The sequence below is a fragment of the Globicephala melas genome, chromosome 11 (assembly GCF_963455315.2).
Source record: "Globicephala melas chromosome 11, mGloMel1.2, whole genome shotgun sequence".
Taxonomy (NCBI): Eukaryota; Metazoa; Chordata; class Mammalia; order Artiodactyla; family Delphinidae; genus Globicephala; species Globicephala melas.
Genome location: NC_083324.2, coordinates 88,869,490 through 89,157,847, shown reverse-complemented (window position 1 = coordinate 89,157,847; position 288,358 = coordinate 88,869,490). Strand labels below are relative to the sequence as shown.

General features: G+C 41.0%; 2 protein-coding genes across 5 annotated transcripts in view; both read right to left on the bottom strand.

Moving 5' to 3' along the window:
• Positions 1 to 33,697, bottom strand: part of NUP153 (nucleoporin 153) — a 75,219-nt gene extending 41,522 nt beyond the window's left edge. For 3 of the 4 annotated variants that reach the window (XM_060307877.2, XM_060307878.2, XM_030881336.3), the window contains exons 1-5: positions 33,067 to 33,697; positions 13,231 to 13,456; positions 3,599 to 3,847; positions 3,310 to 3,449; positions 3,100 to 3,228 (exon numbers count right to left, since the gene is read on the bottom strand). In XM_060307877.2, coding sequence (XP_060163860.1) covers positions 3,100 to 3,228; positions 3,310 to 3,449; positions 3,599 to 3,847; positions 13,231 to 13,456; positions 33,067 to 33,177 — 855 coding nt within the window. In that variant the 5' untranslated portion in view covers positions 33,178 to 33,697. Of the gene's footprint in view, positions 1 to 3,099; positions 3,229 to 3,309; positions 3,450 to 3,598; positions 3,848 to 13,230; positions 13,457 to 30,207; positions 30,333 to 33,066 lie in introns of all 4 variants that reach the window. The other variant, XM_060307879.2, reaches the window with a different exon arrangement.
• A 23,484-nt stretch (positions 33,698 to 57,181) lies between these two features.
• Positions 57,182 to 271,064, bottom strand: KIF13A (kinesin family member 13A). Its single transcript, XM_060307207.1, is given in 40 exon segments — positions 57,182 to 59,338; positions 59,340 to 60,137; positions 66,685 to 66,789; positions 67,305 to 67,456; positions 69,170 to 69,275; positions 70,372 to 70,419; positions 72,199 to 72,272; positions 73,238 to 73,394; positions 73,544 to 73,636; positions 74,348 to 74,524; positions 75,023 to 75,147; positions 76,515 to 76,570; positions 77,382 to 77,508; positions 79,254 to 79,353; positions 80,985 to 81,023; positions 84,495 to 84,641; positions 84,828 to 84,960; positions 86,011 to 86,162; positions 89,192 to 89,365; positions 89,887 to 90,048; positions 92,754 to 92,903; positions 93,963 to 94,103; positions 95,357 to 95,519; positions 97,149 to 97,362; positions 102,746 to 102,912; positions 103,011 to 103,097; positions 111,710 to 111,840; positions 113,404 to 113,538; positions 115,096 to 115,206; positions 117,299 to 117,511; positions 117,885 to 117,996; positions 128,898 to 129,010; positions 129,691 to 129,825; positions 137,048 to 137,135; positions 139,842 to 140,022; positions 140,882 to 140,974; positions 156,688 to 156,748; positions 184,146 to 184,158; positions 270,590 to 270,680; positions 270,948 to 271,064. Coding segments are annotated over 40 exon segments (5,418 nt in total). The 5' UTR covers positions 271,003 to 271,064; the 3' UTR covers positions 57,182 to 59,299.
• Positions 271,065 to 288,358: the final 17,294 nt, after the last annotated feature.

Below are 288,358 nucleotides of genomic sequence, written 5' to 3'. Positions count from 1 at the left end.
GGACAGTATTGACAAAAGATAGGTGTATATATATATACATGTACGCGGACACAAACACACATCAACGGAAAAGAACAGAAAGTCCAGAAATAGAGCCACATATATGGTCAATTGATTTTCATAAAAGGTGCAAAGGCAATTCAATGGAGAAAATAGTCTTATCAACAAACAGGACTAGAAAAAATGAAAACCAGTATGTTAAAAAAAATGAATCTTGATCCACACCTCATACCACACACAAACATTTTACCTCAAAATGAATCACAGATCTGAATTAAAACCTAAAACTATAAAGCTTCTAAAAGAAAACAGAAGAAAGTCTCTGTGACCTTGGGTTAGGCAAAAATTTCTTAGATATGATACCAAAAGCATGAACCATAAAAAGAAGAAAAAATATGCTGAATGTCATCAAAAGTAAAAACTTCTCTTGACAAGATATTGTTCAGACAAGCCAGAGAATGGGAGAAAATATTTGCAAAACATATATCTAATAAAGGACTTACATCCTGAATAATGAACTCTCAAAACTCATTAATAAGAAAAATTTTTTTTAAAAAATGGGCAAAAGGGACAGACGAAATAGGTGAAGGGGATTCATAGGTGTACACTTCAGCTATAAAATAAATAAGTCACAGGGATGTAATGTACACACAGGGAATATAGTCAGTAATATTTTAACAACTTTGTATGGTGATGGATGGTAACTGGTCTTAATGCAGTTGTTTCATAATGTATAAAAATATCAAATCACTATGTTGCACATCTAAAACTAATATTCTATATTAATTATAACTCAGTGAAAAATGTTTTTAGATTTTTTTTTAATGGGCAGTAAGATTTGAATTAGGTACTTCACCTAAGATATATTGATGGTAAATAAGCACATGAAAAGATGCCCAACATCATTAATCATAAGGGAAATGCAAAACCACAGTGAGTTGGAGTTATCACTACATGCCTACTAGAATGCCTGAAATAAACAAAACACTGATGATAACAAGTGCTGACCAGAACACACTTGTAACACTGGTGAGAATGCAAAGTGGTAGCAGCCACTTTGGAAAACGCTTTCATGGTTTATTATAAAATTAATGTATATTTACCATCTGACTCAGCAGTCCAACTTCTAGGTACTTACCCAAGAGAAATGAAAATTAATGTTTATAGCAGTTTTATTCACAATGGACAAAAATTAGAAACAACCCAAGCACCTTTCACTGGTGAGCAGATAAACAATAACTCAGCAATAAAAAGGAACTAACTATTGATATATGCAAATACAGAGGCTGATCTTAAATACATTATGCTAAGCTGAATAAGCCACATTCAGAAAACTACACAGTATGTGATTAAGTTTATGACATCCTGGGAAAAAACAAAACTACAGGGAAAGAAAACAGATCAGTGGGTGCCAAGAGGTAGAAGTAGGAAGAAGGGTGCACCGACCTCCGCGTAGGCTGCGCGGCCTAGGCCTCAGCGGGCCGCTCACCGCCTGCTTTCTCCGCAGCCCGCCCCTGGGGTCACTCGCTCACAGGCGCGGGGCCCTCATCGGGACGAGAGCACCCACACACACACACCGCTGCGGGCCCGGGGGTGGGAGACCCGGGGGACACGGACACTGGTGGGTGGTTCGGTGTAAGTAGAGCGGGCCGCGCGCAATGGAGCAAGCGAGGGGGTAAGGGAAAAGAGGAGAGCGAGGGAGGCTGATTTAAAAAAAAAAAAAAGGAATTTAGGAAAAGGAAACGGGCCGCAGAGACAGGCCGACTGTCTGTCTGTCTCCCCGCCCGCCCTTGGTGCCCCGGCTTCCCAGCCCCCGCCGCAGTCAGAAATTCACACAAAATGGCGGCTCGGGCCCGGACGTGCCAAGAGGCTGAGGCGGAAGGAAGGGCGAGGTGGGAGGGGGAACTGGGAGGTGGAGGCGGCGTCACGACGAGAGAGGCAGACGGCTCTCCCGAAGGGCCACGGAAAGAGCCGAAGGGAGTGAGGCATAGAAAAGAAAAAAAAAAAAAGGAGTAGGAAGAAGGGCTGACTACAGAGATACACAACGTAATATTCTGGGGTGATGGAAATGTTTATTCAGTATTTTGATTGCAGAAGTGGTTACTCAACTGTATGTGTTTAGTTAAAATTCAAATACTGTGGAAAGGGTAAATTTTACTACATGTAAATTATACCTCAATTTTTTAAAAAAGGAATTAATCATCATACTTCCTAAAACACACACACACGGACTTCCCTGGTGGTGCAGTGGTTAAGGATCTGCCTGCTAATAATGCAGGCAACACAGGTTTGAGCCCTGGTCTGGGAAGATCCCACATGCCATGGAGCATCTAAGCCTGTGCGCCACAACTACAGAGCCTGCACTCTAGAGCCTGCGAGTCACAACTACTGAGCCCGCGTGCCTAGAGCCCATGCTCTGCAACAAGAGAAGCCACTGCAGTGGGAAGCCCGCGCACCGCAACGAAGAGTAGCCCCCACTTGCCGCAACTAGAAAAAGCCCGCGCTCAGCAACAAAGACCAAATGCAGCCAAAAAATACATAAATTTAAAAAAAAGAATCCACCTGCCAATGCGGCAGACACAGGTTCGATCCCTGGCTGGGGAAGATCCCACATGCCACAGAGCACCTAAGCCCATGCACCACAACTACTGAGCCTGCACTCTAGAGCCCGAAAGCCACAACTACTAAGCCTGCATTCCACAACTACAGAAACCCACGCACTCTAGGGCCCACATGCCACAATTACTGAGCCCACGTGCTGCAACTACTGAAGCCCACGCACCTAGAACCCATGTTCCGCAACAAGAGAAGCCCACATACCGCAACTAGAGAAAGCCCGTGTGCAGTAACAAAAACCCAACACAGCCATAAATAAATAAATGAATGAATGAATGAGTGAATGAATAAATCACAAATAATGTATAAAATGTTCCCTTAGGTCTCAAATAATATTAATATAGCCCCTAAATGAAAAGAATGTAATCCAGAGTTCTATCATTTCACCAAAGAATAACTAAACCAAAACTCTATTTGAGTGCCAAGTTACTTATTGATTATTAAAAAAAAATGGTTACGAATCCTCTTCCTATTCAAACCAACCTGATAGGGTGTGTTTTGTAGTTTAGACTGTCTTACAGCAGCTGCTGCCCCACCATATGTCGTTTTTCCAGGGTAAAAAGGAGAATCTCCAAGCTGACTTGTTTTAAGAACTGAAGAATTCCCAAGTGACTGCACAAAAACATAATGGTAAATTATAAGCAATAAACACTCAAAACTAACATGGTTAAATCACATCAAATTAGTACTCACAGGAGAAAGTGTTCCAAAGACAGACAAGTTGAATGCTGGTTTTTTTGAGCTGGTGGCAGTGTGCTGTGAGAGTGAATGAGAACGTTCAGCCTCTGGGGACCACAGAGGTGGCACTGAAGTGTTCTTTGAAACAGCTATATCTGAAACAAGAATATGCAATGCATAGTAATGCCACTAATTACAAGGCCTATATTTTTATAAATTGAAAATGACAACCAAGTTAGAAAAAATTATCCCATGAAATTTATTTTTACTACCAAAATTATATACTACCAAATGCCAAGAATACCTTTATCAGAAGCTCTTGAAGAAAAACCACTGGTGGTTGAGATGTTATCATCATCATGCTGAGAGGTAGAATCTTTAATTTCCTTTACGAGGGAAAATCCAGAACTGCCAATTGGGAATGCCGAAGATGTGGAGGGCTGACAGTGTAACGCAGGAGATTCCAACATGGAGAAATTCAGATGGCTCCGATGAAGGGAAGGCCTTGTTAATACATCTGGATAATTTGAAGCAGTACTAGTTGTTGAGGGTTCTTAAAAGAAAAGCATTAATATTATGAATACTCAACTTAGAAAAAGCAATATACTGTCAAAACAAAACAGTGTTTGTTTCAAGAAAATATACTGTATAATAAATATAGCTTCAATTCAAAACACTGAAGCCTCCCATAAGCCCAATTTAAAATATTCTTTAGCCAAAGTTTCAACTAACTGAAATTTACCTAACCTAGTGTCAAAATATACTTCATTATCAAATACACTTCTAAAAGTACAAGCTTCTTGATTTCCCTTGAATTGGTATTATAAAACGTGCTCAATAAGAAAGAAAAAAAACAATAAAATCTGCTCATGGAAAAATAAAAGCAAAGAAGCTATATAAGAAAGTCATAAAACAAAAAGGTAAGTCCATCCCTCCAGAAACAACCCGTATTAAATTTGTATATCCTCTAATGGAATACTATTCAGTCAATAAAAAAAGAATGAAATTTTGCCATTTTGCATCAACATGGACGGACGTGGAGAGTATTAGAAAGTATTATGCTTAGTGAAATAAGTCAGCAAATGGCAAATAGTGTATGACATCACTTACATGAGGAATCTAAAAAATAGAACTAATGAATATTACAAAAAAGAAACAGACTCACAAATACAGAGAACAAACTAGTAGTTACCAGTGGAGAGAGAGAAGTGGGTGGGCACCAGACAGGGGTAGGGATAGTGAGAGATACAAACTACTACATATAAATGTATAAGCTACAAGGACATATTTATTGTACAGCACAGGGAACACAAGCGATATTTTACAATAACGATAAAGGGAGAATAACCTTTAAAAACTGTGAATCACTATGTTGTACATCTGAAACATATAATACTGTAAATCAATTATATCTCAAAAAAATTTGTATATCCTCTCAGACATTCTGTATGCATACACATTTTCCCTAATCACATAATCATGCTTATGCATTATGTTCTGTGACTTGTTTTTTTCATTTATCATATAATTTTGTCTCCACATACAGAGCACATTCCATGTGAAGACCACATTCTATTTTATCAGACTGATTTAGCATCATTATTTATGTAATTGTTTTCTCAATATTCTATCAAACATACAAGCACTTATATTTGCAGACTTTGTATTCTTTTTGGATAAATCCATGGTTCTTTAAATATGTAAGAGAAACATGAGGAGAAATTATTTAAGAAATATGCCTAAGTGACCCACAAAAAATCTGACTGTAAGTCTGAAATTGGGCCCATAAAGCAGCCTAAGTACTGCAAGGTATCCTCAGAATCAATGGATAAACAATAATTTGTGGAACTGCCCTGTCATACTGGATCAGAGTACATGCTCACTTTTGCTTATGAGAGATACTGTGGATCCAAAGGTTTTCTGTTAAGCTATACTGCATAAATAGTAAATGACAATGTATATTTCCCCCATGCTCTCCAACACTGGATAATAATAACCTTTTCTGATTTCTGTCAATCTGCTGTGTCCAGTGGCATCATTACTATCTGCATTTATTTAAATGACATATTGAACACCCTTCCCTGTTCATTAGTCATTTATATTTCTTCTGTTAACTGCTCATTGATATAGTTTATCTTGCTAATAAAATTAGTCCAATCTGGTTTTTGATCAGTAAGATTAGTGTGACATGATCTGAAATATCACAACTAATTTTTTTCACTGTTGGTTGAAACCATTATTTTTTTGATGGTGTCCTTTGTAATACAGAAAATAATATGTATTTTTACAGAGACTTCTACCATTCCAAGACTAAGAAATAAAAAATTTTACTCTCTTCTTTTTGGTAGTATTGTTTTATTTCAATATAATGTTTAATCTTGATTCCATATGGAATCAGTTATGATGAAGTAGTCAGGGAATGATTTAGCTTCATTGTTTTCCAAATGGTTAGTCTGTTTATATTCTAAAATAATCTTCTTAAGTAAGCCATCTTTTCCTCACTGATCGAGAAGCCACCACTACCACATAGTAAATTCTAGGAGGCCTTCCCCAACGATATATATCTATACCAGTACCATAATGTTTTAAATCCTATAGCTTTATAACACATTTAATACCTGTAAAAGTTACTCTGACTTACATCACATTTCCCTTACTCTTTTTCAGGATTTCTCTATTCATTTTCTGGTGTATTTTTAAGAACTTTAGAATCATTTGTGAAGTTTCCAAAAGACTCTCTTCCAGTTAGGCTGGAATAAGTGAGGCCCTAGACTAGCCCTTCTTACTGTAAGTAACTATAAAAGTGGACAATATACATGAGGTAGTAACTTTCAGACAACAGAAAACGGACAAGAAAAACTCACAGTGAGCCCTATCACTACCCAGCTGTCTAGGAACATTTCCAGACCTGGCAGAGAGAGTTGGAGTCAAAGCAAAATACAGTAGGCAGAAATCAGAATTAAGGGTATTGAACAGTAGAAAACTACGCAGGAAGGGGCCTCCAGAAGTCTACACAGGAGTGTCCAGAGCGTGGACGGGCTATACACACACAGAGCAAGACCACCTAAGGCTTACCAAATAGCAGCTGCTATGAAATTGAGAAAACAGCTACTAGAAGGTTGATCAGTGCTAGGGGGAAAAAGCAGTGCTGAGGACAGTGAAGTTCCAAGACTGCCAGAATTTAGAGGCCCCATAAACACTTCCTTAAATAACCCTGGCATTCAGCTGAGATACCAGAAGAGCTTTCCCTTGAGACCAAGGGCCATGTCCTAGAACAAGACCTGCTGTAAACCCACCTAAAAAGCCACAGAGGAGACAGAGTTTGAAAAAGCCACAGAGGAGACAGAGTTTGGAGGCTAAATCCCTCCACCTTAGGGGACTTAACACACACCTTAGATTTTCCACAGATGGACATTAATAAAACATAAAACTATATAAGAGTTCAAAATGATCATTCAGTAACAACTGCTTGCTGAAACAAGAATCAATACTTCTCAGAGGAAGACAACAGAACCCAGAATCTCCATCCATATTCTACAAAATAATTTAGTCAAAAGTCACTTGAAAAATCACATTTTAAAAAATGCTTCTATTGTTTCACCATGACACATGATTTCTGGCCTGTGGATGACTGACATATTAAGCAGTGGTTTCCATATTCCAAGTATAAATAAAGAACAATAGATTTGCCATATATATGAAAAACTAACAGCTAACATCATACCTAATGGTGAAAGACTGATTTTCCTCCAAGACCAGGAATAAGATAAGAATGCCTGCATTCCCCACTTCTATTTAACACAGGATTGGAAACTCTAGCTAGAGTAATAAGGCAAGAAAAAGAAACTAAATTCATCCAAATTGGAAGGGAAGAAGTAAAATTATGTTTTCAAATGATATATCTTATACGCAGAAATCCCTAAATATTCCACCAAAAAAAGTGTTAGAATAAACAAATTCGGCAAAGTAGCAGAATACAAAATCAACATACAGGGCTTCCCTGGTGGCGCAGTAGTTGGGAGTCCGCCTGCCAATGCAGGGGACACGGGTTCGTGCCCTGGTCCGGGAAGATCCCACATGCCGCGGAGCAGCTAGGCTCGTGAGCCATGGCCGCTGAGCCTGCGCATCCGGCGCCTGTGCTCCGCGACGGGCGAGGCCATAACAGTGAGGCCCGCGTACCGCAAAAAAAAAAAAAAAAAAATCAACATACAAAAATCAGTTTTGTTTCTATACACTAACAATGAACAATCTAAAAAGTAAATAAAGAAAATGACTGCATTATTAATAGCTTCAAAAAGAATAAAACACTTAGGAATTAACTAAGGAAGGAAGTGAAAGACTTGCATGATGAAAACTACAAAACATTGCTGAAAGAAATTTAAGAAGATGTAATAAATGGGAAGACATCCCATGTTCTTAGGTTGGAAGACCTAATGTTGTTAAAATGTCAATACTACCCAAAGTGATTTGCAGATTCAATGCAATTCCTTTAAAAAAACCAATGACTTTTTTTGACAAAATAGAAAAATTCATCCTAAAGTTCTTATGGAATCTCAAGGGACCACTTATAACCAAGATAATCTTGAAAAAGAACAACATTGGAGATCTCACACTTCCTGATTTCAAAAACTTATTTCCAAACAGTAATCAAAAGTATGCTGCTGGCATAAAGACAGACAGGTAGACCAATGGAAAAGAATAGAGAACCCAGAAATAAACCCTTGCATACATGGTCAAATGATCCTTGACACAGTGCCAAGACCAATCAATGAATGGGGAAAGGGCAGTCTCTTCCACAAATAATCTTGGGAAAACTGGATACGCACAGGCAAAAGAAGGAAACTGGACCCTTATCTTACACTATATACAAAAATAAACCCAACCTGTTTTAAAGACCTAACATAAGACCCCAAACTGTAAAACTTATAGGAAAAAAAACAGAGAAAAGCTTCAAGACATTAGTCTTGGCAGTGATTTCTTAGATATGACAGGCAACAAAAGAAAAAAGACATGTGGGACTATATAAAACTTAACTTTTGTGCACTAAGACACAATCAAGAATAAAAAGGCAACTTACAGAATGGTAGAAAATGTTTGCAAATCATATATATGATAAGGGGTTAATATCTAGAACACATAAAAGACTCCTATAACTCAACAACAATAACAAATCAAATAACCTGATTAAAAACTGGGCAAAGGACTTGAACAGACATTTCTCCAAAGATGATATACAAACAACCAAAAGCATATGAAAAGATGCTCAGCACCACTAGTCATCAGAAAAATGCAAATGAAAACCACAGTGAGATACCACTTCACACTCATTAGGACAGCTACTATCAGAAAAAAAGAAAGTAATGTTGGCATGCATGTGGAGAAGCTAGAAACCTTGTGCACTGTTGAGAGGAAATGTAAAATGGGTGTGGCCACTGTGGAAAACAGTATGGTGGTTCCTCAAAAAATTAAAAATAGAATTACCATATGACCCAGCAATTCCACTTCTGGGTATATATCCAAAAGAACTGAAAGCAGAGTCTCAAAGAGATGTGTACAACCATGTTTCTAACAGCATTATTCACAAGAGCCAAAGGTGGAAGTAACGTTAAGCATCCATCAACAGATGAATGAATAAATAAATGTGGTAAATACATACAGTGAATGTTCTTCAGCCTTAAAAAGGAAATAAATTCTGATATATGCTACAATAATGTGAATGAACTTTGAAGACATTCTGCTAAGTGAAATAAGTCAGTCACAAAAGATTAAATACTGTATGATTCTACTCATATAAGGTACGTAGTCAAAGTCATAGAGAAAACTACAGTGGTGTTTGCCAGGGGCAGGGGGGAGGGGGAATGGGGAATTAGAATTTAATGTATATGTAATAATTTCTTATCAAGCTTGCTCAAGTTAAGACAGAAACTGGCTGGAGCTTCGAAATCTACTGGTATCGGCATTTAAACCTATTGGCATCTAAAGATTATCATATTTCAATTTCTCTGCAGTCAGGATTCATACATATACAGGCTGAAATGTTTCTTAGAGTATTAAGTATTCTAACTTTGTAGTATGTTATATCCTAAAAGTGCTTTTTACTTACCCATTCTCTCATGCCTACAGCAGTTCATCCTATAGGATAAAAGTGATAGGACAACTTTCTAGATATTGGCAGACATTTACTAAATCTAGTATATACAGAAGCTATAGAGAAAAAAGAAATCTAGTATGATATACTTCTACTGGAAGGTATGCTGCTAATAGCAATGCCAGTTTTTTACAGAGCTTCCTTAACCTCCAAATCAGGCCCAATAAAGGATGCATTTGGGGATAATAAGACTAAATAAGGCCACATCATCTACAGATTCACATCAGCCGTAAATGCCCAGTTTCTAAGAGTACACCTATGATCACATAGTATCAATCAGCCAATGCAGTCTACAACTTCAATCTACTGCTGACTAGCATACTAAATATGCCATTGTGGGGCTCTCAGAGGCCTGAACTCTTACTGAATCAATAAAAATCTAACGGGTACATTATTTGAGGTTCTTCTCACTGATCCATTTCATTACCCTAGCAGAAGAAATCTAGACCCCTAATGGCTCACCATCATTAAGACAGTCAGTACAAGGAGGTACATATAAGCAGACAGTTGCAGACAACAGATCTGAAAGGGGCCACAGATTCTATAACTGTCATACTGCACTGTGCTATTTGAAGAATGTCCTATACGCTCCAGCTCCAGTTACTATTAATACAAAAGTTACAGTGGTGAAATTACTATTTAGTAAACAACACTCAGGACTGTTATATCTAAATTATTTTAAGCTTTTGATAATTTTACACTACTTTAAAAGCAAGTATATCTAAGTTATTTTTTGTGGTACGCGGGCCTCTCACTGTTGTGGCCTCTCCCGTTGCTGAGCACAGGCTCCGGACGTGCAGGCTCAGCGGCCATGGCTCACGGGCCTAGCCGCTCCGCGGCATGTGGGATCTTCCCAGATCAGGGCACAAACCTGTGTCCCCTGCATCAGCAGGCGGACTCTGAACCACTGTGCCACCAGGGAAGCCCTCTAAGTTGTTTTGAGAATGCATTGTCAAATTTAAGAGTAATGTTTCACAGAGTAAACATAAACTGATTTGCTACATCTAGTAAGATCTATATTCACCATACTGGGGAGTTATCAACAGTACTGTAGTCACACATGTGACTACAACTATTGAATAAATACTTTGAGAAAGGTGGAGGCAGATTGTGAGACGAGAACTGCCTGGAACTTACAGATTTTAAGACAGGAGCAGGAGTCAGCTCTTAGACAAGACAGAGGGAAAATGCCATCAAGTTTTTGAAGTTAATATCAGAAAGCTGTTCACAATTTGCTGCTAAATAATCAGGGGAGTTAGACGGAGAAGGTAGGTAAATAGATGTGGGAATAAAGAAAACAAAGTCAGCCATAAGCTCGTTGTCTTTGAAGCTGGGTTACAGGTACATGGAGGTTCATTGTACTATCCTCCTTACTTTTGTAGTTTGAAAATTTCCACAATAATTTAAATTTAGAAGTTATTCACAAAGGTGTGTGTAATATACACATAACAGAAAAGCTACCTTACAAACCTAATAATATAATGAATAAAATCCAAGTTGGAATTAACCTTGGCAGACCACTGAATTAATTCCATAATTTCAATGAAAATACAAACGGAAAAGAACTTTACAGATGTAAAATGAGAAACGCCATTAATCTCACAGCTGAATTAAATTCTTCAAGTTAGTTAATCCCCACAAGCATACTCATTAGGATGCAAAAGAAGGTTTCAGTCACTGTAGATATATGCTGCTGCACACTAAAAGTCTCCAGTCAAAAGAAAGAAAGAAGCTGTGGTCCCATTTGATGTCCAGAAAAGAGAACAATATAGAAGCAGTCACCTTAGAGATCTACCAAATAAAACCTCAAGATGGTTGCTGGTAATATATTAGAAAGAAATCTTGAACAGTACAGATATTAAAACTCCCTAAGTTACTCTAATAAAAATAAGCAAGGATTTGAAGACTAAGCCAAACTGAATATCACTAAGAAAACTTAGATTTGCCATTTCTCCCAAGTAAGAATCACTCTTTCAGCCCATTTCACCCTCACTAGTTTTCCCTTATAAGCAAATCAGGCAGGAAAATAAGTTACTAAGTATACCAAAATTAATAGGCACATATCCACATCAATTATTTAGGCAAGACAAGATTTCAGAGTTCAAAAACATTTTTATAATTATAAGTCAAAACATGTAGTGAAAGAAAAAATATATAAACTGAAAGAAACATATACTTGAGGGATAAAGTGGACTTCATCAAAATTTAAAATTTTGTGCTTCAAAGGACACCATCAAGAAGCCAGAATAGGAGAAAATACTTGCAAATCATATACAGGTAAGGGCTTATATCCAGAATATGTGAAGATCTCTTTCAATTCAACTATAAAAAGACAAATAACCCAGTTAAAAATGGAAAAGGGGGATCTGCATAGCCATTTCTCCAAAGATGTATAAATGGCCAATAAGCATGAAATAAGCTCAATAAGCTCATTATTAGTCATCAGGGAGATGCAAAACAACACGAGATACCACTCCACGTCTACCAAAATAGGTATAATTTATGTTTTTTTAAAAAAGGAAAATTAGTATTTGTGAGGTTGTAAAGAAATTGCATTCTTCATACACCGCTGGTGGGAAGGTAAGATGGTGTAGCCACTTTAGAAAAACAGTTTTTCCTCAAAATGTAAAATTACCAGATGACCCAGCAATTCTCCTCCTAGGTATATACCCAAGAGAAAACATATCCACACAAAAATGTGCATAGTAATACTCAAACTGGCACTGTTCATAATACCCCAAAAGTAGAAACAATACAAATGTCCATCAACGGATGAATGGATAAATAAAATGTAGTTTCTCCATTCCATGAGCTATTACCTGGCAATAAAAAGGAAGTTCTGATACATGCTATGACATGGATGAACCTTGAAGACATTATGCTAAGTGAAATAAGCCAGTTACAAAAGACCACATATTTTATGATTCCATTTATATGAAATGTCCAGTATACAGATTGGTGGTTGCCTAGGGCTGGAGGGGTAGGGATGGGGAGGGACTACTAATGGGTATAGGATTTTGCGGTGATGGGGAGGGAAGGATGGTGATTAAAATGTTCTAAAATTGACTGTGGTGACTGAACAACTCTGTATATACCAAAAACCACTGAACTATACAATTTAAATGGGTGAGTCCTATTGTTAGGTGAAGTACATCTCACTAAAGCTGTAAAAAATATATAAAGTGAAATGACAGAGTAATATTCCCAAATATGTCACATTCATGGGTTACACTGAAGCTATTTAATACTTGTAAACTCCACAAAAACGCCATAAACGGATCCACAAAAGCATTTAAAATGCAGGGTCACTCAGTGGTAAGATTAATGAAGTGGCCCAGCTGCACTAGCTGCAGAGGACAGAAGACAACTGCAGTGACACCATACCCAAGTCCGTGTGCTGTGGGAAGCACTGCCACGCTGCTCCTTTAGTGCCACGACCTACTCAAAGGGCTTCAACTTTACTTTTTTCAAAACCACTTCTGAGGGTACAGAGGAGAACAAAGATTATCTTGACCAAAGCCACATGACTAACAATTGGTGTTATGAAAATTCAAACCCAAAGTCTAACAGCAGAGCTTGCACCCTCAACTGATATATTTCAGCCTCCCTTAATAAACAAAAAAGCTGATAAATAAAAAAGATTTCTAATTTGAAGGTGATCATCACCCTCCTCCAACACCGTTTCTGTACTACACAATTAGATTTACCATAGCCAGGTAACATAAACATATTTTAAATTAAGGCATGAAAACCTATCATTCACAACAAAATATCCACATTCCATTTACCTTCTGTATTACTGACTGTTGGCTCAGGAGTGATTCTCCCATCATGAATGTTAGGGTTCTCCTCATCAGCATATATTATATGGTCATCTTCCCTATTTTCCGGCCACTGTGCCACCTCTCTTGTGTCTGTTGAGCAGCTACATACGTCTTCACTCTTGTTAAAGTATCTTTGTAACCATCCTGGCACAATATTCTTAACAGATTCTGTAACCCTGCTGAGAATGCCCTGTTGGGGGGAAAACATGTAAGGCAGTTTTAGAAATTTATCTTTTAAATAAGTACCTATTTACAGAAAGCCATACCAAGCAAAACACAACTGTTTCCAACAAAGTTTCCTAAAATTCAGTTACGTGAGTTAATGTTGACGTAATGTATTTTACAAATTCTATACTTTATAAAATTCCTACTTTTTTCTTTCTTTCATATGCATATGTCCATGAGCCAATAATTGTCCCAAATGGCCATACTATTCTAATCTTTAAAAAACTCACAGGTCTTCAACTAAGCAATATAAATTTTAGATTTAGTAATAAGATATGCACTAAAATGTTATAATCCCAGACAAAAGGCATCCATCTTGATCCCAGCATATTAAAAGAAGCAATAAATACCTTCAACAGCTTCCTCAAATATTTTATTGCACATTCTTTAAGAATAAAAATTTAGACAAATGAGAATTTTTTTAAAAGGCAATAAGACAACTAATCCAACATAATAAACTCAAGAAATAATCTAAGATTTTTTTTCAATGGTAAAATTTTGTTATATCAAATGTTGCCTGAAAACCAATTATTTTATTACAGTAACTTTTAAAGGGAGAAAAAGATGTGGTATAACAACTACCAGCATTATTAACATTCATCATAGAACAGACACTGTTCTCAGCAGTTTAAACATATTATTCAATTTAATCCTCACAATAATTTTATGAAATTGGTTTTAACCGTGCCACTTTACATATGAAGAGAGACAATGAAGTTAAGTAACTTGCCCAGGTACAAACACAACTGCTGTGGTATATCTAGGATAGAGTAAAAGCATTGACTTCGGGGTTGGCAGGCTGTACTACGATTTACTCTAGGTAAATAAGAATAACACTCTCTCCTACTATTACCTGATAGGAATTACAATGAAGATCAAATGAAGTAATGTGAAAGCACTTCACAATTTACTAAATATTAACAGAAACATACACTGATAATTTTATTACTAATGAGAAAAAAAATTAGCAGAAACAAGCTGGGGTGAGGTAATCAGTTTTAGGCAACAATTCCCTTCACAGAATAGGATTTCAGAGAGAAAGTCACGGAAGGGAAAGAATGAATCAGCAGGTACAAAAAAAAAAAACAGTAAAGTTAAGGCAGAACACATGAACCTTGAAAGCAAACCCAAGACAAAGAGGCCTTGAAAAATTCTGTCAATAGGAAAGATGGAAGACACCTCTGATATAAGCACTTGAATAGTATTTTCCTGATTATCTGAAAAGCTGTAGGTAACAACTGGGAAAAAAGTAATTACTTTTCCTCCAAACAGAAACTTTGAACAGATCTACATTGTGTAAGATCTCTAACAACACATGAAGCCAGCAGCCCTAGAATACTCACTAATGAAAAACACAAATTCACTGTTCCCCTTTTCTATGCCAATGTTACACAGTATTAGTTTCTTTGGAAAGAAAGATTCTATACCTACTCCAAGATTTAACATTTATAAAAACATTCATGTTTATTATTTTGCTAATTATTTATATTTAAATATTTATTTACCCCCTCCCCATATTCCAAAAGACTTGAAAGTGCTTTCAATACATAACACAGTTTAAATAAGAAAAAAAAAAAGACACACTTGATACAAAGCGATGTTGTAAGGCACTACAGCAAGAACTTAGTGTAAAATAAATCTTTTGTAGACTTCCTCTAAGGGGTTTAGCTACTAAAAGTATCAGAGATTCCTGTGATCTCTAGTCACTGAAGGAGGCAAGTACAGAACAACTTAAAATTAGCACCGTACTTAACCAAAGGTCACTTATGTGGCAGCATTAGGTATTGTGGAGAATAATCAGTAAAAATTGAACAGTCAAAATGGATTAAAAAAAAAAAAAGCTCCTTCGTTGAAACTCATGAATTTTGCTTGGAGACCTTCTCTTTTCTAAACTAAAATGTAACCAATTTATTTAGTCTCAGCCCAGAGCAGCTTAGTACAAAATTACAGTGAGAGGGCTTCCCTGGTGGCGCAGTAGGTAAGAATCCGCCTGCCAATGCAGGGGACACGGGTTCGAGCCCTGGTCCGGAAAGATCCCACATGCCGCAGAGCAACTAGGCCCGTGCACCACAAGTACTGAGCCCATGGGCCACAACTACTGAAGCCCGTGCACCTGGAGCCTGTGCTCCACAACAAGAGAAGCCACCACAATGAGAAGTCCCCGCACCACAGCGAAGGGTAGCCCCCGCTTGCCTCAACTAGAGAAAGCCCGCATGCAGCAACGAAGACCCAATGCAGCCAAAAATAAATAAATAAAATAAATAAATTTTTAAAAAAATTACAGTGAGAGAGGAATTACTAATGGCACAATGAATGACAGCATGATGCACTTGACAACAAAATTAAATACAGATGCTAAAATTGACCTGGAACCATTATTAAAAAGAAATATCCCCTTACTTCAATATGCCTCTATAGGGTAAATGACCCTAAGTCATCAAGAAAAGTTAAATTAAGCTCAGTATACCCTAGTACTAGTGGTTCCCAAGATGTGGTCCCTTCACCATTTATATCTGCATTACCTAAGGCCCAACCCCAGCCCTACTAAATTCAGGAGACAGGGCTCACCTGTTTTCACAAACCTTCCCAAGTGAACCTGATGTATGCTATAGTTTGAGAACCACCAATCTCATTAAAGAGATTAGGAAATTAGATACATTTCAGGAAATCACAATACAATTCAGGGAAGAAATCCCTCTACAAGAGGTGAATAAAATTATGTATACTTAAATCTTAATATTCAGTTATCTGGAAAACATACATGTGGAGCACTAGTCAGACAATAATTAAAATATATCATAATATTAAAATGCTATTTAATGAATCAGAAAAACAAATCTTATAGTGGACTGTGCTGAATACAATGTGGATTAATAACTATTTCCCCAGTGTTTCCCAAACTGTAGCCATGATTTTTACCTGTACTGTTATTTAATGGTTTTCTTTCTATTTATTTTATTTCTCTTAATAAAGTTTTTCCTATACGATAAAATCTTCCTGACTGGCTGTCTCAACGAACTGGCTTCTGGATTGGCTCATGAGAGATTCTGGAGGATATTAGATATTAGAGTATGGGAGGAAAGAGAAGTCTTTCTTCCTGTGCTCCCTCTGCTCAAGCGCCCCTTCTCCAAAACTACAGCTCCAGCCAGGTAGCCCTTCCTCCACTCCAGTTGCACAGATTCTTCCCTTTATCCATCCAGTCCTAGGGATGGTAGCAGCTTCCCACTGTTGCTAGTCTCTGGGTATCCTGCTATCCTGCATGTTATTCCTTTAATCACCACCATATCTTTGAGTAGACTCTTTCTTAAAGATATTTCGGCTGAACCATCTGGAGAACTGTTTCCTGTTGGGTCCTTACTTGTTAAATTTGTTTTCTAATTAACATGAAAAATAAAAAGTCAGTCCACGTATCAGTTAGATTCATCTTCTTTAGCAACAATGGAACACATATACCACACTTGGGGAAGCACTCACTATCCAAAAGTTACATCCAACTTTTATCTCTGTAAAACAGTACATAAACGGACCAGGAAAGAGGCTTACCCTGATGAATATTTTAATATCTTATCTAGCTCACAGAGGTAAAAGGCAAACATTGCTTTTCTTCATTTAATCTATACTTATTGATCACATACTACATGTCAGGCAAGAACACTAGGGATAAAAAACAGGGAACAGGTTCCTGCCCTCTTGGAGCTTAGATCCTAAGTTAGGGAGACAAATAAGTATAACATGTAACACATGATATGGTGATTCAGTGCTATGGGCAGCAATAAAGCAATAAAGGGAAGCAAAATAGGGATAGTCGTTTTATATATGCAAAGACCTGAAAAAGTGAGAAATGAGCCATGTACGTTTCTAGCAGAGAAGTATTATAGGCTGAGAAAGCAAAAGGTGCAAAGACTCACATGTAGGAATGTCCTTGGCACGTGCCATCCAAGCTTCTCGTAACGCTGTTAATAAATGCAAAACCTGATAGACCTGAAATAACTATTTCGATCCTTCAAAATTCCCCTTTAATCATGTGTGTGTGCACGTACATGTATGTGTGAGAATGTACGTGTAACCTTTTGTTCTGTGGCTTATCTAGTGACTATAAAAAAGCCTAAAAAAGTGGTTCTCAAATTGGAATCTTCAGACCAGCAGCCTTGGTTTGGTGTCACCTAAGAGCATGTTAGAAATGTACATTTGTTTTAACAAGCTCTTAAGGTGATTCTTATGCAAATTAAAGTTTGAGAACCACTGTACTAAAATCATCTAAAAACTCTGACAAGTTTCCCAATTAAGGCCATGATAAACATAACCCTGAGTATAAACTTAACTACAAAATAAACTGTTTCCGAGATTATCTCATCAAAGATGTCATACCATTATAACAACTTTCATAAATACCTACTTTATAATATGAATTCTGAAAATCAAATATAGAAGTAAATAAAAGTAAAACATAAAAGGCTACCTTTGAATCTCTTTTATTTCCAGTTAAAGACTTAACATGCTTATTTATAGTAAATAACCCACTACCAGATACTAGAAGTTTAAAAAGCTGTTAGGGAAGAGAAATCTTCTGATTATGCACAGAATAGGGTAGACTGAAGATGTAAGGGACCCTGTCTATCATATAGATTTGGAGAAGTACTTCCCTGGCGGGCAATTTTTATGAGTTTCAAAGTACTTCAGCCACTAATGGAAAACTGAGAAAAAGTGAAGGAAGCTAGAAAAGGGGGAAAAATAGTTTTCTTATGGAAGAAAAGGTTCCTTTTACAATCACCAAAGAAGGTCTATCTTTTCAAGAGTTATTGAGATAATGCGCTTCAGGTCTTTACAGGAATGGGGCAAATCAGCTTCCTATATGGACTTGAAGAAAGAATGTTTTGTGATATTAAAAATAATCAAGCAGGGCTTCCCTGGTGGCCCAGTGGTTGAGAGTCCGCCTGCCGATGCAGGGAACACGGGTTCGTGCCCCAGGCCGGGAAGATCCCGCATGCCGCGGAGCGGCTGGCCCGTGAGCCATGGCGGCTGAGCCTGCGCATCTGGAACCTGTGCTCCGCAACGGGAGAGGCCCCAACGGTGAGAGGCCCTCGTACTGCAAAAAAAATAAATAAATAAATAAGCAAGCAAACAAACCAACCAACCTTGCGGGGGAAAGAGGTACACTAAGTAAAGGTCTACTAAGCAGTGAATACTCAAATCCTACTTTACCAGAATAGCTTTCTCTCCACTTCCACAGGCTTCAGTGGTAAGCATAACTGCCATCATTGTAACTTGATGTTTAAGTTTTCCTACAGAAAATCTTCTCTGATCCTCCAAGTCTAGGACAGTCACTCACTTACATGCACCAACAGCACCCTGTACTTCCTACAGGCAATCTGTCATATGGGATGGTAATCACAGTCTATCACCTCCCCTGGAGGATCAGCTCTGTGAAGGTAGGCAACAGGTCTGTACAGTGCGCAGATTAGCTGGTGCATGATTTTAATTTTCTACAGCTGCACTAGTCAACCAGCTTTTTATTCCCACATACGAATATGCTGTGGCAAGTTTCAAAAAAGGACATCAATAATCCTAGAATTCAAAAAAAATAATAATACATTTGCTTGGTCTAACAACTTCAACTTAAATATTATTTTTGTTGCCACACTAATAGTCCTTCCTCCAAAAAACAACTTGTGAAGTTAGCCAAGAGCATGGGAAAACTGAACCATCCTCTGGAATGATAAATACCACAAAGCCAACTAAATGAAGAGAAGCAGAAAAGTAGTCAAAGAAATAAAAATTAATGAAGGGCTTATCAGAAAAAGCAACAAAACAAATGGGGCATTAAAATCTTTAAAATACTCCTCGTAGCCAAAGCAAAGTCTACACCAGATGATCCTAAGTAATGAAGTTAAATTCAAGGATTACAGGAGTGAATCTTTAAACCTGGACTGATTAAAATGATTGGATTTTTTTTATCCTCAAGAACTAAGGGTTCTTCATTTGGCAAACATGGCAAAAACAAAACAAAAACAAAACACCTCACAACAAAAACACTATCAAAATGTCACTGAGATCTAGAATAAATACTCAATTTGGGGGCCAGAAGTAAATTCAATACTATACACATATCAAGCACATCCAATCTGTAAGGTACGGTGAATATATTAGCTTTTCAAATTTCATTTAACCTGAGTTCAAGGGTTAATGAAAAAGGCTGAGGTGGGGCAAGGCTCTTCTACAATCCTAACTCAGAACTCATTTGTAATGGAAAAAAAATTCCTGTATATCGTCTCACCAATTTGTAATATCGTAATAACCAGAGACACCTCTCCTTATAAATACTATATAGCCTTCCTTCTTCTTATATAATGCTCTCTATTCCTATTAGTTTACTTGAGTTTTGACTTCAGTTCTATTCAACTGTTTTTTTGTTTTTTTGCTGCACCACGCTGTGTCGCTTGCAGGATCTTAGTTCCCCGACCAGGGACTGAACCCAGGCCCTCAGCTGTGAGAGCACAGAGCCCTACCACTAGACCACCAGGGAATTCCCTCAACTCTCCTTTCTTCACATTACCCTCTACTAAATAGCAGTATTCAGATTATAAAATCTTTCTCATGTAAACTTTACGGGATTGCTAACTATAAATATCAAACATAACCCATCTTCAGTTTTAAGGTTCTGAAGCCCTATTCTCCCAGAATACACTGCTGTTTTGATTTCTGTCTGTTCTTTCGGCTGCCTTTATTTTGTTGAAGCTTGTCACTGACCCTCAGTTTTCTTCCAGGGGCCTGTGAACTCTCTCCTTACCCACTCAACTCCCGTATCACTAGTCTCTCCACACTTCCTGGAAGTCTCATTTCATATAGATTCCCTAATCAGTTTTCCCCCTGCTCCATCCAAGCCCAAGTGAAGAACAAGGGCTAAGAACCCAAGACTTCACATGAGACTTAAAGAATATCTAATTATAAATATAAAAAAACTTAAACACTAAATAGTAAAAACCTAGATGCCATTCTAATCTTTCAGTTAGTTTCAGCTTTTTAATATATCCATTCTAACATTACTTATTTTAACAATGCATCTCTATTATAAAGTATTCAAATTCTAATGCAGTTATACTGAATCTAGTTTCAATAATCTGAATTTAACCTAAGCTATTATTTGTCACATTTTACAACCTACAGATAGTCATTTAGCAGCCAAGTTTCTCCTAACCACCCAGTCCAAATCTTTCTAGCCACGTAAAATCCATTCCTTATACTTTTCATTTCTCTTCTCAACATCAAGAGATAAACTCAAAAAACATGAGCATAGGGACTTGCCTAGTGGCACAGTGGTTAAGAATCTGCCTGCCGATGTAGGGAACATGGGTTTGAGTCCTAGTCTGTTAAGATCCCACATGCTGCGGAACAACTAAGCCCATGTGCCACAACTACTGAGCCTGTGCTCTAGAGCCCGCAAGGCACAACTACTGAGCCCACGCTCTGCAACAAAGAGAAGCCACCGCAATGAAGAGTAGCCCCCACTCGCTGCAACAAAGACCCAACGCAGCCAAAAATAAAATTAATTAATTAATTTTAAAAAACAAAACATGAGCATAATAGTTATTGTAGCTAAGAAAATTTTAAATTACAACTGGCCACAATTTTCAACGTCCTTTAAGACTAACTAATTCAGGAAGGAGAAACATGACCTGGCTTAGTCTCTTATTTTTAGAGATCTACATTATAGAGGTGGTATTAATAGATAATTAACAGTAATCAAACAACAAGGACAAGAAAAGGAGTCCCTAAGAGACCTTTCAAACTAGCAATAGGAGACACAATAAAAGCCTAAAGCAACTTAATCCACTAAAAGTTATCTACAAGATATTGTCACTTTCCTTTCACAGTCTGTTTGAAAATTGGGTGTTAAAGTTTATTCTTTAAGTCACAAGCAAAGGGGCAGGGAAGCTGAAATATCTTTAGACGGAAGAGGCGTTCTACCATCCTTTTTCCAACAGTAAACACAGTAAATTGTATCTGGTAGCAAGACTTTCAACTGGGCTTAGCAACACAGAAGAATCCTTTAAAAATATATTACAGAGAGGGCGGAGTTAAGATGGCATACTAGGAGGACGCAGAATTCGCGTCTCCTCACCACTAGGGCACCTACCAGGCACCAGTGGGGAACCACAGACACGGGAAGAACCCCCAGCGAACAGGTAGGACAGGGGGCGTGGGGAGAGTGAAGGCAGAGGAGAAGTGGAGGCTGGACGGGACTGGCGCCCCTGAGGGGCGGTTGGGGGAGGGGAAGGGATCCCACGCCCAAAGGGGGAAATTGGGGAACCACTGGGAGGGCAGAAGATCAAAAGGGAGCGTGCCCACTTGGGCCCCTGGGAGCCTGCTGAGATCCCGGGCCTGATCCTCTGCCCACCAAGGGCCCCTCCAGCTGCATGGGTCCTGAGGGACTAGGAGGGAGGGAAGGGGGAGCAAAAGTAAAGGCCGCAACTCTGGGACCAGCACCCCTGAAGTGTGGCTACGGGAAGGGAGGGGTTCCTACAGCAGCAGGACCCACACCGGTTAGGGGTCCAGTGGCTACGGGGGAGACGGTGGGGGAGGGGCACAAAGGACCGGGAGGGGCACAAAGGAACGGAAGGGAACAGGGCCCGTGCTCTCCCTGTCCACTTGGGCACCAGGACGCCTGCTGGGCTCCCAGGCCTAATCCTCTGCCCTCGGAGTCTCTCCTGCCACGCAGAGCCCAAGCCCCGCCCCTGCCCCCCCACCCAGGGCCCCACCTCTGCCCTCAGAGATCCACTCTGAGACCCCTTCCAATGCGCTGGGCCTAAACCCCTCCCACACACCCTCAACCAGGGCCCTAGGAACTCCACACTCTGGAGGCCCTCCTTTGGAGGTGCTGCCTCACCCCTTCCAAGCAGGTCCTAAGCAGAGGCCCTGCCCCACGCTTGAACAGTCACCCTGCCTAGGCCCTGCCCAACGCTAAACTCTGCTCCTGACTCAGTTCCACCCCCGCCTAAACTCCGCCAAGCTTTTTTTGACTCCCATAGCCAAGGCTTTTTTATTTTCTTTTTTCCTCTTTTAGATTGGGGTTCTGTTTTACCTTGTTGATTCACTGTTCCGATTCTTTTATATTTTTATTTTCCCTAATAAATCTTTTATTTTTCTAATTTTATTTTATTCTTTATACCTTGTTATTGTTCTCTCCTTTTGGCTTGTTGCCCCCCCCTTTTTTTCTTTTTTCTGTTGTAGTTTTATTTTAACTTGCTGCAGTTGTTTCAACTACAGTTTTATTTTTCCTAATATATTTTTTATCTTTCTAATTTTATTTTCTTTTTTATTCTTTGATACTGTAGTGCTCCTTTTTCTCTCTCTCTCTTTTTTTTTTTTTTTTTTATCGTGCCACAAAACTTGCAGGATCTTGGTTCCCAGGCCACAGGTTAGGGCTGAGCTCCTGTGGTTGGGAGCTCTGAGTCCAAACCACTGGACTAACAGAGACCCTCAGACACCAGGGAATATCAATCTGAGTGAGGCCTCGCGGAAGTCCTCATCTCAGCATCAAAAACTGGCTCTATCCAACTGCCTGCAAACTCAAGCACTAGATGTCTCAGGCCAAACAACCAGTAGGACAGGAATACAGCACCACCCAAAAAAAAAAAAAAAAAAAATATATATATATATATATATATATATATATATATATATATATATAACAGACTAAGTAGCAAGGTAAAAACCTACAAGACCAAATAAATGAACACAAACTAGGCAACCTACCCCCCAAAAAATTCAGAGTAATGACAGTAAAGATGATCCAAAATCTTGGAAACAGAATGGAGAAAATACAAGACACACTTAACAAGGGTCTAGAAGAACTAAAGAGCAATCAAACAGTGATGAACAACACAATAAATGAAATTAAAAATTCTCTAGAAGGAACCAATAGCAGAATAACTGAGGCAGAAGAACGGATAAGTGACCTGGAAGATAAAAGAGCAGAAATAACTACCGCAGTGCAGAATAAAAAAAAAAAAAAAGAATGAAAAGAATTGAGGACAGTCTCAGAGACCTCTGGGACAACACTAAACGAACCAACATTCAAATTACAGGGGTCCCAGAAGAAGAAAAGAAAGGGTCTGAGAAAATACTTGAAGAGATTATAATTGAAAACTTCCCTAACATGGGAAAGGAAATAGTCAATCAAGTCCAGGAAGCAGAGTCCTATACAGGATAAATCCAAGAAGAAGTAGGCCAAGACACATATTAATCAAACTATCAAAAATTAAATACAAAGAAAAAATATTAAGAGCAACAAGGAAAAAGCAACAAATAACATACAAGGGAATCCCCATAAGGTTAACAGCTGATCTTTCAGCAGAAACTCTGCAAGCCAGAAGGGAGTGGCAGGACATATTTAAAGTGATGAAAGGGAAGAACCTACAACCAAGATTACTCTACCCAGCAAGAATCTCATTCAGATTTGATGGAGAAATTAAAACCTTTACAGATAAGCAAAAGTTAAGAGAATTCACCACCACCAAACCAGCTCTAAAACAAATGCTAAAGGAACTTCTGTAGGCAGGAAACACAAGAGAAGGAAAAGATTTAAAAAACAAACCCAAAACATTAAGAAAAGGGTAATAGGAACATACATATCGATAACCACCTTAAATGTAAATGGATTAAATGCTCCAACCAAAAGACACAGACTGGCTGAATGGATACAAAAACAACCCCATACATACGCTGTCTACAAGAGACCCACTTCAGACCTAGGGACACACACAGACTGAAAGTGAGGGGATGGAAAAGATATTCCATGCAAATGGAAATCAAAAGAAAGCTGTAGTAGCAATTCTCATATCAGACAAAATAGACTTTAAAATAAAGACCATTACAAGACACAAAGAAGGATACGACATAATGATCAAGGGATCAATCCAAGAAGAAGGTGTAACAATTGTAAATATTTATGCACCCAACATAGAAGCACCTCAATATATAAGGCAAATGCTAACAGCCATAAAAGGGGAAATCGACAGTAACACAATAACAGTAGGGGACTTTAACACCCCACTTTCACCAATGAATAGATCAACCAAAATGAAAATAAGTAAGAAAACACAGGCTTTAAATGATACATTAACCAAGATGGACTTAATTGATATTTATAGGACAGTCCATCTAAAAATAACAATACACTTTCTTCTCAAGTGCTCATGGAACATTCTCCAGGATAAATCATATCTTGGGTCACAAAGCAAGCCTTGGTAAATTTAAGAAAACTGAAATCATATCAAGTTTCTCTTCTGACCACAATGCTATGAGACTAGTTATCAATAAAAGGAAAAAAACTGTAAAAAACACAAACACATGGAGGCTAAACAATACGTTATTAAATAACCAAGAGATCACTGAAGAGATCAAAGGGGAAATCAAAAAATACCTAGAAACAAATGACAAGGAAAACACGACGACCCAAAACCTATGGGATGCAGCAAAAACAGTTCTAAGAGGGAAGTTTATAGCAATACAATCCTACCTCAAGAAACAAGAAAAATCTCAAATAAACAACCTAAACTTACACCTAAAGCAATTAGAGAAAGAAGAACAAAAACACCCCAAAGTTAGCAAAAGGAAAGAAATCACAGAGATCAGATCAGAAATAAATGAAAAAGAAATGAAGGAAACAATAGCAAAGATGAATAAAACTAAAAGCTGGTTCTTTGAGAAGATAAACAAAACTGATAAACCATTAGCCAGACTCATCAAGAAAAAAGGGAGAAGACTCAAATCAATAAAATTAGAAATGAAAAAGGGGGAGTAAAAACTGACACTGCAGAAATACAAAGGATCATGAGAGATTACTACAAGCAACTATATGCCAATAAAATGGACAACCTGGAATTCCTAGAAAAGCACAACCCTCCGAAACTGAACCAGGAAGAAACAGAAAATATAAACAAACCAATCACAAGCACTGAACTTGGAACTGTGATTAAAAATCTTCCAACAGGGTTTCCCTGGTGGTGCAGCGGTTAAGAGTCCGCCTGCCAATGCAGGGGACACAGGTTCGTGCCCCGGTCCGGGAGGATCCCACATGCCACGGAGCGGCTGGGCCCGTGAGCCACGGCTGCTGAGCCTTTGCGTCCGGAGCCTGTGCTCCACAGCGGGAGAGGCCACAACAGTGAGAGGCCCGCGTACTGCAAAAAAAAAAAAAAAAAAAAAAAAAAAATCTTCCAACAAACAGCCCAGGACCAGATGGCTTCACAAGCAAATTCTATCAAACATTTAGAGAAAAGCTAATACCTATCCTTCTCAAACTCTTCCATAATATAGCAGAGGGAGGAACACTCCCAAACTCATTCTATGAGGCCACCATCACTCTGATACCAAAACCAGACAAATGTTACGAACAAAGAAAACTACAGGCCAATATCTCTGATGAACATAGATGCAAATATCATCAACAATATACTAGCAAACAGAATACAGCAGCACATTAAAAGGATCATACACCATGATCAAGTGGGGTTTATCCCAGGAATGCAAGGATTCTTCAGTATACGCAAATCAATCAATGTGATACAGCATATTAACAAACTGAAGGATAAAAACCATACGATCATCTCAATAGATGCAGAAAAAGCTTTTGACAAAATTCAACACCCATTTATGATAAAAACTCTCCAGAAAGCAGGCATAGAGGGAACGTATGTCAACATAATAAAGGCCATATATGACAAACCCACAGCCAACATTGTTCTCAAGGGTGAAACACTGAAACCATTTCCGCTAAGATCAGGAACAAGACAAGCTTGCCCACTCTCACCAGTATTATTCAACATAGTTTTGGAAGTTTTAGCCACAGCAATCAGAGACGAAAAAGAAATAAAAGAAATCCAAATCAGAAAAGAAGAAGTAAAACTGTCACTGTTTGCAGATGACATGATACTATACATAGAGAATCCTAAAGATGCTACCAGAAAACTACTAGAGCTAATCAATGAATATGGTAGAATAGCAGGATACAAAATTAAAGCACAGGGGCTTCCCTGGTGGCAGAGTGGTTAAGAACCTGCCTGCCAATGCAGGGGACACGGGTTCAAGCCCTGGTCCGGGAAGATCCCACATGCTGCAGACCAACTAAGCCTCTGCGTCACAACTACTGAGCCTGTGCTCTAGAGCCCATGCTCTGCAACAAGAGAAGCCACCGCAATGAGAAGCCCACGCACCACAATGAAGAGTAGCCTGCACTCACCACAACTAGAGAAAGCCCGCGTGCAGCAACGAAGACCTAACACAGCCAAAAATATAAATTAATTAATTAATTAAAAAAATTAATGCACAGAATCTCTTGCATTCCTATACACTAATGTTGAAAAATCTGAAAAGGAAATTAAGGAAACACTCCCATCTACCACTGCAACAAAAAGAATAAAATACCTAGGAATAAACCTACCTAAGGAGATAAAAGACCTGTATGCAGAAAACTATAAGACACTGACGAAAAAAATTAAAGATGATACAAACAGATGGAGAGATATACCATGTTTTTGGATTGGAAGAATCAACATTGTGAAAATGACTATACTACCCAAAGCACTCTACAGATTCAATGCAATCCCTATCAAATTACCACTGCTATTTTTCACAGAACTAGAACAAAAAATTTCACAATTTGTATGGAAACACAAAAGACCCCGAATAGCCAAAGCAATCTTGAGAAAGAAAAACGGAGCTGGAGGAATCAGGCTCCTGGACTTCAAGTTGTACTACAAAGCTACAGTAATCAAGACAATATGGTACTGGCACAAAAAAAGAAATATAGATCGATGGAACAGGAAAGAAAGCCCAGAGATAAACCCACACACATATGGTCACCTTATCTTTGATAAAGGAGACGAGTACACAATGGAGAAAAGACAGCCTCTTCAATAAGTGGTGCTGGGAAAACTGGACAGCTACATATAAAAGAATGAAATTAGAACACTCCCTAACACCACACACAAAAATAAACTCAAAATGGATTAAAGACCTAAATGTAAGGCCAGACACTATAAAACTGTTAAAGGAAAACACAGGCAGAACATTCTATGACATAAATCACAGCAAGATCCTTTTTGACCCACCTCCTAGAGAAATGGAAATAAAAACATAAATCAACAAATGGGACCTAATGAAACTTAAAAACTTTTGCACAGCAAAGGAAACCATAAACAAGATGAAGACAGCCCTCAGAATGGGAGAAAATATTTGCAAATGAAGCAACTGACAAAGGACTAATCTCCAAAATATACAAGCAGCTCATGCAGCTCAGTATCAAAAAAACAACAACCCAATCAAAAATGAGCAGAAGATCTAAACAGACATTTCTCCAAAGAAGATATAGATTGTCAACAAACACATGAAAAGATGCTCAACATCACTAATCACTAGAGAAATGCAAATCAAAACTACAATGAGGTAGCACCTCACACCAGTCAGAATGGCCATCATCAAAAAATCTACAAACAATAAATGCTAGAGAGGGTGTGGAGAAAAGGGAACCCTCTTGCACTGTTGGTGGGAATGTAAATTGATACAGCCACTATGGAGAACAGTATGGAGGTTCCTTAAAAAACTAAAAGTAGAGCTACCATATGACCCTGCAATCCCACTACTGGGCATATACCCTGAGAAAACCATAATTCAAAAAGAGTTATATACCACAATGTTCATTGCAGCACTATTTACAATAGCCAGGACATGGAAGCAACCTAATTGTCCATTGACAGATGAATGGATAAAGAAGATGTGGCACATATATACAATGGAATATTACTAAGCCATAAAAAGAAATGAAATTGAGTTATTTGTAGTGAGGTGGATGGACCTAGAGTCTGTCTTACGGAGTGAAATAAGTCAGAAAGAGAAAAACAAATACCGCATGCTAACATATATACATGGAATCTAAAAAAAAAAGGTTCTGATGAACCTAGGGGCAGGACAGGAACAAAGACGCAGACGTAGAGAATGGACTTGAGACACGTGGAGGGGGAAGGGGAAGCTGCAACCAAGTGAGAGAGTGTCATGGACATATACACACTACCAAATGTAAAACAGACAGCTAGTGGGAAGCAGCCACATAGCACCAGGGAAATATCAGTTCGGTGCTTTGTGACCACCTAGAGGGGTGGGATAGGGAGGGTGGGAAGGAGGCGCAAGAGGGAGGGGATTATGGGGATATATGTATACATATAGCAGATTCACCCTGTTATACAGCAGAAACTAACACAACATTGTAAAGCAATTATAGTCCAGTAAATATCTTAAAAAAAACAAAAACAGTTATCTAAAAGGGAAATATATATATATATATATAAAACAACCATGACCATTAGCCAAGTAGCTACAAATAAAACATTTTTGAAAATACAAGGTCATCACATCTTTCCAATAATATTCTGTGCCTAATGAAATGGTTTTAATTAGTGACATCAGACCATTCTACTTCAAGTAATAGGTAATTGCCTTATCAAAGGACTTTCCAGGAAATGGAGACAACACCTGGGCTTTTTTGTCATTATCTGAAAAACTGGTGAGTAAATTGATAAACTATCACACACAAGGGCCTCTCATCACAAACAAAAAAACCTACTATGCATTAAATAATTTAACACTTGGATTTATTTTCTTATACACTTAAATGACAGGCATTTCTATGAGGAACATGTTAAAAATAATGTATTTTTACGCAGTTTAAGGTAGTTTAAAGGTTTGGCCTCATCACTCAGAAAACAAGTTTTTAAATCTAGTACAAACCTATAAAAGATTGAACTTTGGTACATAAAAGAAAAATACCTCTACTAAGAGGCAGCAAAATTCAGAGACGATAAAACATTTAAATCAAAAGGTTCTACTTAATCACAACAATTTCAAATGAGTCCTTACTCTATATGCCAGGCTCTGTTCTAAGAGCTTTCCTTATATTATCTCATTTAACCCCTCCCAACCATTTCCACTTTACAGATGAGTAAATTAAGCAGAGAGAACTTGTCCAAGTTCTGGCAGAATAGGGATTCAAATCCAGAGGCCCTGACTGTATTACAGCACATTTTTTTCCTATCAACTATTTCCATTTCTGTTTTCACTAACAGTATTAATTAAACATCTAGGATAAAGCAAATAAAGATAAAATAAAAGTCAAAACTACTCAGAGACTTCTGGAATGAGTTAAGTATTCAGCCATTAAATATCCCTCCTTTTCAAAACTGAGAACACTCTTTTGCCATCAGAATCCAAGCAGGACATAGTTATTTGGGACAAAGTATCATACAGAAGCTACCAAAACAACAAAAAAACTACACTATCATATAAACCAAGATTAGGCAAACCACCGTCTGTGGACCAAATTCAGCCCTCAGCCTGTTTTCATACAGGCGGCAAGCTAAGAATGATTTTTACATTTTTTAAAGGGTTATAAAAACAGAACAAAGAACCTGCAGCAACAAAACCTAAAATATTTACTATATGGTCCTTTACAGAAAACGTTTGCAGACTCCTGATTTCAGCTACTGAATAGATAAAGGGGTTTCCTCCCCCCCTTTTTTAAAAATAGCTAAATGCAGAAACTGACTTGTAAGACAAACTGTATCTAGGAAGATAAAATGAGTGGATTCCCTTAGCTCCAAACCAGAAGACAACACCTCTGAAGCACACCCCCCAAAAAAGGGCAAAAATAAGTAGTTCCCTTCTCACCAGGAGGTGGCAGTAGATTCTTCCAGAGGCAAGGTTCTGGTTTGCCCATGGGCTCAAGTTTTTTGTGGTGGCTATTAAGAAAAGCAGCTTGACCTCTCCAGAGCTGACTTTCTGGGCCTGACAATCTGCACAAAAAGGAAAGGGGAAAGGAGACTGAACAGGTGACAAGAACTAAGCACATTCTCTTTACTGACCTGTTCACTCCCACTAGCAAAATGATACCATTTCCTAAATGCATCTGGGCTAAGAGTTAGGGGGTAGGAAAGAAGGCAAGTGAAGATGATCAACTTAATCATTTGGTGCTGTTCTTCATTTTTGCTTCTACAATTCTTAGGTTACTACCCTTCAGTTAGCTGAATAAGACAATGGATTCTTGTCTCCACAACTTGAAGCAAGATGCCATTTTAAAGATCAGAAGTTAATAGGAAAAAAATGTGAACTTTAGATATACCTCAGCAGAGCTAAACCAGAATAAGTCAAAACAGGAAATCACAAGTCAGTTGAACACACGCGAAAGTCGCAGGTACTGCATGACTGCACAAGCCGGTTGGCCTGACAAGCAATGGCAAACATCCATCAACTAACAGTGCCAGATCGCTCATTCTTCTTTCAAGCCTCTACTACACAACCCAAAAACTTCATTTTTGCCCAGAAACCACTGGACATTTAACCAAAATACATTAGTACAAAACATGCCATGTCATGAAGCTCCTTGCTATTCATGATGACTCAGCAGTTGCTGCAAAACAGAGAGGTGACCGCCTAGGATAGTTGACAGCAACCAGGTAGTCTACAAGTTCACAAAAGTTCCAGTAAGGATTAAAGAAAGTCCTTATTTTAAGATTTAAAAAAAAAAAATCCTTAAAGTATTCTTTTGTATATTCCTGGATACTTTTCTTTGGTAGTATCTGCCAATATTAATACCTTCAGTGTTGATTAAGAAACCCCCAAACACCTTTGATCCAATTCAAAAGCTAAAAATGTACTTTCTTTTTCAATTAAATGGGTGGGGCAAAAAGCTGAACATACTTTAGATAGGGGGAAATGATAAACTATCAGGCTTTAAAACAAAACCACACAGTCTGAAATCACACCAGCTCTAAGACAAATTGGATCATAGGTGTTACGTTGTTAAGGCATCATCTCCCCCAAATTAGATTTTTATCTAAGTACATTTAAAAATAAGGTGTGATTTTTGGCTTTTTCCACTCAGAATATATGAGCTCCTTTCTAAACTCTGCCCAGACCATCCAATGATCTGTATTTACAAATTTATTTTATGTAGTAACTTTCTTTTGAGGAGATCTAGAAAGCACTCAAAGACATTTATCTTCAGGAAAAACAGAAAGCATGTGTGTTTAACTTCCACTCAACCAAAGGATTCGGTTAAATGGCCAAGCGTGTGACCTGAATTCTAATCTTAAATCTGCCTGCAAGTACCCCTGCTCCTCACAAAGGAATCTGAAAACCAAGCTCTTTTTGGTATATATCTGGGGGAAAACCGGTGGGAGGTAAAAGTAAGGCCAAGACCTGTAACCGTAAGTAGAGAGCTACCTAGTATTATAAACCACAATTTTTACTACTAAGAAATTTCTCTGAAATCTTTTAAAATTCTGTTTTTAATGATACAATTTAACACCAGCACCAAACATGTTAAAGTGTTCAACATTCATCATCATCCAGAACAAGGCAATCTAGGAAGTCTACCCTTAACAGTAAGCGACACGTTATCAGACCCTTTTGCTATACCTTTGTGTTTTTTATAAGTTTAAGACCCACACTTACTCCTACCTTAGTATCCCTGAAAAGTGTTATAAGTGACGTTTATTAGAATATTCTTAACGTATTCCTACTCAATCCCCATAACAAGTAAAATTTTAAAAATAGAGTTGTCTCAGAATCAAATGTCTCAGTTACAATTAGGATAAACTCCTTTTCATAATTTCAAACACCCACGAGTGCACAGGGTGCTTAGATTATAAGACCACCAACATTCCTGGAATGTCAAAGTACCTAAACTTCTAGAATACGCCCCGTAACATTAAAATAGTTTGTGCGTGAGATCAGAACTGGAGTCCCGGTCAGCTGTGCAGAATGGCCAATTCCAGCTTCCAAAATAAAAGGCGGGGGGGGGGGTGGCGGGGGGGGGGGATTGGACAAAAGTGGGGAGGAAAGAGTCTCGCGACGGAAAAGAAACGTAAGTGCGGAGAGGGACTTTCAAAATGCCCCAGTGCCACTAACTATAAGCCGGTTAAGAAACAAACAAACAAACAAACAAAACAAAATCGAAGCCAGTGCTCTCAGATCGGGGAGGGACACCGGGAGACGGAGAATTAATTAATCGTGTTGTAACTTACTTTACTTTCCGCGCTAACAGCGCCCCCGACAACCCCCGGGTGCCCCGGAGGCAGATTCCTCCGGGCAGCCCCCTCCCCACACACGCTAAGACGCGGGAGACTAGCAAACAGCAGGCGTAGGGGCCTCCAGCCACATCTTTTTCCTTCTCCCTCGAGAGGACGTGAGTAATACCCCCAAACCCCCAATCCCCGCCAAAAAACGGAAGAATTCTAGGCCCAGCGTGGCCTAGGATGTCTGTTCCCGCCCTGCGCTGGTCGGGGGAAAACCCCAGGCGGAGAGGGCTGCGGAGAGGCGGCCGAACCACACGTGTGCGCCGCAGGATTGGCCCGTCTCAGCCCACTTCCCGTCGCCGCCCCAGCGGCCAGAGCTCCCGCCGCCTCGCTCGGGCCTCCGCTCAGGCCCTCCCGTCCGCTCCACGTGGGGCGCCGGGGCCCCTCGCCGCCCGTCCACTCCCGCCCAGTTCCCGACCCGCTAGGCCCCCACGGCGCCGGGGTCCCGTACCTGGTGCTGTTGTCGCCCCTGCTGGTAAGGTTTAATTGGCCCCTGGTGGCAACGCCGAGTCCGGATCTTGCCGCCACCGCCCCCTCCTATGCCTCCAGCTCCCGAGGCCATGGCGTGAGCCTCCGCGGCTTCCCCCTCCGGGGCGGGAGAGGCAGAGACGGCCTTAGAGCCCCCCCCGCCCGGCCCCAGCCCAAAAGTACGCACGCGCTGCCCACACAGCGGGGCACAGGCACACCAGAAATCGCGGGGCTGCGAGCAGGAGCGGAGAGAGAACGCGCTCTGGCGGCAGGGAAGGGGGTGGCGGCGACAGAGGCCGAGTAGCTGGCTCCGGTCCGGCAGCCTCCCGCGGACCCCAGCCTCTGTGTATGTCACCGTCTCTGTGTAGATTCCCCCGCAGAGGACAGTGCGGGCGGCTCCGGGCGCTGCTTAGGCCTAACTCAACCGCCGGCTGCTGGAGATTCTTCTTCCGTCGCCCTAGCCGTAGCTGCCGCAGTTGAAGCCGCCGGCGCCGCCCGCCTACCCCTCCCCTTTGCGCACAGCGCCCGCCCAGCCGTCGTCGTCTTCCCTGCAGTCGCCGTTGTTGCGTCTATTGCCGCTGCTAAGGCCGCCGCTGCAGTCGTGAGCCAGAAGGTCGTCACTTGTTAGCGCCCGACGAGTTTGCATAATCACGCTGCGACCGGGTGATAGGCAAGGAGGAAGGAAGGGCGGGTCGAGCCCGCGCTCTCGGCTGCGCGGGCCTCTGGGAAACGTAGTTCAGCAGAAGAAGACGAATTCTCAGGACGCGGAAGATGGGCGGTTCGCCGCAGAGGCACAAAGCCAGGGGTTCCGTTCGCTTTATTGCTCTTCACTGCAAACGTAGACTTCGAAAGAGGCGTTTAGCACAAAAAGAGTAACCTCCTTCCCAGTCTCCTTCTCCCCGTGGTTGGTAAAGCGGGCAGAAAGTGAGCTGATCGTAAAATCACAGACAGAAGCTAACAATACCTTATAAAAAGAAAAAAACTGGTTGAAAAGACAATGTCCATGATCTTTAAGCCTAAAGCAGAAATAGAAAATACATAGTTTCGTTAATGTTCCATTAACATATAAGGGCTTTGTTGTCAAAACACACAAGTGCTGGAATTCTCACTCCACCACTCTCTAGTTTGACCTTGGATAAGTCAAAACCTTCCTCCCCCCTATAAAACGGGAACTTTAAAATCCACCTCATAGAGCTGTTGTGATCATCCAAATGGAGCACTTAGTATATTTCCTGGTATACAGGAAATGCAATAAATGATTACCTACAGCAGTCAGCTCACATTAGAGGTGAGTGGTATATTACCAGTAATAAAAATATACATATATTTGCCCCAAATAGAAGGCATTATATTTAGGAAAGTGAATAAGCGAGCTAGGCTCAGAGACTGCATCCACAAAGTAGAGAGATTGTAAGAGCTGACTGTTAGAAAGATCTTGGTGATCACGTGGTCCAGCCCTCATTCAACGGACAAGACAGGGGTCCAGAGAATTCAGGTGGCATACTGGAGGACACTAAGCTGCACAGTCAAAGCCAGGACTATAACCCAGCTTTTCTATAAGAGTTCAAACAAGTAACCAAATGATTAGGGAGAAAATCTACTGTGAAGAAACATAGGCTTAATGTTCCATTTGAGACAATTGGTTTGAAAGCTTATAAATAACTTCGGAGTCAAACAGACTTAATTTAAAATCTATCACTTACTAGCTGTGTAGCCTTGGGGAAGTTACTGATCCTCTTTCTAAGCTTCAGTTTCCTCATCTGCAAATAGAATGAATATTAACCTCAACAGGTTGGTGGTTCTGATGAAGGGATTTATGTATCTCTGTATAGTTCATAATAAATGCTTAGATACAAAGCATCTAATATCATCCAGTTATCAGATACAAATAACTAACTTCAAGACTTTTATACCATCTCTACCACCAAACTTCACTCCAATATTCCAATCACTATATAAATCATGTAAGTCAAAAGGTGAAGCCAGGGCTTCTGGGGTGGCGCAGTGGTTGAGAGTCCGCCTGCCGATGCAGGGGACACGGGTTCGTGCCACGGTCCGGGAAGATCCCACATGCCACGGAGCGGCTGGGCCCGTGAGCCATGGCCGCTGAGCCTGCGCGTCCGGAGCCTGTGCGCCGCAACGGGAGAGGCCACAACAGTGACAGGCCCGCGTACCGCAAAAAAAAAAAAAAAAAAAAAAGGTGAAGCCAAACTTACAGTACCTTGGAATTTGTAGTACCTTCCAGCACCTAAGGAATCATGCCCTATAAGGCATAGGTTTACAGAACAAATGGCACCTCTGACCATAACCACCAAGACTATAAAAAGTTCCCAAATAGGATAGACAAAATTAATTACCTCCTTTTGTGCTTCAGTGTCCCCCTTCCACCACTAACTCCCCACTAGACTCTCCAGGTATACAAGCTCTTCCCCCTGAAGCACTTCATCCTTCTTCAATACAGTTGTCTTTCATGATTCTCAGCTAGGTATGTGACAAGCAGAGTAAGGTAATTCGTAATAAGCCAATTCCCAGGAAAGATCTGTACCTGAATCTCTAATTACACTTCATATATAGGAGACTGAACTGTAGCCACATACCATTTGCCCTTTTCACCCTACCAAACTCAAAATTTCCAGCACAGGAGAATAAACTGTGGCTCAAAAATCATTCCTTTCTTGGGGGCTGTTATTTGGTGTATGAGACAGCATTCATATCCGAGCTCTGAAAGGAAAGGACATGCGAAAGAGCTGGACCACACTCAGATAAAACTTCAGAATAGAAGATTAGTAGGATTCAGGGAGATAAGGAAAAATCCACATCCTCCTTTAGCCTTGATCTCAGTTGTTTAACTCATTTTATGATTATTTCTTTGAGGTAAAATAAATGTGAGGGAACAATAATACTTTAGTCCCATATTCAGGTAACTGAGTTATTGGAAACTTTACCAATCTTGACAGCAGAGAAGGAATAAGAAGCAAGAAGAAATCTGCATCCTAAACTTTCCACTGACTAATTTTACCCTGAAATAGTATCAGCCTCGCTATGGGATGAAATAACTTCTTGTACATAGTTTGAGATTCTAAAATAATATGGTGTCTGTGCTAAAATTCAGTTTGGAGTTACAAATCACCAAATCTAGAATTCTTCACACACTTTTTGGTACAGAACTCATTGTTCAGTTAGGAATTACTAGTAGTTGAATGGGTTATAATAAGTTATTCTGATTATAAAACTTAATCTGCCACCTTCAAACATACAAATAATTACTGAATATTTCTCTAAGAGATACTATATATAAGTTGGGAAAAATATCAAATGGCATGGAATAATAATATGTATTCTTGAAATCCTTCCAGCCATATTAAGAGTTGTTTTGGGGGAAGGGAATAATATGTATTATTTAGTACGTGTAAGTAAGCAATTTCTATAAATGATACAATTTAATCCCTACAAAACCTATGATATTCTGTAGTTCACAGAATTGGAAGCTATCACTTGCAGATTTTCTATTATAAAATGGTTATCTTCTTTATTCATCCTTTATTCATTATTTCTATTCCCATCAGTCTTTAGGTCTAGACAAAATTGAAATAACTCTGAGAAGTGATCTTGTGTTTTGGGTTGTTTCACTGGGAGTATTTTAATAGAAACTAATTTCTCCCCTAATAGGTTTTAAACACCAAGATTTTTCTCCTCACTGCTATAATCTGAGCACATAGAACAGTGTTGACACATAGCAGTAGCTCTACATATACTTTAGCTCATTTGCCCAACATCCAATTACTACCAATGCCAACTGTTTCCATTTTATTGCAATAAATAATACAATGATGAATACAGCTGAACTACTTTATATAACCTTTCCTAGCTTGCATACATTCATTTTCTATACTGCATAACAAATTAATATTTCTCAAATTCATTTATTCATGATACAGCATTCATTAGCATTGTAAACAGATCCCTATGAAAATATTATGCAGGAATTATTATCCTCTTACCTTTGCCATCACTCTGCCATTTTTGTAGCCAATTTAGGAACCTAACTACCACTTAAACATTTTTTTTAAAAAGTTTTTTTTCCAGTTCAGTGGAGAACTCCACACTTTAGAAATCTCTCTCTGTGATAGCCTTCATGTTGACTAAAATGTTGAGATCCTAGTACTGTCTTACTGCATAGTGAGCATAGACATTTGCCAGCTGTATGATATGATAGCCATTGGAAAGACTAGACTCAAACAGCTGGCTTAGGATCACCTGGGAATTCCAGGACTCCCATCATGGCATGGGGATATGAGGATATGTTGAAGGATGGGAGTGAAGAGTACATCAACAGGTGCATTTGGGTGGAAAGGATATTGTACATCAGACCTCCAAATCACAGAGAGAAGCCGTGTTAGCAAAATCAATAGAATTCAATGTATTTGTCTCTATGAGGATAAGGGAAAAAAGACAGCTATTCATATTCAGATCAAGTGGCAGAAATGGACACAAAACACAGAAGGACAGAAATTCCGTCTCAATAAGTTGAAAAAAGAAATTAGACCAACTTCACTTAAACGTGGATCCAGTTTTTTTCAGCCAAAACAGATGGTGTATTGGAAGAGATCTTAATTTATGAAAAGACTGTTACTACTAAAGTCCCTCCCCACAAAGAAACATCTTTATTTTTCCCCATATAATATGGTATTCATCTGACAATTATAAATTAGCAAATAGAGAGGCTTCGACCTTTCTTTAGAGATAAGGAATATCCACCAATTACAAGTGAAATACAATTTGGTCTACACCCAACCTGGATTGAAAAACAGCCTTTATATCTTCTTCAAAAGGTAAGACAATTCTGGCCAAAGGAGTATTTAGAGATGACAATTACAAGAAGTTAGAAAGGTATGTATTTACCCTACCTACACAAAATGAGGTATCTGCTATGATGTGTATTGAAGCAAATTATTTTATTGAGAGTAGTTTTAGACAGATCTCCTTGATCTTCCAACAGACATTTCTATGTGATAATTATTACCAAGCATTTCATTAGATAGAAAAATAAGGTTAAACTAGTGTTTTTTTTTAAAAAAAATGTATTATAATGATATAATGAACTTCAATCTCAGCTGGAAAAACTCAAAGTGGGGTTGGGATTCTAGAAAAGTATTGGGGTTTTTGTCTGTATTTTAGGGACAGAGAGGCCACAGCATCGGGAAGATATTTAAAGATGTACATCATTATACTCTCATTAACTTACTGTGTTCTCTGACTTTTGGGAATAAAGTAATACTTAAGACTAAATGAATTAACTAATATAATCAAATTTTGATTAACTATATATATCACTTAATTCCAACATGCCATATAACATTTTTCTTCTTCCTGACTGCGTATGTCAATATATAGTAGCTTTTGGCATATATGTGTTTATGTACCTTCCATTATAATTGAAGGCACATTTTAAATTCATCAATCCTAAATGGAAATTCAGTTTTACTGAATGAAATAATAACCAAATTCAGGAAGACCAGTCCCATCCTAATATTTAAGACAGTTAATGAATCGACAAAGATTAAACATATATTAGCCTATAGGCAAAATGTAAACTAGGATAAACATAAACAATTGAGATCAAGGCTAAAGGAGGATATAGATATTTATAAACAATTTACAAACATAATCTAAACATTAACACCTACTGTGTTGAACCTACTATGTGTTGATTTCTAATCTCAGCATTTAGTATATATGTCAGTGTACAAAACATTAAAACAAGCTCTGTCCACATAGTGCATTATACTTTATCATTTTACTGAATTCTCTTAAAGTTTACTGTATTATGCTCTTATTAACCCCTAGCACGTAACACTAATAATTACTCCCAGATTCTACTTTCTAGATTCGAAACACCTGCTATTGAATTCATCCCATACAATAAATCTAATGGCTTAGTTTATTTTTTTTAATATAATTCCTCAGTTTCATTAGAAAACTGGCCTCATCATTAAGGTTCCAATCTATGTAAAACTATAACGTTTGCAAAATTCAATTTGCTCACAGTGAGACCAAGCATTTTCATTTTTTAAAAGCATTTGTAGAGAATGCTGGAATTTATTAGACCCTAACTTATTAAGACTTCTTTTCAAGAGCATTCTACTAACTAACATGTTAACAACCCTACTGTACACATCACCCCACCACCACCAGAAAGGTACAACCTACTTAGCTTAAAGGGTGTCTTTTGGAGCCCTCGCTCCTCAGGGGCTAGCAGCACCAGTCCTTGGGAGCTTGTTAGAATAAAGATCATCCCAGGCCTACTTAATCAGAATCTGCATTTCAACAAGATCGCCAGGTGATTCCTATGCACAGGACATCTGAGAAGCACTGTTTTAAGAATTAACCATGCTGTAGAATTCATAAAGCACATCTGAAATGTTAACAGTCTGAAACTAAACATCAGTTATGAAATACACTTGAGCACTTTAAAGAGCACTTTGCTAATTCCCAACTATCCTTCTTTATTTATACAAATTTTCTTTTAGAATTAATTCACAAGAAACAAAAGACATGGATGGAGAATAAACCACCTCACAATCCCAGAAGCTGTGAGCAGAGAGAAGTTCTGAAAAGAAATATCAGACTACTTCCTTAGAATTGCTGTGGCTTTTCTCTTTTCCAAACACTCACAAAACCAATGTTAAGGTAGGAACTCTTGAGGGGGAATATTCTTGGTACTGGGTTAGCAACTAATATCTAAAATGTTGGATAAGAAGTCAGGCAACTTGGAGTAAAATCTATAGATTTTTTCACTTTCCTAAACTGTCAGGACACGAATGACGGCAGCTTTCTACTTAACAAATTATAAAAGCAATTACATAGATTACCTACTAATAGCCTGACCTCCTACGCAGGTGCTATGAAGTCAAGACAAAATTCAGATACAGTATTTTCTCCAAAAATTACTTCTGGAAAAAAATTAAATAGTAATGGATCTTTAGAGTAAAAATTCCTTCCCTGACATTGGTCATCAAAAGTATTCTTTCCACAGCACACCTATAGCTCTTAACTCTTACAATAGGGAAGGCCTAAAAAGTTGTGAAACACAAGAAATGAAAAATCGTTTTTAAAAGGCTCACACATACCTCCCCTCCTATAGGCCAAATATAAACACATTTGTTCATATGAACACTTACACATCAAGACATCAACGTATTGAAGTTAACCAAAGTTTCTGTAAAGAGCAGGCTTAGGAATCCCTGTTCTTTATTAGTCTCCAATCAACAATTTAAGTAAGAGTTGATGAACCTGCAGCTTATAGTGCATGTAGATTTTCCCCCCTCTTATTTAACATTTGGTACATTTCACCTTTACCACAATGTGAGCAGAAATGGAATTAAACATTTTTAATTCTCATTAGCTTCTTCTTCCAAAGGAAGCTAGACTATTACCTGAAATGAAATTCTGGATTTAGTACTTTTTGAGTGTCTATTATCGCAGATAGCAGAGCTGATTTAACAGAGCAACTAACCAAACATAACGGTTAACAAGATGATTTTAAACCCAGTACCTATAACCCACGGCCTGTCTTCAAACTATCTCACCTTGTTTGGGTCCATTATAAGGACAACAGCATATCATGAGTCCCCACAAACATGGTTCTTCAAAACCAAAAAGCAAAAAGAACTCTACAAATATTCTCCAAAGCAAATATGAGTGAAGTTATACTATTCTACGTGTAATATTAAATAGGCAGTGTTGCCAAACAAAGGCAACTCTGCAGACATGGAGCAAAGCCTGTTAAACAGACCACCTCCGGTTAGAGAAAGCTACCTCTGCCCACAAAGGTTTAGATTCAGAATTAAAACATCAAGGCACGCCAAAAGTCTCCGCAGAGGCCCTAACCAAGCAACGCACAGCTTCTACCAGCCACGATTAAATCCAAGCCCCAACTTAGATGCTTTAAATTAGTAATAGTTAAACCAGCTCTTTTTCACTTGTGTGGTCATAAAATCTTGCCCCTTCTGCGAGGCAGCAGTAACTAAGCACTTACTATAAGAAGCACCTGCTTTTAGGCCCATGTCTTCCAGCTGAGGTGCAGAGATCAATGACCTTAGCTTCGTGCCTGCTCACATTGGAGTATAATCCCTTGTCTCTCCCAGATTAGATGGAGCCATGCAGAACGGCAGTTACTCTGCAAACAGATGGTGAGGACGCAGACCTGCAAAAGGCCACTAGGAGCAGACAGTTAAGAAGGAAAAGCCATTTTTCTCTTTTCACTGCTGGCCCTTGTGACCATGCCTCTCCTTAACTCATCATCTGGGCCTACTCTTTGCAGCTACGCTTCCTCAGATAACAGCCTCTTCCTTTTCTCAAGGTTTGCTTTGAGTTTACTAACAAAAAGGAGCTGACTTTTCCCCTTCATTTTCTCCATCGTTAACTTTAGAACGGGATTTTTTGAAAAGTCTTAAAGACTGAGATGGAGAAAAAAAAATGCAATAGGTCTTAGAAACTTTCTGTCCTAAATTCAAACTAAGGAAAATAAAAGTACAGCGGCCAGTTCTACATCAAGTCGAAACAAGACAAGATCATTTGTTTAGATTTTTTTCAGCAACTTTCACTGACAACTTCCTACCCATGCCAGCAATATGGAAAAAGAAAGGGGAAATGTTTAAGGGGTGACATAAGAGAGAAGAAGGGAGGGCTGAAGAGAGAAAGGAAGAGCAAATTTTAAATTCTGACAAATAGTCACGATGAGCAATTCCTGAAAACTCAGTCAAAACTTCTGCCAGGTCCACAGCCGACCTGAACTCACCTTTGGTGGATTGACCCTTCGTAACTCAGTCTCCTGAGTCTAGACTGGCTCCTTGTTGATCCAAATTCACACGCTGTAAAATAAACGAAGGAGGGATGAGGGGTACTTTGCAGGAATGGTGCTACAGACGTGCAGAGTATCACTTACTAACGTCGTAAATAATGAAGGACTAATAAATAATACATTAGAAAGAAAAGACCCTCGTTATTGCCACATCATGGTTTCCTAACATTTTATACCCAGAGTACCAGGTGCAAATTGGATAAATGTTTACTAGATGGCTGAATGCATATTCAGAGGTTCATTATTTCAATTTGTAATTTCCCTCAACCACTTTTATGTGATGGAATTATTTTTCTCTGTATTTCAAAAATACTTTAGTTTGTTAAAATAATCTTTTATTATTAAAACACTTTTAATCCCCCCTTTCTTTTTAAACACAGTTTACCTTAGACCATGTACTACTTGCTGTGTCAGACGTAAACAGAAAAAAATCACTTTTATGTAATCGGATGAAGATAGTGCTTTCCCTCAGGGATTATACCAAAATAGGAACTACAGGAGGAGGATATATCCTTTCAAACCAGACCTTTGGAATACTATGCAACAAATATTTACTACATTCTTAGCCATATGTTCGGCAGATAGAAACTTGATGACAACATAGGGCCTGCCGTTTAGGGACAAGTAGAAATGGTTATACTTTTACTTTAAGTGTTTTGAATAAATACTTAATGCAGATAAATTTCCTTTTGGAAATATGTATTGCATAAATGGCTGTAAGTTTATATTCTTTAAACAATTCACCTAAACCAGCTTTGTCCCCATACCCTGGGCTCAGTGGAATTGTGATCAGGATGTTCAACTAAGAAATGAGTTGAGTATGCTATTCCTTTATTTATTTATTTTTTAAAATTAACCATTTAATTAATTTATTTATTTATTAATTTATTTATTTATGGCCACACGGCTTGTGGGATCCCAGTTCCCCAACCAGGGATCAAACCCAGGCCCCCTGCAGTGAAAGCACAGAGTCCTAACTGCTGGACTGCCAAGGAATTCCCTAGCCCTTTGTTTAGATGTAAATAAATTCTTTAGTATAAAAGAACAGGGTCAAAGAAAATACTGTAAAATGTAAACTCTAGACAGAGATACATAGCCCTGAGTTTGCAACGGGACAAATTGTGTCCCCAAGTAATTGCAATATCCAAGTAGGATCTTCCAGAGGAAAGGAAGAGACCAAGGAATATGATTTAAAGTTTCCCACACTCTTATTTAGTAATTAATTGCATGAAATAATAGCACTAAGGGGAGACTTCCCTGGTGGCGCAGTGGTTAAGAATCCGCCTGCCAATGCAGGGGACACCGGTTCAAGCCCTGGTCTGGAAAGATCCCTCATGCCACAGAGCAGCTAAGCCCATGCGCCACAACTACTGAAGCCTGCGAGCCTAGAGCCCGTGCTCCGCAACGATGAGAAGCCCACGCACCACAACGAGAAGTAGCCCCGCTTGCTGCAACTACAGAAAGCCCGCACGCGGCAGTGAAGGCCCAATGCAGCCAGAAATAAATTTATTAAAAAAAAATAGCACTAAGGGGTATCTACTGTGAGCCATGCACTTCGCTGTGTGCTTTACATGCACTCTTTTTCATTCTTTTTCATCCTTAAAACGTCTTTTAGGGAGTTGTCTAAAAGAGAAGGGTTAAGGAGTTCACTCAAGGTCACACGCTTGGTAGTTGACATGATGGGCTCTGAACTCACATCTAATTTCAAAACCTGTGTTCCTTTCTTTAAGCCAGGCACCATTCTAGAACTTGCCACAGCCAATGGGCGGGTGCAGGGAGTGGAGTCTGAGATGTTTACGGAAGCTGCTCAGCCCACTGACATTCCGGCCTCTTCTCACCGAGGTTTGTCCAGCTGCTTCTCAGCCAGGGCCTTGGCAGGGTTTCTGGAGTGGAGTAAGGGCTCTGCTAAACAGGTCGGGGACAGTGGGAGATGTCTTATTGGGCCCCCTCACCTGTGAGTTCCCCTGTTCGTAGGGTTGCCAGACAACCTAGAAGACACCCAGCTAAATGTGCGTTTCAGAAAAGCAACGAATAATTTTTGAGTATAAGAACGTCCCCAGCTGTGCAAATAATGCAGAGACAACTTCTTTGCTAAATCTGGCCACCCTGCTTCTTGGCACTATTTCAGAATGTCTTGGATTAGAATTAGAGAGAGTTGCATGCATGCTGGAGTAATTTACCACTCTTCCCGTGATCGTTAGCTTAGAATGAAGATATCCTGGCTATTGACCGGAAATGGAGGAAACTCAACTGCAAGCACACCATCCCTACCCCATCCCTACCCAGGCTGTTCCGTGGTTTATCATGGGATGCTGCCGTTATTCATTTGATTAGCTTCTAGTGCAGCAGACATGTCTTGACATGAGCAGACATGAGTGTCCATGACTCAGGTATTCAAGAAATGTAAATTCCTATTTCTTTAACTCAGCAGAATTTCTGTTCCAAAACCCCATTTTTTAGAGGTAGCAGAAACATAAACGATGTCAAGTCAGGTCTCAGCACCCCGCCTCTTCCTCGAGTCTTTCCTAGGGTGCACGTCACGCTGTGGGGAGGGATGTGTTTCTTGATGTTCCCTGTGCCTGCAAATTGTTGCCAAGGCACCTCGCCTTCCTGGCCCTCTGCCCCCTTCAGTCCAGGCCTTTGCATTCCTCCTGGTCCTCCTGGGCTGAGATGCACGGTGTAGCCCTTCCCTCTCCAGGGTCTCCTTGCACTCCAGGCCTCTGCTTTGGGGAGTGAAGCCTGAGGCTTTTCGCCATTGAATCCTACTGTCTCAGGTGGGAAGGGCACGTAGTTCCTCTGGAGGACTCCAGGCACCTGTGTCCTCTCTGTTCCCCTCCCCTCTCTAAATACCCTCTGCCTAGACAATCTTTCTCAATCTTTTATTTATTTATTTTTTTAATCTTTTTCTGGGCATGGCCTCACCCTCCAGCTCTCAAATATCTTTCCTGTGTATCCAATTCCCCTAAGGATCTTAGGTTTTTGGAAGGTTATTCCTTTTCACCCTGGCTTATTCTCCCTACCCTCACCCCCTGCCAGGCAATGAATACGAAACAGTTTTCTTGATAGGGGGAGAGAGAATAAGGCGAGAATAAAGGAAAGTATCCTAACCAACTGACTTTAAACATCCTCAGGCCCCATCCCTCCCTTTTTTTTCCCCCAATGTCAAAGCTAAAAGAATTAGATCCTGGTTAGTTTTAGGCACAAACTTTGCTTTTCCACAGTAGTCCCCAAATCTGGCATCAGCAGCAGATGGGAAGCATTTAAAACATGGATTGTCAGGGCCCCAACCAGATCTATAGAATCTCTAGGGTTGCATCTAGGAATGCACTTGTCCTCTGGCCTGCTTCTGAGAATGACTCCCCTTTTCTTTCCCACATCTTCGGCCTTCTTTCCCTTTCTTTCTTATCCCTGGAGTGGCAACATCCAGTTAAATGTTCCTTGCACAAAACCAACATCTAGTGTGGAGTTCCGTATCCATCTTTCAAAGGGAAGATGACCTGGAGGGCGAGAGGATGTTCCAGAGTCTCATCTCCTCTTATCTCTTACCTCACTTTTCTCATCCTTCAGTGTCCTGTCCACATTCCAAGAAGAAAACCTCAGTCTAACCCATCAAACAGGACCATCCAGCAACATATCTCCATCCTGTGTCAAATGCAAAACTATTTCCCAGAGACCTAAATGCTGCTTGGTTCTTAGGAAGAATCAGCAGCAGATCTAAGCATCCCAGTTTTTCAAGGCTTGGGAATACTTCCAGAGGAAAGGCCTAAGCAATTAAGATATATTCCCAACATGTGTAAATTACAAAGTAAGATTCTTAAAAATCGCTTGCATTGATTTGCTTACATTATTGTTAAACACCCTCTTAATTTATTTAGAGAGGCCAGTTCACCTTTTTTAAAAGTTAATATGGGGTTTCCCTGGTGGCGCAGTGGTTGAGAGTCCGCCTGCCGATGCAGGGGACATGGGTTCGTGCCCCGGTCCGGGAGGATCCCACATGCCGCGGAGCGGCTGGGCCCGTGAGCCATGGCCGCTGAGCCTGCGCGTCCGGAGCCTGTGCTCCGCAACGGGAGAGGCCACAACAGTGAGAGGCCCGCGTACCGCAAAAAAAAAAAAAAAGTGAATATGGCTAGGTAGGACATGTCAGGCTGGCAATACCATTGGCCTATTTTATTCTAAAATGAGGTTAGGAGTACTGAGCTAAATTGGGGCTTTTAAAGGATTACGTCCTAGGGAGTGATGAAAATCATTCGCAAGTAATGATTGGAAAGACTCAGCCCCTGGGATGGTAGTTGATATTTATAAAAGTCAGCTATGCTTATTGACTTAACAAAAAGTCATGTATTATTATTATGACATCAGAATACTACTCCATAGTAAGTAACAGGGCAAAGGGCCTGAAAAATTAGGGAGTGGGCAGGCTGAACAGGAGCAGAGAAGTGAATGCAGCCTGAGCAGCTTTCAATAATTCCTTTTTCTTTCTTTTTTTTTTTTTTTGGCTGCACCTCGCGGCTTGTGGGATCTAGTTCCCCGACCAGGGTTCAAACCCAGGCCCCCTGCATTGGGAGCGCAGAGTCTTAACCACTGGCCTGCCAGGGAAGTCCGTTTTTTTCTTAGGAAAGTAAATTTACACTGAATATCTCACTCCAGGCTTAATTATTGAGAAATATATCTTTCTCTTTGAAGTTGATTAAGCAGTGACAGAGAAAGACAAATATTGTATGATTTCAATTTCAAGTGTAATCTAAAACATAAAACAAATGAATATAACAAAACAGAAACAGAGTTTTATATAACAGAGAACAAACAGGTGGTTGCCGGAAGGGAGGGAGGCGGGGGGGGGGAGAAAGAAATAGATGGAGGAGATTAAGAGGGACAAACTTCCAGTTGCAAAATATGTGGGTCCAGGGTATGACATGTACAATGTGGGGAATATAGTCAATAACTGAGTAATATCTTTGTATGGTGACATATTGTAAGCAGACTTACGGTGGTGACCATTTCGACATGTACAGAAAAAAATCACTATATTGTGTAACAGGAACTAACATAGTATTGTAGGTCAAGCATACTTCAAAAACAAATATACATACAAACTCATAGAAAAAGGGATCAGATTTGTGGTCACTAGGGGGTGGGGGAATGGAGGGAGGGGGAATTGGATTAAGGTGGTCAAAGGACACCCTAAACTTCCAATTATGAGATAAATAAGTCCTAGGGATGTAGTGTACAACATGATAAATATAGATAACATGGCTGTATGTTACATATGAAAGTTAGGAGAGTAAATCCTAAGAGCTGTCATCACACACACAAATTTTTTTTCTATTTCTTTATTTTTGTATCTATACGGGATGATGGATGTTCACTAAACTTATTGTGATAATCATTTCATGAGTATGTAAGTCAAATCATGCTGTACACCTTAAACTTAGACAGTACTGTGTATCAATTATAACTCAATAAAATTGGAAGGAAATTGATTGATCAGGAAATATTATAACAGATGCCGACCGTCTACAGAGCACTCCGCTAGATGCTGTAAATAAAGAAAACTAGTTTTCCTGCACAGTGTCCTTTTCTCCTGAAAGGTTGACACAGGCATGGAGTTGAGAACCAAAAAATCAGACTTCACAGGTTGAAACGAATTATAAAGTTCTGCTAAGCCAGTCCCACAACTAACGCGTGAGTGACTTTTTCAACTTTGTAAGTATCCATTGTGTTGGGGCTTTATTGTCTACAGAAATGAAGATCCGTGCTTCCTGAGGGGTGGAGAGTGGTCCTGGCAGGTGACAGCTGTTATCTCCGGGACCTGCTCTGGGACTCAGCCTGGATGGAGCTAATCCCTGGGGAGACTTCATCAGCGAGTCTTGCCAATAAGTGCTCTCTTGGCCGAAAGCTGATTTTCTCTCAATACTTGTGTTGTTTTATATATTTGTACTTTAGATAATAACCTTGCTCTTTGTGATGGTTTGTCAGATTGTGAAGCATTTTTTCCATTTGTTACTAATTCGTTCATTTAATAAATTTTTATTGTTACTGTTGTGTTTCATTATAGGAAACTGAAGTCCAGAGTGCTTAGGCTATATACTCAAAGTCACAACTTTGTGACAGTAATAGGACAGATATCTCCTGACTCAAATTCCAGTGAGTTTTACCCTATTTGGGATGTGTTCTTTGTTTTCATTGACAGCATTGGTAAGTTTAGACTAGTTACGAGTATCGTGGTTATGGATTTACTTAGATTTGCCTTTTTTTTTTTTTTTTTTTTTTGCGGTACGCGGGCCTCTCACTGCTGCGGCCTCTCCCGTTGCGGAGCACAGGCTCCGGATGCGCAGGCTCAGCGGCCACGGCTCACGGGCCCAGCCGCCCCGCGGCATGTGGGATCCTCCCGGACCGGGGCACGAACCCGTGTCCCCTGCATCGGCAGGCGGACCGTCAACCGCTGCGCCACCAGGGAAGCCCTAGATTGGCTTTTATCTTCGTATTTTGTTCATTCTGTCCACCCTGTTTTTTGTTTTTTTTGGCCGTGCCTCGCAGCTTACAGGATCTTAGTTCCCCGACCAGGGATCGAACACATTCCCCCTGCAGTGGAAGCGCGGAGTCTTAACCACTGGACTGCCAGGGAAGTCCTACCCTGTTTTTTTCTATGTTGCCTTCCCCTTCCTTTCTTGCCTACTAATGGTTAATGGTTTTGTTGTCCCTGCCTTTCCTCCCTTTCTGTTGGTTATGAAGCTGTAACACTTCCTTTCTTCCTTCCTTCCATTTTAACATGAATCGTCTAAAATTGATCAGCCTCTCTCCTCTTCCAGAACACTATAGAATGCTTTCTAGTCCAATCCCTCATCCTCTCAACTGTTGACCATATTTTTGTCCCACGTCATTTTCACACTTACACACAAGTTTTGTTCTGTTGATGCTTGTTTAGATTTAACCATATATCGACTGATTTCTTTGCTCACCACTCTCTTGGCTTTTATTCCTTCCATCTGCATTCAGTTTTCTTCTTCTTGAAGTACTTCTTTTAATAGTCTTTTAGTGGGATAGGTGGTAAAGTCTTTGTCTCTGCCTAAAATGTTATTTACCCTCATTCTGGAATTATTAACAAACCAGAAACTGAAGTACTGATTGACTTTCTCTCAGAATTTTGGAACTATTCCATTGGCCTCTTGATGGGAGAGCATGAGTCTTGGAGATACAGATAAGCATGGTTCGGATAGATGTTAAACATAGTACAGGGATCCTGGAGCAAGGGTATGACCAGTGAGAAGTAGACCTGGAAAGGTGCTTGGAGTCAGGTCAGCAGGATTAACCTGGTTCGATAGAAAGACGTCAGGCCTGGAGCTGCCCTTCATCTGCTGTCTGACCTTGAGCGATTTTAAACTAGAATAAGTTTGTCACTTCACGTTTTTTTTAAGTTGTTGGTTTTTTATTTTTTGAAGAATGATCCAACCTATTCCTTTACAGAATCCATATCACGGATGCCCCAACCTTTAGTTAAGGGCTATATTTCATTTCCTTAGAGGCTGGAGATCCCCCAAATGAAGGCAGTACGGACAGCAGAGTCTCTGAGCTAGGAGAAAGGAGGAATGCCTCTGCCTGCAGCTTTCCCTTCTCTGCTAGAAATCCAAAGAAACTAAGAGTCAAGCGTAACAGCTGCAACCACTATACAGTTCTTCTGAACAGGATTTTGGGACTGACAGACTGATTATGATCATCTTGCTGGATTTGAAGCTCAGCTCCATCATTTTCTGGCCCTTATGCTCTTGATAATCCTTAAACTAAGACTGTGCTTTTTCATCTACAAAGAGGGGGTAATGACAGTATCTACCTCACAGCGTTGTTGAAATGATTTCAGGAGACAGTGCATACGAAATCCTGTACACCCAATAATGATGCAATGGGGTATTTGTTAATATTAAACCTATGTATCATTTTGCCTACAAATCATGTTACTCTCTTTGTGTCAGTTCCACATCTTCCGTCACAGAGTGGTGGGTACTATCTTGAGCACAGCTTAGCTTTCAGACCTCACCTAGGTAATAAGTAACCTTGAGAGCCATGTTTTGTTGAATGAGAAAAGGGTTGTTTTGATTCCAAGAGCCTTCCTTTACATATTCAAGCAAAGTTTGGAAGTCTGAGCATTTTGTTAAGAGTCAGAGTATAGAGAGACCGGCTCTACGGTATAAAGGTGGTTCCTGTGAGACAGGAAGGGAAGGAGAAAGATGGAATCAAGAAAGGGGATGAGGGCTTCCCTGGTGGCGCAGTGGTTGAGAGTCCGCCTGCCGATGCAGGGGACGCGGGTTCGTGTCCCGGTCCGGGAAGATCCCACAGGCCGCAGAGCAGCTGGGCCCGTGAGCCATGGCCGTTGAGCCTGCGCGTCCGGAGCCTGTGCTCCGCAACGGGAGAGGCCACAGCAGTGAGAGGCCCGTGTACCGCAAAAAATAAATAAATAAATAAAAATAAAGGGGATGAGAGAAGAGATAGAGACATTCAGAGGTTGAGACCATGGTGGGGATGCTTCCTGGTCTGTAAGAGGAGACCTAGTCCACCATGTCTTTGGGATAAGATGTTGGGAAAACCATTAGAAGCTAAGACAGCTTGAGAGGGAATTTGAGTCTGCCTAGGCTGAGGTCTGCTTCTCCCTGTCGGCATCCTCCCAGCCTTGCTTTGGTGGGATGGAGGGAAGGGATGGGCTCCAGAAAGCATCCACCTTGTCCCTCTTGTGGCACGGATAAGTTCTTGAGAGACACCATGAATGACGCAGAAGAATTAACAGCTGAGAATTAAGTCACCGTGACTGTTCAGGGTTTGCCACGCATGGGCACTCCTGTACGGAGTGCCACGGCAGGGGCTGCACTGCAGAGAGCCCAGATCTGCGGCAGGAAGAGCTGAGCCTCACGAGTACCAGTGCGAGGCCAGCAGGGAAAGCTGGTCAGCAGAGGACGCTTGCCAGGTTTGCTGGGAGCAACTGTCCTCAAAAAGTTTCTCAGAGGACAGACCATCACTGACATCAGTGGTAGTTGAAGACAGAAGTCTGTGCCCAAAAATGAGATGAGAAAAGCTACTCCTCAACCGGGGTCAGCAGGAGGCAGCAGAGGGCAACAGATTATGGGCACCTCTCCTGGCTGACGGGGACAACTAAAGGTGCCTTCTAGACCCATCCTGGGAGGCGAGGAGGAACAGAGAGGGGAAGAGCGCCCCAACGCTGAGTTTGAGTTGACTGAATATTTACCTGAGTCTAATTCTTTTAAAATTTATTTTTATTTATTTTATTTATTTATATTTATATTTATTTTTTCTTTGCGGTACGCGGGCCTCTCACTGTTATGGCCTCTCCCGTTGCAGAGCACAGGCTCCGGACGCGCAGGCTCAGCGGCCATGGCTCACGGGCCCAGCCGCTCCACGGCATGTGGGATCTTCCTGGACCGGGGCACGAACCCGTGTGCCCCGCATCGGCAGGCGGACTCTCAACCACTGCGCCGCCAGGGAAGCCCATATTTATTTTATTTTTGGCTGCGTTGGATCTTCGTTGCTGTGCGCTGGCTTTTCTCTAGTTGCGGCGAGCGGGGGCCACTCTTCGTTGCAGTGCACGGGCTTCTCATTGTGGTGGCTTCTCTTGTTGCAGAGCACGGGCTCTAGGCGCAGTGACTTCAGTAGTTGTGGCTCGCAGGTTCTAGAGCGCAGGCTCAGTAGTTGTGGTGCACGGGCTTAGCTGCTCCGCAGCATGTGGGATCTTCCAGGACCAGGGCTTGAACCCATGTGCCCAGCATTGGCAAGCGGATTCTCAACCACTATGCCACCAGGGAAGCCCCCCGAGTCTAATTTTAAACAGGAAGAAACAACCCAGGAATCCTTTTCTACATATCTGCACCATTTTTTTGTTCGCCTACTTTTACTTTATTTTTTAACCTGTTTTTCTCTTTTAAACTTTCTGTAAAAATCCCTTTATTTAAAAGTTTTTTCCAGTCATCCTCTTTTGGATTTAGTTTTATTTTACAAGCTTCAAGAGCCTTGAACCAACCCTTTTGCATATTTCCAAACATTTGGATGTGTATGACATTTTAATAGTAAAATAATCCTTTGTCAGTGTCTTCATTAAAAAAAATCCTATATTCATAAACTCTTCTTTTGTTGGCAGTTTTATTTCTAAAGCTAATCATTAATATTGCTTGCCTTAATAAGAAATGATGTGTTTGAATTTCCTAAGTTTCATTTTCTATTTTGCGCGAAGCCATCAAATCTATTCATCGTACCTCTAATGAAGCAAATCTGAAAAGAATCAAATGTGAAAATATAACTATAAATAGAAGCATAGTTAATAGTTCCCAATCATTTGCCTCTACCAGAAATATTAGTGCAGTATGATTATTGGCTATAACTCACATATTCAGATAATCCTAGTATTTTCACTTTTTATTCCATGGAAATGTGGCTTTCCTTTTGACCTTACTGTTTGAGTTGGATTTCTACCTTCACTCATAGGTTCCAGTTAGCTTTGCTTTGGCCCATGGCCTCAGCCCTATAACTCCTAACAAATTACAGTCGTTTTAAAATATGTCTACAAATTCTTAGATGTTCTCTTTTCAAAAGGAAGAGCCCAATTCCCTCCCCTGCATTCCTGACTCACTTCTAATGAATAGAACATGGTGGAAGTGACAAAGTGTGACGTCTGAGATGAGGTCATACAAGGCTTTGTGGCTTGCGTTTACTCTCCAGAGCCGCTCACCCAGGGGAAGCCAACCATCATGTCACGAGGACACTCAAGCAGCACAGAGAGGTCTGCATGGCGAGGAAGCACCAGCTCACCAGCTGTGTGACGGAACCACCCGCAAAGTGGGTCCTCCCAGCTCCAGTCAAGCCTTCAGATAACTGCGGCTCTGGCTGATATCCTGACTGCAGCCTCATGAGCAGCTGGAGGCAGAACTGCCTAGAACTGTCCACGCCGGAATTCTGGACCTGCAGAAATTGTGAGATAATAAATGTTTACTGTTGCTTTAAGCTGCTGCGTTTAAGGGTAGTTTATTTTGCAATAGGTAACTAATATTAATGCACTGGCTTTCTCACACATATATACCGGTACACATAAAAGGACCAGGAAATAAACGTTGGTGACTTGGCATTCTCATATCATCATTAAGACACCCCTGGATGCCAGTGGTACTGAGGTTAGATCTTAAATCATCATTCTCGGTGAATTGCTCTTTTCTTGGCTTTTGCTGTGATTAAGTATTTTAACTCTGGTGTTTCTAAGTAGCTTGTTTCTAAGTGGCTTATCTGCGGTTGGTATATATGCTTGGTAAAGATTATGCTGATTCAACAAGTGGACTACTCAATTACATGAAGGTGTGGCACGCTAGACTAAGAAAAGACAAACAATAACAAAGAAACCTAAGAACATCTCTATATGATTTGGTTCAGGCAGATAAAGTTGTTATAAACACCAGTGTCTTCTGGTTTTAAAATGTAAATAGTTACCAGCGTTTTAGGTATCGTGAAAGGGTCAAGTTGGTTTGTACTACTCTTCCCCAAACCAAACTGGACCCCTTTCTGAGTTGATCTTCTTTCACAGACTCCAATTCTGACTTACCTTTTTCTTTGTGAAACATTCATTGTTCTATTAATCAGCCTCTCAATGTCTTCATAAATAGGGTCCCACAAAGATTCGAGAGTTCCTTTCTCAGGGACACAATCTGGCAACGAGAAACCTACAATAATCAGCTCAAAGATGGCGGCTGTTGCCAACTGGGCTCAGATTACAGTGACTGAGGCACTCCAAGCATCTTCTCGAGCTACAGTCTTCTAACTGAATGCAATGATACAGGCACCCCTCACAAAGGAGAGAATAACTTGTTTTTCCAAAAATACACAGCGGTGAGTGTGTGTCCCAGAACCTCAGAAAGATGAAGACTGAGTTTTATTTCAACTTAAATTAACTCACAGTGTCCGAGAAAAAAAAAAGACCATTAAGTGGCCCTCAAATCTACAATTATCTTTCCCCTCAGCTCAGGGGATTAGAAACAAATGACAAGCAGGTTAAATAGAAGACTCTGGGATTTTTCCACTCCTGTCAGCTCCAGTTCATAATGTATTAAAGGGGAGAACTTGTCTCCTGGCATTCTCGAGGAGTCTTCCATATTCCAGGTTCCCCCGCCAGCAGGATGCTGTCCACCCCCAGATGTCTGGGCATGAGAACAGACTGCCTTTCCCCCAGGTTAGGAGAAAACCTGAGACAAACTGCTACGAATTACAGACTGACTTCCTGTTGCTGTTTTCTAATTTAGGAGGTAGGCGCAATATTACAGAAAGACACCTGTCCTAGTGTTAGTGCAGTAAGTTCAAGGCTGAAAACAAAAATCTCTCTACGTGGTTGTGTACTGGTAGCATCCTTTTCTATTGTTAGCTCTTGGTCTAGAAAAGAAAGCAAAAACTCTTATTCCATTACATCTTCTTTCAAGACTTCAAATTTACATGACTGGAAAGCTTTACTTTTTAAAGATTAATCATGTAACTAGTTATCTTTTTTCTCTCCAACATAGTTCTAAAGCTTGAATATTGTAACTTTCAAAATAAGTATTGGCTAGAGAAGGATTTTTGGAAGATCGTATCTGGCCCTTACCTACCCTGAAGGTATTTTTTATGAACAGTTTTTCTACCCTAGAAACGCACGGCTAAATTTTTGCTATGATAAACTGTGTGTCCAAATAATGATAAACAAATGCGATGACAGCAGTAATACCGTACTTTGGAAATTAACTGGTAAACACACGCCTATATTTAACTATCCAGTATGTTCTAAAACCAGTGTGCTCTCCCATAGTCAATGACAAATGACAATGCCCATGACCAAATACCACTGATCTCATACTAGTAAAGGGAATAACAATTTGCTCATTTTGTCTTAAACTATATTTGTGGTTGTCATGATTTATTTAAACATTAAATAGCTGCTTTCCTGCCCCAACTCCCATTCCATAAAATTCAAATAATTTGGGTTTTTCCCCCACCTACTTTTTCCTGGAAGTCTATGTAAGTCACTCTCTTTCGAGAACAGGCTAGACCTAGTTCCTGACCACATCAGAAAGGCTCTTGTGAATCTTTTCTGAAAAGATTCTGTAAAACCATTTTTCGATAACTCTTTCACATTAAGCTACCTTAAGCCACTGTTTCCAGGGTGGCAGGCCCTGCTCCTTCCTCTAAAGAAGTTCTTGATTGTCATGACCACGTGTAACCCACCTCAGCCTGTGTGCTGTAGGTGCTCCCCGCTAATGTCAGTCAGTCTGGACTTGGGACACTCACCACCGCCTTCCGCTCTCTGAAGGCGCCCGGTCCTCCCTTAAGAGGCCTATCCCTCCATGACGCGTCACCAGACAGAACACCAGGAGACACTGACGGAAGCGTGGGCTGAATCCTGGCTCTGCCGCCTGCTGCCTGTCACCAACCACTCCACCTTCGTTTTCCTTTCGTCCAACACTTAATAACAACAGAACCTATGGCATCCGCTGCTGTGAGGATTAAGCGAAATCTATATCAAAATTGGGAACAGTGCCTAGTACACAGTAAACCCTCAGTGAATGTTTGCTGTTACTATTATTGTTTAAGCTACAGGGACACGCATATGAACAAATATGGAAAATTGATCTGAAACTAGTGGCAGAGTAATTAAAGACACACAACAGATGTTTTAAAATCGGAATTAGACAGTCTGTATTCTAAAACACACACACACAATCTGTACCAATTAAATACAATAAAGTTGAAAGGGACATAAATTACAGTTTTTCTTTTTTTAAACAGACAATAGTAAAATACTACAGTCAGCTCACTATACACAAAAATCACAAACAGCAGCTTTGCATTAAAATCTCCAATATCTTACTCATTTACTGATGCTAAGAACTTAAAGGGAAAAGGTACAGCAGGCTGTACACACTCTCTCGCTCCCACGACACATTTATTGCTGTACATCCGGACCAACTGTACAGGCATCTACACAATAGGTACAGAAAGTACTTTTGTAAAAACTTCCACACACATAATCCTTCAGCGTCTCCATCGGTAACAGAATTTTACAAATGAAGACACGGACAGCAGGGTCATCTGTATTCAATCATCTCCTGCGAACACGGTGAAGTGGGCACCTGTGAACTTTACAGCTCATTTCATCTCTTCAGCATTTTTCAAAATTGAAGTAAAACAACAATGGCAAAACCACACCACAACAAAACCACAAAGAGACGAAAATCAACACCCCCTCCCCGCAACCCAACTCTTGGTTTGTCCCTGTGTTGTTTTACAGTAATACTGCTCTCTGCATCCCACCTGCCTGGATGGCCTGGACCAAGGGACCAGAAACGCTGGGGTCAGAGCCCCAGTCACTGTCAACGGTTCCAATTCCACGGCAAGTCAGCAGGCGGCGGGCCAGGTGGAAGACCAAAGAACGGAGCTGTGAGATTTTTCAGTGTGCTTACGAAACAGGACAGAGAACGGCAGCACGTGGCCTGGGAGCCAAGGGGCGTATGGCACCGAACTTGCAGTCAAACACGTATGTACACATAAGACAAGAGTGGACAGCAAAAACATTCAGTCTTATGTAAGTTCTTTGGTTATAAAGAACGGCATTCTGTAACCTTTGCTGCAAAGAGGGATTTACAACCTCATTCTTAGGCAACACAATCTTTTTCATCTGCTCCTGTTCTGAGAGATCGCCCAAGCTGCTTTGGAACGAAGTCCAGTACCTTCCAATTTTCTACAAACCACTTTTCTCCCCCTTTTAGTGTGCGGACTTGTCTGTCTCCAGACATACTATAGATACCATTTCATATACATAACATATACTATTTATAAAAAAAATTAGAGCGTTGACTCCAGATTCTACAGTAAGAACTGATTAAAATTGTACAAGAATAAAGTTTGTTTGAATCTGTGGAGGTTTCTACACAGTGTGGGTGTGTAGTGAGTGCACACAAAAATACTGCCACTTCATTAAGCCGGGATTTTCGGTTCTCTGGAAGAAAGCAGAGGCTGCCGATGCAGCCGAGTGACAAAGCGCGGCTTCTGCCGGCTCGGGAGGGGAAAGGAGGTGGCTCCCGAAGCCACGGCTTCTCTGCGCTGGTGTGAGGTCCGGCTGGGCCGCAGCACGTTTTAAAGATGGGCTGGTGCTCTGGCTTGCTGCCTCTCACGGAGTGGTCGTGCTCCCCTGGAACACAGAGGCTGGTGAGTGCAGGCTCCTGTCCCCGCCCTCCCCACCCACGGAGACCATCCCCCCCGAGGGGCTCTTCCTAGAGGGACCTGCAGGATCTGGCTGACTACGGGATCCAGTTCTAGAATGTACTCTACACAAGGGACGAACCCAGCTCCAAGGCTGAAGATTCTAAGAAAAGTAATGACAGACAGCAAGACCTAAAGTTAAAGTAAAAAAAAAAAAAATGTTATTGCTGGGTCTACACTCTAAGTCATACCAGGGTGAGAACAAAAGTCAAACCTGAGTGCTTAAAAAGTGCTCAGACTTTTAACACTGTCAAAACAAATTAAAACCAAGATAACAAAAATACGAAAGCAATTTTTTAAAAAAGAAAAAACCCACCATAGTCCCACATTACCCTGATACAACAAACGTTTTTTGCAAACTCCACTTTTAAACCAAGACCTTTGGCAGGGACACACTATTCTATTCTGGAACCTTTCGAAAGCAAAAATCAGGTAGTGTTCCTGTTACTGGGTTCTAAATAATCCAGGCAACGAAACAAGGCAGGGGTGAGGGGGAGTTTGCTGCCTCTCTTCCCCCTTTTGCGGGCCAGGCCGTGCTTCTAACAGGGCAGCCCTCAGACACCCTACCCTGTATCCCTTCAGCAGAGGGGTTTGTGAAAACCTTATCCCCACACCACCCCTCGCCCCGCTCCAACGGGGACTGAAGCAAAACCTTAGGTGTGCAGGGCAGCGACTCCTGGGAATTTGTATTTTTAAGAGGCATCTTCTCCCAACACCCCCCAGTGGGTCTATTGCACATTTAGGTTTGAGAAGCACTGTTCCAGGGTGAAGAATTAACCCCTGGACCACATTCTTCCTGGACTTCTTGGAAGAAGGACTAAAAAGCTCATGTAGGCCAGCAAAGCAGATTCTGCTTAAAATCAGTGTAAAGGAAGCTGAAGACTTTTAAACAAATGACTGTTTAGCTTGCAAGAACAGTAATGAGTAACTTTATTTTATTCTTATGTTGGGGGAAGAAGTCTTTTCTGAGTTGTAAGAGACCCCACTATTTGTTTTTTGCAGTTTATTTGTGAATATGCTGTATAAATGACCACACACTGAAATTTTAAGGGCTAGTATGGAAGACTTGGGGGAAGAAGCCAGCAAACTGGGATGATAACTTCCTCAGCAAAACAGGGAGGGAGACGCAAGAGGGAAGACATATGGGAACATATGTATATGTATAACTGATTCACTTTGTTATAAAGCAGAAACTAACACACCATTGTAAAGCAATTATACTCCAATAGAGATGTTAAAAACAAAACAAAACAAAAAAAACCCAGAGAGACAGACAGCAGGCTGATTATCTGCTCCTTCACTGAGCTGCTTTCTAATTCTGTCAGCTCTTTGTTTTGCTAAGACTGGCGCTCCCATACTCCTTACACAGCTATGGCTGGGGTGTGGGATCAAAACAGTGACACTGAATGGGAAGAGATGGTGGTACTCTTAATTATATAATTCACTATTTTCCTTAGGAATATTAGCAAAAACCCACTTTGTTCCAATACGAAAATTAAACACTGTAATAAACCAACTGGGTAACTTCCAAAGCCCACACTTAAATTGCTCAGGGAATTCACCTATGCTTCCCCAAAGCATTTTTTATCCTATGGGCACCAAATGGATGTATTTTCTCAAATCTGCGATGCATCTCTCCCTCATCACCACCCCGTGCTTTTTAACATCTCTGAAACTGCTGATATGATATAGTTTAATTGGAAGTATTTGCTTTAATGATACATAAAATAATAGCGTATCTAATAATCAAAGAAATCACAGATGTGATGAAATATGGTAGATGCTACCAGGATACCTTGGGAGAGCCCGTAATTAAACATCTCGGGGAGTGAACACGAGATTGACTGATCCTTAACGAGGTGAACACTTAATTCAACATGAACCCATATGCTGGTCCTACATATGTCATAACCCCACTCGGAAACTATGACAGCAGACTTGCTCCGCCATAGCCAGCCAGCTGGGCAGCATGTGAACTTGGTTCCCAAGTGGGCCCATTGTCCCTGTCAGAAACATCTGAATGAATCTCTCCTACTAAGTCACTGTGATGAAGGGCCTCTGGCAGTTGGGGCACAATTAGGTGCGCTCATTGATAGCACAGGACCCGAAAGACTGCCCCTGGAATTTATCACCTGGTCACTCTTTGCTGAGGAACACAGCTGGCCAGGGTCCTGTGGCCCATCTGAGACACTCTTACTGTCCATTGTATTTGGTAGGTTCCTCCTACTCGGAAGTTCTCCAGCAGAAGGATCTGTCAAACCATCAAAATCTCTCCCATCTGACACACCCATAAACTCTGTGAAAGAATGGTCCTCGAGGATGTTTGTGGTGTGTTCTATGGTCACCTCCCTGGGGCAGAATTCCCTGGCCGGCTGGCCATTTTTGCTGGAGCAGGCATCTTGTTCTGAACATGAGCTGGTCCTACAGCAGGTTTTGGAGTTTTTCTCAGGGATGCTTTGGGATGATGGGCTCCCTTTGGCTAAGGCACTGTTTTCCTTGAGTGGCACCATAGTTATCTTATCCTTTACCAAGCCTCTTTCTAGTTCTGTCAACTCTTTGTTTGAGGATGGTCTGAAGTCATGCACAAGTGATGCTCCGGGATGCTCACTGGAGTCTGCATCCTTTGTCTGAAGGGCCAGCTGATCTGAGCTGTCACTAGAAGGGACCACCATGTCAGACAGGGTGGCATTGGAGGCACTGTGGGAAAAGTAGCCACTGGTGATGCTGCTGGTGGTGGGGCTGCAGGACACTTCTTTCTCCAGGACCTTTGAGTTCGTCAAATCGACTTTAGAAGAAAACCACTCTCTGTTCTCCAAGCTGGCATTGTAAACGCTGAAGTCGGCAAACTCCACAGGTACGTAAGGCTGTGAACTTATCAGCTTCCGGTTAAGAGCTTCTAGATCGTTTTCCTCCTCTTCAGAGTCCTACAGAAATGAAGCAAAAGTCAGCCACGAGCTTCTTACAGCAACTGCATTGTTGAGACAGGCTGTAAACACTTTACTGTTAAAGGCATTCACCTTCACATGTTTCTAGTGTTTTTTGTTTTTGTTTTCTGAGTTTGGTTAAACCTTGTCAACTGTCCTGGACAAAGGTACATTATCCTCAGAGATCTGTGAGCATGAACCCATTACCATCCAAGATGAAAAGATTTATTTCTTCTGTGCTCACTCACTAATAATTAGAAACCTTTCCTCCCCTGGTTTAAAGGAAAGGATGGAAGGAAGTGCAGTAGACTTTTAATTAGTTCCTCATGATTAGTTTTCAGTTGGAGATGTTCTCTTTTCTAATTAAATGAGTAGAGGGACAGCCAGAGGCAGAGAAGAGCTGCTGTTTCACATGTTCTTACAATCCTCACCTTGGGGAGCAAAGTGCAGATAAACATGATGATTTGCAAAACGTTTCTGAGCTATTTTATGGGGAGGGAGGGCCGTAAATAAAGATTCCCCAATGGCAAAAGGGAAAAGAACGCGATTTCAACATCCATTCTCAGTATTACACTAAATATTGTAAGTCTGTAAAATACTGAATTAATCTGACAATTACTATTTTCTAGCATTTTTGAGAAGCATGGAAGAGGATTTGACTAGAAAGTGAGGAAGACAGTGAGAGTTAAATGAAAATCTCTTTTGTCAAATAGCTTTAGGATTCTGTTTATAAAGATTGGTAAATATACGAGAGTGGCTGTTATCATCTTCCAAGCTCTCTCCCTGAGTGCATGATTCTTTTAAATTTGGCGGAAAACAATATAAAACACATGGGCATTTTATTTTCAAATAAAAATAAATGATACTACTATCTAGTCATTTCTAATTAACCTCATATACATCTGATGACATTGCAACTATTCCTTTTCTCTTTTAAAACCTGACTTTCATTCAACAATATTCATCAAGCATCCTCTACATGCCAGTCATTGTCCTAAGAACTGGGAATACCAATGCTGAGCAAAGACAGGCATGGTCCCTACCCTTGGGGAGTTACGACTGTGGTCCTTGCTCGAAGGATAACCCTGGACACTGCTGGGTGGATGAAATTTCCATCAGTATAACAACAGAGTAACTGTAAAGACCTGGAACCAAAACATTAACGTTACTCATTTCGAGAGAGAGAGAGAGAGAGAGAGAGAGAGAGAGAGAGAGAGAGAGAGAGAGAGAAAGAGAGAGAAGAGGTGAGAAAGAAAGAAGGATTGGGGAGGGTGAGGAAAAGCACGCTTCACGGATAGAGCAGATGGGAGTTTACGAATGAACATAAATTTCATCTGCTGAATTTTACAGCAATATTTTCTTTTCTATCTCATAAGATGCTAAATACCTAAAAAATAGCTTAATACTCTTTTTAGATTTTAAAATAGCTTGAATATAAATTAGTTAAAAGCAACAGTAGTCTTAATTCCTTGTCTATTAATTAAAGGTGACTATCAAATATCAGTGATAAAATTCCAGAAATCAGCAAAACAAAATTTTTGGCAACACTAACCTCTCTGTCTTATCTTTAGCTGTATTCTAATTAAATAGCACTGTTAAAAAGGGGGTGGGGTAGAGAGATCTCTCCCTAATGTTGAGAAGAAACGTTTAGTAAGGGAGCAAAAATTGGACAGAACTGTCGGAATCAGTAACCTGCGCTATATTTTCTAGATTCTCTATCTGACTTGTTTAGACTCAAAATTGGATTTCAGGTGTTTGTTTCTCTTATATTTCCTTCTAATTTAAGCTGGCAAAGAAACATAATCCCCAAGCCCAAGAGTCTCTGATGCAATTAATTACTAAAAAGTTAGCTGTTGCAAGGAAAACCAAATTTGAAGATGAGAATTTATAATTTGGGGCCTCCTTTTATGCCTGAAGTTACTTCTTCCTAACACTGAGGACAGGTCTGTCATCCTAAAATACAACTTTGCTGAGTGAAATGTTCAAGCATGAGTTTAATGTGTAGAAATAGGTATACACTAAAGGATTAGAATGACCTTAGTAAAACTGAAGAGTCTACAAAAACAAATAGGGATCAGTACCTAGTTATGCACTTGGGGTGGGGTTAAGGTTAGGGCAGTGACCGAAAGAGAAAGGCTAAAGGAGTGGGGACAACTAGTTCCAGAAGAAAGAAAACTGAGTAGAGATGAATCATGTTCCAACATGTAAACGGAGATGGAAAGTTTATGAAGTTATGCCTTCCAAGGAGAAAAGAGGACTTACTTGGCTTAAATTGCATTTTAAGGGAATTTGGTTAGATTTTTTTGGGGGGGATGGGGGGAGACAGTATCGCTTGGTTCTGTACCTTTTATTTATTATTATTTAAAAAAATTTTTTTTTCTAAAAATAAATTTATTTATTTATTTATTTTTGGCTGTGTTGGGTCTTCATTGCTGCACATGGCGAGCGGGGGCTACTCTTTGTTGCGGTGCGTGGTCTTCTCACTGCAGTGGCTTCTCTTGTTGCAGAGCACGGGCTCTAGGGCTTCAGTAGTTGTGGCTCGCAGGCTCTAGAGCACAGGCTCAGTAGTTGTGGCGCACGGGCTTAGTTGCTCCACAGCATGTGGGATCTTCCTGGACCAGGACTTGAACCCGTGTCCCCTGCACTGGCAGGTGGATTCTCAACCACTGCGCCACCAGGGAAGCCCCATTTTATTTATTTTTTAATTGAAGTGTAGTTGATTTACAACGTTCTGTTAGTTTCTGTTGTACAGCAAAGTGATTCAGTTATACAGTATATACTCTTTTTCAGATTCTTTTCCACTATAGGTTATCCCAAGGTATTGAATATAGTTCCCTGTGCTATACAGTAGGACCTTGCTGTTTATCTATTTTATATATTAGATAAACATTTTATACCAGAAACATTATTTATCATTTTACTTTAAAGGAGACTAAACTAAGAACCTTCCTACTGTGTCTTAAGGACAAAAAGAATGAAAACTCTTCCTAAAAGTGGGACATGGAGTCAAGTTCTCAAGCTTCTCTACAGCTACAATATTCATGATTTGATTTTTGAGATTTAGTTTATGCAGCTGATATTTACCTATAGACAAAACACCTTGATTTTAAGAAGGAATCAAAACCCACATTAAAACAGTGACCTTCTGGACTTCCCTGGTGGCGCAGTGGTTAAGAGTCCTCCTGCCAATGCAGGGGACACGGGTTCAAGCCCTGGTCTGGGAAGATCCCACATGCTGCAGAGCAACTAAGCCCGTGAGCCACAACTGCTGAGCCTGTGCTCTAGAGCCCGCGAGCCACAACTACTGAGCCCGCGAGCCACAACTACTGAGCCCGCAAGCCACAACTACTGAAGCCCACGCGCCTAGAGCCCGTGCTCTGCAACAAGAAAAGCCACCGCAATGAGAAGCCCACACTCCGCAACGAAGAGTAGCCCCCGCTCACCACAACTAGAGAAAGCCCGTGCACAGCAATGCAGACCCAACGCAGCCAAAAATAAAATAAATAAATTTTTTAAAAATTAAAAATACCCAAAAAAACAGTGACCTTCTGAGTGACTTTCACCTGATTAAAGTCATTTTCACTCCCACTCTAATCAGTTGTCCCTCAGAGAGACGGTCTGTTTTCAAAAAGACTCCATCAGCCAAGGGTCTCCAGTACTTCTGTCCATGGTACTAAGGGGAGGGCAGCCCCTTTTTAGAAACAGCAGCAGCAGGTAATGAAACTGCACTATCTTTGGGAGCCTCTGGAGTCAGCCCAATTCTGCCAAGGGATGGGGTTTTTGTTCTGATGCTCTCGTTAAGTGTGAGACCTTGGGCAAATCACTCAACAAGTCTCGTGTTTCCTCTTCTGTAAAACGAGAGACAAAAACCATATGCTGTCTATGCAAGACCCAAGAGAGGGAGAACTGACTTTCTTTCTGCTCTTCTGTCTGCATCATGACTTAAAAAGAGAGACTCCAAAGGCATACTGTTGCTTTTATCTTATTCACAGAAGACACAAAGTGTATTTATCTATCTTCCCAAATTGATGAGACAACAAAGGAAAAAAAAAAAGACTCTTTTCAGACATCTGCCGCAGAGCTACATGAGAATAAATGTGTGTAGTTTTAAGCCCCCCCAAAAAAAAAGTTAAGCACAGCTATATTTACTGTATTTTATGTGAAACGATAGGTTTCTTTGGTAACTAGATGGGCTGCAAAATAAAAGGAACAATGTGCCAATATCACTTCTCAAAAATGATTGCAAACTCCTTTGATCAGACTGAACCATTGATTCGCCCTCTAAGTTTCCAAGAGTGGAAAAGGAAAGAAAGTGAATAGGGAACACAGGAATAAAGCAGTTTATACCCATTTGTAAGAAGAGAAATAAAATGAAATCTTCCAAAAGAGAGACCAGAACCTCAGATCAAGCAAGTAATATTCTTATAATCTACCAAAACATCCTGGAAAAGCTGCTATCTGCAATAAATCAGACAGTTCAATAGTTTCAGAGATGAAGAGTGTGCAGTGCACTAGATTTCTACGGAGAGTAGAGGCAGGTCTCTCAAGTAAGATCGCAGCAGGAAAAATGGTTCCATCAAACCCTGCTTAGTGGGTTTCATGTTGTGTCTGATCACACAGAATCTAACTGCTGCTCAAAACTTCCTGGGTTTTTCCAAGAGAATCTGGTTCCATTCTACCCTCTGCTAGCTAAAAGTCGTGAGATGGGTTTTATTTTAAAATAATAAAAGGAAAGTAAAGAAAATAACTATAATGCAAATTGTGAACAGTGAGACTAGCTGCTGGGCAGCCCCAGAAGGGCCATCCAGCAGTCCCTTGACGGTGTGCTCTAGCAAAAGGTACTGTTAAAATAGGTTAAAATTTAGTGCCCGTGCAACATGGTGATGGGTACCACGTCAATAAACAGACAGAACCAACCAGCCAGAGAATGGAAGGGGTAATAGATTAGCCACCTGGCCTTTTTAGCCCATGCCAAAGCCTTTATTAATTAAGCAGGGGGAGGTCACGTATGTGACTGAAGAGCTCACTAAGATTGGGGGTGGTGAGGGGCAGCTGTTGGCATGTAGGCTCTTCTCCAGCAGGGACTGGGGGGCGAGGGGGACTTTGGGAGAGAAGGACAGGGAGGACACAGAGACAGTGTGGGGGAGATGATGACTTTCCTTCTTTCCTCCATGGACAGGAAGACCGAGAAGGTCATTTCTTAAGATCCCCTAGTGCTCCAAGCATGCAGGAGCCTGGCCAGCTACATGTCCGGGTCAAGTTCTAGTCAGCTTCACACAGTGTGCATTTGCAGCATATTCCAGAACCTAGAGGTTAAAAGACCTCATGCTGATGACCCTTTGGAATGAGTCTGACATGGTGCAGCTGGGAAAGGAAAGGGCCCACACTCTGCCCACAGAGCAGACTGCATGCGGGTGTGAACACCAAGCAGCCCACTTCAGCTCCAAGCTGCACCCAAAGCGTAGGAAACCACAGGAGAGGGAAAGCGTAGGAAAGCACAGGAGAGGGAAAGCGTAGGAAAGCACAGGAGAGGGAAAGCGTAGGAAAGCACAGGAGAGGGAAAGCATAGGAAACCACAGGAGAGGGAAAGCGTAGGAAAGCACAGGAGAGGGAAAGCGTAGGAAACCACAGGAGACGGAAAGCGTAGGAAACCACAGGAGAGGGAAAGCGTAGGAAAGCACAGGAGAGGGAAAGCGTAGGAAAGCACAGGAGAGGGAAAGCGTAGGAAACCACAGGAGAGGGAAAGCGTAGGAAACCACAGGAGAGGGAAAGCTGAGACACAGAATCAGAGAGTTCTTTCCAGGCATGAGAATACACACTTGCATTTTTGAACTGAGGTATCGCTTATGATCCCAAGTGCCTGGTACATAGTGTTTTAAAAACTCTCCAATTTGAAATGTGAAAACCCAGTGCTAGGGAATGAGGTTTTTCAGGTAGAGTTTCAACCTACCAGTGGTAAAATACAGGTAAGCCCTCCTGAAAGCAGGACTGACACCGAGGGAGCTGGAATCTAGTTTGCCAGCAAATTAAAAGAGGCTACCTGAGAGGTACAGATGATGAAGATGGGCAGTGATGGATGGTGGAGAGGCTACAAACTACAGGGTAATCTTGACAATAGCATCAGGCAACACAAAAAAGCTCTCAAACACCCACAGCTAAATGAAAGAATACTTACTCCAAGTAAGTGCAATTCCTCTATGTAGATTAACTTCAGAATCTGGGCAATACGCACAGGCTCATTAGAAAGATTCATTATTAGGTAAAGTGATCTCTGTGTTACGCTTTTTAAAGATAAGAATCATTAAAAGTGGCTTTTTCCTTTACACTAAGCAAAATAATAGTAAGTAAATAAATAGAAGGAACACTTAGAAAAATCACAGGTCACGGCCACAACCATGCAAAATTTCATTACCGATGATCACGTGTTTTAAAAAAAAAAGCCAAGACTCAATACAGATCTTAATTTCTTAAGTATTTGGATGACTGTCTGTGAAAGGGCCTTAAACCCACCACCAGGCAATATGACAGAAATGGTTCCAGGACTTACAATCTTCTTCCCACGTTTGCTATTGTGTTCTACAGGCATGCTGCTGCCATTGCTTCCCGAGGGCACAATGCAGCCAGGGTTATGTGCCTGAGGTGGAGACATGCTCTGCAAAGGTTAAGACACACAGATGCATCACACACAGAAGACAACGACGGCCGACATACACGTTAAGTACGTGCACGTTAGAAAAGCAATGCAAACACTTGTATTACATGTGAGTAGTGCAGCCAACAACTGTGCAGGCTTGAGTCAAACTACTGATGAAATCTGACAAGACTACACAAATTCTATGGCAAATAGCATAACCAAATTTATCAAATCAAAAAAAATGCCTTTCATATTTTCAAAACACCTAGGAGACATCTCTTTCTCACTTGAAATAAATACTCTGAAAAAAGCCATAAACACAAAGAAAACAACAGCAGTAACAACAAACAAAACACTCTACCATGACCCTGTGTGCTTGAGAAAGAGATGTTTACTCCAGAACAGGAACCATGGAGTGATAGCCCACACATGTCAACACGTGGCATCTGACTTTGTTAATGCACAGTGTTCCTTCTCCACAGGCATAACACGTCCATTCTATTGTACATGGTACAGACAAGTCAAGCATTTACCTCCTGGCTTAGAAGAGGCCTTGCTTCAAGCGCCATCCTTTTCTTATGCTCTTCTTTTACAGGCATTAAGGGCTTGAAAAACTTTGGTGGCTGAGGTGAGAATGCTTTAAAAGGGCTGACTGTTAAGGCATGAGGATTCTCTGACGTACAACCTGGGGAAGACAAAAGGCATGGGTTGACGGGCACAGGGCACCAACACACAAGAAGCGAGGCAGTGACCAAGCCAGAGGAATATCTGGCGTAACAAAGAGATTAGTATGTGAGTACAGTTGACCCTTGAACATCTCAGGTTTGAACTGCGTGGGTCCACTTATATGCTGTTCATGCTATGCTTTCTGAATGAAATGCTCTCTCTGCTTTTCCTTTTTTTCAATAAATCTACAGTCGGCACTCCATAGTCTCGGGGTGTTTTGGTATACACGGGGGCTCCTGGAACCAGTCCCCCGTGGATCCTCAGAGATGACTGTACTTGGCTGAGCATAAAACGGAGGTAGGCAAAAATGCAGATGTATCTACAAAGTTACAAAGAGTCATCAAAGGGCTGGACAGCAGCAAAGAAATCAGAAACCAAATTTTCTACCTTCTTTTCAAGATCCAGCTTAAGCATTACTTAACAGACCAATTTCAACTCATGCTGATTTTCTTTTTTTAAAAACTTTTTATTTATTAGTTTGTTTATTTATTTATGGCTGCGTTGGGTCTTTGTTGCTGCGTGTGGGCTTTCTCTAGTTGCGGCGAGCGGGGGCTTCTCTTGTTGCAGAGCACGGGCTCTAGGCACATGGGCTTCAGTAGTTGTGGCATGCAGGCTCATCAGTTGTGGCTCACGGGCTCTAGAGCACAGGCTCAGTAGTTGTGGCGCATGGGCTTAGCTGCTCTGCGGCATGTGGGATCTTCCCGGACCAGGGCTCGAACCCGTGTCCTCTGCACTGGCAGGCGGATTCCCAACCACTGCGCCACCAGGGAAGCCCCCATGCTGATTCTCTATCTCTCTGAATTCTCAGAGCCCTTATAAACTATACATGCATTTTGGCATTTTATCATTTCCTAACTTATTATTTTCTATGTACATGTCCACAGTTGGATTTTAAGATCTCGGCATCTGTCACTGCATACAGCAAGGACAGGCTCAATACATACCCAGTGAGTGAGCACTGTGTAAGTCTTCTTGCAAGTCACTTTTCCCTCAAGCCACCCTGCTCCATATGACTAAGAAGGACGATTCTTCTTTCTTGCTTTTACTCATTTCTTACCTTTTTGGGCTTCTCTTTCTCCTTCTATATTTTCTCCTCAATTCACTGGTACAATGGCACACAGTAGGTAAAATATAAGGGATAAGTAAGGTAACAGAGCCGATTTACATATCCTAAGAATGCTGTTCCCTTCAGGGCATTGGGAGATTATATATTATATTTAGGTAATAATGTTGTCATCAAATTCATTTCTGGTATCAGTTTTGAAATTTCCTTAGGGACCAGAGACATGTTCTCCTAAAATATACTTTGATTCCAGCACAAAAACATGACGGAGGTGGATATTCTTTTGGTAAAGAATGAAATCTAACCATAACGTAATAAGATATGTGTGTCTCAAAACTGACTTCAAAATCAGGAAATGATACATGAAATGTGATTTGAAAATTACAAGTGTTGCACAAAAAGCCTATTATTAATTGGATGATATAATGTATACAAAGCGAAACAAAAAAGTGAACAGGATATGTTCTATTCAAGAAGACAGTTTTGGATCATCTAGCAAACTAGAATTTCAGTTTCCTACCATATTATATGTCATCTATAAAAAAATTTCCCCCCATGCCTTTCCTAAGAAATTATAAAGAAATAACACGGAAAAAATCTCACTACTACCTTCTTTACTCCTTCGAGGTGAATCCCTGGGCAAAGTTCCATAACACGATACATCCTGGTAACTGGGGCTGTAGTCAGACATGTCTAACTGGTTCTCTGGCCAACCCTACAAGGTAGAAACATGGGTTAACCGTAATTAAGTCCCTCTAAAATGAGAAATGGGGACTTCCCTGGTGGTCCAGTGGTTAAGACTCTGCACTCCCAATGCAGGGGATACAGGTTTGATGCCTGGTCAGGGAACTAAGATCCCATGTGCCAGGCAGTGCACGAGAGAGAGAGAGAGAGAGAGAGAGAGAGAGAGAGAGAGAGAGAGAGAGAGAGAGAATGAAGCCTGATTTGAGGGTTGTTTTCTATTTTTTAATGGCAGTATGTGCTCTTCATTCATTTTTATTATTAAATAGATCTAACATGTAGAAAAGTACTGAACAATATGACAAGTGCTATCATACCCAAGGTATACCTGGAGTGAATAAATAATTTAAAGACCAAACAACAACACTTTTGAGAGTAAAACAGTTCCACCGATATTTTTCCTGGGTAGTAGGCATAAGCTTGAACTTCCCCAGGCAAACCTGGTGGTACGATTACTCTACATATACTTGAGATTTAAAAGTTTCAAGCTGGCATAAGATATTGGTATAGTAAAGGGAGAAACCTCCTCCTTTATATCATATAAACTTAGTTAATCCTACTCCAACTTCTCAGGAGATGTCTATCTCCAAGGACAAGATTTTAAACTTCTTGAAGACATAATCTGTGTTTATACTTTTTGAATCATCTACTGTCCCTAGAATAGTAATTTACATATAATATATGTTAAAGAAATATTTGAATATGAGAACACTGTAAAATGTCCTTAATTTCAAGGTCCTAATTTTCTGCATTTGAAATAATTTTGATTTTGCTGTGGTGGATGTAATACCTTCTTAGGTCATTTAGAGTTAGACCCATAAACACACAGATATTTATTCAATTATGTGTCGTATGATCCTGATATGAAAGGTGTCATGCTAAGTAACAATGTAACACTCAGAGTGCACAGCAATTTCACATCCAGTATTTGAACTTGGAAATGGACATGTAGAGACAATGATCTGCATCAGGTTAAGGTGGGAAGTCCAGAGATCTTAAAAACACCAATATATCCTAACTTTCCAGACTCAGATTCTACTAATAACCTGGCCATGCCCACGGGTACACACCTTATCATCATCGTCAAAGCCAGAAAGGTCTGGTCGACTAGAAGAGACCTGTAAGGGATGAATGGTTTTATCAATGTGGTTTATATATTTAACGTAACTAACTAAATAAAATATCACACATACAGTTGAAGGCTGTTATGACCTTCTCCTTCCCTCTTTCTTTCTTCTAATATTTATTATTTCCTTATGTATTTGAATTTATTATAATTCTGCTCTAATATTTATCATTACCCTCTTTAAAAATATTCTGATTTTCTTTTTCTAACTTAAAATATTTTTATCCATAAATATTTCTTTATGAATCTCTAAAAGATAAGAAATTCCTACGCCCTTTTTAAAACCATAATACCATTATCACATCTTAAAAAAATTAAGTGATTCCTAAATAGCATCAGATGTCCCATTAGTGGTCAAATGTCTATAAACATTATCACAATTAATTTTGAATCAGGATCAAGATAGTTAATATACTGCAACTGGATGATATATCTTGTAAGTCATTTTTAATTTACGAGCTTTCCCTTTTCTCTAGATCATTTTTTTCCTGTAACGTTTCCCACAGTCTGGATTTTGTTAAATGAATCCCTGTGGTATCACTTAACATTTTCCTCTGTCCCCTGTAAATATTAGTAGTTAGATCTACAGTCTTGACCACACTTAGGTTCAATTTTTTTGGAGGGGTAGAATACTTCATAGGTGGTGTTTCCTTACTTTTAAAAATATATGTTTTCCTCATTATTTTTAATATAATTAATATTTTAATAACATTTATAATATAAGATCTATAAATTTCCTAACAATAGCTCTAGCTCTTTCATTTTCTCTACCATCTAGTATTCTGCAGTATAAATGGAATAACAGGAAACTTAGGGCCAAGGATTTCCCTCTAAGTACCACTTTAACTGCATCCCTCAACTGTTGATATATGTACCATTTTTTATTATCATTCAGTTCTAAATACATCCTAATTTCCATTATGATCTCTTCTTTGACGCCTAAATTAATTAGAAGACTTTTTTCAATTTACAACTATATGAGTCTCCTATTATCAATTTTAAGAACTGAACTGTGGTCAGAAGTAATCTGCATGAAAGTGATTGTAGGGATTTGCTTTTCGGACTACTGTTAAGACAGCTTTCATAAGCGTTTACTGTGTGTTTAATCATTATCTGACAATTCTTGAGAACGGGAAGGCAAGTAACAGTTTTCCTTGAGAGGATCTGACTTTCTCTCTGCTGCTCCTGGGAAGAGGCTACTTTGCAGTGGTCCGCGTACTGCTCTGTCCTTTCTTCCCATGACAACGCTCCCCTCCAGTGGACGTAGCTTCTGTCAGTTGGATTTCCTCTATGGAATGGTTGAGGAAGGTAATCAAAATAAAGACCAGGCGCTATGGAAGGGTCTCTACGGAGGAGTCTGGTGCCCTATCACCCTGATGGGCAGCACAGTAAGATCCACTGGGGCAGCTAGAAGGGGGTATGTAGACAGGCTCAAGAGCAGCACTCAGCAGCTCTGCCAGCAGGTTTCTACCTGACTCGACCATCCCTAAACCAACTACATTCTATTTACATTTCAAAAAACGTCTTTCAAGGACATAACTTTATGGAGAGAAATTTGCAAGATTCCACTAAGAGCCCAGGCACGTGACACGTAAGGGCTCTCTGGAAGCTTCGCTAGAAAAGAGGAGTGGGCCTGGCACCTTGGGATGCCCACACTGGTGCCGAATGTTCTATCCCCACCTGTAAACCCCGACCGGAGGTCCCCTGACCTGCTGCACCCCAAACCCTGAGATGCGTCACGCGGGCGGCAGCCCCTCGCGGGTGAGCTCACATTATGAACATTTGGTGTGCTGAGGCTTCGCCGCAGGTGCCGAGCTTTGGTGGAAAGCGCTTCTTTGACCGTGACTGCCTGCAAATTTGAAAAGGACATTTATTTTTCTTCCTCTGATGACAAAAGTAATATATGTTTATTGTGGAGGATTTAGAAAGTATAGAAATAAAGATCGTTTCAATCCTGCACTCCCTCTCCCCCCATATTTACAAAACTGTAATTGTATTGTATCTTTTTTTTTTTTTTGCTTAATTTATCAAAAGCATTCCTCATAACTAAAACCAGGAAAACTGCAGAACTAAAGACATTTATGGTGTGGACTTTTATATAGGTGGGCAGAGAAAACATGGATGAAATACCACTAACTATATATCTCACTTGGGAAATTACAATCAACTTTTATGCTGCTTGTGTTTCACTCGTGCAGCAGTTTAGGTGGGACTAAAGGAAGATTCTTCTGACAAACGCCAATCTTAGTCCTCTTGTTGTTCAAAGCACACTTTCCATTAACTTCAGCTACTGCCTCGACTGAATGACATCTCCTGTGCAGTTCCACTACCTAGTGGATTATTTTCACCTGAATATCCTGCTTTTGCCACAGAAGTTAATCTGGGTCCAAAAATTAGGGAGAGAATATGTGGTTAAGCACGTGGGCTTTGGAGTCAAGCTTTCTGGGTTTACATCCAACTTTGTACCCTTCTTAGCTGGGTCACCTTGGGCAGGTTGGCTAACTTCTGTCAGCCTCAGTTTTCTCATTTACAAATGGGAATTATGACAGTATTTACCTTGTAGGGTTATCTTGAAGATTAAATGAAATAATGTATCAATATTACTTAGGCGGTATTCAATAAAAGGTAGTCATTTGAATTTGTGTTACTATTTTGTCAAAGTAACTATTTTGTCTAATGAGAGGGCTACTCTCTACCAGTTTTTCTTCTCTGATAGATTGAGAGAGAAAGTGTTTGGGAGATACATTCATCTTTGTCCATTTGGGGTGAAGGCTGGTGATCTCACCCTCTGGTCCAGATGCTGCAGTTACTTGCCTGCCGGAGCCGTTCCAGGCTCAGGATGTTCTCCACCTGCAGCACGCCTCGCGTATACTTCTCGATGTACGTCTCCCCGTCTGCTGTGCCTTCGTTCTCACTCCTCGCTGCCAGGAGAGCCAGAGTCTCCCGGTCCTCAATCTCCTCTGTTGCCTAACGAGACAAGAAGGCAATTAGAATACTTTTACCTGAACAACATTTTTCTCAAAACGGTGGTGAGAAAATGATTTAAACGTTTTGAGATTTAACGCATTCTCCAATACTCACATTTTGATATTTTTTAAAAGTAATACATACTTTACCTTTGGTATGTTGGATACTATTTCATAGGTTACACCACAGGAATAAAATATATTCTTCAGTGATATTCTCCTCTTTAAACTCTGGGTGAAACTCTGGTAGAAAAGGAAAGCTGAATTAAGCGATGTGGAAAACAGAAGTTATTTAGTATTTTACAAATTGTAACAGCATCATCAATTACTACGTTTTTGATATACACACAACACTTAGTAAAACAGAAAAAAACTGAATGGAAAAATCCTTGTCTCCAATCCTGAAGGACAATAACGTCCAGTTGTTATTTAGGGATCAGACTGCAGGATTTGCAGCCGATCCAGGGTTTTTCTGTGGTTGCTCCTTTTTCCCACTTGCCGTCTTTCTACTTGATCTTGTCAGGGTTTAATGAATCTATCCTGGCACAGTCAGAAGTCAACTCAGAGGATAAGTTTTGCTGACAGCACCTCTGAGATGAGATCGGGGGAAGCACTAGGATAGAGATTTATTTGGAGCCTACCTTTGTCCTGGTTTTGTCACTAACCCTCTTGGACCAGGCGCTTAACCTTTTTCAAACAATAAAATGTCATAACTCCACTGCCTCCTAAGATTATGGGCCACAAATCGGTCAAGGTGGAAAAGTCCTTTGGTGGATGACATTTACCCCTGCTATCCTCATACCCTGTTATCGTGGATAAATGAGAATCAGATTATAACCTGGTAGCGATTTGCACAGCCACTGTATTAACACCCCAAAACACTACTTTGTGATAGAGAGAAGGAAAAAAATCTGTGCTCATGTATGAAACGGCACAATCGGGCCCCGCTACTACCTGTTTGTTGTAAATATTGGCTGCAATCCGTTTCCGTAACACCAGCTCCATAGCAGCCGGGTGGCTGAGCTGGACTGTGGTCTTCACTATCAGGTAAATCCGTTCATTTTGTGGGGTGACCCTATTCAAGTGAACGGAGTCATGCACCGAGGAGTCCCAGGAGGCTGTGGCTGAAACCTAGGGATGGGGGAAGGACGGGGACATGGAAACAAGACAACTCAGGTGGAGCAGTTTTATGTCATGCACTAGAAAGAAAATAAATGCCACTCTACATTGAATCACAGAGGTTTTTCCTCGCCTTTTTAAAAAAGATATTTATTTATTATTTATTTTGGCTGCGAGGAGGGGTCTTAGTTGCAGCATGCAGGATCTTTAGTTGCAGCACGCGGGATCTTTAGCTGTGGCACATGGGCTTCTTAGTTGCGGCATGCATGCGGGATCTAGTTCCCCAACCCGGTATCGAACCCAGGCCCTCTGCATTGGAAGCACGGAGTCTTACCCACTGGACCACCAGGTAAGTCCCTCCTTGCCTTTTTGACAACACACACATTCTATTTTTTAAAGTTCCCAGTCCTCTTTCCCAAAGTCCAGACCACAGCAGTTTAATGGGCAGAGAGGCCCATAGGCATGTGCATTAATCTGAAGCCCTTTAAGAGATTCTTAAAGGTCAGTTACCTCCTCATCACTGTGCTTTATGATGGGCAGGTAGAAAAACTGGCTGCCATGCTCCTTGGGGAGGATGGAGTTCACGCCCGATGCATGGGGGCCCACAAGCTGCTCATTGGCACTGAGGTCATCCGCTGACCAAGTCCAGGGCACAGAAGCAAAAGTGGGGGAAACAGATTTTTTAAGCAAGCATCCAAAATTTTTAAATATGCTTTTTACAGATGAAGTTTACATGTAATGCAATTTTATTGAGTTTTTCATTCCTGCAGTTGAAACAGCAACTCCACTAACTACAACAGCTTCTATCCTTTACAGAAACAACTCCAGGAGCCAAAAAGGTGCCTTTGTGACTCTCCTATAAATGGACTGAATATATTCTATATGTAGTCCTGGGAGCAAATATTTTCACTACATAAACACACCTTAGAATTTTGCTGCTTTCTGTCAATTCCTCCTTTAACGTAGTGTTAAGTTTGTGGTCCTACTTACATAACTTACACTAAATTAGAGATGTGAGTGGTTATCGCTTCTCGGCCTTTTGGCTCAGATCAAGTGTAGAGATTTGGATGGTTAAATTATCAATTTAGAAACAAAGTTCTGAGCACTTGGGAGAAATGTGAAGCCCATCTTTTTCCAATGTCCTACCCAGTGTAGGATTCACCCTTCACAAATCTCTGTATATAGTCATCCAGTCTTTGCTTGTATAATGGAGAACCTCCAATAATGGGGAACTCACCACTTCATGAGGCAACGGTCTATTTCTAGGCTTTTAAAAAAACTGTTCATATGAAGAGCCAAAGCCAACCTCCTGTGTCTTCCATTCATCCATTACTGGTCTTCCCTCCAGAAGACAGGTTTTCAGGCTGTGCTTTGAGGATCCCAGGGGCCCTGCAGAAAGGCCTGCCAGAGCCTGCCCATCCCCAAACTCAGCAACTCTGCTTCCGTATTCCACACATGGGGTTCCATTCACAAGTTCATACTGAAAATGGATTTTACTGCTAAAACACATTGAAAACCCTTGTTCTGTATTCGCCCAGGTTCAATCTAATTTCTACAGTAAAGGACAACCCTTCATGCAGGGTTACAGATGATCGTGTTCTAGAAACAAAACAAATGGGGGTGGGGTGGGGAGCAAAGGGCACCAGTCAGAAATGCAGATTCCTGGGCACCTGCAATGCATAAAGATTCAGATCTCTAAGGGTGATTACCTTCTCAAGTAATTTCCATGTCCATTACTGTTTCAGAGCAATAACTGCTCTCATGCCTTTGTATGCAATTCTCAATCTCTCAAGTGCTGTCTTTTTAAGAATAAATTTCCACATCTGTCTTCTAGTGATTCGACATGTCATGGCTTTATATATTTGGTTGGAGTAAAAATGTCACCTAAATATGGCATGTGCGTGATTAGGCAAGTGATTTAATGATCAAAATACTGCAGGTCTGATTAGATTACAAACCTAATGCACTGTGATAAGCCTTGGAATGTCAGGTTCAAACTTACCGTTCAAATCAAGGAAGAGAACAGGTATGTGGGTTTCCATTCCAGGTGGTGGGATCCTAAATTTAATAACAATATTTAATCATAACAAAATATGTGTTTTACATCTTGTTAAATAACCAAACACGACAGAGGCATGAAAGCAGAAGAGAACCACTGTGGAGTCAGATACAGGTTCTACAAATGAGATATTTTCACAGATCTTGTCAGCCTTCTTAACACAAATCATGGGAATTATGTGACTTATATAAAGAATTATAGTCATATGAATTACATGTAATTAATTGAAACACAGATTATTTGAAGCCTTTCTGAGAATAATTCTAGTGATGGGAAGAAGGGTTAGAGGAGGAACAGGGGACAGGATCGATTTGCCTCCAGAGCCCAGGATCCCATGCTGTTTCTTCTGGGCATTAGGACTGACTGATCAATCCATTGACTGACTGATCATTGTGGATGTAGTGCTTAAGTGCTGACTCTCTGTTGAGTCAAAATAAACAGGCAGGAGGGCAAATAAGAAGACATATTTTCTGCCCTTTTCAAGTATGCTCTGGAAACACCCTTCTTTCGACCCAAGATATGAGAATGTCTGGAGATGAGGTAATCATGTCCAAGGTGCTCATGCCAAGGGCTGGAGGGCTGTCTGTCTGACTCCTGGCCAGTGATAAGTGCTCGCTGGCTTCCTGTGAGTGGAAGATGGTTGCAGTGGGCAAGAAGAAGACGGAGGGGAGTACTAGGGCTGGGTGGCCCTTCCCTGGACAGCTCACAGTACTTAACATTTTCTGTGACAGTCCTGGCAGGTCACTTGCATGACCCGCCACAGACCACGGCACCGTCGTCAGGCCTGCCCAGAAGGAAGGGCGGACTCACCAGTCGGCAGGCGCCCCGGGGATCCCGCTGCCCGGCGCAGGCACCAGCACGGCATTCCTCTCCTCCGTCAGCCCCACCCACTGCTCCACCAGACGGGCTTCCCGCTCTACGTCGTCCTCTGTCTTCTCTGTGGGACAAAACGAGGACATGAGCGCCAAGAGGGAGAAAGGACAGTTTCTAAATTTAAATCTATTTGCACTCAGTGGTACCCACAAGTGCCTTAAACATCCACGGTGTCCCAAATAGGGAATTGAGGCTTTGAAGTTTAAGACGGAGCACCCAGACAAGCTCAGAGAGGCTAGGACACTAGCCTAGCAGATCATAAACCCAGGAAGAGTGGAAAGAGCGTTGGAACAGGGATTAGAAGACTTGGGTTATTTTTCTAGTTCTGTAATTTTGGAAGGTCGTTCAACAGATGAGTCTTAGCTTCCTAATTTGTCAAATAGGGTTAATACAAGTCATGTCTACTTCAGGCACCTGTCAGAAGGATCAAGCACAATAATGGATGTGACACTGCTTTATAAAACCACACATCATTTTATAAGGATAGAGGATTAAAAACATCATATATTGCACTCTGCAAAACTAACTTGTTTTCCTTCATGCTCGTTATGAAAGGGATTTTATTTGATCTATTTTGCAATCCTCTTAGCCTAGTTCAACTCTGGAGTTACCTGGGCACAGGCAAAGTGAGTTTTCATTAGCAGGTTGAGTACACACATACACACACCGAGGCCAAGAGCAGAACGCGGAGGCAAGATGTTTTATTGGGGAAGGACTTTCGCCGACTTCTGCATGAAGTGGATTCACATTCAGAATATGTCCTTCGGTGGAGAACCAACCACACTGAGTGAATCGTTCACTCAGGATGAGAAACCGGGGTTTTACTTTTTGTTTTTAACTCATTTTTACTTATTTATTTTTGGCCGTGTTGGGTCTTCGTTGAGCTGCACGGCCTTCTCATTGCAGTGGCTTCTCTTATTGTGGAGCAAAGGCTCTAGGTGCGCGGGCTCAGTAGTTGTGGCGCACGGGCTTAGCTGCTCTGCGGCATGTGGGATCTTCCCGGACCAGGGCACGAACCTGTGTCCCCTGTATTGGCAGGCGGATTCTCAACCACTGCGCCACCAGGGAAGCCTGAAACCAGGGTTTTAAGAGCAGATTTCTGCTCTAGAATCCAAGTGGCCATTGCCAGCGTAAGCAAACTGAATCCTCGGAGCTGGGTGGTGGCGAGTGGACCTGCAGGCCGGCTTCAGGCCATCCAGAAGGAGCCAAGAGCATGGCTACCACCCAATGGTAGCCACAGCCCACCTGCCAAGTGTCATGGCTTCACAAGTGACCCTTTAGCTGCTGTCAGTCCCAGGTTCTGAGCCTGGAACACCTCATGGGGAGATGTCGATATTGATGGCATTTGAATTCATCAAAACAAAATCTGAATTTAACGTTTAATGTCAGTTAACTCAAGTAATGAAACATTACTTTCAAATTCAGAGCCTGCTTAAACACTGTACACTAATGATTCACTAATATCTATAATTGTCATGGGGGTCAAAAAGCTAAGACACAGCAGTCCAGCTAAGGGAGGAAAACAGCCTACCACTACTGTCTAGAAGTGAAAAAACTACTCCCAGCCAAGAGTTTAATCTCACATACCTTTTTTTTTTTTTTTTTTTTTGCGGTACGCAGGCCTCTCACCGTTGTGGCCTCTCCCGTTGCGGAGCACAGGCTCCGGACGCGCAGGCCCAGCGGCCATGGCTCACGCGCCCAGCTGCTCCGCGGCACGTGGGATCCTCCCGGACCGGGGCACGAACCCGCGTCCCCTGCATCGGCAGGCGGACTCCCAACCACTGCGCCACCAGGGGAGCCCTCACATACCTTTTTTATTGCTGACTTTTTTAATCTGTTCATCTAGGTATTCTCGCCGTTTAATGAGGGCATCAGACCACCTCTCTCTCACACAGTTTAAGTCTTCTTCCTGGCATCAGGGAGGGAAAACATTTTCCTGTAGAGTACACAGATAACTATTTCTTTTCTTAAAAAAAAAAAAAGATGTTTAAATTGATTAGGAAACTTTTCATTAGGAAAGGCCATTGAACATTGCCGTGTGATTAATATGCAAGAAAGCAAAGAGCCCTCAGGAACACTGCATGCTGACTGAGGATCCCATGACTCAGAAATCAGAGCCCCTGGATTTCCAAAAAGATAATTATACTTAAAAGCAAGAGAAGCTCAAACTACACCAGCTGTTGGATGAGTCTTATATGGTATGGGCGTGCATGTATGTAAGTTGTAGCTATTCGTTTGAAGGGTTTGTGATTCTAAGCAGAAGGACACCAGAAACACAGCCCGAATCACAAAGCAGCAAATGGAATGGAAAACGACAGGCATTTTCATCATTCAGAGCTCGATGGCTGGATAAGATGTATTTTCTGAAAGGCAAAGAATAGATCAGTGGAGAACTTTTCAAACTTGCTGCAAAGGTTTTACCTCCAACCGCTACCATGAGGCTAACCGAAAACTTCCCATGCAAGAAGCCAACATGCAGTCAGCCATGCTGAGAACTCCCAGAAGCAGCCGCTGGACTCAACTGTGAACCACGTGGCAGCAAGCGCACAGACAGCCACAGGACGTTAGTTAATGGCGTTGCTGAGATCCAAGGGGATACTGGTATCTCCCCTACCATTTGTTTTTACTTGCTTGTTTTCTTTCTTAGTAAAATTATGAGGTGGGAAAGCCACCTACCAACTCTATTCAGGATGCTCTTTGACTCGCCTAATTCCGGCCTAACCCTTAAGACGTTACATTAAGAGCAGACACCTGAGAACTTCTGAGGCTTTACCTACAATGGACCCACATTTTACTTATAGGAAGGCACACCAGGAAAATATGCTTTTAAAATTTATGTAGAGAATCAGTACAAAGACTGGGAACCAACCCAGAAAAGTTCATCTTGGGTTGCCACCTTGACCATTACTGTTATCCCGCATTCCATGGACAGTAGGCCCGTCAGCCCTGACCAGGTAAAACTTCACGTTTGCACATATTTTTTCTCCCCTAGATTTCCAAAAAGAGATTAAAGCTCAGAGCTAAATTCTCCAGGTTATGAATAAGATTGGCCTTAAAGAGAGAAGAAAACTGGCTAAACAAAACCATGGGCTTAAAATGTCGTCAGTTTTCCTAACCGGCAAAAGTCTTTAAAGATACAATGGCACGTTAGAACAGTACTACTCTCTTAGATGTAAGGAGCTAACTGCAGGTTCACATAGGAAAGACAGGTCTACTTAAAGGTTATGGATGATAACTACAATTCGTAAGATCACCAATTTAATACAGCGAGAGTGGTCTTATTAGAAAGGCTTTACGAGCCAGCAATTTGAGATGGCGTAGCAGAAGTGCAGCATCTGCTTATAAATTGTGAACTGACGGGGAAATCTATGGAAATAGTATTGTATCCCTGATTACACTGAAAGCAAATCAAAAGCGAGTGAAAACTGCCTATTCTTGCTCTCCGGTCCTCCCTTCCTCCTCCCTGCCCTCGGCTTTGCGAATGCTGGCCATTAGCAGCAGCTGTGCCCCATGCCACAGGATTGACAGCAGCAGGAATACCTGATAACTATCCATATCATCACCATCCTCATCATCTCTCTGGGAGGGAAAAAATAAACACAAAGGACATGCATTTTTTTTTTTTCTCAAACAGCACATAAGGAAAATAAGTCTTTAAGCTTAACACACACATTACAATGGATAGCACACACAACATCGGCATAATAAAACATTTAACCGAATCTCAAAAAGCGGATGTAATTCACTTGTCCATAATTACTTAAAGAATTTAAGATTTAATTTTTTTCTTTAATAGAGAAAGCAGTCATTTAAAAATGGGAACGCTCTCAGATTCTCTTAGCTGGGGGTTGGATACAACCCCGCTGGGTCAGGCCTTATGGCACCGTTATGCAAACAGTCGCTATTTGTTTCTGGGTGAGCTATTTGACTGAGATTTAGAATGGGCAGAACTAGAAAGGACTTGAGGGAGTCTCTTGGTCCACCTCCTGGTTTTAGCTGTGAGGCAGCTAAGGCCTGAAGGATGAAATGACTGAAACCAAGGTTCACACAGATAGTGGCAGGGTCAGGACTGGAGGCCAGGTCTGCGCCCTTGTCCCTGCACCACACCACTGTCACTGTGAAATCATCACAGGGGAAGACCCACCGGGAAGCTAAGACTCCACGTACAGTCAGCCCTCCTTATCTGCAGGTTCCACATCTGCAGATTCAACCAACCACAGAACTTTCCTGATCGGAGGGCCGAGTGTACTAGGCCATTTTATATAAGAGACTTGAACATTCTCAGATTTTAGTATCCAAGTGGGGGAGGGTTCTGGAACCAATCCCCCCAGATACCGAGGGAAGACTGTAGAAGGTTCTGTATACTGTACCACCGCAGTAAGAGCACAGCCCAGTATTTTGAATACATGGCTCTATCATTATCCACTGTTGGATATGTCAGTATCCATGCCAATCAGGTGAGAAAAATCAGAACTGTCCTAAACCCATGGCAACATTTTACAATAATTACATAAACTAAACATTTTGGCAAAGCATTTGCAAAACAAAATCATCGTGTGGGAATAAAAAAAAAGGGTTTTAGTTGAGACAATTTTCCTTAGAAACAAGAATAAAGAGGGAACTCCCTGGCGGTCCAGTGGTTGGGACTCTGTGCTCTCACTGCCGAGGGCCTGGGTTCAATCCTTAGTCGGGGAACTAAAATCCCACAAGCTGTGCAGCCAAAAAAAGAAAAAAAGAAAGAAACAAGAATAAAGAAATCCCCATTTGTAGAGAATATCCATCTCTATGGAGGCAGGTTCTACTCAAAATGAATACTGGGTCATGTAACAACCTTCTTTCATTTTTCTACGGTTATTGGAGGGTTAATATTAAAAAAGGAACTGGAGTGGCCTAGTCAGACAAAAGACAAACTTTTTTTTCAAATGCCTTAAAAAATATAATTACATTATTTTCATATCTAAGTATACTTCAAAATATACTGCCTTTTAAAAGTGCTTTAAAAATACTGTTAAGATTATTCTCCGTGTAGACTTTAAAATAAACTTTAGTTTTAGTTTGGTAACCATCATTTTCATTTGGATAACTCTAACTTCAGTAGTAAGCCCACTACTGAAATAATTTTTCTCAAATTAATTCCTCCTATTAATGAATAAAGTACAAACAGCTCTAATTCATCATTATCTTTTAGGCTAAGAAGATACTTCTATTCATCAAAAACTAGCTTGAGCTTTCACGATGTAGAACTGTTGTGACATCAGCATATTCTGGATTGGCTCAAGCTACTGCATCAAAATAATTCTTTTTTTTTTTTTTTGCGGTATGCGGGCCTCTCACTGTTGTGGCCTCTCCCGTCGCGGAGCACAGGCTCCGGACGCGCAGGCTCAGCGGCCACGGCTCACGGGCCCAGCCGCTCCGCAGCACGTGGGATCTTCCCAGACCGGGGCACGAACCCGCGTCCCCTGCATTGGCAGGCGGACTCTCAACCACTGCGCCACCAGGGAGGCCCGCATCAAAATGATTCTGAAGTACTATGTCAACAACAAAAATGGTACTGGACATGACCTTGAGCATGGCAGCAAAGAAAAATAAAAGCTTTAAAACAGTCACAGTTTAAATTTGCATGACAGATACTATAAGGAGAGCATTCAGCACTGGGGGAAGGCAGATATCTGAGAGCTCAAATTTTGACAAAAATCAGTTTTAACTCAAGAGGTATAGCTGTTTTTAAAAGTGCAAATGATCAATCCTTGCAATGTTCATCAAACAGGAATAGTCAGCCAGTTGGCGATCCATGTTCATAGGTCATAATTCACACACACAGATTCAAAGTTTTATCTAAGATCAGAGATTTATTAAGCCACAAAATTTTATGGCAGAAAGGGACCTCAGAGAATTATTACGTCTACCTCATCATTTCAGAGGAAAGAAAAGGGGAACTCGAAGTTTAAATTACTCAGTTAAGTCAAACAAAACTTAAGAACCCAGGTCTCCTCACTCCAAGTCTGTGCTCTCTACCAGGCCCTGCAGTTGCCCCCGGGGCTGATGGCCAAGTCGGGGACAACCCAACTTCCCCTCAGCGAAAAGTCTGGTGGAGAAGCCTCCCTGGAAACAGCAGACTCCAGCCTCACAACTCCATTCATACTCTTCCCAGGCCTTGAGTCGGAGGCAGTTCTGGCCTGGGATGAGGAAGGCAGTGTCTGACACAGCTGTGCCTGCCTTACGGCCCAACAGTCCAAGCCAATGTTTCAGTAAAGTCTTTGTTGCCATGAAGCCAAAAGGAAACTGAGATGGAAGATGAACCCTTCTCAAGATAGGCTGGGCTTACGCCCAGACTCTACAGAGAAAAGTTTTCTCCCCATCATGACAGGGAGTGTGTTCCCCCTCATGTGTGGCAGTGAGAGAACCGGAATTCAATGGTCTGATTCTTCCCAGTCCCTAATTACATCTGATAGTAAAGTGGGGACTTGGTGAGGCACATGCGTTCTTTCAGGCCCCTGGGGACAAGTTCCTGATCTTACAGTTTATTGTGACTGGTAAATAAGATGAATTCTTAGCTGGTTCCATCTTTTAATTTTTTTTTTTAAGTGAGAAAAGAAGGTTTAGCAAAAGGAGATTTAATGAACAAAAAATGATCATGAGGACAACTTTCAATTAAAAAGTAAAGCTTTCAGAGAGCTGGTTAAGTATGCCAGTGTATGGGGGCAACTTTCTATTAATAAAAGTGGATCAGGCCAAAGCCAGCAATATCAAACACCCAACATAATTTGGGCCAGATATAAAATAAATCCTGCTTAAAGTAAATGAGCACTGTAGCATTGATGTGTGTTTATAAATAAAATTATTATTAATCGGCACTAAGCCAACACAGTAATTTAAACCTAGCAAAAAGGCAACGGACGGAAATATGGATGGGGTGGCGGAGGCCAATACGTGCTTAAGGCAAGGAGTTCAGTTATATTCCTGAACAGGTCTCCGTCACAGATCACTGACCACCTTAATTCTACACTAACCAATCTTTGTTAAATACTGTTTGCAATCTGTTGGTCTCACCTGGTAACTGTCCAGCCCTCTCTGGAGCTTGGTGGACCTGGCGGTCACGCAGCCAATGGAGATGGACAAGATAGCTTCGACCATGAGTGGCAGTGTCCCAGAACGCTGGACAGGCTTCACTGTGACTTGCACTCTCCGGGAATGACCCTGCAGGGGCGGGGGTGTGATGCGGAAATGGGGGCCAGGAATGGGGATGGGGAGGGATGGATGGGGGAAGAGGATCAAGGAAGGGGAAAGAATTAGGGAACAGAGAGGCAAATAACTAGAAAATTCCAGAAACTGTAAGAGTGGGACAGAGAGAAAACACAAAACAAGCAAAGACAAACCTAGTACCTGTCTGAGTTGAAAGACACCCCCTGTGTTGACATCTTTTGCCTGGTGAAGCTCCACAGCGGCATACTCCCCCAGCTCATTCAGCTCTAGTATGGAGATCCACATCTCTATTCTGCGAGTAACCTCGTTCCACCTGCAGAAACACGTTCCAACCAACGACCATGTCACTGTCCGGGACATTATTAGCAACAGGAAGAAGGCCCCAGTCCCTGAGCACTTACTATCCGTGAGGCACTGTGCTATGTGTGTCACATAGATTATTTTCTTGTTTAACACTCAACACAATCCTGTGGTATGGGTTCTTTTCATTTATTTTATTGATATATACCTTATATGCAGTGAACTGTCCCGATCTCAGGCGTAGACTTGGAGGGATGGTGACAAATGCATACACCTGTGCATACACCTGTGCATACACCCGCCATCACCACAGCAGGTCTGCTCAGGCCCCTTCCCACTCAATCCCCACACCACCTGCAGCAGCTGTGTAACCTCACAGACTAGTTTTACCTGCTCTAGAATTTCATAGAGATGGAATCATGCGGTAGTGTACTCTTCTAGGTCTGGCTCCTTTGATTAAGAACAATGTTTGTGAGATTCATACACAATATGGAAGAGTGGGACAGAGTCCTTTTTTATTGTTGAGTAATATTCTATTATATGACTAATAACGCAATTTGTTTATCAAACATTCTCACACTGCAGGACATCGGGTTGTTTACAGTTTGGGGGATATCATGAATAGAACTGCCATAAACATTCATGTACCAGGCTGCTTATGGACTTATGTTTTCATTTTTCTTGGGTAAATACCTAGGAGTGGGATTGCTGGGTCACGGAAGAGGCAAATGGTCAACTTTAAAAGAAGATACCCTTCTGTTTTCTTCTATAAGCTTTATAGTTTTATCTTTTACATTTAAAGTCATGCTCCATCTCAAATTAAGTGTTGTGTCTCCTGTGAATTAAGATCAAGGTTGTTTTCTTCCATAAAGGTACACAGATGTTTCAGTCTCATTTGTTGAAAAGACTTTCCTTTCCCCATCGAATTTTTCCAGGGCCTGGTAGTTCCTTTCACCATTCCCATTCACAAAGGAGGAAACAGGCTCAGAGAGTCCTTGTTCTTCAACCACTGTCCAAGGGTGAGCCTTGACCCTGCGTCTAAAGCCCTCAGCCAAGCACAAACCTGTCATGCAACGTTCTTGTCTTAGCATGAAGGGAATCGACTTCCCAGACAGAGCTGCCGTTCCCGGTGCACCGGTGGCCCCACACTTCGATGGCCAATGCTCCATCTGAAATGAACTCCAGGAATTCTTCCGTTACACTCACCACGTAGTCCTGGGATACGCGGGGGAGAGGAAAGGGTGACAGGAGTTAGGCAGAAAGGAATCTGTGAAATTTCCTTTTTAACTTTCAGCTGTATACAGAGTCATTTCAGAGCACACTAGCCTGATCCCAACCTTAAAACCATTGCTGCTGTTTCACAGAAAACCGCAAAGAAACCAGAATATTAGATGGGAAGTGATATTCTGAGGTAAGTTAACTGAACTCCTTTTTTTTTTTTTTTTTTGCGGTGTGTGGGCCTCTCACTGTTGTGGCCTCCCCCGTTGCGGAGCACAGGCTCCAGACGTGCAGGCTCAGCGGCCGTGGCTCACGGGCCCAGCCGCTCCGCGGCATGTGGGATCTTCCCGGACCGGGGCACGAACCCGTGTCCCCTGCATCGGCAGGTGGACTCTCAACCACTGCGCCACCAGGGAAGCCCTGAACTCCTTTCTTTAATAAATGAGGACACTGAGGAAAGCAGCAGCCCCACATCGCACTGCTTGTTGGCTGCAGAGCTAAATCTGTCCTCCCTTCCTCCTGGTTCACTCTCTTTTCCCTGGGACCACTCTGACTTTCAGACAGAAAAGACCAATCAGCACAGCAAAAAAAAAAAAAAAAAAAGGAACTTCTGATTGTTCCTTGCTATGGCTTAGAAGATCAAAACAGAATTAAATTTTATACGATTATCTCCAAGATTCTGCACTCTTACTCTTAAACCCTCCCACTCCAACTGTTTGTTGTGAAATACAAACAGATGAGCATGAGGAAACGGGTGCTGAATAGACGGAGCAGTGAGGCATCACCTGGAACAAAGCAGCAGGCGAGGAACCATGTGGACTTCCTTCCCATTAGTGGAATCTCAGGTGACTCTAATTTCTCGAAAGGGCTGCGCTGTATTGGTTTAACCTTATACTACCTAACTTCTTATTTTATTTGGAGACAGAGCCAGAATTTTAAAAGGAAAATAAACTTCACGACCAATTAGCACAAACTACGCATTTTAGAGGTTAAAAAAAACCCTAAAAAGACCCCAAGGTTGGGCTTCCCTGGTGGCGCAGTGGTTGAGAGTCCACCTGCCGATGCAGGGGACGCGGGTTCGTGCCCCGGTCCGGGAAGATCCCACATGTCGCGGAGTGGCTGGGCCCGTGAGCCATGGCCGCTAAGCCTGTGCGTCCGGAGCCTGTGCTCCGCAACGGGAGAGGCCACAGCAGTGAGAGGCCCGCGTACCGCACAAAAAAAACCACCAAAAACCCAAGGTCACACAGCGAGTCCAAAGCCTCTGAGACTAGCATCTATTAAACCAGTTGTTAACTAGGATGTACTTAAAATCCAGGTTTCATCCTTCTAAATAAGCAGCTTTTTGGATCCAAAGAAAGATGGGGAATATTTAAAAGAGTATTCAGAGAACCATAACGACAACAACAACAACAAAAGATTAATAAAGAATTAAGAAACAGACTTGGTGAATACAGGTAAAAATAAAAAGTGGGCTATTCTCATCAAAATAAAGACTTGACAGGGGACTTCCCTGGCAGTCCTGTGGTTAAGACTTCACCCTCCAATGCAGGGGGTGCGGGTCCAATCCCTGGTCGGGGAGCTAAGATCCCACATGCCTTGGGGCCAAAAAACCAAAACATAAAACAGAAGCAATATTGTAATAAATTCAATAAAGACTTTAAGAATGGTCCACATCAAAAAAGATCTTTAAAAAACAAATAAATAAAAACTTGACAGGGACTTCCCCAGTGGCACAGTGGATAAGACTCCATGCTCCCAATGCAGGGGGCCTGGGTTCGATCCCTGGTCAGGGAACTCGACCCCACATGCATGCCACTACTAAGGAGCCTGTGTGCCGCAACTAAGAAGCCCGCCTACCACAACTAAGACCTGGTGCAACCAAATAAATAAATATCTTAAAAAAAGAGAAATCTAGCCTTTCAAAAAAAAACCTTGACAGACTTTACATATGGGAAATTTTATAGGTGGTGATATGGATTTGTCTTCTAACTGTAGAACCAGAAAGAATAGGCACCATTTCGAAAAGAAGGGGTCTTGAATATCTATTGAGAATTGCCCAAAGAAAAACAAAATTACACAGAGGCTAGAGTCTGGCTGTCAGAAATGACTGGTTGGCAGTCTGATATGAAAGACAGGAAGAGTAGCTGATGTCACAAAATAGGTCCAACCAATATTCACCAAATATTTGCCTCTCTCATTTTGTATGATCTTTAAAAGCTCATACGGGACTTTAGAATGCTATGCTTAGAATTCAAAAGAATGAAAGATATCTACAGCAACTTATATGGTTAGATGCTCACGTATATTAAAATAATAAAAGGCAATTCTGCAATCTGTAAAATGTGATCACATTTTTGTAAAAAACTTTTTAAAGTTATGCATGCGTGACGGTAAGAGTGTGTATCTCTGGCCATTTATGTGTATGAACATATGTTTGCACACACATAATATGCAGCAAATTGTCACTGGTCATCACAGATTTCAGGTAGAGGTCTTTCAGAGTTTTTTATTTTATTTATTTATTTATTTTAAATTTTATTTATTTTTTGGCTGCATTGGGTCTTCGTTGCTGCGTGTGGGCTTTCTCTAGTTGCGGTGAGTGGGGGATACTCTTCATTGTGGTGCCTGGGGTTCTTATTGCAGTGGCTTCTCTTGTTGCAGAGCACGGGCTCCAGGTGCATGGGCTTCAGTAGTTGTGGCGTGTGGGCTCAGTAGTTGTGGCACACGGGCTTAGTTGCTCCACAGCATGTGGGATCTTCCTGGATCAGGGCTCGAACCCATGTCCCCGGCATTAGCAGGCAGATTCTTAACCACTGTGCCACTAGGGAAGTCCCCAGATTTTATTTTAAACACTTTCAAACGATCTGAATTTGTATTAAAGTACGTTTTGAGGTTAAAAAGCTCAATAAACCTATTATGTTTATGAAACATTCATATGGGAAAAAACTCTAAGTTACAAGTAGACTTTTGAACTGAGCCGTGGCCGGTTGTCTCCCAAGTAGCTCATTTTGTAATGGCATTTGTACCTTACAGTGAGAGAAGGTCACAGTATACTGGGCATCCTTGGACTGTGGGGAAGGCACCTCTGGGTCCACTACTGGGGCAGCCACTGTGGATTCACACTGGTCCCAGAATGTGTATTGACAGAAGACGAAATTTGAGAGGTTTAAGGGCAGCCCAGTTGCCTCTTTAATTTTTACCTGGAGAGAGAAAAAAAATGCAAATATAACTCTCATAAAGAAAACAAACTATGCATTCTTTTCATATCCAGCTACCTCAAATGTAAGAGTGGGTGATGAAATAAATAAATCAGTCATCCATTTGACAACTGAAAATATTTCATTAAGGGTTACCTACTTGTAATGAAATGTGTACCACAGCTCCATGACTACAGTGTGTGAGCATGGTGACAAACGCACACACCCCTCTCAAACTTTCCTAATGACCGAGTTTCTGACACAGCTGTGACCTTTACTAGAAAAGCATGATTCACTAAACAATATGCACTCCTTGCATGCCACATACACAGACTTCTGAAATTTCATACAACTGTCATCAGAAAGTGTGCTGCACTTCCGGGAAAAGTACTGTCTGTTATTGTATTTATTGACAGAAAGTTTAACTTTTACCATCTTCTATGAAAAACTCCTAAGATTTTCCATAAAATTGTTTTGAATTGAAAAGGGCATTTATCTGAGCCTTCCCAGCCCTGCCCTCTCACCCGGCATGTCAGTTTTTTGACTCGGTGAATGATTTCCCCGCTGCTGTCTACGACTTCAAGACTCCCGCTTTCACTGGAGTTCTCCGAGGAGTCATCCTCCACCACGCGTTCCGGGACGGCGCCTGTAACTCGCATCACTTCCACATGGAGACGCCCGGCAACCTGGGTCAAGGAACCAGAGTGCCGTGGGGTTAAAAGACATCCCGTGGACAATACTGACCTGAGGTGGAAAGCATGCTACAACATCTCCGGCGAGCAGCTCCACTGTTATTGCTGGGCCACCTCCAGCAACGGGAAGCTCTCAGTACTTCCAGAGCCAGCCCACTCCATCGCCTGCCCTGTAATCACCCTGCCTTACTTTGAGCCAAATTTGCCTTTGTACCTTGCCTCCTGGAGTCATTTTCATTCTTACCCGTCTTCTACAGGATAGCCCATGAACAGCACGAAGGCAGCTATCACATTCTACCTGGAGTTATCTGTTTCCCTCGTTCACATATTCATTCATTTACTCATTTGATCAAATACCTGGCATCATGGGAACACCACGATAAAAAGACACAGGCTCTGCTGTCTGGGGACTCACAGTCAAGTGGGGAAAGACACAGAATTAAAAACGCAGTGTAGGGGGCTTCCCTGGTGGCGCAGTGGTTAAGAATCTGCCTGCCAATGCAAGGGACACGGGTTCGAGCCCTGGTCCAGGAAGATCCCACATGCCGCGGAGCAACTAAGCCCGTGTGCCACGACTACTGAGCCTGTGCTCTAGAGCCCGTGAGCCACAACTACTGAGCCCGTGTGCTGCAACTACTGAAGCCCACGTGCTCTAGGGCCCGTGCTCTGCAACAAGAGAAGCCACCGCAATGAGAAGCCCACGCACCGCAATGAAGTGTAGCTCCGTGCGCAGCAACAAAGACCCAAAGCAGCCAATAAATAAATAAATAAACAAACAAATAAGTAAATAAAAACCCAGTGTAAACTAGCTGCTCTAATAGAGATACGTGCAGGTTGTTAGGAGATAAATTTATCCACTCAACAAATATTTACTGAGAGTCGAGTGTGTGCCGGGAACTGTACTAAGTGCTGTGTTTACAACAGTAAACCAAACAGTCATGGCCACTGGGCTCATGGAGCCTCTCCCTTACCCTCTTGGGAGCAGAGAATGAGAATGGAAGTGACCCTAGGGCTGGGAGAAGGGTGAGGGGGTGAGACCTACTCCAGGAGGAGCGACAAAGTCACCAAGTTATAAGGAAATAGTTTCTTTGAGACTGTTTTTCTAAAAAAAAAAAAAGGGGGGGCGGGGGAACTTAAGTTTCCAGATTATCCTGGTGGTTCTCTGCACCGGTGCTAGTTTAGCAGTGTCTCTCTTATGGCTGGTTTCACAGAACTGATTTAAGGACAGGAATGACCCTGACCTTTGCATTCTCAGAGTGTGGTAACTGGCCAAGTTTTCTTTGGCAACACAGTTTTAGGTCGTAATGAACGGACTTGTGAAGGGGACACATGCTCTGGCACTGCTGTGTCATCTTACATAGTGAGGCTTATTTTTAAAGGTAGCTCAGATCTAACTTCCACAGAGCAATTGGCCCTGACACCCAGGACCTGAGAGAAATTAGTTGACGGTGTTTGACAAGTGAGACAAATATGGAGGAAGGAGCAAGAGAAGGGAAGAAAGGAAATATGAGAAAACGTTAGAAGACAGTGGCTCTTAAGCTTTTTTTCCCCAACGTTTTTTGAGACCCTAATACATTTTTAGTATAATTTCAGGGGATTAACGAAATACTCAAAGCCCACATGAACCCTAGCTTAAGAAACCCTGACTAGGGACTCAGCCACTAGATCTCTTTGCCATAGGAGTTGTGCCCATTTTTAACACGGGAAAAAGCAACTTAGCCCACTATTTTCCTAGAGCATAATGTCCACAGGTGGGTTACTACATGTGGAATGTGAGCTGTGCACTTACACATCACAACTGGGAATCTAGGGTCTATTTTCTGGGTTCCCTTTGGGCAGAATGGCACCCTATTCTTAGTCTGTTCTAAGAATCACAAAAAATAACTTAGTATTTCCAAGTTTGCATGTTATTGAAGGATAAGCTAGGAAATAAGGATGTTACTAAATTTAAAATGAAAACATCAGTTGATGAAGTGGATAATATAAAAAAGTTTGAACTTGAACGTTTTCTGAAATGTTTCAGGCTGACAGAAGGCCAATATAATGAAATAAATGAAATATGGGGGCATTTTTTTTAAAAAGAGGAGGTAACAGTGGGATGCTTAAGCTTGTTTTCTTTGAATATTTTAGAATTTCAAAATAATCCTCCCAAGTTGTATGTTGTAAAGACCACTTAGGGCCAGGAAGGAGTTAAAAGTGTACTACAGAGGTGAGAGATTCAAAGAGAAATCAATATGGGGCACAGAGCTGAATCTGGTTTCCAAAAGCTTTCGAATTTGATTAAAACAAAGAAAATACTTGTGAACCACAAATAAAAAACATGTTCTAATAATCTTTTAAAACCATGCCTTAATTTTGATAGTTTCTTTTGATATTAGTAGAGAAAGAAGAATGTGATCCTGATGCTTCACCCTAGTTTCTTGATCCACCTCAAGAACAGAGCTTAAATCGAACTAAAAAATAAAAAATGAACTTGAGCTCGGTGCTTTGTGATGACCTAGAGGGGTGGGATAGGGAGGGTGGGAGGGAGGCTCAGGAAGGAGGGGATATTGGTGGTACATCTATACATATAGCTGATTCACTTCGTTGTACAGCAGAAATTAACACAACATTGTAAAGCAATTATACTCCAATAAAGATGGAAAAAAAAAAAAAAACTTGAACCATGGCCATTTTCTCAGAGGCTGGCTTGTCCTTACCTCCCCCTGCTGGCTGATGATAGGAACTGCATACAGAAGTTTCACATCACAGAACAGACACTCCAAGAACACATTAGCCACGCCAATTAGGTTGTGATTCTCTTGGGCTTCATAGAAAGGGTCACCTCGTTTCCCGTAGAGTCGCTTTGTCTGAATGGTAGGAGAGGCGGGGGGGGAAGGCGAGTAGGAAACAAAACATCAACTTAAACAATACTATTTAAAACCAGTATTTTTAAATGTTTTAAAAAGAAAGCACTGGGCTTCCCTGGTGGCACAGTGGTTGGGAGTCCGCCTGCCAATGCAGGGGACGCGGGTTCACGCCCTGGTCTGGGTGGATCCCACATGCCGCGGAGCGACTGGGCTGGTGAGCCAGGATTACTGAGCCTGCGCGTCTGGAGCCTGTGCTCCGCAATGAGAGGCCGCGGTAGTGAGAGGCCCGCGCACCGCGATGAAGAGTGGTCCCCGTTTGCCACAACTAAAGAAAGCCCTCGCACAGAAACGAAGACTCAACACAGCCATAAATAAATAAATTAAAAAAAAAAGCACTTATCTAAATAAATTAAAAAGAAGTAAAAATAGAATCATGTCACACGAATAAAACAGAACTATCCCACGGGAGGGGCTTGTTAAGTGACATAAGGGCGGGGAGAGCTCTTCTTTGGTTAAAGCCCCACCTATCACACCCCGTCCTCCCTATCACACCCCACCGGCAAGGTTTCATTCCCTGTGCTTTGCCTCATTTCCTTCACCGAATCTTTTTTTCCATTACTGATGTAGAAAAAATGGATCACGCTTTCTAGAATTACTCTTAGCATCTACCTAGCCATGAACACAGCTAGGGGAGCACGAACACATGCTAATGAATACAAAATCCACACTGGCTCCATTTAAGCTGATTGTTAACAGCATTGACGAAACAGCACAAGTTCACTTTGTCCTACTTCACTTCACTTGAAATGTAGTAGCAACCCAATAAGAACATGCTATGTGTTCTCTTCATTTAGTTCCTATCTGTGTGGGGATCACATGTTTTATGACCGATCCAACTGATCCTCTCAAGGTCACTTTCACTTTACATTTCTAATATAAACGTCCCAAGTAGCACGACAGATATTCACTGACGCACATATGTGTGTTCTGACGATTAAATCACTTATATTCTTGTCCTTTTAGCACAACCAAAGCTCCTTTACACTTTGTCCCTCTTACCTCAGGAACCTTCTCCTTCCATTCTTGATAAAGGTCTCGCATATCGATTAATTTATTCTCCAGCTTCTCGATGGTCCACACTTGGGTGCTCTTTCCTTTCCTCCTCACTTGAATAGCTGGCTCGCTCACTATGGCTCCTCTCTGCAGAATGAAGGAAAACAAAAACAGAAAACAAACATAACGCATCTTGTTACAACTCTTTTGGATTGTTGAAGCAATATGTATTATCATAAAGTAGAAAGTTTGAAAAGGAAAAACACATCATCTATACAAAAGAAGATGAAACCCTACCACCTAGGGAGTGTTCTGGTTTATTTTCAACCTTCTTTGTATACCCATGCACACACAGTTTATTTTTATCACAGTCAGAACCAAACAAATATACAAATTTCCTATCCCAATTCTCTCTCCACAGTTCACCTTCTTGTGTGGTTAAATATTCTTCATAAACATGATTTTTCATAGCAACACAGCCATCCATTATAGGGATGTACCACTCACTTGACTAATTATTCTCTTGGTCAACATCATGGCTGCTTCAAATTTTTGCTATTACACAGGCCACTGTGATAAGTGTCCTGGTACAAAAGCACATAAATGTTTATGAACACGTCTATAAGTACAGATTTAGAATAAATTTCTCAAAGGAGAACTACTTGGTCAAAAGACTAAAATGCAAGAAGACTGACGAGATACTCTCTGACTCGTTTCTAGCTCGCTTGCTGGAGGGAAAAATGAATGGATGAAAAATTATTTCTTCCAAAGTTTCTCCTTAAATGAAAATTTCAAGTTGATCAGACAGGAAACTTCCCAATGGCTGCAAAGAATCCTGCTGTGTATGAAAAACAGGTATCATATGAGTCTTCCTTTCTCGAAGAATTCACTCTCAGAATGGTACTATCACAAAATATACACACATTCCCCCATTTCAGGAGGCATTTATATGAAAGAGAAAACCAGGAGGAATTACTTACATATATTTCTAGTTTCAATGTTTTATTTATTTATTTATTCATTCATTCATTCATTCATTTTTTGGCCATACCAGCGGCTTGTAGGATCTTAGTTCCCCAAACAAAGATTGAACCCGGGACCACAGCAGTGAAAGCACCGAGTCCTAACCATTAGACTACCAGGGAATTCCCCATTTTCACTGTTTTAAAGAAATAATTTATATTAGCAAGGCTTTTAGCCCCCCAAATTCTCATATTCCGATCATAAAATACCCAAAGGCATATATACCCAAGATCTCTAAAGGATGTCTTAAAAAGAACAGACCGTCCGGCTCACGTCAGGGTCTCCTCACGGATGTTCTGTGGATGCCAGGTTTACGTTCCACTTACAGTATCTACTGTTGTACCTCTCGCTCTCATCTTCTTTGAGAACATTCTTACCTTTCTATTGGCACTGAGGTTTGCAGCAGGGATCTGCAGAGTCACCTGGTAGTCGGTGAGTCTGCTCATCTCCTCGGCTAAGAAGTTAGCCTCCCTCACCAAGGTGTTAGCTTTGACCAGCTGCTCCCGCAGTTTTGCCAGGCTTTGGCGGAAGAGTTCATCCCTGTGGCACAGCAGAAAAGGACATGAGAATGTCCAAAAGAAAACGGCAGTCCCGTTTCCAAGTGAGTCATGTTGTTAGGAAGTAGTAGAAAACCTCTCTCAAACAACTGTTTTTCAAGCTATTTTTGCCAATTCACCTCTTATCCTCCTCTCTTCCCACCAGGTTTCCGTGAGCTCTCCACTGGTAACCACAGATGAAGAGCAAACATGTGGGGTGACTTAACTTCAAACCATGTTTTAAATTATATAACATTTGAAAACAACTAGATTTTGATATGGTAATGCACACGTACACACAAAACCCAATAAAGCAATCCTTTAGGAAAAAGAAATGATTACGACTTCTGTGTGCTTTGGGGTGGGCGAGATCTGGAGCCAGTAAGGAGAAAGTGTTTTACGTGATTTCTTCAGTTGGTAAAAGGTGAGAAGTAGGGACTTCTGTGGCAGCAGAAATTCGTTTCTCAACTCTACACAATAGCACTTCCTGATAAAAGCTTCTCTAACAGCCTAACTGGGTCCGAACCCTATTATATGTTTTCCCAGCCCCACATCTTTTGCCTCAGTAGCCTTCATCATAGTTACAATTTTTCATTTATTTGTGTAATTATTTGACCAATAATGTCCGTCTCCTCTACGAAGCTGTAAGCACCCCCAGGGCAGGGACCATGGCTTTTTTGCTTGTCACTACACCTAAAGTGCATGGTCCATCATAGGATATGCGAAAATTACCCACTGAATGAGATAAAGGGTACAGCTGACCCTTGAACAACATGGGTTTGAACTGCGCAGGCCCACGGAGATACAGATTTTTTTCACTGTAATCCATGGTTGGTTGAATCTGTGGATGTGGAATGCAGATATCAAGAACCTACTGTAAAGTTATACTCGGATTTTCGACTGCTTGGAGTGTCAGCACGTGCTAAACGCTCAAGACACGTCAGGCGCCATTATTTTTATTACAACACAGGATAATGGGCTATCAACAGACCCGGGTTCAAACCCTGGCCTTTTCATTTACTTAATGGGTGAGTGAGGGAAGGTATTTAAAATGATTGTCCAAGCTACAAGACAGAAAGAATAGTTCCCACGGCTTGGTGCCACTGGGAGCATTAAATAAAATAAGCAGCATTCCTAGACTGTGGTAAGACCACAACAGAACTCAGCAATACTTATTGTGGTTGTTTTTGTTACCGTTTCCTCCACCACTACCTCAGTTCTGATATAAATGAAGTCACAAGGTAAAAAAAATTCACATTTAGTAGATTTCTTAACATTAAAATTGTATTTAAATGGGTTCCAACATAAGAGAAATAAAAAACAAGAAATGGTTTTATGCTGAAGAACTATTCAAATGTTCTCTACTTTAAGACCAGACCGTGGCATTCTAACTTGGGACCGTTTTTATTAAAGGGTAAGGGGGCAGGTGTAATCTTTAACAACTAACATCACAGTAAACATACTTAGGATAAATAATATCTCTGAAAGGAAAGGCAAGTGCTAACAATCCAGACACGGGAGTAAGATTTCCCTCTTTGCCAGGTCTGTCCCGCTTTGACGTGCCTCACAACCGCCTCGCCCAGGACCCCGAGGCCTTGACTCTGGGCCCCTCCACCCCCATTCCCCTTCGTACCTCTCCTCTGCCCACTGGGTCACTTTCTGCTGAGCTGTCTGGCTGCTATAGGCCAGGCGGTCAGGGCCGCTGCTCTGGGGCCGCCTCTCCGGGGACAGCTGCTGGCGGAGCTGCTCCAGTTCGCGCTCGTACATGAGCCGCTGCTCCTCAAGGGCGCTCCTCTTTTCTTCCAGATACTGTTTCTCCAGGACCTGAACCACATTTTGAACTGGGTCTGGTGAGCCAAGAGACAAGGCGAGGTGCCTTCAGCGGTGGCTACAACAGGGAGCCCGTGGGTGTTCCTTAGGGCGAAAACCATCCCCGCCCCCAGAATCAAGCCTTTCAATGTGCTGCCTGTGAGCGGCCCGAGAGGCCCGGTGGGATGAAATTCTCTCCACTTCCTTTTCCTTAACATTTTAGATCAATGCCCTGGGGGGAAACATTCCCCACGTCTACTATGTGACTTTCTTCAATTTGATGAGCTCATCCTAATGTTTAGATAGACTACTCAATTGCGAAAAGCAGATGACAGGGGAAAGGGGGTTGGGATTCTATCCACCGAGAAGAAAAACTCAATGAAAGCTAAGACAACTTCAAAGACAGAGCCACATGAGATTTCATTTTTCTGATAGTCACTTTTTAACGCTCTTCTAGCATTGGTTTCAGCACATGGCAAAGGGTCTGTATTTCTGATTTTAGCCACAAATTTATTACTTCTGAATTTCTCTAATGTGAGAGGAAAATTACAGATCACAGCATGTGTTTGAAAACACTGATTGAGTATATGGTCTGGCAATTTCTCAGGTGTTAATAGTCAAGAAAGCAATTCACTTGCAACTATTTCTGATTTTTTGCATTTGCAGATTGAGAGATCACCAACACACAGGTGGGTGAACAGGTATTAGAAATACTAATGGGTCTTGTTGAAAGGGGCCACGACTGTGACGAGTGGTGGCTGTGGTGTAGGCAGGACTCGGTCCTAAAGAGCTCATTGGCTATGGCAGGACATTAGCTTGGTAACAACCAATGGCCTGGATGTAATGGAGAAAGATTAAGGAAGGCACTGACCACACGCACAAAAGAGAAAGTCATGCTGTCTCTAGGGAAACAGTATGTTAGACAATCTGGATGGTAAACAAAGAAATCACCATAATGGTAAATATTTCCCTGAAGTACATGGGACCTAGGAGATGTGTTCGTATTCTCAGACTAGCCTGAGATTCACACACTTGCTTATTACTCAGTGCTGCTCGTGTCGTATTTCTATATATTGACTCTCATTTTAATTTCCAGGATAAGAGAAGGAAATTAAGAGGAATTTTTACATCACCTCATGATAGCTATTGACTGACTTTACCAGAAGACCCTACCAATTTGTGAAATCAGCAGGTAAATTTCAGTAGTTTTCTACATGAGAAGAGGAAAAGAAAATAGCATGTTAGCTTTAAAAACAGGGTTAAATAATACAAAACAGAGTAGAAAGTACTTTTAAAAATCACTAGATACACAGAGTATAGATGAGTTGTTTTAAGAAAAATGACAACCACAGCAGCAATAATAATTCTACTGGCTGCTGGCTATATCTCAGGCAGAGGCACTATACGCTTTGCATGCATCATCTCATGAAAACCTTGCAACAAACTTAAGGGTGGATGGTGTTCCCATTTCAAAGATGAGACAAACTGGGACTCAGAAAGGTTAAGTAGCTGACCTAAGATTGCACAACTAATAAGCAGCAGAACTGGGTTCTGAACTCAGATCAGAGCTAATTGTCTGGGGTAGGAAATAAACTTAGTAATAAACTGTACTCTTAGCTCCAATGTTTTCCTCAGAATTAGTACTCTGTTAAAGAGTAGATTTAAAAAAAAAATACTGTTCTTTGCTGATATAAAATTCTCAAATTCATTATTTTTTCAAAGCTGAATACTTTTCTTCATAGAGTCCTGACACAGAGTCCCTGAAATACGTTAACTTGAAAGGCCAATGGAAAATGGACTCTAAAAAAAAACCCTTTTACACAAAGGCAGACCATGGGTGGGTAAGACTTTTTCCACAGAGTGAAAACTGACATACTCCAAAGGATTAGAACTTCTAACGTAGCCCTAGAACTTCTGGGGGGGGCGGGAGAAAAGAATAATATGGTGATCTTTTTTGAGGGAGTTTAAAGAAATCTTACACGTAAGGGCTAGAGAAGAAAAGTTCTCTTGGAATTAAAAAATATACGTATTTCTCAAACAGTATACATATATTTTTTCTCTATTTAGGCTCTGGGTTTAAAAAAGAAAGGACAGGGTCCTCACCAACCATTTTTAGGGCCCTAACTGAGTGTTTATGAATCTTTTCCAGAGAGAGAAAACTGGGAAACACACCAACTTTTTTATAAAATCATATCCTAGGGTTTTTGCTAAAGGACACTGAATAAGATGTTTAATTCTTATTTCTGCTTGTTGGTCAGTGGTAAGTAGAAACACACATGACCCCAGATGGCTGAGGTAGGGGGTTCCATGCCAATGCAGAGGTAATGTGACTGAGGCCTTTTTAAACTGCTTTAGCAGCTGCCACGACACAGCAACCCTACTACTCACCAGGCTTTCTCAGTGGCCACAAATCACCATGCAGATATGCAAGAGAGAGCAACTCAAAGCATCCCTCCCCAAGCCTGCCACAGACCAGCCTGGGAAGCCTTGCCTGGAGACTCTGGGTCTGGCTATGCTACACACAAACCTGGTAGAGGTACAGGGACTGAGGTTTCTTTTTCTCCTCTGATCCCAACACAAGTCTGGAAACACTTTTCTCTTAGACATATTTGATAACACTTTCTTTTCGAATTAATTAACCTCTTTTAAGCCTTTATCACTATACAACATATTCTTAAAAAGGTCATCCTAATCAGCAAGTCACTCTGACTCTATATGGCATAGGACAGAAGCCGAAGATGATCTGGTCTGTTCTCAAACAACCAACCCACTTTACAAGAGAATGTTCACAGTTTCCTTTTTCTCCCTATCTTCTTTCTTCCTCTTGTATGAACTGTTTTAAAACTCAGTTAAGCCTAGAGCCTCAGGCCAAGAAACCAAAGAGGTAAGTGTTTTAGGACGAGAGAAAGGACCCCCTTTCTTTTGGGCATAGTATCCTCTCTTCTTCCTTAGTTTATTCTCTGCCTGGTATGTAACTACGCAATGAGCTCAAACTTCCTTATCTGTCCCGAGAATGGAAAAGAGAGAGGGGTAATGGTGTAGAGGTTGAAGGGAATTTATGTGACCCACAGAATTAGAATTAATTCATATCAAGATGCCCAAGGAACTAAATCAAAGGAAAGTAGATCCTTTGGGGGAAAAAGAGAACCTTTTAATCCCAGATGGAATAAGCTCTATGACCCTTCACCAGCCCCTTAATTGCTCTTTACTTTAGAGCTGCCATTGACTCTGTGAAAACAGTTAAATGTCTGATTCCTATTCTGAAGCCTCAGGAAGAACATATTATGGTCTACAGATACGAGGTTTGCTTTTATTCTTAATTCAAATGAATTGGGAGGCTTCCCTGGTGGCGCAGTGGTTGAGAGTCCACCTGCCGATGCAGGGGACGCGGGTTCGTGCCCCGGTCCGGGAAGATCCCACATGTTGCGGAGCGGCTGGGCCCGTGAGCCATGGCTGCTGAGCCTGCGTGTCCGGAGCCTGTGCTCCGCAATGGGAGAGGCCACAGCAGCGAGAGGCCCACGTACCGCAAAAAAAAAAAAAATGAATTGGGTTTCAGATCATTATTTATTCTAGAGATTTGAAAATCCGTTATTCTAGTCTATTACTGGGATAATGCAGGTGACTATTTACCCAGAAGTACTACGTCCTGAACTGCTGTGCTGTCAACAGAAATAATAGTCGTCAGTATGAGGAGCAATAATACTAGTGACACTTTTGTGCTGTTGGATACACGGGGAAAAGAACAGCCACTGGATTTTAACCACTGGAAGGCAATGGAGTTGGGACATGGGGAGGAAAGGGTCATAATTGAAAAGCGAGCATCCCTCCATCAAGAATTCAGGGCAGGGCTTCCCTGGTGGCGCAGTGGTTGAGAGTCCGCCTGCCGATGCAGGGGACACGGGTTCGTGCCCCGGTCTGGGAAGATCCCACATGCCGCGGAGCGGCTGGGCCCATGAGCCATGGCCGCTGAGCCTGCGCGTCCGGAGCCTGTGCTCCGCAACGGGAGAGGCCACAACAGTGAGAGGCCCGCGTATCGCAAAAAAAAAAAAAAAAAAAAAGAATTCAGGGCACCTCAGGCAGAAAAGGCCAGGCAGAAAACTTCAGCTTCTTCCCCATCATGTCAGTTAGATTTGGCCAAAGCATGTAGCACAAGCACTGACGAGCAGCACTGCTAAACACCAGCCAAGCTCCCTCATGCTAAAGCCAATCAGTTAACCTTCATCCCAGTGCTTGTGGAGGAGCTCCGTCTGAAACCACATGAGAGGGAAGAAAATCTTCAAATAGGACCACCAAGGGGATGACCACCAGGCAGACAGGCTCATAACCGGGAAGCCACCTAGCAGTAGAGGTGAAGGGCGTGAACTCTGTCCGGCCACCAGCATTTCAGCATCATAACAGAGCACATCTGTGTGCCCCATAGCGGAGCTCCATTTATCAGTGGGATTGAGTAAAGCATAAGGAAGGGGAAACATTACTTTTAAATGGATAAAATCAACGCTGGAGAGCAAGGCCTGATCTGGAACACAAACGGATACTCATGTTAACACCATGAGCCAGACCACTGATGATGAACTGCTGTGGCTAAGAAAGCTTGGAGAAATTAACAAATGAGTATTTAGTGAGTGCTAAATACTCACTGGTTATTGAGGGGGGTCATATATATATAAATATTTATATAAATATATTTATATATATAAATATTTAGATATATGTTAAGACGGTAGCAATTGGAGAAAATTAGAAATCTGTGATGTGGGATGATACATGATTAAATGGATACCACCTGGATATGCCACAGAGATGTCTAGAATTCTGTAACCTCATCTGAAGAAATAATCTCTCTTCTGATGGGCATTCCTCCACCTGGAGTTTGGAGCTGCACCCTCCTGTCACACCCTGCATCCACGTGGGCTTTCAAAAAATCACTCCCAGGAGAGACTTGTTGCTCAGCCATGTTATTAAATGACCCATTAATGTGATTCTGATGTCTGAGCATCACTTTGGAATGTCTGTCGAGATTCCTCCCAACTTGGTAAGCAAGTAACAGAGTGGGATGAAGTTTGAGTTCCAACTGTGGTCTTCCCTGTGCTGTGCTGTCAAAAGCCCCAGTAGCTAATGTTAATCCCTAATCTTAATGATGTTCTTTTTCGTTGTTATTCTATACTCTTCAGAGTAATACATTACACTTGTTTTTCCATCTGGCCTTTTCTTCATACTTCATTTTTATAATTAAAAAGAGGGGACTTTGAAGCTAAAAATCCAGAGATAGAGATAAATAAAAAGGTCAAAATCTTTATTCTTGCAACAGAATCCCCAACTTGATACACCAGAGATCAGACTGACAATTCTCTAGCCATGCTCAAATTCTCCTCAGGTTTACTTAAAGAGTAGAGTAAGAAAGTAAATGCCTAAGGGTCTTACCATTACTATTCAGCGTTTTCATGATAACTTCCATCTGTGCAAATTCATAGTTATAGTCTGGTTCCGAGGAAGCCTCACTGGCTGCATCCAGGTCATGCTCTGGGGGGCCCGTTTCTTTTTCAAAGTCTTTCAACCAATCTCGCCGTTTCCTCTTAGGTAAATTAATTCTGTGGGGTTTTTCACCATTAGAGAAAATCAACGTGTTTTACACTCAGATAAGAGAAAAGGTGTATGAGTGAACATACTAGTGAACACAAGCTGTTACCTGAAGAAGTGGTTATTTCCCCACAGGATTCTGTCCCCGTGCCACAGCTGGGTGGTGCTGCACACGAGGGTGCCGTTTACACAGGACCTGAAGGAACACCAGGGGGGCTACATCAGCTGGATGGTAAAGAGCAATAAACCTAGACCCAGGAGCCAAAGAGATAACTGGGGGAACTTTCTCTTAATAGGCATATTCGACTAATACCTAAAGAAGGAATAACAGAATTGTAAACACTATCAAAATACACGATCTAGGCAAAAATGATCAAGGGATGCTGATATCCCTCAAAGACAGACAAGTGGACATGATGTGCTCCTGATGGAGATGGGCAACAATGCCTATGGAACATTCTTGTCCATATTTGAGTTGAACCTGATCAAGCCTCTATATCTAAAACCAATTTAGGAAATAGAGAGGGCAGCGGAAGATGTTAAATGACGCCATGGGACGCAATGAGCAAAATGCTGACTATGGGAAGCAACTAGGTGCCTGCAGCAAATAAAATGCGAGGAAAAAAAAGTGGGGGAGCAAAGGAGGGGGACCCATGGGCTAAAAGAGTCCCAAGGGACATAACAATCAATGACAATGGTTAAATCTTATTTGGAGCCTGATTTCACGAAACAACTGAAAAAGAACCTTTATAAGACAACTAGGGAAATGTGAACACCGCCTCAATGTATGATGAGTAAGGAATTATTGTTTATTATTTTAGGTGTGATGGTATGGAAGCTGTGTTTAAGGATACTGGTCTTTTAGAGATACAAGTGGAGATATTTATGGATGCAAAGTTACAATATCTGGAATATGTTTAAAATAACCCAGAGGGGAGGGAGGAGGTGATGTGGAGAACATACAAATAAAAAATAAAACTGTCTGTGAGCTGTCATTTTTGAAGCTGGATGATGGCTGTACGGAGGCTTGTTATACCATTCTTTCTACTCTTATGTTTGAAATTTCCCATAATAAAAACTCAGGGAAAACATAAAAAGAATACCAGGTTTAAATCCTAAACAGCTCTACCAACCAAATGGTAAAATCAATCAAGGGGAGGGAGGTGAGGGGATGGGTGAAAAAGTTTAAGAGGGATTAAGAGGTACAAACTCCCAGTTATAGTGACATATAGTAACTACAGTGGTGACCATTATGTAATATCAATATGCTGTATACCTGAAACTAATATAATACTGTAAGTCAGTTACACTTCAATAAAAACAAACAATTAGAGGTGGGGAAGAAAATTCTGATAGTCTTTGTTATACTGTATATATTATACCATAATGATGTACATTGTGTCTGTGGGTTTATGTTGGTCTATGTATCCTGGACTTGCCTGAAACAAATCTTGAAGAAGCAACTGTCCAGCGGACGTTTGCAGGTGGTCTTTCAACAGTGCAGCTTTCCTCACATTGTAACTTTGCTACAGCTTACTGGCTATCAAGGGGCTGTGACATCAGTAGCCTAAATAAGTCACTATAAAAGATTTTGTAGGATTTGCTGCTTATTAGAAGATCTCAACAACCGATCCTTTGATACAGTTAAAGCACTGTCACTGTGAGTTTTTTTAGGGGGAAAGGAAAAGTCCTCCAGAAATTTTAGCATGGACAATTTTAGTCTTCTCATAAATGCTTCCTTTACCTAAAAAAGAGATTTTGCTGGCATTTAAAAACAATACTCCCTAACATCATACAGAAAAATAAAGTCAAAATGGATTAAAAACCTAAATGTCAGGCCAGACACTATAAAACTCTTAGAGGAAAACACAGGCAGAACACTCTATGACACAAATCACAGCAAGATCCTTTCTGACCCACCTCCTAGAGAAATGGAAATAAAAACGAAAATCAACAAATGGGACCTAATGAAACTTAAAAGCTTTTGCACAGCAAAGGAAACCATAAACAAGACGAAAAGACAACCCTCAGAATGGGAGAAAATATTTGCAAATGAAGCAACTGACAAGGGATTAATGTCCAAAATTTACAAGCAGCTCAGGCAGCTCATAACAAAAAAACAAACAACCCAATCCAAAAATGGGCAGAAGACCTAAATAGACATTTCTCCAAAGAAGATATACAGATTGCCAACAAACACATGAAAGAATGCTCAACATCATTAATCATTAGAGAAATGCAAATCAAAACCACAATGAGATATCATCTCACATCGGTCAGAATGGCCATCATCAAAAAATCTACAAAGAATAAATGCTGGAGAGGGTGTGGAGAAACGGGAATCCTCTTGCACTGTTGGTGGGAATGTAAATTGATGCAGCCAGTATGGAGGTTCCTTAAAAAACTAAAAATAGAACTACCATAGGACCCAGCAATCCTACTACTGGGCATATACCCTGAGAAAACCAAAATTCAAAGAGTCATGTACCACAATGTTCACTGCAGCTCTATTTACAATAGCCAGGACATGGAAGCAACCTAAGTGTCCACTGACAGATGAATGGATAAAGAAGATGTGGCACATATATACAATGGAATATTACTCGGCGATAAAAAGAAACGAAATTGAGTTATTTGTAGTGAGATGGATGGACCTAGAGACTGTCATACAGAGTGAAGTAAGTCAGAAAGAGAAAAACAAATACCATATGCTAACACATATATATGGAATCTAAGAAAAAATGGTTCTGAAGAACCTAGGGGCAGGACAGGAATAAAGATGCAGACGTAGAGAATGGACTTGAGGACACGTGGAGGGGGAAGGGTAAACTGGGAAGAAGTGAGAGAGTGGCATGGACATATATACACTACCAAACGTAAAATAGATAGCTAGTGGGAAGCAGCTGCATAGCACAGGGAGATCAGCTTTGTGCTTTGTATCGACCTACAGGGGTGGGATAGGGAGGGTGGGAGGGAGATGCAAGAGGGAGGAGATATGGGGATATATGTATACGTATAGCTGATTCACTTTTTGTACAGCAGAAACTAACACACCATTGTAAAGCAAATATATTCCAATAAAGATGTTAAAAAATTTTTTTAAATAAAAAGAAAACAATAAAAGCAAAACAAAACATTAGGGGGATAGTTAATCAATTAATTAAAGTTTAATTTGCTATAAGGGCTGTCAAGTGAAGTTTGATGGAGAAAAATAATGAGTATCATTTTGAGTTTTAATTTTTCCGTAAGTTACTTTTCTCATATACTCTCATTATCTGCCTCCTAATCTTTAGGGGGACTTTTAAGCTCAAAGTTATGGAATAAGGAAAATTCACAGATGAAAATAATCACTCTTCTGTAGTAATATTTCAAGTCTGGTGGCTAAGTTTTTATTGATAAAAAATACCCTGGAAATACCATCTTAAATGTTTTTAATCTGTCGTACACAAACACAGTAAAGCTTTGGTGTGTATGTTTTACACTAACATGCTCCCTTTATTCTTCAAAATGACTCTCAACATTGTGACTCAAGTTTCAAAAGTCTGTTTCCCATTTATTTGGAAATATGAACTGATTTATTCATCTGCAAAAATGGAAAATGAGATCAGAATATATATGTATATGTACATCTATTGTGAAAGTTAATAAAAGGAAACCTCAACTAAAGTTGGAGTCAAGAGGCCTGAAAAGGGAACTCTCATACCCCAACACTCATCGTCAATTATCCCAAAAAGGAAGATGTCAGTTACCCCAACAGGAAGAGACCTACCTTGCACCCCCAACAGGAAGTGCGACTACTTTACTACCCCAGCAGGAGGAAGGAAGACTTCCTCTGCGCCCAGCAACAAGCCCAGCCAATTAAAAAACACCACAGCTCAGTTAATGAGAAACTGTTGTCACCTAACTTTTACTTTCCTCCAATGAACTTTCATTTTTGTTCCTTGCTGATGACTTCCTTTCCTTGTCCCACCTTCCCTACTATAAAAGCCTTCCATGTTGTGTAACCCCTGATGAGATGCTGCCCAATTCACAAATCATTTAATACAATTACATCTTCAAATTTACTCAAAATTTGTTTGTTAACACTATACATATATAAATATGTACATACATACATACTTTTGCCAAAAAGATGAGTTTTTAAAAAAGTTTTATAGAATACTTATCTCTTCTACCTAAAACACAGACATTCAATAGTCAGTTTTTTTTTTGTTTTTATTTTCATTTTGGATGATCAGTCCATTGGTGTAAGTGAGGTGTTAAAGTCCCCCACTATTATTGTGTTACTGTTGATTTCCTCTTTATAGCTGTTAGCAGTTGCCTTATGTATTGAGGTGCTCCTATGTTGGGTGCATATATATTTATAATTGTTATATCTTCTTCTTGGATTGATCCCTTGATCATTATGTAGTTCCTTCCTTGTCTCTTGTAACATTCTTTATTTTAAAGTCTATTTTATCCGATATGAGTATTTCTACTCCAGCTTTCTTTTGATTTCCATTTGCATGGAATATCTTTTTCCATCCCCTCACTTTCAGTGTGTATGTGTCCTCAGGTCTGAAGTGGGTCTCTTGTAGACAGCATATAGATGGGTCTTGTTTTTGTATCCATTCAGCAAGCCTCTGTCTTTTGGTTGGAGCATTTAATCCATTTAAGGTAATTATCAATATATATGTTCCCATGACCATTTTCTTAATTGTTTTGGGTTTGTTTTTGTAGGTCCTTTTCTTCTCTTGTGTTTCCCACTTAGAGAACTTCCTTTAGCATTTGCTGTAGAGCTGGTTTGGTGGTGCTGAATTCTCTTCGCTTTTGCTTGTCCGTAAAGCTTTTGATTTCTCCATTGAATCTGAATGAGATCCTTGCTGGGTAGAGTAATCTTGGTTGTAGGTTCTTCCCTTTCATCACTTAAGTATATCATGCCACTCCCTTCTGGCTTGTAGAGTTTCTGCTGAGAAATCAGCTGTTAACCTTATGGGAGTTCCCTTGTATGTTATTTGTCAGTTTTCCCTTGCTGCTTTCAATAATTTTTCTTTGTCTTTAATTTTTGCCAATTTGATTACTATGTGTCTCGGCATGTTTCTCCTTGGGTTTATCCTGTATGGGACTTGCTGCACCTCCTGGACTTGGGTGGCTATTTCCTTTCCCATGTTAGGGAAGTTTTCGACTATAATCTCTTCAAATATTTTCTCGGGTCCTTTCTCTCTCTCTCTTCTCCTTCTGGGACCCCTATAATGTGAATGCTGTTGCGTTTAATATCGTCCCACAGGTCTCTTAGGCTGTCTTCATTTCTTTTCATTCTCTTTTCTTTATTCTGTTCCACAGCAGTGAATTCCACCATTCTGTCTTCCAGGTCACTTATCCGTTCTTCTGCCTCAGTTATTCTGCTATTGATTCCTTCTAGTGTAGTTTTCATTTCAGTTATTGTATTGTTCATCTCTGTTTGTTTGTTCTTTAATTCTTCTAGGTCTTTGTTAAACATTTCTTGCATCTTCTCGATCTTTGCCTCCATTCTTTTTCCGAGGTCCTGGATCATCTTCACTATCATTATTCTGAATTCTTTTTCTGGAAGGTTGCCTATCTCCACTTCATTTAGTTGTTTTTCTGGGGTTTTATCTTGTTCCTTGATCTGGTACATAGCCCTCTGCCTTTTCATCTTGTCTATCTTTCTGTGAATGTGGTTTTTGTTCCATAGGCTGCAGGATTGTAGTTCTTCTTGCTTCTGCTATCTGCCCTCTCAACAGTCAGTTTTTAAGAAATATATTTCCCCATTGTTTATTAAGGCATCTAAAAAGCCCTCCGGAAATTCTAGGAAAAGCAGTATGATCAAGAGTAGAAATGTGTCACTCAGTGTCCCTTATTATTTTAAACTCTGAATTATAATTTAAAAAATTCAGTTCCTCATTCTCACTGGCCATATGTTAATTCTGAAGAACACTATCTCAATAGTGGCTACCAAAATGGTCTTAGCAGATATAGAACTTTTCCACTATCTCAGAAAGTTCTATTGAGCAGCGTTATTCTAAAATAAAACTAAAAATAGTTCCAGAGCAAATCAGAGAGAAATGTAATAAGCTTCATCTCTCTTACTTACTGATTACTTTTGTGATCATCTGTATCTTTAGAGGACCCCTATCTAGGTGCTTACACACACACACACACACACACACACACACACACATACACCTGAACATACATATGAACATATCACTTTGCCGTTTATAGTACACTCTTATTACAATAATATAAAAAAGAAAAAGTTATGGAAACTGCCTGGTTTGGTAACATACCCAAGCCAAGAAATTAGCATTAAAAAGTCATTTCTACTTGAACACATGCCTGGGGTACTTGGAAGAAGCAAATATAAAATCTCTTTGCAGGAATTTATGTAGCCTCACCCAAGCCACAAGACTCCTACAGATAAACTGCTGAAGAGGAGCACATCTAAAAAATCATGAATTGCTTCAGGAAGCAAAGTTATCAGCAGATACAACAAATAGTTGGATTGAAGCCCCAGCAACTTCAGAGAACAGAATTTCCAAATAAAGGCAATAAAATAAGTAAAAATAAAATTATTAAAGCATACAATGGAGTAAAAACAAGCCTCTACCAATAGAGACCAGGCATGTCTAAAAAAGGACTTCCTAAACTTCTACAAATGAAAAACAGAGACACTGAAATTAAAACTCAGCAGAATGTGGTTAAGCAGCAGGTAAATCATGACAAGAGAGAACTGGTGGACTTGAGGACAGATCTGAGGAAATACTGACTATCCCTTCACGCCATGCCCCTCTTTTGCTGTGTCTCCAATCCCATTTCGATCTGCACAACCAAGATTCGGCCTGCTTCCTCACCTCCTATTCTTTTTTCTTTGCATTTTTTTCCTTCCATACCCACAACTGCATGGTACTTAAACATTCCATGGTTGTCAATGTCTTCCTAACTGCTATGTCCGATAGAAGCTCTTTATCTTCCACTTTGACCTCTTTCTTAAATATTCTCTTCCCTTAGATTCCATCACTGTATCCTGCTGTTGCCTCTGTGCCTCTCTGACTCCCTTGTCTCACCCTACTTCATGGTTTATCTTCAGACCATCCCATAAACATTGGTTTAACCCTTCCACTATTCACTCTAGACCCACTTTCAAGACAGGCAACACTGATTATGCCCAGTCTGTATCTTTAGGGTAGTTCTCCTGCCCTAAATCCAATGTGCAACTGGAAATCTTCACATTGATATCCCAAGGACACCTCAAACTCAAAGTATTCCAAAGTGAACTCATTACCACTCATTGCCTATCATCCTCCAAACCTGTTCTTCCTCTTGTATTTCTTATTTTGATTTAGTAGTGCCACTGTTTATCTCGTCTCCTAAGACAGAAATCTAATATTGCTCACTTCTTTTCTTTTACTAAGTGAGTTCCCATCCTGTCCCCAAGCACATCGCTTAAACGTCGCTGACTCTCAAGTAATTCTGAAATACATTTTGTTCTTCACTTCTTTTGCTACTGCTGTGTTCCCACAACAATATCGCAATAATATCGTAACAGCTCTGCCTACCTCCAGTCCTTCAAACCCCACACACTTTTATAGTGATCAGATTTGCAGGTTATAAAGATCACTTTAGAAGGAGCACTTATTTTCCTGTATAATAACAATTTTTCTATATATTCTCCTCCACCAGGCTTTGAGTCACTATACTTGGGCATTCCCAGTACAGAGCTTAGAGGAAGTATACTGAATGAATGAACCACTGCCCTGAGGTTATAGGAAAGGAGGAGATTGGACAGGGTGGGGAAGGACGAAAAGTAGGATAAAAAGACATGGAAGTAAAATCAGGTATGAGGAAATCTACCGAATAAAATCATTTTCAGATGTAGTGTTAAAAGAGAATATGATCAAATTCTCATGCTGTGTATGTGTGTGTGTGTGTGTGTGGTGTGTGTGTGTGTGTATACACACATAATTCTGTCAGTTTAAAAAAAAGTATGTAAAAAAAATCCAGAGCTTCTAATAGGGGGATACAGCATGAAGCTAAAATCTATTTGAACTTGGAATAAGTAAAAATTAAGGAATGGTATCATTTCACCATTAAATATCTTAACAATCTATCACTATAACAGAAGGCCTACAAAATTCATGAATCATGTATGCTACTATTGCTAGTCTCCGTTTTTCATCACTTAGAAATGTATATGGGTGATATTAACAGAATAATTTGAAATGAATATAGTTTTCTTCATAAAAATGTGTGTTCTGAATATTGTGAGTTAAGGAATACTGTTTTAGGACTTCATTTTACACGTGATTATAAAATAATTCAAGACATCATTTAGTAGAAATTAAAAAGTAAATATATTATCCTGTCAATTCTCAAATTTTTACATATTATAGCCTAGTTTAGGAATTTTTCATATAACGGAGTTATCTGATTAACTGCTTTTCATACAAAGCATTACACTCAGTAATAACAAATAACTTTATTCAATAGTTATGTGTGTCAGGCACTGAGCCAAGTGATTTATATGTTTTGTCTACTATTAGCCTCATTTATCATATGAGGGAATTGCAGATTAGATAAAAGAAGTATCTTATCTGAGATCACCCAGCCCTCAAGGCAGAATCAGCCACCCTGAAGCTGGTGCTCGAAATCTTGCTTACACAGCTCTCTACAAGCAGAAAGCAAAAGCCAGTGTAGCCTTAACTCTGATATAACTAAGCAAACAGACAGAAAGGGTCAGTCTACTCCTAAAAACAAGGCACTTGAGCTACGTTAAGGAGCTGCTTCTTACCTTTAAGGGACATTTCTTACCTTGCATTTTCTTTTGGAGTGAGGGTGACCTCTCCGTCAGAAGCAATATCAATCTCACAGTGCTCAGGCTGAATTCCTATCCCAAAGAGCTGGATGTCCTGAGAGGTATCTGCACCTACCCTGGTATGGTCCTGGCAACAGATCATTAAAGAAAGAAAAACCTACCCTTACAAGTAACTCAGCAAAAGTTCATCACAATCAGTTCGAATAACCCAACAGCACATGCATGACAACATTAGATGAATCAGATGGAAAATGTGAGATCTGGCGCACTGTAGGTCAAAAGCTTACCTTAATACACTAAATGTAAAATATGATTAAACACTATAAAGAAAAAAAACCAAACCCTGATCAACAGTGATTAGCTATTATTTTAGAACGTAAAGAAGTCAGACTTGATAGCAGAATACCTTGAGCTCCGGTTTTAACTTGACGACTTACTGTCTATGTAACCGTGGGCAAGGCATTTCACTCTCCGAGCCTCAGTTTCTTTTTTCTTTTTTTTTGCAGAACCAGAACAATATTATTAATATGATCTAATGAGCAGGATTCTTTCTCAAGGATCACCTGACTTAACGGTAGAAGTGCTTTGAAAACAGCTCTATAAATTCAAGAATCATTGAAAATAGTTTCATGGAAAGTCATATTTTCAAATATGTAACTTTTAAAGTGATTTAAAAAATAGCTGAGTTTCTAATACCAAATTACAGAGTACTGAAGCCTGTGGATTATACAATGTACAGATTAGCATGATTTTTAAGTACCTCAAACCTCAGACATGTGAGGACTGTGACCCTTGGTGACTCTGCCCACTGCTCATCCTCTTTGTTTGTTCTATTGCTCTAAAAACCATGCAGTCACTGTGATAATAATACTTCTCTATTCAACAGAGAAACTGCAAGACTTGGTCTTTCAAAATTAAGATTTCAGAAACAATTCCTTACCCCTTCATCATTTCCTAAATGAATAGATCTTAAGTCCATTAGTGGACTCTCAGTAAGTCAGGGGCTATTTGTGCCATATTTGTTTCTGGAAAAAGTAGAATCAAAAGGATGACAGAAGCCTGAGGTTCCTTTCTTCACTTCTAGCTTATTCTCCACTGCCTTCTGTATATTCATGGGGCAGCTCAGAATCCTTAACGAAGCAGTCTGAGAACTGCTGCAGTGAGCCCTGCAGCCTGGTCAGTGGCAGTACCCTGAGGGCGAAGCGCTGAACCCCAAAGGCCACGCCCATCTCCACACTTGAAGGTGATCATAGGACCAAGAGTTATGTCCTGAGCATACAGGCTTGGGAGGGATGGATATGGAAGAACCCTAGCTGTCTAATCTTCCACAAGAGTCTGCTTTAGGCCTGTGATGATCTCGAGATCTCCTTAAAATTACTCAGAAGCATAATGGTGACTCTCCAGAGCCTCTCAGAATCCTGTCACCATAGCCAGGGATCACTGCGACACCTTCCATTGCTCACTCGTGCCCCTCTGATGGAAATCAGCCCAACTGCACAGCCCCAGTAGAATGCAATAGAGCTGGTTTTCACTCCTAACGGTAACTTGACTGAACTACCAATCCTCTTACTTTTAATGAGAGCTAAGCTGGATACAAAAAGCAAAATCATGGGGACAGGCACCCAGACTCAAGTGGGAATCGTACGTGACGGAATCGGGATGGCAACTATCTGTTAACATACTCTCTTACCTTTAAATAATAAACCAGAAGTTCGTTGAGAGCAGGGTCTGCATTCAGGTTGACTAGGTAGCACTTGTCATCCCCCACCTTGATACCAGACGTCTCCAGGGAAATCCCCATACTTTCAAGTTGTCGTTGCCTCTCCTGTGCACAGACACAGACAAAAGCAGGGAAGCTCTATTTGTTGCTCTAGTCGTGAGATGTATCCGTGGAAAGCTTAAGGCACTATTTCTGGGGACAAGGCCAGTGAAATTACACATTCTAATCAGCTCAACCAAGTTTACTGAGATCCTAAAACGCATGACTTCTTGTGTCAGTGTTTTAGGGGCACCAAGGATGAACCAGGCACCATCCTGCCCTTAAGGGCTTCCTGTCCAGTGGAGGTGATAAGACCACACAACTAGAAGTAAAAGAGGAGAGTCCTGTGCCATTGGAGAGGAACAATGTGCTGCGGGGCTTCAAAGGAGGGAAATCATGATGGGTTAAGAGTCCAGGAAAGGCTTCAGGAAGAGAATGCATTTGAGATGGTTCTTGAAGCACAAGGAGAATTTCAGTAGGAAGAAATGGGAGAGCACCAAGGTAAGGGCAGAGTGTTCTAGGGGAAGGGCAGAGGAAAGCACAGTAAAGACTCTGGGCGTACTGGATGATTTCAGGTGGGAAAGTCAATGTGGGAAAGTAGTGGGAGATGGGGCATTCAAGTTATTCAAGACATATTTATGTGTTAGGTACAGATCTAGGGCTGAGCATATAAAAGCAAACAAAACAAAGCTACTCCTTTCATGAAAACTTATATTCTAATAGAAGGAGAGAGACCATGACAAAACAGACAAGTAAAATACAGAATTTCCAAAGGTGATATGGGCTATGAAGAAAAATAAAGCAATGTAGGAGTTATAGAAAGTTAGGTATATGTTTGTGATATCTACAAGACATATAAGCAGCAGGCTGGACTAGGTTCCAGTTACTGATTTCAAGCTACCTGATTGGGATGGTCCAATACTTACAAGTGGTCAATGAGATTAAACTGTTCATGAAATGTACAGTGTAGAGGTTCATCTCTCTCATACACACACACTCACACGATTAGTCCTTGCTTTTTATTTTCTCAAGTAAAGTTCATAACAGCATTTGCTAACAAGCTGAAGAATCAAGCACACTGAAAAAACTACTGATATGCTGCATGTTGTAAATTCTCTGCCAATCAGGTAGCTGCATGCTTTGCCAGGTGATCTAAAACCACAGAACAGGTTTCTGGTTAAATGTGAAAAGCAGAACGTATTAAAGATGTTTCCTGAACCATGCCTGTACAAATTCAGTGCTCTGCAACACTTCTAGCAAATACAGGGACCAAACGGTAGTTAATGAAAAACAATGAAGCCAGTGTCTAAAGAGGATCTTTGCAGGCTCTAGTTCAGTAGAAAGAGGTCCTTAAAGGACTTTTTGAGGATGATAAGTGGCTATACAGAAAAGACAGCAAATGAAAAAGAATCACTGTAGCACAGGGAAATATATTCAATATCCTGTGATAAAACACAATGGAAAAGAAAAAATATATATATAAAAAGAATGTCTACATGTGTATAACTGAGTCACTTTGCTGTACAGCAGAGATTGGCACAGAATTGTAAATCAACTCTACTTCAATTAAAAAATAAAATTAAAAAAAAATCACAATATTTTAGGCCCAAGTTATCAAGCTACCTGTGCAATTTCTTCTGTTTTCCTCAGCTTCTCTTCCCAAGTCACTGTTAGTTCTCTTATCAGCTTTTCAGACTCTTCGAGCTTCTCTTTCAGTTCAGGGGCCTTCATAGCCTTTAAAATGAAAGCAGAGAAATCTGATTTTCTAATTTTTTCCACCCTTGTGTACAAGACAATCCCTTATTGTCCTTCTTAAGCGGTTATCAACTGTCTGTTGGAAGCAATTAAGCCACACACTGTCAGGGGGTTTTAGACCTTTATTAATCAAATGAAGTGAAAGCGTAAATGGCTGCTACTCTTTGAGGGAGAAAGAGAAATTCCAGTGCCCTGAATTAAATTGATACAAATCATCCCAGAGTAATTTTACCCATCGTACTTAAATTTCACATTTAAAGACCTAAAAGATGCTAAAGTTCATCTTCAAAATAGAAAAGTATGAGAACAAATTACTTACGTAGACTTCTTTTTCAATAAGACAGAGATCAACACACATCACTTATAAACACATTCCAGTTATATTAACCTACCAGGAAAGGTGGCAATTCTTCTCATTTATTTTAAGATTTGAGTCTGGGCCATTTGAACTACTTTCTTATTGATGGTAATAAACGTAGCATATTTATTACTCACTTGGAAATAGGACTTCTGCTTAAAAGGCAGTCATTTCCCTCTGTGTTTGCTCAGTGAGAATAATTAAGGGGTCTAAATATAGCTATATGCAACTTAAGAAATTTGGGGGGCCTTTACTTGGCCACCACATATGCTTTTTTGACACCCTATAGTCACATGAGCTTCTGCAGAGTATAACCCTATGACCAAGAAAGATGGCAGAGCTCGGACAGGAAGCTGAAGTGGCGATGATGTGGAGGCCGGCTCAGGATGCTTGAGTCTCACTCTGTTAACAGAGCCTGGGAGTGATATTTAGTGCTGGGTCCAAGGGGACACACATGAAAATTCTACATGAACCTGCTGTGGTTCCTCTGCTCTACCCTTTGGCCAGGCATTGTTCTAGCTACCCGCCCTAGATTACATGGTCACAGTGGAAATGCAGATTCACAGAAAAGAGGGAGGATGGAGACCATCCACCTACAGACAAACTCCAGAGCTGTTATACTCTCCTCCTAGGATCATGACTCTCATCAAAGTTTATCAGCATTTTGATTTTTCAGGTGTTCTGCTACCCTTCTTGGCATCGATTTTTAAAAAAATCATGCTTGATGCACTCAATGATGATTATGATGATAATCACAAAAAGAGCAACATTTATCGAGCACTTACCATGGGCAAGTCATTGCGCTAAGTGCTTTCCAGTATCAATGTTGTACTAAGGGTTAGCGAAAAAAAATTAATAAAACACGCCTCTTGCACTTTAGGAGCCCGTGGCCAAGAAGACGAGAAAGACATGTAAACAAATAGTTATAATGCAACTCCGTGATCACCAACAGATGGAATATTCAGATCCCTGGCTTTGACTTCCTTTTCTTTGTGGGGTCAGAAGACAGTGGTATGAAGGAATGTGAACTTAGAAGCCTTAGGTACACATCTGAACCCTGGCACGTGGAAGCATGTGACTGAAGTTAAGGCATTTGACCTTCATCTCAGTCCTGTTACTATTTCAGTGAGACAGTGCCTCTCTGGCAACAGCTATTTGGAAAGGGTTATGGTTATTAAAGTCTGGGTAAAGCCAAGGAAAGATGGTAACAATGCAAAATGATTTTGCTCCCTGTCAGGAGCTGATAAAAAAAGATAAAAGGAGATTTCTGAATTTTTCCTAATGCTAACTATTCTTGACCACCTTGTCCTCCACGACTTAATGAGGAGATGATACAGAACTAACTTCTCTGAAAATGGCAAGGCTGCATGGGAATGTAATCTACAATGTTAATCAAAGCAGCATATTTGGGTCTCAGGATTTCACATTGGAAGAGATCTGGGCTCAAGGGCCACCTGATTGACTGAAGCAAAGAGGCAATAGCAGCACCTCTCTTTCAATTGTCTGCTTCCTTGACTGTCAGTTCATGGGACGGAGCCTTGCATTATACACCTGTGTCTTCACAGTGCTTAGCACGGAGGAGATGCCCATCAACTCAGAACTACTGAACCACATGAGGCGACCCGGAAGTGCAAGTGAGCTCGACCTCGCCTCGCCACTCAGACACCACGAGCCGGGGAGCTTGGATCACAGGGAGAACCGGACTGACCATACCTCAGCCTGCGAGAGTTGCTCTCGCAGTTTCTCCACTTCCTCCCGCAGTTCCCGGATGACTTTTGCGTTGGGATCCTCATTCACAACGGCATGGTTAACGATCCTTTTGGCTCGATCGGCATATCTTAGTGTGGAGAGGGTCTCTTCGTAGTTGTCTGCTGCTGGGCTAATGGTGGCGATCATAGAGGTCTGGCTGTTGCCCCCCAGATTGTCCTGCAAAATATTTCAAATAGCATCTTAGGAAACAAGCCCCATTCCACGCTCAACGCATGAGGGAAGCAGCACACGTGCACGGGTGACCTTCGTGCTGAAGAAAACTCAGTGTGGAAATGGGTTTGTATTTCACAAGTAAGTTTATGACAGATGAAAGTGGTCTCTCTCTATTCACATCAATGCACAATGCCTGTCAAACAGCATTATTAATGGAAAAAAGGCAACAGGAATGAGTTTTCATCCTGCATGTTTAGGAATCAGGATAACAGTATTGTCAGGAGTACGTTGTGTAGTATTTTGCACACACTTCTCAGCTGTCACCACTGAAACAGCCAATTTCTAGTTGGAAAAGAACACGAGAACAATGAATTACCTTAAGAAGCCAAGTGAGGACTGAATCGCGATAAGGCACAAATTTGTTTTTACCCTTGCCAGCTGCCTGGTCAGCCAGCGATGAGATAACCAACCCCAAGGTTGTAAGTGATCTGCCAAGAGAAAAATTTAAAAATTAGTTTTATGGAGTATTTATTTAGTTTTCGTAAAATAATAATCCTTCTAGATAATAAGTATAAAATTATAAGTCCCGGGCTTCCCTGGTGGCGCAGTGGTTGAGAGTCCGCCTGCCGATGCAGGGGACGCAGGTTCGTGCCCCGGCCCGGGAAGATCCCACATGCCGCGGAGCGGCTGGGCCCGTGAGCCATGGCCGCTGAGCCTGCATGTCCGGAGCCTCTGCTCCGCAGCGGGAGAGGCCACAACGGTGAGAGGCCCGCGTACCGCAAAAAAATAAAAAATAAAAAAAAATAAAAGTCCCTAAAGCTGATATCATCAAGTCTACATTCATTTGTTAAGAAACTGAAAAAAAGGAAAACAAAAAGTAACCCCATTAATTTAAAAGAATGAATGTAGAATCCCTGTAGAGTCTATTCCGATCAATCACAGAACCTGGAAACATACATTTCAGAACCTGGAAACATACATTTAAAAGATCGCACTAGAGGGCTTCCCTGGTGGCGCAGTGGTTGAGAGTCCGACTGCCGATGCAGGGGACACGGGTTCGTGTCCCGGTCCAGGAAGATCCCACATGCTGCGGAGCAGCTGGGCCCGTGAGCCGTGGCCGCTGGGCCTGCGCGTCCAGAGCCTGTGCTCCACAACGGGAGAGTACACAGCAGTGAGAGGCCCACGTACCGCGAAAACAAAACAAAAAACAAAACAAAACAAAAAGATCGCACTAGAGAATTATAACTTACTTCAAATATTATGTTTAAAGTCTCAACCATTTACTCTTTGAGTCTAACTTGGACCACTCTGGCCTCCGATTTTCCCAGAGTAACAATGTAACTTGCAAAGCACCCTTCCACTACAGTTACAAGGTACATCCTGTTCATCTGCTTAAAGCTGGCAAGCTTATTTCAATGTGGAGTTGCTACAGTTTAACAAAGAACTACCCAAGCAGAATCTTGGAAGCCTTCCCAGGCCTGCTGAATCAGAACCAGTTAAAGGCATCTCCAGGTGATTCACATGCGCATTAAATTTTGAGAAGCCCTGGTTGAACAATACCCAAAGTGATACATACATTCAGGTGCCAGGCCTATGAGCCTCAAAAGTGGTCCTGGGACCAGCAGCACCAGCACAACTTGCAGCCTTGTTAGAAATGCACATTCTCAGGCCCCACCACAGACCTACTGAATCAAACATTCATGGTGGGACTCAGGAACCTGAGCTTTCACAAGTCTTCCAGGTGATTCTGATGCAGGTAGAGTTTGAGAACCACTAGTCTAGGCTAATGAGTGTCCCGTGGTGGTTAATACATGTTCTCTGCACTTGGAGAAAACATCACCATAGAAACAACAGATTTGTGGTATTGAGGGATGAAGGACATCCTTGTATCCTAGTTAAGTACCAATTGCTCTTTTAAAAGAAATCAACTGGATTCCAAGTTTAGCAGCCAGAAAAGAGCAGTCTCAGGACATCTCCCGGGACTGCAAGGAAGGTTACGTGATATCATAAAGACAAAACCCTTTGTAAATGATTAAAAAATTGAAAGCTACTACGTATTTATAAAAGACAAGGAAGGACACAAATCAGCATGTGACTAGAGCTTAGCAACTGAAAGACTACATAGCTTTCTTTCTAATGTTAACAATAGATTTCCATTAAATAAGTTGAAAGGAGTAAAAGCGTATTTCCCACCACACAATATAATTCTCCAAAGGTGAGTCACTGGAAAAGTCATTGAAACACAAAGCAATTCCAAGAGGCAAAAATGAGTCAGAATTTTAATAACCAACGGCCATTACTGCCAAGTGACATAAATATGTGTATCATAATTGACAAATTTAAAAGTTAAACAAATCCACCCCAAGAGAAATGAAAACATATGTCCAAACAAAAACTTGTATAACAATTTTCATAGCAGCAATATTCACAACAGCCAAAATGTGGAACCAGCCCAAAGGTCCACCGAATGATGAAGGGAAGAATAAAATGTGGCATGTCCTTGCGAAGGAGTATTATTCAGCCATATGAGAGGAATGAAGTTCTGAAACATGCTACAACATGGATGAACCTTGAAAACTTATAAGAGAAAGAAGACGAACACAAAAAGCCACTGGCCTGGGTTGTATAGTGCCCACTCCCCACCCCCAAATTATGTCCACCGGAACCTTAGATGTGACCTCATTTGGAAATAAGGACCTTGCAGATGTAAATAGTTAAGATGAGATCATACTGGCTTAGGGAGGGCTCTGATCCAATGACTGGTGTACGTAAAATAAAGCCATGAGAAGACACAAAGACACACAGGGGAAAACAACTGGTGCAAATGGAGGCAGAGACTGGAGTGATGCATCCACAAGCCAAGGAGTGCCGGCAACCACTAGAAGGTAGGAGAGAGGCATGGAAGAGGTTTTCCCTCTGAGTCCCCAAGAAGGAACCAACCCTGCTAATCCCTTGATTTTGGACCTCTGGCTTTCAGAACTGTGAGAAAATATAGTACTGTTGTTTTAACCCTTCCAGTTTGTGGTAATCTGTTATAACACTAGGAAACTGATACAGCCATATACTGTTTGATTCCATTTATATATGAAACATCCAGAAGAGGCAAACCTATAGAGATGGCAGTCGTGGTTGCCCGGGGCTGGGGAGGTGGGGGGAAGGGGGAATGATCTGGACACCAGGTTTCTTTTGGGGATGATGAAAATGTTTTAAAATTAGTTTGTGGTAATGGTTACACAGCTCTATGAATATCATAAAGCTACCGAATTGTACACTTTAAAAGAAATTTTAAGAAAAATGGCATGTGATATATATGAAAAAGAGGGAAAAAGGAGTTCAATATAAGGCAAAAACACATTTCTGCTTTAGATATAGAATACTGGGCATTTTTCATATTTTGCTACTATTGAAATGAAATTTTCATTTGGAAGCAACTCTTTGGACTATCCCCAATTTTTCATACCCAAATGCAGCAGATATTACTTTAATTCATACCAACTACAAAGAGCTCAGCGACTCAAGGGTCAGTATCGGCAATTCTGAGGTTAACAGTGGTCCTACAGCTCTATAACTGATTCAGTTAGAGAAGCTTAACACTTGTAGAAGCCATGCTCTTTACCTAACGGTGTGCATACAGTCAAAACAAGAACTTCATCCGAACCTAATATGGTCCTCTTGGAACAAAAAGAAATAAACTGCAGAATGAGTGGGACTCGGTGATGTCGGAGAGGTCACCAGGTTATCCAGTGACGAGGGGTCCATGCCACCCCCCCCCTTTCTGGGTTCCCCCCTGCAGTGATCCAAGGGCATCTAGGATGCTAAAAACCATTTGAAAGTTCAACGTCTGAAAGCTGAACACCAGGCTTACATATTTTAATAGGAATTTTATTTCCAGGGACCTTAAAAATATAACAAAATAACAAATTATGGACGCTGCTAGCCCTGCTGTTTCAGCCTGGAGGCAAACAGGCAGCTCATGGGTGTCAGAATGGGGTGGGAGTGTTTTGCCAATTTTAGGGGCTGAAAACATTACTCCAGGAATCATTCTCATTCTAGGAAAGCACCGCTCCTTTCCTGAACCTGCTGGAGGTGGAGACAGTGAGGAAGTTCCTAATGGTTAAATCTCTCACCACGAGTCTTGGCGGGGGGGCGGGAGGAGAAGGGGGAGGGGCTGGCTGCGGAGGAAGGAAGACTTAGGCCAGGGGATAACATCTATAAACAGACAGCCAGGGGCTTCCCTGGTGGCGCAGTGGTTGAGAGTCCGCCTGCCGATGCAGGGGACACGGGTTCGTGCGCCGGTCCGCTGAACCTGCGCGTCCGGAGCCTGTGCTCCGCAACGGGAGAGGCTACAACAGTGAGAGGCCCGCGTACCGCAAAAAAACAAAAAAAGGACAAAAAAAACAGACAGCCAACTATAACAAGGGAGAATTCGGGATCAGAAAGAGAGTAAATAAAACTCAGGAGGATCAAAAATAAAACTCAGGAGGATCAAAATAAAAGTGGCTTGCTGAAAAAAAAATTGTCATTTATATGTATACATACAGCTGATTCACTTCACTGTACAGCAGAAACCAACACAACATTGTAAAGCAACTATACCCCAATTTAAAAAATTGTCATAATTCAACTTTTTTTTTTTTTGCTTTTCTATACCTTCCTTAAACCTACCTAGTTTCCCTTGAAACTCCAATCACCAGATTCCTTCTCTTAGGAGTAGATATGATGTGATGTGAGTTATCTATAATGTCTAGGATGGATTTCAAATCTATTTTACCTACGTTTCCAGTGATCTTTTTCTAAGATCATAACTGTAGGACTTATTAAACTTTATCAGAGTCAGCCGTGTATGCACTGCTCTTTCTACTTAGACTGTGACCACCGTGGCAGCAGAGACTGCTACGCCTGGCTTACAGAAAGCACGCAGTCAATATTTGCCAAGTTACTATGCTGAGTCTAGAATACAGTGAAGAACAGAAGACGAACCTCTTTCTACAAAGGACTAATTCAAGGCCGGTTTGGGTACACTCTGTGGGTGCTGGCCCAATATCCATTTTCCCCTTTCTTACTTGCTAACGGACACCTGATTTTGCTGGGAAGGATGAACTGAGCTAAAATCTCTACAGAGTCCTCTGCAGCTCGGAGAAGCCATGAAACACAGTTCTGGCCAATGAGATATAGGGAGATATTCCTGGGAGGGGCTTCCGAGCAGGCTATGGTTCTCCTGATAGAAAAGGTACATAGTCAGCTGACAGAAGCCGGTGGTCATTTCCCCATCTTGTTTGGAACACAGATATGGATACAATGCCTGGAATGGTAGAGCTGTCTCGAGGTCATGAGAACCGCATGAACACACACTAAGGTTAGTACATACAGCTGTGTGCCTCATAGCATTTCTGAGGTGCTGGGCCTGCCTCTGACTTCTTGTTAAGCGAGAAAGATGAACTCATCACTTGGTTGTCATTGCAGTGGTTTCTGTTGCTTACAGCATAATGCAATCCTTGGCTTTTACAGAATTAGTCAAAAGATGATGAAGTTAGTGGAACTGAGTTTAGCCCTCTTCCCCAGGAAGTCCCCACTCCTTACAGGAAAGGAGAAATGCAAAGTGGCAATTTATGTGGAAAATTATGGTGAAAGGACAGCACCATCACATGACAGGAGAGGAAAGAAAACAGTTATATCTACAGTATGGGCCTCATTTCCACTCACCACTGTTTTCCAGTGACTAATGCAAATCATTAAACTCAAATGTTCATCTAATGAGTATCATTCCCAATCTCATTTCCATTTCAATTGCTGTGGTGTAATAAAAAAGCATATACGAACATTCCCCCCCCCCAAAAAAAAAGTTCTTTTGCACATTTGTTCTGGAGACATTAATATATGGTATACCTAGAATTCTGTCATCAAGTAAGCTCAGGGAATCATGAAGTTATATGGGATTCATGACTACAGGATTTCTGAGCGCTTTTAGCACTGGGAATCTCCCAAGGAAGGCTTTATAAGTAACCTTTCTCAAAATTATTTATCCAGGGGTCCTTTTCTCCCCAGAGCCACTTGAGGAACTAGTATTTCACAAGAATGTTTTGGGAAACACTGAAGTAACAATGGCACATGTCCCAAAAGATGTGGCTACTGCATCCTCAGGAGCGAATTTTTGCTCTGTCCCCGTGGGTCTCTTGTGTTAAATACAGAGACATTTATTCAGATTTCTTTCTTCACATATGTGGACCCTGCAATGCACAAGTGGTAAATTAACAAGGACCCCCACCCGCCCCTGAATAATGGACAGAAGGCAGGCCACTTTTATTCTCCCCTGGTACAAGTTCACGTTTAGTTCTGCAGGCAAAACCCACTGAAATGAGGTTTCCGAGGGGAAACGAACAAGAGTCATGGAGGGTGCTCAAGAAGAAAAAAAGGATTGAGTCACATGAAACATTAGAAACATTGTGCTTATAAGTTATTAAAACAAATTATAGGGGCTTCCCTGGTGGCGCAGTGGTTGAGAGTCCGCCTGCCGATGCAGGGGACGCGGGTTCGTGCCCCGGTCCGGGAGGATCCCACGTGCCGCGGAGTGGCTGGGCCCGTGAGCCATGGCCGCTGAGCCTGCGCGTCCGGAGCCTGTGCTCCGCAACGGGAGAGGCCACAGCAGTGAGAGGCCCGCGTACCGCAAAAACAAAAACAAAAACAAAAACAAATTATATGACAGAATCCTAGGAGTAACATATTAATATCCCTCAAACAAGTGTTCAGCAGAGCCCATTTTTGGATATGTTTAGTATATACTTTATTATTAACCACAGTGATTGAAATGGAAAGGAGACTGGGGAAGATACTCATTAGATGAACACTGTTGGCATTTAATGGTTGGCCATTGCTGAGAATAGAACAGAACCGTTTTCAATGACATTCCTAGGGGTATTAGAGAGTGTTCCATGATCTAAGTGAGTTCTCAGAGAAGTTGAACCAACCAGTCTCCAGGAGCAGAAAAAGGCTTCGTCCTTCCGCCCTCAGTAGACAGAGGAGCAGCAGACGGATTCCCAGATGCGTCCCCTCTGAAGATGGTCTACAGTTGACCTATCCCTCCCCAGTCCGGAACAGGCCTTGGCGGTACAGCCATACAGTGCCTTAGCTCTCCGCGTGAAGGAATAACGTGTGCTGTAAAGCTCTTAAGAGCTTAAGGAGAGATGAAGCCCCTAAATCCATAGCCCATTAAGCAGACACTAATGTCCGTGTGAAGTCCCTGGCAGGTCTGCTTAAGAGGATTATTAATGTTCCATATAAAGAAGCCCCAGTAGGAGGCTGAGAGAAAGCTTAGGAAACATGTCAGAGATTTCTTTAATTTTAGCCCTCCACTGGGCACTGATTTTAAGGCTTAAAAAAACCATTTGTGGAACTATCAGGCAGCAGTTTCAATACACTATTTATTTTACGAATACACACTTAACATAGAGCTTACTAGGGGTAGGCCTGTTCTAAGCATGCTACAAGTAGTCACTAATTTAATCCTCACAACAGCCTTACTCACAGTGTTTGCTCATCCACATTTTACAGGTGAGGAAACAGAGGCACGGAAAGGTCACACCCCTAGTTTCTGTAACTAAGAAGCTCCCGCGTCTCCTCTGGGAAGCCTCCCGCAAACCTGCCAGCTGTGTTGTCACCCATGTCCCCACCGCACCCTGTGTGTAAGTTTCTATGGCAGTTAACGTATTAATATCACTCCTCCAAAGGTCTCCTTCCCCACTGGACCTTGAACTTCCTGAGGCCAGGGTCTGATCTTACTCACCCCTTTCTTCTTATGCCCAGTCGGTGTTCAACACATATTTGCTAAACGGAACAAAAAAGTGCAGGTCCATTTATCTCTTATTGGATATCCTCGGGGCCACATGTGTTTTGAAATTCAGAATATTTTGGATTTGAGGAAGTTCAGTGCATACACTTACCCATGACCACTGGTGGGATCTGGGACAGCAGCCCATAGTAAAATTCATGAACGTTTCTGCAGCTAAACTTATGAACGGCCACACTAAATGAGTAAATAAAGACCATAAATGAAGATAAAGACCTCATCAGAGTTCAGGTGAGGGTTCACCAACAAGTGAGCTATGAAGAAAATCAGAAAAGCACTTGGTTTTCAGAGCACTTTGGATTTTGGAACTGCAGGTAAAGGACTATGGGCCTCTCCTTCTACAAAGGTCTCTAAGACAGCTGTGCAGACCACGGCATGGTCCTACTGTGAGAAGATGTCCCATCAGTTCAGTGACTAAGTACCAATGACCATGCTGAGAACTTGGAGGACACCTGGTGGAGACCTGGACCCACAGTGGGCTGCCGGCACTTATGCACCAACTCAGGGAGCTGAGAGAGATGTGTGGGGTAAAGAAAAAAGGCCTGGATTAAGGTTCAAGGGAAAGGGTTCAGAGACGGCTCCACTCCCTTCGAGCCAGTTATTTTGGGAAAAGCACAAGACCAACTTGGCAAACATCCACAGGCTGGTCAATGTGTCCTATAAAAACATGCTTCAATGCTGGGTGACGTAGCACTTCTCAACATCACCTGCTCGAGAAAATCCCCCCACCTCCTTTTGCTTTTTCGAATGAAGTAACTTACTGTATCCTAACCTATGTGCTCCTCGAGGGCAGCAATCATGCTGTAACAAGTAACCAGAGACACAGTGGCCTAAAACAACACAACTGTATCATCTTACAGTTCTGGAGGCCAGAAGTCCAGAATGTGCTTCCCTGAGCTAAAACCAAGGTGCCGACAGTGCTACGTGCCTTCGGGAGGCTCGAGGGGAGAACCGTTTCCTCGCCTTTTCCAGGTGCCCACGTCTCTCGGCCCATGGCCCCTTCCTCCATCCTCACGCGAGCAATGGACTGTGAGGTCTTTCTCACCCACGTCACCCTGACGCTGGCTCTGCCACTTCCTTCTTTCACTTATAAGGAGCTTTCTGATTACATCAGACCCACCCGAATCATCTTCTCATCTCAAAATCTTTAACTTAATCACATCTGCAAAATCCCTTTGTGAGGTAAAATGTGCACATGTTTTGGGAATTAGGACCCGGACATATTTGGAGGACAGGCAAGCAATATTCTGTCTACAACAATATCTAAGATCCTCTTGCATCCCCACATCCAAGGCAGTGCCAGACACATAGCAGAGGCTTAATAAACGTCTGCTCAGCTTTTATTCATACTACTTAAATATCTCCAACCTCATCTTTAAACAGAGAAAAAGATACATATAATGAACCTCACATGAAATAATGCATATGAAAGTGCTCCCAAAACTAAAAAGAACCATAAAAATGTAGATATCTCACAGACTAGTAGTAAGGAATACATACATCCATTTGTGAAAGAGCCAGTATATAACTAAGGAAAGATGATAGGAAGCTAAGAGAATGCCATTCAATCCATTAAGTCATAATGGAAAAGAGCCAGTAGCTGGAGTACCTAAATCATGTTATCATGTGGCCTTCGGGTAGACACTACATGTATGTCTACACTACATGTAGACATACATGTAGTGTAGACACTACATAATTTAGTGTCCAAATTGAAGGGGGCACTATTAATATTTCCTCTGGGACAAAAGTATCAATCAGGACTCTTTCCGGCAAACAGAACACTTGGGCACCCCACTTACAGCAGTGGGGTGAGTCTGGGCTCTCGAGCCAAACTGCCTACAACCAAATCTAAGATCCACGCTTAGAGTTTTGTGACCCTGGATATATTATTCCAGTGCTCTCTGCCTTGCTTTCCTCATCTGTAAAATGGGTGTAATAGACCCATCTCACGATGCTGATGTGAGTTATTACATATAGAGCATTCAGAACAGTGCCTGGCATATAGTAAGAGGTTAAAAGAAACTAGTGATTGTTACACATGAAGGCCAGCCATACTCAAAATTTCCATAAATTCACAGCACAGAATTCCCAGTGGCTTCCCACAAGTGTAGATACAGGCAAAGGGCTGGCATGGCTTAGCACCAGTAAACAAATGTCTAGGAGGGGTGACACTCTTTTCTTTGGTACCTGCATCCTCACACCCTCATTTCTGCTTCCCCATCCTGGTTCTTGCACTCATTTTGGAATGCAGAGCTGTATGCCCGCCTGGGCTCCTATAATGCTTTGTCATGAAATAGAGCAAAATCCTTTGTTATTAGAGCAGGAGACAGAATGACTGGAAGTTAACCCCGTAAAGCAGCAGTTTGTGCAGTGAGCACGGCTCTGTCCATCGGATAGAGGGGGTGATATTTCCCTGCTAATTTTAAACTTTTGTAAACTTTTGTAAAATTACAATGTGCCGGTGCCATTTTGAAATGCAAGCTGCACAAACATGTTCCTGACTATATTACCTCTTGTCACCTTCTGTCCTAAACAAAACCCCAAGTTATTATGTCTCAACAGAAAAGTTCAAGTACAAACTAAGCTACTTTCTACTCATGCTGTTTATACAGCTTATAAAAATAATAGCTACAACCGTTAATATTTATTCAGTGTATACTATGTGCCAGGCTTTGTTCTAAGCACATTATGGGCATTTACTGTGCCTTTGCTGTACCCTCTGAGTGAAATGCCTTCATCTCCTCGGCCACCGGGCCAACTCCTACACACCCTGCACCTCGGCTCTCCTCCAGCCTTCACCACATCCCTGGGCATGCTGCAGGCACTCAGGCAGAGTGAGATTTCAGGACGGCAGTTCGTCAATAAATGTTACTTTTTGGGGGGAGATATTGATGTTTAAACCGTACTAGCCTTACAAAGGGATTCGAAGCAGATTTTCTCTTCAGAATAAGCTCCTCGAGTTAAATTTAAGATATGATTTGATTTGCAAAATTGCAACTTGTGTTCACCTAAGACGATATTATACAGTGATACACTGGGTGTTCGTACAATGTTTGAGGCATTTTACTAAACCTCATGCATCTCAATAGAGGCAGGTGAATGTTCTTCTTCAACCCAGTTCATTAAAGCTACACAGACTCTGAACCATCTGTGATCAGAGCCATCTGACCCCTGGTAATGCGACAAGTCCCCCAGGCACACGAGAAGCTGGGTGGGGTGTTCCAGTTTAACGCGGGAGTTGCACCAGCCTCTTACAACCCAGTTCATTAAAGCTACACAGACTCTGAACCATCTGTGATCAGAGCCATCTGACCCCTGGTAATGCGACAAGTCCCCCAGGCACACAAGAAGCTGGGTGGGGTGTTCCAGTTTAACGCGGGAGTTGCACCAGCCTCTTACAACCCAGTTCATTAAAGCTACACAGACTCTGAACCATCTGTGATCAGAGCCATCTGACCCCTGGTAATGCGACAAGTCCCCCAGGCACACAAGAAGCTGGGTGGGGTGTTCCAGTTTAACGCGGGAGTTGCACCAGCCTCTTACTTGTTAATGTTGCTGCCTTCTTTCAGTCGCTCTCCCGCGGCTCCCGTTTTAGACACTCTCTCGCTACCCGCCAGGTCCACCAAGCTGACCTTGCTCACTTTCTCTCCCGAATTCTAGTCGTGAGAAACGAGAGAAACGACACCCATGAGTGCAGAAACCACACAGGCATCTACATATATCTCAGCACCACAACGAAAGCCATCCCGCTGCAACAAGGCATACTCCTCAAGAAGATCTTAAATTGTAAGAAGAGTTCTTGGTCTAGCAGTTTCACGGGCAAAGTTTAGGTTGGCGTAGCGGTGTGGCATTTTGTTTTGTAGTTGGGAAGCAAGTGCACTGGGCTTTCCAGAATACAGTCAGAAAGCTGGAGCTTCTATGCACCTGTGAGAACATACCAGGACATGAGGATTCCTCCGTATTCAGGTCAAATCCTTCTTTTTTTGAAAAAGCTTTCTTTAGGCTAAATGTTGCGGTTTCCTCTTTAACATCCCTTAATGACTATGAAGTAAACCCAGTTGTTTTTAGGGGAATTTCAGTATGAAAGGATACATAGTAAAAGCTGTATGGTGACATCATCACGTTCTTTAGGGAGTTTATACAAGGAATCCAATTTTTTAAAAAATGTTATATATAAAGTAAGACCTAACAAATTTAATGATGTAAGCAAAGTAGCTCGTCTAGTAAGTAGAAGAGCTGGCATAAAGTTCTCAGGAACTGAATCCAGTCACGAAACAGTTCACTCATGAAGGTAGAGCTCTTTCACTGCTACCGAAGGTTCCACCCGATCCCTCACCCCAGACTGTAGGTCATACAGCGTCTGTGTGATGATGATGTTGAACACAGCATGGGAGCGGCTACTTTCTTCATTCATGTTGGTCGCAGCTACCGTCCGAGACTTATTTCCCTCAGACATCAATGACTCGATATCCTAGAGAAAAAGCAGAGGGAAAATATTAGAAGCAAAAAACCCAAGAACAGCATCCTGCCCATGAAGCATATGTGTTAATTATGACGCATCTGTCACCACCCTTCCATATAAACCTCCTGCTTCTCCTCCACAGAGCCTGTTTCGAGCTTCCACTCCCTCAGTGCTTTCTAGTGGATGAAATGTTTCCCCCATTCTTTTTATTTATTTTTAAAAATTTCTATTGGAGTATAGTTGGATTTACAATGTTGTGTTAGCTTTTGCTGTACAGAAAAGTGATTTGGTTATACATATACATACATCTGCTCATTTTTTAGATTCTTTCCCCATAGAGGTCATTACAGAGTATTGAGTAGAATTCCCTGTGCTCAACAGAGGTTTTATTTTACTTTATTTTTTTTAATAGATCTTTATTGGAGTATAATGGCTTCACAATACTGTGTTAGTTTCTGTTGCACAACAAAGCGAATCATCCATATGCATACACATGCCCCCATATCCCCTCCCTCTTGAGCCTCCCTCCCATCTTCCCTATCCCACCCGCTAGGTCATCGCAGAGGACCGAGCAGATCTTCCTGTGCTATGCGGCTGCTTCCCACCAGCCAACTATTTTACATTCGGTAGTGTATTTACATCGATGCTACTCGCACTTCAACCCAGCTTTGCCCTCCAACCCTATGTACTCAAGTCCATTTTCTAGGTCTACTTCTTTATTCCTGCCCTGCAACTAGGTTCATCACTACCAGTTTTTTTCTTTTTTTAATTCCATATATATGCATTAGCATACAGTATTTGTTTTTCTCTTTCTGACTTACTTCACTCTGTAGGACAGATTCTAGGGCCATCTACCTCACTACAGATAACTACAGTTTTCGTTTCTTTTTATGGCTGAGTAATATTCCACTGTACATATGTGCCACATCTTTATCCGTTCATCTGTTGATGGACACTTAGCTTGCTTCCATGTCCTGGCTACTGTAAATAGTGCTGCAATGAACATTGTAGTACATGTCTCTTTTTGAATTGTGGTTTTCTCAGGGTATATGTCCAGTAGTGGGATAGCTGGCTCATATGGTAATTCTATTTTTAGTTTTTTAAGGAACCTCCATGCCGTTTTCCATAGTGGTTGTATCAATTTACATTCCCACCAACAGTGCAGGAGGGTTCCCTTTTCACCACACCCTTTCTAGCATTTACTGTTTCTGGATTTTTTGATAATGGCCATTCTGAGTGGTGTGAGGTGACAACTCATTGCAGTTTTGATTTGCACTTCTCTAATAATTAGTGATGCTGAGCATCTTTTCATGTGCCTCTTGGCCATATATGTATGTCTTCCTTGGTGAAATGTCTGTTTAGGTCTTCCGCCCATTTTTTAACTGGATTGTTTGTTTTTTTGATATTGAGCTCCATGAGCTGTTTGTATATTTTGTAGACTAATCTGTTGTCTATTGTTTCATTTGCAAATATATTCTCCCATTCTGAGGGCTGTCTTTTTGTCTTGTTTATGGTTTCCTTTGTTGTGCAAAAGCTTTTAAGTTTAATTAAGTCCCATTTGTTTTTGTTTTTATTTCCATTACTCTAGGAAGTGGGTCACAAAAGATCTTGCTGTGGTTTATGTCAAAGAGTGTTTTCTTCTAAGAGTTTTATAGTGTCTGATCTTACATTTAAGTCTTCAATCCATTTGGAGTTTATTTTTCTGTATGGTGTTAGGTAGTGTTCTAAATTCATTCTTTTACATGTAACGGTGGTTTTCCCAGCACCACTTATTGAAGAGGTTGTCTTTTCTCCATTGTATGTTCTTGCTTCCTTTGTCATAAATTAAGTGCCCATATGTGCACGGGTTTACCTCTGGGCATTCTATCCTGCACCATTGATCTATATTTCTGTTTCTGTGCCAGTACAATACTGTCTTGATTACTGTAGCTTTGTGGTATAATTTGAAGTCAGGGAGGCTGATTCCTCCAACTCCATTTTTCTTTCTCAAGTTTGCTTTGGCTATTCGGGGTCTTTTGTGTTTCCATACGAATTGTAAAATTTTTTGTTCTAATTCTGTGAAGAATGTTATTGGTAGTTTGATAGGGATTATATTGAATCTGTAGATTGCTTTGGGTAGTACAGTCACTTCCACAATATTGATTCTTCTAACCCAAGAACATGGTATATTTCTCCATCTGTTTATGTCATCTTCGATTTCTTTCATCAGTGTTTTATAGTTTTCTGAGTACAAGCCTTTTGCCTCCTTAAGCAGGTTTATTCCTAAGTATTTTATTCTTTCTGTTGCAATGGTAAATGAGAGTGTTTCCTTAATTTCTCTGATTTTTTGTTGTTGGTGTATAGGAATGCCAGAGATTTCTGTGCATTAATTTTGTATCCTGCAACCTTACCAAATTCATTGATTAGTTCTAGTAGTTTTCTGGTAGCACCTTTAGGATTTTCTATGTATATTACCGTGTCATCGGCAGTGACAGTTTTACTTCTTCTTTTCCAATTTGTATTCCTTTTCTTTTTCTTTTCTGACTGCTGAGGCTAGGACTTCCAAACTATGTTGAATAAGAGTGGCGAGAGTGGACATCCTTGTCTTGTTCCTGAACTTAGTGGAAATGCTTTCAGTTTTTCACCATTGAGTATGATGTTTGCTGTGGGTTTGTCATATATGGCCTTTACTATGTTGAGGGAGGTTCCCTCTATGCCCATTTTCTGGAGAGTTTTTATCATAAACGGGTGTTGAATTTTGTCAAAAGCTTTTTCTGCATCTATTGAGATGATCATATGGTTTTTATTCCTTAACTTGTTAATGTGTTGTATTGATTTGCGTATACTGAACAATCCTTGAATCCCTGGGATAAATCCCAGTTGATCATGGTTTATGATCCCTTTAATGTGCTGTTGGATTCTGTTTGCTAGTATTTTGTTCAGGATTTTTGCATCTATGTTCATCAGTGATACTGGTCTATAATTTTCTTTTTTTGTGACATCTTTTTCTGGTTTTAGTATCAGGGTGATAGTGGCTTTGTGGAATGAATTTGGAAGTGTTTCTCCCTCTGCAATTTTTTGGAAGAGTTTGAGAAGGACTGGTGTTAGCCCTTCTCTAAATGTTTGACAGAATTTGCCTGTGAAGCCATCTGGTCCTGGACTTTTGTTTGTTGGAAGATTTTTAATTACAGTTTCAATTTAATTACTTGTGATTGGTCTGTTTATATTTTCTAATTCTTACTGGTTCAGTCTTGGAAAATTGTACCTTTCCAAGACTTTGTCCATTTCTTCCTGGTTGTCCATTTTATTGGCATATAGTTGTTTGTAGTAGTCTCTTATCATCCTCTGTATTTCTGCAGTGTCAGTTGTGATTTCTCCCTTTTCATGTCTAATTTTATTGATTTGTGTCCTCTCCCTTTTTTTCTTAATGAGTCTGGCTAAGGGTTTATCAATTTTGTTTATCTTCTCAAAGAACCAGCTTTTAGTTTTATTGATCTTTGCTATTATTTTCTTTGTTTCTGTTTCATTTAATTCTGCTCTGATCTTCATTTCTTTCCTTCTACTGACTTTGGGTTTCTTTGTTCTTCTTTCTCTAGTTGTTTTAAGTGTAGGATTAGATTGCTTATTTGAGATTTTTCTTATTTCTTGAGGTGAAACTGTATTGCTCTAAACCTCCCTCTTAGAACTGCTTTTGCTGCGTCCCATAGGTTTTGGGTTGGCGTGTTTTCATTGTCATTTGTTTCTATGAATTTTTTACTTTCTTCTTTGATTTCTTCAGTAATCTCTTGGTTATTTAGTAGTGCATTGTTTAGCCTCCATGTATTTGTGTTTCTTACAGTTTTTTTCCTTTAATCAATTTCCAATCTCATAGCATTGTGGTCGGAAAAGATGCCTGATACAATTTCAATTTTCTTAAATTTTCTGAGGCTTGATTTGTGACCCAAGATGTGATCTATCCTGGAGAATGTTCCATGTGCACTTTAGAAGAAAGTGTATTCTACCACTTTTGGGTGGAATGTTCTATAAACATCAATTAGATCTATCTGGTCTATTGTGTTGTTTAAAGCTTGTGTTTCTTTATTTTCTGTTTGGATGATCTGTCCATTGGTGTAAGTGGAGTGTTAAAGTCCCCTTCTATTATTGTGTTACTGTCGATTTCTCCTTTCACGGTTGTTAGCATTTGCCTTATGTATTGAGGTGTTTTTGTGGGTCTTTTTCTTCTCTTGTCTTTCCTGCTTAGAGAAGTTTCTTTAACATTTGTTGTAAAGCTGGTGTGGTGGTGTTGAATTCTCTTAGCTTTTGCTTGTCTGAAAAGCTTTTGACTTCTCCATCAAATCTGAATGAGATCCTTGCTGGGCAGAGTAATCTTGGTTGTAGGTTCTTCCCTTTCATCCCTCTAAGTATATCCTGCCACTCCCTTCTGGCCTGGAGAGTTTCCACTGAAATATCAGCTGGAACCTTATGGGGAGTCCTTTGTACGTTATTTTTTGTTTTTCCCTTGCTGCTTTTAATATTTTTTCTTTGAATTTAATTTTTGTTAGTTTGATTAATATGTGTCTTGGTGTTTTTCCTAGGGTTTATCCTATATGGGACTCTCTGTGTTTCCTGGACTTGGGTGACTATTTCCTTTCCCATGCTAGGGAAGTTTTCAACTATAATCTCTTCAAATATTTTCTCAGTCCCTTTCTTTTTCTCTTCTTCTTCTGGGATCCCTGTAATTCAAATGTTGCTGCGTCTAGTGTTGTCCCAGAGGTCTCTGAGACTGTCCTCAATTCTTTTCATTCTTTTTTCTTTATTCTGCTCCTCGGCAGTTATTTCCACCGTTTTGTCTTCCAGCTCACTTATTCGTTTTTCTACCTCAGTTATTCTGTTACTGATTCCTTCTAGTGTATTTTTCGTTTCAGTTATTTTGTTGTTTATCTCTGTTTGTTTGGTCTTTAGTTCTTCTAGATCTTTGTTAAACATTTCTTGTATTTTCTCAATCTGTGCCTCCATTTTATTTCCAAGATTCTGGATCATCTTTACTATCGTTACTCTGAATTCTTTTTCAGGTAGATTGCATATTTTCTCTTCATGTATTTGGTCTTGTAGGTTTTTACCTTGCTTCTTCATCTGTGACATATTTTTTTGCCGTCTCATTTTGGTTTTGGTTTTTTCTCTTTATGAGTGGGATTGTGTTCTTGTCTTACTGGTTGTTTGGCCTGAGGCTTCCAACACTGGAGTTTGTAGGCTATTGGGTAGAGCTGGGTCTTGGTGCTGAGATGAGGAACTCCGTGAGACCTCACTCCAATGAATATTCCCTGGGGTCTGGGGTTCTCTGTTAGTCCAGTGGTTTGGATTTGGAGCTCCCACCACAGGAGCTTTGGCCTGAACCCAGGCTTGTGAACCAAGATCCCGCAAGCCACCTAGGGCGGCAAAAAAAAAGAGGGGTGGCGGGGGGGGAAGGAAGGCCTTGGCTGTGGAGGGTGGGGCCTAAGCAAGGGCAAGGTTTGGGTGGTGGGTGGGGCCAATGCTCAGGACCCACAGGGCTGGAAAAGGCCCTGGGAGCTGGCGGGGGTGGGGGTGAGGCTTAGGCTCAAGGAACAGAAGGGTCCCAGGTGTGCCCCCACCCCTGGTCTCAGAGGGCAGGGGACCTCACCTGGGAGCCCAGCAGGCTCCCTGTGCCCGAGTGGGAGGAGCAATCGCCCTCCACTCCTCTCCCGCTCCTCCTGGATGGCTCCTCCTGCCTGCCTCTCCTGATCTCCCCAGCCTCAGGGGTGCCAATCCTGTCTGGCCTCCACTTCTCCTCCCCCCTCAGTCCCCCTACATCCTACTGGTTCACTTTGGGGTTCCTCTCATCTCCTTGTGCGTCAGAGTCCCCCACCAGTGGCACACAGGCACCCAAGTTGTGGGGAGACGCTAACTCCACGTCTTCCCACACCACCATCTTGACTCCGCCGCTCCCCCATTCTTTCCATCCTGCAATCGTCTTCTTCCTCTGTTAAGTACCTATTCTTCCCTTTGCAAGTTACTAAGGAGAAAAGAGCTAATATTTATTGAGCATTCCAGATACTCAATAACGGTAGTTACCTTGTTTTATTCTAACTCTCCTGCAAAGCGCTCTACTGCTTGATTATTTGCCTCCCTCCTCCAACACCGTGGCTCTCCCAGGACAGGAAACTTTCCTTCTTCGTCTCTGTACACCTGCTTTAGGACACCCAGAACCTAAGGCTCTTAAACAATTTTTGATGGATGAACTTTATAAAATAAGTATTTTCCTGATTTTACACACAAGGACACTGAAGTTCATGGAGGTCAAATAACTCTTCCCACACCTAATAAGAGGCAGAGCTGAACGCAAATCACAAATTCCTCAGCTCTTACTAATGAGTAACAGGAGGAGACAGACACTGATCCTTATAACACTGAGCTACGAGCCAGGCACCTTAGCAGAAGTGCTGACTTAGCATCTTCATGCCAGAGGTGTCTTCATTCATTTCAGGATCTCAGTGTTTTCAAAGTAATGACTGCACTTTATTTCTGATCTAAGCAATAATAGAACTGTCTATGTTTAAATGGCTGGAGAGAGTTATCTTGCAGATTAATTTTAGTCCTACTGAGCCTGAAATGATGCAAAGATAAACACAACACATAGATGGTACTTCTAAGTGGAAGGATATATTTGCTCATTCATTTATTTATCGGTATTCTTCAGCAACAGACAGCAGTTTCTTTTATGGGATTTCCAAAGTAATGACAATAAAAATAGGGACAAAACATAGAGCCAGGACATGAGAAAGCATAAAAGTCAAGGAGTAGGAAAAGGAAACGGGTCAATGGAGGAAGGATCGATTCAGAAAAATAGAAGAACCCGAAGAGTGAAAAGTAATGGAAACTAAGGCAGGAGACCCTGTCAAAGAGAAAGGGTTGAAATAACTACCAAATACTGTTTACATTTGTCCAGATTTGTCCAGAAGGACATCACTGGAAACTTCAGGGAGAACTGTTTCAGCAGAGTGCTATGAGTGAAAATATTCAGCAATCGCAAAACACTGGGCCTCCCAACAATACTGCAAACCCCTCACAACCAAGCAGGCTGAAGGGTGTGATTAAAGCCCTTTCTTTCTGTTTGGGGTGGTTAATACTGGGTTTCTGAGACCATGAACGGCGTCAATATGCTATAAAGCGTTCACATAAAAATATATTCAACATTACCTATATACTTCAAGTTACTGTCAGTTTTTAAATGACTTTTTTTTTTAATGGCACTTACCTCAAAACTAGTGACAGCCAGTTGGGATAAACCATCTACATACGGTCCCAAAACTTTATGCTCTCGAACTTTAAGAGACTGTCTACTCCTTTGAGAGAAAGGAAAAAGGAATGAATGAGTCAGACCCAACTTGAGCTTTTCTTTCTAAAAAGAAAGTACTTTTAAAAGTACTCAGAAACTAAGATTGCAATTTCAAAGGAATTTTTTTTTTAACAATCAAAAAGTATTCTAAAAGCTATTTTATTTGGATTAGCAAAACAGCATTCCTTATGAGGAATGTCTTTTATACTCTGATTTCTATTTAAAGTAACGTATTATTTAAAAAATTCTATCTCTACTCCCAAACTAAACAGCCAGTACACAGAATACTACGTTAGGCCAACTTGCTTTAGTAGATGAACTTCAATTTCATGTGGGAGGAGGGAAAAAAAGGAAATGAAGCAAAGAACATGCCAGAATTGAACTTAATCTTCAGGCTATTCTATAAATAAGCATATTCTCAGTAAGTAATGTCTTAAGGTTTTGAGCAAGTAGTGAACAATATTAAAGTGTTTTAATTTACCTTTTCAGATCAGCAGCATTGATTTAAGCTGCTTCTGTGCTGACCATTTTATACAGAAAGTAATGTTATAGTACAGTAGCTGTTTGTAGTTACTGATATTTATCCTATATTTAGAACTGGCTCTGCTGGTGAAGATTTTAGGGCTCTTTTGAATTTTTAAATGGCAATCCCGGTTTGGGACCCATGTGAAGAGCTTATCAATAGATAATTGAGATGAAAAGCAAAGCTATAATATACATTATAGCCATATTGTATACGTCACCTTTTTCATCAAATACTAATCACTTTTCAAATCAAGAGTCAATGCTTGGCATCACTCAAGTGTGGAAAAAAGAAACTAAGAATGAGCACTTCCCGAAGTCTCGACATTGTTCCCTAAGAACCTCTCAGTTATCTCACTGAATCTTAATCTCACAATTCCACAAAGTAGGTCTTACTAATGTTATTTTAAGGATGAAGAATGCAATGTGACAACAAGCAATTCTGCCGTACTCTAAACAAGGGCAGACCAAGTGCACAGTTTCAAGAGAGCTGATTTGATGCCCAAGGATCCAGAACTCGGCTCAGTCTGTTGGCACAACCAGAGATTCTTTAATGCTATTCATGAGCAAGAAAAAATAAATCTAGCACAATATCAAGTGCTTCTGATGGTGTCTAACATCTGGGATTCTTGTACACTGCTGGTGGGAGTGTAAACTGGTACAACTGTTTCGGAAAACAGGTTTGCAGTACCAAAGCTGAAGATGCTGTAGCTTCTGACCCACAATTCCACTTCTGGATGTATTCCCTAGAAACTCCTGCATTTGTACACCAGGAGGAATGTAGTACAAGAACGCTCAGAGCAGCACAGTAGTGGTAAAAAGTGGAAACCACACAAATGACAGGAGACAGAATAAATAAATTATGGTATAATTATACAGTGGAATACTAAAGAGCAGTAAAAATCAATGTTATTACTTCATATATCAGAACGAATGAATCATTGAGGGGAAAAGAAGCAAGTCACCGAAGGACACACGTATTATGACGCCACTTACACACAGTTAAAAATTGTGCAAAATTATGTGTAAACTCTTAAAGAGGAGGAAGATAATGAGAAATATAAAACTCGTAATAGTAAAAAAAAAAAATTCGTAATAGTAGGAATGGTAGGAGTTGAAACAGTATCAAAGAGGAGTACACAGGTGGCTTCAAAAATATCAGTCATGTTCCATTTATTAAGCCAAACGGTGAGTAGGACAGTCATTGATTTTATTATTCTTTAAACCTTACATATATTGTAAACATTCTTTCATATGCATTAAACAGTTAATAACTAAAACTATTTCTGATGATTGGGTCACTTCCTTTCCATCTATAATTTTTATCTTATGCCTCTAATTATACCCTTGATTATACAGCTGCTAAAAACATTTAAAAATATTTTCATCATGTTATATAAAAAATTCAGGATATTGAATTGTATTTAGAGAAGAACCTAAACACGCATACCACACATCCACCCCATAGATTTGAAACACAGGATCAAAATGCACCAAAGCGTTAACAGCAGTTATTTCTGAGTGATGGAATTATAGGTCATTTTTATTTCTTCTTACATTTACCTACTTTCTAAATTTTTATATATATTATTTTTAAATCAATAAAAATTTTAATTAATAAAAAGGTAAGTGGCCCTCTCCTTCCTCTATGAAACAAACTCATCTGGTTTTTATCACCTAGCTTTTAAAAAATGCAGATGCCTGGGTTTCTCCCTGGGTCTACTGAATCATAAGCGCTAGAGCAGGGGCTCAGGCCAGTGTATCCTTAAAAAGCCTCCCAAGTGATTCCAGTGTACATCCCTGGAAAAGAATGACTTGCTTAGGCTGGGTCATTTGAAACCTTCAACCACTTTGCCTCCAATTTAGAGGTGCTACTTTCCAACATAAATGGAAGGACCAATGTGTCATTTTAACTCAATTTTTATGAATAAACCATAGTGGCAAAAATAACAAAATAGTAAAAACATCCTTTTAAATGGCATATGTAAGCAACTTTATACACGAATATAGGATAAACTATGAATACTAGATATACCAACAGGCTTTGAGAAGCTGATGATTTCTCAGTAAATGAACTGAAACTCGAGTACCGACCAAGGGCGCAAATACATATACTCACCTGCAACTTTAACTTCAGGATCACTTAAAATTATTACCCCTACTACAAGGTTAATTTCAACCACTAACTTACCCTTTGGGGTCTAAAAGATCCCGAACTTTCTCATTATAAATTTCCATATAGGATACTTCAACTTTAAAGGTCTGTGACTCATTTTGCTCCAGAGAGATCCTTTGAAATAAAGCACAGCAGAGCCTTGGAATGAGGCCCCGCTGCTCAGCATTGCCCATCATGGAGAAGGATTTTCCTGAGCCTGGAGAAGCAAGCAGAAAGAAAGGAGGATGGAAGAGGAAGCAAACTGTAAAGCTTCAGCTACACAAGTGTTTCATACACAGCAGCCAAGGTCACACAGCAGAAGCGGACAATTTGGCCCCCAAAGGCCAGTCCCTTGGACACCAAGGCTACTATTCTTTCTATTATACTCACGGCCTCCAGTTTGACTTTCACTGTGAGACCCAGAGGGCACCTCTCTTACAGATGGATATGTACAAACGTAAGCACTACAAATATGTAATCTTTAAAAGTACACATGGTAAATATCAAATATCACCATCAAGTAACATTAACAGTATCTTACCCACAAAATATCAATATTTCACATTTGTGAAAGTGCTTTGACATATATTCCCCTAATTGTCCTGTGATGTGACAATAGGCAGTATTGTTATGATTTATTGATTTATTCCAACTTCATAATTGAAATGATGGTGGCTCAGAGGGCTAATGGCTGAGCCACTAGCCTGTTTTTGTTTAACATCCTGGTGAAGTCCTCTAGATGATACTAAGAGGACGATACTAAGAGTTTTTCTACAGTTTTTCACTATAACATTTATACCGAGAAACTGGTAATTATTTTCTTAGTTCAAATACAGGTTAAAACTATAATTTAGGAAAATGACACTTAATAGTTTAAAACTAGCTTTGCTCATTAACACTAAAATTACTCAGTTACCACAACTGTCAAACCTTCAAAATGAAGATTACTTTTGATCATCTAATTCAGCCAAACCCGTGAAGTCAGAAGCGTTTTTCTATGGTTTCCCAAAGTGTTTTCTATATCTATGTTTTAAGAAATGCACATTTAATACCACTGACTGTAAGTGGCTACTTACCTGTCTGTCCATATGCAAAAATGCAAGCATTATACCCCTGAAAGGCTTTCTCAAGAATTCCTTCCCCAAGGCACTTGAAAACCACTTCTTGACCTAAAAAACAAAACAAACAAAAAAACTAAAAAGACTGATTTTTCTTGACATATTAGTAGTAATAACCGAGCCCCAGTCATTAACACATTCTCTCAATCCAAAAAGACGTTAAGTGTATTGCATATCTACTCTGTGTAGGGCTGTGGATTAAAGAACTTATTGTGTACAATTTTGCTTATCTACTCTTCTACACTATAGCTCAGTACCTGGATCTGTTTATGATTCTACCCAGTTTCCCTCTAAGACATTTCTCTAGGCCTTCAAGTTTCCTGTCCATTGTCTGTGGGCCGTATGGAAGCATCATTTGAATTTGGTTTAGTTTCTTTTCCTGAGTTAGTAGGAAAGTGTCATTCAACACAAACTGTCTTATCTCCCCATGTGGATTCTGAGCTTCTGATGAGCAGGAACCTCACCATCCCCATCTTGGTATGTGTGTGCACCTCTGCCCCTAGCACGGTGCTAAGCCCGTGCCAGATGCGGAGCAGCTGTTCACCGCTGGTGGAGGGGATGTGCTGAGCACAGGCACCTCTCACCTGTGTTCCCAGCGGGGATTTGGGGACAGGTTCCCGTCTGTGAGCCTGTCTACAGCTCACTGTGGCTCTTGGGGGAGTTCTGTCATGTACCATCTATACTACGGTAGTGCCCAGCTAAAGATCAAGGTGTGAAAATCTTTTTAAACGCTTAACGAGGCATTTACTACCCTTTGAAATTGTTGCCTTTCTAACATTCAGTCCCCACCATTAAGACAATTAAAGTGATTTTCTCCTTCCTCTGTGCAGAAACTACTGCTTTAAGTACCTCTTTCCTCTACTGGAATGAGAAGCCCCTGATGGATGTCAGACTATAATCTGTCTATCTTTGTAATCCTAGTGCCTAGTACAAAATGCTTAATAAATGTTTGTCCAAGAATGAGTCCGTTTAATCTTTTTATCCAAATGACAATTCCTTTTACGTTTGGAAATAAAGCAATAGAACATAAGCTTTTGGGTATATGTTTTTCTTTGATGCATCTGATTTTAGCAGTCTCTTGTTATATTATGACATATCATGGTTGCAGAATGGGACTCTTAAAAGTGTAAACATGAAACAAGTAATAATATTTCCGGGCTTCCCTGGTGGCGCAGTACTTAAGAATCCGCCTGCCAACGCAGGAGACAAGGGTTCGAGCCCTGGTCCGGGAAGATCCCACATGCCGCAGAGCAACTAAGCCCGTGCACCACAACTACTGAGCCCGCACTCTAGAGCCCACGAGCCACAACTACTGAGTCCATGTGCCACAACTACTGAAGCCCGTGCACCTAGAGCCTGTGCTCTGCAAGAGAAGCCACCGCAATGAGAGGCCTGTGTACCGCAACAAAGAGTAGCCCCCGCTCGCCGCAACTGAAAAGAAAGCCCAGGCTCAGCAATGAAGACCCGACACAGCCAAAAATAAATTAATTAATCAATTTAATTTAAAAGAAAAAGAAATAATATTTCCAATCATTAGGTTGGCCAAAAAAAAAAAAAACCTTGACAGTATCAAATATAGCTGGATTGAAGAAATAGGTATTTTCATAAGCTGCTGGTGGGAGAATAAACAAATGCAGCTGTTCCAAGGAAAACCTCACAGCACCAAGAGAAAGGAATATGCCCAGGCTCTCTGACCCACTGTGAGGCATCTGCCCTAGAGACTCACTCCCACAAGAGACCCCTGTAAAAGGATGTTCATGGCAGCATTATTTATAATACTGAAAGCTGGAATCAAGTTAAATGCCCATTAGCAAGGGAGTAGATAAGTAAAATGTATTTTATATGATGGAATATTACACACCATGTTTAAATAAACAAGCAAAACAAATCTATGTGTGTAAACAATGTAGAATTCAGAAACATTGTTGAGTTTTAAAAAAAGTCATGTTCAGACTGTACATATAATGTAAAAGTTTATGTCAAATAGTATGTGTAATATCTATGTGTGTTAAAGTAAAAAAAAGAAAAAACTGGATCAGAAGAAAATATACCAAATTTATATAACATTATTTCTCAACTATGGACTTCTACCGAAGAGGCATTTAAAACATGTTAGTGAAATATGTGGATATTTTTAAAAGGGTATAACTGTAAGAGGCTTCCTAAAAATATGGTTTGTTGTGAAGACTACCTAAAGATGTGTGTGTATGTGCACACACACATAAACTCGGAGGATAATAAAGTATTGTCAAAATTCTTATCCACTGAAGACACACCTTCAAAAATGCTTTTATGTGGTGGGAATGTAAATTGGTACAGCCACTACGGAGAACAGTATGGAGGTTCCTTAAAAAAACTAAAAACAGAACTTCCATATGACCCAGCAATCCCACTCCTGGGCATATACCCTGAGAAACCATAGTTCAAAAAGATGCATCACAATGTTCACTACAGCACTATTTACAATAGCCAGGACATGGAAGCAACCTAAATGTCTATCAACAGAAGAATGGATAAAGAAGATGTGGTACATATATACAATGGAATATTACTCAGCCATAAAAAAGAACAAAATAATGCCACTTGCAGCAACATGGATGGACCTAGAGATTGTCATACTGAGTGAAGTAAGTCAGATGCAGAAAGACAAATATCATGATTATCACTTATATGTGGAATCTAAAAAAGGGGGTATAAATGAACTTATTTACAAAACAGAAGTAGAGTCACAGATGTAGAAAACGAACTTATGGTTACCAGGGGATAAAGGGGGGTGAGGGATAAATAGGGAGATTGGAACTGACAATATACACACTACAATATATAAAATAGATAACTAATAGAACCTGTTGTATAGCACAGGGAACTCTACTCAATACTCTGTAGTGACCTATATGGGAAAGGAACCTGAAAAAGAATAGATACATGTGTATGTATAACAGAATCACTTTGTTGTACACCTGAAACTAATACAACATTGTAAATCAACTATAGTCCAATAAAAAGATGCTTTTATGTTATAGTTAAGTATGAGAGTCTTGTGCTAAGAAAATATCTGACCCATCCTGTTGCTGATCTTTGATACACATCGATATTCTTTTCTCACGTGTTTTCTCAAAGGACCTTCCTTATTCCACATGTATTCCCAAGGCCTATGCCAAAACACAGGCTTAAATCTGGACCTAAGCCCTGTAGTGCAGAAGATGGGGAACTGAACACAGCCTGTGCTCAGGCTTGTGAGAATTGATGGTGGTCCTCAGCCAGCACCCAAATGCCATCAAAGGCACTGAAAAAACACCACTTTCTTGACACAAACAGATGAATGGAGCAATTTCGTTTGATCTTCCACACTGGTTAACCAGCCCCCATAAAGGGAGTAGGGTGAGGATGGGGACAAGATGCTTTAAGACTCGGCTAGGTCCAACATCCTGACTGTAATTCATGATTTTGATTCATATTTAGTAACTTGGAAAAAAGCAAGAGCTTGAGTTGATGAAAGGACTCAACTGCAGAGAAGCACTGTGGTCAAAGAGCTTTTCACCCTGGCTTCACAGAGCCTGAAGTCATTAACCAATCAAGGATTTATATCTCTTCTTTTATCAGGTAATGAAATGGATTACTTTCTGGTTTCTGCTTCTGATGCTGAGTAGGCTGGAATTATGAGGAATTATTTTCTCAATGTTTTTGCAAGGGCAAATCACAAGTCTTCTTTTTCCTTGGTAGGAATCATCTTTTAAAACCAAAGATCATTAACTGAAAAAAACCAAGAATGAATGCTATAGAGCTACGTGAAATAGGTTTATGATGTGTCAGGTGAAAAAACCAACACCACCACCAGCCAGGGTGTGTATACTAAAATTGCACGAAAAACAAAAAATGATCAAAGAATGCTCCAGGATATAAAAAATACAAGAATGAATTTCAGCTTGGCCTGTTTCCAAATTATTGCAGATACTAAATAGGATACGAATTAACCTGTTTAACTTGTATACTTTTATTATGTATGCTGCTAAGAAGAAAAAAAGTATTTTTTTGTCAACTGCCCCGTTTGCAGTGCACTTTCCGTATTCTATACTGCTGAATCCTTGCAATGCCTTGATATGGACTGTGATCAATAAGGAGATGGGGGGGTGGTGAGGGCAGCACTCTGAAAGAGTAAGTCATTTGCCCAAGATGGGGCCACCAGCGAGTGGCAGGGCCTGTGGGTGTTGACTCCCAGATGGACTGAGGCCCAACCATAATCAGTGATTCAGGCTTCATGACACTGGGAATCAGTTATTCCCACCTCTGGTCTCCGTGGTATGTTTGTTTTTTTTTAAAAAACAAACTCCCAGAACTCAACACACTGCAGTATTTTTTTTTTTCCCCATGTCTGTCTCTACCACTGAATTGTGAACTCCTTTGAAAACAGGAGCTGTTGCATCTTAGCAGAGTACCTGGCACACAGTACACACTCTTATTTACTGAATTGCTCTGGTGACACTACTGTTTTTAGACTAATGTGTATTTAATTGGGCGTCCCTTTCCTCATTAGTGATGACGGAGGCGTCAAAATATTGTTGGTTGAACTTAAAAAGTTAATTGTAGGGTTTACACTTTGGATAAAGTATGGCTGTTTTTGAAATTCTAATGAGCCCCTCAAGATTACAATAGTCTTTGTTAAATAAGGCCCTGGGGTGTGAACAGACGTGTCAACATAATATGTAACAACTAATCGAATAACTTTGATAAAAATTACAGATTACACTTTTACTGACATCCATAGTTACCTCCTAGACATTGAAACAAAATATATGTGACTGAAAAAAATAAACCAGTCTCTTTGATTTCCACTAAATGTACAAATATGCTTTCCAAAAAGTCAAGTTCTTTTAGTTAGATATTTACGGTACATTTGACAGACAGAATATAATTGAGATTTACTGTATTTAAGAAAGTTTTAGTTGTAACTAGTAAAGGAAAACATTCTGGGAAACACAAAATGGAATATGAAAAAGTAGAAGACAATTATACTGTGTTTCTGGAAAGAATTTTTCTCCTTTCCATCCTTAAATAGCTATCCCAAAACACAATTTATAAAAGGGAAAATACAAAGAATTATATTGTAAAGTTCATGTATTTTTACAAATCTAAGCAAGACTGGATTCTAGAGAGAATGGAATCCATTTTGTCTACGACTTCATGTCTCAAGGGAAATTTATTATCTTTTAAGAAATAATGAATACTTTCCCACCTCTACAAAGATTCATCAACATTAACATTTTTAATAGCTCTGCTTAATTTCCACTGTATACTTAACATGCAATTTATTAACTGATACAACCTATTATAGATACTTAGATTATTTCCTTTTTCTTTTTTTCTGCAATATTTATTCTTACACATTTATCTTTGTACACTTTTCTAATGACTTTACTAGGCAAAACTCCAAAAAAAATCAAATCACTAACTCTCCTAGCAATGCATGAATCTTTTTTCTACACCTTCAACAACACTGGCTATTATCATTCTTCCTGGCTTTGACTAACAGAAAAAAAAAAAAAAGGCCTTTTGTTTTGTTAAATTTAAATTTTCCTTTCCTTAGGTTATTGTCCATTTGTATTTACTCTTCAGTAAACTGACTATTTGGGTCCTATGTTTATTTTTATAAATCAATTGGTTTAGTAATTGATTAAGTATTAATTTTAAAATATCCATCATATATTAAGGATATTAACCTTTGGTCTATTATATATTGTACATATTTTTCCCCAATCTGTCATTTACCTTTCAGTCTTATGTTGTTCTTTGTTATACAAAAGCTTTTGGTCTTTCATATTCAAATCTCTCATCTTTTCCTTTATGATTTTCATCTATATGGTGTATGTTATGCTTCCAAAATCATTCTGGATTATTATTACCCCAAATTACATAGTTATTCACCCATACTTTCTTCTAGTTTTGTTTTTGGTTTTTCCAGTTTTATATCCAGATCTGAATTCTACTTCTTATCAGCTATGTAATCTTGGGCAAGATCTCCTTCACTAGTAAAACAGGAATAATAGTTGCTCCCTTACTGGGTTGCTGGTATGATTAGATAAGGCAGTACAGTAAAGCACTTGCCATAGTGCGTGGCCATTAAAAGTCTAGAATATATTTTAGCTAATATCCATAATTAATACCATCTCTTAAATCTTTAATCAACTATAATTAATTTTGGTGCAGAAAAGGAGGTAATCATCTAATTATTTTTCCTTCAATAGTTCCTCTAACTTTGCAACAGTTCTGTGAGGCAATCCAATTTTAAAGATAAAAGACACTTACTCTTAGAAAAAAAAATTAAAGGAATCATTTATTGCTATTTCTCTAGCACCTCTAGTGGTCCCACCTTTAAAATTCCACTGACCAAATGTAATGGTGGTATACTGACACGTGACAGAAAGAAGGGGGTGTGTGAATGTGTGTGTATGTGTAGGGGGGGGTCATGATGAGAGGAAGAAGGAACAGTATCATTAATTATTATCTGGGCCAGAATACGCCAACCCATGTTGTCCAGTGGAGGAAAAATATTTACCATTTTTTTATAACATTAAGATATCTCAGAAAGGTAGAGGGAAAAAAACAACTAAATAAATCGTATCAATAAAACTGAATGCAAACAGACTCTATAGAGCTCCCCTTATTTTTTTATTCTGGTGCCTTTGTAGCTCTATGAATCCCTGGCTGGGGTTATACTTAATCAATTCTTTGGTTTGCTGACTTTCAGCCACCACTGGTAAAACAAATGATTATTTGAAAAAAGTGAAGACTGTCAACCAAAGCCTAAAAATGCCCTGTAGACGCTATACGGTCTTCTGCCCTCCTCAGCATAACCAGTTTTCCATGAAACATGAACAGTGGCTACACTTCACTCTGTGATGGACAGAAAATATGAACCATCAAAGACCCTTATACAGTCTATTAAGGAGAGTCTGGTTTATCCAAAAGACTGAAGGTGTTTTTGTTTGTTTATTTGTTTCTTTTTACTTGGTTCCTTTTTATTTTTTAAACACAGCAGTCCCTTTTTTCGGCATAGAAAAAAAGCAATTTGTCAACTGCTTTTAGAAGCTTAGTTCACACACACACACACACACACACACACACAGAGCTATTTATGCTGGAGAGTGGGAATCAGGGAATCCATAAAAGATGCACTATCCCTACCCTAAATGTTTCCTGACTCCAGTTCACACTCAAATGGGACGAAGTGCCACTTGTCTAGGGAAATACGTACCAGCCCAGAAGGGAAACAGAAGGGCAAGTTCAGAAGTCCTGAGGGGAGCAAGAGGACCTATGAGGATCTGTTTCTATCCCAGACAAACCGCACAAAGGCACAACACAGTCCAACCCAAGAGCCTGTGACTTTTCCGCAGGACCCCTGCCAGAGGGGAGATGGCCACTCTACAGAAGTCAGCTCCACGTGCCTGGCACGGGGAATCCACAGGGTCTCACTTGTTCATAACCATGACCAAGATGCCAATTTCCTCTGTGGGGTTTATGATTAGACTCCTATAGCTGTGTGGACAAATCTTAAAACCCAGGCATGCCCAAAGCAACCACAACACAATGTCAGAACAGTAGAGAAGGTTCCTGTATGGAATTTCTGCAAGCAAAGTCACAGACCTGACCCGCCCAGCCCTGAGTCATACATGATAGAGCTCTCTGAAAAGCTAACACCCTGAGTCTCCACACTTGTGTGTAACCTGTCCCTCCTGGGAATAGCAGCAATGGCCTCAAAGCTACCAGGTGTGTGCATTGGGAGCTCAGTAACCAAGGTGATTCTCTCACTGCAGCAGGGCTCTGATAGCAAAGCACAGAAGAGAAACTAGGGATGGGAAGGAAAGTGCATATCATGCATATGCTGACACCTGACTGCTTAGGAGGAACAGGGTGAAACATCACAGTGGGCTATGCTCTAGGAAATGGGAGAACAAAATAAGAGTGCATAACCTTATTTTATTCACAATCTGCATGAACCAAGGCAGTCTCACATAGATCATGGCTGATCAAAGCACTAAATATGGAGATACGAGACTGGACGTGACATGTGCACAGAATATTTCTAAGGTAGCGGCGTGGAAGAGCAGCCGGGATTTTAACACGATTCTATCATTTTAAACAGAATCCCCAGTTTTCCTTCTTTTCCCCATCTCTTTTTTCACTGGAGTTAAGAGTGAAAAAAAAAAAGGTTAAGCTCAATATTTATGATCTGGAGTTCCTGGGCATGCGCGTCTGGGAGGGTGTTTTTCCACTCCTAACCGGGCTGACAGCACTAGCGACTGTGATGAGTCTGGACTTGGCAGGTGGCCCAGCTCTAAATCCGAGCACCTGGACGGTGCAAGGCCAGTCAGGCACCTCACACATACCTGAAGGGGCGAGGAACGCCGAACCTGGACGAGGTTTCAGGCAATCTCTCCCTCAAACAGTGCAACTCTCAGAAACTGTCACATGTGGTGACTTTAAACCTGGTTTAAGTTAAATGACCCAAAACTACAGAGCTTAGATAAAGGAACTAGGGCTTTAAAGGCTTGACTTGATGATAGGAGATTTAAGTTTTAATAAACTATAGAAGATTGCCATTAAGGGGCTTGGTAAAACGACCCTGAGAACCTGGGCCTGGAGGGTAAAGGTAGACACGGGGCCATTTTCCACAGTGGCACCTGGGAGCTATCAGCACTGCAGTCCTCAGGAGTTTTCCTTGCAGCACGGCCTGGGTGACTCGCCCAGATGGATGTTTCCACCCCCTGACAGCGCTGGGGCCAGTCATGAGCTGGCAGTGAACCTCAGCTCCTTTCTTTGTTGCCGTGTAAAGTGGCTGAGTCACAGAGGAGGGGTCAGGCGTCGGGGCCCCGGATGAAAGAGCTGTGAGGACTGTCTCACAGAGAATGCATTTTGGAGTGATTCAGGAAGGTACTTTCACATATAACAACTGCTGAAAAAGGAGCTGTTCTTCACCTCTACCTGCTCGACAGTGTTTGCCACTGTGTTTCTCTGACACAGAGGCAGACCTGACTCAATATCTCTTCTGGACTGTGGGGTGCACAAGATTGACAGCACTTGAGGGAAGGTGAGAACAAAGCCCAAACCAAACACAGGCATTCAGGACTCTGGAGAACTTCTGACAGGAGGGAGAATGTTAATAGTATTATCCCTGGCTAGCTTCCAAGCCAGAGTACTCCAATAACATGATTCCCTAGGCACAGCCTCTTGTTGGGATGAGAGAGAAGAGAGGAGGGCCTGGGATTGCAGTAGAATCTATAAAATCTTCACACATAACTGTCATTGACCCAAATCCACATTTACCACCGCTTTCAGCTCTCTTACCAGTGGCAGGGCCTCTCTGAACCTCAGTTTCCTCATCTGTAAAATGGGGGCAATATCAGTTTCTACTAATTTGGTGTTTTGACAATTAAATGACCTGCTGCAGATAAAGGGATGAGCACAGTGCTGGGAAACTAGTGCTCAGAACTCTATTGTCTATAGTTGTTATTATTATCCACCCCTCTAAACACACTTAACTAAGTTAAGTGATGTCTCTGGGCGCCAAGAAATACTCTAAGGAATAGATGTCGACAAAGAAAGGAAAGTGGAAGAAGGCAGCGTTGGGTGGGATTAAAAAATCTGGGAGTAGAGGTGAGAAGAAAGAGAAGCATACACACACACTCTTGTAAAAAATTTAACAGTGTCAGCCTAGCTTACTTTATCTCAGAGAAATTTTTCTTAACTGACCTTCACTTACCCGATTCTCTCAACTAACATTCTCTCTTCCATCTGTAAAATACACTGATGGCTTACTGCACACTAAATCACCCAACTGGTAGACAACTCTCTGGACTCCCACCAGCTGAGTTAGGTTCTCACAAAGGGTCAGTTGTGTTTGCTCCTGAACTGGTTTGTGTCAGTTACACTTCTCTGTAATTACATAACTAACAAATGCAAAAAGAGAGTTGCTGGTTCTAAGAAAACTAGTCTGGATGCTGAGGAACAACTGGATAAAGGTGAGCCCCTAAAGGACTGTCAGGTTAGGTATGGATAAGAATTTGTAAGACTGTAAAAGAGAAAGAAAAATCTAGAAGGATTCTGCAGTCAGTGTTTCATAAATGTCTTTTAAGATGGCATGCACCATTTATAGTGAATCTCTAACAAACTTTTCACATAGTCAACTACTACTGCTTCTCATAACCACAGGGAAAACTTCCACAGTTTTGATAAACTTAACAGCTAACAATTACTGAGTATTTATTCTACACAAGACACTTGCTGAGGTCTTCATATACACTTGAATAGTAAAATAATGAATCAATACAATATGCTCTAACAAATATTTTGGAAGTCTGCTTAAAAAACTGGTTCTATTTTGGCTACTGTCAACTTTTAGAATGTAAATTTTGATGCACAGTTAAACAATATGAAACAGAAACCATTTCTACCTCTGAGCCCATAAACGCTCCCATCATAGGAACAGAATCAAACATGGCTATTCTCCCCACGGCAATAGCCATAGCTAGGAGGCACTCAGCTGTCCCTTCACGGTACAAAGCAACGTTAGCAGAACAAGAATCAGACGTAGAACGTTTCTCCTGAATTGCAAGGTATTACAATGCCTGAAAACACAGGTTTCAGCAAATCTGAGCGACATACCATATGGTGAGAACTGTCATATAATTTGTAAGTCAACAGTTTAGAATCTCTCAGGTCAGGAAATGTTCTTGTCCATATAGATACCCAGATATGCCACCACTAGACTGATTTTTATTTTTGGTATGAAGATTTATAGAAAAACAGGTTTATGAAAAATATTCTCCTGCTAGGAAGAAAAGCAAAACCAAGGTTACTGGAAGTCATTGTTATTTAACCAACATGACACATTTTAGACAGTGATAAAAAATGTATTGATTTATTATCGAGAAGGCCTTAAATGAAATTAGTAGTGATTTAAACATTTTAAAAGGCCTATTATCTGTTATGATGCTCTCAAGTTTATCAGTATTCACTATAATAACATTATAATCCTAAATGTTGATCTACGGGTTTTTTTGTTTGTTTGTTTTTTAGTGGGCCTCTCACTGTTGTGGCCTCTCCCGTTGCGGAGCACAGGCTCCGGACGCGCAGGCTCAGCGGCCATGGCTCATGGGCCCAGCTGCTCCGCGGCATGTGGCATCCTCCCGGACCAGGACACGAACCCGAGTCCCCCGCATCGGCAGGCAGACTCTCAACCACTGCGCCACCAGGGAAGTCCCTGATTTATGTTTATGTGTATGTATATATGGGCTTGGGGAGAGGAAACGGATTTATGTAGAAATCCCATGCTGTGGGTGCCTAATTTTGCAGGTTACTTCTGCTTTTTCTTAGCCCTGGCACAAGGGTTTTTGCTTAAAGATTCAGAATTATGCGCAGACTTGCTAACCAAAAGGTGGTAATAAGAGATAATATATTTAAATTGTGAAATGTCTCAAAGCATGATTCAATGCAATTCAAATGGCTTAACAAACAAGCCTTTGATCTGACTCTGAAAAGTCCACTGCAACAGCTGTGTGGCCAGCATAAAATGTCTGATTCATGTTTAATCTGAGAGCTGGAAGAGATCTGAGATCATTCTAGGCAATATATTCTCCTTCCACAGATGAAGAAACAGACATCCCCAAAGTTTAGCAGTTTGTGACAAAACCAGGTCTCATAAATACCAGCACACACAATGCATTTTCTCTCCAAAGGACTGATGCTACTATCCTTACTACTGCTACAACGTGACAGTGATAAAGATGATGATAAATATTTTTTAAATTTAGTTATTTATTTATTTTTGGCTGCATTGGGTCTTCGTTGCTGCACGCAGGCTTTCTCTAGTTGCGGCGAGCAGGGGCTACTCTTCGCTGCGGGGCGTGGGCTTCTCATTGCAGTGGCTTCTCTTGCTGCGGAGCACAGGCTCTAGAGTGCAGGCTCAGTAGCTGTGGCACACGGGCGTGGCTCCCGGGCTCTAGAGCGTAGGCTCAGTAGTTGTGGCGGAGGGGCTTAGTTGCTCCGCGGCATGTGGGATCTTCCCGGACCAGGGCTTGAACCCATGTCCCCTGCCTTGGCAGGCGGATTCTTAACCACTGCACCACCAGGGAAGCCCCATGATAAATATTAAGTGAGCATCTCCTGTGGTTTAAGTACTTTACATGAACAGGTCATTTAGTCCTCAAATCAACCCTATGAGATCAGAACTATTATCAGCCTTATTTAACCTAAGAGGAAACAAAACTCACCAGACCTTACATAGATAAAAGGTGGGGGAGGCAGGACTGGAACCCAGGCAGTTCAATTAAAAAGCCCACATGCTTCCACCACTCCACCCAACCCAATGCAGTGCCATTACACCTACTATAGAATTATGGGTTTCTAAATCAGTCTGAGAGTGGAAGCTCTTGCTTGCTATAGCTTTTAATGAGTAGAGTAACATAAAACATAATTGAGAATTTAACATTTGACACACCCCATGAAACTGAGAGCCTCTCTTTGCTCTTTCAATCCATGCACTCATCTGTTTCTCTCCCCTCTCCCTCCTCCTCTCTGCTCCCCAAGTTTTGAGAGCTGCCTCAAGAGCTCTGATTCAGTATCAATGATGCCATTATTCATGGAGTCTGACAAATAGGTCAGTTTCAGGAACTATGTGCTTCCCCTTCTCTGTTTCTTCTATGTCCCATCAGAGAATGAATACTTCTATCTTAATGTTTCTATTCACAATTAAGAAGGAATTGCTTTTTTTTTTTAATTAAAGAGAAGGGAAATCAAACTACACTCCAATATAAAATAAAAATTAAATTTAAAAAAAGAGAAAGGAAATCATATTAGTATAGAAACCAATCAACTAATCTACTAGTGATATATTCACTAGGCAAATTATTTACAATGAGTGCAAAAAACTCTGAAAGAATAATAAGCAAGAATTTTACTTTTTGCTGAGGTGGTCACAGAATTTGTACAATAATGGCGATACCTAAAGAGTAAGAAACTGTCTCCTCACCTTTTGTAAACAGACTCTGCTCCATCGACCAAGAGAACCCTATTTCAGGGTTAATACCAGAAACATGGTATTAGATGTGATCACGCAAGCTAAAATTTAGTAAAGTTTAAGCTATCAAAATGTTTAAAAATCATTTTTATCTTTTAAAATACTTCGGCACATACTATTTGTAATGAAGAGCTACAGAAATCGAGTTTCACATTTTAGTTTTATCATCTGTGCTTAATAAAATTATCTCTAGTAAAAAAAAAAAAGTTTGTCCTACATTCAGAGGTATGAGTGATACACTGCAGAAAGCTAGAATGGTCTCTATGGGCAGTAATGGAGGATGTGATTGTAGAGATATGGAAAAGAAAGAGAAAAACAATCTTCCTAAAGCATTATTTTAACCCCATTACTCCAATAGCCCCTCCCCTATTTTTCACCATATCATCTACATTTCTTAGTCTAGCTTTTAAACTTTCTTATTATTTGGCCTCACTTAACACGTAAAAGTAGGTCTCCCACTGATTCCCCCCAAAATGCATCTTTTGCTCAGACCAGTGTTATACACCATGCTCACTCCTACTTCTGCATCCTCACTTACAGAAAAGCCAAACGAAGTATCATTTATGGGCACCTTCCACTGGTCAGCTCATTAAGTTACCTACTGAACCCTTATTACAACATGTAAGATAGGTATTATCACTGCCATGTTTCCCATTTTACAGGAAAGAAATTGTAACTCAGAGAGATTAAATTGTCTAAGAGAACCAAAGCAAGCTTCCTGAGACTTAAACCCAGGGTGGAGTTCAGAGTCCGTGTGCTTTCCTTGACACTGTATTGCTTCCTCTCGTCTGGATGCCCTCCATACTGCCCCGTGGCTAAATCTATGCTAAACTTTTATGTCCAGTTTCAGTCCCATCTCCTCTATGATGCCTTCCCAGGCAACTTCAGTCTTTCCACATTTTGCCTCTCCTTGGGTTTTCTGTAGTACTTAAAACCTGTAAAATTTAGAGTTTAAATATCTCAAAATGTTTACTGTTGTTTGTCATGCATTCTTCTGCTTTCCAACTTAGGTTGTAATTTCTCAAGGGCTTCCGAGGCTGCACACACAGTAGAAGTTTCATGAATACTTAAGGAACTATTCTGAGACTTTCTGGCTTCCTAGGTTGAATAAAAAGAAACACTGGGCTGGAGCATAGAAGGGGTGGTGGGGAGTCAGGGAGCAGAGGGTGGGGAAGGTAGATGGGGTTATAAAATAAAGGATCTTAAATGTCATCCAAAGAGTACAGATTTTTATCTATAAGGGATGAGGAGTCCTCTGAAGTATCTGACAATTGCCTAAGAGTTCTAATACAGGGAGCTATATCTGACTATATCCTGAATAATATCAACTGAACAGAGTGAGAGATTGGACTTTGTATAGCCATAGCATTTGTCCTCATCTGGTTCTGTCACAGTATGAAGTGTTTTACTTTTGTTTATTTAAATCCAAAAGCACACACCCAGCACAAAATTATACTGTGCTAACAGTCAAGGCCGACTCTCCTAGACTCTGTAGAATTTATTATATAGACTCCCAAAGGACGGATAAAAAGACAAATTAATTACAACCAATATGAAGAACTATTTACTCACATTAATAAAATACATTGCTGAAGTTGCAGGAATGATGTTTGGAAAGAAAGGCTAATTTACCCAATGTGAGCAATGGAAGGAATCTTCCTAACTCCAGCCATTAACTTTTGAAAAAATTATACATCAAATAATTTCTCAACAGATTTGCTTTATGCAGCAAGGAAAAGGCTATCAATAAACAAAATTTCCTGTAAGCAAGTAACTTCTTTTACCCTCTAATCTTTTAAGATCTACATCCTCTCCATCACCCCCTCACTGTTTTTCTTTCTTCCTTCCTTCCTTCCTCTTTCTTTCAATATTTCTTTCTCTCTTTCGTAAATGGTAAAGTCATTCAGCTGACATTCTTATAAGTAGAAATAAGGAGAAAATGCTCATTAAGACTGTATATCTAAGAAAAAGGGGTCACAGTCAGAAGGGAAGGAACGAAGACTTCCTCCACTAAAACAAATGCTTCCCTCTTGAGCTAAAGTAATTTTAACTCCTAGGAAAGGTGAAGATTCACCTGTGATCACAAATAAAATTCAGTCTTCTGTATCTAATGGAGTAGGGATAAAATGCCTCAAGGAAGGAACAATACCAAAATGTGGGGCCTTGCGGCAACGTTTCCCCGAGGAACGTACAGTTTTAGTTCACATCACCACTGACTACTTCAGAACACTCAGGACGCGAGGGGGCCCTGGAAACCAACAGCATCTGCGCTTTGCTTGCTTAAGCGCAGCAGTGCCTTCCCTGAAAGTTAGAGGCAAGGGAAGGCACAGCACATTAAACCTCCTCTTCGTGTAAGAACCACAACAGCTTCCGCTGACGGCCTGAGGTGGTTCCTCGTTATCTCTAATCCTTGGAACACCTCTGAGGACACTTCATACCCCCTTTACAGGTAAAGAACCTGAAGCTTAAAGAGTTTGGGAAAAAACCTGTCCGAGGCTTCTCAGCAAGTAAATGGCTGAACCAGATCCTAAAACCAAACCTTACTGACTTCAAAGCCCACGTGCCAGAATTGGAAAGAATGAGTGCGAATTTTATGGGAAAAACAGAGCTCCAGAATAATTAAAGAAAACAGACATAACGGAAGAAGAGGCCAGAGGCCCAACCGTCAAGTGCAGAGAGAGCGCCAACTTACCAGCATATTTTGTAGTGTTAGATTCATCCATGGACCAAAAGCAATAATCAAACGCAAATACCTGAATGAAAGAACAAAACGTTAAACTTAAAAATTAATTAACTTCCATGAGTAAATCAGACTGAAAAAAAATTCACTGATGAAGATGAGGGTGCCTGATACTGTCTTATTAAAAAAAAACCAAAAAAGCGAAAAAACACCATAGGTTTGATGCTTTATTAACCCTGAAGTTTCTTTCAGACTAAATTGATGGTTATTTTCTTGTATTAGACTCAGTTGCATATAGAAATTGCTACTTATCCATAATTCAAACAAGGAGATATCTTAGCCAAAATTTTTTAATGATACATTTAGTGAGAAAGAATAATGGCTTCTCTCCCAAGTCTATGGTTCCAGCGTCTGCTGAAACTCTCCAGCCAGACCTTCCGTGGCTTCACAAGAAACACTAAAGTGATCAACTTTCATTTAAACCAGTTCCTTCTAACTTTCCATGATGCTACCATTTCTAGCATAGCCAAAACTTTGTCAAAACTCCCCACGTTCCCGGAAATCTTGGACTCCCAGTCTTGGGCCAAGTATTGTTAATAAATCAATAATTCTGGGGCTTCCCTAGTGGCGCAGTGGTTGAGAATCCGCCTGCCAATGCAGGGAACACGGGTTCGTGCCCCGGTTCAGGAAGATCCCACATGCCGTGGAGCAGCTGGGCCCGTGAGCCATGGCCGCTGAGCCTGCGCGTCCGGAGCCTGTGCTCCGCAGCAGGAGAGGCCACAACAGTGAGAGGCCCGCGTACCGCAAGAAAAAGAAAATTGAGTAAGATTTTTTAAAAAAAATCAATAATTCACTCTCGCATGCTTTAGTTTTCTGCAGTAGTTACTGAATGCCTGCTATGTACTAGGAATGGCTGATGCTGCCTCCATAAGGACACACATCTAATGTTTTCCATGCATATGACCACCACTCATGTTCCAGCCATCATTAGCAAATGCGTCGGGCAACGTTCCCCAAAGTGCACACCAAGGAACAGCAGTTTCATGAGACAGTCCATGAAATAAAGATTACATCATCCAGAAATGGTACATATTTTACCCTGCTTAAGATTTTCTATGCGATTCTCAATATTAAAGTCTCTGAAAAGTCCTCCAGCAAATAAACCCATTTAGTTGTGTAACTTTTTTTTTTTTTTTTTTGCGGTACGCAGGCCTCTCACTGTTGTGGCCTCTCCCGTTGCGGAGCACTGGCTCCGGACGCGCAGGCTCAGCGGCCACAGCTCACAGGCCCAGCCGCTCCACAGCATGTGGGATCTTCCCAGACCGGGGCACGAACCTGTGTCCCCTGCATCGGCAGGCGGACTCTCAACCACTGCGCCACCAGGGAAGCCCTGTGTAACTTTTTTATTTCTCAATTACTTTTGGTGAGGAGAGTAACACCTATTAACATGCCTTGAAACTAGTGTTTCTCAGCATACTCCTCAAGCAAACTGGCTCAGGTGACTCAGAGGTGACTTTCACAGGCTCCTTGTTACAGCCTTCCCCCGCTTGCAACTCTAATGGTAAATTACAATCCTAAAGGGACAGAGACCCTTTAATGCTTAATCATTGCCAAGGGATCGTAAGCACTGAGCAATCAGAATCCAAGCACTTTGACCTGGCACTTGAGACTGGCCATATGAGACCCTTCCAGCCTATGTCCCTGTCCCCCAACTTCCTTAAGCTTCAGCTGAACTTTCCGTACCTTGGAGTTGCTAAGGACAATTCCACCTCTGTCATTTTCTTTATTTCCACCCTTCAGAATGCTTCATACTCCTTAAGGCCCAGTTCAATATATTTTTCTTCCAGGAAGTATTCCTTGGTTAAACCCAAAGGAATTTGCTTTCTCTTCTCTGAACTCTCACAACACTGTTTAATCCTTTTTTGGTGTGACTCCTATCCCGATTATTTTATTTTTCACTTATCATGTATATGATGTGTGCATATGTTTTATCTCCCCTGGTAGACAAAGATCCTTAAAAGCAGGAACAATACCTAATTCATATTTGTATCCTGCAATGTCCATAGTAGTTGCTTTGTAATTATTTATTAAATGATTACTGTCATTGAGAACTTGCAAGAAAGAAGGGACTTTTCACATCATCAAAAGACTAAATTATGCTCTGAATAGTTTCAGCACTACATGTACTTTGATGTTTTTAAAACTGATTCAGGTACACACACAACTTACATCGTCAACGTCAAATCCAAATTCAGTTTTGTTATTTATACAAACATTCACTCTGGTCTTATGACAACCAAGGTTAAAACGAACAGCTATGAAACAATAGTTTCAGCCAACAGAGTGTGAAATATTTACTGCATTCAAGGGCTCTTCCAAAGACTTGAGAGACCACACAGGCGTAATCCAGTTAATCTTCCTGCCTCAAGGCAGGACTGAACTTCAACACTTCTGAGATGAAGATCTGTCGTGTTTTTAAACATTTCCAGAAAAGGAGATTCTACAACCTCCCTTTAATGGCATCTTATAACACTTAACTTTCAACCCCAGGACATTTTCCTTTCCTTTTGACCTAAATCAACTTTCCTTACTTTAAATGGCCAACAGAGGTTACTTTCCAATTTCGAGGTATGTTCATTGTTTCCCTCTAAAGTCTTAATGAATTCCTCTTAGTAGTTGCTACATACAGTGAAATGATCATTTATTTCCTGTAGGTTAATTTTTCCTACCTACCTAAAACCTGTATTTACCAGCTTGCTATTTTGCATACAAGCTTAGAAAGCTAGAGGTTTACATTCACAGTAATGTTACTTGAAATAAAATGAAATCCACCCCAAAACTGGGGGGTCTACCCTTAGTAATAATCATTCCAAATTCTTTGCCAACTTTCATTTCTAACAGACCGTTAATAGTCTAAAGTTGTTTTTGCTCGTAAAAAGGAAGATAACAATTTTTCATTTTAGGCATTCACCCTCCCAAATTCAGACAAATGTTAAAACTCTGCAGAGGAGAAAGGGCCCTGATAGTACTGGCAGACATAATTGTTCTTTTCTTGCCAAAAACTGGCCTCTCCCTGAACTGAATTATGTCTCTAATTTCAAAACCTTTGATCACAAGCATTTCAGAATGGTCATCTCCCTCAAACCAGTCATGGAGTACAGGTTATGCTTTTACTCAACATTTATCAGTAAGAAAGTTGAAGACCAGATATCTGAAGGATTTCCCTAAAAACTCAAAGCAACTGAAAAGATTCTTGTTATCATTTTTTTATTTAATGCAGGTTACCAGTGATCCCCCTCCTCCTATGAAATTCCACAGCATTCTATAGCTCCCGTGGCACTAGTTCACATGTGCTCCTGTTTTATGGCTTAGTTCAACTGGTGTGGGTCTCACCTCCACTCAAAGGTGAACCCGTTGGGGGCAGGAGCTTTGTCTCATGCTAGTGCCTGGGTCAGCACCTCATACAGAGCAGCCACTGTATGTAACATTTTTTCAATAAATAAACATAATACCAGGAGAAGAAGTTGGAATGCAGATAAGAACACGGAATGAACATGATAAACTGTTATGAAAACGTAGAAGTTCAAACTGCAAGATAGATTTTTAGTGTTGCATTACTTTCAGATGCACATTTTCGGGAAACTTGATTCCTTCAAGGGTCAAATACAGTTTTGGTCACTAGATGAGTCCTCTTCAGCACCATCATTCCAGGGTTCATGTGGATAAACAAGAATGGCCACATCAAGTATAATTTGTAGTTTGCACAGAATTAGAACAATTATCTGTTGCTAGAATAATTATTTGGTATGACTGTTATGAAAACAGTGTTAAAGATGTTTAAAATAATTTCTTTGTCTTAGGTAGCCCCATCATTTCCCTTGCAATCTTCTTAGTACTATAAACTAGTATTCACAAACTATTATCTTTCTTTTCATGGCTAAAAATTTAATTATAATTTAATCACAAAGATTTGTAACAAAAGAGGACATGATTTTCTTATTTTCTAATACAAAATCATTGACATTTCAAAAGAGATAACAAAACCATTTTCTTGAATTATTCTTTAGAAACTAAACACTTCAAATAAAATAATTTTCTTCAAAGCCAGCACATTATACTAGAGAAATATATTTACTCAAGACTTCTAACTAATTTCATTAGAATTCCTAAATGTTTATTTCACCTATTCATTATGAAGTCACTAGTATCTTAGACTATGGCAGACGAAGGACTTCTTTTTTTTTTTTTACACATCTTTATTGGAGTATCACTGCTTTACAATGGTGTGTTAGTTTCTGCTGTATAACAAAGTGAATCAGCTATACATATTCTCTTGCGTCACTCTCCCCCCCTCCCTATCCCACCCCTCTGGGGGTCACAAAGCACTGAGCTGATCTCCCTGTGCTATGTGACTGCTTCCCACTAGCTATCTATTTTACATTTGGTAGTATATATAAGTCCCTGCCACTCTCTCACTTCGTCCCAGCTTACACTTGCCCCTCCCCGTGTCCTCAAATCCATTCTCTACGTCTGCATCTTTATTCCTGTCCTGCCCCTAGGTTCATCAGAACCATTTATTTTTTTTAGATTCCAATTATATGTGTTAGGATACGGTATTTGTTTTTCTCTTTCTGACTTACTTCACCCTGTAGGACAGACTGTAGGTCCATCCACCTCACTACAAAGAACTCAATTTCGTTTCTTTCTATGGCTGAGTAATATTCCATTGTATATATGCGCCACATCTTCTTTATCCATTTATCTGTGGATGGACACTTAGGTTGTTTCCATGTCCTGGCTATCGTAAATAGAGCTGCAATGAACATTGTGGTACATGACTCTTCTTGAATTATGGTTTTCTCAGGGTATATGCCCAGTAGTGGGATTGCTGGGTCGTATGGTAGTTCTGTTTTTACTAAGGGACCTCCATACTGTTCTCCATAGTGGCTGTATCAATTTACATTCCCACCAAGAGTGCAAGAGGGTTCCCTTTTCTCCACACCCTCTCCAATATTTATTGTTCGTAGATTCTTTGATGATGGACATTCTGACTGGTGTGAGACTGTAGTTTTGATTTGCACTTCTCTAATGATTAGCGATGTTGAGCATTCTTTCATGTGTGTTTGTTGGCAATCTGTATGTCTTCTTGGGAGAAATGTCTATTTAGGTGTGCTGCCCATTTTTGGATTGAGTTGTTTGTTTTTTTGATATTGAGCTACATGAGCTGCTTGTAAATTTTGGACATTAATCCTTTGTCAGTTGCTTCATTTGCAAATATTTTCTCCCATTCTGAGGGTTGTCTTTTCGACTTATGTTTTCCTTTGTTGTGCAAAAGCTTTTAAGTTTCATTAGGTCTCATTTGTTGATATTTGTTTTTATTTCCATTTCTCTAGGAGGTGTGTCAGAAAGGATCTTCCTGTGATTTATGTCACAGAATGTTCTGCCTATGTTTTCCTCTAAGAGTTTTATAGTGTCTGGCCTTACATTTAGGTCTTTAATCCATTTTGAGCTTATTTTTGTGTATGGTGTTACGGAGTGTTCTAATTTCATTCTTTTAAACGTAGCTATCCAGTTTTCCCAGCACCACTTATTGAAGAGGCTGTCTTTTCTCCATTGTATATTCTTGCCTCCTTTACCAAAAATAAGGTGACCATATGTCCGTGGGTTTATCTCTGTGCCTTCTATCCTGTTCCACTGATCTATATTTCTGTTTTTGTCCCAGTACCAGACTGTCTTGATTATTGTAGCTTTGTAGTATAGTCTGAAGTCAGGGAGCCTGAATCCTTCAGCTCCGTTCTTCTTTCTCAAGATTGCTTTGGCTATTCGGGGTCTTTTGTGGCTCCAAACAAATTGTGAAATTTTTTGTTCTAGTTCTGTGAAAAATGCCATTCAAAGTTTGATAGGGATTGCATTGAATCTGTATATTGCTTTAGGTAGTATAGTCATTTTCATAATGTTGATTCTTCCAATCCAAGAACATGGTATATCTCTCCATCTGTTTGTATCATCTTTAATTGCTTTCATTAGTGTCTTATAGTTTTCTGCATACAAGTCTTTTGTCTCCTTAGGTAGGTTTATTCCTAGGCATTTTATTCTTTTTGTTGAAGTGGTAAATAGCAGTGTTTCCTTAATTTCTCTTTGAGATGTTTCATCATTAGTGTACAGGAATGCAGGAGATTTCTGTGCATTAATTTTGTATCCTGCTACTTTACCAAATTCACTGATTAGCTCTAGTAGTTTCCTGGTAGAGCCTTTAGGATTCTCTACATATAGCATTATGTCATCTGCAAACAGTGAGAGCTTTACTGCTTCTTTTCTGACTTGGATTCCTTTTATTTCTTTTCCTTCTCTGATTGCTGTGGCTAAAACCTCCAAAACTATGTTGAATAATAGTGGTGAGAGTGGGCAACCTTGTCTAGCTCCTGATCTTAATGGAAATGGTTTCAGGTTTTCACCATTGAGAACGATGTTGGCTGTGGGTTTGTCATATATGGCCTTTATTATGTTGAGGTAGGTTCCCTCTATGCCTACTTTCTGGAGGGTTTTTACCATAAATGGGTGTTGAATTTTGTTGAAAGCTTTTTCTGCATCCATTGAGATAACCATGTGGTTTTTATCCTTCAATCTGGTAATATGGTGTATCACATTGATTGACTTGCATATATTGAAGAATCCTTGCATTCCTGGGATAAACCCCACTTGATCATAGTGTATGATCCTTTTAATATGCTGTTGGATTCTGTTTGCTAGTCCTTTGTTGAGGATTTTTGCATCTATGTTCATCAGTGATATTGGCCTGTAGTTTTCTTTCTTTGTGACATTTTTGTCTGGTTTTGGTGTCAGGGGGATGCTGGTCTCGTATAATGAGTTGGGGAGTGTTCCTCCCTCTGCTATACTTTGGAAGAGTTTGAGAAGGATAGGTGTTAGCTCTTCTCTAAATTTTTGATAGAATTTGCCTGTGAAGCCATCTGGTCCTGGGCTTTTGTCTGTTGGAAGATTTTTAATCACAGTTTCAATTTCAGAGCGTGTGATTGGTCTGTTCATATTTTCTATTTCTTCCTGGTTCAGTCTCGGAAGGTTGTGCTTTTCTAAGAATTTGTCCATTTCTTCCAGGTTGTCCATTTTATTGGCACAGAGTTGCTTGTAGTAATCTCTCATGACCCTTTGTATTTCTGCAGTGTCAGTTGTTACTTCTCCTTTTTCATTTCTAATTCTATTGATTTGAGTCTTCCCTCTTTTTTTCTTGATAAATCTGGCTAATGGTTTATCAATGTTGGTTATTTACTCAAAGAACCAGCTTTTAGCTTTATTGATCTTTGCTATCATTTCCTTCATTTCTTTTTCATTTATTTCTGATCTGATCTTTATGATTTCTTTCCTTCTGCTAACTTTGGGGTTTTTTTGTTCTTCTTTCTCTAATTCCTTTAGGTGTATGGTTAGGTTGTTTATCTGAGCTTTTTCTTGTTTCTTGAGGTAGGATTGTATTGCTATAAATTTCCCTCTTAGAACTGCTTTGGCTGCATCCCATAGGTTTTGGGTCATCATGTTTTCCTTGTCATTTGTTTCTAGATATTTTTTGATTTCCTGTTTGATTTCCTCAGTGATCTCTTGGTTACTTAGTAGTGTACTGTTTAGCCTCCATGTGTTTGTATTTTTTACAGTTTTTTTCCTGTAATTGATATCTAGTCTCATTGCATTGTGGTTGGAAAAGATACTTGATACAATTTCAGTTTTCTTAAATTTACCAAGGCTTGGCTTGTGACCCAAGATATGATCTATCCTGGAGAATGTTCCATGAGCACTTGAGAAGAATATGTATTCTGTTGTTTTTGTATGGAATGTCCTATAAATATCAATTAAGTCCATCTTGTTTAATGTATCATTTAAAGCTTGTGTTTCCTTATTGATTTTTATTGTGGATGATTTGTCCATTGGTGAAAGTGGGGTGTTAAAGTTCCCTACTATGATTGTGTTACTGTCGATTTCCCCTTTTATGGCTGTTAGCATTTGCCTTAAGTATTGAGGTGCTCCTATGTTGGGTGCATAAACATTTACAATTGTTATTATCTTCTTCTTGGATGGATCCCTTGACCATCATGTAGAGTCCTTCTTTGTCTCTTGTAGTAGTCTTTATTTTAAAGTCTATTTTGTCTGATATGAGAATTGCTACTCCAGCTTTCTTTTGATTTCCATTTGCATGGAATATCTTTTTCCATCCCCTTACTTTCAGTCTGTATGTGTCCCTCGGTCTGAAGTGGGTCTCTAGTAGACAGCATATATATGAGTCTTGTTTTTGTATCCATTCAGCCAGTCTATGTCTTTTGGTGGGAGCATTTAATCCATTTACATTTAAGGTAGTTATCAATATGTATGTTCCTATTACCATTTTCTTAATTGTTTTGGGTTTGTTATTGTACGCCTTTTTCTTCTCTTGTGTTTTCTGCCTAGAGAAGTTCCTTTAGCATTTATTGTAAAGCTGGTTTGGTGGTGCTGAATTCTCTTAGCTTTTGCTTGTATGCAAAGGTTTTAAGTTCTCCGTCGAATCTGAATGAGATCCTTGCTGGGTAATCTTGGTTGTAGGTTTTTCCCTTTCATCACTTTAAATATGTCCTGCCACTCCCTTCTGGCTTGCAGAGTTTCTGCTGAAAGATCAGCTGTTAACCTTATGGGGATTTCCCTGTATACCTGTTGTTTTTCTCTTGCTGCTTTTAATATTTTTTCTTTGTATTTAATTTTTGATAGTTTGATTAATATGTGTCTTGGTGTGTTTCTCCTTGGACTTATCCTGCATGGGACTCTCTGTGCTTCCTGGACTTGATTAACTATTTCCTTTCCCATATTAGGGAAGTCTTCAACTATAATCTCTTCAAATATTTTCTCAGTCCCTTTCTTTTTCTCTTCTTCTTTTAGGACCCGTATAATTCGAACGTTGGTCCATCTAATGTTGTCCCAGAGGTCTCTCAGACTGTCCTCAATTCTTTTCATTCTTTTTTCTTTATTCTGCTCTGCAGTAGTTATTTCACTATTTTATCTTCCAGGTCACTTATCCGTTCTTCTGTCTCAGTTATTCTGCTATTGATCCCTTCTAGAGAATTTTAAATTTCATTTATTGTGTTGTTCATCTCTGTTTGTTTGCTCTTTAGCTCTTCTAGGTCCTTGTTAAACATTTCTTGTATTTTCTCCATTCCATCTCCAAGATTTTGGATCATTGTTACTATAATATTCTGAATTCTTTTTCAGGTAGACTGCCTATTTCCTCTTCATTCGTTAGGTCTGATGGGTTTTTGCCTTGCTCCTTCATGTGCTGTGTGTTTCTCTGTCTTCTCATTTTGCTTAACTTACTGTGTTTGGGGTCTCCTTTTCACAGGCTGCAGGTTCGTAGTTCCCGCTGTTTTTGGTGTCTGCCCCCAGTGGGTAAGTTTGGTTCAGTGGGTTGTGTGGGCTTCCTGGTGGAGGGGACTGGTGCTTGTGTTCTGGTGGATGAAGCTGGATCTTTCTGGTGGGCAGGACCGCATCCGATGGTGTGTTTTGGGGTGTCTGTGACCTTATTATGATTTTAAGCAGCCTCTGTGCTAATGGGTGGAGTTGTGTTCCTGTCTTGCTAGTTGTTTGGCACAGGGTGTCCAGCACTGTAGCTTGCTGGTCGTTGAGTGGAGCTGGGTCTTAGTGTTGAGATGGGGATCTCTGGGAAAGATTTCACTGTTTGATACTACGTGGAGCCGGGAGGTCTCTGGTGGACCAATGTCCTGAACTCAGCTCTCCCACCTCAGAGGCACAGGCCTGACCCCCGACCCAGGGAGATCTCCTAGCTGGTACTGTAGGGTCAGACATGAATAGGGAGGTCTCCTGTCTCTCTTGATCCAGTGTTCAGTGTCCTTTCTGGCAGACAGGTGGCTTTGATCTCACCCATCAGGATCTCAAAGGAATCACTCTTCTCAATCTCAACAGGCCCAAAATTTGTTCCACCATTAATCAAGATTAACCCTGTTTCTCTCTCCCAGGCTTCCAGCTCAGTGATGTTCAAGCTGCAATGTTGGCTCTGGTCACAAAGGTGACCCTTTCCTCTACTTTTTAAGTTTCTTCAATAGACATCCATGTTTTGCTAAGCTAGTACAATTCTAAGTCAGCGGAGGATCTTTATGCACATCTCTATAGGAGACAATCTGGGACTCTGAGGTGTCTAGAGAAATCTGTAATGATGGAGAGTGGAGGTGGCTCACCACAGCCAAGGAATGGAGTGGCTTTTGACACTCAGTTTGGATGCTACTTCCAACAACTGAGGGGAACCTGAGGGACTTGGGTCCTGAGCCTATCCTCCCTGTCTCCTGCTTCTCCAATGCTTGCCATGAGTGTGCCGCCACAACGCTTAGTCCCGCAGACCTGCAAAGGGCAAGGGTGGGGGCGGGGAACTTCTTAATGCATACAACTGAGCAAAAAAATATATCAAATTTGGAAACCAAGTATTTTTCATATTTCATCAATGCCAATCAACATCGTGAGAACTTTTTTTGTAAAGAGACCCACAGCTTCTAAGATCCTTCAACTAGAAAAAGAGCCAAAGGTACAGATGCTCCCCAGTTGTTTTTAAAATCTGAAAGTCATTGTCTTCACTGTTTTCAATAAAATGTAACTCCACCTTCTCAGAATCCCATTCCTTTCTCTCGGTTTCCAACTTGTAAAATTCAGACCAGCACTTAATTCCTTGCAGCTTGCTGTACATATCTGTCCCACCTTCCACACGCTCTTAAAAATGTTAGCTTTGCATCTCTGAACTGCTGAACATCCTGTAAAGTTATCACAAGCTGTTTTTAATAAGGCAAATGTGCTGGGTGATATACACTCTGAGGCAAACGAGCCTCAGGACTTAGGAGCAGGATGCAGCACAGAGAAAGTCCACTCTTATCAGGAAGTCCCATCTCATTGGCATTTCAGCAAAATTCACCTTGCCATTTTTAAAAAGGAAAGAAAGAAAGCATATTCTATATTCCTTGAAGAATAAGAGGGCATTGGTGTTCTAAGAAATGTGATCTGTAATCATTTTCCTGATCCATAAAAACCAAATGTAAAGGTACTTTCAATTGCCTTACCTCTGTATCCTTTCATTCGTCCTTTCTACTTGCACACTTTCACTAACATGTTCTCCAGTTATAAAACATTTCATCCAGAAAGCATTCAACCAATATGTAGTTGCCACCCCCTCTCAGTTTTAGGTACTACAGGGAACTCAAATATGCATTAGGCATGCATTTTTGTCCTCTAGTCACTTTTGGTCTAGTCACAAAGAGAAAACATAAAAGAATTATTCTTGAAAATTAAAAAGCACATTTTTTTCCAAAATCATTTTCATACCCTTCAACTCCTCTCCAGGCAGAAAGTCATTAACCCAATACTTTTCTCAAGATAATTTAATTTTAGGCAAAGAAATATCTACAAACATACACATCAGAGATTTTGCCAAGTGAGTCAAAGACTACTCCCTTTCAAATTTCTCCTTATTAAACTATTTCAGCATCATCTCACATGTCACTCCCTTATGAAACCTTTCTTAAGGACACTACTTCTTACTCTGAATTTCATATCTATCTGACCAGATTGTGTGTGTATGTGCATGAGAAAGAGATAGAGAGACTCCCTTTGCTCTATATAATTAATTCTGAGAGGTCAAGACCTTGGTTTTCCTAATGATTTTATTGCCCATAATTCCACCAAACAAAAATACTCTGAGAATTTACTTTTTAAAGCAACATCATGGTGAATGACCGTTCACTGAAACAACCTTGTAAATCTGTGTTATCCCACATGATGGCTGCTTAAAATAGCCCACACGGGTGAGTGTGAATCCTCCCACAGTGCTGCAGGGTAGCAGATAACACAACAGTCCTTGGTCAAAGCCCGTTTCCACTCAACTGTGGAAGTGACAAGACAGGTGTCACCATACAGACAATATTTGTGTGTTTACTGGATTCCCACCCCTTTCCCAAAAGACAGGAGCAAACTCCCCTATTCACCTACATATTATGTCAAGAGTCAACCATCTCTTCAGCTCTGAGAGCTTCCACAAATGACCAAGAAATCCTCTGGTGGGAAGTCCGGGGGAAAAAAGAAAAGAAAATGTAGAAGTCTAAGAAAGTCTCCCCTTCCTGCAGTCCCTGCTTTCTTCACCTCATTGGCCATTCTTCAAGACCTGCCTAAATGTCACCTCCTCCAATGCTTCCCTGACTTCCCTCCTCTGTGCTGCCTCAGTCGATAGCTTCTCCTCTCGAATACACACTCTACATATGTAATCACATATTTTATATTAAATTAGAACTGTGGGCATTTTAGCAAAGTGTCTACTGATACGATGCTTGGTGCACAGTAAAACTCAGTATGCGGCAGCTACTGTTATCAGTTTTGATGGTATCTACTGAGGGGGTCCTCTCCCCAGTTAACAGTACAGCTGCCATTTATAGAGTGTTTATTATGTACCAGGCACCATCCTAAGTGTGTTACAGTCTGCTCAAGCTGGGAGGTTTCCCGAGCCAGGGCCTGTGCTAATTCATTTCTTTAATCATTACAGGCATAGACACTGTAGATACGTGCTCAGTATTTGCTGAATCAAATGAAGAAAGAAAAATGAAAAGGTGAAAAGGTTCATATGGCCATGACAAGAGAGTTGCTATAGTTCATTGAGTTCTGTGTCAAAAGGATCAAAACAAAACACACTGTGTACTTCCTAGCCCCCAAATCCAGAATCAAAAGGGCTTCCCGTGGGGGAGAAAAGTCCACTCTATGTGGGCTGGCTTTGCCTTCGTGCTTTGCACGAAGGAGTGTGTCTCTCTGCACTCATGCTATCCTGTCATCCTCTTCTCTGGATACAATTCATCCACTGTTCACATCTGCAGACTCAGCTGCAACTTAACTGCCTGTTCAGGCCACTACTGATTTTGGAAACTGCGCCTGAGATCCCTCTACAAACACTATTTCTCTGGTTTTATAAATATCGGCGAGCCAATGTCCTGTTGGTGGTTACTTTTCAATTTTGTCCATTTGAAAGAGTACAATTAACATGAAAGACATATGCCAAATGTGGTCATGTGTCCCCACACTGTATTATGAGAACTGAACCAGACCAAAAGGAATTAAAGTCCTACATTTCATGTCACGTCAAAATTTTCCCTTTAACGCCAAGTTTCAACATTTTTTGCTTTTTCATCTCTTTCTCCTAATATCAGAGATGTGAAGCGTCACAAAAAAAGAAGAGTTACGCTTCATTCAACTTGGAGAAGCGGGACTGAAATTGAAAGGAGAGCCTCTGTGATCAGAACTGTCTTCATCACTGCTATTTGCAAAAGCATCTCTGCCAGTGCTAACTCCAGCCTGTATTTGAGCATATCTGCTCCTGGGCATCAAAGAAGGGACACCAGCCAGAATGATCATTCTTATTACTGGTGAGTTCTATTGATGGACACCAACTTCACATTTAAAAAGCTGTCAAGTAACTGCTATCCTTTTGCAAGGTGATCAATCATTTCCTTTACAATTGCCTATATATGCACACCAAATAATGTCAATATTGCCCAACTGTAAAGATGTCAAGCATCTTAAAGACTCAAAGCAAACTGACAGCATCTGTTGCACATCTACCAGCAATGAGGCATGGGTCCTGATCCCAGGGACCTCACAGCTGTAGGAAACAACTATGTCATGGAAAGTACTATTCTATATGGCAGCTCAAATTTCTAAGAGCTCATGAAGCAGTGTGTCTTCAAAGAATTAATTTACCTTTGCGTGCATTTAATAGGCATTTACTGAGTATGTATTATGAGCTAATTGGGACAGAAATAAGAGCCAACTAGTTATCAGGCTCTCAGATTCTTTTAGAGGAAAGTAACCAGGAAAAGGAAAGAGTACAATACGCAGAATAGTTCTCCCTCGATACCCCTGGGCGATTGGTTCTAGGACGGCCATGGATACCAAAATCCAAGGATGCTCAAGTCCCTTACATAAAATGTTGTAGTGTTTGCATACAAGCCATACACATCTTCCCATATACTGTAAATCATCTCTGGATTAGTTACAAAACCTAATGCAATATAAATGCTACGTAAACAGTTGCTGGAGTGTGACAAATTCAAGTTTTGCTTTTTGGAACTCCTTGGAATTTTTTTTTTGGCCCTGAAAATTTCAGTCTGCAGTTGGCTGTGGGACCCGTGGACACAGACAGTTGACTGTACAGGGTTTGGCAGGAATACAAAGATGGAATAATTACACTGCGGGGGGGGGGGGGGCGAGGATCAGGAAAGGTTTCCAGAGAAGGCAAAGCCTGAGCTGAATTCTGAAAGACAATTACTGAGAAGACAAGTAGGAAAAGCAGTCCAGGTAAAAGCGGAGCTAGCCAAGCAACAGAGGTAAGGAGCTGGGCGTGATGGGAGTAGTGTGCAAAGAGCAGTTGGGAGGGGAAGAAAGAGAGAAAAACGGGGGCACAGGCTGAGGTCAGTGCATGTACGACTTATGTGCTTTATTATTAAGAAGGCTGGACTTTAGCTTGTTGGCAACTGACAGGATCACATTCTCACTTTGCAATGATCACAGTGGCAGCGACATGGAAGATGGACTGAACTGGTGTAAAACAGGAGAAAAAGAGTCCAGTAAGCAAATCATTGTGATGAAGGTGAAAGCTTCTAATACCCAGGCTCAGTGGGGGCAGAGAGGAGCTGTAGTGAATATAGGCACTCTTTTCTTTAGTCCAGAACCCCACTCCTCATTTATTCTAGAAACAGCACCTTTTCTTTGGAGAATTATACTAACCTGCACTCCAGCCATTTGGTTCCCATGGGTCGTTGCTATATTTTTATATGGCATATAAATTCACACGTTATATATATGATTTCTTGGGGTGGGGGAGGGGAAGGCAGGGAAGACACACGTAGGGGCTCAGGCTGGACCACTCACAGTCCCACGATCCCTTGACCACAGTTAACTGGTCTCAAGTGGGTGCCTGATGGGATTTCTGGATTTGCGACTAAGAAAGTCAAACCAGTCTTTCTTTAATGACTGTAAAATCTTAATGCTGTAAAATCTGGGACATGTCGAGGCCATGTTTCTAACCATGTGGACCAGAAAAGCAGACAGAGCTGGTCTGCAGTGAGAGAGAAAGAAACGAAAGGGACACACATGGGGACAGAGAAGGAGATGGGGAGACAGGAAGAAGTACTTGTATTTGAACGCCAGCCACTTCCTGCCCTTGAGTTCTTTGATGCTTCCGAGAGTCCTTCTAACACATTTATCTTACGGCTCATTTAGTCTGAGTTCCTGTCACTTTCAGCTGAAAGACCCCCAGCTACTGCAGGAAGAAATATATAAATATGAGAGCTGCTAAAGGAAGAAATAACGAGGCTTGATCATCCATTGAATGGATTGAAAGTTATGAATATAAACAGTCCCCTGCACAAAGGCACCCCCGAAAAAGTGCTCTGAAAACCATCCAGAGTTTCAAAAACTTGAAAATAGGAACTAGTTCTCCCAAATCCCATACCAATATTTCGACAGAGCATAGAGCTTCCATTTAGCACTGACTCAATTCCAACTCTTTCAAATACTCCATTCCTTCCACGTTTAAACCTTCATCATTCAGCTTTAAAATCTGCTTCACTGGTTGCTGAGGGGCAAGGGTGGTGGTGTCACAAATACACAATCTGTGGCATTACTTTCATGGTTCTTTCATGCCCTGGTTACTTCTCCTCAGAAAAACTAGCCACCCAAATAACTTCCAACAGCTTATGCAAAAGGTAATTGGGATGTTTTCACACACAGACTATTTCTTCTTCGACAAAAACAAACCAAACAATCAGATGCAGATGTCTAAGCATATACTGTATGATCCTAGATTGTTTCCAATAAATGATTAATGTTGCTCATTAAGAAGGAAAAAAAATTAAACCCAGATCGAATTTGAGTCACCCTGATATCACCTACTACGAGCAATCTCTGGGTCTGGTTCAGAACTTCCAGACCAAGGCCTCACCTCAGCTGCCTACCACCCTCTGCTGGACCAGGCCTGGTGGTCCAGCATGTAGAGGAGGCTGTGCTGACTCCAAGGCCCCAGGTCACAGAAGCACCTGAGGTGGTCCAGGGGTTGCAAACATTTATTGTGCAGTCAGATCAAACTGTAAAGGGTGACAGGATTCACTGCTGGAGATGATCTGTACTCTACCAAAATTTGCACTTCCCAAGACATCTGTGATGTTATGAGAAATATATGTTTGGTTCCTGACACAGAGCACCTAAAGCTCTTGGACTTTTGTGAGTGATAGGAAGTCTTTTATTCCTGACACTGAGCTCCATTTAGGAGCTCTATCACCTTGGAAGCTCCCAGGTGATAGAAGCCTCTTTTGTTCTAAATAAGGCGACTTATTGCGGAACTGTAGATAACCTCAGGATGGGGGCCAGCTGCCAGAAAGACAAGTCTTGACTAGAAACCTAGAACTGTCAGCCTCACTCCCACCATCTCTAGGAATGGGAGAGGGCTTGGAGACTGAGTTAATAATCGATCGTGCCTCCCTAAAATTCCCTCAGTGAATTTACAATAGCCAGGACATGGAAGCAACCTAAGTGTCCATCCACAGATGAATGGATAAAGAAGATGTGGCACACATATACAATGGAATATTACTCAGCCACAAAAAGAAATGAAATTGAGTTATTTGGAGTGAGGTGGATGGACCTAGAGTCTGTCATACAGAGTGAAGTAAGTCAGAAAGAGAAAAACAAATACCATATGCTAACACATATACATGGAATCTAAAAAAAATGGTTCTGATGAAAATAGGGGCAGGACAGGAATAAAGATAGAGATGTAGAGAATGGACCTGAGGACACAGGGCGGGGGAAGGGTAAGCTGGGATGAAGTGAGAGAGTAACATTGACATATATACACTACCAAATGTAAAATACATAGCTAGTGGGAAGCAGCTGCATAGCACAGGGAGATCAGCTCGGTGCTTTGCAACCACCTAGAGGGGTGGGATAGGGAGGGTGGGAGGGAGACAAGAGGGAGGGGATATGGGGATATACATATGCATATAGGTGATTCACTTTGTTATAGAGCAGAAACTTACATAACATTGTAAAGCAATTACACTCTAATAAAGATGTTAAAAAAAAAAATCCACTCAGTGACAAGGTTCAGAGAGCTTCCGGGTTGGTGAACACATCCATGTGCCAGGAAGGTGACGTGACTCCACAAGGACAGGAGCTCCTGTGTTCGGGACACTTCCGGACTTCACCATACATACCTCTTCCTCTGACTGCTCACCTGTACCCTTTCATAAACGAGTAAACCTAAGTAAGTGTTTCCTGAGATTTGTAAGCCATTCTAGCAAATTATCAAACCTGAGGAGGGGGTCTTGGAAAGCCCTGATTTGTAGCAAAATCAGAAGCGTTTAACCTGGAGACCCACTGCTTGCGATCAGTGTCTGAGGGAGCGCAGTCTGGTGGGACTGAGCCCTTTATCTATGGGGTCTGTGCCAGCTCTGGGGAGTTACTGTTAGAACTGAAGTGACTTGTAGGCTACCCAGTTGGTATCCAAAGAGAATTGTTTGGTGTGGAAAACCCATACCTATGGGGTCAGATGTGTTATGAACAGAGAAAGTTTTCCTTTACCATCAATTACTTTGTTTCTGTTCCTGGCACACATCTTGATTCCTATACCACATTTCTGCCTTTTGAAACCTTCCCCATACTTGAAGGCCCTCCTCAAGATCCACTTTTAGCTAGGAAGCTTTTCTTCCTCCGGAGTCACAAAATATTGCAACAATGAATGTTGATGTTTATCATAATCTATTTTCCACTACTTACAGTGCTGTATATGTTTAATCTTCCTCACCACACTGTGAATTCCAGAGAGCAGGAACCACTAGTTGAATCACCTCGAGCCCCACAATACGTCCTGCAAACGTTCTCAATTAATAATTGTCTAATTAATGACCTTTGAATGAATAAAGTAAAAATGCTTCCTAGGGAAAACGCATAGCAGGAAGGCTATGTTGCCATTCAATTCATGCAGCTGCAACACTCACGGACTCAGATATAAAGGCAGAAATGTAAGGGGTGACAGCAGAGCGGCTGTATTTAACAGGGTAAAAGAAATAAACAAAAGCCTCAGGACGGATGCTGAAAAGCCATTCCGTACTCAGCCATGTGTTTGGCCTGAAACAGTGCTGCCTGACAGAAATATGATCCAAGCTACATATGTCATTTAAATTGTGTCTACAGGCACATGAAAAAGTAAAGAGATAAAACAATTTTAATAATATTTTAATGTACCCTAATACATCTAAAATATTTATCTTTTTTTTTCTCATACTAATTCTTTGATGTCTGATGTGTATTTTAAACTTACAAAAATCTCAATTTTGACCAGCCACCTAGCACATGCTCAAAAGCCACATGTGGCTAAGAGGCTGATGTACTGGACAGCGCAGGTCTAGAACTCATCTCGTTTGAGGTCAACACTTAGTTTTCAGAAATGCACAAAGTGAGCGATGAAAATGATGGTGGTCACACACTGTAAAACAAGTCTGAATGAAACTGCCCTTCAGATGGCCCAGGCTGTACAGAGTAAGACTTCCCGCTACTTTTTTCTGAGTAATTTTTGTAAAGGCAGGTTTTTGGTATGGCAGCATGACTCTTTAAAGGAAACTGCCTTCAAAAAGTAACAATTTTATTTTGTTATGATGTCATTTTCTCCTGCTCACAATTTTGCCAACAAATTTATGTAACTAGAAGAGGGATTAAACACCTTGAAGTTCAGCAGTTCCTAACAATGCTTGTAAATAAAATAAAAAACATTTAAAGTGAGTTTAATTAACAAGATCAAATTGTTCAGATGGCTCTTACCCTAGCTTATGGAGATATGAGAACGATGATCATGACTTTAAAAATGAGCAAACTGAGTAAAAAGGGATATGATCCTTAACAAAGTGATCTTGCAGATATTTGCATTTTCCCCAAACTCTCCCTTCTTACTCTTTCCCATTTTCTTTACTGCATAAAACCCAGCAAATAGAAAAAACACTTTACAACCATGTACAGATAGTAGCAGCAATCAGAAGGCCTAGAACTGGGGCCAAAAAGCTCTCTCACTGGATGGTCCTGGCTTATTCGTTCCTTAAGCCTCATTCTCCTTGGTCTTAAAGAAGAGGGTCTGAACAGTCTGAGTTCAGAAATTTCTTCCAGCTCCAAACTGCTCACGTGGCACATGGAAGGTGCTCAGTAAACACTGAGGGGTGAAGAAGAAAACAGAAAAAGGAGGAAGAATTCATTTGTTTTTCTCTGCATGTATTTCAGTGTGGCTCTGGGGGAAAGTAAGACACTTGTGCCAGAAATGACAAAAGCAGGAAAAGTGAAGGGTCCTAGAACATGCCTGATATTCTGAGGGCCATCGGGGAGATCCAGAACTGGGCTTCTGAAGGCAAAGCTACGGTGACTGGGACATTTTCCTGTTTTCCATCAATAAAGCATGCGTAACACATAATTAGATAGAGATCTTACACATGTGTCTTCTCCCTCTGTACCACCTCTCTGCCAAAATCCAATGTTTGTGAGAAGAAGGTGGCTAACCAAACAAGCAATGTCCCCTTTTTACCTCCATCTGCAATACCTCTCAGACAAAAACCTTAGACTCAAAACTACAGTCAGACCAATAAGGAAAAACACACCTATTTCAACTCTGAAAATTATGAGAAAAAGGCTCTGTTTTATTTATTTATTTATTTTTGGCTGCATTGGGTCTTCGTTGCTGCGTGCAGGCTTTCTCTAGTTGCAGTGAGTGGGGCCTACTCTTCGTTGTGGTGCACGGGTTTCTTACTGCGGTGGCTTCTCTTGTTGCAGAGCACAGGCTCTAGGCGTGCAGGCTTCAGTAGTTGCAGCACATGGACTCAGTAGTTGTGGCTCATGGGCTCTAGAGTGCAGGCTCAGTAGTTGTGGCGCATGGGCTTAGTTGCTCCGTGGCATGTGGGTTCTTCCCGGACCAGGCTCGAACCAGTGTCCCCTGCACTGGCAGGTGGATTCTTAACCACTGCACCATGAGGGAAGTCCCAAGGCTCTTTGTTTTAAACTAACGAGGAGGCATAAAGCAGGTGTCTCCATGTTTGTCTAAAGCTTATTTTTCTTTTTAAGGGAAGTAGAACACACTCCAATAAACACTGCATAATATGCTACTGGTAAAAGGATTAATAGGTATGCACTCAGCCCATGTTAAAATAAATGTTTCTCCGCTCTGGAGTACAAATTTACAAAATGTAACACCAAAGAGAAAAATCCAAATGTATAGTACAAAACAATTTATACAAGGATAAATTTGTGTAAATTTTCCTTTCTATTCTAATATGCTACATATCCATGCAATATAAAAAAATGTTTAATCTCACTTTTAAATGTCAACCAGAAGAATTTTTTTTTCCCTGTCCTAATACAACACTAGAAAAAATAACTTTTAAGAACAAAAGAAACACAATTTGGCGAGTGTACGTATGTGTCCTCAATGCCATCACGGGCAGCAGTACCACATGAGTACCTGCTTTCTCTTCTGAGTTTTCATTGGTTCTTCCCCATCTTTCCATTCCCTAGAGCAGGATGGGTCCCAGGGTGTTAGCCTCTACTCTCAGGTCTTCTATTCCATTTAATCCTTTCTTCCTTGACAACATAATCAATACCTCTTCCTTTACCTCCTATCTCCTTCCCACAAGAATTTACCTGACCTTTCTAGGGCAGACTACAAACCCTGTACAACCTGCTAGGTATCTCTATCAGATGCTTTGCCATCATTTCCAATTCAACCCACTCTAAACCTGAATTCTGACTCCTCTTGCTGTATTGTCTTCTCCCACATGCTATAAGCACCCAAGTCCTGGATACTTTAGTTCTGCAATGTTTTGATCATTCTTCCCTTCCTCTTCTCCAGTCTCACGGCACCGTGCCAGCGCAGGCCCTCATTACCTCCTTCCTGACACATTTTATTGAATACCATCCCAAGCCCACCCACTGACCAAACCCAATTTATTTTATGCTCTGCTTTCAGATTAACCTTCTGAAAGGGAACCTGAACTATGCCATTGCCTTGTTCAAAATAGGCAACAGAGACAGTGAATGTATCAAGGTCCAACCCTGGCGTCAAGGTCTTCCACAGCTGGATTTGGTTTCAACCTCCTTCTTTTTTTCTTTTTTTTTTGGCCACACCACATAGCTTGTTGGATCTTAGTTCGCCGACCAGGGATTGAACCTGGGCCCTTGGCAGTGAAGTGCAGAGTCCTAACAACTGGACTGCCAGGGAATTTCCTCAACCTCCTTCTGGATGTGTCACCCAGGACTCCCCTTCATGTACCAGTAGTCCATCTCTATGCTATGTCATTCTCTGAATACAGTTGATATTTTCTCCATCTCTCGGCACATCTGTCTACAATCCAATGACCAAATGTATGTGGGATGTTAATAAGAAGGTCTTGTGCATTTTTCACTAAGTATATCCATAAGTATTTAATGTTCTCGAAGCTACTGTAATTTATTGGGTTGTTTTAAATTTTTATTTTCTAATTATTCATGCTAGTGTAAAGAAGTACAATTTGTATTTTCACCTTTTTCTTGCCTCGTTGACATTTGTTAAGGTCTAGAAGTTTACTTAGAGATTTCTTAATTTTTTTCAAATATATGACCTTATTATCTACAAATAAAGATGCTTTTGCTTCCTCCTTCCCAATCTGAATTTCTTTTTTTTTTTTTACATCTTTATTGGTGAATTTCTTTTTTTTTTTTCTTGCCTAATTACACTGGTTAAGAACTCCAGTCAGTGTTGCATAGAGGTAGCTAGAGCAATATCCTCGCCTTATTCCCCATCTTGGATAGAAAGTTAAATACGATGACAGCTGAAGATGTGTAATGGATGCCCTTTACCACTTTAATTAAGATTTCTGTCTACTACTAGCTTGCTGCAAGTTTATATCATAAATAAGTGTTGAACTTTGTCAAATGCTTTTTTCTGCATCTACTGAGATGATCACATGGCTTTTCTTTTTTCTTCTATATGAATTACGTTTATTTTTTCATAATAACTTTTTTTTTTCTTCATAATAACTTTTTAAAGGAGTTTAGGTTTACAGAAAAATTGAGCAGCTAGTGCAAAGAGCTTCCATATACTCCCTCTTCTTGAACACCCCCTCGGCAGTTTCCCATTACTAATAACTTGCATTAGTGTGTTGTATTTGTTATAAATAGATAAACCAATATTGATACATTATTAATAACTAAACTCCATACATTAAGGTTCACTCTTTTGAGCTGTACAGTCCTATGAGTTTTGATAAATGCATAATGTCATAATCCACCCTTAAAGTATCATACAGAATAGTTTCACTGCCCTAAAAATCCTGTAATGCACCTATTTATTCATCTCTCCTCTCCTCTCGCTCCTCCTGGCAACTACTGATTTCCTCTCTGAAGGCATCCAAGTATGCACTGAATTTTAATTTGGATTTAAAGTGGATCTGGCAGGGACTCCTCAGGTGGTCCAGTGGTAAAGAGTCTGCCTTCCAATGCACGGGACGCAGGTTTGAGCCCTGGTCGGGGAACTAAGATCCCACATGCCGCAGGGCAACTAAGCCCGTGTGCTGCAAACTACAGAGCCCACGTGCCCTGGAGCCCACACGCCACAACTAGAGAGAGAAAACCCGCACACCACAACTAGAGAGAAACCCAAGCAGACCACGTGCCATAACGAGAAAGTTCCTGCATGCCTCAACAAAGATCCCGTGTGCCAAAACTAAGACTCGACACAGCCAAAAAAGATAAAATAAAATAAAAAATAAAGTGGACCTGGCATATTGTAAGTGCTGAATTAAAGATAGCTATTATTAATTGTAACAATGAAAACAGCATTCTAAGAGTACAGTTCCAGGGATGGATATAAAGAATGTGAGATTTTTTTCCTTCATAACAGTTGGGTAGGAATAGTGATAACTCAACCAAATTTTCAAAATGACAGCCCCTCCTTTCTCCTAATCAGCACTTCTACCTTAGAATATTTTTTAGTAAAATGTACAAAATCCTTACACATAATAGAAACAGTAAATATTGCAGTTAGGTGATGATTATTTACCATCATCATATAATTAGACATAATTTCAACAACTGCCCACACAGAGAATAATGAAAAGATATTCCTTAGGAAAACACATATTAATGACAAGAGAATCCAAGTTGGTGGAGAGATTTGTAAGGTCCAGTGGGCACTTTCCCTTTGGGGTCAGGCCTGAGAAAAGCATCAGGATCATGACCACAGTTTGCTTATCCATTCCCTTACTGAAGGGAATCTTGGATGCTTCCAGTTTTTGGCAATTTTGAATGAAGCTGCTGTAAACACTCATGTGCAGGTTTCTGTATAGACAGAAATTTTCAACTCATTTGAGTAAATACCTAGAAGTATGATTGCTTGGCTGTATGATAAGAATATGTTCAGCATTACAGGAAACTTCCATGTTGTCTTTCTACACTTTCTACACCACTTTCCATTCTCACCAGCAACAGAGAGTTCCACATCCTCACAAGCTTTGGTCTTGACAGATTTTTGGATTTTAGCCATTCTAATAGGTGTGTAGTGGTATCTCAGCGTTGTTTTAATGTGTAATTTCCTTATGACATATGACGTTGAGCATTTTTTCATGTGTGTATTTGCCATCTGTGTATCTTCTTTGATGAAGGGTCTTTTCTGGTCTTTTGCCCATTTTCTTCCATTGGGTAGTTCACTTTCTTACTGTTGAGTTTTAAGAGTTCTTTGTATATTTTGGATAATTGTCCTTTATCAGATTAGTTTTACAAATATTTTCTCCTAGTCTGTAGCTTTCTTTTTATTCTCTAAACAGTGTCTTTGCAGAGCCGAAGTTTTTACTTTTAATGAAGTCCCATTAATCAATTTTATTTTTATGGATAGGCTTTCGATGTTGTATCTAAAAACTGATCACCAACCCCACGTTTTCCAAGATTTCCCTTATGTTATTTTCTAGAAGTTCTATGGTTTTGCATTTTATATTTAGATCTATGATCCATTTTGAGTTAATTTTTGTGAAGGGTATAAGGTCTAAGTTCATTTCTGTGCATGTGGATGTCCAGTTGTTCCAGCACCATTTGTCTCCTCTGTACTTCATTTTGATATTTTCTGCTAACCTATCTTCTAATTATTTAACTCTCTCTTCAGCTGGACCTATTCTGCTGCTAAACCCTAAGTTCTTAATTTTGGTTTGGGGTTTGTCAGGGTAAGAATTTCTGTTGGGTAATTTTCCAAATTTGTTTTGTCACTTTATATAATTTCCAGTCCTCTCTAACATTTTAAAATCTTGTCTTTTATCTCTTTGAATATAATAAGCATAGTTATTTTAAAGTTCATGCCTAACAATTTGAATATCTGAAGTATCTGTGATTCTACTTCTTTATTATTTCTGTTAGTTCTTTTTTTCTTTTTTACATCTTTATTGGAGTATAATTGCTTTACAATGTTGTGTTAGTTTCTGCTGTACAACAAAGTGAATCAGCTGTATGCACACATATATCCCCATATTCCCTCCCTCTTAAGCCTCCCTCCCACCCTCCCTATCCCACCTCTCTAGGTCATCATAAAGCATCAAGCTGATCTCCCTGTGCTATGCAGCAGCTTCCCACTAGCTATCTATTTTACATTTGGTAGTGTATATACGTCAATGCTACTCTCTCACTGAGTCCCAGCTTCCCTTTCCCCTCCATGTCCTCAAGTCCATTCTCTATGTCTGCGTCTTTATTTCTGCCCTGGCACTAGGTCCATCAGTACCATTTTTTTAGATTCCATATATATACATTAGCATAGTTCTTGTTCACATTGCCTTACCTTGCAATGCACCTCTATCTTTGATAGGATGCTGCACATTATATTATTTAAATGCCTTGTAGAATCATTAGAGACAGGATTACATTTGCTTTCCTGCCAGGTGAGATGGGGACCTGCATTCTAGGATCACTTTGGTCCATTTTTAGTGCTCAAGACTTCCTGGATCACACAAAGAAACTTGCAATCACACAGCAATCCATGTGAGGACTGGTTTACTTCTGTTTCACCCTTACACCCCACCCAAGGCTGGGTTGCAAACCATGTTGCCAACCAAAACCATAAGAAGTTTGCCAAGGATTCCACCTCTGGAAGACCCTGAATTCCAACACTTTTTCCCCCTAGGTCCCCTAGACCCTAGAAGACTGTCAGAAACACAGCTCTGCCTTTAAGCTACTTTTGTCTGAATGGCAAACACCCAAATACCAGATTCACCTCTCTACATTTCCACCTCCTCTTAGATCTTGGTCTGGTAATTGTCCATTAACTTGGTATTTTTCCAGTGTCTACAAGTAGAGGTTTTTAATATTTTGTCCAGTCTTAGCTGCCAGTTCTGCAGAAGTCAGAACAGGACTCTTCATCCTATGAGTTCCACAAATATTTTCCTCTTGTGGCGTTTAACACAACTGATTTTATATTGTGCATATGTTCCTTACCCCAACCGTTTTAGAATGCTAGGATCAGGTCTGATTCATGCAGCACTTGGCCCCTACCCAGAATATTTGTTAAATCGAAACAACCTGTCTTCTTTGATGCTTTTGCTAATTATTCATGTTCAAAATCTCATTGTTTTAAATCAATAAAATTTCATGCTTATATAATCATCATTAAAAATATCTTTCCATTTCCCATTTGCTTTCAATATTTACAGTTTCTGCAAGAAAAGGCCTTATCTATTTTAGTGTCTTTTTTAAAAATCTGACTCTATTATGTCATTTATTTTATTTCAAGATGATCTTTACACTTTCCAGATGTGTCTTATGGCATGCACATACATATTTAAATGTGGTGATTTAACATTCATTTTATTTGGATAATTTCATGACACTTCTTAGGAACTATCAGTAGGATACCTAGTGAAACCACCATACTATAGATACTGGATAGAAAATAACCAGAACATTTTCTGTGTATAAAGCAATTAGTGATTTTTTAGAAAATGTGTTTTTGTGCCTCTTTTTCATTTCACTGTTTCTCCTTCACTAAGTAACCATATGTGGAATTGCTCAGGATTTCATTGCCTTTTTCTGTAGGGAAAGAATGAAATATATCAAAAGGTTGACTGTCTGTTCTGAAACCTCTAGGAACCAACAGCAAGGGAAGGAAGAGCTACTTAAGGGGAGCTCCCATCTTTCTGAGTAGCAGAGACATTTTTGGTTGCAAATTTTAGGGATATATCCACATCAATAATTGCTCAGGGAGAACCTTCCAATCCCCCAGATTTGGCCAGGATGCCAGTGCTGATACTTCTAAACATCATATATTTCCTCTTTCTTAAAAGATTTCGTATTATTTGTTCAATGTATGCCTTCCTTCTTGGAGCTGGAACTCTTAGCGCCAAGGACCATTCCTATACTGCCTTCAATAAACATAAAGGCTAACATTTAGCAATTTCGTGGCTTTCAATACTTCAAAAGCTAAGTTAGATTTTCCTTCATAATCCCAGAGGTAAGTAAACCTAATCTATTCTGGATTTCTTCCCCTCACCCAACATGCCTTAGATTCTGACCAGATAATGTGTGTGGGTGTAGCCTGACTTGATCCCATCTCAAAAAACAAATCTATAACCAGCATCATTGGTCAGGGGCTTGTTGCATTTTTCCTTCCTTTTGGCACCAAGTGTCCCTTGGATACCCAATAAAATACTCACCAGTAATAAAATCAGCCTTCAGTTATTTAGGAGTTGGTCATTCAGATGCCCTGCTTCTCATTTTCTTCTTTTCCTACCTACTCTCTAACTTTTGGGCTTCTCACTGGCACACATGCCATCAAAGGCTGGCCACAACAAGGGGGCTAGCTCTAATGAGTGGACTTTGTGATTGGCTAGAAATTCCAAAAAAAGCACATAAAGTTGGTAGATGGTTGAAACCCTAAAAGTTTGGAGAATTTTTCTGATGATATCAATTATTCTTAGTAGGACCCAGAAAAGATAGTTTGTGCAGTCAATAACCATAGTTACTAACCTATCATTATGTTACCGTTTTTGTTTCTCCATTTTCTAGGTGGTGATATTATCTAGTTCTCTGCTTACCCAATCTGTGAATTGGGGCATTTTATTTCATCTCTCTGAGCCTCATTTCATCATCAATAAAATAGAAACAGTAACCAAACAGGTTTGTTCTGACCCAAGCATTAATTCCCAGAATGAAATAATGTATGAAAGTGCTTTGTAAATGTAGAGGACCACTCGCATTTTATATCATTACCAACATTAATTGTTTGCTCACGGTTTAAGTTTTACACTAGAATGCCAATTTGTCTTCTCAAAAGCAGAGGTGTTTCACACAGGTTATTGTGATGGATACAATTCAGGATTTTGGTGCACCTGGCCAGCATGCATGCCAAATTCCGTATCAGTGCTTACCTTGGGAGGTTTCCTGAATGATGGAAACAAAACATTCAGCAGCAGAAGTAGAGCAGGTTGTCAACACAGCAGCCACATGTCAGAAGGAAGCAATGAAAGAGAAAAAAAACAAGGGAAACTCAGCATCTTGATTACGTGATCTGAAAGATATTCTACTTCACAAAGATCTGGAGCCATATTCACTTCACTGCCTGAGGTGATAAACTTTTATATTTGTTCAAAAATATAGTGTGGGCCTCAGTTTCTTTCCTGGTTTAATAGAATGTATCCAGTCATTAAGAGGTATTTTTAATGATTCTTAAAAAGCCAACAAAAAGAGCATCAGAATAAAGAAAGATGCTGCAATCATACTGCATGCGGTCAAATACTTTAAAATCAATTTTCACATTTAAATTTTTGCTAAATTCGCCTTAATATATATGTATATTTCCTTTGAAAAATAATATGGGATTTTTTCCCAATTAAAAACCATGGTTTAGATGACAATTTTCACATATTTCAACCCTGAATAAAAATTTAAAAGCAAGTTACATCCTTCCTTATCACCAACAACACACGCATCCTTTATCATTCTTTTTTTTTTTTTTTTTTTGTGGTACGCGGGCCTCTCACTGCTGTGGTCTCTCCTGTTGCGGAGCACAGGCTCCGGACGCGCAGGCCCAGCGGCCATGGCTCACGGGCCCAGACACTCCGCGGCATGTGGGATCCTCCCGGACCGGGGCACAAACCCGTGTCCCCTGCAGTGGCAGGCGGACTCTCAACCACTGCGCCACCAGGGAAGCCCTATCGTTCATTTTTTGCATTCAAAAATGACTGAAACTGCATCCAGAAAAAACTCGGAAAAGGAAATAGTTTTCAAAGTAACAAACCGTTAGGCTTACTTGCTTTGTAAATGTTTTGATCATATACAAAATTGAGCTGAACTATGATTTTTATGGTGTGTAATCCTATCACAGGGTCTTGGCCTTCTTGATGTGGTTTATTCTTAATCAACCTCCAGTATCATCAATTCAGAAACTGCAAAATTATTGTTGAATAGAAATGGGGGAATTTTTCCAGTGGCTTTAATCCTTCTTCACAGGGAACAGAATCATGAGAATAAGAAATGGATTTTCCAGGGCAGAGGGCATGGAAACCAAAAGGTACAGGCAAAAACAGCATGGTGCTCTTTCTCCATCATTGTGTCTAACACTCCCCACAGAACTTTGAGGGCCCCACACAAAACCCAGAGCTCAGAATCAAGGAAAGAAACTCCATGGATTCCACAATCAGGTAGGTAACTCTAACCTTTAAATCTAGGGAAAGAAAATCATGACATTTCTTATAATGATGAAGATAAAAAATTATCTTCTTGAAATTCCATAAATTAGCTAAAAAGTAAATGAGTCCTTATGTTGTGACCCCAGGAGGGCACAACAGGAATGTGATTTTTATTTTCAGGTTTTAGAGAGAAACTTCCTAGAAAAACTGGTATCTCTGGCTGCTATTAAGCAAGTCTCAACATTCTGTGCATCTGTCCTTTAAAACAAGATAAACATTTATAGATGTTGTTATAAAATTGTACGAGTGTTTTTAATTCTAAGAAAGCCATGGGTCTTTGCTCTGTGCATAAAACTTGAGGTTTCTGCCAAGAAAATGTCCTTAAGTGGAACAACTGCTCTAGAAGGCATCTGTTCTGAGCAGGTAGAACAATGATGAAAACCTCACGCCTTCTCTTATTTTGCTTGCTTGATTTTTTAAAAGCCATTTAAATCATGGCTTTATTTAACAGGGTAAAGAAAAGCCACTTGGCTTGGCTTGCGATAAGGCAACCATATGACACAGCATGGGCCAAATTAATAAAATACATGCTTCGCATTTAGGCTGCAATGAACCAAGTAATCTAATGGGGGTACATGCTAACAGAAATCCCAGGGGTTTCTCCAGGGTTCTCATGTGCTTCAGGACCGTACAATAAACGTCACCAGCGGCACAGAACAAGTGCTGGTTTGTAGCCAGTAGTACACTGACCTCCTTCACTGTCCAATAATAGAGCTATCCTTTCCTTATTGACATTTCAATACAGTTTTCTTTATTCCTATCAGGAAACCAGTCCTATTTCAACATTTTAAGTACTTTGTAAGTGTACGCCTCTTTCTTAGAAAGATAGCACATAATATGGGAATGCCAATGTAATTCTGCTACCTTCTTTTGTGTTTCTAAGGATGGTTTGTTAAGAATAAAGGGAGACTGGGATGTATGGGAAAAAGGCGAGCCACTAAGTGAAACCGCCACTACCCAAATTACTCATCGTTTAGTTGAGAACAAGGATCCTGGCTACAGAAGGAAAAGTAGGTCATTTAGTTGATCACAACTGTACTTCATTAATTGGTAAACAAACATTTCTTGAGGTTTGAATTAGGTGATAAGCAACTAAGTTATCCTAATTCAGAACCATAGTTTACTGCCCCAATCCCCAGAGGCTATAGATCATTTTTGGGGGCCTGTAAAGAAAAATTTTTCCAACATGAGTAATACTGATACTACAACCAAATATGGCATGCTATCCTTTGGGAAAAACAACTAATGTGGTATTGCAATGTAAAGATAAAAATTCTCACACGTGTATCTATGAAAGAAAATAAATAATATAAAAATCCATCAGAAACATAATCAATATTAAATACATTTTTTTTTAAGTTACAGCCTTTGTTGATTATATCAATAAAGTCTTATCAACAAAGAGTTCCATCTGACTCTGTTAGGTCCAGCCTATTGCTGATACCTGCGTGGCTCACTTAGAGAAGGAGGCGATATTCCTGGCTAACAAACATCCAATGAACTACAAAGAACATCCCTTTGCAAAACACCAAAGGTTCCTTCCTCTCCCAGGACACGCAAGTTGATGGACCTCTTCAAGGTCACCCACACTGTGTGCATTTCTCACACAACTCATGTAATTTCCATGCCTTTCACCCCCTTCTGCCTGCTAGAATTTTCTCCTCTCCAACATCCAGCTCAAGGCTCCACTCTCTCAATTCTCATCAATTGTTTGAGAGCTCCTTGGCCTTCACTACCTCTGATACCCCAGGATTCCTATGGTCAACAAAACAGCTTAACACTCACGAGCACACATAAAGTCCTGCAGCCTTCAGTGATTCTGTCTGAATTGGAATCTAGTGTATCCTTAAGGCCTAAACCCCTTGAAAGCAGAGGCTATGCCACATGCTACTTGCATGTTCTCAGTCCCCAATGCCACATATTTATGTAGAACTGAAATCATTATAAAAACTCAGAAGTAATTTTTTACATTAATGGGTTAAACATAATCTAGATTTGAGGATTTTCTTCCACCACCACCTCAATCCCACAATTCCAAAATTTGGGAGCAAGATTTTTTTTTTTTTTGGCCATGCCATGTGGCTTGTAGGATCTTAGTTCCCCAACCAGGGATCAAACCTGGGAATTCCCACGGGGGCAAGATTGCTTGCATTTAATAGCAGAGAAGATGTCAAGGATTGTCAGAAAATGTAGACTGTTTCCAAGGTCTTGTTTTAAAATAATTATTTCTCTAGATCAGCATTCATACAGAGAAGTTCAAAGGGATGCCAACGAGGGTCAAGCCCTCAAAACCTTCGTAGGTCAACTAGGTTCAGAAATGCAGGTTCAGTCTGATGACAGGAGAGGAGACACACACACACGGAAATGGGGCTGTGAAGATAAGCTGGATCTATATTGGGCCAGGTCTTGAAATGAACCGTCAGTACTTAATTTAGTAGACAGTACAAACCTGAAAAGCTTAACAAGAGAGTGAAATAAATAAGGCAGTATAAATAGCATATTACAATGACAGCAATCTTATATAGCTGTCGTTCTTTCCTCACACCTCACACTGAAAGATTTCTGGGACAAGGAGCCTTTTGGCCATTATTTACAGCCTATTGGCTACAGTGAGCTACTTACAAGTTAGATGGCCAAAGACCCTGATGTCCGCAAGCCCTAACTCCAGTCAGTGCTTCAAGAGACATGAATGATCAGTGACTTCTTCTGAAACAGAAAGTTCTCTTCCATGTGCTAATGATGTCATTGATTGATGGTTGGAAACTGCCACAACCTATATCAGAAAGATATAGAGCTAAATGACATTTGACTCCTGGAGATTACTCTAAGGACATATACTTTATAAAGCCCTTGATTTTCACTTCCCACTTGGAGAGCTAAACATTGGGGCACAACAGAGTCCAAGTAATCCTGTTAACCAGCAAGCGTTTAATAAGTACCAGTTCCTACACTGCACATCATAGGTGCTCTGAGGGATATTAGAGGAATGAGGCATGATCTCTGACCTCAAGAAGCTTAACACCTTGTAACAGAGACAGATACATACGTGAATAACTAACATTAAGGGGACTGTGATGAGTGTCAAAGCACAGGTAGAAACAAAGAGCTATATTCAGTCAATAAATATTTAAACACATACTGTGTGCTACTTTGTTGAGGTACAAAAATAAATTAGACATGCTGCCTTTCAGACAACAATAAATGGAACTTATACACGTTCTGTGATGTGCAGAGACGCCCCAAAGAGGGAAATATGAACTGGGAAAGAAGAGAAGTTTCTCAGAGAGGGAAATCTAGAAGGCTGAATAGAGGCACCCAGCTGACAGGGTGAAGAAATGGCAACCCAATAGGGAGAACCGTGTGTGCAAAAAGCATCGGAGTACACAGCTCGCTTGAGGACCAGAGCATCATAGGACTGTTCTGTCACCCAGCTCAGTAGTTTGTCCACAGAAAGAGACAGTGGGACACAGGATGATACAGGGTTGGGATTTGGTTGGATAGGTGGGTATAAAGGTTCATCTTCAATGACAGTTGATTAACTTTAGTTTGAAGATACGTTTATATACTTGTATACCAACAAATGAACATATTCATATATTTAAAACATATAACAAGCACTTCTATGAGTTATAAAAAGCAGATGGGATTACATATTTTGAAGAGCCTCTGAAACCAACCACAAGAAGAATGCAAATGCCAAAAGCATTAAATTCCATGACAAAGCCTGGTTTTAAAACCTTTAAAAAGAGGTATTAGAGTCAGCAGGTTATAAAGCTTATATGAAGCTACAGCAAAATTTTCTGAACACTGATGAAGCTGATTCATTTTTTTTAACTTTTTACTTTATATTGGAGTATAGCCGATTAACAATGTTATGATTTTTCAGGTGCACAGCAAAGTGATCCAGCCATACATATACATGTATCCATTCTCCCCCGACTCCCCTCCCATCCAGGCTGCCCCATAACACTTAGCAGAGTTCCCTGGGCTATACAGTAGGTCTTCGTTGGTTATCCTTTTTAAATAGGAAGCTGATTCATTTAAGGGGAAATGTTACCAACCAGAGCAGACTTTTAACACCAATATATCTGGTTTGCTTGGAAGAGTATGTCCTCTGGAATCTACTGGGTTTAAGGTATGTTTAATATTGTTTTCCTCCTAACCTCCTATTTTCTAGAAGACTTTGATTTTTCTACCTATGAATTTTTCTGACGGTGGTGCTTTCCAAGAACTCAAATCCCTGTGGTTGGACGGAGGCTGAGATGGTCCAAGGGGAAGATCCAATAGAGCACAGGCTGGATCGAGAAGGAAGTCAAGTCAGGAGGAGGATGACAGACTGGGGGAAAGCAAGAAACTCGTGGTCTGGATAAAGTGAAAGAGCAAAGATGGTGTAGTGGCAGCAAGAGAAGATGTTGCAGTCAATGACTGAGGTGTAATATTTCAAACCGCAGCCTGTGTGGTGTGTAAGTTGGCACAGAGGCAAAGGCAAGAGAAAAAGTAGGATGGAAAGGAGAGAGCAAACAAGATGATTTGAAGGAAGATTCTGTAAAATGTGTTGACTGACGTGCCCCACCACCTGACCTCCCCTCTACATCTGCAAGGATGGAACCACCGCTGTGTGGTGTGGAATGACTTCTTATGGTCCTTCCGTTGCAGACCTTGGAGCCGCCCTTATGAGATGAATGAAGGAACAAATGGCTTCAATTATCTTCATATTTTATATGTTGTTGAGTTTAAAAATTCCAAATGCATCTGCAATTAAAAAACCCAATCATCCCAATATTCCTTCAGTGTGAACTGCTTCTTTTAAAAATTTACCACTCCATTTAACGTGCTCTCATTTTCAATAAAACTCAAAAAGAAAAACTGAACTAAATTGATACCGGAGTGGAAAGACTTGTGGCTTAATTTTGGCAGGGCGGGGTGTATATTTTGGACTACATCTTTCTACCATAACTACATTTGGCTGGAATTTCTGCAAGAAGTAAGACAGGATAGTGGTGATGGTTTAAGGATTTGGAGCCAAACAACTCTGGCTCTGCCATCAGCTAGCCATGTTGACTTGGGGCACATTTATGTAACCCCTCTGAGCCTCAGTCTCTGTGTTTATAAAATGGGGAAAGAAGGGGAGTTCCCTGGTTGCCTAGTGGTTAGGGTTTGGTGCTTTCACTGTGGAGGTCCGGGTTCGATTCCTGGTTGGGGAACCATCCTGCATGCCATGCAGCGTGGCCAAAATACAAAAAATAAATAAAAATAAATTTAAAAAAATAAAATGAGGCTAGAAAAGCACCCCTTCAGGACCACACTCAGTGGCCAGGATAATGCTACACACCACTGGCGCATAGTTATTGTTCAATAAATGTTACATGCTATTGTTGGTGCTACAACAAACAGCCCTCCTGGATAACGAATGCAAAATGTTAACATAGCTCCAACTAATTTTATCTAGGAAAAAGTTACTGGGAGCTGAAGAACAAGAGCACTTTCTTTTGGCAACAGAGAAAACTTATGTTCATAAAAATGAAGAGAAACATGATGTTTAAAATACGCTCTTCACACAAGGACAGCTGAATGTCAACCATTGTTGGAACGTCGCCAACGGATATATGGATGGTGTTATATTCTTTAAAAAAAGTTCAAGGGGCTTCCCTGGTGGCGCAGTGGTTGAGAATCTGCCTGCCAATGCAGGGGACATGGGTTCAAGCCCTGGTCTGGGAAGATCCCACATGCCGCGGAGCAACTGGGCCCATGAGCCACAACTACTGTGCCTGCGCGTCTGGAGCCTGTGCTTGGCAACAAGAGAGCCCGCGACAGTGAGAGGCCCGCGCACCGCGATGAAGAGTGGCCCCCACTCGCCGCCAACTAGAGAAAGCCCTCCCACAGAAACGAAGACCCAACACAGCCAATAATAAATAAATAAATTTATTTTAAAAAAAAGTTCAAGATGTTCAAAATGTTTCGATGTTCAGAAATGAGTTTTAGAGGAAAAAAAGAATACACCAGCATAAAAGTGAATACAAAATATTCTGACTCTCGAGTGTCCTTGCTGGGAAGACAGGAATGACTGAAGGGGTCGGCAGCAATGAGGACCACCTGGGAGCAACAGAGCGGCAGCCCAGGACTGGGAGGAGACCCCAGTCCCAGAAAGGTGCCTTGCATTCTATTTCCTTCAGGGATGGCATACCTTAAGGGGATGTATAATAGTAAACTCGTGAGGGAAAAAACGCTCACTATGTTGTCAATGACACAGTGAGTTCTGGCTATGACAGCACTTCTAAAACAGGGGCTTTTTTCCCTTAAGGAAAAAAAAAAAGGTTTTTAAGAAAACACGTATGATAAAGGATGGAAAAGAATAGAGAGAAAAAACAAACCTTGGAAATAATTAGATAAACATATATGAAGTTGAACACCCTTATAAGAACTAAACTAGGATATTAATTTTTGTTTTAGCAAAGAGCCAAGAGCAGGTGCATAATGGCCAACACTTCAGCATACATCATCGGGCTGATCTCACTTGACATCTGGCCCCATGCACTGCTACACCCACGACAGCTGACAAAGTGACCACAGGGATAATGATTTAATTTTAAAGGTAGCCTTTATTTTAAAATGACCTAGTATTTTTAAATTTGTCATTTATTTTCCCAGTCTGAAGCTGAAGAATCTAGAAGTACTATTTCAGGACTTGGAAAGCTGGCATTAAAAAAAGTCAGGGCAGGAATAAAGACACAGACATAGAGAATGGACTTGAGGACACGGGGAGGGGGAAGGGGAAGCTGGGACGAAGTGAGAGAGTAGCACTGATATATATACACTACTAAATGTAAGACAGACAGCTAGTGAGAAGCAGCCGCATAGCACAGGGAGATAAGCTTGGTGCTCTGTGACCTCCTAGAGGGGTGGGATAGCGAGGGTGGGAGGGAGACGCAAGAAGGAGGGTATATGGGGATATATATATATATGCATACAGCTGATTCACTTTGTTATACAGCAGAAACTTACACAACATTGTAAAGCGATTATACTCCAATAAAGATGTTAAAAAGAAAAAAAAGGTCAGGGGTCAGCATTAGAAACAGAACCCAAAGGAGCAAACAGTTTTGGGCCCTTTCCCAAAATAACACCTTGAATTTTCAGCTGAGTACCAAAGCACAGAACTGCATTACCCAAGTAAGATATGCCCTATAGGCCACGAAGAACATTTACAGTTTGAAAGCTTCACTACTGTAGTCCACTGAAATGAACAGCGAGACAAGGTGATTTAAAAAAAAAAAAAAGTGTCGTTTTGTTAGTCTTTGTCAAAAACATTTTCTGCTATCATCAAAAAGAACACAATTAAAAAATGCTGGCAAAGGTGTGGAGAAAAGGGAACCCTCCAACACTGTTGGTGGGAATTAAACTGGTGCAGTCACTGTGGAAAACAGTATGGAGGTTTCTCAAAAAACTAAAAATAGTACTACCTTATAACCCAGCAATGCCACTCCTGGGTATATGTCTGAAAAAGAACAAAAACACTAATTCGGAAAGATTCATGCACCCCAATGCTTATGGCATTATTTACAATTGCCAAGATAAGGAAGCAACCTAAGTGACCATCAACAGACAAATCGATAAAGAAGATGTGGTGCTATATATACAATGAACTGCTACTCAGCCATGAAAAAGAATGAAATGTTGCCATTTGCAACAACATGGATGGACTTGGAGGGTATTATGCTGAGTGAAGTTAAGTCAGACAGAGAAAGACAAATACTGTATGATATCACTTATATGTGGAATCTAAAAAATAAACATACTAGTGAATATAACTAAAAATAAATAGTCACAGATATAGAGAACAAACGAGTGGTTACCAGTGGGGAGAGGGAAAGCGGGGAAGGGCAAGAGAGGGGTAGGGATTAAGAGGTACAAACTACTATGTATAAAATAAATAAGCTACAAGGATATATTTTACAACACAGGGAATATAGCCAATATTTTATAACAACTATAAATGAAATACAACCTCTAAAAATTGTGAATCACTATGTTGTACACCTGAAATTTATATATTATACATCAACTAAACCTCAATTTAAAACACCTGCGTTTTAAAAGTATATGAATAGCAGTAACAAAAATTTTTTAATTACAAAAATATTTTTCTGAAATAAAGATGTATCAACTTTATTATAGAAGCAAAAAACTTCTGAAATAAAGTGAGTAAGAGCAAAGTCTTAGAATTCCCACTGGAGGTTTTCTAATCACTTCAAGTTTTATAAATTAATTTTATTATTTTACAACTCTGATGATCCCCCAAACATGTTCTAGGGTTGTAAGAATGTATAAATATAATAAAATTGCATTTTTAAAAATCATCATTTTTTTCCTGCACAGATATACAATCTCTCTGCCACCCAGCAAGACTCAAGTTTTAAAGACATAGGCCAGGGCTTCCCTGGTGGCACAGTGGTTGAGAGTCCGCCTGCCGATGCAGGGGACACGGGTTCGTGCCCCGGTCCGGGAAGATCCCACATGCCGCGGAGCGGCTGGGCCCGTGAGCCATGGCCGCTGAGCCTGTGCGTCCAGAGCCTGTGCTCCGCAACGGGAGAGGCCACAACAGTGAGGCCCGCATACCGCAAAAAAAAAAAAAGACATAGGCCATACCATCTCCACTGACTAGGCAGGGACACACAGTGATGACAGTCTACTTGAAACTGACTGAAGCCCTCTTGGTGTGCATCAAATGGCTTGCAAATAATTTGTATTCAGTGAGCTCTGGTTAAAGGACCCAATCAGCCAATCAGTGAGTTACCAATCTCTCCTAATATCAGGTTTATTCTATTACGACACTAATAACTACAAATACACTTCTAACGAAAATTTTGTATGCTAAAATTATTTTTCTTAATAAAAAATTTAATGTCATTCAGGTTGAGCCTGAACTCTAAATACCCCAACCTCAGAGGCGGGGAGAGGGATTGGAGGCTGAACCAATAACCAAAGGCCAATGATTTAATCACTCATGCCTACATAATGAAAACTTCATAAAAATGCTAACAGATGAGTTTCAGAGAGCTTCCGGGCTGCTGAACACCTGGAGGTGCTGGGAGGGTGTGGTACCCAGAGAGGGCACAGAAGCTCTGCACCACTTCCCACACACCTCATCCCACGCATCTTCTCCATCTGGCTGTTCCTGAATTGTACCCTTTTACAATAAACCAATAATCTAATAAGTAAACTGTTTTCCTGAGTTCTGTGAGCCACTGTAGCCAATTATCAAACCCAAGGAGGGGGCTTTGGGAACCTCATATTTATAGCCCAGCAGTCAAAAGCAAAACTAACAACCTGGGAACTGTAAATGGCATCCAAGGGCGGTGGGGGCGGCGGGGGCAGCCTTGCGGGGCTGAGCCCTTAACTTGTGGGATGTGATGCTAACTCCAGGCAGACAGTGTCAGAATTGGACTGAACTGCAGGACATCCCGCTGGTGTCTGCAGAGAATTGGAGAAGTGGTTGGTGTGGGAAAACCCCGGCACATTTGGTGGCCAGAAGTATTGAAAGTACTGAAACAGATTTTCCCCTTTACAGTGGTTACTATCTGGACGAAATCTGGAAATATCACCCAGTCCCTCACTCCTTACATTGTAGTTTGAGGGTTGGTGACAGGCAGTCCATGTTACAAATGGTGGCAGACCAGTTTGTTACTGGTCCTGGAGGAGGTAAGAATTTGTTCCAAGGTCCTGGCCAGTCTCACCTTCCATTAGAGGTAAAATGCCACAATGCCTCCCTCCTCCGACATTTACAAAAGTATACATCCGTGATGGACTGGAATTAAAAAGGAAAATGAAACGATCCTTCTGAAAGTTTTTTTTTTTAGCATTGCTGCCCAGAAGCCAAGTAGAAGTTTTGTAAGAAACTTTCATTTCTACATAATGAACTGGTTAATAAAAAAAAGATTGCTACAGTAAAATGCAAAACTTGAGTGGAATACATGAGCATATCCTCAATAACTATTAACCCAACTTAATAATGTTCATTCAGTATATATATACTTCCAAAATTAAAATGGGTACACAAAGCAAACAGAATGTTTAGCAAGCTATGGCATTATTTTACATAATTACTATCCACTGATAATAGCTTCCCTGCCTTTTCTTTCCCTCATATTGTCAAGGAAAATACCTGAATTGCTCCCCCTAAGGAAAACACAGCCAACTACAGCTGTGGGTGTCAGGCCTCTGAGAAGGCCCTGGTGGTCCCTGTGGAGCGTCCTCCAGGCCACTGCACGGAGCTCCAGTCTCTCAACGCCACGGCTGCATTTCCCAGTGGCACGGGGGAGCCTGGCAATAACTCACACTAGATGAACCAAAACAAAGTTGAGCAGAGAAAACATGGTTCTTGTGCAATTTTCTTGCTGTGTCTTCAAAAGTACCATGCAGTGAAGCTCTCAAAAAAAAAAAAAAAAAGAAGCAAAGCAGCAGTAAGCACCAATGCCTGATTTTAAATCTAGAATTAAGCACCTCTGTGAGGCCATTCTCAGAGCAGTTCTCGGCTGCCACTACTAGACAAGACCCCAATTAATATGCTGTTTGGAAGAACGATACATTTAACTATCTGGTTTTACTCATATTTCCAGGATTAATTTTCCACTTATGTGACAGTCTGTACCTTGACAGCATATACTTATGATACCATGCTTTTAATTACATAAACAATATTTACATTTTCTACATGAGGGAGTCAAAACCAAACATCACGCTACACGCAACAGCTTCACGAAAGCAGCCGTATCAGCTGAACAGTAGAGACAGGTAACAGCCTTTTATGAGAGCCAGTCCAGGGAGGAGCTTCAAGATGGCGGAAGAGTAAGACGCGGAGATCACCTTCCTCCCCATAGATACATCAGAAATACATCTACACGTGGGACAACTCCTACAGAACACCTACTGAATGCTGGCAGAAGACCTCAGGCCTCCCAAAAGGCAAGAAACCCCCCCACGTACCTGGGTAGGGCAAAAGAAAAAAGAATAAACAAAGACAAAAGAATACGGACGGGACCTGCACCAGTGGGAGGGAGCTGTGAAGGAGGAAAGGTCTCCACACACTAGGAAGCCCCTTCGCGGGCGGAGACTGCGGGTGGCGGATTGGGGAAGCTTCGGAGCCGCGGAGGAGAGCGCAGCCACAGGGGTGCGGAGGGCAAAGCGGAGAGATTCCCGCACAGAGGATCGATGCCGACCGGCACTCACCAGCCCGAGAGGCTTGTCTGCTCACCCGCCGGGGCGGGCGGGGCTGGGAGCTGAGGCTCGGGCTTCGGTCAGGGCGCCAGGAGAGGACTCGGGTTGGCGGCGTGAACACAGCCTGCAAGGGGTTGGTGCACCACGGCTAGCCGGGAGGGAGTCCGGGAAAACGTATGGAGCTGCCGACAAGGCAAGAGACTTTTTCTTCCCTCTTTGTTTCCTGGTGCACGAGGAGAGGGGATTAAAAGTGCTGCTTAAAGGAGCTCCAGAGACGGGCTCGAGTCGCGACTATCAGCGCGGACCCCAGAGACGGGCATGAGACGCTAAGGCTGCTGCTGCCGCCACCAAGAAGCCTGTGTGCGAGCACAGGTCACTCTCCACACCCCCCATCCGGGGAGCCTGTGCAGCCCGCCACTGCCAGGGTCCCGTGATCCAGGGACAACTTCCCCAGGAGAACGCACGGAGCGCCTTAGGCTGGTGCAATGTCATGGCAGCCTCTGCTGCCGCAGGCTCGCCCCACATACATACCCCTCCCTCCCCCCGGCCTGAGTGAGCCAGAGCCCCCGGATCAGCTGCTCCTTTAACCCTGTCCTGTCTGAGCGAAGAACAAACGCCCTCAGGCGACCTCCACGCAGAGGGGGGTCCGAATCCAAAGGTGAAACCCGGGAGCTGTGCAAACAAAGAAGAGAAAGGGAAATCTCTCCCAGCAGCCTCAGGAGAAGCGGATTAAATCTCCACAATAAACGTGATGTACCCTGCATCCTTGGAATACCTGAATAGACAACGAATCATCCCAAATAGAGGGGGTGGGCTTCGGGAGCAATGATATATACATATATTTTTTTTTCCCTTTTTCTCTTTTTGTGAGTGTGCATGTGTATGCTTCTGTGTGTGATTTTGTCTGTATAGCTTTGCTTTTACCATTTGTCCTAGGGTTCTGTCTGATTTTTTTGTTTTTTTTTTTTTTTTTACTTAAAATTTTTTCCTTAATTATTATTTTTATTTAAATAATTTTATTTTACTTTATTTTATATTCTTCTTTCTTTCTTTTCTCCCTTTTATTCTGAGCCATGTGGATGACAGGCTCTTGGTGCTCCAGGCAGGTGTCAGGGCTGTGCCACTGAGGTGGGAGAGCCAAGTTCAGGACACTGGTCCACAAGAGACCTCCCAGCTCCACGTAATATCAAATGGCAAAAATCTGCCAGAGATCTCCATCTCAATGCCAAGACCCAGCTCCACTCAAGGACCAGCAAGCTACAGTGCAGGACACCCTATGCCAAACAACTAGCAAGACAGGAACACAACCCCACCCATTAGCACAGAGGATACCTAAAATCATAAGGCCACAGACACCCCAAAACACACCACCAGACGTGGACCTGCCCACCAGAAAGACAAGATCCAGCCTCATCAACCAGAACACAGGCACCAGCCCCTTCCACCAGGAAGCCCACACAACCCATTGAACTAACCTTACCCACTGGGGGAAGACACCAAAAACAGTGGGAACTACGAACCTGCAGCCTGTGAAAAGGAGACCCCAAACACAGTAAGTTAAGCAAAATGAGAAGACAGAGAAACACACAGCACATGAAGGAGCAAGGCAAAAACCCACCAGACCTAACAAATTAAGAGGAAATAGGCAGTCTACCTGAAGAAGAATTCAGAATAATGATAGTAAAGATGATCAAAAATCTTGGAGATAGAATGGAGAAAATACAAGAAATGTTTAACAAGAACCTAGAAGAAGTAAAGAGCAAACAAACAGTGATGAACAACACAATAAATGAAATTTAAAATTCTCTAGAAGGGATCAATAGCAGAATAACTGACACAGAGAAACGGATAAGTGACCTGGAAGATAAAATATTGGAAATAACTACTACAGAGCAGAATAAAGAAAAAAGAATGAAAAGAATTGAGGACAGTCTCAGAGACCTCTGGGAAAACATTAAACGCACCAACATTCGAATTATACGGGTCCCAAAAGAAGAAGAGAAAAAGAAAGGGACTGAGAAAATATTTGAAGAGATTATCATTGAAAACTTCCCTAACATGGGAAAGGAAATAGTTAATTAAGTCCAGGAATCACAGAGGGTCCCATACAGGATAAATCCAAAGAGAAACACACCAAAAAACATATTAAGCTATCAAAAATTAAATACAAAGAACAAATACAAATATTAAATTTGTATTAAATTAAATATTAAATTTGTATTAAATTTTAATACAAATATTAAAATCAGCAAGGGAAAAAACAACAAATAACACATAAGGGAATCCCCATAAGGTTAACAGCTGATCTTTCAGCAGAAACTCTGCAAGCCAGAAGGAGTGGCAGGACATACTTAAAGTGATGAAGGAGAAAAACCTACAACCAAGATTACTCTACCCAGCAAGGATCTCATTCAGGTTTGATGAAGAACTTAAAACCTTTACAGACAAGCAAAAGCTAAGAGAATTCAGCACCACCAGACCAGCTTGACAACAAATGCTAAAGGAACTTCCCTAGGCAGGAAACACAAGAGAAGGAAAAGACCTACAATAATAAACCCAAAACAATTAAGAAAATGGTAATAGGAACATACATATCAATAATTACCTTAAATGTAAATGGATTAAATGCTCCCACCAAAAGACAAAGACTGGCTGAATGGATACAAAAACAAGACCTGTATATACGCTGTCTACAAGAGACCAACTTCAGACCTAGGGACACTTACAGACTGAAAGTGAGGGGATGGGAAAAGATATTCCATGCAAATGGAAATGAAAACAAAGCTGGAGTAGCAACACTCATATCAGACAAAATAGACTTTAAAACAAAGACTATTACAAGAGACAGAGAAGGACACTACATAATGATCAAGGGATCAATCTAAGAAGATATAACAACTGTAAATATTTATGCACCCAACACTGGAGCACCTCACTATGTAAGGCAAATACTAACAGCCATGAAAGGGGAAATCGACAGTAACTCAATCAGAGTAGGGGACTTTAACACCCCACTTTCACCAATGGGCAGATCATCCAAAATGAAAATAAATAAGGAGACACATGCTTTAAATGATACATTAAACAAGATGGACTTAATTGATATTTATAGGACATTCCATCCAAAAACAACAGAATACACATTCTTCTCAAGTGCTCATGGAACATTCTCCAGGATTGATCATATCTTAGATCACAAATCAAGCCTTGGTAAATTTAAGAAAAACTGAAATCGTATCAAGTATCTTTTCCGACCACAACGCTATGAGACTAGGTATCAATTACAGGAAAAAAAATCTGTAAAAAATACAAATACATGGAGGGTAAACAATACAGTACTTAATAACCAAGAGATCACTGAAGAAATCAAAGAGGTAATCAAAAAATACCTAGAAACAAATGACAATGAAAACACAGTGACCCAAAACCCATGGGATGGAGCAAAAGCAGTTCTAAGAGGGAAGTTTATGGCAATACAATCCTACCTTGAGAAACAAGAAACATCTCAAACAACCTATCCTTACACCTAAAGCAATTGGAGAAAGAAGAACAAAAAACCCCCAAAGTTAGCAGAAGGAAAGAAATCATAAAGATCAGATCAGAAATAAATGAAAAATGAAGGAAATGATAGCAAAGATCAATAAAACTAAAAGCTGGTTCTTTGAGAAAATAACCAAAATTGATAAACCATTAGCCAGATTTATCAAGAAAAAAAGAGAGACGACTCAAATCAATAGAATTAGAAATGAAAAAGGAGAAGTAACAACTGACACTGCAGAAATACAAAGGATCATGAGAGATTACTACAAGCAACTATATGCCAATAAAATGGACAACGTGGAAGAAATGGACAAATTCTTAGAAATGCACAGCCTTCCGAGACTGAACCAGGAAGAAATAGAAAATATGAACAGACCAATCAAAAGCACTGAAATTGAAACTGTAATTAAAAATCTTCCAACAAACAAAAGCCCAGGACCAGATGGCTTCACAGGCAAATTCTATCAAACATTTAGAGAAGAGCTAACACCTACCCTTCTCAAACTCTTCCAAAATACAGCAGAGGGAGGAACACTCCCAAACTCATTCTACAAGGCCACCATCACTCTGATACCAAAACCAGACAAAGATGTCACAAAGAAAGAAAACTACAGGCCAATATCACTGATGAACATAGATGCAAAAAATCCTCAACAAAATACTAGCAAACAGAATCCAACAGCACATTAAAAGGATCATACACTATGATCAAGTGGGGTTTATCCCAGGAATGCAAGGATTCTTCAGTATACACTAATCAATCAACGTGATACACCATATAAACAAATTGAAGGAGAAAAAACATATGATCATCTCAACAGAAGCAGAGAAAGCTTTCGACAAACTTCAGCACCCATTTATGATAAAAACCCTCCAGAAAGTAGGCGTAGAGGGAACTTACCTCAACATAATAAAGGCCATATATGACAAATCCACAGCCAACATCATCCTCAATGGTGAAAAACTGAAAGCATTTCCACTAAGATCAAGACAAGGTCACCAAGTCTCACCACTATTATTCAACATAGTTTTGGAGGTTTTAGCCACAGCAATCAGAGAAGAAAAAGAAATAAAAGGAATACAAATTGCAGATGACATGATACTACACATAGAGAATCCTAAATATGCTACCAGAAAACTACTAGAGCTAATCAATGAATTTGGTAAAAACCATAATTCAAAAAGAGTCATGTACCAAAATGTTCATTGCAGCTCTATTTACAATAGCCAGGACATGGAAGCAACCTAAGTGTCCATCAACAGATGAATGGATAAAGAAGACGTGGCACATATGTACAATGGAATATTACTCAGCCATTAGAAAGGAACGAAACTGAGTTATTTGTAGTGAGGTGGATGGACCCAGAGCCTGTCATACAGAGTGAAGTAAGTCAGAAAGAGGAAAACAAATACTGTATGCTAACACATATATAAGGAATCTAAAAAAAGAGAAAAAAGAAAAAAGAAATGGTCAGAAGAACCTAGGGGCAAGAAGGGAATAAAGATGCAGACCTACTAGAGAATGGACTTGAGGATATGGGGAGGGGGAAGTCTAAGCTGGGACGAAGTGAGAGAGTGGCATGGACATATATACACTACCAAACATAAAATAGATAGCTAGTGGGCATGAGCCGCATAGCAGAGGGAGATCAGCTCGGTGCTTTGTGTCCACCTAGAGGTGTGGGATAGGGAGGGAGGGAGATGCAAGAGGGAAAAGATATGGGGACATATGTATATGTATAACTGATTCACTTCGTTATAAAGCAGAAACTAACACACCATTGTAAAGCAATTATACTCTAATAAAGATGTTTAAAAAAATAAAATAAAAAGAGAGCCAGTCCAGCATCGTGGCTAAGAGCAGGGATGCAGAAACCAGACTGCGGGGGTTCTGTTCTTGCCTCCACCACTTTCTAGTAATGGAATGCTCCCACTTTCAGCTGTTTATTTTACCCATAATCTCCTTCTTTCCATCTGCCATAGAAACAGCTGTGATGCTGACACCAGATGCCTGTGGACTTTGAGAGCCTGCAGGACCCACCTCCCTGAGGGCTGTGAGGTCAAGACACGCTGACTCAGCAGCCCACACGGGCTGTAAGACGTCTGTGCAGAGCCATTGAACTTCAAAGTCACACTGAGTTGAATCATGAAGGCAGGAAAATTAGAATTCAACCTTCATTGTGGACAGCAAACTAGGAACAGTTTGATTCTAGAGCCCAGGTATATCTAAAAACATTCAAGGCAGGAACCATGGATCGATATTAAATTATATCCAACCACAGCACTAAAAAGAAATGACCTATCAAGCCAGGAAAAGACATGGAGGAAACTTAACTGCATATTACTAAGTGAAAGAAGCCAACCTGAAAAGGCTCCATACTGTATAATTTCAACTATATGACATTCTGGAAAAGGCAAAACTATGGACACAGTAAAAAGATGGGTAGGTGCCTGAGTTTGGGAGGATGGGAAGGGATGAATAGGCAGAGCACAGAGGATTTTTAGGGCAATGAAAATATCCTGTATGGTACAATAATGGATATATGTCATTATACATTTGTCCAAATACATACAATGTACAACACCAAGAGTGAACCCTACCTAATGTAAACTACGGACTTTGGGTAATTATGATGTGTCAGTGTAGGTTGATCAACTGTAAGAAATGTACTGTTCTAGTGCAGGATGCTGATCATGGGGGAGGCTCTGTATGAGTAGAGGCAGTGGGTATATAGGAAATCTCTACCTTCCTCTCAGTTTTGCTGGGAACCTCAAATGGCTCTAATAAAAGTTTTTATTAAAAAAGATTTTTTTAAGCTAAGCAAAAAATAAACAAATAAACCCTCTCAAAAACAAAACAAAAGACAAAGTAATACCACTTAACCACACTCCACATGTAATCTCCCTACAATGCTGGTCACCATCCCAGAGCAGAATCGACTACAGACAAGTCTGAGACCAATTCATGAAAGTTTAGGATTATTAACACACGGCTGTAATCATACTACCGACTCTCTGAGGACAGCTGCTGCTTTCCTGTATTATACGTATTATGCCCACACCACTGAACAGCATTTTCTTTGCATGTACTATTGACGTGGTTAAAAAAACAAATCTTTTACCTACTAGGCAAACTCACATAGGAACCCAATGAAGACCATTATGATGGAATTCTTGAGAATTAAATGTTCTCCACACTGTAAAAAAAACTCATTTGTGGATGATGTTCAGAGATGCCAGACAACAAGAAAGTCCACGAAAATTAAGTGAAGAACGTATCTTTAGTCTACATGAGCATGCGAGATACAAACAAGAAGCATTAAGGTTCGCAGATCCTCCTGATAGAACTCTGAGAATTATCAGTAAAGAAGCGATAGTAGTACTGCGTTCACAACTTACTTCTCTCCTTCAGAAGGCATCGAGAAAAAAGGGGGAAATCTGTTAGACTAAACTCATCATCTCAATTGGAACAAGCCATTAATAAAGCCATTATTACTAATCCAGTTCTTGAATGGGTCAGATCAACCTCAAACAGAAAGACAAAATGCTCCACAGCTGGACACGGGACCCATCCCCTCACAGCACTGCCACCGGGCCCCGTGATGCTGTCCCCAAGGCCACCAGAGACTGATTCCAGAGCACTTTCCTCCTGTATTTTACTCTATGAGAAGGAGGGAGCACAAGGAGGGTAATGATGTTATTGAGCATATTCTGGCCATTACACGATTCTTGACACCTTATCTTATTCACTCAATCCTCCCCACAACAAGAGGTGGAATTTATTAGCCCCATTTCTCAGATGAGTAAACAGCCTACAAGACTAAGTAAATGGCAAAGCTAGGATTAAGACCAGGCAAAACTAGGATTAGGATCTTTTTGGTGTATTCCATTAACACCACATCTAACCTTGCAACCAGAATGATCTTTTGAAAATAAATTTCCTACCATTCTCCTGGTTTAATACCCTGCAATAACTCCCTGTCGCACTTGGAATGTCAACAAATTCCTTAATGTCATCTATAGGATTTGGCCTCTGTTCACCTTTCCCACCTTCCATCTCCTCCTTTCTAACCACCATGAACTCATAAAACTCTTCTCTGACTCAGAGCCACCACCCATGCTGCTCTGCCAGGAATGTCCTCTCCCCTGGTTCTTTTTCATACTAGACTTGACTGCCACCTCCCCAGGGAGGCCTTCCCTGACTGCCCCATCTTGAACTCCCTTGCTATTCACTATCGGTTTTCCTCATGGCACCCATCATACTTTGTCAGTGTTGGGATTTATTGTCTGTCTTGTCCACTTAAAGCTGAGCTACACCAGGACTGCGCCCGGGTCTGCTTTGCTCATGACCACCTACCCCATACCTGGCACTTGATAAGCATTTGGCCTGGTCACAGACACCTGCCTCTTCCCACTCTGAGTGCCCCCCAGGCAGAGGCTGGGTCACAATCGTCCTGGTTCTGTCCTGTCCAGTTTGCACAGTGCTTGCTACACAGGACAGAACACATGTTTACTGAAGAAACAAACACACGCATAAAAAATAACCTCAGAACTACATCCCAAAAGAACGCAGATATCCCATAAGGCCATTTATGATGGTCATACCCGAAAGGCAGTCTATTTTTATACAAGTAACTGGGTACATTTATTTTACTACTGCAGAAAAGTGACTGCTTTGTTTTGGTTAATGACTAATTTGAAAGTCCTCTTAATAAGGATATGTTTACTGGCTTATTTACTGGATTACTCGACAGCTCTTAGAGTTGCAGGTATTGATTCTGGGTGTCAGTGGGCATGTGTGTCAGATAAACTGGCTGGACTGCACGTTCTCTGGGGCCGCTTTCCTAAAGGTGAGAGGCGCCCCCCAAAGAAAGCGTTCGTATCCCAGGGCACCTGCACAGAAGCTCCCTCCGCCTGGGGTGCCCTCCCCCCGCACGGCCTGCTCCCCTCGGGGAAGCCTCCTTTCACTCTCGTGTTAGCGCTGCTGCTGCCTGCACCGCCTCACCTAGGCTGCCTCGCGTTACTCAGCTCTTTTCCTCACGGTACCTTTCACCATTTTAAACCATCTCCTTTACCTGGTTACTTATCTACAGACCTTCTCCCCTGGATCTAACAGTTATAAGATCCATGGAAATAAGGGCTTCCCTCTATCTTGTTCTTAGTGCCTAGAACATTGTCAGGCACCAGATTAATAAATATCTGTTAAGTGAATGAATGGATATATGAAGTCCGTGGCTCTCATCACTAGGTTACTAGTACCATTTGAGACAACGTGATGTTTCCCTGAGTAACTCCACTCTTTGAGGTTTGTCTGAAAACCAGTCAAATGTATATGCAGTGTTATGTTTTTACAAATCTTTATTAGGGGAAATTTCAAACACATACAAATGCAGAGGGAATAGTATAATACAGCATCACACAACATCACACACCACATCCATCGTATAACAAGAGAATACAACGAACCCATCCTCAACAAGTATACATACATGGCCAGCCTTGTGCAGATAAGGAATAGCTAATGCTCCTGAGATAAGGCCATTGAAGAATTTCAAAAGTTATATTAATGTCCGAGCCAAGGTGGATTCATATTCAGTTCTGGGAAACAAACAAGTAGATTACAAACTTCCAAAGGGCTCATCTAGGTTTTACACGGTACTAAGGATAGGAAGCACTCCTTTCCCCAAGGACCTCAGTCCTCCTGTATCCAGACGAAAGCCTACGAGCACCAGAAAGAGATGATCAACAGCCCCAAGGGGTCAGCCACACCTCTACTCCTGACTAGGTGTTCATTCTGGGGCTGCTGTACTCACTCCCATTCGACCTGCTCTGTTATCTAGTCTTCCAGCACACAGCAGGCAGGACAGCCACCATCCAAGGCTAAGAAGGGAGGCGACAGCGGGACTGGTCTCCTGACAACCCAACACTGTGACAGGAGATGGGAAGCTCAGAGCAACCCAAGCTCCTTTCATCACACGGACAATAATAGCCGCTCATGATCACGTCCAGTCACCTCTGCCTCTGCTTAAGACAGAGTGGAAAGCAGAGCAAAATGGTTAAGGTCTGGCGTTTGAAGGAGTAAGCGTCAGTTATCTGGAAATTTTACTTATATTAAAATACTTATGGGTGGGAAAATCTAAGCAGCAGGGAGAGCTGAAAATTTTTTTTATCAGAATAAGAAATATTTTAGATAAGGATTATACCCAATTTTCAGTTATTCAGAATTGAGCTTCTCTGGGCTTCCCTGGTGGCACAGTGCTTAAGAATCCACCTGCCGATGCAGGGGACACGGGTTCTATCCCTGGTCCGGGGAGATCCCACATGCCACAGAGCAACTAAGCCCGTGTACCACAACCACTGAGCCTGCGCTCTAGAGCCCATGAGCCACAACTACTGAAGCCCGTGAGCCACAACTACTGAAGCCCGCGAGCCACAACTACTGAAGCCCGTGAGCCACAACTACTGAAGCCCATGAGCCACAACTACTGAAGCCTACATGCCTAGAGCTCGTGCTCCACATCAAGAGAAGCCACCACGATGAGGAGCCCGCACACCACAACGAAGAGCAGCCCCCGCTCACCGCGACTAGAGAAAGCCTGCGTGCAGCAATGAAGACCCAACGCAGCCATAAATAAACAAACAAAAGAAACAAATAAATAAATAAATAAAATGTATAAGAATTGAGCTAGCTTCTCTGCTTTTGGTTTTAGTATTTTGGTAGAAGACGTGTCATTAGATGCAGTTTTCATTTCAGTCTCCATCTCTTTTATATGTTCAAGGCCAAGAGAATATAGAACAGTAACCAACAGAAGAAAACATACTCCTGACAAGGCCCAAAATAAAATCTATCTAATGTGCCCAAATCAGCAGACCTTGTACCTGTCATAAAACAAGTCTTTTAAAAAAAGATAACTCAGTGTCCTTCGCATCATCATCTTCACTTCTCCCCACTCACCAAACAGGAAGGGAGGGAGGGACAGAGGAAGGAAGGTAGGAAACTTTTTTTGTTTACAATCATTGGGAAGATCAATCGTTTTTATCAGTGTTTTCATACACAAAATCTTTCTTTGCCTGGAGACATTTACAAAAAGATAATTTTGGTTTGGGCCCTTTTTGTCACTCTGCTACTTTCGTAGAATATAATTCCAAGGGCAATGAATATCCTTTAAAAGCTGAGACCTTATTCTTCTCGTCAATTTACAAAACTCCCTCTTTGCCCTACTCTTATTCACTCACACACACACACACACACACATTTGATCATTTGGCCTATAAACACTGCATACATAACACTTTCTAAATCAAAAGTGAACTGAAAATAAGTTTGCCCTTAAAGGTTCACATCCTCCCTCAAGACAAATGGACATATCTTAAGGTACTAGAAGATTCTACCGCAATCCTGAGATCTAGGTAAAAGGAGCCAATGTAAACGATGGAAAATATATTAATGATGCCTTTCCCAAGGAGTATTCAGGGGAGGAATATTACTAAGAGATACACTAAGAGGGAGGATTCTATAATCAAACATGTTTTTGAACTCCTGTCTCTACTAGCTCCCCATTTAAATATTCACAAAGCACAAAAGTGTATTGAAGGCTCTGAGAACTCCTGTAGCAAAGAAACTGACTTAACTTTATTTTACTGCAGAATTACTTTTCCCTATGTGGCAACCGTTAATATCAGTTCAGGAGAACACAGTTCAAGGAAAGTTGAAAAAAATCTCAAGTAACAAAACCCAGTTAATATAGAAAAAAACACTCACAGGCTCCACTTTATGAAAGAGGAAAAACCTACTCACTCTGAGACCTACCTTCAAAAGTGTCATAGGACCGTAACGATGACACCTGTAACTCCTTAGAACAATCTTTCCAGAAAATGTTTCTAAATTTTAAAACAAATATAACCTGCTGAGCTTTTTATTAGAGCTTTGGTCATTTCCACAGAGGTATCTGAAACTAAACAATGGGAGTGCCCCTAAAGTGGCTCCCCCGGTAGGGGGCACAACGGAAGAGAACACCTGCCAATTCCTGAGGAGACACAAGGTGGGGAGGGGAGCGGAAGGGAGGAGAATGCCTTTGGAAAGCCGAGCACAGGAAGAAGAACACGTCTCAGTATCTTCCTGTGCTCTGAAGATTAGCCTGCTTCTAGCTAGAGCATCTGGGTTTCTAGCTGTCCCTCCACCTCCACAAAAGATCAGCCCTTAAAGGGAGTGTGGTTTTCACAGGGAAGGACACATACACAAGATCCTGCAGAAACAGGGCTGTGATTCCAGACCTAGGAGAATCAGGTTAAGAACTAACAACCCCCGGAGAAGGCAAAGCAAGTCCATTCTCTAGAAGGTCTCCCGAAATGAGGACAGTCAGTATTCCCACAAATGAAAGCAAACCACTTGGAAATTCCCCACGCAGACTCAGGGAATTTGACCAGAAAGGGGCCAAACTCTGAAGCTTTAAATGGCAAGTTGACTTGCCGAATTTGGGGTCCATATTGCTTTCCAAATAACCAATAAAGAAACAGACCTGAAGAATGGAAAAAGACATGGTGGCGATCCACACAATGCAATCCTTTATAGCTGTGCAAGAACGTGAACTACAGTTATTAATGCTACACATCAATGTGGATGAATCTCCAAAACATAAATGCTGAGAGAAAGAAGCAAGTCCCCAAATAATATATTGCGTATGGTTCCATTTCTATAAAGTTCCCCAATAAGGGCAAAACTAAACAAAATATTGTTTGGGGATGCACAGTTAAATGTAAAACTGTTTTTAAAAATAAGAAAGAAAGAAAGAAAAAAGCTAAGGGACACAATGAACACAAAAATCAGGAAAGTGAGGTTATTTTGAAAGCAATACTGCCTTCCGTCCACTCTCCTTTTCTTAAGCACAGGTAATCTGTTTCTTCAGCTGAATGGAGAGTATGTGGGTGTTCATTTTTATTATTATTAGTCTTTATGTATGTTTTACACACTTTTGTATATATGGTATATTTCAAAATTTAAAAAAAAAAAAACAGTGACTCTCCTTAAGTCTTAAAAAAAAATTTTTTTTTAAATGAAGTGGATGAATCAGGAGACTTCTATTAGGAGAGACTCATCAACCATGGTAAGGTCAAGAATGCCCCTGGAACTCAACTGGTCTTTGCAATTAAAACAGGAAATTCCATGACATCTTCCTCGTTCCAGAGACGTGGAGGCTGCCAGACGCAAGCCCCTGCATTTTTTTGGTAGTTGGCAGTCTAGGTTTTTTTCATTTTTGTGGAAAGACAATATACGGTGATTAGGAGTGACCCTCCACACAATTACGGCATTAATGGACACAAATTTTCAAATGAACCACTTAGACAAATGACAAGGGACAGCAAAAAGGCAGCAGACCCAAATCCTCCATGAGCTGCACTTGAAGGTTCACATAAAAGCTCTTTAACCCTTTCCAAACTTCCCCCAATTCTCCAGTCACCTTTTCCCAACATTGCAGCTGGGAATATGCCAGCAGTCTTTGTGTCTGACCTCAGGTGGCAGGAAGGGCAAAACTCTCAAAACTCTTTCCCTAAGAGTCATCTAGCATAGCAGCTCCAGGAGGACAGTCACCGGTATGTACACAGTAAGCTCGTCAGGTCAGCCATGTCTCATCCTGTAATATCTTCTGCACCTACTTCAATAGCTAATACCTGGAGTTGCTCAAAAATCTTTCACTTCAGTAAGTCAGAAAGAGAAAGAAAAATACCATATGATATCACTTATATGTGCAATCTAAAATATGACACAAATGAATCCATCTATGAAACAGAAACAGACTCACAGACATAGAGAACAGACTGGTGGTTGCCAAGGGGGAGGGATGGCGTGGGAGGTTGGGGTGAGCAGATGTAAGCTATTATATATAGACTGGATAAACAACAAGTTCCTACTGTATAGCACAGAGAACCATATTCAATATCCTATGATAAACCATAATGGAAAAGAATATTTAAAAAAAGAATGCATATATATATATGTATAACTGAATCACTTTGCTGTACAGCAGAAATTAACACAACATTGTAAATCAACTATACTTCAATAAAAAAAAATCTTGTACTTCAAAATAAGGTTCCAGAATTTAAAAATTAATTCTATTTAAAACTTTTGGGAAAAAAACTCCCATGATCACTGAATAAATATCTGTTAAAACTGAAAGATACCATAGTGAGCAGATTATATTTCCAGTTACATAATATTTGAAATATTAACATGCTTAGAAAAGTCACATCTGTAGGTTCCAGCAGGACCTGTATTTGATTTGGAATATTTTCCTGCCATTAGCTACAGTGCTTGTTAGAGCTGCTTACAACAGACATTTTAGGGGTTTTCTGCACAACTTCCAGTCTTGGACTTGAAATAAGTTATGCTATGTGCCCACAGAATGCTCTCCGTGCTGTTAATTTACAGTTCAATGTGTGAGTGTGCCTCATGGTCCTTTTGTCTGATTTAAACGTTTAAATTTCTTCTCGGATTAATTGATAAAAGTACTTTTATAAATAAATTGCAGATTTTTTAGTCACTCGAGTAATAGGACTTGGCAGGTGAAATGAAAAGTCTACAAGCAGTAAACACATTTCTACTGAGGACAGACTCTCTTCAATAAAGCTTGCATTTAGGCTGGACTAAATATTCTTTCTTTGCCCAAAGAAAAAATTTGTCTCCCTTACAGAAAATAGAACAAGGACAAGAGTTATAGGAAGGACAGCACTGTGAGCTGAGAAGATGTGGATCAGAAAGGGCAAAAGCCAGAGAAAAAGGAATCTTCAAAGAAGATTAAGCAGCGAAGTCTCCCACGTGTAGATGGAAATACACTTACTATAATTATGATGTTCCACGCACAGTTTTTTCCTCTTGTTGCTGGTTGTAGGTGGGTATGAAATGAACACTGGGCTGCTTCAGAAGTGACAGCAACAAATGCCTATAAAACATGGGTTAACTGGCCTCCCCTACACCTTATGATGTACAATAGCTAAGACAGGAGATAGATTTGGATATACTCTTTAAGAAAGTGTACTATCTTTACACAGGATCTCCATATTAGAATCAAATCAAATTCACCCCTCCCTCTAAACGTGCTTTCCAAAAGAAAAAACAAATCAACAAATACTTCAAATCCATCCATCAGGTACCTGGGAGGAGAAGATTCAAGTTGGAGGGACTGACAAGAGCAAAAACACTGAGGCAAGTGTGTGTCTGGGGACCGAGATGTTAAGAGGTCTTCTTCAGGACGTGTTCTGAAGTTAGAGCAGAGTCTTCTTGCCTGGGCCAGCCTCCCCTGGATTATCACCAGGAGAAATCTTGGTGTTAATCCTTCTAGGAGAAATCTTGCTCTCTTAACTCAGAACCCAGTGATTATGAAAGTAGGTAATTATCTATACTCAGACTGTTTATTGTGGCGAAATATACATAACATACCATTTATCATTTTAACTTTAATTTTCAGCATGCTCATGAACTGATGTGAGGTGTGCGGGTAAAAGAGGAACCAATGAGAAAGCCAACTGTTCAAGAGGAAGACTGGAATCACCGTCTACTAAAACAGTAAGACTGTGAGAAGAGCGAGTTTGGGGGGGAAATCAGGAGTTTGGTTTTAAACATGCTAACTTTGAGAGGCCAATGAGACATCTAAGTGGAGAAGGCAAGCAGGCAGTCTAGATACACAAGAGGTCAGAATAAAGATGATGCTTAAAGCTACGTACCTGGATGACATTATATTCTATCTCGTGTAGATGGTTTTTCCATCACTTTAAAGAGACGGTTTCACGACAGAAAGCAGAACATTCCCCATGCACTGAACTTAGGAGAGCACATAAACAACACATCCCTGTGGGTAGGGGCAGATCGTCCAGTGTGTGCATATGTGCCCACTGCATTCAAGTGAAGTTCATCACCTCAACGCTTAATTAAGAAATAGGTTCAGCGCTTCCCTGGTGGCGCAGTGGTTGAGAGTCCGCCTCCCGATGCAGGGGACACGGGTTCGTGCCCCGGTCCGGGAAGATCCCACATGCCGCGGAGCGGCTGGGCCCGTGAGCCATGGCCGCTGAGCCTGCGCGTCCGGAGCCTGTACTCCGCAGCGGGAGAGGCCCCAACAGTGAGAGGCCCGTGTACCAGAAAAAAAAAAAAAAAAGAAATAGGTTCAATTAACTGCAGTCATTCATGGAGAGTGGCCATGAGAATAATGACAAAGACAGTGTTATCTCTTAGAAGGGAAAAGGGACACTTAGTAAAGAGACACTTAGCTGTCAGTTTGCTCTAGAAATTACTTACTTAAAATAAAGAGAATATTTGGGTAGGAGAGAGGCAAATCAGAAGGAAAACTGTTTGGTAGTATAAATAGTGACATTTACTAAAGATGTCAATTATTTCTACCCTGCCCCTAACCCAAATCTTATGAGAATCTGCTGTGCCCATAGCACCGAAGAGGCAAGCATATTGATGACATTCTCAGGATAACTGCTCATCTTACAGTGAAGATGTCCGACAAGCATGTAATGGAAGTGGTCATTACATCCAAGTATCTATTAATTCTGAAAAGAAAAGCATTGTTTATCTTTTGTTAAACTATAAGCCTGCCAAGAAATTCAGTTCTTATAATGTTCCATGAGTTCCTAAATTTGTCTATCTCCTTGTGTATTTGAGAACACATCTAGATGGTTTTCCTGGGATTCAAAACAAAGTTTAGCTAGCTGCTTCTTGACTAGACAACATCCCCAATTCCACACTCACTGAGAAAGCAGAGGACTAATAAGAAGGAGTCTGAAACTTTCTTTGATGTAAAAATTACTTGTAATTTAGGTGTGCAATAACTGGAGAATGCTTAAATAAAAGAGGGCGTATGCAGAGGAAGACTACCTTATAGTCAGATCTGAAAGTGCTGCCTTAAAATGTAATCAGAATCCAGCAATTCCACTTCTGGGTTATCTACCCAAAAGAACCGCAAGTAAGGGCCCAAAAAGATATTTGTGTATCCATGTGCACAGCAGCATTATTGGCAACAGTCAAAACACGGAAACAACCCAAATGTCCATCAACAGATGAATGGATAAACAAAACGAGATATATACACACAGGAAATATTATTCAGCCTTAAGGAGGAAATTCTGAGGCATGCTACAACATGGATGAACCTTGAAGGCATCATGCTGAGTGAAATAAACCAAAAACAAAAAGACAAATATTGAAAGATTCCACTTATATGAGGGACTAAGAATACTTAAATTCATACAGACATAAAGTAGACTAGAGGTACCAGGAGCTAGGAGAAGGAGAAATAGGAAGGTATTGTTTAATGGGTACTAAGCTTCTGTGTGGGATGATGAAAAAGTTCTGAAAATGATGATGGTTGCACAACACTGTGAATGTACCTATCACCGCACTGAGAATAGTTAAATGATAAATGGTATGTTATGTATATTTCACCACAATAAACAATCTGAGTCTAGATAATTCCCTACTTTCATAATCACTGAGTTCAGAGACAGATAAAGAAGCAAGATTTCTCCTAGAAGGAACAGGGTGGTGATCATCCAGGGGAGGCTGGCCCAGGCAAGAAGACTCTTGGTATCAACAAGCAGTGTGTCCCCCCTGCAGCGCTGGAGCCCCAGCCCCCAAACACTCCGGGGGCAGACGCTGTCAGAGGAGCGACAACACCTTAACTATTCATAATGGACAGCCGGGTGATACGTGAAAGTCAGACTTTAAAGAGAAAAGCCATTCAGAATCGTCCTATTAGGTACACTGGGTAAAAGTGCAGGCTGTGAGAAAATACAATGTATGAAAGCTGTAAATCTCCTGCCAAAGTTGAGGTTTCTACTTCCCAGGCTGGTTTAAGGATGAAAATAAACCAAGATCAGGGAGCGGCTGAGCTGGGCCAACTCATCTCACTCTCAGACTTGGTAAAATATGGTTTGACGAACCAAAATGAACACCACTCAGGTATATATTATATGCTTCTCTACAGCTTGGGTATTTCGTGTAAACATACTCTTGGAGTTTCATTTTTTTTAACTGAAGTATAGTTGCTGTAAAATATTATATAAGTTACAGGTATACAATATAGTGATTCGCAATGTTTAAAGGTTATACTCCATTTATAGTTATCATAAAATATTGGCTATATTCCCTGTGTTGTACAATATATCCTTGTAGGTTATTTTATACATAATAGTTTGTACGTCTTAATCCCCCATACTGCCCCTCCCCACCTTGGAGTTTCTTATTCTTCAAACTGTTTGAAGTGCTCCAAACCAGTCTTGGATGAAGTTCAAAGGAATCTTTTCACACCAGTTAGCATAGATAACAGGAATCAGGATGCTCTTAGGAAGCCTGGGCGGGGGGGGGGGGGGTGGTGACAGTAGGTCCAGGTAGCTAAAAACCTGGGGATTTGGTGAAACAAGTTAGAACCTGGCAACACCAATTTGCTTGCTATATCAGAGGCCACCCCCAAAGGACACTTTGGGAAACAGAGGCCACAATTAGTTCTACTTCACTGACCACAAAGGAAACGACAGTTCAGGGTTCATTTTATGCTGCTATATACAATCATCCCTTGGTATCCTTGGGGGATTGGTTCCAGGACACCCTACAGATACCAGAATCCGCAGATGCTCAAGTCCCTTATATAAAATGGCACAGTACAATCAGGCCTCCATATCCGTATGATTCAAGTAGACTGTAAAGCAGTAAGCGCCTCACTATAAATACCTCTTCTTTGCTGCTCTGTATCATGCTGTCCAAGACATCTTGCTATTACAACAGTACAACGCAAGGAATATTTCCCTGCTCCAAGGAAGGCCACGTGTGCTGAAGGACAGCAGATTATGCCACACGAAAATATGTTTCTTCGGCGTAAGGATTACTTGAGAAATAGCAGATATTGGAGAAGCTCAGAAAACAGAGAAGTTACCCTTTTTTAAGGGACATCTACATTTATAAAGGAAATAACCATTGTAATATTATCCCTCTCTGTACCAGGAAAAGAAGGATGACTCTAAATCACAAGAAACTCAATGGAGATGGCACGGACTTCAATCTAACAACCCTTACCCTTGTTTATACTGTTCTTGTTCTTTTCCTGGTAAATTCATGTAACTGCCCCACCACACACACACACACACACACACACACACACACACACACACACACACACACACACACACACACACACACACACACACACCTACCTTTCTTTTGTCTTTAGCTGAAGATGATATTTAAAGGTGGTGGCTTAGGCCCCCTCAGGGAGTTACTCATTTTTGCTTGGGTCTTTCTCATGTATACATGTTAATAAACGTGTATTTTTCTCTTGTTAATATTTTATTACAGGGTTCTCAGCCATGAACTCAAGAGGGTAGAGGGAGAATTATTTTTCCTCCCCTACTGTGTTAAATGTCATCATAAGATAACCATCCAGAAAGTTAAAATGTTTAAAAAGACATTAGCAAAAACACATAATAGAGGTCACATCAAATCCTAAACTTCAACTTCACAATAATTTGGGTCACACTAATATTTTAAAGGTGAACTTAGAAAGATCAGTATGCAATGGAAATGTTGACAAAGAATTTAAGGTAAGATCACAGACACTATAAGTAGATGTAAAAGCTAAACACAAGATTACAAATAATTTGATCATATGAGCATTCCAGAACGAGCTCATGTCATAAGCAGTAACTCAAAAGAATTTCTCCAACAAACAGAGCAGCTCTTCAAGAAAAAGGTGCAAGATGCCCATAATTAATTTTCTAAATCATTAACTGCTTTGTAGAGATTAGAATAAAGTATGCTTTGGGCTAAAAACCATATTCCAGTCACCTGGTTTTACCTTTTTGTTATTTTTTTTTTTTTTCGGTACGCGGGCCTCTCACTGTTGTGGCCTCTCTCGTTGCGGAGCACAGGCTCCGGACGCGCAGGCTCAGCGGCCATGGCTCACGGGCCCAGCCGCTCTGCGGCATGTGGGATCTTCGCGGACCAGGGCACGAACCCCTGTCCCCTGCATCGGCAGGCGGACGCTCAACCACTGCGCCACCAGGGAAGCCCGGGTTTTACCTTTTTGACCTCCTTCTCCAGCAGGAATGAAGCACTACACATGCGTGTCTTAGTCAACCTTCATGATAGTACCAATCCCACGACCACAGACAACAGTCAACGGCATATAGTTGAAGGACAGCTGACAAGTGGGGAGACTGTTACATGAGACTCACTAACCCTTAAGGCAAAGAAAAGGAACTATAAATGGGGTTACGGTCTGCTTGCAATGCTTAAAAAGATGGTACCATTCCTGAAGTGTATTATCCTTCTACTCTTCGAAGGGTAAAATGAATTAAGAGGTATCCCAAACTTGTCCGGGTGCTATGGGAACCAGAATGCAGAGCAAAATCACCCCTTTCTTAGGAATTCACAAGTTATTTTGAAATTTTCGTCAATACACATCAAACCATTCTGGGGTATTTACTTAGGAAGTAGACAGATTAAGTGTAAACTTAGCTGGAACTGCAAAGAACAGTAAGAACTTGTAAGGGAGGTTACAAAGGCCTAGTTCCTTAGCTTCCTAAGGGAGGCAGTCAACAACGGAGTGACAAACAAATTCCTCAGGTGACAGATCATTTTTTTATATAACAGATTTATGGATTTCCATAGAGACCATAACTACTTTAACTTCCGGGAGACATCTTAATTGGAAAGGAACTTGATGGTGTCATCAGGAAAAACACCCTTCAGAAAAGGTCTTGCTTTTCCTAAAGCTGTCTGACTTCAGAGGTCATACAAAGGCCAATCCACGCTCCTGCCAAATTGGCTGGGCAGGATGCAAGGTGGACAAGAAGAAGCTGGACCTGCCAAACATTGCCTCAACGTTCTCTACAGCCCAAGGACCAAGAGTCACGGAAATTTCCACAGGAGACCACAGGGTTGGGGAAGAGAAAGGGGCACTGACGAAATCACTGCTCAGATCACACCACTGCCTTAGAGCTGTAAAACATTTCTAACCAGGTTTTCTGAGAGTTGACTCACTTGATCACAGTTAACAACCCACGGCGTTCAGAGGGTCAATATTACCACTGACACGCTAGGGCTTATTCCAAGGGGCTAAGTAATATGTCTAAAATTTAATAGACCTAGAAACTAGTTCTCTGGATTCTAAGTCCTGTGGTTTCTCAGCTAGTCAACATCTAAACATATTTTCAATTAAGAGAGGTCCTTCCTAAAATATTAATGAAACTCACATATATGCATAATACCCTTGCTATTCTTTCATGGGAAAGCATTGCATTCTTGAGGTTTTGTTTTTCATGTTTGGTGTTATGCACATATTACTTTTAAAACTGTAAGGGGTGAGGGCTTCCCTGGTGGCGCAGTGGTTGAGAGTCCGACTGCCGATGCAGGGGACGCGATTCGTGCCCCGGTCCGGGAGGATCCCACGTGCCACGGAGTGGCTGGGCCCGTGAACCATGGCCGCTGAGCCTGCGCATCCGGAGCCTGTGCTCCACAACAGGAGAGGCCACAGCAGTGAGAGGCCCGTGTACCGCACCAAAAAAAAAAAGGGGTGAACTACGGAGAGCCTTTATGATGAAGTGATAGTTCAGTGCCGAGACTTTTTTGGTTGGTGGCTGGTTGATTTATTCTGAGGTCAAGAGAGTTGGATTGTCATTGTGGTCTTGACTTACTTTGGTTGCCTTAGATAAATTCTTTACTCTTCTTTCCGATTCTGAGGAGAACTTCCTCTATCAAAGGCATATCAAATACAATCTGTATTCATGAAATAGGATCCCGTGGGGTCTCAAAGAGAAGTGATGTGGCATAAAAGAATCTGATATTCTAACTAACTGAGCTGCTGAGAATCTACTGAACACTTCATGTTTAGCACCACAACAGAAATAAGAACTCCATGTGACAAATATACCCTTCTAAATGCTCACATCTTGGGAAGACAAAATAAAAACAAGGGACACAAAACACTGAGTTCTCAAAACTTTTTTAAAATAATGGCAGTAGTAAAAGACTAGACAATGGAGAACAGAAACTACATGTGCTCATGAGAATAGAAATACTAGAACTTCCAAAAAATTTTTAAATGCTGTTTCTTCTGATGATATCTGTAATACTCAGTTATTGGGGGGGGAGAGAAATACAGAAAAGCATAAAGATAAAAATAAAAGCCCTTGTAATCCCATTACCCAGAAATGAGGTAACTACTGTTAACATTATGGTGCAGTATACTTGTAGACTTTTTTCTATGCCTCTCTTTCCCACAATGGGTCTCACAATGTGGTCCCCAATTAAGAGCATCAGTATCTGGAAACTTGTTAGAAAAGCCAATTCTCAGGCCCCAACCCAGACCTACTGAATAAGAAATTCTATGGGTGGGACCCAGCAACCTGTATCTTAACGAGATCTGTAGATGATTCTGATGTGTGACAAAGTCTGAGAACCTCTGACATATGCCCGCCCCCCCCCCCACACACACACACATTTCTCTCCCCAAAATGGGGTCATGACATACACATTGTTTAAAATTTTAAACCCATATCGGGCACCAAGCTTATATTTTGTAAATTAACTAAATACTGCATACTCTACTGTATGCCTGAATGTCTTCTGTAAAAGTGGAAAATATCACAAAATGGTTCATATAACAAATGCAATTAAACATCAGAGTCAGCCAGACTAAAACACTGATGGCTGAATAATAAACAAGTCAGTTAGCAATGTGCGAACCTATCAAAATCCACTTTTAAAAAAATCCCTAAGTAGTTTCATAAGGTTTTTAGATCTTTTTTTAAGAAATAAGGAACATCTGTAATAGCTTCTCTATCCTGTCCATGAATCTATTTTGGGGTTACTTAGGAACCCTGCTTTTGTTTTCCAACATACCAGGGCCAGAAACAGTTCCCTGACCCACCAGTCTGCCCACACTGGAACTGTCACCCAAACATCCTTGTGACGTAGACCACTATGGCACAAATTCCAGAAAAGCGATGCAAGCTCTGGAAGCCTATATACAGGCCAGGGGCCTTGAGTGGGATAACGGGGTTGAAGCAAGGAGGAAGTCTGTGAGAAAAGGAAGAGAAGAAAACTGGAGTAAGCAGTTCCAACATCCCACGAAGACCTTGCTTAGTTTCACCAAGTTATTTCTCGAGTCCTGGAACATATACATTTCGAAAATCTTTGCCAGCTCCAGGGAAACCACAATGGAGTAAAGCAGAGGAAAAGTCAAGCTTTTTATTTGCTCAAGGTTATCCAAAAACTGAACTGGAAAAAAAATCAGTTTATGGTAAGATTAAAAATATCTGCAATATATCATTGTTACTTTATAAAACAGATAAGCTTTGTGACCTTAGGCACATTGTTAAATCTTTCTGGGCCTCAGTTTCCTCTTCTATAAGAGTGATACGGTTGGAGGAGGTGACCTTAAGAGTTGTCGAGTGATGGCAACAAAGGAAACCCGAGACAGTGCGAGTATAAGATTTTGCAGCATCTGTAAAAGATTTTTTGGCTTGCCCTCTCTCCCCTCAACAACAAAGAAAATACATTCCAAATACATTCTTCTTGTTAGAAACTTCACAAGTACAGCTAGACAAGGTATCGCAGGCACAGGATGAAAGGTGTTGTGGAGAAACAGTTAACCTGCAGACTGAAGCCAGGATGCCCAGGCCCGAGTGCCAGGTTCACCACTTACCAGCTGGGTGACTTGCCCAAATCACCCACCACTGAGCCTCGGTTCGCTCATTTAGAAAATGGGATTAACAGAGTCTTGTGAGGATTAAATGATTGTGCAAAGTGCATAAAACAATTTCTTATCTGTATGTTTTAGCTATTATTATGATCAATAATATTGTTAGTCATACTGGATGTTATTAACAGGTAGAAGCTACGAAGTAGCTATGGTCTGGAAGTACCACTGAAATGTAACATGTGTGCCAGAAACCATAAAATATGTACCTAGATGACCTGGGGCCACCAAAAAGGCCGATGATGGATTGGGTCAGGTAAGTGAGCATGTTAGTCCTAAATCGCGGAGACTACCTACCCTGTTGTTTACTACAGCAGTATCTTTCAAAGGGCAACTTTTCAACCCACAGGTAGAGATCACAGTAGCTCAGAGAAAAGACTCAAGGCTACACGTCAGAAGAGAATCGAGTTCAAACCCCAGCACCTCCACTCCTGAGCTATGTGGCTTCCAACAAATTGCTTAAACTGAGATTTATGGCCCTCATCTCATAAAATGATATACTAACAAGATTAGCCACAGGGAGAATTGCTTTACAAGAATGACAGAAAGTTAAAAGGAATGGAACCATAGTAATTAGGCCCTTGCCCTGAAAATAAAACCAGGTTTATAATACAATACATTTTATGTGAAAAAGATGAAAAGTTCTGGTTTTAACTCCAAGCAGCTACTTCCTGAAATTAATCACAGAAAAAAAAAAAAAAAAGAGGGGGATGGAAGAAATTTTATAGTCTTCTTCTTAGGAGAGTAATTCAATCAGGTTTTCCAACCCCATTTTTTACCTTTAGACATTTTATGTTATTAAAATGTCCTTTTAACTTGATGACATGGATAATAAATGGTATCCTTCCCCGGCTTAGGGGAGAGGGATGTTTAAAAAAAGCAGGGTCTGTTTTCTTGTGAATTAGAATAACTATTCTCCTACCGAGCATATTTTTAAGGAAATGACAATCGATGAGATCAGAAACTTCATGAATGGTAAAATCCCACTAATGGCCTATCTAAAGTTCTGCTCCAAGTTCCAAAAGCATCTTCAGAGTTTTTTACGTTCTTATATACTGAACACAGCAGGCTGAATTGTGATACGTCAAACAGAAAGAGATTCTATGAATCTCGGAAAGCAGCATAAGCTAATCTATAAACTACTGAGAGTCATGAAAACGAGCATTAATTACCAACTCTCAGAGCAGTGTATTTGCACTGGTCCATTAAAAAGTGAGTTAAAGGCAATTTACAACTCTACAGTGGAGACTATTAATCACTATTGAAATTTTTATACCTAATCTTGAATCTACCCTTTTTCAGTTCCTATTAAATTTAGAAAATGAAGCAAATATCAAACAACTTGGATGACTTCACACTAGTTTTACTGTTAAAAAACAATAATAAACGCTTCAAATAGAGAACATTATTATTGGATTTTTTGGACCATGTACCATTTCCTCACCCCTCTCCCACTCCGGGTCTCATCAAGTAATCTAATCACAAAAGCACATTAAACAACAATTTTTAAAAAATTAATGCCATTTATTTTTTAAACTTTTATTGAAATATTGTTGATTTACAATGTGTTACTTTCAGGTGTACAGCAAAGTGATTCAGTTATATATATGTATGTATATCTCTATTCTTTTTTAGATTCTTTTCTATTATAGGGTATTATAAGATACTGAGTATAGTTCCCCATGCTATACAGTAGGTCCTTGTTGGTAATGCCGTTTAAATAGGCAGAATAAAAGAAATAAAAAGTCTGAACCCAGTAAAATATATACTCAGCCTAAAGTCTCCAGGATTCTTGGAATAAAGAAAACAATGAAATGAATGGGAGCTAAAACGGAGTAGGAACCAGAATGATCAAGCTGGCAACCTAGACTTTTAATTATTGATTTCCTGCATGGGGGAAAATACCATGTACAGTTCCAAAAGGAACAAAGTTAGTAAATCATGTTTCTACGTATTGGTAAAATACAAACCCCCAACACAGAAGCAACGAACAGTCCAACTTTCCTTGATCCATTTTTACCTTAAACACAAAGCATTAGAAATGCCCTTCGTCCAATGGGAGATTTCAGGCAGTTCAACCTGCCTGCCGAGCTCCTGACTAAAAACCTGGTACAGCTGCTTTATAACCACATTTATCTCAGTCAACGCATGGAGTGCCTTGCGGATCTCTCTTTCAGTTTGACTTTTATCTTATTACCATGCAATGTAACTATGGAAACATAGGACTTAGAGTTACACTTTCTCTTATAAACAAAAAGAGCTGCTTTTTATAACTGAGTTCCATGTAAATTATACCATTTAGGGTCAATTTTATTTTATTTTTTAAAGAATGGAGGAAACAAACAAACAAAAAAAAAAGAATGGAGGAAACAAGCATATAAGTGGAAAAGAATAAAAAGAGGGAAAATTTTTTTTATAAAATCCAGGACAGATTTTCATTGTAATTACAAAGGAGGCTATATTTTGGTCATGACTGCCTAATGGCCAAAGGGTGCTGGCCTCCTTCAAATCCTTAGGTGACCCCGGTGGGGTCAGAGCAGAGCCCAGGCTTTGGCTCTCACTCCCTGGCAGGTGGTCATGGGAGAAACATCGGCCAGCTGCTTACTAGAGAAAAAGGAGGCTGAACACCGCCCCATTCCTAATTTAGGAACCCTGAACTCTTCCCATGCTACATGCTTCTGCGGCCAGAAAGTCAAATGAGATATTCTGGCAATATTCTAATATCATAAACACAGACTCCCCAGTAATGTCATAATAGAAAGACAACACCTAAAAATAATACTCCTGTGCTAACTGCATGTCATAAATACGGCCAATGTCCAATGTAGAATGTGACCCAATTTTTTTTAAAGCAATACACAAACATAAATATTTCCATCTCCCAGGGAATAGAACCCCTCACCTTGCAACCAGGTAGATCCTGTATTGGCTTATCAGCTGCAACACCTGAAGCAAATTTCTTTACACCTCGAACTACAGGTTTCTTACCACTCTAAGGGCAACAGCAACTTCATTTGTTGGCCCAAAATGAATATTCAATAAATGAAAGTTTAGTTTTGGCTATTCTTGTCATTTTCCTAATTTACCTGGGCAAGATGAAAGGGCATTAAAAGACCAACACGTTAACAGTGGTTCTCCTTCATGGAGGTGGGATTGCAGATATTTTTTTCTTTTCTTGTTTGTGCTTTTCCACAGTTCTCAAATTTTCTACAATGAGCATTTTAACGCCTTAGTAATCTTTCCTTTTAAATTAGTCACTCTCCTGAATAAATGTCACAAGCAGATGCTGATGAAACATTTATTCTCTTTAGGGGAAAAAAAAAAAGGTTCCTGCTAACCTCCTCCTGTCTTTCGCAGACATTTCCTGCTAAGGACAGCCAGTTTGAGACCCAAGGCAGTAGGAAGCAGAAAAACCCCGAGTCCCCAGGGGCTCAATGAGGGCAATTCAGTACCCCTGACCCCTGGCTCAGCTGCAACTCTGCTGGGGGGAGTGGGTGCAGGGAAACCTGGGCATACAATCCTGCCGGAAGCTGGGTCCTCAGGGCGCCCGACCTTGTAACTTTCTCTCCTCATCAAGTGATCAGAAGCTCAGAAGCTCTGGAGATGGGCCGTGCAGAATATTTTTTTTAAAAGCACCCAAGTGATTTTAACATGTAGCCAGGTATGGAGAATTACTACCCTAGCAGGTCCATGAACCTCCAAGTACCAAGCCCCAAAAGGAGAAGACATTTCAATTCTCTCAAAATTCAGGACTCTCACCCTAATCTATAGAAGAGGGGAAGGGGGAGAGATGGAAGACTACCCTTGACAGTTTTATAAGACTATCTTGTAAACAAAAATGTTTATCTTCTTAGATTTATACAGGTAATATAACAAAAAACTGGCTCATTTCAAAATTCAAAAGTTGGTTTCTACTACACCAATTGGTATAAATGAGGCTTTTAAAAAGATAAATTACTCATTTCCAAACCGATTCTTTTTTTTTTTTTAATATATTTATTTATTTATTTATTTATCTATCCTTGGCTGCGTTGGGTCTTCGTTGCTGCACACAGGCTTTCTCTAGCTGTGGTGAGCGGGTGCTACTCTTCGTTGCGGTGCGCAGGCTTCTCACTGCAATGGCTTCTCCCATTGCGGAGCACGGGCTCCAGGCATGCGGGCTTCAGGAATTGTGGCACACGGGCTTGGTTGCTCCCCGGCATGTGGGATCTTCCCAGACCAGGGCTCGAACCCGGCTCCCCTGCATTGGCAGACAGATTCCTAACCACTGCGCCACCAGGGAAGCCCCAACCCGATTCTTGAGTTAAGACAGAATCTGCTGCTTTACTTGGCTTTAAAGAGATCTTAAAACCACAATGACTCTTATTTTTTAAACCTCACCACCTTTCATCTTAGTGCACTGACTGTGCAGAGGTTGTTTTTTAAAATGAAAACAGAAATTTCCTTCAGTGAGAGTAACACAGAAGACCCTACACAACCAACTCAAATGAATATGAATAACTAATCTCGACTTCTTATCACATATGTAAAAGTCCATGTTGAATTGACACTATTAGAACAGTTCATCAGCCAGCGGAGGAGAGAGGGCTGGGCTACCTCTTCATTGCCTGTCAAGAAAAAAACACACCGTTTGCCCTTTACTCTCATACTCACAGCACTTCTGACACCAGATCTGTGAGTTTCCCCACCAAGCAATTCTGACACCATCTACCTGGAGTGAGCATCAGACCCTGTCGTTAAGGGCTCAGTCCCACAAGGCTGCCCCCCACCACCTCAGATGCCAGCTGCAAGTCCAGGTTATCACCTGTGTTTCTGAACAACCATCTACACACCAGAGGTTCCCAACCCTCCTCAGGTTCAGTCATTTGCCAGAAAAGCTCACAGAACTCAGGGAAACACTTACACGTACCAGTTTATTATGTAATAGAGGGTATGATAAAAGATATGGATGGGGGCTTCCCTGGTGGCGCAGTGGTTGGGAGTCCGCCTGCTGATGCAGGGGACACGGGTTCGTGCCCCGGTCCGGGAAGATCCCACATGCCGTGGAGTGGCTGGGCCCGTGGGCCATGGCCGCTGAGCCTGCGCGTCCGGAGCCTGTGCTCCGCAGCGGGAGAGGCCACAACGGTAAGAGGCCCACGTACCGCAAAAAAAAAAAAAAAAAAAAGATAAGGATGAACAGCCAGATGAAGAGGTACAGAGGGAGAGGTCCACAAAGGTCCCAAGTGCGGGAGCTTCTGTCCCCGTGGAGTTGGGATGCGCCACCCTTCTGGCACAGGGATGTTTGCTCACCAACCTGGGAGCCCTTTGAACCCCACACTTCTGGCTTTTTTATGGCGGCTCCATCACATAGGCATGATCGATTATTAACTGCATTTCCAATCACCATTCAGGAGAAGAGGGAAAAGGGCTGAAGGTTCCAAATTTCTATTTATGGTTTGGTCTTTCTCGTGAACAGTCCCCAACCAGGGGCCCACCAAAAGTCACCTCATTACAACAAAAGATGTCCCCATCACCTAGAAAATTCCAAGGGATTCAGGATCCCTGCATCAGGAACTTGGGCAAAGGCCAATATATTTACATATTTCTTTTTTTTTTTTTTACTAAATTTATTTTATTTTTGGCTGTGTTGGGTCTTCGTTGCTGCGCGCAGGCTTTCTCTAGTTGCGGCAAATGGGGGCTACTCTTCATTGCGGTGCGTGGGTTTCTCACTGAGGTGGCTTCTCTTGTTGCGGAGCACGGGCTCTAGGTGCACGGGCTCAGTAATTGTGGCTCGCAGGCTCAGTAGTTGTGGCTCATGTGCTCTAAAGCACAGGCTCAGTAGTTGTTGCGCACACGGGCTTAGTTGTTAATGCGGCATGTGGCATCTTCCCGGACCAGGGCTCGAACCCGTGTCCCCTGCATTGGCAGGCGAATTCTTATTCTTCCTTATTTCACATTGCCCTAAACTTTCAGTAAGGCAGTGAGATGTCCCCCTACCCCACCCACTCCCCAAACACGAGCCTCACATCTTTGAGAGGCTTAAGTGTATGCACTGTTCTATGCCTCACAGTCCCAAGCTATGTTGTAAGAAGAAAAGGCAAATAAAAATTTTTAAAAAAAAGTTGAAGGTATGATGTGCCAGGCCTGGTGCCAAGTATTTCACACATATTGTTTCATCTGTGCACAGTGATCCCATGATGTCACTACTATCACCCTAGTTCATAGATGAGGCTCCTGAAAGTTAACAAAGCTCCTAAAATTCAGCAAGGCAACAATCTCAATTGTATTCACAAGTGAAATTAATGAGCAATACTAACGTATTATTTTAAAAAACATATCATTCATTTTGACACACACAGTAGGATTTCTATGAAGCAGATTTATGTGTTACATTTCAATGTGTTCTTATTCCCTCGGGGGAAAAAAAACAAATAGCGACAACTAGAAAATTTGTTAGGGGAAAAGAATAAGGAGTCTGGATTTTGCACTGGCCACCAACAATCCAAAGTCGAGAACAGCAATTAGACGTCTCTGGTAATTCCAAGAGTTGTTCTTCCTGGCTGGCCCTAAATCCTAGTGAAAGCACACTCAGTATGGAGTACCCTCCGAGGTAGCAGTGACCTCTGACTGCCTTACTCCATCATCCTGGTAGATGTTTCTTGCAGCTGCTGAGCATAGCTTGCAAGAGCTTACTCCATAGCCCTGAAGACGCAGTATGTCTAACTGTGTTGTTTGGAAAAGTGACAAAAGGTCTCTTCATGTAGTTATGGGAAGCAACGGTGCCTTTAAGTGGAGAACTGGAGTGATTTATTCAGGCTTTTGATAAGTGAAATTAGAAAATTCTAGAGATAGACTCAGCACCTCAAGCATTGATATTTCTTTGACTATTAGTTGTACAATGTAAGAATGGATGAGAGCCTATCTGCTTTTAAACGGATGGCAATCCAATGGACACACCTACTATGTGTCAGGAAGCAGGGTGCCTGACACATAGTAGGTGCTCAACAAAGACCTGTTGAAGGAAGGAATGGGGGGGAAGGAAGGAATGAAGGAAGGATAATAAAACAAGCATACGAAAACATGGTAAAATAACATAAGATGTGATCAATGCAATAAGAAAGGGATGAAGTGATCCTGAAGTTTGGAGGGTGGATACATTGCTCCCAGCAGAAGAAATCATGAAGGTCTTCAGGAAGATGGAATATATACCCTGGCCCTGAAAGATGAGGGAATGCGTAAGTCTACCATTTCACCTAATGAAGAATAGGGCTTATTCTATTACGGCAGCCTTGAAACACACACTTATGACTTGATCTAAAATAAATTCCATTCAAAGAATAAAGATGCACTAACTGAAATATCTTTCCCTCGAAATCTGGCAACTAAGTCTCACCTAAATGTCAGAAACTAGTATCTTAGTTTTCTGAGCTAAATTGGATTCAATATGGTACTTAAAAAAAAAAAAATCTCTGGGCTTCCCTGGTGGCGCAGTGGTTGAGAGTCTGCCTGCCAAAGCAGGGGACACGGGTTCGTGCCCCGGTCCGGGAAGATCCCACGTGCCGCGGAGCGGCTGGGCCCGTGAGCCATGGCCGCGGAGCCTGCGCGTCCGGAGCCTCTGCTCCGCAACGGGAGAGGCCACAACAGTGAGAGGCCCACATACTAAAAAAAAAAAAAAATCTCTTTCCTCCATCTCCTTGCCATGTGTAGGTCTTCCTTGAACCATTATGTTGGAACTGAAAGTCTTTAGAACCTAACTCCTGTAGAGGCTACATCTTTAACCAGCAAAGGCAGTGTTTTAATACGTAGGATGTACTCAGTTAATTTTTATTTACTCATTCTGTAAAACCAGTTCAATTTAGTCAACCAATCACGTGAAATTTTATAGTTGTGCATGTCAAAAACCCCACAATGATAAAGACAAGAGTCATTTAACTCTAATACATACTCAATTGCTATGCACGCAAGTTGGCACAAATTCCTTCTTCTTTAAGACCTCCATTATTTGTTCCAATAGAATAAAAATTCAAAGAGAACCAAATTTAAATCTTGGAAAAACTCAAAGGTGCTCTAGGATGCTTTCCCCCTCCCCATGCATCTGTTACGTATTAACACTAAAACAACAGAAGACATCTATAAACAACATTTCCTGCAAGGAAGACATAAGACATTCTGGTGCATATCTTAGTAACAGATGTTTTAGTACATCTGAAATCCAATATTCAGCAAAGCAGCAATGATATACTTCATCATAACATAACAAAGAGATATAAGTTATACTTGATTTGTTATTTATAATAGCTCCTCAAGGCCATTCTAGCAGAAGCTTATCATTCAACTCTTTTGCTATCAGGGTCTGAGAGTCTAACCATTTGAAATGGAAATGAGTCTCATACAGACTGTACTGGAATGTTACATACATACATGTTATGTAATAATCATGTTACATACATGATTCTCAGAATCAGAACACTAGCGATGATGGAGTTCAATCTCATTTCACATGTATGTAATTTGCTCAGGTCAGCACAGCTAGTCAGTGGCAGACAGGACCAGAGCCCAGGTTTCTGGATTGCCAGTTGTAACAAATACATGTGCCCAACAACTGTTGCCTTCAGAGCTTTTCTGGTGAGGATACAACGATTTCTGTAAAACAAAGAAATCCTGACCAAAACACCGAGCTTGAGTTTCTTCATGGTAGACAGGCAACAGAAAAATGGATGGTTCATGCACACTTTTTCTCCACCAAGCTTTTAAATATTTTGTTGTCATTTTGTATTTGTTTCAAAGAGGGGTTTAAAAGTTTGGGTGAATTATTTGATAGGTTGGTATGACATTTGTATTCATGGTAGGAATTGCTCTTCATAAAATAATTGTGACATTTATTACTTCTGTAGTAGGTACTTTACTAGACTAAGTAATTGCTGTTTGATTTGGTTATGGTAGTGGTAGTGGTGACTGGTAGTAATAATTAATAAGAATAATGATAACAACAAAAGTTGCTGGGTTCTGAACTCACTGTGCCCAGCACTGTTCTAAAAGCCCTACATACATTTACTCCTTTAATCTTTCCACACTAAGGTCTTATTTTCTTTTATAAACGAGGAAATGGAAGGAAAAAGAAGGTTATGCAGCTGGTAACAAGCCAGAGAATCCTCCAGAATTCTGCCGAGACCAACTGGATATAACAATGGAACGGAAACAGAGACGAAACACATTGTAGGACATTCTTTTATTAAAAAAATTCCATTAAAGTCCTGTTGTTATCACCATCCAAAGCAGTGCTTCTTAAACTTGAATATGCCTACAGCTTACCTGTGAATCTTATTAAAATACAGGTTTTGATTCACTAAACCTGGGGTTGGCGGCTGAGATTCTACATTTCTAACAACCATCACACTGAGTAATGAGAGATGAGGGCACAGAAATTATTTGCTATGAAGAAAGCATTACTGTTTAACAGATTTTACACATGGGAGGAAAATACTGTTAGTGAACCTAAGATTCAAACCTAACTAGGGGTCAGAATTCAATCATATACTGCGTATACTTTTTCCTTCCAATGACTGTTTCCCTTCTTTCAAGATGCACCAGCAGAATTCAGCGAGAACTCCCATTTCTCCTTACCAGACAAAGCTGACATGTTTTCAGAAGCAGCTCTCACAGGAGGGACATATGTAAAATGCAGCTGAAGGCGGGACTTGTAGTAATGGCTGTGTAATTAACCTGATGTAAAACAGGATTATTTACATTTCAAGTCCTACAAGTTTTTTTCCCCCATAACAAGAATTCCTGTAGTTAGCAGTTTTTATGACGAACTTTTAATTGGTTAGCATTAACATATGTGATTCTAAATCATCAAAGAAGGTTTAATTGGTCTTTGAAGGATGGAATCCATTCTGCTACCCAAATATATTACTCTCCTAAAACCCATTAAGAAGCTGGTTTGCTCTCACCTGGATTTCAAATTAGCCTGGTTCCGTGAACTCTGGTCTAATTATGTTTTAAAAAAAGAGAGAAGTCAAGGACATTCAAATCTCAAATAAAAGATCTTGACCTCCTGGGAAAACTCTGATTAACCAAAAGCATCTTAGTTGTTGTTATGGGCTTGTGTCTCCCCCAGACTCTTATGTTGAAGACCTAACCCCCAGTGCCTCAGAACATGTGTAGATTTGGAGGTGGGGTCTTTAAGTTAAAATGAGGTCATTACAGTGGGCCCTAATCCAATATGACTGATGTCCTTATAAGAAAAGGAGATTAGGACACAGATGCACACAGAGGGATGACCATGTGAAGACAAAGGGAGAGGACAGCCGTCTACAAGCCAAGGAGAGATGTTTCAGAGGAAACCAACCCTACCCACACCTTAATTTCAGATTTCTGGCCTCCAGCACCGTAAGAAAAGCAAGTTCTGTTATTTAAGCCACCCAGTCTATGGCACTTTGTCACAGTAGCCCTAGCAAACGAATACATTTGTTTTTTGCCTTGACTCTCAATTCAGAGTGAAATACAGCAGAAACTCACCATACTCCCTATGTGTATGATTCAGGAAAATATGGGTTGTATAGGCTATTCACTAGGAACATTATTATTGGAAACACTGGCGCACAGGGAGCCCATGGTGAGAATTAGAACGCCTTGCCACAGATACCAAATTACTAGTTCTCTTTCTTCTCAAAGAGCCAAGGTACTCTATATCAATATACATATTTCTGTTCACTGATATTTAGACTATGCCACCAGCAGAACAATCTAGATTTAAATTTTGGTGCTGTCATTTAATTAGCTGTGTAACCTTCAACTTTGAGCCCCACCCATCTCTAAAACGGGTACCTGCTTCGTAAAGTTATGATAAGGATCAAACGACACAGTATGTTTCAGAACAAATTCTGGCTGACCAGCTCTTCCAGTACATACTGGATGCCTATCAGCCCTGGTTACTAGATTTATCAAAGACAGTCAAAGCTCTCCTCTCGTATGGACTCGCTTCAGCAGCTGGACAGTAAGTTGAAAGAACAGATTAAAGCAGAGAATCATAAAAACTGATACTAGTACTTCTAAACACTTTTATGTTAATTTATATCGTATGTTCATTCATTCACCAATCTTTAGATGTGAGGCAAAGGACATTTCTTTGAAAATGGTCTGCTGAATGGAGTTCTGGTTGTTTTTTCTACGTAAACTACACCATTACCCGTTATCAATTTTTGGTTTCTGTTTCTTTAAAGACAATCAAGAACTAAAAGATCTTTGAAACACAATCTGAGTGCAGAAGGCTCCTGTACTTTTATAATCCCTCTTCCTTCCTGTACTTAGATCAACTGCAATATTTTTTAGCACAGTGGTTCTCAAACGTTAGCATGCTTCAGAATCACCAGGAGGGTTTGGTATCTGGTGGGGCCCAAGAATCTGCATTTTTAACAGTTCCCAGAAGATGTTGATGCTGCTGATCTGGGAACCAAACTTTAAGATCTCACCTTCACTGATTCTACATTTCATGGAAGTTCATCTTTTTACATTCATATTTCATTGACTTACATAATATTTAATTAAATTCCGTAACTTAAGGTCAAATACTATTAATGCTTGGTACCTTACAACTCCATTGGGAGGGATGGAAATGCCTGGGGATCCAACTGGAATGTCCATGAACATTCCACCCACCATGGACATCAGTTGATTTGTGAGCACCAGTTAACTGGTTAAATGGAGATCACTTAAGAAAACTTCAACTGCATTAGGGTGATGCTTATCACTTTCCTGCATCCACCCTCAACACGTAAGAGAAAAGAATCACAAGCTAGAAATATGCTTTTCTCATCATCACATACTTATTAAAGACTTTTCTCACTACTCAGCATCTCAAGCTATAATTATATTACTATACAGTTTTAGTCGGCAGGTATAAAAATTCCCTGTTGAGACTTCATAGGTGAGCCTTACTGTCTTTATCACTGTCATCTTCTGAGAAATCACATGGCAACCTGTGATTCAAGATTTTTGTGACTTTCACCTTCTTTTAAAACCTCACCCTGTCTTCTCAGAGTTTCAATTAATCCATATACACTAGAGTCTTACAGATGCAGACCCAGGAGAGTAGAACCTACTTGTGCCTTTCTGGGTGCCGTGTGCCCCAAATCTATTTCATTCAATTAAGTGACAAACTTCTATGCTAGAACACAGATTACCACTGCCCCTACAACCTTTGGCTCTCCAGCTGCACTGGTAAACCAAGAAGAGATTAACCAATTGTGACAGCCTGTCAAAATCCCATGAAAGAGATTCATTTCCAGTTGCACACATATGAACCAGAGGCCAAGGGCAAAGAAGCCACTGGCCCTGGAATCACTCCTCCCAAACAAGACTCCCCTGTTCAAACCACAAGGCACTAGACAGTAGCAGAACCTTAGAGTTGTTAAAAAATACACTAGAAATTCCAGCTCAATTTCTCTTCCAAAATCTAAGGAAAACCTGTCTAATTTATTCATAAAATATTTATCCCATGATTTTTTTGCATCTGGCTTGTTTTATGCTTGTCTCTTATCTTGATCAAAAGAAATGAAAGATATGAGGATCAGAAAACAAAAAAACCTGAAACAGTACATTATTAGCAAACAATATGACCAACTATAAAGAAAGCCCAAAACAATCTGCAAAGAGATATTAGAATTAATGAGAATTTAGCAAGGTTACTGCCTATAAAAATCTGTGTATACTAAAGTCAATAGCAGTTCTCAGCTACAACAAAATGACTCAGAAAATGCAACTTAAAATGACAACTTGTGGTATATTCACACAACTGAATACTACACATCGATGAGAATGAACAATCTACAACTAGATGATCACAAAAATAACACTGAGCAAAAGAAGCCAGTTAGAGAAGAACACAGACTCTCTGATTCATTTACATGACAAGTATATAAACAGGCCAAACTGACCCATGCTTTTGGGACTCAGGACAGTGGCAGCCCTTGGGGGGACGTCAGTAACTGGGAAGGAAGATGAGAATGGCTGCTAGGGAACGGCTAATGTTCTGGTTTTTGATCTGGGTGCTGGTGTTTAGCTTTAGAATTCAGCAAGCTGTTCATTTATACATATAGAAAAGTGCACATATCATATTATACACTGCAATAAAAAGTTTTTTAAAAGATACCCACTTAGCCAAAAAAAATTTTTTTAAGTACCTAGGTGCAAATCTTACAAAAGCTGTGTAAGAACTTTATGAAGACTTTTTAAATTTAAAATTTCTATTGTTAAAGAAGAAACAGAATACCATATTCTCAGATTAGAAAATTCAGTACTGTAAAGATGTCAGTTCTTTCCACATTTAGCTATACACCTAAGGTGATCACAACATAATTTCTTTTTGTATATTTTAGAAATTAAGCCCTTGTTGGTTGCATCATTTGCAAATACTTTCTTCCAGTCTATAGGTTGTCTTTTCACTTTGTTTATGGCTTCCTTTGCTATGCAAAAGCTTACAGTTTGATTAGGTCCTATTTATTTATTTTTGCTTTTATTTCCAAGGCCTTGGGAGATTGACCTAACAACACAGTCTCTTAATGGAAATCTATAAGAAGGACCAAGCTACCCTGAAGCATAGCAAAGAGAGGAAGCTGGACCTATGGTTATCAGTAATACAGAGGACAGAGTACTCAGGGAAAGACACACAGAGCTCTGAAACAGAATCAAGAGCTCAGAAAGTGATCCTTGGTTATCTGGAAACCTGATGTGACAGAACTAGTATCACAGATGAGTGGGAAAAGCTGGGCTAGTCAATAAACAGTGCTGGGGCAACAGGTTATCTATATAGAGGGAAAATTAATCCCTACCTCATACCATATTTTTAAAAATCGATTTCAAGCATTTAGATCAAAGATTTAAATGTGAAATGTAAAACTTTAAAATTTACAGAAGAAAATACAAAAGAGTATTTTACGGCCCTCAGGTAGTAAAGGACATTTTAAAACAAGACATAAAATATTAACCTTAAATAAAAATAAAGAATAAATTTGAGTATTTTTAAAATTAGAACTTCTGATAATCAAAAGCAATTAAAACCAAGTGAAAAGAGAAACCACAAGCTGGTGAAAAGATATTTGTATATGACAAAAGAGTAATATGCAGTCTGAAAATAACTTGTAGGGCTCAATTGGAAAAAGGCAAAACATAAGCCAAGTGGGCACAAAATGAGCAAGCACTTTAAAAAGAAAGCAAATCAACAGCCAATAAATATATGAAAAGATGTTCATCTTATTAGTTATGTAGGAAATGCAAATTAAAATCACAATTGAGATAGTATTTCACACGCTCCAAATTGATAAAAATTTTAAAGTTGGATAATATTAAGTACTATCATTAGCACAAGTAGCATCATTATCCTATACTACTGATGGTGATGTAATCCCTTTGGAAAACAATTTTATACATATGTGGTAAAGTTTAACATGCACACATCCAGCAATAATGCACATAACAGCATTGTTCATAAAAGCCCAAACCTGGAAACTACCCAAATGGCCATTGACAACAAAAGGATAAACTGTAGGATATTCACACAATAGAACACTGCACAACAGCAAAAGTGAATCAACTGCAGCTACATGCATCAACATGGACTAATAGATCTCCAAAAAAAAGTTGATCGTGGAGATGACTGCACAATGATATGCATTTACCAACGCTCACCAAACTGTATGCTACATGGGTAAATTTTACTACATGCAAACTATGCCTCAATAAAGCTCTCCCCCGTAAAAGTTGAGCAAATGAAGTGGAGGAAAAATTGCAAAGAGAATCAATCCATTTACAAAAAGATCAACACCAGGCAAACATAGAAGTAAATGTAGTTAATAAAGAAAATTAAGAGAAAGAAGTACACAAAAGTCTGAAGAGTAATTTCCTTTCAGGGGCAATGGAAATGAAGGGAGTCAGGAAAGTCATACAAGGGGCTTCAAAAGTACAAACTGGGGCTTCCCTGGTGGCGCAGTGGTTGAGAGTCCGCCTGCTGATGCGGGGGACACGGTTTCGTGCCCTGGTCCGGGAGGATCCCACATGCCGCGGAGCGGCTGGGCCCGTGAGCCATGGCCGCTGAGCCTGCGCGTCCGGAGCCTGTGCTCCGCAACGGAAGAGGCCGCAACAGTGAGAGGCCCGCGTACCGCAAAAAAAAAAGTACAAACTGGGTAGTGATACAGGGTACTTCAATTTTTTCTTAACTGTTAAAACCAAACATATAAATGATATACTCCTTTGTTACATATGCAATGTTCCAAAATTTTTTTTAAATAAAGGAAATGTAAATAGTTCTGTTTTAGAGAGCTCAACTGAAAAAGAACAAATTTATTTTAGCAAAATGTGATAACAAATAATAATTAAGGCTAGCTACTTTATTTTGTTTCCAGGTTCCTCCTTAACTTCAAAATTTCAAAATTTGATTAAATTTTCTAATTTGGGTTATCATCTTAGAAAATACACCCTTAAATATTAAGGGCTAAAGGGCTACGATATATGCAAACTACTCTCAAAGAGCTAAAAAAATAATTTTTTTTTTCGGTCGCACCACACGGCTTGCGGGATCTTAGTTCCCCGACAAGTGACTGAACCCCGCCCACAGCAGTGAAAGCGCCGAGTCCTAACCACTGGACCACCAGGGAATTCCCCCAAGATAAAATTTATATACATATTTATAAAAATATGTGTTATATATATACAGAGATATGATTAAGCAAATGCAGCAAAGGCTTAAAAAGTGGAAGCTTGCTATTCTTGCAACTTGATATTTTTACAAAATTTAAAAAAAAATTTTAACTCTTGCCCAAGGAGAGACTAAAAAGTCAGCATAAGAAACATCACTGGATACTGAGAACACCCTTTTTATGCCTCTATCCTATTCTAGTCACGTTGGATTGTAATGAATCACAGAACTGCATTACCTGCTCCCTCCCACTGGTCTCAGATGAAGAGGTTCTGGAATAACCAGACTGAAGCATCCGATAGTACACTATTAAAGGGTCCTGGCCTAAAATTGTCATCCAGTAGCAAAGTGGTTTCTTATGACACCACAAGTGCTGGCACTTGGCGAGAGGTGTAGATTCATAAATTTCTGTTTAAAAAGAGTACTGCTTTCTTCGGGGACTAAGAAATACAAAAAGACAAATGTCTCCCAACTTCTGAAAACAGTGACAGAAATCAATTCACCCTCTCAAGCACTGTGGATTTTCTTTTTTCTTAAAATAAATTTATTTATTTATTTATTTTTGGCTGTGTTGGGTCTCCATTGCTGTGTGCGGGCTTTCTCTAGTTGCGCCGAGCAGGGGCAACTCTTCGTTGCGGTGCACGGGCTTCTCATTGCGGTGGCTTCTCTTGTTGCGGAGCACGGACTCTAGACACGTGGGCTTCAGTAGTTGTGGCTCATGGGCTCAGCTGCTCCACGGCCTGTGGGATCTTCCCCGCCCAGGGCTCGAACCCGTGTCCCCTGCATTGGCAGGTGGATTCTTAACCACTGCGCCACCAGGGAAGTCCAAGCACTGTGGATTTTCTAAAGTACCATAAGCTATGCTGCATAAACACTGAAGGGAAATGCTTTTGTTCCCAAACGACACATATTCAATCACATGTCCTCTTTCACAGTACAGAAGGGCTGTGCAGGAGAGAATATAAGCTCTTTGAAAGCAAAATCCATACTCTAATACATACCTTTCAACTAACGATAAACAGCTTCCTGCTTTACAATATTATATTCAATATGAATACACAAGTCAAATGTACAATATACAACATGACTTAAGGAAAAATAAGACCAGATGAGATGGGGGTGTATGACATCTCAACAGAGGTCCTGAAACTCGCCTACCACCATACATCATAGTTCATTAGAAATTTACATTAACCTCCTCTGGGTCAAAAAGGCACTTTGCATAGATAAATTTATCATGCCCTGGTTTGCTGTTAAGTATAAATCTTTTAGGGAAAAATCACCAGAGTGTGCCATAGCTCATTGATAAGTTAATTACTAGTGAGACAAAGCATGTGACCAACGGCTTTTGGAAAAAGTCCTGCTTAATATATATGATAGTAACCACAAAGGTATTCCTGCTATGAGTTAAAGCCAGCCACAACATTTTAATTCTGGCTACTGAGTGATTAGAGAAATAACAGGCAGCTGCTGTTATATTTCAGCACTTTTGTATAAACAACAATGTGACCAAGGTCTGGAGACCTTGGCTCTCTAAATGTATTCTGTTGTTAGTGCAGTTGGGATAGGAAACCAGTTAGGATAGGAAAAGAAAAACATGCTTTTAAACAGAATCATAAAATATACCTGACAACAGTGTTCTTAATTTTCTAGAGCTGCGGAAATCTTTGAAATTTTGATGAAAGATATGAACTCTCACCCTTGGAAATTGCACATGCCTCCATAAACACACCATTTTACATCTAACTGGAGGGGATTCACTGACCCCAGTTTAAAATACCCTGCACAACACAGATTGTCATAATACTGCGATGAAGGAAGGAAGGAAGGAAGGAAGGGAGGGAGGGAGGGAGGGAGGGAGGAAGGAAGGGAGGGAGGGAGGGAGGAAGGAAGGGAGGGAGGAAGGAAGGAAGGGAGGAAGGGAGGGCGGGAGGGAGGGAGGGAGGAAGGAAGGAAGGGAGGGAGGAAGGAAGGGAGGGAGGAAGGGAGGAAGGGAGGAAGGGAGGGAGGGAGGAAAGGAGGGAGGGAGGGAGGAAGGAAGGGAGGGAGGGAGGAAAGGAGGGAGGGAGGGAGGAAAGGGGGGGGGAGGGAGGAAAGGAGGGAGGGAGGGAGGAAAAAGAGTGCCAACTCAGGCTTGGATGCCTAAAGAATGACAAACTAAGAGGCCAAAACTAAACACCGTTAAGAAATGACAAATACAGTACTGGTGGACTTCAAAAGTAATCATTATAATGGTTTTATAATGATTCACATTAACCAAATAAAATTCACTGATTAACCAAAATGATACACTTCTACAAAATGCAGTCACAAACTAATTTTAGCTAGCTCCCTTCTTCCTAAACAAAGACTTGCACTAAGACAATTATTAATTACAACCAGTTTATTGGGCACTCACAATGCAAGAGCCTGTTGAAAACAAAAACTATTGACCCAAATAGTTTTCCTAGGATATAGTATGTAGCATACTGCTCTAATTGTTTAACTTAATCCTTGTTCTTTTGTAAATCCTTGTTCAAATGTAAATTACATCTGGCAGAGCCTCAGAGTGTGGGTCATCTGATCTTTTCTGTTGATCTCTGTAAATACAAAATTACAAATCTCTGCTTCCTAATGTACAAGGAAAAGAAGGGCTGTGAGCAAGCTCATTCAATTCTAACAAACCAGAGGGGATATGAACAAATCTGAGTGCAAACCTAACTTCTGATTAAAGAAACAGAAGATTAAAAATATAATTACTCAAATACATGTGATGTTACAAAGTAATTTATTAATGGATTACCAAATAAAGCACTGTAATTATGGATTTCACTGGTCAAATTTACCTTCTTACATTCTTTAGGACCAACAGATAGTAGAACATATGCACGCAAACACGCATCCCTTTCTTATACCCTATTTTCTGGATGAGAAAAATTCCCATGGAATTTTAACAAAAGCATTAATTCAACAGTTGAGCATTTGCAAAATCACAAGCAACAGCTATCTCTCCATCTTAGAAATTCATCTTTATTCCTCTAATAATCCTCAAGTACACTTTTAATTGTACCTAACCAAATCCAAAAGAAACATTAAAAAAATACTTAGATTATAAATATCCCTTAACCATCCACCTAGAAAAACTTCTACCTACTGAAGGACTTGAAAGTTTTTAATTTTAAATATCTTAAAAGAATACTATTGGCTGTGAATAACTAAATACGTGGGTTATCACTAACCCACACCAAAGGAGCTCCACACTGCCAGAATCTACTTTCCATGTCTGCTCTGATGCAATTCTCCACATACTTCATTTTTTTAAATAACTATTGAGATATAATCCATATACCATACAATGCACCCATTTAAAGTGTACAATTCAATGGGTTTTGATATACTCACAGAGTTGTACAGTCTTCACCACAATTAATTATAGAACCTTCTCAACACCCCAAAAGAAAATCCCTTACCCATTTGCAGTCTCCCCATTTCCCCCAACACCCCCACCCCCCAGGCCTAGACAACCACCAATCATACTTTGTCTCTATGGATTTGCCTGTCTGGACTTCTCATATAAATGGAATCACATAATACGTGGTCCTTTATGATGGGCTTCCTTGACTTAGCACCACGTTTTAAAGGCTCATGCATGTTGTAGCACACATCAGTACTTCATTTCTCTTTATTGCCACATAATATTGCATTGTATGGATAGACCACATTTTTTTTTTTTTTTTTTTTTTTGCGGTACGTGGGCCTCTCACTGTCGTGGCCTCTCCCGTTGCGGAGCACAGGCTCCGGACGCGCAGGCTCAGCGGCCATGGCTCACGGGCCCAGCCGCTCCGCGGCATGTGGGATCTTCCCGGACCGGGGCACGAACCCACGTCCCCTGCATCGGCAGGCGGACTCTCAACCACTGCGCCACCAGGGAAGCCCTAGACTACATTTTATTTACCTAGTCATCAGCTGTAGAACATTCAGGGCCTCATTTTCATCAAATCTTTCCTTCTTAAAAAAAAATTTTTTTAAGCATAAGGGAATATAGCCAATATTATATGACAACTTTAGAGTATAATCTATAAAAGTTTTGAATCACTATGTTGTACACCTGAAACTAATATAATATTGTAACTCAACTATACTTCAATTTTTTTTAATTTAAAAATAGGTTTTTAAACAATGTTTTAAACTTCCAAAAATATTTTATATACAGCTTTTCTAGAAGTAATTTGACAGTCTGTATTTAAATTTTAAATGCTCATATCCTGTTATCTAATATAAATTTCAAAAAAATTTATATTAAAGAAATAATTAAGAAGGCAAAGATAAATATATAATGATGCTCATTGGAATAAACTTGACCCATTTTGTAGTCTGGTGGAACACAATTCAAGTGCTTCTTGGATCTGTGTCTCCTGGGCTGCAGTGCTAACAAACCCCAAATAAACTCATTTTTTGGCCTCAAAAGAAAAAATGATGCTCACTGGAGTACTGTTTATAGTGAAAACTTATCCAGCTATATCCTCAATAGGAGAATGAGTAAATAAATTATCATTCATCCATACAATGAAATGTAGTTAAAAAAGAAACAGTTAAAAAGAATGAGGTAGCCACATATGCATTCACAGGGAAAGGAAGGCATTATTCTGTTAAATTAAAAAGCAACTTAGAGAACGCTTCATATGATCTGATTTAGGTAAAATTATATGCATATACATACATACACAGGTGCCTGAATACACATCCATATTCCCTCTCTTTCTCAAAGGATACAATCCAAACTTTTAAAAATGATTGCCCTTAGGAAGTAAAAGGGAAGAGGGAGGTTTCTTGTTTATCATTTATTCTCTTAATAACCAGGGGGAAAGGCAAAAAAAAAAATTTTTAAGCCCCTATGATAGGTATCATTTAACTGAAATTGAAAAAAGTCCTTAAAACTAAATAATTAGATCAGTATTTTTGAACAGGTAATAAACTCCTGTGGTTCAAGGACAACATCTTACCCCCCTTTTTTGGGGGAGGGGTGGCTAAGGTCTTCACAAATCCCATCATTCCTCAGGTTTGGAACAGCTGCTCAATAAATGCAGCTTACTAAACATGCTACCAGTATTACATTTTAAGTATAATATACAGCATAATTTAAAATACAGTATTAGGCTTCTTCAGAAAAACTTTTCTTAGTTTTCATTCTAGTTACCTGATTTTGCCTGCTTTGCAATATTATATCTTCCTTTACATTACATTTAAGACATTTTCACAACAGGTAGAATTATACTGATTCTATGACCAAAGTTCAACTGGTTATTACATGCGTGTTTACAAGGACTTTTATACAATTCTTTAAATTCAGAATCACTGAACACGAGAGTCAGATGAAGCCTTAGGTATGATCTGGTCCAACCTCCTCAATTTACAAACTGGGGCTGTTTCTGCAGATGTTAAGTTACTTGCCCAGGATCTGGTAGTCAGCAGCCAAGCCAGGACTAGCATCTGTTTTTATTTAAACACAACTACAATAACAGATCTATTCTACCGATTCATTTAACAGCCACTCTGCTTTCTTTCATTTCTGAACCACTCAGGTATATAAATAACTGACTGGACAAAGTTTCATGTGGATTTTTCTCCCTGCACGCCAATCTGGACATCTGGCTAAAATAATCTTCCCTATAATTTCCACAAATATACTTGAACAAGTGCCTTTCTTGAGCAAACACAACAAAAGGCGTTCACTCGTTGTTTGTAACACAAAAAGCACCCATTTCTGGGTCAAAATTTATCTCATCTTACTTCAGTACACCAGTGGAACTAATCTTAATGATGTGGCCATTTGGATGTGATAACAGCTGAAAGCAAAGTCACAGTTTATTAAACCAAAGAGGCTGTGTGCTATGTATAAGCTGGCAATTCCCTGTTTAGTGTGACTTCTTGCAAAGTCCCAGGAAAAGGTTATACCAAATCAGTACAGTTTGTTTCCATGCATTAACCTGTACAGTTAATTTATACCAACTTGGCGTTCGCACATCTACGTAATTGCTTAAATACATGCAAATTTATTCATCACACCAACCAACTATTGTCTTTTACAGTTAAAGATGACACCACTGATAGTGACTGTTATCCTTGTGTACAGATTTGCCTGAAATGACTTCCATCTGTTTCAGATCATAAATACAATTTTTTAAAGTAAATATTACTTTAAATCTTACGGTCCAGCAATTTGAGGGTAAACGAGAAACAAAGCAAGCTGCTGTAGATTCACTGCCAGGCACTGTTCTAAGCACTCTTCAAGCATTAACTCACGTAATCCTTACATCCACCTCAAGTAGGTCCTGTCATCCTCATTTACAAATGAGAAAACTGTGGCATGGAGAGGTCAGGTAACTTGTCCAGGGTCCCACAGCAGTATGTGAAAAAGCTGGGATTTGAACTCAGACAATCTGGCTCCAGAGTCTGTGCCTACAACCACTGCTCTACGGGTCCACTGTGAAGAAGGTCCATAGAAGTCCAGAGTGTGCACACTCTTTCAAAGACTATCAGCCACCTGCTGAGTGCCACCTGCTTGTGGTCCTGCCTTTGCAAATGAAGTAGCAGAGTCTTATCCATCATCTACTTCTTGCCTAGCACTGTAAGAACAGCCAAGATAGAAACATGAAATCCAAGACAGGATCTCAATATGCAAGAAATTAACAATCTAATTAGGGAGATAAGTTATGCCTAAATGAAATAATTAATGAAGGTAGTATTAGGCTTATCACAATATTTGAAGACATGATGTGTATGGAGTATCTAACAGCCTGGTAGAGGTTTTTTCCTTCCCGTTCACACTATCACGAAACTGGCCATCACAATGGCTCCCATAGTTTTACAAAAAAGCTTTTAAAGAACACTCTAAAGTCTTGCACCAGTCTTCCTCCAGGAAATACTCACAGAGAAAATTTTCAACCATGAAATGTCACCAAACCCTGCTATTGAAGCAACCTTCTGTCTGATAACCTGACACAGAAATAGAAAGCTTTTTATATAATAGACACCTGCCTCTACAAGCCGCTATGCTTTCATCTAGTTACAATTATACCTTGTGCACAATGAGGGATTTAACCAAAGCACCCACCAAGTCACCACCCATTCTAATCAACTGTAATTTATCTTCAGCGATACTGATTTCATCTACTATCTCCAGATGATCCATCACATCACCTAAACTCTAAATCCACTGAAGTGTGGATTTAGCAAAAACTGTTCCCTGGAAGATGTTATCTCTGGCCCCTCTTAGCAGAAAAATTTCTTGCAACTGTTCTTTAAGAAAATCTCTATTTGCATAGGGGGGTTCTGCACAGCATACATCTAACCCTGTATCTGGTGAAAACCAGATACATCAGAATTCTGAGTATCTAAAATTGTGGAGTAAAATGTCTATAAATATCCTAATACATAGTTTGTTGCTTTTAACATTGGTTCTCAAGCTATAAATAGTAAAGACTATTCTCTATAAATGTAGTACAGCTGTTATTTGAATTTTGAGAGGCAAAGACAATTGGATATTCTAACAGCAATTTACTTTTTCCCACCTACTACCCTCATAGTATTTCAAATTTCAAACTTTTATTCAACTGCTTCACAGTCACCTTGAATGTATAATGTGATACTTTCAATTAATTCTTGGTGTATGACTTATTCTTGTATTTTAATTTCATTTACTCCATCTAACCCACTGTCATGGTTTTATTCACCCCAACAACTAAACTGATTTTCATCCCCTATTTATTTTCTTGAATGGATAAAAATTCAATTATGAACATATTTTGGCAATGCTAATGGTTTTGTGTTACTTATTTCTAAATGAAAAATTAATATGTTGGTAAGCTACATACAAGTCACTGTTTAGGAGCTATATACATCTTATCACTCATTCAATGTTTACTGTAAGCCTTTCTGCTAAGTACACAATGACGAGTAAAACTGACATGATGCCTGAAGTTCATGAGAGCTTCTAGAGAGACATTCTCATTTACGTTCATAGAGCATGCATGGGATATTCAGCCATATTCATACAGAACCTTGAATTTTATGTACATTTGCAAATTGCTCTTTATTAACCGTGCTCCATTATGCTTGGGAACTAGATACAATGCAAGTACAGTAATATTCAGTTGCCACCAAAAATAAAATTCTCGGAATACCAGATGTTTCTCTGTATGAACACATACAAGTCAAGAGTTGGAAAGCAGGAGAGGAAAGAATGTATTCTTAGAAAAATAAACTGGCTGGAAACAGGCAGTCACTAAACAATCCTAAAATAAGATGATTCTAACACCTTTTGTATCAGTAGTTTTCTCCCCAGCAAACAGAGGTCTACCCCGCCTGAAGTAGATGGGACTCCTCTTCAGGCAAAATAGGTCATTTTCAATTTATACTTATTAAACCACCACATTAACCCCCAAAATGAATATGAACGTCGGGGACATCTAATGGTAGGTTTCCTCGTGCAAGTAAAAGTTCTCAGTTCCCACCAACTAACATGCCCTCCCCAAGAGGCTGTGGTCAGTCTAGGAAAAGCTGCGTTATGCATTCATTCTGGATGGCATTTGTGATTCCCCAACCAGTAGAGAAATGTTAGGAGTTAAAAGTTACCAACATGGTAGAATCATAAGAAAAGAGTATGAGTCAATGGAAATTAAAAATAAAAAATTCTTCACAACAAAAGAAACAATCAACAAAATGAAAAGGACAAAAATAGAGTGGGAGAAAATATTTGCAAACCATATATGGGATAAGGAGTTAATACCCAAAATACATAAAGAACTCATACATATAACTCAATAATAAAAAGCAAACATCTGATTTAAAAATTGGCAGAGGAATGAAATAGACATTTTTTCCAAAGAAGGTATCCCAATGGCCAACAGGTACATAAAATAGATTCCCAACATCACTAATCATTAGGGAAATGCATATCAAAACTACAAGGAAATATCATCTCACACCTGTTAGAATGGCTGTCATCAAGAAGGAAAGAGATAACAAGCATTGCCAAGGATGTGGAGAAAAGGGAACCCTTGGACGTTGTTGGTGGGAACGTAAATTGGTACAGCCACTATGGAGAACAACATGGAGGTTCCTCAAAAAATTAAAAACAGAATTACCGTATGATCAGGTAATTCCACTTCTGAGTGTATACCCAAAGGGAATAACAAGATATCAAGGAGAAATAAGTGCTCCCATGATTACTGCAACACTGTTCACAACAGCCAAGATGTGGAAATGGAAACAACCTAAGTGCCTGTCAATGGATGAAAGGATAAAGATGACGTATGGTGTGGTGTGGTGTGGGTGTGTGTGTGTGTGTGTGTGTGTGTGTGTGTGTGTGTGTGTGTGTGTGTGGAATATTAGTCAGTCATGAAAAAGAAGGACATCCTGCCATTTGTGACAACATGGGTGGACCCTGAGGACATTATGTTAAGTGCAATAAGCCAGACAAAGACAAATACTATCTGATATCACATATGTGGAATCTAAGAAAAGCTGAACTTACAATCTGGGTTTTGTTTTTTAATTATAAAAAAGTAAATGAACAAGTTCATAGCATAGTTAAAATTATCTAAATAATGTTAAGGGGGGTTGAAGTTAAAACAAGGGTCAGAGAAAGGAGGATGGATTTTTGAATCATCTAAAAAGAACTAATGAACATGAGTTCGTGGAGAGGAGGCTAAAAGGACATTTCAGACTGGAGAAGATAAGAATGTAAGAATTTCAACATGCAACTTCGTAAGATCTGGACCTGTAAGGAGCAGGACTTTGCTGGAGTGGTGGGGGGACCTGATAAGGAGCTGAGATTACCAAGGTGGGAAGTAGCAATTGATGCGGAGATAATCAAGCAAGTTAAGACATGAGCCTAACCAAATCCCAGGAATCAAGTTAGGGACTTGAAATCACCATAAAATTGGCCTAACAAGCACCACATATATTTTAAGCCCTTTATATTATCCCTTAATTAGGTCAGACCGAGAGAGACAAACTGCAACTACAATATTTTACCAACCAACTACTGTAAATTAAACAGACAAAAACAGTCCAGTCAAAGTGACTGCATTTAAAGTCTGGGGGATCTAATGCACAGCATGGCAATTATAGTTAGTACTACTATATCATATACTTGAAAGTTGCTAAGAGACCAGATCTTAAGTGCTCTCACCACAAAAAAGAAATGGTAATTATGTGGCGTGATGGAGGTGTGAGCTAAGCTAAGGTGGTGATTATTTTTGCAACATACAAGTGCATCAAATCAACACATTGTATACCTTAAAGTTACACAATGTCCTATGTCAATTATATCTCAATAAAGCTAGTGGAGGGGGAAACGTGATTGCATTGATAGTAAAGATGCTGTTGAGGATATTGTTCACTAAATGACACTGTATGAGGATACGGGGCTTCCCTGGTGGCGCAGTGGTTTGGAATCCGCCTGCCAATGCAGGGGACACAGGTTCAAGCCCTGGTCCAGGAAGATCCCACATGCCATGGAGCAACTAAACCCATGTGCCACAACTACTGAGCCTGCGCTCTAGAGCCCGTGAGCCACAACTACTGAGCCCACACACCACAACTACTGAGCCTGTATACCACAACTACTGAGCCCGCGTGCCACAACTACTGAAGCCTGCACGCCTACAGCCCATGCCCAACAAGAGAAGCCACCACAATGAGAAGCCCGTGCACCACAATGAAGAGTAGCCCCCGCTCGCCACAACTAAAGAAGAAAGTCCGCGCCAAGCAACAAAGACCCAAGGCAGCCAAACAGAAATAAATAAATAAATAAATAAATAAAAATTTAAAAAAAAAAAAAAGAGGAGATGGAGATTTCATCCAGGGCTTAGTAACAGCAATAGCTATTTTACTTTTGAGCAACTGGTTTGTTGTCTTCTTATAGACATATAACTCACAGTGCTTTTCTTTTTGCATGGGCTTCTAGAATATTCCAGCCAAATATGAGGTCCACCTCCAGAAACTACACAGACTTTACAATGGACACTGGGCATCTTACTCCTAGTTTCAAACTATTTCTCTTCTTCTCCTTTTACCTTGGATATCCTCCCCAAGCCCTGTGTTCCAGTCTGTGCTCTGGAGTGCTCAGTGTTTAGTTGGTGATACTACTTTTTACCCACATTTTAACATTTGGGAATTGGGACACATCTTAGAATCAAGGTTTAATGGCTCAATTAGTAACAGTTTTTCCTTCTTTTGTGGCACCTCACTACTGACAAGTCTTACAACAGATAGCATTTTTGATTCAGAGAAAATATGGTAATAAACTGAAGTACAGGCTTGAAATAGCCGTAAAAGGTCAGGCTTTTCCTGCAAAGGCCGAGACACAGGAGAGAAGCAAGCAGTAAGCCATAACAAAGGCTATAAAGGGGAAGAGTACAGGAAAGATCTGTGAAGGCACCTGGGGATGGAGGCAACAAACAGAAGACACTGACTACAGAGATGCGCAGAGCCAGGAAGAGGCAGGAGGCTGAAGGTGGAGCCAGACGGAGCCGTGGTACCCTGGCCCTGCCCTCAGGGAAAAGCTGATGCTGGTGTGGGAGCTGAATGAATGTTTACCTGAGTCTGGAGGTCATTCCCAGGTACCCTGAATGAGACCCTGAGACAGCTCAGCCACAGCGAGCTCAAGACTCTTAACGTCTATTTGACCTGACAAATTCCCTGTGGCCCTTTCTCCTCGTCTCCCCTTGGAGCCTCCATTGTTGTAGGTATAAACACAGCCACGCTACATCTTTCCATTCAATTAGAATCTTCCTCATGCTTGACTCAAAATATGATTTCTCCAATTAGTTCTGGCTTATTAATGACAATGCAATGAGTAGGATGAAGTTTATGTTTTCAGGCAGTCCCGAAGTATCTTAACATCTATGCATTTGAGTCAATTATTTAGACTGGCAGGTCTGTCTGTCCTCTCTCCTACTGCACTGTAAACTTCAAGTTCACAAGGAAAATCATTTATCCCATATAGTATAATTATATGACCAGTGGGTGTAGACATCAAAGGGTTTTGCTTCCCTTTCAACATTGTGACCAATAAAAGTGGGATCCAGAGAAGGAGGAAGAGTGGCATGTGGATTAACATGGGGAGAAAAAGTTTTACGATATGAACTATATATTACCAATGACTGCAAGAGGACCCAAGAGAACTATATGATGGAAATGTTCTGGATCTTAATGGTGGTGGTTACACAGATGTATGCAGTTATTACAACGCAAGAACGTGTACACTTAAAATGGGTGCCTTTTATTGTAGGTAAATTACACCTCAATAAAGTTGATTTTAAAGAATGTTATCCAGGAACTAATCATTCAGTTTAGAGTAAACCAGCTCCATTAACTCTCTTCCTCTTCTTTTAGCTGCTCATATTGTAGCCACCTCACTCATTCTCATAAAATACATTTGAAAAATGGTAGGCAAAATGCAAATAATGTTCAAATAAGTCCATTTTCCTACTTGTCAGAAGCTATGATGATTCACTGGCCTAAAAGGATGTTTTAATAAGTCTTGTCTGTGGTTCTCAGAAGTTGACATCAGGAAACTGTACCTTATTCCCTATTGCCCTCAAATGTAGAAAAAGCAAAGATAATAAGTATTGAAGCCCATTATTAATAAAGTGGAAGTAAATCAAATCATTAAAATAGTAGAAAATGTCTCTATTACATGGAGGAAGAAAATAAAAGTAGAATGCTGTCAAGCTGAGCATACCCTGATGCTGCTTTCTTGAAAAGAAACACAGAAGTTTAAAGTTTGGGGTATTTTTTGGTTTGGGGGTTTTTGTTTTTGTTGTTTTTTGTTTTTTTGGTAATAATGTGTATTGGACAAAAATGATACTAGCCTGGCAAATTTTTCACAGACTTGGGTAAACACCATCTGAAGATCTTCAAAGTTGACTTGATTTCGTTCCAGATAAATATTTTTAGAATTCTGAAATGTTTATAAAAAAAAAAAAAAAAAATCAAAGGAAACTAAGGTGTCCCAACTGAAAATGTGGGATTAGTTTTCTCTGATAGTTTTTAGTTTGGGTCATGTTTAATCTCTAGATATGGTCTGTCCACATATTTAATTTGGTGATAATGTTTCCATTAAGGCTAGACATACAAGCATCTAAAACTTGACTAGCTGAGAACAGTGTTCAAATATTAAAAATCATAGGTGGGGAAAAATAAGGCTCTTGTTCTATTTGATTCAAATCTAAAGACCATTTTATTGGTCAATATTTCAACAGTTATTGAGAGAAACTCAGTTCAGACATAGAAACTCTTTCCCTGGTCCTTACAAAATTTCACATAGCTTTTACTGAGTCAAAAGTTCCATTCTCTTTTTAGAAGCAGGAAGGAAAAAAAATTATTACAAATGACTCAAAACAAAGTAATTTAACTGTGCTTCATTAGTGAGATGTTTTCAGAGCACAGCCATCGGAGACATCTGTGATGTTAAATCTTGTTACTTATTTAGTAGCTTTCGTATCAGGATTGATATTGACCTTGTTGTTTTATTTTCAGTTTCTCTTTGTGGTGATAAAGAGCACATCAGCTTTAGTCACAATTTTAGATTAAGAAATAATCACAAGCTCATCAAATTAAAAAGAAGTACAACCGTGGGGTTAAAAACTTTCAAATAGGTAAGTAGTATGATAAAGGCAAGGTTAAAATTAAAATTATCAATGTCAACTCATAAAAATTATACATGTGCATATTTTTAACTCTCTCTAAAGTGACCTAACATAGCAACTTTAATACATACGAGATATAACCTGGTGCACCAACTGGACTTTGTCTCTAATGTTCTTTTCCACTAAATGGATTTATATCTTGACACAGTAAGTATTCAAGATTCTGGAACATAGTTTTGCCAGTGAGCAAGAATACTTTCAAAAGTTCTGAAGAGCAGCTGAAAGAACACAATTAAGAAGATTCTTATTGGTCAAGATGTGACAATTTGAGCATTTACATAAATGGAGGGTATGAATAAAAACTAGACCTAATCCAAATACGGTACAATGTTTGATTGTTTCCACACAGACCAGGCCTAAACAACTGCATCCTCCCATCAAATAACTGAGAAATTATCTAGAAGTATTTTTGTTCTTATCGTCATTATTCATCAAACTACTTCAGCATCAGCCCTGTCTTATGGTTCCTACTAGTGCATTAATAACAATGCAACTACTGCATTAAAAACAATGCACTGATAAAAATAGCTAACACTTAATATTTTCCATGTGCCACAAATCATTTTTAAGTGCTTTATCTATTTTAAACCAAGCTGAAAATTATAGCTTGGTGAGGTTAAGTAGCTTGCTCAGGATCACCCAGCTAGTAAGCACCGGTGCTGAGACTTACACCCAGGGAGCCTGGATTCCAGAACTAGTGCCGCTAAGGCTGCCTCACCAGTGAGGGAGGGAACATTCCAAATATTCCGCAGACCATGCTTGGCTCAGTAGACATTCTATTCCCTTTGGTGCTGAGCACTTTCTCAAGGAAAAAGTAGTCTGAGGAGGGGAAAGCTTTGGTGAAGAGAGAGATTAAAGATAAAGCAACAGGGCTTCCCTGTTGGCACGGTGGTTAAGAATCCGCCTGCCAAGGCAGGGGACACGGGTTCGAGCCCTGGCCCGGGAAGATCCCACATGCTGCAGGGCAACTAAGCCCGTGCACCACAACTACTGAGCCCGCGTGCCACAACTACTGAAGCCTGCGCACCTAGAGCCCGTGCTCGGCAACAAGAGAAGCCACCGCAATGAGAAGCCCACGCACCACAACGAAGAGTAGCCCCTGCTCACTGCAACTAGAGAAAGCCCGCGCACAGCAACGAAGACCCAACGCAGCCAAAAATAAAACTGATTAATTAATTTTTAAAAAGATGAAGCAACACACCCACACAAAATGTCCGTGAGAACTCTGACTTGGACTAATGCTGAGCTGAAGTTAGTATTCTAAAAGTTTAGATAGTGTTACAGCCTAGATGCAGTATGCAATTGCTGTGCTTCCATAACCTTAAGAAATAAGTTCTTCGTTCAGCAGTATAAAATATCATGCACAGAAAAAGGGAATTGCATCAAAATATTAATAGGATGATGAGCAAATTTTATTTTACATCTCTCTAATATCCTATATTTTCTAAGTTGTTTAACAGTGAATGTGCATCATTTTTATAATTAGAAACAAAATTATATTAAAAAGTTATTTAAGATTTCAAAAAGAGAAAGAATGATACATGCCTCTTGCTTTCCTGCATTTGGAAGTCCTAAGGCAAGCAAAAGTTAGCTTGAGTTCCCAAAAGGTCAGCCACACAGACCCTTGGGTTAAAAAATACTAATAATAAAAGTAGAACTGTTTTGTTTGTTAGTTTGTCATTTTAAAAGTGCTGTGAAGAAGGAAAGACAGCAGGAGTCCATCTCACACTCAGTTGCTCAAGGATTGGAAAACTGAACTTGCCTAAAGCGGAGAAAACTACCCAAATTCCAAAGCTTTTCTAGAAGCCTGCAGGTTCCAGGAGCCTGGATGCCTGGCTCTCTCCAGAGTCAAGAAATACCTTACCATACAAACTACTATTGGCAACAACTCCCAGTAGTGTCCCGTATCTTTCACCTCCCCCTGGTAAGACCTGCAGCGAGGGGTCTCCCCTGCTCTCAGCTGGCTCCCCACTGAGCCTTCTGCCTTCCTGCTCCGATTTCTGGACCCAACAAGTTCAGCCATGGGACTATTACTAGTGAATGTTTGGCAATCACTGTGAGATGTATCAAAAGTAACCTGTCAATAGCGTGCTTATTAAATAAAGTCTGCAACGGCTGTATAGTCTTAATAAAGTCTGTAATAGTTTACTTTAAAATATAAATAAAAACAGATTCAACGCTATCCCTATAGAGTGCCATTCTCACATGACTCCCACTCCAGTGTGCATTCTTGGACAATACGCTACAAATTGCCCACCACCCTCAAAGAATCCCTGGGAGAGTGACAATCTTAGGAGCACCATTTGGTATGTGTGCTTCAGAATTAAAACAACAACAAAAACACTGCCTCGAGAACAAGTAAAAGATGCCGTATCAACCCAATTGCCTAGGAACCAGAGGATGAGAGGTGCCCTCACCCACCAGGAGGAAGAAGAGTAAGTGGGCCTGGGCTTCCCTGGTGGCGCAGTGGTTGGGAGTCCGCCTGCCGATGCAGGGAACACGGGTTCGTGCCCCGGTCTGGGAGGATCTCACGTGCCGCGGAGCGGCTGGGCCCGTGAGCCATGGCCGCTGAGCCTGCGCGTCCGGAGCCTGTGCTCCTCAACGGGAGAGGCCACAACAGTGAGAGGCCCGCGTACAGCAAAAAAAAAAAAAAAAAAAAGAGTAAGTGGGCCAGCAGCCCCTAAAACCAGGGAGCTGACCCAGGGTAACAGGCACCGGACTCCAGATGAAGGTGGAGGAAGATGCATGGGCAACTCCCCACCACTCCAGCATCTTCCCTTCCTCTCAGTTCTGTGCCTCCAGCCGGCTCTCCCCATAGCACCTCCTCTCTTCTCATATTGACTCACATCAGTGCCAACCAAGTCAGCTTGCTCTAGGATCCACCCAAGTCTGGGACCGCATACCACCTCTGGGGCAGACAAAAGCTCTAGCACTACAGGGGGTGAAACATACCTAAGCTCATGACTTTGCCCAGGACAGGATTCTCTTCTGCTAGTTACCTGTACAGAGCTTGCTGCTGAGGCTGCCACATATGTTACGCAGCAGACATTAAAAATGTGAACTTTGTCAAAGGCTGGGTGACCCCTTGGCTGGATCGACCTTTACTTAAGTGATACTAAGCAGCTACGGCCTCTGCTTGTCAGCCCCGGGCAGTGGTAGTCAAAGTTGTAAGGCTCAAGGGCCACACTTGTACTGCCATTATCAAAGACAAACAAACAGATCACATAACAGTGCAGAGCCTATAACTCTGTAATAATAGAATGCAAAAATTAGAGGTCTCATAGGGCCCAGACTAGAAGTGGCAAAACCACAAATGACATAACAGACACAGCCTGAGGATCAAATAAAAACACTCCACCCACAGACTCATGGACCAGGCACAGCTCTTCTTGTAAAATGCACATCCATATCTTTCACAGTATCCAATCATAAACATCTAGGAGGCGCCTACTATGTACGAGGCATGTGCTGGCTCCTGGGGGAAAGGAACAAAGAAACCGAAGATAAATAAAACCAGGGGTTCTGCCCTAAGTTTACATCTAGAAGGGGCAATAAGCCATTTGCACAAATTCTCCAGGGCCATGAAGTTGGTTATTATTATCTTCCTCTCAAGTATTTGGAAACATTGACTCAGCACTCCATGACAGAACTCACAGAGCTATAATGAACTGTCAGTAAACGAACACAAGGCACTTTACAAGTATCATTCTGCTTGCAGATAAGCTAAATAAACAAATAAGCAAGTACGCAAGCATGCACACATGCACTAACAAAATGTTCACAGTAAGCCACGCCTCAAACCTGTAAAACACTCTAGAAGCTAGTGGAGAAGGACCAGGAGCCTGGAATAGCTCTTCACAGAGCTAGGGTTCCTGAGCCATTAACCAGAAGCCCCGGGCGGCCTCTTCAGAGCAGGCCTGTCCAGATGTGCCCACCCTCCAAGGGGATCAGCTGACCTTCGGGGTGGAGGTGGCAAGTGGTCAGAGCACTTGGACTAAGGTACCCACACGATGCCTACATGTGCTCTATCTCCTCTCCACCACCCACAGAGCTCCCCAACCACCAACAGAGACAAAGAAGACTGGACAGTTTATTAAAATATAAAATGCCAAGCTTCTTCCCGAAAGTCCAGCCCAATGTCAAGGCTAGAGCCTGGCCAAAATGAGAAACAAGTGCTTCAAGTTCGGAAGACTGACACACCCCAAAGATCATTCACTAAACTGTGCAAAACAGCAAGGAGCCCTGTTATCTGCCGCCCCCGTCAGAGCGAGTGTAGGAGATACTAGGCAGTTCCCACCTGGCTGGCCTCCACGCAACAGCCCCCAGACCAGGTGGCACCAGATACTGGCCAGGGCCTCTGCCCCCACTGACAATTTTCATACAGGGACATATTTACAGTCAGGACACCAGTACCACGTGGCTGTGTGCGCTGATGTGATATCCTGCTGTCAAAGCACAAGTCTTTATTAAAGGGCCACATACTGGAAGCGAGAAGCCACAAGCAACTGAAGAGCTTTCGTGAAAGACAGCTTTTCAGAAAACTAGAAACGTGAACGGTATTGTTTTTTCCCAGTGTATAGGCCCCGAAATGCACACCAGTTCCTAAACTACAGCTTCTCTCAATTCCACCTTGCTCAGAAAAGGGCAGCCCACTACTTCCTAATGACACGGGGCACCTGTGGGACGAGCAGGGCAGCGGGTGGCTTCAAGAACGGGACCACGGGGCTCCGGCTAGCAAGCATTTGCACTGCAAACATCACAAGTGAGGATACTCTAAAATTACCTCATTCTACCCAGGGGCTTGGTGATCTCAAGCAGGAGATGCCAGAAAGAGGTAGCTTTGGCTTGGTTTTCTACACATTCAAATCCTAACGAGTTTTCAGTAGCCCCCACAAATACCACATTACTCCTACTTAACTAACTCCAAAGCAGATCAAGGACCACCAACCTGCTTGTACGTTCACAGCAGCCCACTGTAGGCAAACACGTGTGAACAAGCTGGCCTTCTGCAATACTTATTTCTGTCTTTACTCAGGGCCACAGGTTTTGGCCACATGGATGGAGGAAGGGCACCAGAATGATCAGGGGAACTGATTCAAGGCTTCTGAACGGCTATAACCTATTTCTGCTCAACACTCCTACCAGGACCTATCAGTGACATCCCTAGAAAGAATTCACTAAATGAGAGGCTTAGGGAGGAGTTTTCAGAGCCAGGCTTATCCAGGATCCAGACTTTCAGTCAAAGACCGCATTGAAATTGATCAGAATCACACACACACACCAGTAACTGAAGCAGGCAAATTGCTGTAAGCGTGTAACTGATGTGAAATCGCTTCACTTTCATGTTGTCATTAGATCCCCTGTCTCAGAATCCTGAAATAAAAATGTTCCTCTGCATTCAGTGTCCCACCTGGAATGACACTTTCTGACAGGCTCTGATTCGTGCCGATTAACAGCCATTTAACCATGAAGGTTGACTAATCAAGTAAAAAAAGGCTTTATCTTCCCAAATGAAAATTGAAGATACCTAATACATACCTCAGATACTTTAAAACATTCCAGCTACGGAATGGGGCACATGTAGTCTGACCCTGTCTCCCCAATCTCAGCCTAATGCTGACTCCAGATCACTGAGACGGCTTTGACGAGGGCCAGGAAGGTCAGGGCCCAGGTCAATTCAATTCCTTTAATTCTTCCTCCTCCCACCGCCCCATCAAGTTCTCTGCTTCCAGGGGTGGAACAAGGGCAGCAGCACCAAACTCTCAGAGCCTGGAAGACATCAAAGGACACAGCAGAGAGAGGGGGAGGCAAACGGGAGGAACACGCCTGTATTTTCCCCACTTACAAAGCCACAGGCTGGGAATGTTGGCTGAGGCGTCTGACACGCAGAGGGAGAAAGGAGAAAAGCAAAGCACACTTGATGATCATCCACGTAAATGTACAAAGAATTTAGTACATCAAAATTTTTCTTTATCTTCCTCTTTAGTTTTCGTGTATTTCTGCACACAGGAAATTGGATAATCTGACCAAAATTTCTGAGAAGGCGTACATCACTCCCGTATTAAAAAACCCCACAAATCTGCATGCATTTAGGTTTCCATATTTGTATATCTTTTTGCAAAAAATGTTTAAGAAAATGACTAGTAAGTTCAAAGGAAACTCGAATATTTCTGTGAAATAGTCTAAATATATTTTCTAAATTTTAGTGTGTCAGTGAAAGACTACCAAAACCCAGAAGATTACCAACAAACAGATAAATAAATAGGAGAGTTCGGGATAATGCATATTCAGTTAAGGGGCGCCAGAGAACCAGATATACAAGAAAAACTGTATGTCTATTTTGAGTTTTTAGAAAGGCCCTGAGTCCATGACTCCAGTACGGTAAACATTGGAAACAAGAGTCACCAGCCTGGGGACCTGGGATAATAAAGTCAGTTTCCTCAGACAGAAAAAAAAAAAAAAGCACAGAAACCCAATATTACTGAATACAATGTTTCGGTAGCTCCAGATGTTCATTTCCTCAGAAGTTAGTCTATGACTAGGTAGTACTGACCATCTACAAATCTCCTATACTAACTACAGCCTAGTAACCATATATCCAATTAACAGAAATACAATCAACACAACAGACATTTACTGAGAACGTACTGTGTCTAAGGAAACAATGGATGGACACCCACTACCTGGAACACAGCGCTGAAGTTGCACAATTAGGGCTACGGTCCCATCCCTATGCAGGTCTCCAAACAGGCTCTCTTGTTATTCAGATAGTTTGGCAATGCGTCAAATTCCAGGGCAAGCTCTTTGCACTGCGGGTTTTCCCCCTCAGATCTTGTCCCAGGGCTTTGGTGCACCCTCCCATCGCCAGCCCCCCATTCCTCCCAAACATACTTTTACAAACATGTCAAAATTTTGTCAAAAAATTACACTTCCCAATGTGTTCACATACAATTTATGGGCATATATTCTTTGCCCAAATGAATGACTGCCAAATGACCAGACTGGTGAACACCTGTCATAGAAGGAATTTCCCTTTCAACAAAATTCAACACATCCATCTCCAAAGAGCAGTGCTCCTGTGGTCTGTCAGCTGAGACATGGCAAGTGTCTCATTTAACACCACAAAGTGTCACCACATACTGCATGAAGTGTCCACATTTAAATCAGAAAATTCATAACAATAAAAAGCAAAAATTTTGAGACGTCCTTCTTTAATTGCTCTTCTTGGGTGTTAAAAAAAACCTCATTCATTAAACTTGGAATGAGAAGCAAAGCGTAGGTCAACAAGCTTTAAGTGTTCCGTGTTAATAAAAATATTAAATTGTCAACACTTAATGTGTGCCCTGTGCAAGGTACCCTGCTATTATAAACAGATGGGGTAGGGGGTCCCTGGAGGAAGTGAACCAGGCACGGCTTCCTTGACAGAAGAGAAGCCATTTTGACCTAAGCCATTTGGGGATCTAAGCCTGGCTACAATGCTTGCCCTTGAACAGGTCTCAGTAATTAATGCTCTTAAATGAAGCCAGGGGATGCAGGAACAAAGGGAAAGCAGTCAAGAAACACAGTTCAGCGATAAACAGAGCCCTAGTTCCTCCTCAAGGGCTATACACAGTCATCTGATACATAGTTTTGAGTCTGTAGGAAATAAGGTCCCCACCCTGGTGGAGGACAGAATGATGAAGTTGACCTTTTGTGACTTCAATCAACTAAAGCCTGGGCTCTGTTGACCTTTGCCCCAATTCTACGCTGAATTCTCCTGGGCTCAAGCCCCTTCATGAATATGCAGGTACCCTTAGTTTAAAACTTCCCCAATTCTGCTGCTGGGGAGCCACAGCTCTGAGAAAGATCCCGGTGTTTTCCTTATTACTTAGTAATAAGTCCTCCTTCTCCCTCTCTGACACCCACCAAGAGGTGAACCCAGTTTTTCAGGTAATCCTCACAACCGCTATGGGTCTGTAATTTTATTATTCCCATTTTACTGATGAGGAAATACAGGCACAGAGGGTTAAGGGACTTGCCAGACATTTTGCAGCTAGTCAGTTGCATAATCAGTTTCAAATATAAGCAGTTGGTCTCCCAAGTCCTCTGAGTGGCTCTGGACCACTACATCATTCTGTCACAATACTTGATAGTGTTTTACAAAACTACTAGATATTTACACCCAACTGGATGGCCACAGAAACATACGAAAGGCAAATAAAAGATTTCCTTTCATTGAGTAAAAGCTCTGGCTCAAATACAAAGTAATTCAGGGCTTCCCTGGTGGCGCAGTGGTTGAGAGTCTGCCTGCTGATGCAGGGGACATGGGTTCATTCCCCGGTCCGGGAAGATCCCACATGCCGCGGGGTGGCTGGACCCGTGAGCCATGGCAGCTGAGCCTACGCGTCCAGAGCCTGTGCTCCGCAACAGGAGAGGCCACAACAGTGAGAGGCCCATGTACTGCAAAAAAAAAAAAAAAAAAACAAAGTAATTCACATACTTATGAACATTTAAACTTTATCTGGGCTAACTTTTAAATAGATGGGTGAGGTTATTTCAATGTATCAAACTACAAAAGCAAAGATGTACACTGCCATTCAGAAAAATTCATTTATACACACAAATAAGGAAGACTCTTTGTTCAGTATTTAAAAGAAAAACAATTGGGAAAAATTATTTCCACTGCGTAATTCGTCACAAAAACGCAGACTAAGTTGTCATTGTGTGTGGGGGGGATACTATTCTATTGCTAACTATCAAAGCCAGCAAAACTTAAAGGCTTCAAAAACAAAAACAAACTTAGTTACATTACCATGCTAATGTTACCTGTTTGTTACAGTAACTCTAGATCAAAAAGGCAGATGTTTAAAACTGGATAAGGCTGCTCAAATTTAACACCATTATCTTGATAAGCTTCCCCTACCACACTCCTTCCTCCTTACTCAAAGCATTACCCTGGAAACAGTAATTTTAAGGCTCGCTCTTAACACGATAATGTAACCATCCCCTGTTACAATTTGTACAGGGAATACTAAACTTTAATTAACAATCTAAATAGAAGTCATTAAAGATAGAGAGCAAAAGACAAAACAAAACAAAAAACGCTAACAGTTTGTTATCCAATTTTAAAAAGAGCAGTTACAAGTTCAGCTCTACATCTTGTCACATTCTCTACTGAGCTGGGATTATAGATAGGTGGGCACACAAAGCATCAATTCTGAGGACTTCTTTTATTAAACTACAAAATGTAAGTATGTTTAAAGGCGTATTAATCTGCTCAACAAACTACATGAGGCTTTACTGCATGACCCTTCCAAAATTGGAGATAAATCCACTCAATATTGCAATAGAATGCCTGAGCAGTTCAGCATGGTTTTGCCCTTTCTGATTCTCCCCTGAGGCTCCCAGCTTGAGATACATGAATAGTTGTGGTCATTCATGGTGGGTGTACAATCTAGGGAGTGTCTCTTCAAGACAACACAAAGAGCCAACAACAAAGGGTAAAGCTTCCCTTTCCTCAAAGCCTTCCTTCCTGTTCCCTGTCTTTTAAAAAAACAAGGCTCCGAACTTCTTCCCTCAAGGCAACGGCACACAGATGCTTTCCTCACACCTCTTCTAACAGTAGCAAAGCTCATCACACCTACAGACCAGACTCTAAAGGGTCTGAGAGAATCAATAACTCCACTCTGCTTTCAAAAGAATGGGTAAGAGGACACAAACCCGAAAGGAAACACTCTCACTCTCTCCCCCCTTTCTCTCTTTCCCCCTTTCTTTCTCTCTCTCTTTCTTACTAAACAGAATTCATCTCACAGTTGAAGATAAGAAATATTGGGAATTAACCACACTTTTGGTTAGGTTATAACAGAACCCTCAGAAATAAAACAAACTGCCCAAGTAAGTTTTAGGCTAACAGCTCTGGAAATGTCATTTCTCCACCCCCATACATACAGACTTATCACATAAAACAGCTGTATGCCTTTAAAAATCACTGGTTCCCCAAAAGAACACAACTGTACAAGATAAAAACTAATTGAAAGGACCAAATCAGAAGATTTATAATGCCCTGTAGGCACGTATAAAAGCCGCTGTCCTAGCTGAAACAGGAGGCATGTAGAAATGTCTGTAAGGAACCCAGGCTCCCCAGCTAGCTGATAATGGCTTCAGCTATCTGGAGCTAGTGGCTGTCTTATTTCACTTGACACCTTCAATTCTCGCATCAGCTACTGCAGGCAAACAGAGCCTCCCAAGAACAGTGACCCTTCCTCCCCGGTTTTCCTCACACTCTGACAAGAAGTAAATTACAACCCAACCCATTTCAGCCCCTGTAAGTGTTACCTATTACTCTATTTGATTCAACTCTACATGTAAGTATAGTTGGGATAAATCTAAATTTTAGAGCTTAAAAAACCTTACCGGTTACCTAGTTTAGCCCGCAGTTTGACAGATGATGAAGTGTTCATGGCTAGCTCAAGGATACAGACCACGTTAGTGGCAGGACCCTGCAGCATCCAGTCTTCCCATCCAGTCATCACACCGTCCGGAGCCTCCACACAGATGGGGTCCCTAGGGCTCTGCAATGGTTCAGGAGTTGAGGTTGGGACTGCCACATAGTTCCAGGGCCTGAAGCAGGGAATTGTGGTCCACAGGCCATTAGAAAGCTGAGAAACCTGTGCTTCCCAAGAAGTCAGGTGGAGGAGTCAGCTGAAGGATAGGCAAGCACCCTGCATCTAGATAATCGAGGTAATTCCTTCCCCCTCTGCCACAATTTAAGTAAAAGCAAATAAGAAGAGGTATTTTGATTAAATACACCTGGATAGAGAATAGGAGGCTTTTCTCAAATGGGAGAGAATTTATTTGTGAGGCTTAACTTTCATAATAATACGAAGACCCTATTAAAGTTCCATAAGTCGCCTTAATAAGGTAAATATTTAGGCTGACTTTATGAGGCTTTCAGACTTTAGTTTTGAGAACGTTAATGGTTATGAGAATGTGCATACATGATCACAATCAGGATGGTAAAATAAACCAAAGGACAAGCTGTGAAACTGGGCTTTAAAACCTGCTTTATTAAACTAGATCAGTGTTTGTCAACCTTCACTACACATGAGAATCAACTACCAACCATGTGTGTTAACCACCTCCGACATCCAACCTGGTCAAGCCCTCCGATGACTACACCCTCAGACTTCTAGTCTTCAAGATGAGACCCCAGACAATGAGAAGCAGAGACAAGTCATATCTACTTTGTCCAAATTCCTGACCCACAGAGGCCAGGGGCATTAAAAAATGGTGGTTTCAGACCACTAACTTTAGGGATGATTTGTTAAACAACAATCCTAACTGGGACATCTGGAAAGCGGCTAAAAATCCCAATGCCTAAGGTGCCACTACAGCCCAATTAAGCCAGAAACTCTGGGGGTAGGACCCAGGCATCGATTTTTAAAGCCCCCCAGGTGATTCTAATGTGCAACCAAAGTTTAGAACCATGTCCGGACCCCTACTGTCCAATACAGTAGCCATCTGCAGTTTAAATTTAAACTAATGAAAATGAAATAAAATTTAAAATTCAGTTCTTTGGTTGCACTAGCCACATTTCAAGTGCTCAGTAATCATGCATGGCCAGTGGTTACCATATTGGACAGCAGATGTGTAGAACATTTCCATCATCACAGAAAATTCTATTGGACAGTCCTGGTCTAAAGCAGTGATTCTCAAAGCTTGGTCCGGAGCTAACAGCAGCAGCATCACCTGGGAACTTGTTAGAAATGCAAATTCTCAAGCCAAGCTACTGGATCAGAACCTTTTGGGTGGGACTGTTTTTTTCTTTTTTTGACATTTATTTATTTGGCTGCATCGGATCTTAGTTGCAGCACGTGGGCTCTTCATTGTGGCATGTGGGCTTTTTCTCTAGTTGTGGCACACGGGCTCAGTAGTTGCGGCAGGAGGGCTCAGTAGTTGCAGCATGTGAGCTTAGTTGCCCCATGCCATGTGAGATCTTAGTTCCCTGACCAGGGATTGAACCCACATCCCCTTCACTGGAATACAGATTCTTAACCACTGGACCACCAGGGAAGTCCCCTGATGCACTCTTAAGTGTGAGAACCCCTGGGTTGTTACTGTCCACACAAAATCATTTTTTCCATGACCTAGCTCATACTTAAATCTGAAATTTATCAACTTTAACTCCACTATAATATAAGGGAGTATGTTGTCATGCAATTTATGTCGTGCAATATATGTTGTCATGCAATTTCAAAGATGTATTTTTGTAGTAGCAAGCTTGCTTGGGAAGAAATGCCTTGCAACTAGCAAAGGATTCTTAAAAAGTTCCTCGAAGATGCTCTCAGTTATTTACAATCATTAAGAGGAACAACTTTCAGGTCCAGAAATATAGAAATATGGTTTAAAATTATGAAACTCAACAAACTACTCAATTATTATAATTATGAAAACTATGTTGCATGACAAAATATAAATGCGAGGAAAGCAAAACACAAAATTGTAATTACAAATATTTATATTATATGGACAAGGACAAAATGAAGAAAGGGGAAAAATAAGAATAATGGATTTGTTAGGTTTGCCCAGACAATGACACCTTCCCCCTGCCACCACCCCCCCTTTTAAATTTCTGTCATGCTTCTTATAAAACATTTTAGAGTATCTAAGGAAGCAATCTTTTTAAAAGATACAATTGCGCTTTGACGTGAAAAGTTCATTTCAAGAATGATTTGGTAAAACAGTTCTACTGCTTCATCAATGATTCACTGAATTGTTCATCTCGTAGTAAAATGAAATCAAGACTGCATTCAAGCAAAAGATGAGGCTTGGACTGGTTGTCCACCTAATTCTGAGAGTCTCCAAGAATTTCTCCTCTCTACTTTTCTTTTTTTAACCTTAGATCTTACAATCAAATAAAAGAATTACTCATTTTTGCAATAAAATTTTAGAGATGTGAAAACTTGACATTTTTCCCATGCTTATTTAGTTTCCACATAGTTGTTGGGTGGTAAAATGCCAAATAAACTAATTTTCCAAGGAAGAATTTCTCATATTTTCTTCTTATATTTGCAAATCCAAATTCCCAGAAATACTGTGTAATCTTTGAAAAGATAGCTCTTGAATCCCATATAAATCAACTCTTGATTGTTTTAATGTGAATTTTAGCATACTTCCTTTATTGACAGCTGTGTTGTTAGTAAACTTCATTTCCTATGTTGTGAAGGTACAAAGTTCTCTTTCTGAGCGTTTCTGTATGTCTTGTTGGTTTCTCCGTTTCATTTGCCAGTAATGTTCTCCAAACTCCTTTAAACTCTAAATAGCTCCAGGGAAGATTTGAGAAAGGGTAACTGTAGTTGAATAACTGAGAGACCTTGATGTCTTCAGAAAGCTTACTATGTGTGAAAGACTTTTTCTTATAAAGTTCTTTTTTTTTTAAATTATTTTTGTCTGTGTTGGGTCTTCGTTGCTACATGCGGGCTTTCTCTAGTTGCGGTGAGCAGGGGCTACTCTTTGCTGCAGTGCACGAGCTTCTCACTGCAGTGGCTTCTCTGGCTGTGGAGCACAGGCTCCAGGCGTGCAGGCTTCAGTAGCTGTGGTGCGTGGGCTCAGTAGTTGTGGCTCGCAGGCTCTAGAGTACAGGCTCAGTGGTTGTGGCACACGGGCTTAGTTGTTCCACAGCATGTGGGATCTTCCCAGACCAGGGCTTGAACCTGTGTCCCCTACACTGGCAGGCGGATTCTTAACCACTGCACCACCAGGGAAGGCCTATAAATTTCTTTAAAATATGAGTGCACAGCATGTGTAATTTTATTGAAAATTGGAAACAATCCAAGTTATCCACTTATCTCCAACTAGATTTTGCCAGAAGCAGCCAAGTGGTAGGATGATAAACTGGCCAGTTTGGTATCATTTTGAAAAATTTCCCCAGTCCAACAAGCATACATATTTTAAAATTAATGATGACAAAAAAAAAAATCTCCTAACTAAAATTTTTGCAATAGTGATACAAAAACAGGATTTTTCTTATTTTTCCAGCTTTTGTACTGACTACACTGATTATCTTCATTAATGTGGGTAGCTAAGAGTTGTATAAGGCAGCTACTACCTTTAATTCTAGCATTTACACGTGCTCTTAAGAAAAAGAAAAGCATTTTTATTTCTATTGTTGGAAGCTAAAAAGAAAAGGGAGTTGACAGAACCGTTTATTAATAATCATTTTTTTAAAACAACAAAGAGAATTTACAAAATGCTTTCTGTGTGCTGGGCATTCTTGAATCTAGGCCCTAAGAACACAAAGATAAATCATATATAGTCCTTGTCCTAGAGAAAGCCCAAAATCTATACATTTGAGATTCAACATAAAAGACAGACACCAACACCAACAAAACTATGCACTAAAAAAAAAAAAAAAAGACCGACTATATAGAGGAAACTATCATTAGTGTCCTCAGAAAGACACAAAAAATGCCACAACCAGAAAACAAGCATAGGATGCTATTTTTAAAACAAACAAAAAAAAGACTATAAGAGTTCTTGGAAATGAAAAATATAATAAAAATTAAACATAGGGTTGAAAGATAAAGTGGATGAAATCTCCCAGAAGGTTGAATAAAAACAAGAGATAAAAAGTAGAAAGGAGGGCTTCCCTGGTGACGCAGTGGTTGAGGGTCCGCCTGCCGATGCAGGGGACACGGGTTCATGCCCCGGTTCAGGAAGATCCCACATGCCGCGGAGCGGCTGGGCCCGTGAGCCATGGCAGCTGGGCCTGCGCGTCCGGAGCCTGTGCTCCGCAACGGGAGAGGCAACAGCAGTGAGAGGCCCGCGTACCACCAAAAAAAAAAAAAAAAAAAGTAGAAAGGAAAAATAAAGTAATTAGAGGACCACTTCAGGAAACCCCATGTCCAAATAAGTGTTCCAGAAAAGAACTGAGTAAATTTAAAAAAGTGTTTGCTAATGAATTAATTCAATAATTTTTTTTCAGAACTGAAGGATGCAAGTTTCCAGGTCCAAAAGGCCCACCATTGTGATTTCACAAAAATGGGGAAGAAAATATTCTATAGGATTCCAGAAAGGGAAAATCTAGGTCACGTCTAAAGGATTAGAAATCCAAATAGCTTTGGACTTCTCAAGAGAAACACTGGAAGCTAGAAGACATTAAAGCAACAATATCTTCAAAATAGAATTTGATACCCATCCAAACTATTAACGAGGTAAGTGGGTGGAATGAAGATATTTTCATGGTTTTAAAACCCCTTACTTCCCAAACATTCTTTCTCAGGAAGCTACCAAAGGATATGCTCTACAAAACTGAGACAGTAAACCAAGAAAGAAAAAGGAAACAGAAAAACAGATTCCACACAGAAGAGAAATAAAAGGAATTCTCAGAATGATGTGACAGGAACCCCAGGATGACAGCTACATCAGGCAGAGAAGGTTACCAGTTCATAAAGGAACATGTTAGAAGGATCAAGGAGAAATGTCTCTAAGAAGATGAAATCAAGAGAGCACTTGATAATATCCAAATGTCTTGAAAGGAGATGTGGGCAAGGGAGAGATAATTTAAAAGTTGAATTAAGGGTAAGTACATAAAAAAGAAGCAAATTAGAGAGAAAGGAAAAAAATTAAAACATTTATTAACTCCAGGGAAAACAAAAAGTGTTGTATGATAGGAGAAATCATGGAAGAGACATGGCTCAACTGTAAATAATGTTCTATACAGTCATTTAAATAATGGAAGCACTAAATACTGATACATTATATAACTATATTGGGAAAACGGGGGATGGGGAGAATTCGGGGATGGGGTGAGAATAAGGCACAGAAAGGAAACAGAGAGAACGAATTAAAAACTAGCACTACCAGCATGTTACTCAGAAATATGGAGGGAAATCCCAAAAGAATAAGCTAAAATCACTATATGTGGCTGCCTCTGGGACTAAAAATGAAGAGGATTCTTCTTTTTAAACCATAGCCTTTATAAATTATAAAACTACTTCACACTTCAAACTATTACACTGATTTTAAAATATATATACAAATATATGTATGCAGAACCCAACCTCTTAACCATTAAACTTGTATTTTTCAAATTATAAACTTGTGACCATTTAGCGGGTTGTGAAATTAATTCTGTAAGTCACAACCATCATTTCTAAAATGAATTAAAACAAAACCAGGTAGGGCTTCCCTGGTGGCGTAGTGGTTAAGAATCCGCCTGCCAATGCAGGGGACACAGGTTCAAGCCATGGTCCAGGAAGATCTCCCATGCCGTGGAGCAACTAAGCCCGTGTGCCACAACTACTGAGCCTGCGCTCTAGAGCCCTCGAGCCACAACTACTGAAGACTGCGCGCCACGAGCCGGTGCTCCACAATGAGAAAAGCCACCGCAATGAGAAGCCCATACGGCGCAATGAAGAGTAGCCCCTGCTCGCCACAACTAGAGAAAGCCCACGCAGCAACGAAGACCCAACGCAGCCAAAAATAAATAAATAAAAATAAAGTTCCCTTTATAAAAAAAAAGGTGGTAGAAAATAACAGAGACATTGCACATAGTAAATTTTTTCATGAACCTTCATATACGTACACACAACAGTGCATAATGTAAAATGTATGTTTAACTGTGAACAAAATAATTTTAAAATTACTATCTATACAGCATTGTAATTACTTTTAGTCCTGTTTTTTAAAGTGAGAGATGACAATCTATCTTTATTGTAAAGCAAAGAAATGGAAAACGTTGACAGCTAATGAAAATATTCCATTGTGACACTCTTTAAAATGCCACTGATATCATGCATGAAGAATGCTCACTCCTATATTACTGAAATCTAAATACTCTGCTTTCTTACAATCAACTTTGTAATATTTGAACCAGAGAGAAGAGTAACAACACAGAAAACACAATAAAACTCAAAGTCAATCAGATAATGTGGAATATTACTGCTTCTTAGGTGATGGATCTTTTTCATTTTATATGATTTTAACTAATTTTTAAATTTCCAGTCTACGGATATACTCGAGCAGAAGGAACCATCCTAGACGACTTTGGAATAGCAGTGGAAGCCAGCCTGGTGGAAGAAACGATCAAAAACTTGCAACATATAATGCATAAACTAGAAAGTATAGATGCAGTCGACCAAGATGTAGTTTTCTTCCACTGACCCACCCTCATATACTTTAAAAGCTACACTACCCACCTTGCAGTACGGAAAAATTGGGCAAGTTAAAACTTTGATGCTCTTTTACTAAAACCCTAAATTTAGTCCAATTTTTCTTTTAACTTAGCTAGGTTATACTGACATATGCACATTGCTTTGGATGCTTACCCTACAATTCACTTACTTTAAAATGATTTAAAATAAGAACAAACACGTCTGCAGAAAGCAAGTTCCATTATACTCTCATAATAAAGCGTCACTTCTTAAAAGTTATAAAGATCAGATTCATATACACATGGGTATGTATATTTTTAAAACGACTACTACCACCCATACAGGATATTAAAAAATAAAAAAATATGAAGGAGTCAATATACTGGTATTTAATTATAGAAAAGATATTTGTGGAAATATATATATATATATAAAATGTGTGTGTATTTGAAAATATGCATGAGAAGTTAATGACTGTGGTTACTTTTTGGACAGGTGAGGGGATGGGAAGAGTAGGGATGACAACCAGGGTGAGAGGAAGGCTTTGCACTGTACATCTGCTTCTACTTTGATTTTAAAACTATCACCGGGCTTCCCTGGTGGTGCAGCGGTTGAGAGTCCGCCTGCCAATGCAGGTGACGCGGGTTCGTGCCCCGGGCCGGGAAGATCCCGCATGCCGCGGAGCGGCTGGGCCCGTAAGCCATGGCCGCTGAGCCTGCGCGTCCGGAGCCTGTGCTCCGTAACGGGAGAGGCCACGACAGTGAGAGGGCCGCGTACCGCAAAAAAAACCACTATTACCTATTTTGGCAAATTAGGGGTTCTCATTCTATTCTCCCTTCATGAATTGCCTGGCTTCCGCACCCTATGCCACATCCTGCACGCACGCACACACAATCACCCATAAGTAATTTGAGGCAGGTGTGCTTTCACTTTGACAAAAGACTTTCTCCCGATCTTGAAAAAGTGAACCTGTACTCTTAGCACCCACGTGACAGGCACAAATGCCACCTGTCTTTGCAGGACGCCAGGACCCCGGGTCACATCCACAGCCCCTCCTCAGCACACCCATCACACTGCAAACCATCACACTGCAGACATTTGCTGAGGGCCTGCTATGTGCCAGATGCTGTTTGGAAACACGGGACACAAAAGTCAGTAGGACAAGGTACCTGCCTTCCCAGATCTCAAAGCCTCGAGGAGAGGAGACAGAAGAGCAAACAGGTAATTTCCAAATGATACGGTATATATAGTGGGAAAAGTGTAATCTACATAATCTACCACATTATATTTTAATTATTTTTTCCCCTGTTTTCCCACGTCTCTCAAAGGTGAGAGTCTCTGGCACAGGCAATGGGTCCGTAGTGATCTTTGGATCCCCTGAGCTAAGCATGGTACCAGCATGATCTGAACTTCATAAATGTCTCCTGCATGGTAATGCAATGGTATTTTAAGAAATACATTCATATATGTCTTAATGTTTCAGAATGGTGATTGATAAACACATCAACTATTAACCTGGACCTCTGTCGTGTATTATAATCTTAGAATTTCAGAACCAAAACAAACATCTTTAACCTCAGAAGACCTGTGATCTTTTAGTCCTTAACATGTAGTTTTGGCTTTGATTCCATAAAGGGGGAAAACCATGAAAGCTAAGCCTATCTGTTTCTTTTCCTGGAAACCAATGCACTCTTGTTTGTTTTTACTGGTAGGAGTGGAAGCTTTCACCCAGTAACTTAAAATTCCAACCATGGTTAATACATTAGTAATTTCTTGCAATATTCAGAAAAAAAAAGTGATTTTCAATTTGACACAGGTTTGCCAATATTAATTTAAAACTTCTTACACTTCAAACCTTGGACTTCTAGGTAAGAAAAATAATAGTCTTGCCTTGCTCTGAGCTCTATCCAAAACAAATGATAGAAATGAATTGCAAACATAACATGAAGCGTTGTTGCAATTAATCAACCCAGAACCCAAGGGAGGAACTGTTTCTATTTTTAAGTGCACTGTTGCTTTAAGGGAAGACCCACTGGAGAAACATAAAACCAAGCTGCCTAATGAAAATCAAAATGCATTTGGTGTCTCCCTCCTTGCAAAGACAGTAATCCTAACCTGCAAGCAGCACTGCTGTGTTCACTCCTCCCAGTGTGTCTGTAAACTGAATGACAGGTACCCAGGCAGAATCCCACAGAAAGGGCCCATCCACCACTCAAAGAATCATATCTGTCAGGAGGTCAGAACAAGAGAACACCCATGTTTCAGTGCTATTCTTATAGTTCCAGATAAGGGGCTATTCCAAGAAGCAAGCAGATGGATAAATCCCAAAGTCACCCTTCAAATCATTACTTAAAAGATGCTGATTAGTAACCGCAGTGGTGGCCCTAAAAATGATCAATTGATTATTTAGCAGTTCCAACCATCTACAGTTGTAATTTCTATCCAAATTCCACAACACTAAATCTGTGTCTGCCCACAAATGACAAAGCTTCATTTCATTAAATAGTAGCTAACAGTAACACTCCTGATGGTTAAGAGTGACAAGGAGCAGGTGTCACACCAGCAAGGGAAACAGAAGCCACAGCTACATAAAAGGAGTTAACATTCTACCTGTTCCCTAGACAGCTTTGAAGACTCTGACCCAGCAGAATTTTTTTCTCAAACAATATTCAGGTTGGGGGGGGGGGTTGGGAAATGTTGGTGATGTGGGTGACTAATTTAATCTGTAAATATCTTAATTTACTCAATGAGTTTACTTACTATCACTAAGAAATACACAACTACATTGCTATAAATGTATCTAAAATCCTATAAATCTCTAAAATGTATCTAAAAGTATTATTCAAGGATACATCCATTACTGAAAAGTATTTAACATATTTTAAATACAACTCAGCTATTTACAATAGCCATAACAATCTGCTACAGGAAGCAGAATGTTTGCACATTGGATAAAAATTTCTAGCCTCAGCACAAAAAGCAAAGAATCCCCAAACTTACCTCCTGATAATTTCTCCCCCCCAAATTTAGTAAAACTATGCCTGAACACCGCATGATTATAGAATGAAGGCAGTTGCTTCCTTTAGCGATAAAGTAACAAACCCTACTTAAGAGTCTCTCTTTAGTGAAAAAAATCTCTGAAGAACAACAACAAAAAAATCACTAAATTGTAACACATCAATCAACAGGTGACTTTTAGAAACACAAACTCTCGTCAGAGAGGAATTAATTTTGTCAGATCTCCCTGATTTCTCTTTCCTATTTTTACAAGCTACTGTATTGCTATACTGAATGAATTCCAACCGTTTTCTTCTCAGGGGCTTACCAAAAAAATGCCAAATATTCAAATTATTTTAGGGCATTTTCCCATACTGTTGCGTGGAATAGAGCAGAATTAATAAGGATCCAACAGTTACCACTTTTCAAATGCAAATGTTGCCATCTAGTAAATGCAGCCCCTTTTAAACATCCCCCCAGTGTCTACACAGCTCCAGGCACTACTTTTGTTTCCTTGAAAATCGAAATTCGCGCATTACATTCAGGCATTATCTCAACTCAGCACCAACAAAAAAATAGATCTTAAATGGTCCAGGCCTGAGCCTGCATCGTACAAAACTGTTCTGCTTTATTGTGCGGAGGTGTTCCCTCCCACCCCCCATTTTACACACAAAGTTCCTTAACAATTCTGCCAAGTAAAGCAAACAGTACAGTGGTGGAAAGAACCAGGGGCACTGGGTTCCACGAACTAGGCCTTGGGGTGGTCACTTGCTCGCCTCAGGCCTCAGTTTTCTCATCTGTAAAATGTGGCTATTGGACTAATCATCTCTAGGGTCCCATCCGGCGCCCTCGAAGCCGGCCGGGGACACAGCGGACTGGTCCTGGTTCAGGCCGGGGTGCCCTGCCTTGATGCCGCTCTAGATGGGAGGGGACAAGGGGGAGGGGGGCAGAGGGAGGAGAGAGAGGAACTTGGACTTGCAACAGCTTCAGACAGGAGCGTGCGACAAACTTGAAGCCGTCCTCCTAACAATAGGCAAGAGCACTCCCATTTTCCTGGCTCAAACTTGCAGGAGGCAGCGGGGCTGCACCCTCCTGCCCGCCCTCTCGGCACCCGCTTTACCTTTCTCCCTGTTTGGTGTTAGAAGGAGGAGGGTGCAGGACCGTTTGATTCCCTTCCATCTCCACCACGCACTTGGTGTTCAGTTCCAGTTCTGAAAGCAAAAGGGAAAACGAACGTTGCCAAGCCGAGCATCCGTGCCCGCAGCCCGCCTCTGCGCGCCGCGCGGGACTCCCCCGGGAGGCGGCCGAGCCCGGAGCCGGGAGCCGGCGCACCGGGTCCCCGCGGCCGGTGCGGGCGCCGCCTCCGCCCCGGCGCTCCGGCTCCGCTCCCGCCGGTCCAGCCCCGCGGCCCCGCAGTTTCCAAAGTTGCCCCCGCCCTCATCCCGACCACAAACGAAAACGAGCGGAAAGCTCCTCACCTCGTCGGTTCAGGGGCCGGACCCGGACGGCAACTTTTACCTTGGTATCCGACATGTTGGCGGCGCCCGCTCGGCCCCAGGCGGCCCCTCACGCGCGGCGCCGCCGCCGCCGCAGCCGCGCGCCCCCCGAGCGCGGCCGCCGCCGCTGCTCCGCCGTATGCTCCGTAAGGCAGCGCCGAGGCGCGCGGGCCATCCCGGGGGAGCGCGACGCGGGGCACGGCCGCGGCCCGGGGAGGGGCGGGCGCGCGGGCGGGCGCGCGGGGCGGGGCGCGGCGGCGGCGGCGGCGGCGGGCGGGCGGGGAGGAGGCCGCGCCGCCCGGGCCCAGGCGCCGCTCTAGCCGCGCCGGCCCAGCCGACCGCAGAGCGCCGTGGCCCCTCGCGGCCGCCCCGGGCCCGGCCGCGCCGCCATCTTCCGCGCCTCGCCGCGCCCGCGCCCCCGCGGCTCGGGGAGGCTCGGCCCGGCGGCGCGCGGCGCCCAGCGGAACCCGGAGGGGACGGCGAGCGGCGCGGCGCTGGGGGCCGCTGCAGTCCGGGGCGGGGCGCCCGGTTTCTCCGGGCCCGGCCTGCACCCGCGCCGGCGGGGACCCCACGGGTACCGCCTTGAACTCGAGTCACCTTGTGGGGCCGCTGTCACCGCAGCCCCAGAGCTCTTGGGCGTGCCGGGTGGGCAGGCCTTACCCACGGAATGAAATACGCCTCAACCGAAATGCCGGCACGCCGCCCCCTCCGCCCGCCCGGCACCGCACGGAGCGCGCAGCTGCATTTTCAGATGCGTGTGGTGAACCGAGGCTGGAAATCAATCTGTGCCTCTGCCACCGAAAGAGTGTGTGTTTGCAAAGACTGCTCTCACTTCCTTCCCCTGCCCTTGCACTTTTCTTGAGGGAGAGCTGTCAAGTGGGCTGGAGGGTCATTCACTCTTACATAAGAATTTAATAGCCATGGATTCCGTCGTCCTGCCATAGGCCCACCTCGCTGCCAGGGCGGAACCGGGGGATCTGATTTCTTCTGTGCGGTTCAACAAGTGCTTCTTGGGCGCTTACTGGAAGCCGGGCATGTTGAAGCGTACCCAAGTCTAAAATCCCGAGTTTACATCTGGGGAAATCTTTCCAATTTGCTTAAGTGTAGAAATTCAATCATTCACAAGGTCACTGGAAGTTGTATTGGGGACCAACTGTGTGCAAAGTGCTGTGGAGGACACACAAAAACATGAATAAAGTCATGCATCCTGTGCCACAGACACACACTCTGTGGCGGGAAAAACAGCCCCGAGTCAGGTATAACTAGACTGCTGGCAGGTGCTATGAGGTTTAATTCTGTCTCCAACAGGTGCCAAGTATGGGCTTGACACCATCACCTTCCCTGTCATATCATGAAAGCCTTGAATACCTAAGAAATTTCAACTTTATTCCAAAGGCAGTGAGAACTGAATGAAGGCTTTGGTCTTGGAGCCCAGGACTGCCTCTTTGGGGTGTTTTTTTTGTTTGGTTGGTTTGGTTTGGTTTTGGCTTCGCAGCGCACTTGCCCTTGGCAGTGAAAGTGGGGAGTCCTAACCACTGGAACGCCAGGGAATTCCCAGGCCTGACTCTTAAAAGAATATCATCTAGATAAGAGGTGATGATGGCTAGAGCAAAGCCAATGGTAGTGCAGATGGAACGCTAAGAGCAGAGGCAGGACTTACTGTGGAGATAAGAGTGAAAGACTTAGCAACCACTGGGATGTGAGAATTGAGGGTTGCAGCTGACTGGAGAGGGTCTGGGAGGATGATGAGCCATAACACACCATACACAGATAAGAATAGGTTTTAAGGTGAGAGGGCCATGATTAATTGGGTGTTGCCGTTTAAATAGTTTCCACTGTTTTTTGTTTTTTTTTTTTTCCTTTTGGGTTCGCAGGCCTCTCACTGTTGTGGCCTCTCCCGTTGCGGAGCACAGCCTCCGGACGCGCAGGCTCAGCGGCCACGGCTCACGGGCCCAGCCGCTCCGCGGCATGCGGGATCTTCCCGGACGGGGGCACGAACCCGTGTTCCCTGCATCGGCAGGCGGACTCTCAACCACTGCGCCACCAGGGAAGCCTTCCATTGTTTTTTGTTTTGTTTGTTTTTTGGTTTCGCTGGGTCTTAGTTGTGGCAGGTGGACTCCTTAGTTCTGGCGTGCAAACGCTTAGTTGCAGCGTGCACGTGAGATCTAGTTCACTGACCCGGGATCGAACCCCAGCCCCCTGCATTGGGAGTCAGGAGTCTTAAGTACTGTGCCAACAGGGAAGTCCCTTCCTTTTTTTTTCTTTTTTTGCCGAGTGGTCCTTCTGCTTTTCACCTTTCCCAACCCTCTCCAACTTTAAAGACCCAGATTAGTCCTCACCTCTTGTAAGAAGAACTGTTTCTTCTTCAAAACGGTTTTAGCCTTAACTCGTTTGAAATTACATCTTTTTAGGCTGCGAATGTGCCTTTGGGGGCTTCTGGACCCTTCTACAGCCTCCCCCAAAGCGGTCATCCCTCTGCTTGGGTATGTTTGCTGGCAGAGTGCTCACTAGTGGATGGCTCTAAACTTCCACAGTTAGAGAAGGGCTCTGTGAAGAATCAAATTTGCCTCCCTGTAAATTCCAACTGTTGATTTTAGTGCTGCCACCTAGAGCTTCCCCACTCCAGGTCAACCTCCTCTTCTACATGACAGCCCTTCAGATACCTGAAGATGGCTCTCACATTCTTGTGAAGACCTCTGCTCAGAAGAAGAATATGCTGTTCTGGTTATATAACACATCATCTCCCCCCCCCCAAATCAGCAGCTTAAAACAATTTGGGAAGGGCTCATCTGGTTCAATCATGAGATTGCAGTCAGATGGGAGCTGGAATTGGCTGGAGGGGGGCACGGTGCACGGTGACTTGGAACAGCTGGAGCAGGACAGGTGTTTCTCTTTCTCTAGGTACTATGTGGTCTTTCTGCATGGGCGGGCTTGAGCTTCCTCGCAGCATGGTGGTTAAGTTCTAAGCATGAGCATTTTTTTTTTTTTTTTTTTTTTTTTTTTTTTTTTTTGCGATACGCGGGCCTCTCACTGTTGTGGCCTCTCCCGTTGCGGAGCACAGGCTCCAGACGCGCAGGCTCAGCGGCCATGGCTCACAGGCCCAGACGCTCCGCGGCATGTGGGATCTTCCCAGACCGGGGCACGAATCCGTGTCCCCTGCATCGTCAGGCGGACTCTCAACCACTGTGCCACCAGGGAAGCCCTAAGCATGAGCATTTTAAGAGCACCAGTGTAAGTAAGCTCTTTCAGCTTTTATGACCTTACCTTAGAAATTCTGTAGTGTCACTTCTGTAGTCTCACTAGCCCTCTCCAATCCCAGGAGAGAACTATAGTCCCCTTATCTCAGTGGGGGAAATGTCACAGTTAATCTTGTAAGATCATGTGAGGTGGGAGATATCTGTTGCAGCCCTTTTTGGAAAATACACTTTGCCACATAATGCATTCTCTCAACTGTCCTGGGTATCCTCCTATAAAAGTATATTATGATAAAGTAAGGCTTAGGAATTAGATGAGCTGTATTTGAATCTTGTCTCATGCGTAGCCTGGAACAAGTTTTGCACTCCCCACTGCACCCCATCCCCCATCTTCAGCTGGTTCATGAGTAAATGGGAAATCTGAACTTCTACCCCACAGGATGTAATAGACACCTTTCTGAGTAAATGCCTAGCATACAATGTTCCACTTTTTCTGAGAACTGCTGTTCCCTCTCCCCCGACACCCCACCCCTTGGCTTCTGGGCCTCAGCTACCATGTTTGTACTACATAGCCCCACATTCCTGATACAGTTCATTGGACCCCAAGGGCTATTCCTGCCACAAGCTGGATGTATCAGATTCTTCCCCCTGGAAATCTGGGCTTGGCATTCATAGGGTTGTGACTGAGGGTGTGACCCTTGGAATCAAACTATCTGGTTTGAATCCTGAACCTTCCCTTTCTGAGCAAGAAAATCTGTATTAACTATTCTGGACATCAGTTTCCTTATTTGTGAAATAGGATGGTGGTGATTGATGATGGAAAAAGTCCCTACTTCATAGGGTTGCTATGAGGATAAAATGAGTTACTACCGGTGAAGCTCTCATCACGGCATTGTAAGTGGAAGCTGGCACTCCCTGAAGTCAACCTGAGGGCTGTGGAGAGGCTGTATTCTTCATGCTCACAGGCAGTCCTGGAACACTGCTCTTAAAAAGAATTAGGAAGCCATTGTGAAGGATACTTAGGGAAGTGAGAACTGTTTGGGTTTGGGTTTTCAGGTTTTTGAAAACCTTCCAGGTTCTGCTTCTAGTCTCTACCAAGGCTGAGCTCCATTCCCGCTCCTAGATTCCACAGTGAGAATAGAATTAACCTGGGAAAAGTGCCAGTGGGACTGAAAAGGCAAGAAGATGCTCATAGAGCAGTAGCAATGGTATTTTGTCAGCTTGGAGAATGTCGATAAATGACGCAAAATACTGCTCACATTGCCCTTCATCCACGAGTCCCTTTAGAAGGGGAATATATAGAGTTGGACATAGATTATAAACACGATGAAGAATGAAAGGCAGCACAGTGCAGGGAGTGAAAGCATGCGCTCTGGGGTCATGCAACCCGGGTTCAAATTCCAGCTCTGCCACGTGCAAGTGGCAATCCCTCAAAAGTACAAATTACCCACTCAAGTCCACAAAGGGAACCTGTTGTCCTGCCACCGTTGGCTCTTCAGGCTGATTTGCTATGAAGGGATGGCAGGGGGGGCACCCCCAGGGCCCTTCTATGGAAAGAAGTTCCCAAAGGGTGGGGAGGGGAGCTTGTGGGAACCCCAACTTCAGACATTTGGCAAGCAGAAATACCAGTGGTTATCCATCTAAGAAGGTGCCACAGGCCGTAGACCAGGGATTTTAACTGGATGGACTTCTTAAGAAGAATCTGGACACTTCTAAGGCACCCAGGCTCAGTTTTTTGTTTTGTTTTGTTTTTCTTCTCTCTCTCTACTAAATTCAAGTAAGCAGGAAAAAAAAAAAAAAAAGCTAATAAAAGGATGGACATGCTTTTTCTCCAGCAGCAGCAAGGGGAGTTCTGGGAACCAGACAGACAGTGTGGCATTCTGGAGTCAGTCTGAGGAAAAAGAAGCTCAGGGAAGAACAAAGCAGCTTGTTGAGGTCCCGGGCCTGCTGTGTAGACGTAAAGCCTCATCAGAGAGCTGACCTAGACTGAGAAGATCCTGGTCTTGGGCCTGAGCTATGGACAGGCTGGGAGGGCTTCCCTGACAGCACAGCGCGGCCGGATGTTCTTTTCAACCATCTCTACAATCCCCAGAGTTCAGCTTAAGCAACGAATGCAGCTGCTGCACCCACGAGCCACTAGACGCCCACCCCCACCCCCTCCAGTCTGTGCACTTTACACATATGCTCTTCTTTAGGAAGAGCTGGTTAATAGAGTTTTACTCTAGAAACCGGAAATGCCATGGGTTCTGAAGATCCGACAGACACCTGATCAACAAACATCCCAGAGACTCTGGAATCATCCGATTTAAAGCTATTTCAGCCGGAAGGGGGCTTCCAGGCCGATGTAGAAACTGCTAATGGCTTAAGTCTACAGAGGATCAAAGAGTAATGATGGCGCAGCAAATACTTAAATAAGAGGCTTTCTATAAATCTACTTTAACAACAGTATCCATCAGCCTAGCCTAAGTTACGCCATGGTAACCCAGCAACCTTCGAATCTCAGTGGCTTATAAAAACAAGGCTTTATGCCTCACTCATATGACTTGTCCATCCCAGCCTGGCTGTGGCTCTGCTCCACTCATTTTCATTTCCACTCCCAGGCCAATGAAACAGCCCTGAGCCAGGACAATGCCAGTTTTGTGGCAGAAGGAAAGGAAAAGATGGAAGACCACACAATGGCTCTTCAAGCTTTTGCTCAGAAGTGATGCATATCACTTCTCAATTTTCATTGGCCAAAGCAAGTCACATGGTCAAGGCTAGCATTGATGGGGCAGGGGAGTAATTCTCCCCCAAGGTGGGTGTGATGTTGTCATATAATAAGAACTATATACGCATCCAACTTTAAACTTATAAAAAACACACATAAATTAACATCTTCATTCATGCACCTTCTCCTGCATTTTGTATTATTAAACCCAGGAAGGATTCTCAGAATGTTGATTACCAGATAGGAATGTATTTATACCTGGTGAAAAATTGTTTCCCAAACGAAATTTATAAAAAATGTATTGCCATCAATATAAAAGTGTGGCCATTCTAATGCACCTTTTGTGTTATCGTTTTCTATCAAAAATGCAAAATGATTTTTTTTTAAAGAAATATATATTTTGGTGTTCATCGTGGTTCCTGACTCACAGCTCCTAAAACTCTTGTAATTACGTAAGTGATTAGAGCATAGGAGCATCTTTCACTATAATATTTGGTTTTAATCCTTCATTCCTGAAATAGCTCCAGAGCATTAAAGGGGAACCGAGGTGATTTTTGTAAAGATAACCACAGGATGAGGGCTGGTTGCCAGGGAAACTGACCATGTGCTTACAAGGTTGGAACTTAAAGCTCACCTACCCCCACCACCCCTATCTCAGAGGAGGGGAGAGGGGCTGGAGGTTGAATCAAACACGAAGATGGGGTTTGGGAATCTTCCAGGATTATGAACATATAGAGGCGCTGGGAGCGTAGTGTACCTGTGGAGGGCATGGAAGCTCTGTGCCGCTTCCCACACACCTCCCTTCCACCTGGCTAACTGAGTTGTATCTTTTTATAATCAACAAGTAATCTAGTACGTAACCTGTTTTCCTGAGTTTTGTGAGCTGCTCTCCAAATTATTGAACAGAGGAGGGGGTCATGGGAACATGTAGGATGACCTGGAGTTGGTATTGATATCTGAGGTGGGAAGGGAGAGCAGTCTTGTTGGACTGAGCCCTTAACCTGTGGGATCTGAAGCTACGTCCAGGTGGATAGTGTCAGAAATAGTTAAATTTTAGGAAATCCAGTTGGTGTCTCCTGAAAATTGGAGAACTGCTTGGTAAGGGGGAAAACCCCACACATTTGGAGTACAGACGGATTCAGTGAGTAGTGAGTAGATGGAAAACAAAGTGAGTTTTTTCCTTTAAAGAAGGGCTCCAAACCATCTACCACAATAATATTTATATCTCACAATAGCTCAAAGTAACGAATATTTATTCAGCATTGCCTACTTCCCAAGCACAGTTTTATTATTTAATTCTCGCAATAACTCTCTGAGGTACACACTATTATTATTATCCTTCATTATATGATAGGTAAAAAATAAAGAGAAAATTTAGGTAACTTGTTCAAGGTCAAATATCTGGGAAGTGGTGGCCTTGGGATTTCAATGCACATACAAATTGGAACATGCATGTGAGTGATTTTCCTAAGAAGGATAATAGATTTGCCCCGACTCACCTATATTTTTCTGGCACAAAAAAATAAGATAGGCAATATAAATAATAGTCTGTTACTATTATGCTTTACAGTTTAATGCATTATGCAGCTTCCATAAAAGAGTCATAAGATACTATGGGAGATAGAAAAGTGGGTTATGATGGGCATTATTAGTAACATTATCAGTAATAATGTTCAGTCAGGACAATGCTCTTGTCAATGAACAAGCACTGATACATTTGTTTGAAAAAAAAGCAACAATTTTCTTTTAGTCAAATTAATATCAAGACAGACTGAAGGCAGTGAGAATTCCATGGGAAATTAGCAAACTAATCTTGTCTGGAGTCAGTTAAAGCCATCTGCAATCCATTGGTTTGATTGTTTGTCTCCCTCTTGGATTGTGAACTCCTTAAGGAATTAGAATCTAAGAAGTGATGGGCACTTCAAAGGAACCCAGTAAAAGGTAGATAATTTTATTCTTACTGTTGTTCAAGATGGTAGAAAACTTGCCCTGCTCATCTGATTATGGCTAGCCCATGGCACAGAACCTGACACCCAGTATCTTCTCAGGGGTGTCCATTGAATGAATGAATTGAGTAGTGGGATCTCTGTCCTTTGCAAAATAGCATGGAAGTAAATGCACAGGTTATCATGATGTTTTTAAATTCTTTTCCCTTCAGAGGCTGTGACACATTCTTGTGAACATTCTCAGCGTTGTCAGGTCTTCATTTGTCACCTGGTCCTGGGATTTTCCAGCTGGAAAAGATCTGAGAGATCATTTAACCCAATTACTGCCTTAGAAAAACTGGCACCTGAGACATTAGGTGGTGTGACTGAAGTCACACAGCCGGTCAGTAACAAAGCCAGGAAGATGGGCTTGATTTTTTTTTTTCCAGTTCTATTGAGAAATAATTGACATACATCACTGTATAAGTTTAAGGCGTACAGCATGATGGTTTGGTTTACATGTATTGTGAAATGATTATCACAAAAGGTTCTGCGAATATCCATCTTCTCATATAAATACAATCTTAAAAAAATGAAGAAAAGGAAACAAAATTTTCTTCTTGTGATGAGAACTCCTGGGATCTACTCTCTTAACAACTTACCTATATAGCATACAGCAGTGTTAGCTATAGTCATCATGTTGTACATCATTTTGCATCCCTAGTGCTGATTCATCTTATAACTGAAAGTTTGGATGTTTTGACCACCATCCTCCTGTTCCCGCTCCCCCCACCCCCACCTCTGGTAGCCACAAGTCTGATTTATTTTTCTATGAGTTTGTTGTTGTTGTTTTCAATACAGTTATTTATTTATTTATTTTGGGCTGCATTGGGTCTTCTTTGCTACACGCGGTCTTTCTCTAGTTGCGGCAAGCGGGGGCTACTCTTCATTGCGGTGTGCAGGCTTCTCATTGCGGTGGCTTCTCTTGTTGTGGAGCATGGGCTCTAGGCACACGGGCTCCAGTAGTTGTGGCTTGTGGGCTCTAGAGCGCAGGCTCAATAGTTGTGGCGCACGGGCTTAGTTGCTCCGTGGCATGTGGGATCTTCCCAGACCAGGGATCAATCCCATTTCCCCTGCACTGGCAGGTGGATTCTTAACCACTGCACCAACAGGGAAGTCCCTGTTGTTGTTTTTTGTTTTTGTTTCTGTTTTTTAAATCCCACATATAAGTGAGATCATACACTATTTGTTTTTCTCTGAGTTATTTCACAGGATAATGCCTTCAATGTCTATCCATGTTGTCACAAATGGAAGGATTTCCTCATTTTTTATGGCTAAGTAATATTCCATTGTGTGTATATACATATATATATATATATATATATACCACAACTTCTCTATTCATTCATCCATTGATGGACACTTAGGTTATTTCCACATCTTGGCTATTATAAATAATGCTGCTAAGAACATAGGGGTGCAAATGTCTTTCCAGTTTAGTGTTTTAGTTACCTTTGGTTATATTCCCAGAAGTGGAATTGCTGGATCACACAATAGCCCTATTTTCAATTTTTTGAGGATTCTCCATACTGTTTTCCATAATGGTTGTACCAATTTACAATCCCAGCAACAGTTCCCAAGGGTTCCCTTTTCTCCACGTCCACATCAGCAGTTTTTCTCTCGTCTTGCTTTGATGATGGCCATTCCAACAGGTGTGAAGTGATATCACATTGTGGTTTTAATTTGCATTTCCTTAATGACTAGTGATGTTGAGCATCTTTTCATGTGCCTGTTGGCCTTTCTTATATCTTTGGAGAAATATCAATGTAGCTTCTTTGCCTATTTTTAAATTGTGTTATTTGGTTTTTTGCTATTGAGTTATATGAGTTCTTTCTATGTTTTGGATATTAACCCGTTATCAAATATGATGTGCAAATATTTTTTCCCATTCTATAGGTTGTCTTTTTAGTTTGTTCATAAACAGCTTAAGGTCATTTGTAGTTAAGTCTAGAGGTAAAATGCGTGAATCTGCTGGGTAATGCTGGTTGGTACAAAACCAAAGTATAAGTGAAAATAAACTAGTCTGCTTGCTCTCATGAAAGTGATGGCAATTCCAAGAGATGAGACCCCAGAGTGCTAAGATGTCATCACTGGAATGTGTGAACTTGCTTTGAAGGGGACTGTCCACCCCATCTCCACGCACTCCCTAACACCTTTCAGGATGTTAACCCTTGGCCAAGTCACAGGTTTTCCATTCAAAACTCCTTTTCCGTGAAGCTGCAGGCCTGGAGAGTCTAAGGTCTTACTTGTCCTCAACTCCAGATGTTGTTTCAAGCCTCTGCCTGGCGCTCTGCCCACGCCTTTTAACTTGATGCTTTGTAGACTTTCATCAATCCAGGTTCCTCCTCCGAACCACAGAACACAGAAAATGATTCCAGTGACTCTTTAATCATTTCTCCCAAGGTTAGCACAGAAGTAGCCCTGCTCTAGATGGCTGGGAGAAAAGTTAATTCAGTACACACAATGGATGCCTTGGGGCATTGGGCTTAATTCCCTTGCAGAACCCAGTGAAGAAAGGGTTCCTATTGGCTTTCCCTGTAATTCCTGTAATGTGTCAGACTCCAGTGTCTTTGCCTTATGCCACCAAAGATACTAATTCACCCTGTACCCAGCCCCAACTCCCCCAAACCCCTGCCTCCTTGGGATGTTCAGTAAAGACGATGCTCTTGGCAATGAACAAGCACTGATATATTTGTTTAAAAAAAAAAAAACAGTTTTCTTTTAGTCATGTTAATATCAAGACAGACAACTAGTTGTTAGCTATGCAATTCTAGACAATTTAGTTACATTCTCTGAACAATTATTACTTCAATTGATTAAGATAGATGTAATATGCCCTTTGTAGAGGCCTGAGTAACTTGTGTTATAATCCATTTACAACACTTAGCATTGTGCCTAATACATAGTAAATATTAAAACATAAAGTATTAGTAGTGATTTAAAATAATAAAATAATATTTATTATAATAGTAATTATTTAAAATACATATTATAAATTCAATAATTCATGTACACTGAAACCAATAATATGGGAAAACAGATCAGAATAGAAATGCAAGAAACAGAGTCAAATATAAACTAAAATATAATATGTATAATAAGGGGGTTTTATAAATCAATAAAAAATAATTGTTCTAGAATTGTGACAATTATATATTTGAGCAAATTAATACAAGTTTTTCATATTAAAAAAAAGACAGATGAGTGAAAATTCCATGGGAAAGTCCCAAACTAATCTTGTTAGGAGTCAATTAAAGGCAGCTGTAAATGAAGTAATATTTCCCTCCCTGTGGAAGTGAAAAAACCCTTTTTCCTTCACTGAAAGATTCAGAATATGCGTCTGCTCCTTTGACTATAATTTCTAGCCTCCTAGGGCCTCTTAAACACGTCTATAGATCTTTGCTGACAGGGATTGTAGTTGTCTCCAGAAGGTTTTTAAGATGGAAAGAAAAGAATAACCTGCAAAATCTTTCTCCAGGGAAGGTGCTTTCATGGGAGCTAGGAGGACTTCAGGTTTCCATACGAAGCCCTTGCTGAGGGATGGTTTGGTTTATTCCCTACTCCCTTGCTCTGCTTTCCAGGTAGCACTCCTGGTACAGCTTTGTAATTTTAGAAAGCATTTCCTAAAGACTTTGCCAAAATTCTGAGACAAATGGAAGAAATATGGCTCTAAAAATGACTGTTCCCTTTTGAATAAGAAAACCCCACATTTCTGTGGAGGAACTAATGCACTGTAGTGGCCGTGGACAGATGTGTTTCCAAAAATAGATTGTAAGGCAACACTTGTAAGGCTGTTGAGACCCTCGCTGGTTATGTGAATGCTTTCTCCAGAAGAGCTCACTGAAGTTCAAGCATCTATTGACCTTGAAAAGGCTCTGGATACGTATGTATTTATTGCCTCCACAGTCTATGAAATCATTATTATAAAAGGTCAAGTATCTTCATATGTTTGACGAAGGGAGAAAGGAGTGATAATAAATTTTCCTGTAAAAGCCTTTAAAACAAAACAACCAAATCCAGTGTATGGAGCATTTGATCCTGATTCAAACAAATCAACTATGAACAGATATTTTGGGGCCAGTCAGTGAAATTTCAATATGGATTGGATATTAGAAGATAATTAAGTAAAATGTGCTTAAAATTGTTACTTTTGTGAAGTGATAATAGTATTTTGGTTATGTAATTAACATCATTTTTTAAAAAGATGTATGCTGAACTAGTTAAAGGCAAATATCATGATGTCTGGGATCTGCTTCAAATATTTTATCAAATATGTATCACAGATGATGCAGAAGTGGCTTCACGTCAGTTAATATAAGTGCTTGTTATGTTGGGGTTTATTATAATATTCTCTTGATTTATAATGTTTAAGAATATTTCATAATAAAGTAGTCTAAAAATAAAAATAGATACAAATAAAAAATTTCTAAAGAAAGGCTCTAATATTAGAAACAGGTAATTTCTCACAAAACAAGTAGATGCATTTTGCAAATGGAGATAATAATGAACCTAAAATAGGTCATTTGCAAACCTAGTGCAAAGCAAATTAGGTTTTTAAATGAACTTTGTCAATAATTCATGATCAGACACAATGATGGTATTGAACACAGGAGCATGACCATGATAAAGAAATCAGAAGGTTAAAATAATACAAAATGTTTCACAATAACCCCTGACCATCTGTCTTAAACAGTTACCTTTCTCCAGGCACCTTCTGTCCTCTTACCCTGGGATGTGTCCCCTTATTCCTGGGCACCTGAGACCCCTGACCTGGGTGCTCTGCTTTAAAGGATGGCCCTGCTCCAGCCATGCCCATTCTCATAGGGTAAGAAGTCCACAGGGCCAAGGGGATGTGACCACTGAGCCCACACCTTTGAATTAGGGTTCAACCTGAGAAGCAGAATGACTAGGGGATGTACATATCTACACATACACACACACACGCACACACATTTGTGGGGAGGGTTGCAGGGAGAGAGAGTTGTTGTAGGGCTTTGACCTTGCACAGTAATGGGAGTGATTAAGCAGCCTCTGTAAGGCTGTTGTCATCATGTCTGATGCTGTTGCTTGAAGTCCACAGGGCAGGCAGTGGGAAGGGAAGATGGACATAAGTGGGAAGATCAAGGGCAAACTGGAGCCCAGGAGCCCCATGAAGATAGACTGAAACCCATGTCAGTTCTTGTTGACTCTGACCTTAATGGTATGGGTGTCCTGCAAAAGCCAGGGCCCCTGTCACAGAGCTAAACACACACACACCTGCACTAGGAGTCAGAGAAGCTTGAGGAGGACCCCCGGGGAGATGCAGCGTTTGCAGGCTCCTGCCCCGTGGGCGTGAGGTGAGGCAGCCCACTAGCAACCATGCACGTGATTTACACAATGGCTGCTGTTCCTTTCACCCACCAGGTCTCCCACAAGACACCCAGGTAAGGGACTTCTGAGAAATAGCATCCAGCCCAGCCAACCTGACACATTAGAAATCCACCACCCCAGTTGTTGTCTGCTCTCCAGATACCTGATACCTTGAAATTCCCAAATGGCCTCAATGCTGCTTCCAGAATGTACATGCATCTCTTTCCGGGTTCCATCTTTCTTTGGGCTGCCCATGCTGCTGCCCTGAGGGGTGGTCAAAGGATGAACGTTTCAGAGGTGTAAATGAACTGTGAATATGCAGACTGGTCCACATGTGTGCGGGGGAGGGCAGTCATGATTCAGGATGGAGTGGGACGTGGCAAGAGAAGGGGGAGGTCACCGGCCAGCTCTCTCTCAATATTACATTCCTGAGTGAAATCCTGAAGGATGCAAAACTCTGAAATGTGAACACTGCATACCATTGTGAAGGCATATTTGTCAAGGTTGATAGATAAAACACGTTTTATTTAAGCTTTTTATATTGATTTGTAAATTTTAACTATTTAGACTTTGTGAGGGGAGAGTTTGTATGTCAGTAGCTGGGAGACTGACCCAAGGTAACTTATGCTGAGTAATTATCCCCTAGGGACACAGTATCCACTTCTCATTTATTGAGGATAGTAACAGCATGCATCCTCAGGAAGACACATTCTTTTTAAATTTATATTTATGCAAATAAATTTGTGTCTATTTTCTGAATTCACATGATACTCAAAAGGAAAACATGATAATCAGTGAAAATTGTCCCTCCCATCTATGGCCCCCAGTAGCCGGGTTCCTCTCCTCCGGACAAGGAATGTTTCCTGTTTCTTGTGTTCTCCAGAGATATTCTCTGCATTTATAAGCAAATTTGTACATCTATACCCCCCACCTAGAAACTCTGAACCCAAATTTTCACATACTATTTGTACTGTTCGTCACTTTGCCTTTGTCACTTAACAGTGTATCTTAAGGATTGTTTCATATCAGTCCAGGAAGATCCTTCTTCTTTGGTTATAGCTGCATGATGTTTTATAATTTATTTAATTAGTTCCTTACTGAATGCACATTTAGGTTGTTACCAATCTTTTGCTATTACAGACCATGCCAAAGCAAATGTTCTCAAACACACATATGTCTCTAAGAAAAATTCGTAGAAGTGGGATTGCAGGCTCAAGTGGCTTTTTGTACATTTAAAATTTTGAGATGTGCTGCTCTTCTCCTCTATAGGGTTTATACCAAGTTACACTCCCATCAGCAGTGTAGAATGCCTATTTCCCTCTACCTTTGCTAACAAAGCATGCACGATGGCCTTGAATATGCACCACTCAGACTTCATGCTGCAGAGAATGTAATTATTACTGCAGTGTTTGGAATCCACCACTGCATGTGCATTGAAGCCAGGCTTCCCATAGGCTCCTCCCAGCCGGTGGCTAAGCGCAGCCAGGACTCTAAGGAAGGTCCATTCCTGCAAGATGTGGGATTCCTCTGTAGGTGACTTCAGCTCAAGGACTCTCTATCAGCCTGGGCAAACTCTCTTTGAACTGCTGAAGCCTGAGACTCTCCCTATCCAACCCTCTCTCCTCCTTCCTTCTCGCCTTCCCAGGGGTCAGATCAGCATCATTGGCTGAGGCTCTCTTTTGCCTTCACTGGAAGGCCCCTAATCCACCTCGTGCATATCTAATCCCATCTTGGTCCCTGCTTCTCAGGAGACGAAAGCTAAGGCAGCATGCTATTCCTCTCTGCCAGTATGATAGTAAAAAGCTGGCATCTCAGAAAAATTCTGCTTTTTCACTTTTTAGCATAATTTTAACTTCCATTTTTCTTATTATGAATGAAGTTACATGTTTATAGATTGAAGAACCATTTATATATTTTTTTCATGAGATAGCTCTTCATCTGCTTTGCCCATTTTTCTATTGGTTGATGGTCTTTCTTACTGACTTATAGATGACTTATCTCTTTATATTTTAGGGAAATTGGGCCTTTGTATAATATAAATTGCAAAAGTATTGTTATAGCTTATGTCTTCCATTTTTGTTTAAGGTGTTTTTCCCCATGCAAAAACTACTCTTTTTTTGTCAGATTAATATTTCTAGTTTTTCATGGCATGTGGGTATTGTTTCACATTTTGAAAGTCCTTTGCCACTCAGAGAGGATTTTTAAATTCTCCCAAGAGTACTTTTATTTTATCTTAACATTTAAATGTTTAATCCATCTTTAGTTTATTCTGGTGTAACATATGAAGTAAGAATTCAAAATTTTTTTTTCCAGATGGCTACCAGTTGTTCCAACACAATTTATCAAATTATCTTTTTCCTGCTAATTAGAAATGTCAACTTAACCATGTAGTAAATTTTCATTTGCACTTGGGTCTTTTTCATGTATTTCATTTGATTTGACTGATCTGTCTCAGAGAGATGTTTTGGCCTGTATTTTATTAGTCTAGTATTATTCAAAATAAACAGGCAGATATCCAAGATTCTGGTATGAATTTATTCCAACTCCATCCAGAGCAATATATTCAACAGATCAGTTGTTCTTTGGGGAAAATATTCTAAACTCCAACATCTGGTTAAATCCAATCTTCTTCGTCTTTTGAGGCTAAAGTCCAAACCATAACAACTGTCAGTATTAGTCAATGAATGTTGACTTTTCTATAGCAAAATAGCTGGCCAGTGTCAATTTTGTTTGTTTTTGTGGGTCAGGTTAGCAGGTTAGTAGGCTACGCTCATAGTTAAGGTAAGAAATTGATCCTGCCGTTTCTCTGCTTGCCTTTTACTTTCTCCCAAAGCTTGGTTCTTGGTTTTCTTGTTTTGTTGTTTTGTTTTTGTTTTCCATCCGCTGCCTATATTCACAATCTGAATCCTTACCCAAACCACCCTTTCGTCAGTACTAGTGGGGTTTTGATTTGTAGGCAACTTGGAGACAGCTCTGAGATTGGGCTTTCTAGACCTCCGGTTTTGGGGAGTGTAACTAAGAACCCCAGCCCTGTGCTCTGAAATCCACTGAAGTATGTGTGCTGAGGGGATGCCCCCCAAGGGCTGCCGGGGACTGAGGAAAGCAAAGATGCTAAGGCAGGCCATTCTGTAAGACAGGGGATGCCTCTACAGCGGACTGTGGTTTGGGGCTACCCAATGGCTTGCTGAGCCTTCCTTTAATTGCACAGCAGTTGAGGACGCTTCTACCCGATCTTCCTTCCCTCTCGCCTTCCCTTAATGTTAGATTTGCGTGATGGTCTGATGGTCCTACGAGCCTTGTGTGGCTTTCTCCTCATTTTCTCTCACATAAGAATTTTTCCTGCTAAACTCCTTGCACATTTAATCCCCATTTGACATGTGACTCTTGGAGAACCTGTACTAACACGAGCTTCCTGTTCTTATAGCCATGAAATGTATGTATTTGGTACTTTCCCTCCATATCCATCATAACTGTAATTGTATGTTGGATCCTTGTCTCCTGGCCTCCTGCTTTGGGCTCTGGTTGTGCATTAGGAATCACTCCTTTTCTCAGTTGAGCACATCATCCTGCCTCTGAACTACAGAGATCATTAAATCTGTATGGCAGTAAGTTAGGGCTTTCAGACTTGAGCGGTCACATGGTAAGGATGAATGGAATACTCATCTTAAAAACAATTGGTGGCTGACTAATAATACAAAGAAGTAATTTCAACCTGGGCTTCATAGGGGCTGTACCCAGAGGACAGAGCTGTTCCTAGGGTCTGAGATCACCCTGTTGTCTGTAGGTGAAGCAGCACTAATGCATTCTCTTGATCCACCCAATGAATAGACACACCCTTGAATTTAGTTCAACATCCACCCATCTGCCTTTTTAAAGGAAGTTCAGTGTTTCCAAAGCTATTATTTGACTGCAAACATTCTTCCTCTTTTTTGTCTTCAAGGATTTGGATATTCTGGAGAAACTAAGTGTTATCTGAAGGTTAAACCTCCATCATTAATCTTTTCTCTGAGTTCCAGGATAATGTTATTAGTTTTTAAGCATGAAATGCTTCCCAGAAGAACTGCTGACTCCTAGCCTGACCAAATCCTTTCACGTTGTGGCCTGTATGATGCACAATCATTTTGGAATGTCTCTGAGATGACTTCTGCAGGTGAGTCT